This window comes from Leucopleurus acutus (assembly GCF_964270905.1).
Source record: "Leucopleurus acutus genome assembly, chromosome: 5".
NCBI lineage: Eukaryota > Metazoa > Chordata > Mammalia > Artiodactyla > Delphinidae > Leucopleurus > Leucopleurus acutus.
Window position 1 is genome coordinate 134067962 of NC_139147.1, and position 235129 is coordinate 134303090.

General features: G+C 38.6%; 1 protein-coding gene across 2 annotated transcripts; it reads right to left on the reverse strand.

The window, feature by feature from the left end:
• Positions 1-14863: 14863 nt before the first annotated feature.
• ANKRD28 (ankyrin repeat domain 28) lies at positions 14864-200589 on the reverse strand. 2 transcript variants are annotated; one of them, XM_082840084.1, is made up of 28 exons: positions 200174-200589; positions 135651-135734; positions 95579-95657; positions 80839-80909; positions 74956-75156; positions 73188-73275; positions 67458-67600; positions 64535-64747; positions 53481-53559; positions 52433-52547; positions 51382-51464; positions 48013-48076; positions 47738-47806; positions 45474-45614; positions 38517-38628; positions 37555-37581; positions 37059-37133; positions 33771-33972; positions 31906-31993; positions 31414-31531; positions 30284-30503; positions 25348-25435; positions 25175-25258; positions 24257-24402; positions 23545-23627; positions 23019-23101; positions 21767-21858; positions 14864-17127 (listed from the first exon to the last, which is right to left on the reverse strand). In XM_082840084.1, the coding sequence occupies exons 1-28, from the start codon at positions 200198-200200 to the stop codon at positions 16841-16843; spliced, it is 3162 nt and encodes a 1053-aa protein (XP_082696210.1). In that variant the 5' UTR covers positions 200201-200589; the 3' UTR covers positions 14864-16840. The 2 variants fall into 2 exon arrangements, with proteins under 2 accessions (XP_082696210.1, XP_082696209.1); XM_082840083.1 differs by lacking the exon at positions 200174-200589 and adding an exon at positions 136854-139053.
• Between the last annotated feature and the right edge of the window lie 34540 nt (positions 200590-235129).

Sequence of the window (235129 nt, forward strand, 5' to 3'; positions counted from 1 at the left end):
GGGGAAAAGAATAAAATAAATCATTTTCAGGAAAAAAAAAAAAGGCACATATGACTCACAGTTGTGATACGCTTCTGTCAGCTGTGATCCTGAAACTCAGGAAGCAGATGGCGATCTTGACCATAACACAGGGGCAGACACCCAGTGTATTTTTGGTGGAATGAGGCCTGGGGGAAGCGACTGTCCATGTGGTTTCTCCTGGGGGTGCAGCTGCGCCTCTCTGTGGTCTTCTGCGCAGAGGGAGTGAGAGACAACGATGGGCTTAAAAAGTCCTGTTCTTAAGAGAAGGTAAAGCCACGGCCTGCTGGCAGCCTGTCCGCCCCAGTGCCCACCATGGGCTCTCGAGAGGAGGGCCTGCCCACAGCCCTGCTGAGGGCAACCCACCTGGGCCAGTGCTGGCCCACAGGCGGCCGGCTCAGTGCCCTCACCCCCAAAAGAAACCCTGTACCCACGAGCAGTCATGTCCATTCTCCCTCCCCCCATCCCATGGCAACTACTAATACACTTTCTATCTCTACGGATTTGCCCATTCTGAACATTTTATATAAATGGAATCATACACTATGTGGCCTTTCGTTCCTGCCTTCTTCCACTTAGTGTAATGTTCTCAAGGTTTATCCTTGTGTAGTATGTATAAGTTCTCCCTTCTTATGGTTGAATAGTATTTCATTGTATAGATATACCACATTTGTTTATCCATTAAGTTAGTGGACTTTGCGTTGTTTCCACTTTTTGGCTATTAGGAATAATGCTGCCATGAATATTCATGTACAAGTTTATATGTAAGTATACATTTTTCAATTCCTTGGGTATATATCTAGGAGTGTTAATTGCTGGGTCATACCAGTTAATGTTTAATTATTTGAGGAACTGTCAGACAGTTTTCCAAAGGGGCTGCATCATTTTGCATCCCTATTAGCAATGTATAAATTTCTCCACATCCTTGCTAATGCTTGTTATTGTCTGTTTGTTAAAATCACAGCCATCTCAGTGGTTGTGGTTTCTCATCGTGGTTGTGATTTCATTGCCCTAGTTGCTAATAACGCTGAACATCTTTCCAAGTGCTTATTGGCCACCCATATATGTTCTTTGAAGAAATTATTAAAATCTTACACCCATTTAAAAAATTGGATTGTCTTTTTATTATTTAGTTGTAAGAGTTCTTTGTCTATTTTGGATATTAGACTCTTATCAGATAAGTGATCTGCAAATATTTTCTCCATTTGTTTGTTGGTTGTCTTTTCACTTTTTGATACCGTTTTTGGTACACAAAAGTTTTTAATTTTGTGATGAAATTTTTAATTTTCAGATGAAGTCGAATTTATCTTCTTTCTTTGGTTGCTTGTGCTTTAGGTGTCATACCTAATTAAAGGTCATAGGCTTACAGCTATGTTTTCCTCTAAGAGTTTTATTGTTTGAGCTCTTATGCTTAGATCTACAATCCACTGAAGTTAATTTTTCTGTGTTGTGAGATAGGGGTGCAAATTCATTCTTTTGCAAGTGAGCATCTAGCTGTCCCAGCGCCATCTGTTGAAAGACATTATTCTTTCCCCATTGTATTGTCTTGGTGACCTTATTGAAATCTATTGACCATAGATATACAGGTTTATCTCTAGACTAAATTTTATTCCATTGATCTGTATGTCTGTCCTAAAGCAAGTACCACACTTGTCCTTATTACAGTAGCATTGTAGTAAGTTTTTAAATTGGGAAGCGTTGAGTCCTTTTTGTTCTTTATCAAAATTGTTTTGGCTATTTTGGGTCCTTTGCAGTTCCATATGAACTTTTTAAGGTCACTTGGTCAATTTCTGTCAAAAAAATCAGTGGAATTTTGATAGGTATTGCATTAAATCTGGAGATTAATTTGGGGAATGCCATTTTAATAATATTAAATCTTCCAGTTCATGAACACAGGATGTCTTCCCATTTAGTTTTGTCATTTTTAGTGTACAAATTTTTATATTCCTTTTATTTTTATTCCCAGGTATTTTTTGGATGCTATTATAAATGGAATTGTTTTCTTAATTTCATTTTTGGATTGTTAATTGCAATCCAAAGAGTTGTTAACCAACTCTAAAAATAGAGTTGGTTTTTTATATTGATCTTGTGTCCGGTAAACTTGCTGAACTTATCAGCACTAATAATGTACTGGTGGAGTTTTTAGGATTTTCTATATACCAGATCATGTCATCTACAAATAGATTAACTTCTTTTTATATGAATGCCTTTTTTTTTGCCCCCTTCCTAATTGTTCTGGCTAGAACCTCTAGTACAGTGTTGAGCAGATGTGGTGAGAGTGGACATCCTTGCCTCATTTCTGATCTTAGGGGAAAAGCTTTCGGTCGTTCATCATTAAGTATGATGTTAGCTGTGGGCTTTTCATAGATGAAGAAGTTTCCTTCTACTCCTAGTGTTTAGTGATTTTATCATGAAAGGGTTTCAAATTCTTTTTCTCCATTAATAGTGATAATCAAGTGTTTACCCCCTTTATTATACAGTGTATTACACTGGCTTATTTTTTTTAACATTGGCTTATTTTTATTTGTTGAAAATATCTTGCATTCCTGGGATAAATCCCACTTGGTCATGGTATATACTACTTTTTAAGCATTGATAGATTTGGGTTGATAGTATTTTTTTGATGACTTTTGCATCTGTATTCATAAGGGATATTCATGGTGTATATGACTTTCTAGATGGTGACAGATTTGGTTCAATATTATTTTGTTGATAATTTTTGCATCTACATTCATAAAGCATATTGGGTCTGTAGTGTTCTTTTCTTGAGATGCCTTTGTCTGGTTTTGGTATGAGGTTAATACTTCACAGAGTGAGTTGGGAAGTGTTTACCCCCTCTTCAGTTTTTTAAGAGTTTGTGAAAGACTGGTGTTAATTCTTCAAATGTTTTGTAGAATCCACCAGTGAAGTCACCTGGTCCTGAGCTTTTCTTTTCTGGGGAGTTTTTTTTATTACAAATTCAATGTCTTTACGTGTTATAGGCCTACTCATATTTTCTATTTCTTCTTGAAACAGTTTTGATAGTTTATCTTTCTAGGAATTTGTTCATTTCATCTGGGTTAGCAGATCTGTTGGTATGTAATTATTCATAGTACTCTAATAAATTTTTTATTTCTGTGAGGTTAGAATTCCCCCCTCTTCATTCCTGATTTTCTTTTTTTTTGTTGTTTATTTTTTTGTTTTTTTTTGTGGTACGCGGGCCTTCCACTGCCGCGGCCTCCCGCTGCAGTGCACAGGCTCCGGACGCGCAGGCTCAGCGGCCATGGCTCACGGGCCCAGCCGCTCCGTGGCACGTGGGATCCTCCCGGACCGGGGCACGAACCCACATCCCCCGAATCGGCAGGCGGACTCTCAACCACTGCGCCACCATGGAAGCCCCATTCCTGATTTTCAATCGTCTTCTTTTCTTGGTCATTCTAGCTACAAGTTTGTCAATTTTGTTGATTTTTGTAAATGAACTTTGTTTTGTTGATTTTTCTCTATTTGTTTTTGAATCCCTACTTCATTTATTTCTGCTCTAATTTCTATTGTTTTCTTCTGCCTGCTTTAGATTTTAGTCTGCACTTCTTTTGTCTAGTTTCTTAAACTGGAAGATTATAGACTTGAGACCTTTCTTCCTTTTTACTGTGTTTACAGCTTAATTTCCTTCTAAGCACTGCTTTCACTGCAGTGAAATGGAATGTTATATTTTTGCTTTCATTAATCTCAAAATATTTCTCATTTATTTAGTAGTACAGCCATTACAGCTCTCTTTTGGATGCTGTTGCCATGGTATTTCTCTTCATCCTCTGACTTTCAACTTATTTGTGTCTTTGAATCTAAAGCACATGTTTTATAGATAGTATATAATTGGATGTTTTATATTCATTCTGTTACTCTCTGCCTTATAATTAGAGTTTAATCTGTTTACATTCAATGTATTACTGATAATGTAGATTTTACACCTGCCATTTTGCGACTTGTTTTGTATCTGTTCTTTTTTGTTTCTCTAGGCCACCATCACTGCCTTCTTTTGTGTTAGATATTTTCTAGTGTACCATTTTAATTCTCTTGTCATTTCTTTTATAATTTATAGTTATCTTCTTAGTGTTTGTCCTGGGTATTCCAACTAACATGTTAACTTATAACAATTTAGTTCATATTAATTTCTGGTTTCCCAGTGAATATAAAAGTTATGTTTACAATACACTGTAGTCTACTAGGTGTGCAATAGCATTCTCTCTAAAAAACTGTATATGCCCTAATTAAAAAACACTTTATTGCTGAAAACTGCTAACCATCATCTGAGCTTTCAGTGAGTTGTAATCTTTTTGTTGGTGGAGGGCCTCGCCTCAGTGCTGACGGCTGCTGACTGGTCAGGGTGGTGGTGCTGAAGGCCGGGGTGACTGGCAGCTTCTTAAAATAAGACAACAATGCAGTCTGCCCCATCAATTGACTCTTCATTCATGAACGATTTCTCTGTAGCATGCAGTGCTGTTTGACAGCATCTTACCCCCAGTAGACCTTTCAAAATTGGAGTCAATCCTCTCAAAGCCTACCACTGCTTTATCAATTAAGTTTATGTAATATTCTAAACCTTTGTCATTTCAACCGTCTTCACAGCATGTTCACCAGGAGTAGATTCCATCTCAAGAAACCACTTTCTTTTTTCATCCATAAGCAGCAACTCCTCATCTGTTAAACTTTTATCATGAGATTGTAGCAATTCACATCTTCAGGCTCCACGTCTAATTCTAGTTCTCTTGCTGTTTCCACCACATCTACAGTTGTTTCCTCTACCCTCACAGTCATCCGTGACGGTTGGAATCAACTTCTTCCAAACTCCTGTTTATGTTGATATTTTGACCTCTTCCCATGAATCACGAATGTGTCATGGCATCTAGAATGGTGAATCCTTTCCAGAAGGTTTTCAGTTGACTTTGCCCAGATCCATCAGAGGGATCACTCTCTATGGCAGCCATAGCCTTAGGAAATGTAGTTCTTAAATAATAAGGCTTGAAAGTCAGAATTACTCCTTCATCCATAGACCGCAGAATGGATGTTGTGTTGGCAAGTATGGAAACATGCATCTCATTGTGCATCTCCCTCAGAGCTCTTGGGTGACCAGGTGCATTCTCAATGAGCAGGCGTCTTGAAAGGAATCTTATTTTCTGAGCAACAGGTCTCAATAGTGGGCTTAAAATATTCAGTAAGCCATGTTATCAACAGATGTGCTGTCATCCAGGCTTTGTTTGTTGTTACGGAGGACAGGCAGAATAGATAGCATAATTCTTAAGGGTCCCAGGATTTTCAGAATCCGAGTATTGGCTTCAATGTCAGCTGCATCGTTAACTGCAATGTTAGCCCCTAACAACAGAGTCAGCCTGTCCTTTGAAGCTTTGAAGCCAGGCATTGACTTCTCCTCTCTAGCTATGAAAGTCCTAGATGGCATCTTCTTTCCACAGAAGGCAGTCCATGTACATTGAAAATTTGTTGTTTAGTGTGGCTCCCTTCATTAATGATCTTGGCTGCATCTTCTGGATAACTTGCTGTAGCTTCTACGTCAGCACTCACTGCTACACCTTGCACTCTGATGTCACAGAGATGGCTTCTTGCCTTAAACCTCATGAACCAACCTCTGCTAAGCTTCGCACTTTTCTTCTGCAGTTTCCTCCCCTCTCTCAGCCTTCACAGAATTGAAGAGAGTTAAGGTCTTGCTCTGGATTAGGCTTTGGTTTAAGAGAATGTGGTGGCTGGTTTGATCTTCTATCCAGACTACTAGAACTTTTTCCATATCAGCAATAAGGCTGTTTTGCTTTCTTATCATTCACGTGTTCCCTGGAGTAGCACTTTCAATTTCCTTCACGAACTTTTCCTTTGCATTCATTCGCAATGTGGCTAACTGTTTGGTGCACTGGGCCTAGCTGTTGGCCTATCTGGGCTTTTGACATGCTTTCCTCACTAAGCTTAACCATATCTAGCTTTTGATTTAAAGTGAGAGACGTTGAGACTCTTCACTTAAAGTACTTAGAGGCCATTATAGGGTTATTAATAGGCCTAATTTCAATACTGTTGTGTCGCGGGGAAGAGGGAGGTCTGAGGAGAGGGAGAGAGATGAGGAAATAAATGGCTGATTGGTGGAGCAGTCAGAACACACACATTTACTAAATTCGCCATCTTATATGAGTGTGGTTCGTGACACCCCCAAATAATCACAATAGGAACATCACAGATCACGGATCACACATTACCGTAACATAGTAAGAATAAAATTCCAGATATTGCAACAATTACCAAAACGTGACAGATATGAAGTGAGCATACGTTGCTGGAAAAGTTCAGCATTGCCACAAACCTTGAATTTATAAAAAATGCATTATCTGTGAAGTGCAATAAAGTGAAGCCCAATAAAACAAAGTATGCCTGTACTATACAAAACCTTTTTCTACAGGAGTTGGCTCCATTTCCCCTGTTCCTTTGTGTTGTTACTCTCACAAACTACATTTTCATACATTGTGTGCCTATCAACACAGATTTATAATTATAGCTTTATGTAGTTGACTTTTAAATCAGATAAGAGAAATAAAGATTTACAAAAAATAGATTTGTACTGTCTTTAAATTTACTTAGCTGTTATATTTACTGTTGCTCTTTGTTTTTTTTAGTAATAAATAGGATATCTTAATTTGTCTGTCATTTTTGAAAGACAGTTGTGCTGGATATAGAGTTCTTGACTGACAGTATTTTTCTTTCAGTGCCTTGAGTGCCATGCCCCTGCCTTCTGACTCTCTTGACTCTGATGAGAAACCAGCTGTTAACTCTTATTAGTAAGATTTCTTTTACATGATGAACTGCTTCTCTCTTTCTGCTTTCAAGAGTCTTGTTTTGTCTTTTGATAGTTTGATTATAATGTGTGTAGGCTGGATCTCTTTGAGTTTATATTCTATGTGGAGTTCTTTGAGCTTTTTGAGTTTGTAGATTAACATTTTTGAAATTGTTTAAGTTTTCAGCCATTATTTCTTCAAATATTCTTTCTGCCTCCTTTTCTTTCTCTTCTCCTTCTGGGACTTGCCTGGTGTGTATGTTGCTATGTTTACTGGGATCTCACAGGTCTCTGAGGCTACGATTACTTTTCATTTTTCCCCCTGTTCCTCAAGACTAGGAACTGACCTATTTTCAAGCTCACTGATTCTTCTGCCTACTCAAATCTAACACTGAGGCCCTCTATTCCAGTTACTATAATTTCCAAATACAGAATTTCCATTTGCTTTTAAAAATATTATCTCTGTATATTTATCGATATTCTCTATTTGATGAAGCATTTAAAAAAAAAAACTTTCTCTTAATTCTTTAGACATGGTTTCTGTTAGCCCCTTGAACATGTTTAAAATAAATGATTTATGGGCTTCCCTGGTGGTGCAGTGGTTAACAATCCGCCTGCCAATGCAGGGGACACAGGTTTGATCCCTGGTCCGGGAAGATCCCACATGCTGTGGAGCAACTAGGCCCGTACACCACAACTACTGAGGCTGCGCTCTAAAGCCCGTGAGCCACAACTACTGAAGCCTGCATGCCTAGAGCTCGTGCTCTGCAACAAGAGAAGCCACTGCAATGAGAAGCCCTTGCACCACAACGAAGAGTAGCCCCTGCTCGCCACAACTAGAGAAAGCCCGTATGCAGCAATGAAGACCCAATGCGGCCAAAAATAAAGTGAATAAAATAAAATAAATAAATTTGAAAAAATAAAATAAATGATTTACATTCTTTGTGTAGTAAACCCAATGTCTCAGCTTCTTCAAGGATAGTTTCTATTGATTGTTTTACCTGTGTATGGACCATACATTGTTTCTCTGCATATCTCAATCTTTTGTTGAAAACTGGACTTCTAAAATAATATAACATGGCAATTCTGGAAATCAGATTCATCTCCCTCCCCAGGGTTTGTTGTTATTGCTGCTTGTTATACTGGTTCAGTGACTTTTCTGAACATGTTCTGTAAAGTCTGTATCTTTTGCCATGTGTGGCCAATGAAGTCTCTACTCATTTAGCTTAGCTGTCAGCTAACGATTGGACAGAGATTTCCTTAAACACCTGGGACCAAAAGAATTCCCTGGTCTTTGCCAAGGGGCTGTGTACGTAAGGGCACATCTTTAGAACACAGCCTGGCAGTTGAAAATTGGCTTTCACTTCCTGTTTGTGCAGAGCCTCAAAATTAGGCACAGGCAAGAATTTCAGGTAGCCTCGGGTCTTCCACAAGCATGCACACAACTCCACTTATGTGTGGCATTCTAGAATTCCTAGAACCATGTCTTATGGATATCTAGTCCCTAGCTTTTCCTTTTAAGCTTTTTGGTTGTCTGTTGCTTGCCTCAGCTCCTATCCACCTGCTAAGGCAAGTGCAACATTAAAACTCTTGCCTGGTGCTGGGAAAACTGGAGAGCTACATGTAAAAGAATGAAATAAGAACATTCTCTAACACCATACACAAAAATAAATTCAAAATGGATTAAATACCTAAATGTAAGACCGGATACTATAAAACCCCTAGAGGAAACCATAGGCAGAACACCCTTTGACATAAATCACAGCAGTATCTTTTTGGATCCGTCACCTGGGGTAGTGGAAATAAAAACAAAAATAAAATGGGACCTAATTAAACTTAAAAGCTTTTGCACAGCAAAGGAAATCATAAACAAAATGAAAAGACAATCTATGGACTGGGAGAAAATATTTGCAAACAATGTGACCAACAAGGGATTAATCTCCAAAATATACAAACAGCTCATATAGCTCAATATCAAAAAAACAAACAACCCAATAAAAAAATGTGCAGAAGATCTAAACAGACATTTCTCTAAAGAAGACATTCAGATGGCCAACAGGCACATGAAAAGATATTCAACTCGCTAATTATTAGAGAAATGCAAATCAAAACTCACACACAGAGTGGCCATCATTAAAAAGTCTACAAACAATAAATGCTGGAGAGGGTGTGGAGAAAAGGGAACCCTCTTGCACTGTTGGTGGGAATGTAAATTGGTGCAGCCACTATGGAGAACAGTATGGAGGTTCCTTAAAAAACTAAAAATAGAGATACCACATGATCCTGCAATCCCACTCCTGGGCATATATCCAGAGAAAACCATAATTTGAAAAGATACATATACCCCAATGTTCATAGCAGCACTATTCACAATAGCCAAGACATGGAAGCAATGTAAATGTCCATCGACAGATGAATGAATACAGAAGATATGGTGTGTATACACACACACACACACACACACACACACACACACACTGGAATATTATTCAGTCATAAAAAAGAATGAAATAATGCTATTTGCAGCAACGGATGGACCTAGAGATTATCACAGTAAGTGAAGTAAGCCAGACAAAGACAAATATCATATCACTTATATGTGGAATCTAAAATATAACACAAATGAACTTATCTACAAAACAGAAATAGACCCACAGACACAGAAAACAAACTTATGGTTACCAAAGGGGAAAGGGGAGGGGAAGGATAAATCAGGAGTTTGGGATTAACATATATGCACTACTATATATAAAATATATAACCAATGAGGACCTACTACATAGCACAGGGAACTATACTCGGTATTTTGTAATAACCTATAAGGGAAAAGAATCTGAAAAATATATATATATATATATATATATATATATATACACACACACACACACACACATACATACATATATATATATATATATATATATATACACACACACACGTAACTGATCGCCTTGCTGTATACCTGAAACTAACATGACATTGTAAATCAACTACATTTCAATTAAAAAGAAAAACCCAAAACTCTTTCCTGTAATTGTTTTCAACAAATACCTCTCCAGGGAGAGTAACTTTCACACTGGGTCAACTTTGAGTTAGCTCAACTACAGGCAGTGTGGTAAGTGGGATCTTCCAGGGAACCATCAGACAGGCAAAATAATGAGAATTCTTGAGAATGAAGCTTTGAAAGAGCTCTAGTTTTGTTTTGCTTCTTTTGGTGGGTGCTTGTCTGCACCAAGAATGTGGGCTTAGTGGGCTTCCCTGGTGGCGCAGTGGTTGAGAGTCTGCCTGCCGATGCAGGGGTGACGGGTTCGTGCCCCGGTCCGGGAAGATCCCACGTGCCACGGAGCGGCTGGGCCCGTAAGCCATGGCCGCTGAGCCTGCGCGTCCGGAGCCTGTACTCCACAACGGGAGAGGCCATAACAGTGAGAAGCCCACGTACCGCAAAAAAAACAAACAAACAAACAAAAAAAATGGGGGCTTATTAGTTGTTAAGGCTCCTGCAGAGCTGGAATGAGGAATGCAAATTGAGCAAATTGAAACGCCACAAAGGTCAATGATCTTATCAAGACTCAGTGGTCCTTGCTCTGCCATTTTCACTGACATCACTTGGAAAAAGCTTTTGGACCATTTGCAATGTCTTAGGTCCTATTTCTACTAGTCACCTAACTGCAGGCAACAAATGGCCTTTCTTCCCATGCCCCTACACACTTATGGCCACCTAGATGTGAGGAGAGACAAAGCTCTTCTCAAGCGCCCCTTTACCTTGAATTCTTTTCATTCACATTCTCTTTGACTTTGCCATTTCTTACCATGAATGAGTATCAGAACCATGAGAAACTTTCCTCTCATGTATACTGGGTCCTACCATCTTTGTGGCAGGCATGATAAGAGTTCAAACCAGGTTACACAAGAAGTAAGATGTTAAGTGAAAAATTTACTGTCAACACAAAAAATGCATTTTGATTGTTTCTACTAGGTCTGAGGCAATATAACAGTGCCTGCTGTTACTTTGGGTACCAGACATGAACCAACTTCCCATTTTTTTGGGGTGGCCAACATTACCGAAAAGTCTGTTTTAGAGCTTAGTGGTAACCTAACCCCAAGCACTGTGCCATGTTCATTTCTAACTGAAGGTTTAAGCAAGTTACATGTCATGGACTAGGGATGGCAGAGCTAGGAGACATCTGAGAAACACTTTCAATCAACCCAGATCCCCTCTATTTAAATGACAATTGATGCCTGGGTTAACCTATGACATGCTTTGGGTTAGTTTAACCTCAGGTTTGCTTTTGGGGATTAGCTCACCATCTTTCTCTATCCTTTTCCTGCTTTTATTAGTTTGTTGCTTCAACATTCTTCCACTTTCTCAGCAAAACCTTATGGTGTCTCACATCAGAAATTGTTTGTGTAGGGACTTCCCTGGTGGTGCAGTGATTAAGACTCTGCGCTCCCAATGCAGGGGAACGGGGTTCGATCCCTGGTCAGGGAACTAGATCCCATGTGCATGCCACAATTAAGAGTTTGCATGCCACAACCAAGAAGCCCGCCTGCCGCAACTAAGGAGCCCATGTGCCGCAACTAAGGAGCCCACCTGCTGCAACTAAGACCCAGTGCAACCAAAATAAATAAATAAATATAGTTTTAAAAAAGGTTATCCCATTAAAAAAAAAATTGTGTAATCCCCTAGTGCATAAAAGGGCAAGGCATTTTTTAAATCAAGGATCTCCCCCAAATACCAAATCTCACAAATCTTTCTCTGCAGAATAATCGCCATTGACATCCTTTTTGTCTTTCTCCCTGACTAAAATGGAAGCCTCCTGAGGGTAGGGACTTCATCCCTGGCGTAGCTCCAGGATTTAAGACAGTGCCTGCTGCAGAGTGTGTACTCAAAAAATGTTTGCTGAAGGGCTTAAAAGCGAAAATGCAATTTTTCTTCAAGTTTAGAGAAGGGGGAAGAGGAAGAAATATTTTAAGATCACATCACTGGCTTTTCAAATTAAGCCTGCATTTCAGTCCTAATCAAGAAAGAAGACAGATAAGAATCATAGGAAGGCAAGAGGAGTAAACCACCCTCGAGAAAATGAGAAATAACACAGAAAGAGGAAGGCAGAGAAATGGAGACTCACCTGAGTGCTGGAGACGGTGAGGTAGACAGTGGAGAGTGTTCTACGCCCGTGTACTCTTACTGTCTTCCGTTAGATGAGGCTCCGATTTGGAAGGGATGGTCACAGTCAGACACGAGAGGGGAATGGTGCTACACTGAAATCAAACACCTACCCGATCGGCTCGACACTGCCAGGGAAGAGCTTTCCAATTCCAAATTCATTTTTGCTACCCAGTTTTACATCTGAATCCCTTACACCAGAAGGAACCACAAGAAGGGAAGGAACAGGCAGAGAGCAAAGACTGCTAAGCATGCCCGTGGATAAACTGAGAACAATGACATGCTGGCCTGGCTCATCATTTCAGGGCTAAATGAATTGTGAACTGAACTCAAATTATCCTTCCCCAACGAGCACAGCCAACTGCCCGATCTCACTGAGGTTGGGCTTGGCCAGTGGAGTATTAGCAGCAGTGATGCATGCAGAGGCGTGAACTGTGTGGGTCAGGCTTGCCTTCTTGTGCTTCGTTCACAGAGAACACAGACGGAGCAGATCGAGCCCAACTCACGATGAGCGGTCAAGCCCAGCCAGACTCCAGACTGAGGCGTCACCCAGCTGAGCCCGTCAGCCAACCTGCAAAGGCATAAGCGAGGATGAGCATTTTAGCTTGACAAGACCTGAGGCAGCAACAGCAACAGAAATGTAAGCAGATGTCATTCTCTTAGGCTCCATCACGAGGACACATTCCGTTAACTCTTCCTTCACTGCTCTATGCCCAGAGCCTAGCACAGTTCTTGGGACACAGCAGGCGTTCAATAAACATCTGCTGCGGTACATTTCTGTTTCTTTTGAAACTAGCGATCTAGGATAATAAAACTGAAAGGGACTTACATAATTTAGTAGTCAAGCATATGGTCCAACTTCAAAATGGCCAATTTCAACAAGGACCGGAAAGCATATTAGAGGTCATCAGGTGATTGAGCACCAGTGGTGGAAATGACTGCCTGGAGGTGAATCTAGGCTTCATGATTTACTGGCCAAACAAGCTTGGGCAAAAGTCACTTCACCTCTTTGCCTTATTCCTCACCTGTTAAATGGTGCTATGAATAGGACCCACCTCATAGGACAGTTGTGTGGATTAAGATATGGATTTCAAGTACTTACAACCTTGCCTGGTACATGACAAACACCGTAAACGCACCTTCTGTTGTTATCATCAACATAAGATGATTTGGAAAAGTTATTAACATCTTCTTGACCTGCTCCTCCAATCACCTATTTATATCTCCTTGTTCTCACTTCTAGCTAATCTCTGTACATGTTTATAATAAGCTATTTTTTACCTCGGGAATGCTAAGTGCTGATGTCTATTCCATCCACCTCCCTTCCACCAACCATTTTAAGAACTGCTGATTTTGTTCTTTTCATCTAAGATATCATTTGCCCCTTCTCCACCTGCTCAAATCATATTTGTTCCTCAATGTCCAACCTAAACGCCACCTCTTCCAAGAAGCCTGTTCTGATCACCCTTCCCAGAGTGAACTTGTTGTTCACTGACCTTCCATAGTTAGCAGTTCATCTCTACCTCAATTACACTTTCACACTTTCCACTTTTAGGTACGTACCTTTCCATGATGAAATTGTGAGCTCCGAGAGGACAAGATCCCAATTTCTAGGCTCACTTTCTGCCCATTCCCATCCCCAAGTATATAGCGGGCAAGCAGTAAGTATTTGTTGAATAACTGTATTTGAAAAGCCCATTTAGAAAGGTTCATCTAAACTGTAAAACAGCTTTATTGAAAATTCAGTAAGTTTCTAAAGAAAGGTAAAAACCAGTTACAACTGAACACTAATCAGATATTTTAAGGGAAAAGAAGTTTGCACGTGAAAGACACTTGGTTTATTGCATTAAAAAACTTTATTTCATTTAAAAGGTCCAATATAAGCCAAATTAAACCCCAAACCGACAGCTACACTTAGAGATATCCTGAACTAAATGGCACTGTTTTGAGTTGTGTGTCTTATTAAAGGAGATCATTTGCTATTACCACCACTGCCCTAAAAGTAGTTCTACAACAGAAGCTGGTATTATAATACATAGCAGATACTTCAGATGTCATCTTTCATGCAGAAGTTAAAAAAGCAAACAGGCTTTTCTATTCTGTGCAGGTATAAAAACTACTACAGAACAGGGCCTGAATGCCTCTGACATACAAGGTGTAACTATAAAGGAACTCACTGGCGCTGTGTCCCTTCATTCAAGCAGTCCGCGTGCTTCCCCCAACAATACTAGTGCCATTAAAATACTGTTCGGGACAGTACTTTGGGATTTCCCCTCATCAGGTGCCGACCAAAGGAAGTGGTCGATCAAGCTGGGGGATAGACTATCACAAAATGGGATCACAGAACAATGGAATAGATTTCCTAGTGGGCAAGTGATTCGGAAGACCCACCTCACCAGTATTTCCAGTCATGGCATCATTTACATAAAATGATGCAAGATCTAAATTCCGGTATGTGTGAGGATAAATTAAAAACAGCTTGTTACTTTATAGCTACACCTTGGGTTTCATTAGAGGCGGTAAATCTAACAGTGTGTCTAATGAGTCCTTCTGGAAATCACTTCAGCAGACAAGTCAAATAGCCTGCAAAAGAGAAGACACGGCAGAGGGTGTAAGACATCCTGCCGAGGTTCTCAGCCTTCTCTTGGAGGACAGACCAGGGTCCAAGGACAGAAGTTCCCAGGAGGGAAGGAGGCTTCAGCTCCACCTAAGGAAGACCTTTCTAACAGAGCTGCTCAACAACTGAATGGACTGCTTGGTGAGGTAGAGTCACTGGAAGTATTCAAGGTGGAAAGATCACCCTTGTAGAAGAGACTCCTGTATTTGTTAAGAGGTTAGACTGGATGAACCTCAGGTCTCTTTCAATTCTGAGATTCTAGAAAATTCCCTCAGGGAATTCAGAAGAGAATTCCTAAAAGGAAAGAGAAAGCACACATATGTATACTTTTAGAATCCTCTTGAGTTTTTTTCTTTTTTTCAAAAGGTACAATAGAAAATGTAGTCTGCTGTCTTTAAAATGCATATTCACCTTCCTACCACTAATTATTAGGAAGGGTCCATTATGACTTCTTTATATTATAAAGAAAAGATGGATGATTACATTTATAATTTCTGTAAATACTTTAGAAAAAAATGCTTAAAATCTAGTAGTCAATGCCCTAGAAACTTTATAGATTTTTAGGTAATATGCACAGATACAAATACATTATTAAATACAACTCACATCTGTGTTTTATTATACTCTAAAATATACAGGAATCTTGATGTACTGAAAGAGTGCAAGTAAATACAGTATTCAAGCAGTCACTATTTCTATTTACATGCTCATTAATTCTTCAAAAACCCACAAAATTATCAAATAGATCAAAATACTGTTCTGTGTTTTCACACTTTATATTCAGAAAAACCAGCTGATAATTTACAATGTCATAAAGTTTCCAGTTTCACAATACAAAAAGAATAAAATGAAATTGGGTATCATTTTGTGAAAATTTATGGAACTCTACCCAGACCTGGAAGACCCCCTACATATGCGAAATCATTTTCACTGGGAAAGTGACAGTTACAGGAAAAGCAGACCCATATAAATTGTTATTTAAAAGCCTCAACATCAGCCTCTCCCCCCTCTTTTTGTTACTTAAAGGCAGTCTTCCAATTCGGCAGGCAATTGCTTCCTTCCCTAAACAGTAGCATGTTATAAACACCCTACTTTAAATGTCAATAAGACCTAAAGGCTTTAGTATTTTAAACCTTGCCCAATATAGAAATGCCTTCCAAACCTGATGGCGTTAACTTATGAATAACAAGGGAGTTTCTCTTTTTGATTCTTCACTAAACAATGACACCAAAATCCCCCAATCCACTGTGGAGGCACAAGGGTGACACAGGCGATGAAGGTGTACCATCCAAAGTAGTGAGATTGAAAACTCCACTCCCCAGGACCACTTGGCTGCAATAGGGTGAAAATCATCTACTTTCTGATTTCATGAAATTTCCTTCTGCTAGGAAACTCCTTACATTTTCAAACAAAAATAGTTCAATTTTAAACCTAAACCATTCAAAACTGGGCAACAATAGCCCGACCCCAAGCTACATCATGTCTACATCACAAATATTTTCACCCTGACTGCACCCAATCAGCTGGTTTTCAATTCTAATATTATAAAAGTTGGAATTTTAAAATTTTTATGTAAAAGAAAGAAAAATGTAAAAATACATCTGCTTTCTCTCATGGTTTAATACAGTATTAGAAGGCTTTCAGATGTTTTCTTTAAAAAAGAAATCAACATTTAAAACCAAATCTCAGCTTCATTTTCAGAAATATTAAAGTTTGGTTTAGATAATGTCTCATTTCACCCGCTCCAGCTTCCGCAAAGTGGCATTCTATTACAACCCTTTGAGTTATTTGGTCCTTTGGCAATTTGCTGTGCACATCATGCCTACTGTACCAAACTTTTATTGCCCTTAAATTTAGTTGTAGTTTTACTGATAAAACTGAAATCTAGTGTCTTTATCTCTTCTTTCACCATAGTGTTGCTTGTGTGAGCAGATTAGGGTACACAGTGTCCCAAGTAATTCCTGGCACTGCAAAACCAAATTACATAATTCCACAAAGCAATGTGCCATCAAAGTGTTTTCCTCTGGTCAAGTCTATTTCAAGATTCTAGAAGTTCCTTTTGCAAAACTTGCCTTTAAAACTCTTCTTCCTAATGTTACCGCATTTCTTCTATTCGCCCACTCTGTCATCTTTCCTCTTAGGCTGAATTTGTACGTGAATGAGAAAGTGCCTTTTTCCTGAAAAGCACAGTTTGAAGCGTCAGTGCCAGAACTCCCCCCTGGACCTCTGGCTCAGCCGGTCAGTAGGTCTCCGAATCGGAGTCATTGAGCTCGTCCACATCGGTGTATAAGTACTCCTGCTCCCCGCTGACGTTGTTGAAGCTGCAATAGGAGCTGGGTTCATTCCTCATGATGGGCAAGGCTTCGAAGCTCACTGTTTTTGAGGTGTTTGTATAACGGTTAATGGCATTGAATGTCAGAGATGATAAAGGGCTACTTGATGAGACAGGCATCATGGTGGCCAAAATGAGAGCGAGGCAATCAGCCACGTCCTTGTTGGGAGCACAGGCCAAAGCTGGGGTATAGCCTAGAATTAAAGATAAAATTTAAAAATTACTCATCCTAAGACTCATTTCACTAACACAAGGAAATAAGCCTAAAGGCCTTCAACTTTACACACACTTTAAATTACCTAGCTTATATAGTAAATTGGTTTTACTGGAATGACTCAGAACTTTCCAATAAGTAGAGAAAGAGGAAAGTCATAGAAATCTAGGGTGGGAGGAGACCTAACAGACTACATTATAGCAGAGGAAACTGAGGCCCAGGATGGATGATTCCTCCACTATCTCACAACTTATCTCTATCCATCCAGATTCATAGACAATATCAGACTAGAATAAGGGGAAAAAAACAGACTGACCAATCTTTGTTCAGAATGGTGGGAGAGTCTTACTGTTAATTTGTCGTTCTGTAAGTGCTTACATGCTGAGAAACCTAAATGTGCACAGATTCATGAATGAGGCTCTGAGCAGGTGCTCAAAAGATGCTTGTTCAATGAATGACACATGGCCATCAATTAACTTTTCTTTTAGGGTCACAGTCCACTGAAGAAAAACATAAACTAAACAGGTTTAAAGCTCCTAAGTCAAAACAAATGTTTCCTTTGTATATGTTCCCTTCTTTAGCAGAAGAAGACTGACTTTAGCCCTAAGGCACCACAGAGTATCAATACAACAGAGTAAGGAGACACTTGGTTGGGTAGGGAGAGAAGATGGTGAGAACATAGAGCCTAATTTAATCATCAACCTCTGTTGTTACTGGAGCAATTTATAACTGGATCATTAATGTGAAGGTTAGAATTGACTGTAAAATAAGATGGGTACTTACTATGATTGCCAACTTTGGACCGTGATTACTATTTCACATTGCAAAGTATGTCAGAAGACATCAGGTCATAGGCAACCTTCATTATCATCTGTTATACTATCCCTTCCATCTCTTTATAAGGAAAAGCTATATAAAACCTTGAAAATGATCAACAAAGATTGCCTATTGGCTACTGATTTAGAGCCTCACAATGTGACCAAATATCTTATACAAGTTAGCGATTTAGGCTCCTGATTTTAATCTATATAGTTGCTGTATTTCCAGAAATGTAATTTACTGATAATGAAAGTTTCTTTTATAGCTAGGAGAGTCTGCACTTATTTTAGTGGGTGACACCACTCACTTCTATGGATTTCATGACTACATTTTACTAATGATTCCCAAATCTCTATGTCCAACCTAGATCTTGCTGACTTTGGGCTCCAGATCCAAATATCTACATCCAGTTACCCACTTGGAGTTTCCAGTGAACATTTCTCATGTCCCTAACTGAACCCAGCTCTTCCTCCTACATTCTCATCTTAAACAATGGCACTTCCCCCGCCACATCACCCCACGCCAGGCTGCAGGCGACTTCTTCCCTCCCTGGATTCCATCAAAAGGGCTCCAGAGGACTTCCCTGGTGGCGCAGTGGTTGAGAGTCCGCCTGCCGATGCAGGGGACACGGGTTCGTGCCCCGGTCCGGGAGGATCCCACATGCCGCGGAGCGGCTGGGCCCGTGAGCCATGGCCGCTGAGCTTGCGCATCCGGAGCCTGTGCTCCGCAACGGGAGAGGCCACAACAGTGAGAGGCCCGCGTACCGCAAAAAAAAAAAAGGGCTCTAGAAACATCAACGTCCTTTCATCTCCAATGTCTCTGCCTTAATTCTGCCCACCCCCTCCTTCCACCTCTAACTGTGAACTTGTTTCCTAGTCTAGGCTTGCTCCCCTTCAGACTAGCTGCTGTCTCCCTGATACACAGATCCTTTGCCACTTGACCTAAGAGACTCTGGCGTAACTCACTACTCAAGCTGCCCTGCATTGGATCTCTAAATACGTCACACTCTCTGCTTAAGAAGTTTTCTCCCCACTTTTTACTTGTCCTTTGGATTTTGGCTCAGAACGCACTTTTGGGGGATGCCTTCCCCGATATCTCTCATGGCATTCTAGGGTTATTCTAACTGAACTACTTCAAGGGCCTTGTGACAGCCTGTTTATATGCACTGCCATTCAAGGAAGTAGGCTGTCTTACTCTACACTGTATCTGCAGGATTTAGCACAGTTCTCGGCACATCATCACCTAACACATACTCACTGAGCCCCACATGGCCAGGCGCTCTTCTAACTGCTTAGAGTAGATCAGTGAGTGCAGCTGACAAAGACTCCTGCCCTCATATGTTAGAAGATAAACTCTATGGAAAAAAGAATGAGGAAGGAGTAGAGCAGGTTAAACAAGAGCTGAAAATGCTATGGGGGGTGTGCAGCAGGCTGCAGTATAAAAAGGGTAGTCAGGATGGGATTCATTGAAGAGATGATTTGAGTTAAGACTGGAAACAGGTGAAGGGTTTAGTCAGAGATTGTTGGGGGCAGAGTGCTCCAAGCAGAGGAAGCAGCCAGAACAAACATGACAATGCATGCACATCCCTGGTGTGATGTGCCACCACAGCAGAATGCAACGATGGAGGAAGAGTAGGAGATGAGGTGGGAGAGGTAATGGCGAGCGGGATGACCCAGTAGGGCCTTGGAGATCATTTAAGGGTTCTCAGTAAACTGAGATTCAGAGGGAAGCATCTTCCCATGTATTCTAAAAGGATCGTGGCCAGGGTGGTAAATGAGGGAAAAAAGTGGGCATATTTTGAACATACTTTGGAGGTGGGTCAGTAGTACATGCTGGTGGACTGTGCCCTGGGTGTGAGAGGGGTCGAGGAGCAACTGTAAGGATGGAAACGGCCACCAGCTGAGCCAAGGGTGGTTGTGGGCACAGCAGGCTTGGCAGAGGGGGAGAGAAAGGCCCATCAGTTCAGTTCTGGACATGTGCACTAGACATCCACTGTCAATTAGGCAGCTGGAGACAGAAATTTAGGAATTCTCAGCACAGAGGTAGTGTTTAGAACCAAAGGACTGGATGAGGTCACCCAGGGAGTGAATGTAGGTAGGGAAAGCAAAAAGAACTGAGTACTGAGTCCGAGAGCCCTCCAATATTAACAAGCTGGGGATAGCGCAAGAAATTATAACTAGCACTGTAGGAGGAAAACTAAGAAAATGTGAAGTCCTGAAAGCCAAGTAAAGAAAGTTTATCCAGAAAAAGGGATACACCTGAAACTAATATAATACTGTATGTCAGTTATACCTCAATAAGAAATGAGTAAAATAAAAAATAAACAAAAAATTTTCAGTTCCAGTAAATCTGGTTATTTAATCTAACCAACAAAGTAGTGAGTTACAAATCCTCACCCGGTTATCAATTCAAGGAACCAGGCATTTGTGAATGAAGAATGTCCTAGGGACCTCCCTGGTGGTGTAGTAGTAACAATCCGCCTGCCAATGCAGGGGACATGGGTTCAAGCCGTGGTCTGGGAAGATCCCACATGCTGCGGAGCAACTAAGTCTGTGCACCACAACTACGGAGCCAGCGCTCTAGAGCCCGCAAGCCACAACTACTGAGACCGCGTGCCACAACTACTAAAGCCCCCGTGCCTAGAGCCCGTGCTCTGCAAGAGACGCCACCGCAATGAGAAGCCCACACACCACAACAAAGAGTAGCCCCCGCTCGCCGCAACTAGAGAAAGCCCGCTCACAGCAACAAAGACCCAACATAGCCAAAAATAAAATGAATAAAATAAAATAAACAACAAAAAGAAGAATATCCTAAAGAAGGATATTATAATCAAATCATATGTATTCTCTCCGACTCTCCCTCTTATCCTGCCCTGAAATGATCTGTACCTACTGATCCCGGGAACAGTGTGCAGCACAATGGAAAGTATGGAGATTTTGGGGGGGAACAGCGGACACTAGCTATGGTAAATCGCAACCTTCACATCCCTTATTCACATATGTTTTCAATTCCACATTAAAAGCCTTTTCTTATTTTTAAAGAAGGAATAATCAGTTGTGTGAAATTCTGATGTGTCAAGTGAAAGGAGAGGTGACTCTTAGCATTGCAGTGGTCACTGGTGACCTTGCTGAGAACCGTTCTGTAGTGTGGTGGGAGTAACAGCCTGACCAGGGGGGATTCACAAGAGCAAGAAAAAGGGGAAGTGGAGACAGAGGGAGAGCCAACTTTTGAGTAACTGTGTTGCAAAGGGGAACAGAGAAATATGGCAACAGCTGGTAGGAGCAGTGGGAGTAATGAGAGATTTTTTAAGATGAGAGAAATAACGTTTTGATGCTGATGGGAGTAATCTAGAAAGATTCCTACAAAAAAGTCATTATTACAGGACACGAAAGCAAAGAATTGCTAAAGTGACAGTCTCAAGTATGCAAAAGAGGATAGGACCTAGTGCATAAGTGGGAAGATTAGCTTTAGACAAAACCTGGCATTTAAGTAAAGGCCTTGATAAATATTTGTTGACAGAACAAATTCTTTGAATACTAAGATAACTAAACCAAAGTTAGTAAACCCTAACTTTCATGTAATAAATACATGAAACTCAGAACTTCACCTGTTAGATGGACTTTTCCTGCTTCTCTTGCCCTTATTCCCTTTGCCACAAAGTATAAGTTCTAGTCAGTATTAACTTCAGCTCTTCTCTTTGACCAATAAAAAATATCCAAGTCTACTTTACTTCAAATATGGATCATCGAAAGATGAAAGCTTCTAACAGGTTAAGGAAAGAGAACACAGAAGCTACTTACCATTTTCATCTACTGCAAGCACACTTGCTCCTTTCCCCAAAAGTTCTTGAACCACCATTGTTAGCCCATTTCGGGCAGCAACATGCAGAGGTCTGGAGGGAAAAAAATATGTGTACATGTACATGTGTGCACGCCCGTGTGTGTGTGTGCTCGTTCACTCTCTCTATCCTGGTTGTTGAAGACCATTTTTGCTTGGCTGTGCAGATCTAGAGATGCAAACTGGAGGCCCGTGGTCCTGACAGCAATGAAGATGGGAGCAGGCCACGGCAGAGCCAGTGTGCAGTGCACTGTCAGGCCTCGTCATGCACCTGAGCTCAGCACTGGGCCCATCAACAGGTTTCCACCTTCACCAAACCCTTTTGTGAGTTTCCTTCAAGACTCAATGTTTGAAGAGATTTTACTAACTAAACTGCCTTCTTTTTTTTTTCTGTATACCATTGTTTATTTAGCATTATATATAATAGCCAGATACAAAAAGACAACTGTTGTATGATTCCACTTACATGAAGCACCTAAAAAGGCAAATCCATAGAAGAAGAAAGTAAACTAGAAATTCTCTGGGACTGGGTGGGGGTAAGGGCAGTGGAGCAGATATTGTTGAATGGATACTGATAAACTGCCTTCTTAAGTTGTTTTAAGAAATGTGGTTGGCAAACACGTATAATAGAATATACAATAAAAACTGTAAACTGCAACAGCACAAATTCCAACAGGCTCTGAAAACAGTTTACAGGTTCCATGACTCATTTTTGGACCCTTAAGGGATCTGACTGATACATGAATGGAAACCAGTATTATAAGGTTTTTCTCTTTACTAAGTCTCAAAGTAGAATAGCAAATGAAAATAGAGAGAGGACAATGGGAGACACTGATCCAGGATGTAATGAGTCACCTGGAGGCTGGCGGTTCACAATTAGAACTTGATTATTTCTGAAATCTCTCTAGCTCACAGACACGTATAAAACTTTTTGCCTCATTTACTGCTAGTGTCAAATACACAGAACAGTATTACTTTCCTCCATAAAACTGGATTGAGAAACAACACATTTCAATTCAAAAGCTTTTTTAGTAATATGCCTTTTAATTATGATGATTTTAGAAATGAGTTTTGTCACTTATAAGAACTGTTCCTTATTTTTTAACTGCTTCTGTGATAGACTGATTCCAATGGTCCCATGTTAAAAAAGAACCCCATTAATCATTTTTATAATTATAGGTCACAAGGTTTACACTAGACACTGAAAGTACTCACGTTTGCAAAGCTGCATTGGTTGCATTGATGAGGTTTCTATCTGTTATCTTTTCCAGTATTAACAAGGCACTAGTTTCATGACCCTAAAATTATGGCAAATAACTCTTAAAAACTTCAGCACCATTATAGATAAATTTATACACTCAATACACCCCAACCCTAGTCCATGTAACATATACATCACCATACATATGCCATGCATTTTCTTGGCTAATGCCTTAAATATTTGCCCAAACATGTGTTGGTGTAATGGGGTTACAGAAGAGGACAGGAATATTTAAGATCAGAGAGATTAGAGACAGACAATCATTACGTTTAGGCTTGTGGTCCAAAACTCACTTGGCTTACTGGAAACTTTCATATACCACGGTGCTTAACACATCAGTATTTTTTCCCAAGAAATCTGATGTCAGTGATTATTAGAGAGGTTTGGTTCCTAGCTCTGTGCATTTTAGTTAAGTGGAAAAACTTTAAATGCCACTGTTGATATTAACAATGAAAATATATCCTTAAGATGTGTACCTACCTTGCTGCAAGCCAAATGGAGGGCGGTGTTTTTACTGTTATCTTGTAAAGTCAGATCTGCACTAGCACTGCTGACCAGCATCTCTGGGAGGAAAAATTGTATCAACTCTTTTGCTTATGAACATACACCTCAGATTACTAATAACTCACTGTAGAGAAATGAAGACAGAAAGGAAAAATATCCCTCTAGCAAAATCTTAAGTGCAAAAAACACACTGTAATATAAAGGTCTATACCATATTTTTATACTGTTGTATAAGTAACAGACAAGAACAACAGCAACTAACATTCCTTTTGTGAGGTCTTACTAAATTTCAAAGACTGTTTTAAGTGCTCTGGATTTATAGTAACTTATTTACCCCTCAAAACAACCCTACAAAGTAGATACTGTTATTTTTTTCACTTTATAGATGAAAAAATTGAGGCATGAGGTTGCTTAGTTGGCAGATCTAGAACCACATTCGATCTGACTCCAGAGCCAGGGTTCTTAACCATTATCCTAACACTGCCTGCTCACGTCACTATTCAATCAGTAAGGGCAAATGGAAATACTGTGGGCCTAAATGAAAACACGGGTATAAGCAAGTAAAAGGTTTTAAATCTCAGAAGCGGTGAGATAACTAATGCAAAATTCAGTGAACTAGAGTCAGATGGGAGCTACATTATACATAAGCAATACGTAGAGCAGTAAAAGTCTTAAGCAGTTTTTTTACCAACTGTATTTGTCTGTCCGTTTTCTGCAGCCATCATGAGAGGTGTTTTCCCAGAGAAGTCCACAGAGTTGACATGAGCATTATGGCTGAGTAGCAGCTGCAAACACTCTACATGGTCTGTGAAGGCGGCCGCGTGGAGAGGAGTTCTGCACACAGAGAAATGGGAAGACTGGACTAAATCTGTGCACTGTATACTCTTAATTTATGAAAGCAATTTTCAAGGGTTTACATACTAGGCATTGCTTGGATACAAACAGGCTTAAAGGGGGGAGCTTACTAACTCCTGCCACAAAAATTTGTGTTTCTGATAATATAGAAGTCCCTTAATTAAGCTAGTATAAATTATGAAATTGCCAAAAAAATTACATCATTAAAGGAAATTCTGAAAGAAACAAATCCTGACCCAAATACTGCCATCTATTACAAAAGCTGGACTCTTCCTATTTAGAAATCTGTTAACTTTACTAAAAAGAGTCATTGGGTAACAAACACATCTTTTTTTTTTTTTTTTTGTGGTACGCAGGCCTCTCACTGTTGTGGCCTCTCCCGTTGTGGAGCACAGGCTCCGGACGCGCAGGCTCAGCGGCCACGGCTCACGGGCCCAGCCGCTCCGCAGCATGTGGGATCCTCCCGTACCGGGGCACGAACCCATGTCCCCTGCATCGGCAGGCGGACTCTCAACCACTGCGCCACCAGGGAAGCCCCAACACACATCTTCTTTAAAAAGGGAAATCTTTTAGCCAGGAAGACTGGCTAAAAGTCATGGTAGAAAAACCTTTTATAATGAGAATGTAATTAAGATTTTGTAACAATTTATACTTGTAAATATAAAATCAACTTTTAGTTAATAATGGGGTCTCTTTAAATTCTTCCACACTAATCTAGTAGTTAAAATTTCCTACATGGTTGACTTCCTACCTTCCTTTTGAATCTGTGGCGTTCACACTGCTGGCGCCTAACGTGTCAATTAACATCTCAGCAGCACCTTCGTTGTCATTTATCCTGTGAAGGTAACAAGGTGATCACTCTCACAGCCATGGTGTATTTCTCAACCACTCAAACCAAATCCGATTCATTCTGCCTTTACTTACACAGCACAATGCAATGGACTGAAAGCATTTCCTTCCGTTTTCTGGAAAACGTCCTGTTCTAAAAGGAGTTCTACACATGTCTCGTGACCTAAATAAGTAAATGAGGATCAGATATTAAAATCCAAAAAAGATACTGAGGTGCCCATACACACCAACATATCCCTACAGATAAGGCTTTACATGGACTACAAGTAATCAGTTCCCTGAACCCATTAAACATCACATTTTTAGGCACTTTGGAATTCAATGTACAACCTCAGGACCTAAAGTACAGCAGCTTCTTACGATAATTTAATATCAGTTTATTATTATTTGTGTGTGTGTGTTTTGGCTGTGTTGGGTCTTTGTTGCTGTGCATGGGCTTTCTCTAGTTGTGGCGAGCGATGGCTACTCTTCATTGTGGTTGGTGCACGGGCTTCTCATTGCGGTGCCTTCTCTTGTTGCAGAGCACGGGCTCTAGGCTCACGGGCTTCAGTAGTTACGGTGCATGGGCTCAGTAGTTGTGGCACATGGGCTTAGCTGCTCCATGGTATGTGGGGTCTTCCCGGACCAGGGCTCGAACCCGTGTCCCCTGCATTGGCAGGTGGATTCTTAACCACTGCACCACCAGGGAAGTCCAATATCAGTTTATTATGGACATGACAAATATTTACTTTGTGGGGGAAAAAAATTAGTCTCATTATTCTTTTCTATGGTGACCAGTTAGAGCTATTTGGGCATTATTTTTTAAAATGTCCTATCTATATAGCATAGTATAACTTTCAAAATAATATATGTTTATGCAGCATAATTAACTTCAAAATTTGAATATTTTCTGGCTCTACTAAGGAGTTAATGGTAAAATCTCAAATTCTATCGAAGCGTTCAGAAGGAAAAAAGTACATGTCCCTGTCCCCACCCCATTCCCCAGTTCCACTCTCTAGTGACCACTGGTGACCATTATTACCTTACAGTTCCAAAAAATTTTTAGGCATATACAACTGCATGCACATAAACACACACTTCCTTTTTAAAAAATGTTTACACAATTGGGATGTTCTGTTCTGCAACTTGTTTTTTACTTTAAAAACTATGTATCTTCCCACACTAGCATGTACAGACATCCTATTGTTGAATGTTTGGAAAAACTTCACAGTATCAGAATGTATTATAAAGGATTTAATCTCTAATTATCGGTTTTGAGGTGACTGCTAGTTTTTCTTTGTGATATTATCAACAATGTTGTAAATGTTCCAGTACTTAAAAAGTATTTATTTCTAGGAACAATTTTCTGGAAATGATCTTGCTGGGTTAAAGGTCAAGTATATTGATTACTAATAGGTATCAGGCCCACAGTTTTTAATAGCAACTTTGAAAACAGGGGAAAACCTCAGATTTTCAAACCTGAGATTTTCAAACCTCAGATTTTCTTAATCCAATTTTCAAAGCCAGGGTTTTAGTAAAAGTACCCCCACTGCTGTATTAATGGCAGAAAATGAAATGTTGCTTCTTTTATTTCGTTAGTCATTTGGGATGTGCATTAGGAATAAATTAGATTCTTAAACAGCCTCTTTACTTCCATGGCTTAACATCTGGCTAACAAAGTGATGCTCTTTTTCTTTTTTAATTACTCTAACATTCTCAAATAATAGTTCATCTTAATCTTTATCCTATAATTGTTCTTAGCAGGAAAAAAAAGTATGTTTTAGGAAACCTATGGTTATGTTCCATCACCTGTCAGTTCTTTCATCCAGTGATTCTCAACGGGGGCAATTTTAGCCCTCAGGGGACATTTGGCCATGTCTAGAGACATTTTTGCTTATCACAGCTGGGGATGGGGTAGGGAAGGGCTATGGCATCTAGTGGGTAGAAGCCGGGGCTGCTGTTAAACCTCTTGCACGCACACGACAGTCACTCACAACGAAGGATTATCTGGCCTCAAAGGTCAACAGTGCTGAGGGTGGGAAACCCTGCTTCAATTCTCCCTCTCCAAATGTTAACTCATGGCCAAGAAGTAACCAAGGAAAGTTGTCCAGTATTGATTTGAGAGTCTCCTATTTTCCTGGGATAGCAGTTCTCAAGGTGTGGGCTGGGGAGCTGCTGGGTGATACTGCAAATTATTCTTTTCTTTAACAAGCCATCAAAGCAATGTGCCACTCTATTAATATTTTTTTGAAAAATAGTTTTTTTTCATAAAAATGCTATTTATATTAACATGTAATGGATTTATTATTTTAAAATAAATTAATAAATATCCTTAAATTTCTCAGTCCTAATTTCCAATACAGTAAATACTAACAGCTATAAGCCACAGGTCCTGAGACTGAAAGATGTGAGAATCACTGTCTGCGTAGACTGTGGATGGCAAAAGGGAGTCCCGGGGCTCTGGATTCAGCAGTCATTACTGGGGTCATGTCAAGCTGAAAATTTCTTCACTTTGTGTCCTGGTTTATAAAAGTATATAGGATAAAACTGGTCTCTTCATGTTTTAGAGGGATATTCTGAAGATGCTTATAGCTTTGTAAAAATTGATACATTTTTAAAAGGAACATATGAGATCATGGAAGTATTCTTAGTTCTGTGACTGAATGACTCCATAAACTGGAAATCTGAACTTTAAAGTTGGGTATGTATAACCAGTTCTCTTCTAAAGCTTTGCCATCATTCCATTTTAATTTTGAGAGAAAGGTTGTTTTCTATCCTGTTGGAGTGCTTCCAATTTTTTTTTTAGCCGTACAATAATTACTAGTCAAAGTAAAACTATTTTACATATTCTACTCTCAGAATGCCAAATTATAAAATAGGCTTTTGGCTGTAAATATGGTATTAATTTTACACTGCCTGTACAGTCTCTGTACATATAGCCAACACACATCTAATTCCTTCCAGCTCAATTCAGAATCATCACCAATTTTGCTACAGTCTGGAAATTAGACACATCTGCTATGATCTTTAAATGGCAACCGGGCACGTAGTTTGTGCAAAATTTTGTGTCTTGTACACAACGTGCTCAGAGAGTCTAAATTCAGCAGTGATGGAGTAAGAAACTCACTTTAGGAAAACCGTGTTCTCCGGAAAGACGTGGTAGGAATGTTATAATAAATAGCAACTCTCCAAAGGACAGTTACAGCAGTATTTTTACAACTAAATGCTCTACCTGAGGAAAACTACCTTACTGTGTGATTTTTCCAATGGTTAATTCTCACTGACTTAAAAAAAAAAAAAAAAAGCACCAATAAAAGTCTGTTTCAAAATAGTTTTATCTGTGGATGTTTTCCTACTGCTTGGTTCTCCTTATACTTGTAAGATGTCAAGTTACATTATAAAGACAAACCAATTTCAATGGCAAAATACAGTATCTTCTTTGACTTAGGATTTATCTTGGACAACTTTGCTATATTCATTAAATACCAACTTTAGTGAGTTGAAAAAGGAAGAAGAGTTGAAATCCAAAGGTTTTATAGTTTTCAAAACTGTTCTGGCTAAGGATCTGAGGTAGTAAAATATGAAACTGACTAAACCAAGCTTCTGAATTAGCAATATATTTAACTATTCAAGTTTTCTATGGCACCATCAGTACTCAGAGTTGCAAAATGACCAAATGTAGCCACAGGTCAATCCTCAAGAAGACATCAAAGCTTTCTCAGAGCAAAAGAATAGAGCTCTCAATTCTGATACAAGAATTAATATGAAAATCAAAATACTGTTATCTAGAAAATGCTTACGAAAATGTTTAAACTATAATTTTGCAAGATTCAGATTTCTCCTCTTTTACAACTCAACAATTATTTGTCAAAATGGCTCCCAGTAAAAGAACCACATCAAAAAGTGTATTACAGAAAGATAGAAACCTCCTCTCTGGCAAGGCAGTCAGCTGAATTTTAGAACAGCCACTATGCTTATTTTTTTAAGCAAGTGGATATTATATAAAGAGGCAATTTCTATTTTCTGTACATTTTGAGGGAAAGGTGTTAGAACTGTCAACTAGTTTTGTAGATATTCTATTACAACTAACAATAAACTGAATGCTACACTGAAATTCAAAACAAATAAAAAAACCCTCACATCCCTCCCTGATAAAGCCCTCAGCATACACTTAGGCAGGACTGATGTTTTAACACTGCATATAACGTACCCAAATGTTTTCTAAGATGATCAAATCTTCAATATGCTCTGTTACTTACATTATTTTAGTGACATTTCAAAAACCAAATCCCATTTTTCACATCTATCATTTAAAAATAGCTTTATACTTCTCTGATTGACCTTTAATGAGTCTACCTGTAAAAGGACTAACTGTGACGGTTAGTCTCCAAGAAGCTAAAAGTAAGTCTGTTATAATCATGCAGCCAAGTTCACTTAACCACAAAAGTGTCCAAGTTTCTAGTTTCTACTTCCGTGATTTATTCTACCAGGATTTTATTCCCTTAAAATGTTGAACATACATGTTACTGTTGATATAAGGATCTTAACTTGCAACGTGCTCAGAAAACATACACAGATTTCAGTCTAGAATATGATACATTTTCACGTTTCTCTTACCTTTGTCATTTTTCCCCTAATAACAAGTACATTTAGAAAGAAAAATATAATAAAAATACAAGCATTACTATATAAAAGACATTGGAAATAATATTATAAAAGTATATTAATAACAAATAATATTAATATTATTAATGTTATAAAAGTAATTAATATTATAAAAGTATCTTAAAAATGCAAAATACTTATTGAAGCAAAAGTCTAAAAAACTTTTAAACTTAGTGACTGCTTATCTCAAAACATCTGTGACAACCAGCATCTTGGCTTTAGCATGACAAGGCACTGGAGTAAGCTATAACTACATGGTAGGTTATTCTTAATATATCATTCTCATGGAAGTCAGAATGTGTCAGTTAGTTGTCTCTCTGTGGTACATAACAGGCAGGTAACGTGGGTCTGTGTCTGTGTACTTAACCGTTGTAGCAAGCCCAGTGAAGCGCCGTGTATCCATGATTGTCCGCCATGGCTGGATTTGCATCCATAGATGCTGCTGACTGCAGAAGAGCTCCGAGAACACCAATGTGTCCACAGGCAGCTGACAAGTGTATTGGTGTCCGGCCCCTGCTATCTCGTAATAAGCACTTAGCACCATGTTGAAGCAATGCATCTACACACTCTTCATGGCCTGTGACTGCCTGAAAGAAAAATTATTTGCATGTAGCTGAATACACTATGTTGGGCACTCCATGCCAATTATAGCTAATTACGAATTTTAAAGTCCATATTCCCCATGTCCTCCCACCAATCAAGGCATTTATCATATTTTGAGTAACCCAGTATTTTTACTCAAAGTGGCTTAAAAATTTAAAGCAGTGACCTTGTCAAAATAAAAGTAAATATGAAAACCAGGAATAATGGGACTTCTAGTTCAACAAAAAAAATATTTCAAAGGTGAAAAAATTAAGACAAAAATGTATAAGAAAATAGTTGTGATAATGGGAAAAAGTAAAACTGACATCAATTCTACTCAAGGCTTTAGGGTTATAAAATTTTTTTTAAATTAATTAATTAATTAATTTTTGGCTGTGCTGGGTCCTCGTCGCTGCACGCAGGCTCCCTCCAGCCACGGTGAGCAGGGGCCATTCCTTGCTGCGGTGCGCAGGCTTCTCATTGCAGAAAACAGGCCCCAGGCACCCAGGCCCCAGCAGCCATGGCACACAGGCTCAGTATTTGTGGCTCGTGGGCTCTAGAGTGCAGGCTCAGCAGTTGTGGTGCATGGGCTTAGGTGATCTGAGGCACGTGGGATCCTCCCGGACCAGGGCTCAAACCCGTGACCCCCGCACTGGCAGGCGATTCCCAACCACTGCGCCACCAGGGAAGACCCCTAAGATTTAAAAATTCTGTTCCAACATTATTATTCTCTGGATTAAGTTGTGTTTTGTGGTTGTTAAAAATTAGAGTTCAAAAACTAAGATAGTGAAAGAAACAGTAAAGATTATTTGGTAAAAATTAAATGAAGAAAAATATAAACACAGCCTAGTTCAGTTTTAGGTAAAATGAGGTCATAAAAACTTTCAGAAAGGAAGCGAGAACACTTCTGCTTACCCCTCTGTGCAGTGCCGTCCTTCCCCATTTATCTTTGGCATCTACGTTTGCTCCTTTGTTCAGCAGTGAGTAGACACAGTCCGTGTGCCCGTTGAGCACAGAGAGCATCAGAGGAGTCCTAGGTAACAACAGGAGCAGCTCCGTCACCACCGAGACTTCATCCATGAAAATACACTGTGTTCATACACAGTGTGTTTCATCCATGAAAACACAGTGTGTTTTCATCCATGAAAATACACAGTGTGTTTCATACACAGTGTGTTTCATCCATGAAAATACACTTCATCCATGAAAATACACTGTGTTCATACAATCCATGAAAATACCTGCCTTCTAAACATGTCTTTCTGTGATGCAACTTTAAAGTATACTTAAAAAACTGTATTTGATGTTACTCAGTTACACACTATGACAGACTTACTAAAATAGGGGGGCAAAGGTATGAAGATTAACAAACATCCTAAAACTAATTTAAAAATTAGTAAAACTTACTGTCCATTTCCATCTTGAATATCTACTGCATTCTGTGGTTCTGCATTTCCTATTAGTAGCCGTAAGCATTCCGAATGACCATTTGTTGCTGTAAAGTGATATTCAAAAATTTCAGCAATTATTTATCTATAAAATGATAAAATAGAAAATGTCCATCTTAAACCACATTTGCTAGATATAATTTTGGAATATTCATTGAACTTAACAGGCAAGAAAGAAAATGCTCATTTTATTTAGCTCTCTGGTGGTGCCAATGTGGTCAGGAAGGGCAGCCTGCCTCCAGCCAAGGGATGAAATCATGATCAGACAAGTCAATCACATCAACCCCATTCTCCTTTGCCAATGACTGGTTTCAAGTTCTGCCCACTGAAATGTTAAGAAGTCTGGAGGACGTCTGGGAAATATTTTTATTCCTGATAGTGAAAGTTCTCCTTCTTTCTTGATTTTAGATGTGATCCTTGGGGATACTTCAAGGAAATTCTATTTGGCCCATCATTTTTTTTTTAAACTGGATTCACGGATACTCAGTACACAGCAGCTACTGATGAGTGTTCGTATCGTCTAAGCTCAACACCCAAAGCATCAGGCATAAGATCCCTGTGGGAAAGGACTGGCTCACATCCAGAACCAATGTCCTTTCTATGATTTAAGAGTAAGATGCTCCCCAGCAGGTCTCCAAATTTGAAAGGCATCCTGGTTCTAACCAAGGCTTGCATTTATTGAAGAGGTGGGTGCTAACAGTAACCTGTAACTCTTTCAGTGGGTAGGACTTATGAATTATATGGCATTGGTCAGCCACTTCTGAGGGACTTACTAGTGTCTTGGTTCAATATTTATCTATTAAGAGTGCAAACACTCCATGAAAGCTTTAAATTCGCTCTGCAAATAAGGTGCTTACAATATAATTTTTCAAGTTGCAGAATAATATACAATGTCACTCTTTTTCAGAATAAGGTAACAGAAAATGATAGCATTTTGACTTCTTATTTTTACCATATAGCAGTTTATATACATATCCTTATTAGAACTTTTAATCCATTATTAAAATTTTTTTCTTTGAGCCCTGCTTGATTATCTGATAGTTTCTGAAAGGCTGCTCTGGAGCAACAGTGGGTGTTACCTATAGTCTTCTAAAATGTAAGTTTTCCAAATGACCAGAAGCAAAGTCCCAGACCTACATTCAAATGGATCCATTTTAAGGATCACCCTATAAAAACAGACTAAGTGAAATGAATCTAATCATACAAAGATGGCCTACGGGGGATGAGACAAATACTTGGCTAGGATTTCTTCACATATACCAGTCTTGAATTCATTATTTAAAATTAATACTGCCTTGTAGTAATTCCTGTAGAGAGTTGTGAATCTGCATCTGCTAGTGACACAGCGGGTACTGAGTCATCACAGTGGCATTGTTATGTAGTTTTGCATTTTCACACATCTACAACATCACAAAACACTCCATGGAGTAGTTCTTGCATAGCAGGCACTCTGTATTCCTGTCTGATTAAATGTTTAATGCAGTACCCTGGTACAGTAAGTAAAATGTTTATCAGTTATTAAATGAAAGCACATACCAACCCAAAAGAATTTCCATCAAAAAGCAGTAAAAAAAAAAATTGTATTTTTTTTGTTGATAAAGTACTTCAGAAGTTAGACTATTATATAAATCCGATTTCTAAGGTAGATATTTTTTTAAAGTGATTATAATCTTGCTGTTGGTTTTCCCCTGAGAGTAGAATCATTAGAATTGTTAAAGTCAAAATTGTTAAAACAATTACCAGGAGTATAATATACAAGAAATTGAAAAGGAAAAGCATTAGATGGAAAGTGGTAAATAAAATCATTCATAGTCTTTGACATACCTGCTGCATGTATAGGTGTTCTCTTCAAAATGTAATCTTTGACTAAGATTGAGGCTCCCTGATTAATGAGAACATCCACACATTCTACATGGCCCTTAAATGCTGCAAGGTCCAAGGGTGTTCTTCCACTACTGTTTCTCACATCAAGATCTAACAAAGACTGTACTAACACTTCTAGTGCTTGATGGTGACCATGATAGGCCTGGGAATAAATAAAAATATAAATTAAAAAATACATATTTAGACTGACTTCTTAGAAACCCTAGAAAACATAAAGGGAGTAGTAAGCAAACTTGTCTTACATCATTATATTTGAGATAATCTAAAACTTCTGTATTGATAATTCAGAAAGCTACCTACAAATTTTTCTAATAATCAATTAGTAGGCTACAGTGTTAGGGAATGGGTATTCCACAAATAATAAGTTCAAATGACAGGTGATCTTTTCACGAGTATACAATGTCTGGTTCATGGCAGACATTCAATGATGTGTGACATGGGTTCAATGAAAGCTTTCACTCTAAGTCTATGATTCCAGAGCCCGTGTTCTTTGTCACAGTTCAGTGCCCCCCCTTCACTCCCTGATAAAGTGTTACTACACTTAAATCATAGATATAGTTGCAACTGAAGTTCAGCTAGTACTTGAGCCTTCTGATTTCTCAAATTAAAATGACTACTCCATCCCATAACGTGCCATCTCAAAAATAAACATTTCTTTTCAAAAATATTTAGGCTGAGCCCTGCTTGAAAAACTGCCATGTGCTACGCACTGTCCTAGCAGTACAGCAGAGCAAGAAGATTGAGATTTATTTGAAACCCGACTGACTGAAATCCCCTTCTTTACACAGTCTGCTTTCCAGAGAATTCATTTCAAAAACCAACATGTCAACTGAACATCTATTACTCTTATTGGACTAGATGCTGAGCAGGACATAAGGCAATAACGACACAGTTCTGATGGGGAAGGAATGTCTCCTCTGGTTCACTCATGCCACCCCTTTTAGCTAAGGGACAAGTCATTTTCTGATACCTTTCAGCCCTGCAGCTTAGCACATATAGGCAAACTGTAAATGATCACATGTGAACTTTTCATTAGGGAACTGAAAAATATAAAATTCTACCATATTTGTGCTAAATGTCACCTGCTTCTAAAAAGAGATACTCAGCTAGAAAGAGGGCCCTGCAAGGTCTCTCTGGTGGCGCAGTGGTTGAGAGTCTGCCTGCTGATGCAGGGGACACAGGTTCGTGTCCCGGTCCGGGAAGATCTCACATGCCGCGGAGCGGCTGGGCCCGTGAGCCATGGCCACTGAGCCTGTGCTCCGCAACGGGAGAGGCCACAACAGTGAGAGGCCAGCATACCGCAAAAAAAAAAAAAAAAAAAAAAAGAGGGCCCCGCAATGTACCAAAGGGCTATAAAACCACTTCTTGTGGGAAATGTCAGAAAGCACCAGCAGGAGGTGAAGCTGCTCTGGGCCTTACTGACCTCTTGATGTTTCTGACTCCCTCAAAGGTTAAAGTGACTGGAGATCTCTGAGCTCTACTGTCTGAGGATCACATCTAACCTTGTTCCTCAATACCAGGTCAACAAAATTATGCTATTAAAAATGAACTGTGAGAGGCACAGTATATGCAGAAGGTGGTATAAAAAGAAGCAGAGGGAAAATAAGGACGGCTAGAGCCAGGGTAATCTGCCACAGGAGTCTTCCCCTCACGATGGCTCTGACTGGACTGGGACAAGAGGCTTAGAAGCCTAGTATGTGCGAAGGCAGGACCAAGGCCAGTTTCCTGAGTCCTCAAGCCAGCGTGTTTTTACTGCATCAAGTCGTCCTGGATTGGGAGAGTTTGGAAGGAGAAAAATCACTTCAGTAATTTCTGAAAAACCTCCTAGGGATGGGTACAAAATGCAAGAGTGGTGGTATAACCACATTTCATTGAGCCTAATTAGGAAATCACAAAATTGTTTCCATTTCAGCTTAAAAACACTATTTAGCACACCCATGTTAATAACAGCACTATTCTCAATAGCCATGAAGTAAAATAACTAGTTAAAAAACTGAAGTTTTTGAGATAATGCATTCAAAAACTTGGCAAAGTCCTTAGTCTGGCACCTAGTAAGTGTTCAAGAGATGAGGCGCTATTATTATAAGAATGATGATAATGATGCAGGAAGAACTGCCTAGTCATCTGCTCAGACGTCATTTCTTGCCACCCATAGTAAAATAGCTATTTTCTCCATGCTAGCTTTGCACTTCCAGATGACTTATTTATTATGCAAGTCTGGGAGAGTAGACAGTATTTCCAAAGACCCAAAGGGCAAGGAAAAAGGAAGCTTCAGCATGTCTTCTTAGTTATTTAGACCATGGTAGGAAGTACTGCTGGGGAGAAAGGGGGAGAAAGACAAAGCAGAAAATTCAGTGTACATGTGTCAGTGTTAGAAAATATGCCAGGAGAATATTAAAATAAAAAATAATAGTATATGTGAGAATAAACAATTAAATGGATCACTGGACTTGTGATACACATTAACCTAAGTAGAGACCCTTATAAGCATTTTACTATACTTAAAATCAGAGGTCTCACAAATAGTGACAGTACCCAATTCTCCTGATTCTCAAAGTCCCCCAGCTCCCCACAACATGCTTTATTTCAAAGATAAATTCTTCTTTCAGCGCAGAAAGAACTAGATTGGGCTCTGCTTGAAATTTCCTAAGGTAATTCATTTCCATATTTGACTTAAAAGAACTGTCACACTCTCTTTTAATCTCCTCCTCTTAGTGATGGACATTAAGAGGAAAAATTCAGTGGCATCTGAAGCTAGAAGGAATATTACAGACCATGTAGTTAAATCCTATAGCATGAGCAAGTGAAGGACCAGTGAACACAAACTTAGCACCCCAAAATCACAAAGTAAGCAAAAAGTTTTAGAAATACCACAGAAATTACAGTTCTTATATCGTCCGCTTAAGAAGTCAGAAGCCATTCCACTAGGGTGGGTCATTTTAAAATTCACATCTCAGGCATATTCTCTCCTTAGGGCAGGCCTTGGGGGAAGCTCAAACCCCCTCCCCCCAACCACCACCCCCCCTCCCTTTTTTTTTAAGACAAACAAACAAACGAAACAGAAGTACATTCAAGAATTCTCTGAGTTAAGAAAGTTCTTACAGTTTTAACTCCATGATCATCATTATATGGACCAAAAGTTCTGGGTACTAGTTTGAGTCAACACAAACAGATATGAGACATTTTCAGTAAATCAGCCATCAAGCTGGCTGTGAAGGCAATACTCACAGCCAAGTGTAAAGGGCTTATTGTTGCTCTATTGTCTGAATCACTCAGCATGTCTGTTCCCGAGGTTTCCATTAACTGAGAAAGAAAAGAATTTTAAGTGTCAGAAATGGTACTTTTAGACATACCACAGCAGTTATTCCTGGTCCCCCCCCCCAAGTTCAAATTCATTTTAAAGTATAAACTGATACTTGAATATGGATTTAAAAATCCCAGACCATTATTATTATGAAAACTAAATTCAGCAACCTTATGGAATGGATTATCCTGAAAATGTGGTAAGGACCACATGCTAAGAGCTTTGAGAGAGGGCTATAAACTTAGAGTTTGAGAGAAATGCCATTTAATTACCACCAAGTAAGAACCTTCCCTCCCCCTGCAAATATGATTTCTGTCACTATCTTTGTTCCCAGGAATGTGTAAGACAGGCTCCAGCTCTAGTGAGAGCAAATATTTAAATACTCAGTATTAGGGGGAAAACTGACTAATTAATACTTACAACATCTAAAGGAGTTTCACTTGCAATCTGAAATAAAATTTAAAATAAAAATACTTAGTTGAGGAAGCAGTCATATACAGTAAAGAGATAAATGTTAACTACATGTCTCTATTTACATAGGGCTTTGTTAAATTCTATTCTGAACTTGTGCTTCCTTTGCCTCCAAAAATGAAGTCTTTTAAATAAACAATTGTACAATATAATAGACCACAAATCTATACACATGGGTCTCAGATTTTAGTCTAAAGCTACCATAATAAACTAAGGAAATATTACTTCTGTAGCAGGGTTCTAAATGCTATATTAAGTATGTCAACCTCTTTTTTCTATCTTTTATACCCACCCTCCTTGAATTTTATTTCCCCTTTAAGGGAACCAATGTTAATATAATTTATAAGTAGGTCTAAATGAAGAAACCTCTAACGTGAAGCATGTGCTACACACTTCAGAATCATTTAACTTGTCTTTTACTCTCCCTTTGGTTTGGCAAAGTGGGGTGAATGGTGTATACATTCAGGAATGAGAACACAGTTGAAATAAAAAGTTCCTTTGCAGAAGATGAGTCTCCCTTGTCAGGAGAGACTGACAGAAGACTGGGTCTTTCGGAATTCCTGAATACATAGGGGGAAGCTTCCTCTCACAGAAACACGTATTTCTCACATATGACACAGTTACAGTTCTTTAAAACGTTCTGGAAAACATTTAAAGGGGCAGGGGCAGTGAATGCTACTTGGATGGGGGGCTCTAAGGGAGCCCTCTCCAGAGATCTAATTTCCTCCTTTCTCTGTGAAAGGGAAAAGGGAATGAGAGAAAGCTTAGTGAGGCAAGTATGAATTTAGGAAGGATAGGGATTCTAAAAATGTTAAAAGGCATTTGTTTCTTGGTTCATTTATTCTCACTGTCATTACATTATTAGAATATAAACTTACATTGGTCCTTCCACAAGAAATCAGGAATCTTACCAGCTGAAGACACAGACGGTGACCATATGCAGCTGAATAATGAACTGCATTGTATCCTTGCTTGTCCCGGATCCCTGGATTTGCATCATTTCTTAATAAGTATTCCAGGCACCTATTAGAGTAAGATATATTCAAAATTCTAAATCCTGCATTTTAACCAATGATAAAAACAGAGACAAACTCAAAACTGGAAATTTTTCTTACATTTGAGTAATGTAAAAATCATAAACACATCTACACTACATACATTTGTCATTTAAATGATATTGACTGTAAGTATCGTAAAAGTACAAACAAAACGTTCATAAGAGAATTTTCTTTATCCACAGTCTGTCAGCAAGCTCAGTATACCTGAAGACTGTTTCGTATACAGTCTATATTTATGGCACCAGCTAGTAGACTCAAATAACGTTTGACAGGATTAAACTCTTAGTGGTGGGGAGCATCCAATCTTTCTGGAATACACAGTTAGTATGATATCTCATTAGGAAGCTCAAGAAAGGATGTAAAAATATCTCCCAAAACCAAGGTCAGAATTCAAGGATCTTGCATTAGAGACATGAAAAGTGTGGGAATGATGTAAAAGTGGTATGTAGGTAACACGAAAGACCTTCCCATGGGAAATACTTTATTCCTGTGCTATTAAAATATGAGGAAAGTAATGTTAAAAGGACTGTAAGATTTTTTGATGATGGCCATTCTGACTGGTGTGAGGTGATACCTCATTGTAGAAAGAGAAAAACGAATACCGTATGCTAACACATATATATGGAATCTAAAAAAAAAAATGGTTCTGATGAACCTAGGGGCAGGACAGGAATAAAGACGCAGATGTAGAGAATGGACTTGAGGACACGGGGAGGGGGAAGGGTAAGCTGGGACAAAGTGAGAGAGTGGCATGGACATATATACACCACCAAATGTAAAAGAGATAGCTAGTCGGAAGCAGTCGCGCAGCACAGGGAGATCAGCTCCGTGCTTTGTGACCACCTAGAGGGGTGGATAGGGAGGGTGGGAGGGAGACGCAAGAGGGAAGAGATATGGGGATATATGTATACGTATAGCTGATTCACTTTGTTATACAGCAGAAACTAACCATTGTAAAGCAATTATACTCCAATAAAGATGTTAAAAAAATTTTTCTTAAATAAAAGGATTATAAGGTTCACAATTTGTTATAATTCTGATAAATGTTACTGTAGCAAAAAAAAAGAGTACTGAATTAGAAATTAAAAGATTTATTGTGAGAGTTAGTTTGATACCAACGATCTTGGGCAAATCGTTTCACCTTTATGGTGAAATGGCTTCTGTTTATTCATTTGATAGATGGGAGTAGGAATTCAACTAAATAATCTAAAACCATTCATGTTCAAATTCCAAGTCCATAATTATTCAGTGATAATTTGTCTAATATTGCAGTATGTCTAAATAACTACTAACTCTACCACTAGGGGGGAAATCTATAATCAGATACTACTTGTTAAGTTTCCAAAAGCATAATGAAGTTATAAGAACAAGTGGAAAGGAACAATGGAGCGATGTAACTGATCACCCAGTAACTCTATCATATATGTATGAGGACCATTCTTTGCAATGCCAACCCTTATTTCTTTAATGCTAATTACTTAAAGTACTTTAGATCTCTTAGGAATTACTTACAGAATCTACATTTATTATAATATCCTTAATGGTAGCAAACGTTCATCCTTTTAAGTGGGATTTTGATATTTATATGCAGTGAAAATTATGATGAAATGCGTATCACTATGATAGAACGACATCACCCGAATCTGACTCTAAGGAACAAGCCTGGTGTTTCTCGGTATTCCTAAACTAGCTCTGAGGGCACTCCAGGAAGTATCTCAGGCAGTGTGTAGACTCTGTACACAGTCTGCTTAGGTACCAGCTCACAGGTCAATCCTCACTGGGATGAAGGAAAGACCTGCTGGCCTGGAAGGACAGTCTCACTGCTTTAAGGCAGAAACATTTCACCCAAGGGCACATCTTTTTACCTTTAATCAAGTTCTCTAGATGTGAATGGTAAAACAGAAATAGTTCTCCCTACTGGGACCTGAACACAAGGCAGATTCTATCAGTGGAACAAACTATTTTAAGATAACTTGCTGATACATGAGTACTGGGGGAAAAAAAAAACTGACTTATTTAAGGAAAGCAAAACAAGTAGGTAAGTTCATGTTTACTTTCGGAAGTAGGGGAGCAAGTCTCAAAGCACTACTTATATTTACTAGTTGCAAGTATACAACATTAAATGGTTTGAAATAATTCAACCATAATACATGCAGTAGTTATCAAATCATTATTTCTTTGTCTACCTTCATATTACTAGATGATTGGTCTCCTATAACAAAACAAAGACTAAGAGTTGATTTATAATTATAAAATTACTTCTATTGCCACGCCTTTCAAATTTTGCTAAGCAATATGAATTTTCATGACTACTTTGTAAGTATTACCTTTAACAAATGAAAAAAATTACTGACATTCAGGAAAATTAAATGACTTGCTCCTAATCTTCTGGCTAGAATATGGCAAAGCAAGGACTAGGCCTTGGGTCTTTTCTTCAAGTGTTCTTTCTATGCTACAAGTGCTTCAGCACAGGGGTTAATGAGTTAGTGACACTTTAACCTGGGTGTTTATAAAATTCTGAACCACAAAATTGCTTGATCTTGAAAATCTGAACCTCACTTTTGATTTGCAAATGAGGTGGAGGGGAGAGAGTCAATCTTAAATTTTTTTTCTCATTGTAAATTAACACACGCTCATTTTATAAAACTCAGAAAATTAAGAAACGAAGATTTTCTATAATTTCTCTTATTTCTCTAAAATAAACCATGTATGCAAAATCTGGAGGAATATTTATGGCTAAATGGCTAAGTAATAAACCAAACTTACTGTTAAATATTTTGTTTTCTTCATTTGTTAGACAAATATCCTCATCCCAATTAAGCATGTAATTCAAATCAGAGTGATTTTCAAACTATTTAAACTTCTCCTACTCTTCCCCTACCGCCCATGGGCTCCTACCACTTTTTCTGGTGCAGGTTCAGACTGAGTCAAATCCATGTGTCCCACGGCTGGTCAGAGCCCTGGGAGAGGACCACTCGGCCCAGGGCAGAGGATGTGGCATTGTCACCAGAGGCCCTCCTAACTCTACTCTCCCCCATCATGGTATACAAGTGTCTGATTGACAAAAAAAGATATTAAGCATAGCTTAAAAAAATACAACTAATCCTTACAGGAAGATTACAGTGTGTCAGGTATTGTTCTAAGCAATTCAGATATTCTGTACCTCATATGGCCATGAGTTAAGGTCAGACTATTATTCCCACTTGACAGATGAAATGTGCAGAGAGGTTAAGTAACCTGCCCAAGGTCTCACAGCAAGTGGCAGAGCCAGAATCAAACCCAGTTCTGTCTTACATGCATACATAAAACAGGTTTAACAAGGCTGCTGAATGCAAAGTTGTATACAAAAGTCAAATATATTTCTCTATTTCACAACAAAGGAAATTTAAAGATAGATTTATTTTGGCAATAAAAATATCAAATACTTAGGAATAAACCTAAGGATTATATAAGTTCCAAACAAAAGACTGTATGATTCCATTTATATAAAGTTCAAAACAGACAAAAATAAACAATGCTATTAGAAGTCAAAATATGATCCTATTTTTGTGAACATCTATCTCCATAAAAGTGTATCTTGGTGAAATATATCTATGCATTCATAAACACATGTATATATAACCATATGAACACAGAAAAGCCTATGGACAGACATTTACCAGGTTCATAACTCTGATTACACTGTGAGGTATGTGAAATGATCTACATAAACATATAGAAATACTTCTGTTAATGGTAGTTATCACAGAAGAAAAGGCATGAGGAGGATTTCTTCCTTATATGTAATCACAATAAATAACCCCAGCCTTCCCCTTCTCTTATACACACCACACAGGCGTGGGGTAGGTCCTCACCATCATGCTCATAGCCAGTCCTATTTTTCTTCAAATGGCAAGGAGGATTTTGTTAATAATTAATATATTTAGTATGTTTTTCCCGTGAAAATAACTATATATTTGTTTGCTGAGTCATGACTGCCTAGAGTGAACGTCAGCATCAGGATGATGGGGGTGACTAGCAGGATGAGTAGAATGAGTAGGAACGATTTCATGTATTTTTCCAACATTTACTGCAAGTAAAGACAGGCACACAAGGCAGAGTAGAACTGCAATTACTTATGTCACTTCTGAACAGCAGAAAACTGTTGGCAGAGTGTCAAAAATCCCAAAGTATATACAACTTTCCCTGGGGATGCTGACAGGACATTATTAAACAATCATTAAAGAAACAAACCAACAAACACACATTACTGAATAACAGTATTTGAAGTCATGGGGAATTTGTTTCTTCTTTTAGAAAATATTTCACTCTGGTTTTGGCAGCAGAAAGAATTATTCCAGATTCTCTTATTATCCAACCTATTCCTGGGAATTAAATCCTTGGAGTTCAGAAAAATAAACCAACTCTTTAATTCTACTATTTAAGCCTCCAAAACAATCACTTACTGAAAGGATGCCTCTGGTATCCTAAAATGGTTACTGTAGTGAATAGTTTCCAGAAGGTTCCCAGGGAACAAATCACTGAGGCAATAAATGATGGCATCAGACAAGACCTCTGGGACTTTGATACTTCAAAGATAAGAAAGAGGCTCCAAAAAACAGTGCTAGATTCTTTTATACACATGCCCTCAGTTTTCCCCACAATTCTAAGTACACTTCATTCTAATTTTACAGATAAAGAAGATTTTGCCTAACAATTATTTGCTCAGGCTCAAAGAGGTATAATATGAAGACCCCATGATTTCAGCTGGGTCTTTTGGATAAAGCTCATGTTCTTTCTGGTACATCAGGTTGCTTGTGGACATACTGAGAATTAAGTGTTTAAGTAATAAGTATCTCTAGACCAGCGGTCCCCAACCTTTTTGGCACCAGGGACCGGTTTTGCGAAAGACAATTTCTCCACGGATCGGGGGGCAAGTGGGTGGTGGGGACGGTCCAGGTGGTAATGCGAGCGATGGGGAGCGGCAGATGAGCTTCACTCGCTCGCCACTCACCTAACAGGCCACTGGACCAGTACCAGTTCACAGCCCTGGGTTTAGGGACCCCTGCTCTAGACTATTGCTCAAAACAGTTTATATTAGGTGAGAAAACTAACAATTTAATTCACTTTAGTACTAAGTATACTTCTAAAGAAAAAGTAGACAGGCTTAAAATAAAACCACAAATCTCAAACAGTATAGGTTGAACATTGTTATTCTTTTGTTCCTGCATAAGAATTCAGGTTTAATGTAATTGTATAAGGGCAGGAGGACCATGGGGTAACCTCTGTCTGTGTGTACATGAACTCAGTGGAGTTTACTTAGATCATGCTGGGCAGTACCCAATAAACAGTTTATGGGAACAGTGGTAAAGGACTTCTGATGGTGACAGTCATTTGGGCTATAATCTATTTTAGGAAAATCTATAAATCAAATCCTGAAATTATAAAATTTATAAATCAGAGGATAATCTACTTACCCAAGTTTACCAAAATATTTTCTGATTTACAAAGTCTCTATCAGAGATTTTCTTTAAAGCTCTACTATCCAAAAACATACTTCAAATAACTTAGCTTCTCCCAAAACCTATCTATATCTAACTATTCTGGTATACATGAAATTGTATAAAGTGATATATTCCTCCAAACAGAAAATACGGTCATCCTTCGGTATCTAAGGGGGACTGATTCCAAGAGTACTCGAGGATACCAAAGACTGTAGACTTGGACCCTCAAGTCCCTTATAATAAATGAACACAACCCTACAATGAATATAGTCGACCCTCTGAATCTACAGATGCAAAACCAGTAGATACAAAGGGCTGATAGTATATTTTACTAATGCTTTCAAGATTAGGATTTTAGACACAAATCCAGCAAAACAAAGTGTTACTTACAGAAATGGATTTGAAATTAGTTACAGAATTTATAATAAATTAATATTTGTGAGTAATACCATCAAATTATGCTTTTTATTTTTAAGGTAAAAAAGTAAACATTAAAAATCAAGGAAATAGTTCTGTGTTAAATGCAACTTCCTTGAAGTATATTTTATAAAATCTTTCCCCAGAAACCATTATTTGTTTTTCCTACCCTTCACTGACCCAGACTCATGGGGAATACCACAGACATTGAAGATTTCTTCTCTGTCTCTAATGAGTTCATTTTCTTTCAAGAAGGCAATATACATTAAGGTACTATAAATGGGTCTGATCAACTTTGGGTGAATATTAATTATGAAAGAATTTATAAATCTCTCATTCTTTTGATTTTATTAAGTCATTCTTGGACAACATTTACTCACTACTCCATTATCTATATAATTTACTTATTTAAGCACTATTCAGTACCAACTATATGCCAGATTCTGCCAGTTCAATTATTCCCTATTTGAATACCAATTTACAGGGATCCCTTAGAAATATGAACTTTCTACCTCTGAAGAATACTGGCATTCCAATCTCTGCTCAATCTTCGGATGGCATTGTCTGTGTACCTCTTGCCTTTCCCTTTCCCTATGATATACTCAAGACTGCTGCCTCTAAGAAGCCAGGTGGAAAAAACATGGAGGTGATAGATATTAAGATGTGTTTTTGGAAGGGAGGACGAAAAGGGACCTTGATCTTCTACCCGATTAGTTCATAATGCAGGCTGCTGAGTAGAAGTAGGTGGGTAATAACTATGACTAGGAATAATTATGAAAACAACTTATTTTCTCTACTAGAGCATCAGGGAAAGATAATCAATAATAAAAAGTACAAAAAAAGAAATACAAATTTGCTATAAAAACTGCCAGATAGAAACAATCCTTCATTCTCACCACATGATACTTACTTGCCATCTGTGTCTGACGTAGCTGCATAGTGCAAGGGTGTGCATCCTCTTTCATCAAGGTCATTCACACTTGCTCCTGAGCCCACAAGAGCAAACAGGCACTGGTAGTTGCAGTTGGCAGCAGCATAGTGCAGTGGAGATCTTTTTGCCCAAGTTAATTAAAAAAAAAAAAAAAGTCAGGGACACAAACCAGTAAACAAGAGCACAGTTGATCCACCCAGTTATAAATATTTATAGAAAGCCTGAGATTGATTTCTGCCATATACCTAAGTCTTTTGGAGGGCCAGACAGAAAGCTTGGAGGAGAAACTAAGATGGCAAAGAGCCTCTAAGAATACAAAATAAGACAGGAACACAATTAAATCATTTCATGGTCCCCAGACAGTAACAATTCCAGTCTTTTGAGTGAATTACAGATATCCTTCATATTCTGCTCCAAAACTTGAAAACTCATTTTTTTTTCCCTCCCTAATGCCATCAGCAATCTGAGAAAAATTTCATTTAACAAAGCTTCCCCTATACTAATAGAGATGTTTCATAGGTAGCAGCTTCTGTTCCTGTTTCAGTAGAGGAATAAAGAGTAAGAAAAATACAGAAGCATTAAAAAGGATGCTGTTGTATCAACTATATGGTAGAGCTGCACAGTAATATCAGATTCCTCAAGCAGAAAATGCATAGTTTTGAAGGCTGTTCATCATTTTGAAGAGTTTAGAGTACTGTTAATTTCTAGAGATGGAATATTTGTAGCTTACTTCTTCTCAGTTACTGAAATGAAAAAGAATATTACTAAATTTAGGCGTTTCTGTCTTTAGATTAAAAAGCTATGATGATCCATGACCTTTCATTAAAAAAAAACAAAACAGAAGAAGAAGAAAACAGAAAAGTGAAGGTAAATTTAGTCCAGAGTCTTCAAGGTATAATTTTTTCTAAAATATTTACCTGGTGAAATGACAGTTAAGCATTATTTTACTTTATTGGATAATAGTATAATATAGTAATAGTATTTTTGAAAATGCAATTAACCCTGAATTACTTTCAAGCTTCTAAACTCAGAATGTGCCCTAATTGTAGTACAGAATGCGTCAAGTGCTACAAATTAACTAATATATGCTGGATTAAAGTACACTTATAAAAATAAATTAGCTATAAATTGCACTCCAAAGTCAAACAAAGTGATTTTTGATTTTGTGGGTCATTAGTTCCTTCAATTAGCAGGCTTATAAGAACAGTCTGTTCCTCAAAATAATTATGGGGTCAGATAGTCATTTTTCCTTTTCTTTTCTTATATGTACTTCTGATTCCCTACCACACATAATTCTACTGTGCACTGGCCCAATCCCATGCACTGACACAGATTCACACACACCCTCTCTTGTCACATACTCTGATAAAATTCTCAAACTCCTGATACACAATTTTGCTCATATTGCCACCTCTATTTTTTTTTAAATTGAGGTAACACTAGATTATAACATTGTAAGTCTCATGTGTACATTATATTTAGATTTCTGTACACACTACAGCATGCTCACCTCTATTTTTCAAATTGCCTTCTGTCCTTTCCTATGTGGTTCTAACAGACTCTGGGTCAATTCCTCCTCTAAGTAACTTAGTAGATCATGGTGGCTTTAAGTACTGCAATCACAGATGCAAGTAGCAATGAGGCCTGGGGCTGAACAGTGAGACTGCAGATTGGCTGGGTGACTACAAAGGGACTCTGCATTCACAGGTGCTTTCCTGTGGGTCACGCTCAGGGTGTGTGCAGAGAGTCAGAGAAGAGGAGAAAGAAAAATTACACATCGATTTGTAACCTGTTTCCTCCCTCTTTCTAGTGCTCTGGAACCAAATATAGGCAGCAGAGTCTCTATCAAAAGAATGACTTGAAGGAATGGAGAACTACCACTGAGCTCCAGCTCTTGTGGGTTTTTTGAGGGAGCATAGGTACCATGCGGTTTTATATTTTCATGGCTATGATTATGGGAGGAGGAAGAGGAATGACATCACAAGAGGTATAGAAGTGCTTATAAAGTAAAGCTGTGGCTGGTAGCCTGGGGCTATGGCAGGGGCCCAGCTGGAAGAAGGCTGTGGGTGAGAATGAATATTCAGAAGTTATCTACTTATTGGGGCCTCTCAACAAATCATGATCACAATGCAAAAGTCATAGATTTATTCAGTTAACTCTCAGAAGCCACATTAGGAGGTCAAGAAAGTCATTAAGTAAATAACATTAAGTAGGCTTTACAGAGGAACTGTATCACACCGTACCTTCCAAATTTATCCTTTTTGTTGAAGTCTGCACCAGTGTTCAGCAGAAGGTTTAGGCATTCCAAATTCCTACCCAGGAAAAATACATTGAGAAGATGTAATTGTAATGAAATTGTAATTATAATGAAATTGGTAGGTTTAAATAAGTATAAAAGCGTGTTTTCAAATGAGGCAGAGTGAATAAAACATTGTGATTTACATTTTATGAAACAAAAAAAAAACTGCCACGATCAACTATCCTCTTCTTAAAAAAAGTAAAAATTTTGTTAACATACCCTCCAGCTGCAGCTGCATGTAGACAGGTCCTGCCAAAATCATCTGGGGTATCTATATCAAATCCTACAAGAATGAATACATCTTATGTAATAGTATAGGTATGTTACTTTATATTAGAGTATTAAATTAAAAAAAAGTAAAAAAAAATCACACACCCCCAATCTTAAACAAAACTATGAATTACAAGTAGGTAAAAATTAATTGAAAATAGATTAATAATGTACAGTATTTAAAAAAAAACTACCACTAAAGGATTGGGGGTTTTAAAACAAATGCTAGAGTACTTGTTTAAAAGTCATAGGATACAATGGAATATTATTCAGCAATAAAAAGAAATAAAGTACTGATACATGTGTATAACACTGGATGACCTTTCAGAACATGTCTAAGCGAGAAAAATCAGTCACAAAACCACATCTTGGGTGATTCCATTTCTATGAACTGTCCAGAATAGCTTAATTTATAGAGGTGGAAAGTAGATTAATGACTGCTTAGGGCTGGGGGGAGGGAGGAAATGGGGAACTGACTGAAAATGAGGGGTTTTGTTTGGGGGGGTATGAAAATGTTCTAAAACCCATTGTAGTCATGGTTACATACCTCTGTGAATATACTTAAAAAAATAAGACACTGATGAAAGAAATTAAAGATGATACAAATAGATGGAGAGATATACCATGTTCTTGGATTGGAAGAATCAACATTGTGAAAATGACTCTACTACCCAAAGCAATCTACAGATTCAATGCAATCCCTATCAAACTACCACTGGCATTTTTCACAAAACTAGAACAAAAAATTTCACAATTTGTATGGAAACACAAAAGACCCCGAATAGCCAAAGCAATCTTGAGAAAGAAAAACGGAGCTGGAGGAATCAGGCTTCCTGACTTCAGACTATACTACAAAGCGACAGTAATCAAGACAGTATGGTACTGGCACAAAAACAGAAAGATAGATCCATGGAACAGGATAGAAAGCCCAGAGATAAACCCATGCACATATGGTCACCTTATCTTTGATAAAGGAGGCAGGAATGTACAGTGGAGAAAGGACAGCCTCTTCAGTAAGTGGTGCTGGGAAAACTGGACAGCTACATGTAAAAGTATGAGATTAGATCACTCCCTAACACCATACACAAAAATAGGCTCAAAATGGATTAAAGACCGAAATGTAAGGCCAGAAACTATCAAACTCTTAGAGGAAAACATAGGCAGGACACTCTATGACATAAATCACAGCAAGGTCCTTTTTGACCCACCTCCTAAAGAAATGGAAATAAAAACAAAAATAAACAAATGGGACCTAATGAAACTTCAAAGCTTTTGCACAGCAAAGGAAACCATAAACAAGACCAAAAGACAACCCTCAGAACGGGAGAAAATATTTGCAAATGAAGCAACTGACAAAGGATTAATCTCCAAAATTTATAAGCAGCTCATGCAGCTTAATAACAAAAAAACAAACAACCCAATCCAAAAATGGGCAGAAGACCTACATAGACATTTCTCCAAAGAAGATATACAGACTGCCAACAAACACATGAAAGAATGCTCAACATCACTAATCATTAGAGAAATGCAAATCAAAACTACAATGAGATATCATTTCACACCAGTCAGAAAGGCCATCATCAAAAAATCTAGAAACAATAAATGCTGGAGAGGGTGTGGAGAAAAGGGAACCCTCTTACACTGTTGGTGGGAATGTAAATTGATACAGCCACTGTGGAGAACAGTATGGAGGTTCCTTAAAAAACTACAAATAGAACTACCATATGACCCAGCAATCCCACTACTGGGCATACACCCTGAGAAAACCATAATTCAAAAAGAGTCATGTACCAAAATGTTCATTGCAGCTCTATTTACAATAGCCCAGAGATGGAAACAACCTAAGTGTCCATCATCGGATGAATGGATAAAGAAGATGTGGCACATATATACAATGGAATATTACTCAGTCATAAAAAGAAACGAAATTGAGCTATTTGTAATGAGGTGGATAGACCTAGAGTCTGTCATACAGAGTGAAGTAAGTCAGAAAGAGAGAGACAAATACTGTATGCTAACACATATATATGGAATTTAAGAAAAAAAAAATGTCATGAAAAACCTAGGGGTGAAACAGGAATAAAGACACAGACTTACTAGAGAATGGACTTGAGGCTATGGGGAGGGGGAAGGGTAAACGGTGACAAAGCGAGAGAGAGGCATGGACATATATACACTACCAAACGTAAGGTAGACAGCTAGTGGGAAGCAGCCACATAGCACAGGGAGATCAGTTCCGTGCTTTGTGACCGCCTGGAGGGGTGGGATAGGGAGGGAGGGAGACGCAAGCAGGAAGAGATATGGGAACATATGTATATATATAACTGATTCATTTTGTTGTGAAGCTGAAACTAACATACCATTGTAAAGCAATTATACTCCAATAAAGATGTTAAAATGAAAAAAAAATAAAAAAATAAATAAAATAATATGAATTAAAAAAAAACACTGTATTGTAAATTTTAAACAGGTGAATTGTATGATACATGAATTATTTCTTAATAAAACTTTTTTTTTAAACCCACAGGTGCTTTGATACTTGCACGTTAATACTAACACTGAGAAGAGGTTTTTAGAATTCTCCTTCATAGATAAATGGGTATGTGATGACTTGTGGACACACATACACTTAAAACATTCAAAACACAATTACCTCACTTAAAAGATATCATTAAGAAAAACTCACTGTCTGTCTCACAATATGTTAATTTTCACTGAAACTTTCCCATAATTCTTTTAGCAATCAAGAGTATTAATATACAAAATCTGTTCAACTTTCCTAACACGCTAAGAAATAGAATATCATTAAAAATTAAATCTTATATATTTAGTAATTCTATGCATTTAATAAGGATAATTTTGTAGTAATAGTTATAGAAAGCTATTGATCCTGTTTTGCTTCAAACTGATTATGTGGTATTTTAAGACAGTAATTAGATACGGCAGAAATAATTTCACAAACCTACAAGATATTGTAAACTGGCCACTGGCTCTTAAAAAGGAAGCATGCAAATGAAGATATTTTACTTCTAGGCACAAAGGGACTGCTCTAGAAATATTCCACACCCCATTCCCCAATTAAGAGAGAGAGGAGGAAATCACTGGAAAAATAAAACCTTTCCCAGAGCTGAAGAGAAAATCAAATCTTAAAATTAAAGGGTCCAACATCTTCTAAGAGGGGTTAATAAATGATCCACACATGGACATATCTATATGTGATTCTGGAAAAGCAGGATAAAGAGACTGTATTAAAATGGGAGATGGCGGGGGGGTGGTTTGGGGAGGTAAAAGGGGATAATCTGTGAAGGTTCCACTTACCAGAAGAAAGAAGTTTCCTACAGCAATCTGAAAAACCACTTAAGGCTGCCAAATGGAGGGGGAACATTCCATGTATGCCACGCCTAAAGTGAACAGGACAGTGTCCTCATCACAATGCAATCACTTAAATAAATTAAAAAGAAACTATTCAATACTTAACTTATCCAGCAACTTTCCTCTTAGAGCAGGAGCAGGACTTTTCAACCTCAGCACTACCGTCACTATGGATTTTCTGGGGGACTGGGCGCTGGGGGGCTGGGTTATCCTGTGCCTGTAGGATGTCATCAGTGCCCCCAGGTTCTACCTACACTGGATGACAGTAACACTCTCCTCCCCAAATTATGACAACCAAAAATGTCTCTAGACATTTGCCTCAGGAGCAAAACCCATTCCCCCTGCCCCGATGTTGAGAATCATTACCACAAGGCAAAATGTTTAAGAATGTGCACTGCAGTAATTTTTGTCATAGTAAAAACTTGGAAGTAACTTGTGTTTGTAAATGAGAATGAATAAAAATTGTGAAATCTTTACACAAGAATTAAATTTTATAAAATGAATGAACTAGTTACGTATAGAGATGAGGAAAAAAAGCCCAAATTTATATCTACATGGCTAAACCAACAACTTCATGTAAAAAAAAAAAAAAGTTAAAAAGTGTACAGTAGCATACCATTTACAGAAAGTTTAACAGAAGATTTAAAACATGTTAATAAACATATAAAAAAGGTAATAAAAATTTAAAAACATACATAAGAATGATAAACATCAATTTAAAAGTAGGGCGTTTCTTTCTGCAGAGCATGCAAGAGAATCCATCTTTCAAACAAAATCTTACATGGAAACTTTAGTATGTTACTCATAATCCAGAAAGAACTGGGGTAAAAAAATATAAAAATACCCTATGCTGGTTTACCAATGAAATCACATTAAACATTCTATTCTATTACATCGCCAATAAAAAGAGGATAAAGCTCAAGCAATTAGTACTACATTGAGGACAAAATCCACGTTTCCCTGACAAGGCATCAACACTACCTTGGGAAGTACTTACTTTGCAGTGTCAGCACCACTTGTAATTAGAGTGTTGATTAGCAGCTCATGGCCATACCTCGCTGCTATGTGCAAAGGGGTGTTGCCATTCTTGTCCTCACAGTCGATTACTGCTCCTGCAATAAAGGACATACTATCAGACACTGGACTAATATAACGATCAAGTCAAATCTATTACATGGAAAGTGATATAAAATGCAATTATAAAAAGCACAAACTAATGGGTATAGCAATTTAACCATAGATTTCATCCACAGCACATTTACTGGGCCAGGCACTGGGGTTAGATTTCACACTTAAAGCAATTTTGTGAACAAGCATAAGATTTTAACAGATTTAAAAATTACAAAAGGGTTCTGGGCATCCAATAAGTTTGGAAACCACTGTATTTAAACAAAATTAAACACATTTCTTTAGAGTGAGACTTTCCAAAGCTTTAATGTGCACACTCTGTGTCACCAAGAAGACAGCATGCAATATTTTATGAATTATTTGATCATGAGCTTATTCCTACCCTTTCCCTGCAAAATCAGAACAGCTATTGTCTTGAGGACTACTAATAAACAGTTCCTTGGAACATGGCTTGTGAAAATACTACTTTAAAGTACCCAAAGGTTCTTTTTATTTAAAAGTTTAGCCTGCCTAGTACTAATTCAAATGCAAAAGAAGACAAGTTCAGAAAATAAATGAAAACGTTAAAAACAGTTCAAGATAGTCAGAAGGGAAGAGAGAAATGAAACAAAGTTTTCTTAATATATAATACAGTTCGCAGTAGAAAGGCAGAGTTTTCTATCTAGCATGTTTTAAAAAAGCCAACACTAACTGCTAGAGAAATTATATTTATCATCTAAGGGAAACAATACAAAAATAAATGAAAAACAAAACTACAAAAGATACATGTACATGGCATTTAAAATTCATTATCTGATTTTCATGAGCTCTGATATCAAGTGTCAAAAATGTGTATACTGCTATGACAATTCCTCAGTACCATTATGTGGATGCTTTTACTACACTTAAGAAAAAAAACAAACAGAAATACTTTTTACCACTCTGGATAATGGTTTGTGATCTGGAGAATCTACCGTGGAGGGCAGTCATGTGCAGTGGGGTTTTTCCATCTTTGCTCTGAAATAAACACAAAAGAGATTTAAAATTCTTGTTATATCTGTACCATGTAATTGTTAGTTTTATTTTGAATATCCTCTTGCAACTTTACTCTGTAGAACTATTACACTCAAGCGTTAAGTTTAACTGAAGCCTGTGGCAGTAAAACAGCTGTTTGAAATTATGAACTAATTTTTTAGTATGTATATCATAAAGCACAAATATACAGAAACCTCAATGCCCATAGTTTTAAAAAGGCCTGGAGTGGTGGGTGTGGTGTAATCTTAGCATCACTCCTATTTCAGGTAGGGGAACTGATGCACAAAGGATATTAATGATTCGACCAAGGTCACATCACTGGAAGTGGTACTGCCAGGATGTGCTGCCCACGGTTCAAAAATTTCACACTGCTACAATTCTTTTGTTCTAAGAAATGCTGAATCCCTCCTTGACCAAGGAAAAGTGAATGTTCGAATTAACTTCAGAAACTATAATTCACTTAAAAAACTTTACACATTATTTTGTTTATAATTATTTGTAACAAATAATGTTAGCTATTTTCTCAAATTACTTAAAATAATAAACCAGACTGGCCTTGTATGTGTGTTTGATGTAGAAATTCTGAAATTCTAGAGGAATTCCACATATGAAGAAAAACAATGCCTGAGTTAGGTGATATCTTTTATTGTGAGTTAGGTAAAGTCTTTTCTTCCGAAAATTATTTTGTTAATCAAAACATACATGTGACCATCACAAAGGAAAGAAGTATTTGGGGTATTTTGTTTATCTGACCAAAATTTAAAGTACACGGTGGGGTGGGAAAAGGTGTGACAGCTATCTGGGTTGACAACTGGATATATTGTGAGAAACTGTATATTTCTTGCTTTCAACCTATATACAATTGGGGTTCTGTTCTCTACAGTAACTGATTATGGAATAAACACTTGAAGAGTGGGAAAAAAAAATCGGTAAGTGACAAAATCAATGAGGCAGTGTTCATGATAAGCAAGGTTATGAAAAACCAGGGCTATACTGCTTTATAAAAACCATTCATTTTGGGGACAAGGGGAAGATGGCGGAAGAGTAAGACGTGGAGATCACCTTCCTCCCCACAGATGCACCAGAAATAAATCTACACGTGGAACAACTCCTACAGAACACCTACTGAACGCTGGTAGAAGACCTCAAACCTCCCAAAAGGCAAGAAACTCCCCACGTATCTGGGTAGGGCAAAAGAAAAAAGAATAAACAGAGACAAAAGGATAGGGACAGGACCTGCACCAGTGGGAGGGATCCGTGAAGGAGGAAAGGTTTCCACATACTAGGAAGCCCCTTCGCGGGCGGAGACTGCGGGTGGCGGAGGGGGAAGCTTTGGAGCAGCGGGGGAGAGCACAGCAACCAGGATGCGGAGGGCAAAGCGGAGAGATTCCCGCACAGAGGATCGGTGCCGACCGGAACTCACCAGCCCGAGAGGCTTGTCTGCTCACCGCCACAGCAGGCAGGGCTGGGAGCTGACGCTCGGGCTTCGGTCAGAGCGCAGGGAGAGCACTGGGGTTGGCTGCGTGAACACAGCCTGAAGGGGGCTAAATGCGCCACGGCTAGCCGGGAGGGAGTCCGGGGAAATGTCTGGACCTGTTGAAGAGGCAAGAGACTTTTTCTTCCCTCTTTGTTTCCTGGTGCGCAAAGAGAGGGGATTAAGAGCGCTGCTTAAAGGAGCTCCAGAGACGGGCGTCTAACAGCGCACACCCCAGAGACGGGCATGAGACGCTAAGGCTGCTGCTGCTGCCACCAAGAAGCCTGTGTGCAAGCACAAGTCACTATCCACACCCTGCTTCCGGGGAGCCTGTGCAGCCCGCCACTGCCTGGGTCCCAGGATCCAGGGACAACTTCCCCGGGAGAACGCACAGCCTCAGGCTGGTGCAACTTCATGCCAGCCTCTGCCGCAGCAGGCCGCCCCGCACGCCGTGCCCCTCCCGCACCCCTGGCCTGAGTGAGCCAGAGTCCCTGAAGCAGCTGCTTCTTTAACCCTGTCCTGTCCGAGTGAAGAACAGACGCCCTCCGGTGAACTACATGCAAAGGCTGGGCCAAATCCAAAGCTGAACACCGGAAGCTGTGCAAACAAAGAAGAAAAAGGGAAATCTCTCCCAGCAGCCTCAGGAGCAAAGGATTAACGCTCCACAATCAACTTGATGTACCCTGCATCTGTGGAATACCTGAATAGACAATGAATCATCCCAAAGAGAGGAGGTGGACTTTGAGAGCAAGATTTATGATTTTTTTCCCCTTTTCCTCTTTTTGTGAGTGTATGCTTCTGTGTGAGATTTTGTCTGTATAGCTTTGCTTCCACCATTTGTCCTAGAGTTCTATCCGTCCTTTTTTAAAAAATTTTTTCTTAATAATTATTTTTTATTTTAATAACTTTATTATATTTTACCGTATTTTATTTTACTTTATCTTCTTTCTTTCTTTTTTTCCTTCCATCCCTCCTTCCTTCCGTCCTCCTTTTCTTTCTTTCCTTCTTTTTCTTTTCTTCCTTCCTTCCTTCCTTTTTTCTTTCTTTCTTTCTTCTAATTCTTTCTATTTTTCTCCCTTTTATTCTGAGCCATGTGGATGAAAGGCTCTTGGTGCTGCAGCCAGGAGTCAGTGCTGTGCCTCTGAGGTGGGAGAGCCAACTTCAGGACACTGGTCCACAAGAGACTTCCCAGCTCCACATAATATCAAACGGCAAAAATCTCCCAGAGATCTCCATCTCAACACCAGCACCCAGCTTCACTCAATGACCAGCAAGCTACAGTGCTGGACACCCTATGCCAAACAACCAGCAAGACAGGAAAACAACACCACCCATTAGCAGAGAGGCTGCCTAAAATCATAAGTCCACAGACACCCCGAAACACACCACCAGAGGTGGACCTGCCCACCAGAAAGACAAGATCCAGCCTCATCCACCAGAACACAGGCACTAGTCCCCTCCACCAGGAAGCCTACACAACCCACTGAACCAACCTTAGCCATTGGGGACAGACACCAAAAACAACGGGAACTACGAACCTGCAGCCTGCAAAAAGGAGACCCCAAACACAGTAAGATAAGCAAAATGAGAAGACAGAAAAACACACAGCAGATGAAGGAGCAAGATAAAAACCCACCAGACCTAACAAATGAAGAGGAAATAGGCAGTCTACCTGAAAAAGAATTCAGAATAATGATAGCAAAGATGATCCAAAATCTTGGAAATAGAAGAGACAAAATGCAAGAAACATTTAACAAGGACCTAGAAGAACTAAAGATGAAACAAACAACGATGAACAACACAATAAATGAAATGAAAAATACTCTAGAAGGGATCAATAGCAGAATAACTGAGGCAGAAGAACGGATAAGTGACCTAGAAGATAAAATAGTGGAAATAACTACTGCAGAGCAGAATAAAGAAAAAAGAATGAAAAGAACTGAGGACAGTCTCAGAGACCTCTGGGACAACATTAAACACACCAACATTCGAATTATAGGCGTTCCAGAAGAAGAAGAGAAAAAGAAAGGGACTGAGAAAATATTTGAAGAGATTATAGTTGAAAACTTCCCTAATATGGGAAAGGAAATAGTTAAGCAAGTCCAGGAAGCACAGAGAGTCCCATACAGCATAAATCCAAAAAGAGATACACCAAGACACATATTAATCAAACTGTCAAAAATTAAATACAAAAAAAACATATTAAAAGGAGCAAGGGAAAAACAACAAATAACACACAAGGGAATCCCCATAAGGTTAACAGCTGATCGTTCAGCAGAAACTCTGCAAGCCAGAAGGAACTGGCAGGACATATTTAAAGTGATGAAGGAGAAAAACCTGCAACCAAGATTACTCTACCCAGCAAGGATCTCATTCAGATTTGATGGAGAAATTAAAACCTTTACAGACAAGCAAAAGCTGAGAGAGTTCAGCACCACCAAACCAGCTTTACAACAAATGCTAAAGGAACTTCTCTAGGCAAGAAACACAAGAGAAAGAAAAGACCTACAATAACGAACCCAAAACAATTAAGAAAATGGGAATAGGAAAATACATATCGATAATTATCTTAAATGTAAATGGACTAAATGCTCCCACCAAAAGACACAGATTGGCTGAATGGATACAAAAACGAGACCCATATATATATGCTGTCTACAAGAGACCCACTTCAGACCTAGAGACACATACAGCCTGAAAGTAAGGGGATGGAAAAAGATATTCTATGCAAATGGAAACCAAAAGAAAGTTGGAGGAGCAATTCTCATATCAGACAAAATAGACTTTAAAATAAAGACTATTCAAGAGACAAAGAAGGACACTACATAATGATGAAGGGATCGATCCAAGAAGAAGATATAACAATTGTAAATATTTATGCACCCAACATAGGAGCACCTCAATACATAAGGCAAATACTAACAGCCATAAAGGGGAAATCGACAGTAACACTTAGTAGGGGACTTTAACACCCCACTTTCACCAATGGACAGATCATCCAAAATGAAAATAAATAAGGAAACACAAGCTTTAAATGATATATTAAACATGATGGACTTAATTGATATTTATAGGACATTCCATCCAAAAACAACAGAATACACATTTTTCTCAAGTGCTCATGGAACATTCTCCAGGATAGATCGTATCTTGGGTCACAAATCAAGCCTTGGTAAACTTAAGAAAACTGAAATGGTACCAAGTATCTTTTCCGACCACAACGCTATGAGACTAGATATCAATTACAGGAAAAGATCTGTAAAAAATACAACACATGGAGGCTAAACAATACACTACTAATAACGAAGTGACCACTGAAGAAATCAAAGAGGAAATAAAAGAAATACCTAGAAACAAATGACAATGGAGCCATGATGATCCAAAACCTCTGGGATGCAGCAAAAGCAGTTCTAAGAGGGAAGTTTATAGCAATACAATTCTACCTTAAGAAACAGGAAACATCTCAAATAAACAACCTAACCTTGCACCTAAAGCAATTAGAGAAAGAACAAAAAACCCACAAAGTTAGCAGAAGGAAAGAAATCATAAAAATCAGATCAGAAATAAATGAAAAAGAAATGAAGGAAACGATAGCAAAGATCAATAAAATTAAAAGCTGGTTCTTTGAGAAGATAAACAAAATTGATAAACCATTAGCCAGACTCATCAAGAAAAAAGGGAGAAGACTCAAATCAACAGAATTAGAAATGAAAAAGGAGAAGTAACAACTGACACTGCACAAATACAAAAGATCATGAGAGATTACTACAAGCAACTCTATGCCAATAAAACGGACAACCTGGAAGAAATGGACAAATTCTTAGAAATGCACAACCTGCCAAGACTGAATCAGGAAGAAACAGAAAATATGAACAGACCAATCACAAGCACTGAAATTGAAACTGTGATTAAAAATCTTCCAACAAACAAAAGTCAAGGACCAGATGGCTTCACAGATGAATTCTATCAAACATTTAGAGAAGGGCTAACACCTATCCTTCTCAAACTCTTCCAAAATATAGCAGAGGGAGGAACACTCCCAAACTCATTCTACGAGGCCACCATCACGTTGATACCAAAACGAGACAAGGATGTCACAAAGAAAGAAAACTACAGGCCAATATCACTGATGAACATAGATGCAAAAATCCTCAACAAAATACTAGCAAACAGAATCCAACAGCACATTAAAAGGATCATACACCATGATCAAGTGGGGTTTATTCCAGGAATGCAAGGATTCTTCAATATATGCAAATCAATCAATGTGATAAACCATATTAACAAATTGAAGGAGAAAAACCATATGATCATCTCAATAGATGCAGAGAAAGCTTTTGACAAAATTCAACACCCATTTATGATAAAAACCCTGCAGAAAGTTGGCACAGAGGGAACTTTCCTCAACATAATAAAGGCCATATATGACAAACCACAGCCAACATCGTCCTCAATGGTGAAAAACTGAAAGCATTTCCACTAAGATTAGGAACAAGACAAGGTTGCCCACTCTCATCACTCTTATTCAACATAGTTTTGGAAGTTTTAGCCATAGCAATCAGAGAAGAGAAGGAAATAAAAGGAATCCAAATTGGAAAAGAAGAGATAAGGCTGTCACTGTTTGCAGATGACATGATACTATACATAGAGAATCCTAAAGATGCTACCAGAAAACTACTAGAGCTAATCAATGAATTTGGTAAAGTAGCAGGATACAGAATTAATGCACAGAAATCTCTGGCATTCCTATACACTAATGATGAAAAATCTGAAAGTGAAATCAAGAAAACACTCCCATTTACCACTGCAACAAAAAGAATAAAATACCTAGGAATAAACCTACATAAGGAGACAAAAGACCTGTATGCAAAAAATTATAAGACACTGATGAAAGAAATTAAAGATGATACAAATAGATGGAGAGATATACCATGTTCTTGGACTGGAAGAATCAACATTGTGAAAATGACTCTACTACCCAAAGCAATCTACAGATTCAATGCAATCCCTATCAAACTACCACTGGCATTTTTCACAGAACTAGAACAAAAAATTTCACAATTTGTATGGAAACAAAAAAGACCCTGAATAGCCAAAGCAATCTTGAGAAAGAAAAACGGAGCTTGAGGAATCACGCTCCCTGACTTCAGACTATACTACAAAGCTACAGTAATCAAGACAGTATGGTACTGGCACAAAAACAGAAAGATCCATGGAACAGGATAGAAAGCCCAGAGATAAACCCATGCACATATGGTCACCTTGTCTTTGACAAAGGAGGCAGGAATGTACAGTGGAGAAAGGACAGCCTCTTCAATAAGTGGTGCTGGGAAAACTGGACAGGTACATGTAAAAGTATGAGATTAGATCACTCCCTAACACCATACACAAAAATAAGCTCAAAATGGATTAAAGACCAAAATGTAAGGCCAGAAACTATCAAACTCTTAGAGGAAAACATAGGCAGGACACTCTATGACATAAATCACAGCAAGATCCTTTTTGACCCACCTCCCAGAGAAATGGAAATAAAAACAAAAATAAACAAATGGGACCTAATGAAACTTCAAAGCTTTTGCACAGCAAAGGAAACCATAAACAAGACCAAAAGACAACCCTCAGAACGGGAGAAAATATCTGCAAATGAAGCAACTGACAAAGGATTAATCTCCAAAAATTTTAAGCAGCTCATGCAGCTCAATAACAAAAAAACAAACAACCCAATCCAAAAATAGGCAGGAGACCTAAATAGACGTTTCTCCAAAGAAGATATACGGACTGCCAACAAACACATGAAAGAATGCTCAACATCATTAATCATTAGAGAAATGGAAATCAAAACTACAATTAGATACCATCTCACACCAGTCAGAATGGCCATCATCAAAAAATCTAGAAACAATAAATGCTGGAGAGGGTGTGGAAAAAAGGGAACACTCTTGCACTGCTGGTGGGAATGTGAATTGGTACAGCCACCATGGAGAACAGTATGGAGGTTCCTTAAAAAACTACAAATAGAACTACCATATGACCCAGCAATCCCACTACTGGGCATATACCCTGAGAAAACCATAATTCAAGAAGAGTCATATACCAAAATGTTCATTGCAGCTCTATTTACAATAGCCCAGAGATGGAAACAACCTAAGTGTCCATCATCGGATGAATGGATAAAGAAGATGTGGCACATATATACAATGGAATATTACTCAGTCATAAAAAGAAACAAAATTGAGCTATTTGTAATGAGGTGGATGGACCTAGAGTCTGTCATACAGAGTGACGTAAGTCAGAAAAGAGAAAGACAGATACCGTATGCTAACACATATATATGGAATTTAAGAAAAGAACAATGTCATGAAGAACCTAGGGGTAAGACAGGAATAAAGACACAGACCTACTAGAGAACGGACTTGAGGATATGGGGAGGGGGAAGGGTAAGCTGTGTCAAAGGGACAGAGAGGCATGGACATATATACATTACCAAATGTAAGGTAGATAGCTAGTGGGAAGCAGCCGCAAAGCACAGGGAGATCAGCTCGGTGCTTTGTGACTGCCTGGAGGGGTGGGGTAGGGAGGGTGGGAGGGAGGGAGATGCAAGAAGGAAGAGATATGGGAACATATGTATATGTATAACTGATTCATTCTGTTATAAAGCAGAAACTAAAACACCATTGTAAAGCAATTATACTCTAATAAATATGTAAAAAAAACCCATTCATTTTACTTCTATGTAGTATTCTGTAGGATAACCAATTAAAAAACTTATAAACTGAATAATTACAAATCTAAGTTCACATTCCAATTCTAGTCATCCACAACCTGATCAAGGACAGAAAAATCAAAATAGAGAATGGAATGGGAGGAAAAGATGAAGGAGAAAGGTGCCTTGATAAGGAGAACTTGAGGGTCAACAAATATAATATTTTTCCTCCAAGGCAAATGTCAAAGCCTTAACTCGTTAGTCAAACAATAATTCGATAAGCATCGATTTTACAAATACAGGAAACACAGTGTCAGGAACGAAGATATATTCTTGAATGAATGCAAATTCTTATGCGTTGAAAACTCACTGCTATCAACAATTTTTACATAATGTCAGTTGGACGGTACCTCAGAAGTCATCAACAACTTAGGGAGTGTGTTTCAATGGAACTCGGCAGTAAGATAACTGGGCAACTGCACATCAGCAGGATGTCATACGTCCTTAGACAAAATTAAAGCAACTTTTATGAAATCTATTTTTAAACCAGCATCATGGTCTGTTGTCTTCAAATCTACTTAACCACCACATCTTAACTGTTTTGCTAAAACATTCCCTTGTCATGTGTAAAATCTACCACTGAATTTTCTAAATCATTAGGGAGGTAACTTCAAATAAAACCACTGCTAAGCATTATACTACAAGTGACCCTCTTGTAGAACTGATTCTCATCTCAACATTTCAAAAGAAAATACTGACTTCAAAATAATCATAGGTACTAGAGTCAGCTACGTAGGCAATGACATGAAGCAAGCGATTAATTATCTTCAAATTATAGTAAACAGTCATGTCTAAATGGCACTGTATAAAATAGAAAGCCTAATTTTTACCCAGCCCCATATAAACTAAAAAATGCATAATAGTTAATGATATAGGTAAGCCTCTTATTTCATGATACTTAATATTTAACAAAGATAATTTTAACTACAGCCCCTTTATCATAAAGGGGTCTCACAGAGACTAAAACTACGTGATGAGATCTTTTCGTTTGAAGAATATGAAGATAATTTCAAATTTTTTATTTTGAAAAACTCTTCATTAAAAAATATTACTAGGCTTTTGAGGAAACAAGTAACTAACTTCCCACCCCCACAAGAATTCTGATATTTTTTCTAGGCACTGATTATCCAAACAGCAGGAATTCTTCAAATCAAAATAAGCAGTTTGAACTTATCAGTAAATATTTAGAAGTTATTTAAATTATTAAAAATAAAACTTTAGTTTAGTTGGTGATTTGATTGAGAACTGAAAGCTTTAAATGTATATTCGTAAAAGAGACATTTTAACCAGAAAGGAGTTCTTTATGATATCTCATGCCCTTTCCTTCCATAAGTTGATATGTATAAATTTTGTCCTTTAGCTGGCAAGGGGCAATTTAGAGCAACGACCTAATTATAGATGGGCTTGCTGCTGTTACAGCTGTCAGAGTGGGTCAGTGGCATCGTTAAAGGATTTTCTAAAGTTAGACAGGTAAGAAAATGGACTCCTTTCTCTACCAGTCTGAAAGACACTGGCTCATCACACCTACAAAAGAAGCTGAAATTTTATGCAATGAAAGCTCTGAAAACATTTGAAGCTTAAATGTTTTTACTAATCCTAAACGGTTCAATTTTGTTTGTGGTTTTCTTTTCTTTACACCACAAGACATGGTTTGGCAAGTGCTCAAAGAATGAATTAATAAATTAATACAGAAGCAATCAGTGAAAGCATCTTGGAAAATATAAAATGATGATTACACATTATGAAGTAGTTATGTTCAAAACTGTGGTTGCAGGTGCATTTCCAAAGAATTATGCAGTAAAGGTACGTATATTTTGGCTCCAGAATTTTCACATATTTTTAAATTTAAATGTTCACTCTTGGAAGCGAATGACCAAAAAACCAAAAAAGCAACTATTCTTATATGTAAAACACTGTATCAGTCTTCTAATTTTTCTAACACTGTGAAAAATTTCAAAACAGAAAAGTTGAAAGAATATTACAGTGAACACCCATATACCTACCACCTAGAGTCTACCACTAACATTTTACTATGTGAGCATTATCATACATCCATCTCTCTACCCATCCGTGCAATTAAGTGATGCTTTTTTTTGGGGGGGGGGAGGCCACACCGCGTGGCATGCAAGACTAGGGATCAAACCTGTGCCCCCTGCAGTGGAAGCGTGCAGTCTTAACCACTGGACCGCCAGGAAAGTCCCTAAGTGATGCTTTTTAAAGTCAGCTGAGGATATCACTACCTATTACCTCTAAACACTTTGGTATGCATATCATTAACTAGGGTTCAGTATTTGTTTGATTTGTAACCTTCTACGGGAACATTTACATGCAATGAGACATACAAAAAATGTACCACCTGATGAGTTTTGACTAACACTTATTTATATAACAAAGCTGTCAAAATACAGGACATTACCACCACAGAGAAAGTTCCCCCACGCCCCTTTTCCATCAGTCTCTCCTCCCAGAGGCAACAATTGTTCTCTCTTTTTTTTATTTCCCCAACTATAGCGTATGGAACCCCATATAACTGGAATTTTGTCTGTTCTAAAACCTTATATAAATGGAAATAGTGAATACATTCTTGTGTAACGCTTTCACTCAGCATAGTATTTTTAAGATTCATCTGTGTGTTATCAGTAATTCACTCCTTTTTAGTAGCTACTGATACTACAGTGAACTCCTAAATACTAGATAGGGATTCTGATATTACTTCATACCTTCATATTGACATCGGCCCCATTGCCTACTAGAAGCTCTAAACACAATGCTCCATGTGTTGATGCAGCAGCAAAGTGCAAAGGAGTAAACCCTTTTTCATTCTTTTGATTTACATTAGCACCACAGTCTATAAGTTCATTCACGACAACATCTTGTCCATTGTAGCAGGCTACATGAAGAGGTGTATTTCCATAGGCATTTGGTTCATTCATCTATTGGAAGAAAAAAATTGTCAATCTTAAAGCAGTCTTCCTAATTATCGTTGTGAGCTATTTTAGCAACACTGTGGTTGAAATCTAATTATTAAAGTGAGAAACAAACAGGGATAAATACACAGATATGGCTTATCATCTTAAACTTCAATAAAAAAATGAACATAACAACATTTTGGTGTCAAACGATTTTGTAGCTTCAGGGAACATAACTCATATATACGATGTCTACTTCATGACAAAACTGAATGATTCCAAGAGATATTTTAGGAAAATGAAAACAAATAATATATTTTTAAAAGCATTCTAGGGAAGGGACAATCACAGAATTAATTCTAAGAATCATGAAAAATGAACACAAACTGAAAATTCTGACACATATTGAAAAACACGCATATTTTCTGCTATTTACAGTGACAAAAGATTAATAAAGTTGTTGATTAGTAGAGAGAAAGATTTTTTTAAAAATGACTGACATCCTTTTCTATTTAATTCGTTTTTGCAACAAACTTGGGCTTTAGATATTTTCCAGCCTACATACTGACATTTTACCAAAATGAATATGCTCAAAAAATATAGTCAACATTGAGAAATAATTCATGTAACTGAAGTTTCCTTTCTATTTCTTAAAAAATATATTGGATGAATATTTTAAAGTTTACATAACTCTTCTGTGGTAAAGAATTGTACTTTCGCTCCTGTCTTCTGGGAGGTCATCTATGGCACACCTGACAGCTGTGTCCTTGTCCAGGGTGGGAGCTGGCTACCCTGGACCTGAGAGTAGGAGCAGGCACAGCGGGTCTTTAGGGCAGGGCCAACCACACCACATAAACCAACCATGTGATGGAGGGGAGGGGCTTTGGGTCCGCTGGTATCAGTGGACTTGGAGACTGAAATCAACCATATGAGCAATTTTGATCAATCAATCATGCCTATGTAGTGGAGGCCCAATAAAACTCTGAAAACAAAGCTCAGGAGTGCTTCTCTGGTTAGCAATACTATGTGCATATGTCACGTTCTGATGCTGGGAGAGTAAGGAGTCCTAACTCTGTAAGGAGAGGCCAATGGAAGCTTTGTGTTTAGAATACTCTTAGACTCTGCCTTGTGTGTCTCTTCCTTTGGCTGATGTTAATTTGTATCTTTTCTGCATAATAAACCATAACTGTGAGTATAATAGCTTGCAGTGAGTTTCTGGAGTCCTTCTAGTGAATCATCAAAACTGAAGTCAGTCCTGTGTGGAGACTGTGCCCTCTAACCTTGTGGTTGGCCCCAACTTATCACAACTTTATTTAACATTTTCTTTTTTCACATCTCTGGTAACAGAAATTAGAGGAAGTGAAAAAGCAACACTTAACTTTAGTCAAGTTATCTAGATTTCATCACCAAAAGCTGGCGGACACAGAAAAGATTCTCCCTCGGAGCTTCCAAAACTTTGAGAGATTAAATTTATTGTTTTAAGTCACTCACTTCAGCTCTAGGAAACTAAGTCATGCAATTGGAGGCCACATGTCACTAAGTGGCTCTAAGTCTGACCACTTTTTCTGAAGAACACTCTCACCAGAGTTTATAATTTTGCTGTCAGTAACATAAGCTTTAAAAATTGCACCAGAATGGACTTGAAACAGTGATCAGAAACAAGGCTATCTCATTTATCTAGATCAAGGGTCTCTTAAGGCATTATGTCACTCTGTTGAAACAGAGCTAGGAACTGCTGAGTTGAAATAAAACTTTCATCTGTTTGCACTCTACAAGCTTCTACCTAACAATGTGTTTGAATTTTTGATCCCTACATTTTCAATAACTAAGTGCTTCACAAAGTCCTTAAATTAAATTAATAGGCTATCCAGCTCCACAGTTCTGCCACGTATTCTTTGTCCAACCAGATTACCACCTATCTTTCTGTCTTTGCAGCTGATCTAAACTACCTCCCTCTCTCCTTCTACCTGGCTGCTTTTTCATCTGTGTTTTAAAGACCAGATGAGTTTGTCAGAACTGTGCCTAAAGGATGGACTGTGGGAGTTCCAGGTATTCTTAGCTATCCCAGTTCCGTAATCAAATATATTCAGCTGAAGGAGCAACCCCTCTGAACCAAAGAGATCATACAGTAAGGAACACTTGCAGCTAATGGGCCAGAAGCCTCTAGTTTTCCTGCCTGCCTCTGGCCAATATCCTGTAATGTGAACAGCTACGGTCATTTAAAGGAAATATTAGACAAACTGGGCAAATAATACTAACAATAACCCAGCCACTTAGGAAAATAATCCAAATATGTCTGATCTGCTGGTTTCCATAGCTGAAATGAAGCTACAGGGCCTAGAATGTGATGGAAAAGAAAAACTTCTGTCAATCAACCGTTCACCTTTGGAATATATTTTACCTCTTAATACATTTGACTAACTTCATGGCTTGGTCAGACATCAGTGCACTGTATATTATGTGAAGGACTATAAACATAAAACTATTAAAAGACAAAAATCTTATTGTAAGAAATCATCTTTTAAATTTGAAATAACTTCTGCCAAATACATTTGACTAACTTCATGACTTGGTCAGACATCAGTGCACTGTATATTATGTGAAGGACTATAAACATAAAACTATTAAAAGACAAAAATCTTATTGTAAGAAATCATCTTTTAAATTTGAAATAACTTCTGCCAACAACAAAATCACAAACACACAAAATGCTCCATTCTTCTGTACTGCTTACATCAACCCCAAGATCAAGAAGGTACTTGACTACGCTGATCATCCCACTAGAGGCTGCTGCGTGGAGAGGTGTGTAAGACTTCTTGTCCTTGCATGTCACTTCAGCTCCGTGTGCCACAAGTAATTTCACTACTTCAATGTGACCTGAAAATGTGTTTATGAAGAAAAAAACAAGAAGATGAGTGTATGGAAAACATGAAATACAATCCTGAATATCTTTAAAGACAGGTAAAAATACAATACAAATTAACTAGATAATGCATGACAAGTCACCAATTAATCACATTATAACCAGAGAGATGATAGAAGAAAAAAATAAGAATTCAGGATAATTTTGATAAATGCTGATAGAGGTAACTAATAATTGAAAATAATACATTTAATTATTTTATCCAATGATAACCCTGCAATCCTTTTACCTAGATCTTGTTGTTTCCAAGGTTGTTTCAATACATTCTCCAATTCTTAAGTTAGCTTTTCATGTCTAATGTAAGACATTAGTTTATGTTGTAGAATCTTCTTCTACGTGGAAATCTGGGAGTGACTTGGGCTTATTTCTTAAAAAATGTCAGGTCTTTAGAATATGCAGCTAAAAACTTCTTTTCCCTTATTATTTCCACCAGATGCCTTAACAATCAGGATAGGCTAGGTCAGCAGTCCCCAAACTTTTTGGCAACAGGGACCGGGTTCATGGGAGACGATTTTTCCACGTGGCGGGGGTGGGGCGGGAATGGTTCAGGCGGTAATGTGAGTGATGGGGGGGATGGTTCAGCCCTATGCGAGGGATGCTGAGCGGCAGATGAAACTTGGCTGGCTTGCCTGCGGCTCATCTTTTGCTGTGTGGCCCGGTTCTGGGGGATGAGGACCCCTGGGCTAGGTTATACATGCTGTGGTTAACAACCAACTCCCAAATCTCAGTGGCTTAAACAATTAGTGTTTTATTTCTCTTTAGCATTATGATAGCTTGGCCAGAGGGCTCTGCTCAGTCACGCAAGGATCCAGATTCATGGAGCTGACACACGATTTGAAGGCAGCTTGGTCACTGTGCCAGAAAGGGGAACAGACTACAGTCTCACACCAGCAATTAAATGCTCTGGTCCACAGGGGATGCTACTTTCATTAGGCAGAACTAGTCTCAGGCCCTACCCAACCACATAAGGAGGCCAGGTGGAAGGAGGGAGAACCGCTGTTCTCCTTTCTTATCTCCTCACTTCTTGTCACATTAGATTATACAGTACTTTCTCCTCCTCCCAAAAGCCTTTCCACCTCTGTGCCTTTGTTCATGGGACTGATTCCTACGTTGTACAGAATGTTCTGCTTGGACGTTTCTTTCTAATCGTTGTTACTAATCCTCGAAGAAGGTCATGTCAGTTCCTATCTTCCCTAGAAGTCTTTTTAAGGCTTCTAGTTGCCTAGAATTACGTGGCCAAAAGCACAGTGTACCTATAAATACTATCTAATAAGCATACATAATAATACTTTGTGATGTATCTTAAACTTGAATCATTATTTAACAAACTCTTTAATTACTTTTATGTATTAAGTTCCCAAATATATATATCTTTAAAGGCAAATATCATAGGCTCTTATGTTCTACTTCTTGGTGTATTTCAAACAAAATAGGTACCTAATAAATACGTTACATTAAATGAGTTGCTAATGATGCCATTTTTAATACCTCTCATAGGGAAGGAGTATATAAAGTAAATAACTATAAAAATGAGACTTTCAAACATAGTGCCTTGCCCCCTTGAAAAAAGGAGTCTACAAGATGCATAAAGAATCAAGTAGATATAGTTGTTCATATATATAAATTATCAATTAAAGTGGATACATTCAGCTATTTTTTCCCCATTTCAATATGAAAAATATCTACTATATTTTTAGGAAAAAATCAAAAGAATATCTGTCAAATCATTAGATGCCAAATTAAATGTGACTATCATATAAGAGCACTAACTGGTACAAAAGATCTCTCACTACACATTACTCTCTGATCTATGGCTCTAGAAAGACAACTACTTGGGTTTACTGTAATGTATTAAAAACCAGGACTTATAATGCCCAGGAGGCTCACGCATAAATATAGCTTTTTTAAACCGGGCAAATGCATATTATTCACTAAATATGCCAAAAAGAAACAAATTCTCCTGATTTTTAAGACTAGAAGGCCCATTATACAAACATAATGGAAAAACTGTCCAAAACCAACACATCATTCTAAGTAAATGACTTAGATCATATTAATTATGTAGATTCCAGGAAGTGTGAACTTTTCCTGAGACCGATAAAGCCCTATTTTTAAAAGGTGCCATGCATAGGGAAATTTACAATCTTAAAATTGACAAATATTTATTTAATCACATTTCTGAAATATGTAAAAATTCCTTTAACGGACCACTGAAAACATGAAGAAGGGGTCTTTCCATAGCCAGTTTGGGGTGACCTATTTAAAAGAAAAAAGAGAAGAAAGTTCTAGAGTGAAATAAATGATATTGTTCTAGCAAGGTGGAACCTAGCCAGAATACATATGTGTTTTCCTTATCAATTTATAGAACGATGCTACCAAGGAGACTAGATTTCATTCAATTCATATGGGTGTATTTTTAGAAGACAGCATCCAGCAGACATGCATGGCATACATAATTCTGTAGTCAATAACTCCTTTAAAAAAATTATATCCATGCAACGTGAATTTGATAAATGTAATCATTATCTGTCAGGAATTTGGAAAATTCCCTACATTTTTCTTTTGTTCATGAATGTATTAATAAAAGTAAAATGAGCTATGCTCACAAGTTTTTATGGAAAGGAAAGTAAGAAGAAAAACACCATTTCACATCAACTCAAATTATGCATTGCTTTAAGAAGAATTAATGTAATGAGTTGCTTATCAAGGTAATTAATATTTATTTAGTACCCTCTATGTCAAAGTCACCACAGTAAGGTACTTTGAGGCAAAAAGTGACTGGATATTGCTAAAAGCACTGAAGGCAACAGAAAAGATGAATGAGTAAATGGATTTTTTTTAAACAGATCTTTATTGGAGTATAATTGCTTCACAATACTGTTAGTTTCTGTTGTACACCAAAGTGAATCAGCCACATGCATACACATGCCCCCATATCCCCTCCCTCTTGAGCCTCCCTCCCACCCTCCCTATCCCACCCTTCTAGGTCATCTCAAAGCACTGAGCCGATCTCCCTGTGCTATGCTGCTGCTTCCCACCAGCCAACTATTCTGCATTCGGTAGTGTATATATGTCGATGCTACTCTCACTTCGCCCCAGCTTCGCCCTCCCACCCCATGTCCTCAAGTCCATTTTCTATGTCTACCTCTTTATTCCTGCCCTGTAACTAGGTTCATCAGTAACAGTAAATGGATTCTTAATGAAGGTTCATGGTAGGAGCAAACACAGCGTAGGGAGGGAAAAATGATCAGTTCATTTGGGGACAGAGGTGGGGCTGGGGAACATAAACAGAGGATTCAATCATAGCATAAGTATAAGAGGTAGAACCTAACAGAAAAGTAAGGGTAGCCTCAACCAGGGGACAGAAGGCCAGGGCAAATACAGAAGCCTGTGAGAAATAAATTACAAGAAGACATGTAATGCAATAATGTAATGTCTCTTAGGCTAATATTGGCAGATTCTCTAGAGGTGTCAATGACCTGGACTTAAGGCCTGTCTTAAGAGACCAGGCAGTAACTCCCTACTTTCATATATTTAGCTCCTTTTTAATCCTGAACACCTAAAACAACTGAATGGTTTTAGAAACTGTGTGTCAATACTCCTCTTTTTCCAAGCTTAAAGGAAGGAAGAGACAGGGAAAGGAAAATTATGAATCTCTGAATGTTTATGCTCAAAAATTAAATGGACTATGAGGTCCAAGAAATACAGAATATCTTTTACAATCCACAATCGGCCTGAAAAATGACATTTAGTAGATCAAGGAAAACAAAGCCATCCAAGGGCCTCTGAGATATACACACCCAGCTACTCTGGGAGCTCAATTAGAGGCAACCCACAAAATTCCTTGGCCTTCAATTTTATGAAAACAGCTGTTTAGCCAAGTTTAATTCTTTGGAGATAAAAGGCCTGACACCCTCTGCTTAATGTGTGAACCTTTTAATATAAGGTATATAGTTTAAAATCACAGACTATCTGTTCCTGAACTGTCAAGAATAAGCTATTCCAGAATATTCAGAAAAATCCCCAAGACTTAAAATACAGAAAACCTACAGGCTGTGAGGAGGGCACTTTAGGACACCACAGGAGACTTGCTTCTGGATGTTTTACCTTCAGTTAACAGAAGAAAAGTGCCCATGACATAACTGGAGGCACAAACCTTTGGTGTGAGAGAAACACCAAGAGTCCAAGAGTTATTTCCATGATGGGCAAAGGATTTTCCTGGACCTTGGGGTTACCGTCAACTGGTTTGAGTTCATTTGGTTTCTTACATTTTTGTATTTTACAATTTTATACAGTTTTTAAAATTAGTAATCTTCTATCAACCTTCGAATTTTAAGTGAGAGCTAGGAAAAGACAAAAGCAAAGGCAGGGAGTAGTGAGGATAAGCTATGCCTGTGAGAAGAGGGGCTAGACTGTCTCTGTAGTCAGTATGAGAGGCACATGGGAATGAGACCAGCACTATGTGGTCCGTCAGTCCATGTAATTTTTCCTAAGTCAGAGGAGCAAGAAGAGCAGAAGCAGAATAGACTGTTGGGAGGAAAAGAAAAAGCCCTGAGCTCCATGGCTGCAAAGAAAGGAGTTCTTCAGCTCTATTGTAAGACGCCCCACCCACGGCTTCCTTCTAGAGGCACAGCCTAGCCCTACGGGACTTGCAAGGTTTGCAGCAGGTTGAGATACACTTCGACCTGCGTGGTCTTAGCGCCCGCAGGCCAGCATCTGTGCTCTGTTCTTTCTGTGCGTTTTAAAGTATCCTGTGGAAGCCTGACTTTTCTCCTCCCTGGCTGTCCCAGTTACCTCAAAAACCCATTAATGCTTTCGTTAGTGCTCTGCTCGTGGAGTTGCGTAGGTTTTAAGCAGTCTGCCCCAGGACCATTTTCCCATGAGCTCTGTTAGTTTCAAACTGCAACTGTGCAGATCCTAAGACTTTTCAAGAATCCTTTTTTTCCTTTGTTTGGTCACACTGCGCAGCTTGTGGGATCTTAGTTCCCCGACCAGGGATGGAACCCACACCCTCGGCAGTGAAGGCGAGAAGTCCTAACCACTGGACTGCCAGGGAATTCCCTCAAGAATGTTAAAAGCAGAAAAGCTGATATCTAAACCTCAGTTTCTTACTGTGGTAGAAATCAAACGTGATATGCCTATTTAACACAGTGCTTGGCACAAGATAACAGGCTTCTTAATACATCTTCACAACTTCTACCTTAATATTCCCATACAAACAAGGATGGGTTCAGGATGGGTATGAGAATGGGCTTTTAGTAAACACCAATCTAAACTCTGTATCCCAAACTTGTGTCTAGGACATCTCTCCCTTTAAAAGTAAACAATTAATTTTAAAGAGCTTTCAGGAGAACTGGACCTAATGTACTCCTGTCCTGGCAAACCTCCCCTGACTCCCAGGCTGGTTCCACTTGGGCAGCAAACTCAGATATGGTGCAACTTCTCACTACCCCAAAAGACATGTTATACCAAATGCAAGAACGAAATGTCCAACTTTTCCTTAATACTTAATGTCAAAAAATAAATTTAAAATACACATACCCATATATGCTGCCCAGTGGATAGCACGTCTATCTTTCTTGTCAAAAGCATTAATATTGGCACCTCTAGACAAGAGTAGTTTCACCATCTGGAATAAAAATAAACACAGTTTCATCAACATTCAGAAGCAGAACTGTTCATGAATATCCATCGTGAAAACTACTCATCTCAAGCTCTCTGGTACCGAATTTCTGCATTTGTAGAAAGGAAAGATGAGACTATATACTGAAGATGCTTTAACATAATTTAATAAACAACAGGACAATATACGAAAAAAGGTTTCACTATGGTGGTTACTGAAGTCAGGCATCAGCATCTTTTTAAAGATGCCACTTTGTGTCCTGGTATTTTATGAACAACTAAGCACAAATCTGGAAAGTCTAAAGGGAGAGTATTTAACAACAGGTTTTATTCCTTTTTATAGCCCAAAGTGTTATTAAAATTCAAAGTGCATTCTGATCCCAGAAACGTCTTAAATTTAATTCAAACACAGATGCAGTGTCCGTAATATGATTAGACCTGAAGGTCACTGCACAGTCTACTTACCTCATAATGTACCAAAAAAAGTCATTTCCATTAGGTTCAAGCATATTTACAATAGTTTCCCCATTAGAAAGGGCATTCCAGATGTCAAAAAGGGACTCATCTAGTGACCTGAACTGCAGCAGAGACAAGAATTCTTTATGTTGCAAAAGCCGAGAACAGTGAAAACAGCACTGCAGTGACTAACCCTCAGCCATGGAATCTTGGGAATGTCACTTTACCTCTTTTTTTAAAAAAAATTGAAGTATAGTTGATTTACAATGTTTCAGGTACATAGCAAAGTGATTCAGTTTTATATATACATATATTTCTTCCAGATTCTTTTCTACTACAGGAAAAGAATTGATATTGAATATAGTTCCCTCTGCTATACAGTAGGACCACCATTTTTACTTCTTTGAGTTTCTGTGTCTGCAACAAAAATGAAGGACTGGACAAGCTGCCCTCAAAGGTTCTTCTAACTCTGAGTCTCATTCTTTCCTAAGTCTTCCATGTACATACATAAACCCCACTCTTTGCTATGGCACACTTAACATTAACCAATACTTCTTGTATAAGATAACTAAATATTAATTTTCTTAAATTGTTTTCTTTTGATGGTCTGTCATCAAAGAATTCTTGACTAAATGTTCAAAATAAACTATAAGAAAATGTTTTTGGGCTTCCCTGGTGGCGCAGTGGTTGAGAGTCCGCCTGCCAATGCAGGGGACATGGGTTCATGCCCCGGTCCGGGAAGATCCCACATGCCACAAAGCGGCTGGGCCCGTGAGCCATGGCCGCTAAGCCTGCGTGTCCGGAGCCTGTGCTCTGCAACGGGAGAGGCCACAACAGTGAGAGGCCTGCGTACCGCAAAAAAAAAAAAAGGTTTTCTACACTCCACCTTCCTTTGCCACCATCTTTCTGGGAGAACAATGAAACTGTTCCACCTTCCTAGACATTTTTTCCTGCAATGACAGAACATACTTTTCACATTGTGTTACAGTTGGCAGTGTTGTCCTTTATCTCCCCAGGTTGACCATGAAATTCAAGTGCAGGGGCTGTATCTGATAAATAAATTTCTAAATTTGAGAAAGCTATATATCATGAATTATCATGAAAAGAAGTCTGAGGGTTTGAAAAAGGCAAAATTAAATAAAAATGAGCAAAATAGGCAAGTTCATTAATAATGGGGGGGCGGGCACACACGCAGAGAGAGAGAATCACTGTCTAACTGAATACCACTTACTTCCCCGTGTCCACTGAAAGCTGCATGATGCAGTGCAGTTCTCCCTGCTCGATCAGACACATTTACATTACTCAGCAGAGGGACCAAAGCTTCCGCACACTTTACAGCTTTATTAGCAGCCGCTATGTGTAAAGGTGTTTGCCAGTTTTTGTCTCGAGCGTTAACATCTGCAGAATGCTTCAAAAGTACCTGAACTGCTTCCTAAAACATATGAAGATATACAAGACAAATGAGTTAACAGCTTTAGAAATTGTACACACATGAAGGAAATAAAATTTCTTGAGAAAATAAAAATAGTTCTGGCAGAACCTGCTATAAACAAGCCAGAAAACAAAATAGCTTGAACTAAAGGCAGTACTCAGAGCCATGCAAGATACATCAAAATAAAACATTCCCTTTCTCTATCCTCCAATTAAAGGCACAACAATCAGTCTCTATCAAAATGTACAAGAAATACTGACAAATATCCTTCAAAAACATTCATTACTAATATTGCTTTTCTAGATGGTGAGATACAATTAATTTATACTTTCAAAGCTTTAAAAGGTAGATTTATCACTTTGCCATTAAATATACAAAAATTTAAACATACTACTTCCCAAAGTATTCCACATGCTATATTTTACAAAATGAAAAATCACTAGGATCTAATTCATTAGAGAGAGAGTGAAAGAGAGGGAGGGAGGGGAGGGGAGGGGAGGGGAGGGGAGGGAGGGAGGGAGGGAGGGAGGGAGGGAGGGAGGGAGGGAGGGAAGAAGTCTTTGTTGTGATGCTACCTGGTGGGAAAGTTGGTGTTAACAAGGCAAATTAAGAATTTACCATTCAAAGGGATTGGTCTCCCAGAAGCACAAGAAAAATGTCACAAAACATCCATAAACTGGACTCATGGCAAAATCGAAAAGAATCCAGTATGCCATCAATATTAAGCAATATAATCAGAACTAAACGTAGCAAAATTTTTCTCCTTACAGTGATAATCCTATTTTTGGCAGATGAACAACAAACTACATATGAAATGAAAAGGACCAGAACCAAATCACCTCAGTTCTGCCATTTACAAGGTATAACTATTCAAGTCTAGTAAAACTGACCCTTGGTTTTCTTATCAGTAAAGAGGGGAAAGAGCACCTGTCCATCACTCATCTCAAGTCTGCTATGAAGCAAAAAAACCTAACGTACATAAGATTGTTCAAAAGATTAAAATAACTAACTATGCAAAGTAGCAAGGAAGACCAAGCAAAATAGTATTATTCATGATTTGCACATAGCCTTTGAAATAAAAAGTAATCAGAACTGCTGAAATATGGGAACCAGCACAAGGCTGGCAAAAGACCATCAATCTATCAACCTGCTGAGTAGCTAAGTAAAGACATATGAAGGCCTGCCCTGTGACCCCACAATTCCAATCCAGCTATTTACCCAAGAGAAATTTTAACAAGACCCATCTAAGAATGTTTTTATTTATTTTATTTTTTATTTTATTTATTCATAAGAGCCAAAAACAAGAAATGTAAATGTCCACCTATAGGAAAATAGATAAACTGTTGTACATCCATACAGGAAACACTACTCGGCAATAAAAAGAAATGAACCACTAATGTACACAACAATATGACTAATCTCAAAAGAAGTCAAGACATTAAGAGTACATACTGTATGATTCCATTTTTATAAAATTCTAGAACAGGCAATTCTAGAACAGGCAATTGAGAGGTGCCTCTGGGGACAGGAGGGACTGACTGAAAAGGGACATGAGGGAACTTGCTGGAGTGATGGAATCTTCTAAATCTAGATTGGGAGAAAGGTTACATGGGTGTATACATTTGCCAAAACTCAACACTACACACTTAAGTCTGTGCATTTTACTGTAAAATGTATTTCAATTAAGAAAAAGGAATATAGGGAAAAAGATACACAGAGGAATATATACTCAGAGTCGTGGAGAACAAAGTACAAATACTGTCAGGATTCTCAATCTTCATCCTCAAGAAGGGTATTTTGTGACTTAGGGAGTAACACTAATACCATCCTGGGAAATAGATGTACTAGAAAATAATTAAAAACAAAATGAAGAATTTATAATTGGATAAATTGGGCAAATACAGCATACTATAGATGCCAGGCTTGCCTTAATTATTTCCAACTGGAATTCACAACGCATACCTTTAAGTTTCTGAAAAGTGTATGGAATACTTATGTTCCATCAGCAAGAACAGAAAAATCAAAGCTATACTTTCGTTTCACAGAAAAACAAGAATAAATCCAGTTTATGGTTGAGGGTGGGTAAGATGGCACCTAAAGAAGGCTGTAAACACAACGACTAAGACTGTTTGAACCCTGGGTCCACAGCTGGGGACACTTAATTGTGTACCCCACAATTCATGTCGAAGTCCTAACCAACCCCCACCACAAAGCGGTAAAGTTAAATGAGATGATAAGGGAGAGACCCTAACCTGATCAGACTGATGGCATTCTAAGACAAGGAAGAGGGAGAGAGAGATTCCCCCCTCCCTGACCAAATGTGAGGACACAGTGAGAAGGCAGCCATCTGCAAGCCAGGAAGAGAGTCCTCATCAGAAACTGACCCTGCTGGACCTTCATCTGAGACTTCTAGCCTCCAGTCTGTGAGAAAAAACATTTCTGTTGTTTAAGCCACCCAGTCTATGGTATTTTGTTATGGCAGCTGAGCTGACTAATACATCCATCATTTACTACTCAGAATAATATACGTCAGTGCCATATCACAATAGCAGTGATCTTTGAAAATTTAGAGAAAACTGAAGAACTCTCTAAAGACAGGAGATTCAAAAACAAAAACAAAAAAAATTTTTTAAAGGGTAAATTTCTGGAAATTACAAACCAATGAGCCTGATGTCTTACCCTAGTAGAATTCTAGATTTTATTAGCAACACATTACAAGCATTTAGAAAAAAAATGTAGAGATAACCAAGGATATAGTTTTACTAATGACAGAATTACCATAGTAACCTTGATCCCGATTTTTCCATTATTAGAGGGTATGCATGTGTAAGAAATGCTGCAGGTGTGCCTTGACTTCAAACAAACAAGTAATACCCTATGACACTGATTTAAATAAGATTAAGAAATATGGGGGTGGGGTGATAACAAAAGGTTAACTAATTATATCCAGAGAGTATTTATTTATTCATAGCTTAGGGTCAGGCACAGGGAAAAGAAGGGCTAACGCATTCCAAATAAACACAATGTTTGGGTGAACCACTAATACCTCACATGATAATATATTTTAAACTCAGTTATCTTGATAGAACTAAAATGTTAATTCCTGGAGTTAGGTTAAAAAAATAAATGCATATCCTTCAGAGGATCCAGTGTTATGTGGATGGATAGACAGATAAATAAATAAATAACACACACACACACACACACACACACACACACACACACAAAGCCCTAATATTCAGAAATTGATTTATTCAGAAGAATACTCAGCATTTATGGAGAGCTAGATTGTATGCTACACTTCAAGATTGACAGTCACAAACCAGTGGTGGAGAAAAGATGCGGCAGCCAGACAATATGACCAGGTGCATGGAAACCATGTCACGGAAGGAGAGCTGGGGAACTTGGTATAGTTAACCCGAAGCAGTCTTTCTAAACCCAAGTTCAGTGAGGGAATTAAGCCTTAAGACATCCACTGTCTGTGAGGAGTTAACTTCCTTACTATGCATCTTCAGCGATGCTAGTCATCTCTGTCCTTGGGAGAAGTGAGAAAATAGTCACTCTAATCATCTTCTGTAGAGCTTACTTCTCTCATGGTATCTCAAAAACATAAACCAAAAGCTACCTAAAATTTTGCCTTTTTATATACCCCTTTGCGGTTATGTTTTCTATTAAATGAAGTAAGTAATGTAAGTATAGCTTTCTTTTGCTCTTAGGATATGACACGAATAATTAAAAGAACACCAGTGAAACTGATAATCTTGACTAGGTTTCCTAGCAGTTTTCCTAATCATGGCATTTTCCTTTTAAAAGAAAAATAATCCTTAGGGCTCAGGGTTTACAGAAGTTATATTTTTATGGAATGGTTACATTTTATAGCTGTTTCCCATAATCCTGCAGAAGAGTAGTAATACTACATAGCCTAGTAGTTTTTAGGATGAAAAGCCTAAACCTTTTTTAGGTTGAAAAGCTTAAACTTAAAATTATTAGGATCTGTTGCTTTCTAACCTACAGCTTGCCCTTAAGTTCAAGCCACGTACATAGTTTTAAAAAATCAGCAGTTAGGTCTCTGGGTAGAACCTGCAATCTGCCTTTAACATTAATTATTTTTTTTAAAGAATCTTTGGCCTGTTTTATAATCTCTACAAATATACAAAGTGTTCTTTCTGATGATTTAATTTGACAAAACTCCACTAAATTTAATAGTCATATTTCCAAGAGTCATACCAAAAAATAGGTAAGTATGACTAATTTATCAATAGGTTGCCATGATGGCAATGTTTATCTTCCTTAACCGCCTTTATTTAAAGAAACTTCACTGCAAGAGGGCTAACCACTAACTTAAAAACATTACCATGAATTTCAGAGTTCGAAGTATTTTGGTTAATAGGTCTTAGTTTTCAGAATTCCCAGATTTGCCCAAGATCACACAGCTAGAAAAGTGGCAGGTGATATCTGAAGCCAGTGTCTCCTGATCCAAGTCCCACAGTTCACTAGCTGTAGCCACCAAGGACCACCGTCCCCTCCCGATCCAGAGGCTTATGGTCAACAGACCGCCTCTGTCACACCGCAGCATTTACAGTCCCTCCCTTCCAGCCACCTTCTCCTCCACTCCTCTTCACTCACCCAACTCTCATTTGGGGTTCAAGGTGTACTTCGAAATGAGGAATACAAAGAAGAATGAACAGAAAGGAGCGCCCCCAGTTTCTCCTGGGGAAACATCCTCCCAAGGCATGTGTTCCCCTTCTCTCTCCAGAACTATCTGGCCCCATGATGGGGAGAAGCAGCAGTAGCCACCCTCCCTCATCTCCCACAATTTGAATAACTGAAGAAAACATTAATTTATACAGTCCCACCTTTTATTTAAAAAATGTTTTCAACTATCGTAAGATAGGTAAAAGGGGTGCTTTGGGCACAATGCATCTGTAAAAAGTACCCAATCCATTTTAGAAAGGCAGTAAAATGACAGAAAAAAAGAGGGTCCAGGTATTTGTGTCATCTCTGCTACTCAACAGCTGAGTGGTTTCTGGCAAATTATTAACTACACAGTTCCTTAAAATATCTATCCTACAAGGATGTTATGAGGACTAGAAGATATGACAAATATAAAAATGAACTTTCTCCCAAAATGTCAGTTATCTTGAAGGTCAAACAATACACAGGATTATAAATAAAAAGGAATTGTTCTTCCTCATAAGACACCTAACATATTTTAAGATTGTATTTAGAACTGGCAACATGTGAGATCAAGTAATGTTTCTGAAACTAATTTCAGTGTTTACCTAAACAATATTTCATTTAGTCATTACACATTGCTAAGATTATTTCTTGACCACAACCAGCAGAACCTCTGCAACATGTCTATTAGGCTACTGTGAATCAGTCAGCAGAGAAAAGCCTTGAGGAGGAATTTGTAAGATAGAAAAACAACTGCTCTCTTGTAAGAAGTACAGAAGCAGGGTTTTCTATTCTCTGCCACTTCAGACTCTCCAAGAGGCCTTAGTCACAAAAGGAAAATGGAACAATTAACTTGGTTTGAACAAATTCCAAAGAGAAGTGACCAGTCTAGGTATTTTCAGTTGCTTTTTCCTTTTTTGAAAATACAGAATTTGAATATGGTCTCATAGGCAGGCCTACTTAATGATTTTATATACAAAATATTTACTAAGAGAAATTTCATACCTCACTACAAGATGCAACTGCTCTGTGTAAAGGTGTCAACCATTTGTTGTCTTTGGCATTAACTCTAGCTCCTGCAACAAGAAGAAAAAAATAAATTGAAATATTTTACATAAAATATTTTAAGTAAATGTCCTGAAATACTAGTTACATATAGTCCAAATTGGATAAATAACAACTGAAAATGTAGTACTTCATTTTTATACTTTCTGCTAATAAATCACCCTTAAATTACAAAACAAAACTATCCTTTTTAATTGATATAATTATCCAGTAAGGTATTAGCTCTTTTTATTAAAAATCAAAGAAACATCATTTTATATATAGTCTAGAAAAGCCACCTTTATACAGAGCACATCCAAAATGAAAATCAGACCCCAATGTAGAATTTGTGTTAAAAACCTCAAATACTTAAATACATGAATAAGAATACTAAGACATAAAACGTAGACCATTACAAAGTCTTCATTATAATTCTTTACTAATGAATGTATCATGTTATAATGCAATACAGTAATATCAAAATAGTTCTCCAGTATTGATTAAAAATGCTTTAGTACTATAAAGTTATTTTATAAATGGATACAATGGCTATAAACTTAGGGGAAAATACTGAGAAAGGAAATGAACCAATCCACATGTCTTTCCATGTTATACCTAAAGTTCTAAAGTAGTAATAATTAAAACAAATCAACTATGTATTTTTTGTTTAAAAATCATTAAGTCAATGGACACAAATTTTCCTTAATAGAATGGAAATACAATTTAGTAAGACAATAAGTGTATTATGTAATTTGAGGGGGAAAAAAATCTATCACCTATGTAAATCCCCACCAAACAGAAGCAGCACACCGTGGGATCACTCTATGTAGAGAGAAACCACCTTGACTCTCAGGACTAGAGGAACTTGCAACAGGTCCTGCACTATGAGCAATCCTAGATTTACATCTAGAATAATAACTAGCTAAGTGAGAAGAGGCTTTAGGAACCTAGCCCAACCTCCATACTCTCTAGATGATGAAATGCTGGTACAAGCAAGCAGCTCACCGCCAGAGTCAACTACAGCAGAACCAAGGATAGAACTCAGACATCCTAATGTTTACATTGTTTTGAGTGTGAGGTTCTAAGTAATAATCAAGTGCAGTGACTCCAAGTTACAGCCCGAATAACCTCTGGCTATAGGTCCCTAACTAGCTATATGATCCCTCTGAACCTACATTTCTTCATCTATAAACCAGATCCCCTAATACCTTGTTACAAAAATTAACAGGGGAGTTCCCTGGTGGTCCAGTGGTTAGCACTCCGAGCTTCCAAAGCAGGGGGCATGGGTTCAATCCCTGGTCAGGGAACTGAAATCTCACATGCAGCACGGCACAGTCAAAATACAAACAAACAATAAAAAACCAACAAAAAAGATTAACATACAAACCAATGTACCTAGTACATGTAGCACGGATACATTAGAAGTAGATTTTATAAGTCTGAATGTGAGAGAAAATGAATGAAAGGCAGGTGTAGGAAATCATCCACAAGTGCAGCAGTTGAAGCTGAACTCTGTGTGGGCAGGGCCAGTAAATCATGAACCAGCAGGAGAGCTTTCAAGATCGCTTAAAGCTGTGGGAGAAAGAAAGGGAGTCAGCAAAATAAAGAACCAGCCAGAGGGACTTCCCTGGTGGCAGAGTGGTTAAGAATCCGCCTGCCAATGCAGGGGACACGGGTTCGAGCCCTGGTCTGGGAAGATGCCACATGCCGCAGAGCAACTAAGCCCATGCGCCACAACTACTGAGCCTGCGCTCTGGAGCCCACGAGCCACAACTACTGAGCCCGCATGCCTAGAGCCCATGCTCCGCAACAAGAGAAGCCACCACAATGGGAAGCCTGCACACCACAACAAAGAGTAGCCCCACTCGTCACAACTAGCGAAAGCCCACGTGCAGCAATGAAGACCCAACACAGCCAATTAAAAAAAAACAACCACCCAGCCAGAGACAGTGGTATATTAATGTAATAAACATATGAACAACTACTGGCCAGGTTCTGTGGAGACCAAAATGGTGAAAAGAAGCTTTTCTGACCACAATAAAGTCAGCATTTGTTTTGGGTAAGAGCACAAACACTTGAAATGTTCACGGGTCAGAAAGCTGGAGCCCTAGAGACAGTGAAGAGGCTCCTTCCTTCTCCCCATTTATCACTTGGAACTTCAATGGTTCTCTATAATTCCTGTACCTCTTTCTATGATTTTGTATTTATGTGCACAGTAGGAGGGCAGGTCCTGGCATTAAGGCCAGAAGGGTAGTGACACAGACACTCAAAAAACACAAGTACCCCGGAAAGACAGAAGTAGAGAAGAATGAGGCCTGAAAATGGGCCTCCAACAAATGGGAAGGGTCAGAAGTCTGATTCAAGGCATTAACCAACAAGGAAATAGAATGTGGCTGTCACAAAAAATGAGGATGATCTCTACGTGCTGATAAAGATCTGAGAAATAAAAAGTAAAAATAGGGCTTCCTTGGTGGTGCAGTGGTTGAGAGTCCGCCTGCAGATGCAGGGGACACGGGTTTGTGTCCCTGGTCCAGGAAAGATTCCACATGCCGTGGAGCGGCTAGGCCTGTGAGCCATGGCCGCTGAGCCTGCGCGGCGGGAGCCTGTGCCCCGCAACAGGAGAGGCCACAACAGTGAGACGCCCGCGTGCCGCAAAAAAAAAAAAAAAATGTAAAAACAGCAATAAGTGAGAGCTGTATGAAAAATATTCTTTACTTCTACATAGAAAAAGGAAGAGTTAAGTATCTATATTTACATTTGCAAAAGGAAACCCTGGAGGAAAGCTAAGACATTAAGAACAGCGGTTGCCTATGTGTTTGCATTGGTGGTGGGGGGCAATAAGAATTGGATGATGTGATGGGGAACTAGGGTAGAAAGGCAACTGCGCTGTAAGCTGTATACCTTTAAAGGTGTGTATATTTTAATTCGGAAATGAAACTGAAATACTACATGTTCAAAAAGTGAAATGTACTGAAGAGGAAATGAAATGAAAGGAGTGGTCATGAAAAAACACTCCAAGAATTTGGCTTCAAGTGCAAAGAAAAAATTGGAAAGCAGGAAGAGGGTGAAGATAGTCTGTCTTTCTTTTGGAAATGGGTTATCAGATATACAACTGAAGGAAGAAAATCTAATATTTATGGTGCATTTGGCAGCCCAAAGTAAAAAACCTGCTTGCTTCATTCTTCCATTTTAAGTTACAATAATTAACTAATTAATTAAATCGTCTTTCTTTCTCTTTTAATAAAAAATTCAAAGTTAATTTTATCAAAAACATGAGTGACTATAACAAATAATCCACTAGTGGCTTAACGAGGACACATCATGCTGCCACTTGCAACTAGTAGACAACTGATAAAAAATTTGGCTTGCTCTTTTTTAAAGATTCTAAAGATACTTAACTGCAGGAAGATCAGCACAATGGGATTTTAGACATCTAATCATATCCTATCTCAGAAGACACTTGTGTTAAGTCATCTTCTAGTAACACTAATCAGATATTTTAATTCCTTGGAAATTAAAGGTCAAGTATGTGAGTAATGGTTGAGCTATCTCTAAGGACACAATACAACAAATATCTCCCCTGCCCACATGGGTAAATTAGTATGTGCTTTATATATTAACAGACGAACATGGCATAGCAAGGTCCATTATAAGAGCAGCAGTTGGCTGCACAATGAAAAATGGCTTAAGAACAATAAACATGGCAGTGCACATCAGACGTCCAGGCTACCAGAGCTCATCTCATGTGAGCTCTCTGAAGGTAACCAGACTTCTGTTCCACACAGAGCTCCAAAATTAGCTACATATTCATATACACACTACAAAGTAATTCCAGTAATGGAAAAGACATTTCCAGAGTAAAGTAACTAATCCAACAGCTGAAAACTAGCCACAAAGAAGATGAAGACAGGAAAAAGAGAAGGAGAGGGGAGGGAGAGAGAGAAGGAGATGGGGAGGGAGGGAGAGAGAGGCGGGGGATGGAGGGAGACAGAGAGGAGGAAGAGGGGGAGGGGAACAGACCTAGGGGGAAGGGGAGAGAGTGGGAAAGGGGAAGATGGGGAGGGAGAGAACGGAAGAGGGAGGGAGGGAGGGCAGGAAAAGAAAGAAATCCTATCCACTGAAAACACAAAATAGTCTTCCTAGAGAGAAATAAAACCAAATGTAACAGCTCCAGTAGCATCATCACAGGCTCTCAGAGTATAATATTTGTGATTCCAAAGGATGATCTTAAGTCACAAGACTTAAGTTTCTCTCAAGAAAAGATTAATTTCTTTACTATTTCCTAATCATTAAAACAGGAAAGAACATAAAATAGCAGCGCCATCTCAACTGCTGCAGTCAGGCTACCGGGAGACCCTGTGGTAGGAGAAGCACTGCTGTGGAAGCTGCAGACAAGACAGCAATTTGAGGATGATGTCACCGATGACCACTGCAAACTGACACCCAAAGAAAGCCTCCTGAGTGCTAGCAGCGTATCTAGAAAAACCCAAGGTTGTTATGCCCCACTGTATAAATCAAAGACTGTCTTTACTAGACTCCCTTTCACCCACAAATCTATCAAATGTACATCAACTGAGCTTTCCCTGAAGAAGAACAAGCAGCCAGAACCTACGTCTCATCAAATATCTGAATTTGGATTCACCTTTCCAGAACAGAGATGTGATCAGATTTCCAATATGTTAAAAGCAAAAAGAAAACAAGCAAGCAAAAATCAACTGCAGGGTCATCCAAACAGCTTGGTTGTATCCATTTGATACCACAGTTAGATTATACAGAAAAATCCAGATAACCTTCTTCCTTTCACCCAATCTTTTCATTTACTAATTCACACATATAAAATATATTCTGAAACAATAGCTTTTTAAAAGAAAAAACATATTTAAGGTAAAATTTCTTCCAAAATTAGATAAATGTCTACTACATTTAGAGATAAAACGAAAGTAATTTTAAAAAATAAAAAAATCTGGTTCACTTTTATCAGTCTAGCCTGGGCTCTTGCCAGCAATGTAGCTGAAGAGAGGTCTGGACATATGAGGAGGCAGTCGGGGTCAGCGGACGGATCCCAGGAGTAAGACCTGTGATCTAATAATGGCTCTGTAACCAGCAGGCTGTGTGACCTGGGACTGCTCCCCATATGCCTACGCCTTCATTTTGGTAATAATAATCCTTGTGTGTGCATGCCCATGCGCGTCTCTGTTTGTCTCTCTCTCAAGGGAGACTAGGCCCCAGGTTAAAACAACACAGGGAGCACCTGTTTCTGAGCTCTACAAAGTCAGACACCAAATCACAAGTGTCCCATGTGACTCTAGGTCTCATTCCGCAAGAAGACTAATTCACCTGCTTTCTCCCTAATCTGATCAGTCACCAAGATCTGCCAATTCTTTGATTTTTGAACCTCAGTTATCAGTAAAATAAGAGCTGTGGTAAATGATCTCTACGATCCATTTCCAGTGATAATATTCTACCCTATTTTGAAATACTCAGAATAAGTTATTTCATGCTTATTAAATACCTTGCCTTACTTTAACATTAAATAGGTAAGATAATATCTTTATAATCAATGCCAGGGATCTTCAAATTACAGCCCACAGACTGCCAGCCACCTATTTTTAAATAAAGTTTTACTGCAACATAGCTACACCTATTCACTTACGTGTTAAATAAGTAGCTTTTGCATCACAGGAGTAGAGATGAGTAGTTGCCAGTGTGTCTGTATGACCCTTCACATAAAAAGTCTATCAGCCTCTGATCTAGGCGAAGTACCTGAGATTTAATGCTATTAAAATTATTTCTATTTTCCTATTTGTTTGTAATAATTATAGTCCCACTAATAATTTTCTAAAACTTCTGTTTGCAGAGCATAGTTTTTTTCTCTGCTCCTAAGCCACAGAGGAGATAGTCCCTATACAGTGAGCTGGGCCAGGAGCCAAGTACTTTTAGCACTCTTCCCAAACTGGAAATAATGCTTTCCTTTGGCTGTCTACCAAAATCAGTGGCAAAAGCTTCAGATTCCGTTTTCAGGTTGGGAGAAGAATGAGCAAAAAGCAAGTACATTTCCACTTTTCCACCTGTGATGCTAGACCACCCCCCCTACCACCAAGCTAGTGCACTGTATCATTTAAGAGGGTGTTATGGATATATAGATATTGTGGGTTGAACTGTGTCCCCACCACCAAATTCATATGCTGAAGTCCTAACCCCAGCACCTCAGGGTCTTCACAGAGGTAATTAAGTTAAAATGAGGTGTTTTTTTTTTTAGCATGGGCCCTAATGCAATATGACTGGATCCTTATAAGCATTAGAAATTTGGACATAGACATGTACCGATGGAAGACACAAGAAGGCGGTCATCTACAAGCCAAGGAGAAAGTCCTAGAACAGATCCTTCTCTCACAGCTTTCAGAAGAAACTGACTCTGCCAACACCTTGATCTTGTACTTCCAGCTTCCAGAACTGTGAGAAAATAAATTTTGTTGTTTAAGCCACTCATCTTGTAGTAATTTGTGATGGCAGCCCTAGTAAACTTATATACCAACACTGCAGTCTTTCAAACGTCACACACTTTAGGTCTAATTCTTATTACCAGAAACACAGTATACATATTTCCTTATTAAGAACTTTATTTTCTAAAAAAGGCCAATTAAATGATTAACACAACACATTATTTAACCACCTAACACATGCTATAAACAGCCTGAGGTACTGGTAAACCTATGTTTGAAAAATATAAGCATTACAAGAATAGCTCCCATAAAAATATCTATATTTAGGCAGCCAGTAAATTTAGTCCTTAAAACAGAAGTTCTTCAACAAAAGTTATTTTCTATACAAATTTTACTAAATGCTAAGTAGATGGGGGTGGGTAGAGTGTAGAGGGGAGCACAGTTCAGACTGCAGCAGAGTTAAGAGTCAGATAGCCTGAACTCCACAGTCAGATAGCCTGGGTCTGACTTACTATGCTGGCTCTAGCTTTTATTAGCAGTATAACTTTCAGCCAGTTATCACATCTCTAAATGCTTTCTCTTCCTTTATCTATAATAATACCTTCAGAGTTGAGGATAAAATGAGGTCATAAATGAAAAAGCTAAATTTAACACAGTACTTGAGATATAGTAAGCACTCACTGCTTCCAATTACTTTGCTCCATTCAATAATAATTGTAAGAGTAATTCTACTAGACTCTAGTGTTACTATATAGATTCTACGGAAGGATTCACTTGTTTGATTACATATAACATGTCAAAAGTTATACCCCTCATCCATGAATCTTAAAAATGCATCATGGACATCAAGTGAAGTTTCTTCAAGAAGGCTACCAATTCGACTAAAAGAGCGTGTTTGTGTGAATGTCCTTTTGCCCCCTTCTCTCCACTGTTTGTGTCCTAGAATCCCTATCTAACACCCTTTTAGATGATCTAGAGGTCATCCACAGGAGACTCTCCCTTTATAACACAGAAGAACAAGGTAAGGCTGTGCTACAGGAGAGATCAAGCAAGAATCTTCATTATTTATTTTTTAAAGGTTTTTTTTTTAATTATGTGTAACACAAAGTTATTTAAATCAATAAATTTTTAAGGAATTTCGAATGTTCTGATTCTTTCCACTGCCAATCACCTTAGTTCCTCCAAACTCATAATCTTCAAGATAAAACAGCCTTTTCAAAAAGAAGCTATCATGTGAGTCAGCCCACAATTCTTTTAGTTAGGCTTCTTTGATCTCCAATGAAATATGGACACACTTCAAAATTCCCCACCTGTAATCTTTGGGATCCAATTTCCTCAAGCGATTTACTTTAGGACCGTGTTTAGGGTCAGGCGATGGATCTGCCTGGTTCTGAATTTGACACCCTCTAAAAATGTATTAGGTTCAAATCATATTCACTCCTAAGCCATCGCACCTTAGAACAGTACAGATCATTGGGATATGCCAATACTTAAGATAAAAAGTTTGTCAGGTTTTTCATAGTTTACTTGGCAGCTCTGTCTTGTAGTTCTTTCCCACAGATCTAACAGGTAGTTCTATGAGTAAAGGAAACCACACAGTTAATCTATGAGGCGTTTTTTGCCCCTCCCTACTCCAAACAGATGTTCTGGAAAAAGCATATTCCTCAATGATATATAATGGCAGTCCAGTGGTTAGGACTCCACGCTTTCACTGCTAACAGCCCGGGGTTCAATCCCTGGTAGGGGAACTAAGATCCCACAAGCTGCATGGTGTGGCCAAAAAAAAAAAAAAAAACTTAAAGGATTCAGCACAGGACTAGAGCAAAAATATACAAAAGCAGAGTAAACTGAGCAGAATACAGTTAATAGGTAAATATATTTGAAAGAAATTATCCCAAGAAAGGAGAGGAAGAATTTGTGAACTACTCTTTATACACAACTTCAGAGAAATTAAGTTCTGAACAGAGACCTCAAAGAAAAGCTCCAAGAAAGAGGTAAAATAATGCAAAGAGATGAGAGCTGGCAGATCAGGAAAGAGAAAAGGAAAATAAAGCAATCAAAGATAAAAGCCTAGAAACAACAAAAAGCAGAGCAGACATGTCTTACAACACAGTCAAGAATCTGAAGCCACAGCCAGAGTGAATCTTTAAAAAACTAGGTCAGCCTCTGTCCCTCCACCTAAAACTCCCCATTGGTTTTCCACATCACTTTAAGGGCCAAAGCAAGTATTTACCTGGAACACCCCCAACCTCTGCTTTACCTCCTACTGCTTTTTTCACTTGCCTCCAAACATGCTACACCTCACGGTGTTTGTTCTTGCTAATCTCTTAATTTCCAGTAAACATCTGCACCATATGCAAGGCTCGCTTCCATATTTGCTTATCTCCTCAAATGTCACTGAATCCTTTCCTGATAACCCAACACAAAATAGCAACTGATCCCCACCCAACATACCATTCCTTTAATTTTTCCATAGCAATTATCAACACATGACAAACTATATATTAACTTGCTACTCTCCTACTATCTCCCCCATTAAAACATAAACTCCATAAAGGCTGGGACTTCATTTATTTTATTCACTGCTCTACCACAGCACCTAGAATGGTACTTGCTATGCAGCCAGGCTCATTAAGTATTTGTTGAATGAATGAAGGATAGGTAAAAGGAAATAACTTAAAACTAAATTTAAAGACAAAATTACAATCAGAAAATAGCTGATAAAGACAGATGAAGGATATCCATTTTAGTAGCAAAACACACTGCACAAAAATTTACTGACAGAAAAACACACGGAAATAAAACATGTAAAGATGCAATGAAAGATATAAATGAAATAAAAATCCGAATTTCAAAACTAAAAGTGTACATTCACATAATGCCCTAGCAAAAAGAATCAAGAGATTTAGCCTAGGAAAGTTAGCATGAATTTCAGGGATAAAGAATTGAATCCTACAGGCATCCAGGCAGAAGAGAATGGACTATGGTGGTGGAAAGTGTAATGGGGGGATGGAATGTAAGCAGAGAGGAGCTCAATTCAAGACTTTCACTCGCTAGAAGACAGTGGAGTAACATCTACAATATTGAAAGGAAAAAGCATAAATTGAGAATTTTATAACTAGCTTATCTACCCTTCAACTAAATAAAAAAAAAGAAATGGTCCAAAATAAATAAGATACCACAGAATACAATATCCATGAGCTCTTACAGAAAATATAAAAACAAAAACTACTTGATGATGAGGTCTATTCAACCAAGAGACATCAAAATTTTAAAACCTGGGAATAGAGAAGCCATGAATAAGGACAGACTGTGTGTGATAAAACAGCGGGAATTATAATTACAAATTAAACTGTAACGTCGTAATTCTTGACAATGGAAACACAAGAGTGAAACAAATTACAAAACGTTACTTCCTAACTTCTCACCACAGTAAATCAGAAAACCACCAAAACCTGAAACATAAACATCCATGAACATCGAAGTACACGGCTCTAAGGAACGATCAATTTCTTTATATTCTTCACTTTCCGTTTTAGAGAAATATTTTAGGAACTATTTATTCCTTGCCATGGATACCAAAGTAGTTTTTATAATATGAAATTATAGTAATTTACTTTATTGTGTGTTCTTATTGGAGCATACCATGACTTTTGTATAATGCAAGAGCTAAATGGAGATTATTATTTCACATTGCTTAATTTTCTTAAGATTACACTAAAGTTAACCTAATTACTATTGTAACATGTCATTGGTAACTAACATGAAGGGTAAGAACAGTCTACCCTAAACTTTTCAGTAACAATTTTCATTACTAATTACAAACAAATTAGCCTAATGTTGTTGTCTACTTTCCCGTTCATGTATTTAATTCTCTTCTTTAGGGAATTATCAGGTAAAACACTTAGTTTCAATTCTAATTTATAACTTATTAAAAATCCATTCAATACAATTATAAGGCTATTTTGAAATCGGGGTATGTAAATTAGTGTATAACTTGGGCCTCAACAACCATGGCATTCAAACCAAATTTAAGCAGAACCCGTGAAACACCACTACAGAACCTCAAGAGTGTACATATACTGTTTGAAGACTACTGTTCTGGGTGATAATTATTTCCCCCCCAGTTTTATTATATAATTAACATATAACATTATATTAGTTTAAGATGTAGAACAAAATGATATGACATATAATATAGAAATGATTACTACAATAAGTTAACATCCATCACCTCACATAGTTAAAATTTTTTTCTTGTGATGAGACTTTTAAGCTTGCATCCCCAGAACTATCTTATAACTAGAAGTTTGTACCATTTGACCACCTTTACTCATTTCCTCCACCCCCCACCTTGTCTACCTCTGGCAACAACCAATCTATTCTCTGTTTCTATCAATTTGGTTTTTGTAGATTCCACATGTAAGTGAGATTATGAATTATTTGTCTTTCTCTGACTTATTTCATTTAGCATAATTCCCTCAAGGTCCATCCATATTGCTGCAAATGGCAGGATTTGCTTCTTTTTTTACAGCCAAATAATATTTCAATGTATGCATTTACCACATCATCTTTATTCATCCATTGACATACATTTAGGTTGTTTCCATGTCTTGGCTATTGTGAATAATGCTGCAATGAACATGCCTGTATCTCTTTGAGATGGTAATTTTGTTTCCTTTGGATATACACACAGAAGTGGGTTTGCTGGATCATATATGGCAGTTCTATTTTTAATTTTTTGAGGAACCTCCATACTGTTTTCTGCGGTGGCTATACCAATTTATATTCCCACCAACAGGGGTTTTCCTTTTCTCTACATCCCTACTAATACTTGTTAATGCTTGTTTCTTTTTTTTAATGATAGCCATTCTAACAAGTATGAGGTGGTATCTCATTGTGGTTTTGCTTTGCACTTCCCTGATGATTAGTGATGTTGAGCACTTTTTCATGTACCTTTGGCCATATCTCTGTCTTCTTTGGAAAAATGTGTATTCAGTCCCTCTGGCTGACTTTTAACCAGATTGGTTTGTCTGTTTTTTGCTACTGAGTTATATGAGTTCTTTATATATTTTGGATATCAATCCCTTATTAGATATATAATTTGCACATTACTTTCTCCTATTCTGTAGGTTGCCTTTTCATTTTGTTGGTTTCCTTTGCTATGCAGAAAGAAGCTTTGTTGTTTGATATAGTCCCACTTGTTATATCTGATTTTGTTTTCTTTGTTTTTAGTGTCAAATCTAAAATATCATCGCCAAGACTGAGTCCAAGGAGCTTACCCTGTATGTTTTCTTCTATGAGTTTTATGATTTGGGGTCTTATGTTCAAGTCTTTAACCCATTTTGAGTTGATTTTTGTGTATGGTGTAAGATAGTTGCCCAGTTTTCCCACCACCATTTATTGAAGAGATGGTCCTTTCCCCATTGTCTATTCTTAGCTCCTTTGCCTTAATCGATCACAATATGCACAAGCTTATTTTGGGGCTCTCTTTTGTTCCACTGATCTCTGTGTCTGTTTTTATGCCAATACTATACTGTTTTGATTATTACAGCTCTGTAATACAGTTTAAAAATCAGGAAGCTCCAGTTTTAATGTTCTTTCTCAAGAATGCTTTGGCTACTTGGGTCTTTGTGGTTCCATACATATTTTAGGATTGTTTTATTCTACTTCTGTGAAAAATGCCACTGGAATTTTGATAGGGATTGCACTGAACCTGTAGATTGCTTTGGGTAGTATGGACATTTTAACAATATTAATTCTTCCAATCCACAAGCACGGAATATCTTTCCATTTCTTTGTGCCTTCCTCAATTTCTTTCATCAATGTCTTATAGTTTTCAGTGTACAGCTCTTTCACTTCCTTGGTTAAATTTATTCCTAAGTATTTTACTCTTTTTGATGCAATCATAAATGGAACTATTTTATTAATTTCTCTTTCTGATAGTTATTAGTATATACAAGCACACAGATTTTTGTATATTGATTTTAGATCCTGCAACTTTACTAAAATTGTTTATCATTTCTAATGGTTTTTTGATGGAGTCTTTATAGTTTTCTATATGCAATAAGTCACCTGCAAAAAGAGACAGTTTACTTCTTCCTTTCCAATCTGAACACTTTTAATTTCTTTTTCTTGCCTAACTGCTATGGCTAGGACTTCTAGGACTGCTGAAAAAGTGATCAGACTGGGTATTCTCACCATGCCCCTGATTTCAGAGGAAAAGGTTTCAGCTTTTCAGCTTTAAGTATGTTTGCTGTGGGCTTGCCATATATGGACTTTATTATGTTGAGGTATAGTCCCTCTATACTTACTTTGTTCAGAGTTTTTACCATGAGTAGGTGTTGAATTTTGTCAAATGCTCTTTCTACATCTATTGAGATGATCATATGATTTTTAGCCTCATTTTGTTAAGGCGTATATCACATTGATTGATTTGTGGAAGCTGAACCATCCTTGCATCCCTGTAATAAATTCCACTTGATCATGAGGTATGATCCTTTTAACGTATTGTTGAATTTAGTTTATTAATATTTTATTAAAGATTTTTGCATCTATGTTCATCTGGGAAATTGGGGTGTAACTTCCTTTTATTGTAGTGTCTTTTTCTGATTTTGGTATCAGGGTAATGCTGACCTCAAATGAGGTTGGAAGCATTCCTTCCTCTTCAAATTTTGGAACAGTTTGAGAAAGATAGGTATTAACTCTTCTTTAAATGTTTGGTAGAATTCACCTGTGAAGCCATCTGGTCCTGGATATATTATTAAAGCAGAATATGCCTCAATTAAGAGGAAGCATTATTTTTCTCTTGAACCTCCTCAGTTCTTACCTCTAGTAAATTTCAGCTGAAAACTAGTGAGCTAGCATCCATAGAGGAACAGACATCTTCAAGGAAGTATGTCAGTGATAAAGTTATTCATAAAGAAACTAATATAAGAATATTAGCTTGGTCCATAAGTGACTGTAATTCTATAAGATCATGCAATTTGTTATAAAAACCACATTTAAAAAACTTTATTAATTTATAATGGCAAAATTCTATTCAGGCTACTATTTAAGAGGATTTTCACTCAAAATTTCTCTCAGTGCTCCTTCTCCCAAATATCAAAGGAATGATACTATCTCTCCAATTGCATTATGCATATATCTGTGCAATCTGGCAACATAAGCACAATTCAAACATAGGCATCCTTTTTCAATAAATATCACTTACGATCATCTGGATACAACAAAAATATTTCTAAGCTCCCTTTGATTGCCTGTTTTAGGACTGCAAGAAGTCTGACCACCATAGGTGCTATTCTATAGGACACAGTTTTACCATTATTTCATATTGTAAGGTCTTGAACAGGTTAGAAGAAATTTAAAAATAAAGTACAATTTCCTAAAATATATTTTACAGGCCCTCAAAAAGAATTAGACACAAGCTATTTAAAGACATAAATCTTGCTGGCATCATTTTCAAAATATATCTACAATCACATCTTTCCTAATCCCCTCCAATGCTGTACTAGCTCCAAGCTACTATCACCTCCTCGTTGGAGAACTATTATCATCTCCCAGCAACTCTGAGGTCAATGAGGCCTTGTATGACTACTCCATATAATACCCAACTTATATAATTCTCATCCCACTCCATTACAGCTGTCCCTCAGCATTTGCAAGGGATTGGTTCCAGGACCCACTGTGGATATCAGAATCTACAGATGCTCAAAGCTCTTATATAAAATGGCATAGTATTTGCATATAACCTATGCATATTCTTCTGTATACTTTAAATTATCTCTAGATTACTTATAATACCTAATACAATTTAAATGCTATGTAAATAGTTGCCAGTGCATGGTAAATTCAAATTCTGCCTTCTGGAACATTCTGGAATTTTTTCCAAATATTTTTGATCTGTGGCTGTTTGAATCCATGGATTCAGAACCCATGAAAACAGAGGGCTGACTGTATTCTGATCTACTTTTTCATTTTTCCATAGCACTTATCTCCTTCTAACATACTGTAAAATTTACTTGTATTTGTAGCCTGTTTTTCTTTAGAGTATATGCTCCGCAAGGCAGTGACTTGTTTTCCAATGTACTCTAAGCACTAAAACAGTACCTGGGACATGATATGAGATCATTACTTCTAGAATGAACAAATAAGTTTCAGGTTGTTTAACAAATATGAAGAAATAGTCAATGAGGTTTAATAAATATTAAATATGACCAAAATGTGCATGATGTGCTCTTACACAGAGCTTACCATACCAGATAAAATAAGCAATTCAATGATTTCTGCATCTCCAAGATAGGCAGCAGCATGCAGTGGAGTTCTCTTTTCATTGTCCTGTGATAAGAAGGAAAGATGGAACATAAGTTTTAATATAAAGTTAATTTTAATATACTTTAAATGAAGAAAAGCCATTATTAACTACAGCTTACTACTCCCACAACTCTAGTGTAGTCTGCAAGTCCCATTATTTCTCTGCAAGGAGAAGAAGAGCCTAAAAAATATATTTTGGCCTTAAAAGAATGGTATAAAATGCAGCAAAGAATAAAAGAAAAATCTAAGATGACAAAGAAATAACTTAAGACTTTCTTTGAATAAAGATGCCTATGCTGCTTGTATACACAAGAAAATTTCCTTTACTTCATACTACTTGCCCACCCCCCCAATATATTTCCACAATTTTACATAGTTTAGAATTGTTGATCTAACTAAATAAAACAAACCCTAACAAACAAAAAAGTTTGCTTATCAAAATGTTTCCACAGGACTATAGTGGCAAAAATAGAAAATATCTCTGGGGATCTGAAATTATCCCTTAAAATAATCCTAAGCTTTTTCTTAAAGGTCCTGCCAATTTCGTTTTTAGCTCTAAAATATATTCCTATCCTATGCATAGTCTTCTAAATCTTCCTCCAGGAAGAGAAGCTACATCTAAGTGCATGGCTGTGTGTACTTCCCCCCTCAAACAACAATGTCCTCCAGTTTGAGAAGCAAGATCTTACAGTAATGTCACATTCAGGGATTCAATTCACATTACACTTCATCTAAAGTTACAACAGTGTTGCTGAGTTGGCTGTATCTGAGAAAGCTATTCATTTAGAAATATTCAGTTTGAAATTTACATCCAATTTTTTAGATACTGGCTTTTGAGCCAGATTATTAGTTGTTTTCCATTATCCGTTTTCCCCTTTGTCCATAGGAATAAAATTTTACCTGGTTATTTACCCACCAGCAAGAGGATAGACTCCTAGCATGCCTTGAAGTTTTGTTACTTAGTGTGGACCAATGGTACGTGAGTGGAAGTAAAGGCACAACTTTCAGGTCATCTTCAACCTAAAAGACACCAATCCAGAGCTAGACTAAAACTTTCCCACTTCCCTCAGGCTAGAAGGCACATGTGCAACTGTATCGGCTTTGACCATGCAGAGGCAGGCCAATATCCTACAAGTCTGTTAAGCAAAACGTACTGAATCATCTTGTAGAGCACAGCTGCCCCACCAACAAAGAGCTGGACCACTAACTTCTAGACTATTAAGAGAAATAAAATTCTTATTTAAATAGGTATTGTGTTTTGGGGTCTCTTGTATTAAGATAACATTATAACTTTCAAGATTTAAAAAAATGAAAATTTTCACGTCATAATAATTTTCCAGTTTGGCAATCAAAACCCCAATTATGCAAAGAAAAGATAGGCCAATTAGAATAAATTAGGAAAAAAACTGCTAGTCAAAAGAGGGGTTAGGGCTTCCCTGGTGGTGCAGTGGTTGAGAGTCCGCCTGCCGATGCAGGGGACACCGGTTCGTGCCCTGGTCCAGGAAGATCCCACATGCCGCGGAGCGGCTGGGCCCGTGAGCCATGGCCGCTGAGCCTGCGCGTCCGGAGCCTGTGCTCCGCAAAGGGAGAGGCCACAACAGTGAGAGGCCCGCATACCACAAAAAAAAAAAAGAGGGTTAAAAATATTCACAGGCAATTCCAAAAAGGTTTAGCTGTAGTATATAAAGGAATTAAAAGATATGTGTAACACAATTATAACTGGCTCTACATACATTTCTTCATATAATTTTAATATATTTGTGATACTGTTTTTGTTCTTAAAATAGTTGGTATAGTCATTATTAATGTTTTTAATAAGCGAAGAGTTCCTGTCTCTCGAACCCCAACTAATTTCCACAAGACCATGTTTTTTATTCTAATACATACCCCATCAAACAAATGGTTTGCATAGAAATTACTGAACAAACTGTCATTGAAACAGCTAACACAGAACCACTAAATATCAGGCTTTATTCAAAGCTGAGTCCTAACTTTGTCAATTTAATAAAAAGATCCTTGGCTTAAGGCTTTTCACTGTTAATCACTAACACATCACCTTACTGTTTAAATATGAACAGACCCACTCAAATTGAGGAACACATCTATTCCACAGTATAAACCACATACACAGCACACACAGAAAGTGAGTCATTTATGTGTGAGAGATGTCTGGAATTCTATGACTCAATGCCTTAAATACTATTTATCTATTATTTTATGACTCATTAACTTTCTTTTTTCTTTGATTTGGAGAAAGGAAAAACTAAGGAATAAATTGGTTAATTTTAAAAGAAAAAACTTTACCTATCATATTTTACTTTACTACAATTAAATTAAAAATCACGCAATAAAACATTTAAGATTCCCTTTAACAAAATTTATCAGAATGAAAAAATAACTATTCCCTTATACACATTGAATTCCCCTTCAAGGAATATTTTTTTTAAGATAAAGGTATTGCTATGTGTGTGCAAACAAAACTTAAGTATATTTACTGATCATATAGGAAGCAAAATGCCGAAAACAATTTCAATGCCCATCAATAAGGAAGTGGTTATTTAAAATTATGAAACACAAGCAGCTCTTAACCAACCTTCATTTAACTGAATCACATGATTAATCATATTTTCTGTTTCCTGAGTAAAACTAATGGTGAATTTGGCACACCATGTGTTGTGTGTGTGTGTGCGTGTGTGGTACGCAGGCCTCTCACTGCTGTGGCCTCTCCTGCTGCGGAGCACATGCTCCGGACGCCCAGGCTCAGCAGCCATGGCTCACGGGCCCAGCCGCTCTGCAGCACATGGGATCCTCCCGGACTGGGGCACGAACCTGTGTCCCCTGCACGGGCAGGCAGACTCTCAACCACTGCGCCACCAGGGAAGCCCACACCATGTGTTTTGACTAATAGACCACCACAACCAAGACACTGCATGCTCGCTCCTACCACTGGGTATATGTTTACCAGGGTAAGACGTGTTTGTTACCACAACTGCTTGTGCCAACTGCACCTGCAATCATTTATGTAAATTTTAAAAATATTACTTAAACTGATGAAATAGGAATGAAAAATGCAAATTGTTTCTATGATCAGTAGGTTGAATACTATATAAAGACTCAATAAAGGCAAGCTATGAAAAAACGTACTGTTGAATTGGGTGTGGCCAAGACAACTGAAAACACTAAGGCAAACAGTTAAGATATGGAGAAGTTTTGCCCTCAGTTTGATTCTTAGGTATCTAAATTCTCACATCACTTAAAGAAACCCAAAATGGGAATTAAAGATAACGCACTGTGGGTATGGTCTATGCAAGGAAGGTAACATTGAACTGTCAGTGGACTCCAAAAAGCCTTGGACCAGTATTTTTTTTAACGGCTGGAAAATACACACTGTTGCAGCAAAATGCTTAAAGATCATTTAAAATGCTTCCTTCTGTCAGACTTTGATCAGCTTATCACTACCAGTTATAAACATTTTTCAGATGAGAGGTCTTTGAGCTGCACATCCACATTGTGAAATAATATGTAAGGGCTCTGAATCCAATTCCAAAGTGTGTGTGGGGGGTGGTTTTCCCCACACATCCAAGCAAAGTTCCAACACCAGCTGGTCGTCCTACAACTCAACACAATTCTGACACCACCTACCAGGGGACAGCATCAGGTGCCACAAGTTAAGGGTTCAGTCCTACAAGAAGGGGGCCCCACCCCACCTCAGAGGTCAAGAGCAAGTCCAGGTTGTTACTGGTCCTCTGACTGACCGGCTACAAATCGAGGTTCCCCGGACTGCCTCCTTGGGTTTGATCAATTTGCTAGAGTGGCTCACAGGACCCAGGAAAACAGTTTACTCACTAGATTACCAGTTTATTACAGAGGATACTGGAAGAGACGAATCAACAGTCAGATGAAGAGAAACACAGGGCGGGATCCCAAACAAAGGAGCTTCCATCCTCACAGAGTGTGGGACCTGACACGGTGGAACGTGTAAGCATTTCTGGGTCACCAACCTGGAAGCTCCCTGAACTTCCTCCTTTTGGGTTTTTAGGAGGTCCTACTACACAGGTATGTTTGATTAAATCACTGACCTCTGGCAAATGAACTCAATCTCCAGCCCCCACCCTCGCCCCCCCCACCCCCCACAGAGATCAGAGATGGGGGTGGGACTAAAAGTTCTAACCCTCTAATCACATGGTTGACTCCAAAGGCAAGGGCTCCCACCCTTAGGGGCTTTCCAAAAGTCATCTCATTAACATAAAAAAAGGCACTGTTGCTCTCCTCATAGGAAATGCCAAAGGTTTTTCTATGCTAGAAACAAAGACCAAATATATATTTCCTATTATAAATCATAATATTGGGTGGGCCAAAAAGTGCCTTCTGCCATTTTTCAGGCAACTTTGTAATTCCATCTTCCCAAAACTTTTTATCTTTTTGACCAAAGAACTGTTCCAGATGCCTTTTACAGTCTTCCAGAGAACTGAAATTTTTTCCATTAAGCGAATTTGGTAGACACCGAAATAAATGGAAATCGGACAGTGCAATGTCTGGTGAATACAGTGGATGAATCAGAACTTCCCAGCCAAGCTGTAACAGTTTTTGTCTGGTCATCAAAGAAACGTGCGGTCTTGCAATATCCTGATGGAAGATTATGCGTTTTCTGTTGACTAATTCTGGACGCTTTTTGTCAAGTGCTGCTTTCAGCTGGTCTAATTGGGAGCAGTACTTGTTGGAATTAATCATTTGGTTTTCCGGAAGGAGCTCATAATAGAGAACTCCCTTCCAATCCCACCATATACACATCACCTTCTTTGGATGAAGCCTGGCCTTTGGTGTGGTTGGTGGTGGTTCATTTCACTTGCCCCACAATCTCTTCCATTCCACATTGTTGTACGGTACCCGCTTTTCATCGCCCATCACAGTTTGTTTTAAAAATGGAATGTTTTCATTACGTTTCAGTAGAGAATTGCATAGGGAAACATGGTCCAGAAGGTTTTTTTCACTTAACTTATGTGGAACCCAAGCATTAAAGTGATTCACACAACCAAGCTGGTGCAAATGATGACTGCAATGCCTGGTGTGGATATTCTGAGTATGTTGGCTATCTCCCGCGTGGTATAATGTTGATTGTTCTCAATTATTGTTTCGATTTGATCACTATCAACTTCAACTGGTCTACCCGACCGTGGAGCATCATCCAGTGAGAAATCTCCAGCACGAAACTTTGCAAACCACTTTTGACACATTCAATCCGTCACAGCACCTTCTCCACACCCTGCACAAATCTTTTTGTGCATTTCAGTTGCGGTTTTACATTTCTTGAAATAATAAAGTGTAATATGTAAAATGTTGCTTTCTTTCTTCCATCTTCAATATTAAAATGGCTATACAAAAATTCATCAATTTTCCTAAGCCTTTTTTTGAATGCACGCTGATATGACAGCTGTCACATACAATCTAACGAAACTGTTTTGAATGAAGTTAAAGACAACTAAGTGCTGATAGAGCCATCTTACGGAAAAAACCAAACGAACCTTTTGGCCAACCCAATATCGCACTATGTTTTCAATTTAAAATAACAAGCAGACCCTCATGTTCCTTATCAATGGAACATCTCTAAAGCACAGTGTTAAATGAAAAACGCAGCCTCGAAACAATTATATGCTAAAGGTTCTACACACTCCTAGGATTGAACATGCATAAAACATCTTCGGAAGGATACTCAAGGATATCTTGTATACTCAAGATACAGTGATTGCCTCTGGGTAAAGAACTCTGACACTAGAGTTTGAAGTGTGAGAGAGTTATTCTTCACCATTTGTGGTCTTTGGTACCATATGGAGTTATTACCATGTTTCAAAAAGTAAAATTAAAAATAACATTTCAATCAGCTGAAAAGCATTTCAGTAATTTCCCATACCAGGCATTTCACAAGTCCAGGTGCCCATTAAAAAAAGAAAATGTTTCTTAGATATTAAGTCGGTTTTTAAAGAAACCATACCTCCATGTTGTATTCTAGAACAATCCCAACTAGAATTATGAAATACACACAACAGACTCAAACAAAAAATTTAACTCATTTGATCACACAGCTTTTGATTATATCCACTGAAATAAATATTTTTCTTACAGTTCTCATGTGGTGCCCTGAAAAGATATTTGTGCATATGATTAGGACTACAAAAAATTATTCACCCTCCCCAAATAAAAGCAAACTGAAAAATAGCTTTAGTGCTTATAAGTGATTATTCTGAAAGATGGGAAAAGGACACATATTAAAGGAGACCAGTGATTGCTAACCACTTTGAGGTTGGGCCACAGGCTAATGGTAGACTGGTGCATTACACACAAGTGATTGGAACATGAGGGAGTTCGTTTGTGGTGATGCAATAGCTCTGCATCTTGAACATGTTGGTGGTTATACAAATCTACACATGTGACAAAATGTCAAAGAATTATACACAGAGATGTTACCATCACTCCTCTCCTCCTCCCCCATATGAGTGCATGCAAAAACTGGTGAAACCCAAGAAAAGTATGTGGTCTAATTAGTTGTACTATGCCAGTATCAACTTCCTGTTTTTGATAATGCACTGTAAGATGTCATCATAGGAGGAATCTGGTTGATAGAAACACAAGATCCTCTCTGTACCATTTCTGTAATTCTGGAGTATCTATAATTTCTTCAAAATAAAGTTTTTAAAAAGTGTTCAGAAACATCCTTTAGTTTTTATGTTGTACTATGGCAAACTCCAGAAACAGCGAAACAGAGTCAAGCAAGGTTAGACAACCTAGGGAATGAGTCTGTGAGAAAGAAGGGAATCTATGGTATATCCCAAGCACAGCCCAGGAAAAGAGCTATTAGATCTAACAGGATGTGCCTTGCGTCAAACCTGCAAACTCAAACTGCACTTATACATTCTCAACATTTTCTGTGGAAGCTTTAACTTAAAGCAGATTCTAGGATCAGGTTGGAATAAGAGGAAGCCTATAAGGTAGGAAAACAGAGAAGTGAAAAGTTAGAAATGATAAATTGAAAGAGAGACAGAACATCTGTACGAGAAGAAATACTTAGAGAGTAAGAATTCATCTATGTATACGGATTCAACTACAACCTTCACAACAATGACTCAATTCCGCAATTCTGCCCTACTCCAGGTACTGAAGCATTCGTGTATATCAGCTGTAACCAGGAAGAATAGTAACACCAATATCACAGAGCTTGCTTTATGCTACGACTGCTCTAAGAACTTTACCTCACAAGGTTAAGGAAGTGAATACATATAAGGAAATCAAGTCACAGAAAAGTTTAAGGAATTCACTCAAGATCATGTGGAATTGGCAGAATCAGGATTGAAGCACTGGCAGCTGAGCTCCAGGTGTGTGATGTTAACTTATTATACAGACTCTATCTACAAGGCTCCACTATCTATTTAACCGCTGTCTGCTTAAAACTAATCATTCTCCCTCAAAACATTCTGTGGTCTGACTTCACTTTTTCTTATCAATTTCTTATAATTTTCTAAGTAGTTTTTTTTTCTTTTCTCTATTTTCCAAATTTACTTTCCCATGATGGTCACTCTCTTTTCTGCCCCATCATTTTTACTTTTTCTTTTATTTCTACTGCTATCAGACTGAAACTTCCCTGTTGAGTATCTGGGTATCATCTTTCAATGCTCAGCTTCTGGTCCACAGAACTCAGCTGAACTTAGCCAGGATTTATCAGATCCATTCTTGTCTTGATCCCTTCATAAAGTAAGTTATGATGGCTGGTTGTCCTCAACAGCCTGCACTCACAGAAACCCCACGGTGAACCTTGGCTTTGGGGATATAGCTCTGTAGGGTGTTGGCGGATGTCTGAGATGCTTCAAATAAGAGAACCCTAGCTTACTTTGGCATGGAAGTGACACTCTGCACACTTACAGCTATCTGGAAAAATCCTTAGATTGTGCTTTTAGTTTTTATTTTTAAATTCACTACCATCCTCCAAACTTATCCTCTCATCCTCAAATCACAGACATCCAACGGGTTTACGTGCTAGCAGATCAAACTTGAAGGCAATTTCACATTCATTAAATCAAAAGCTCCATCACTTTTAGTGGCTGACATCATCACCAATCAAGTCCACTCTCCCTCGTTAACCTGATGTTCAAAAGTACTAACCTATAGCTGAAACCAGTTAATCTCTACTAATAGAATGAATAATAGCACATTTTCATCTTTCACCTTTCTTCCCTTCACCCAGAATGCCTTTCCCCTGCCCCAATCCCTTCTACTCTTCATGGTCCAGCTCAAATTTCATCTCCGTCACAAAGTCTTCAGGAGCATGTCAGTACACTGGGGTCTCTCTATCCTGTGCTTCTATTACAACATTATCATTTGTACCATACAGATGGCATTCTTGTTATTGCTCAACTTTGGGCTTATGTCATGGTTTCATAATTAGGTAATAAGTATCTGGAGGAAGCAAAGAGTCAATTTTATACCCACATAGCACCTGGCTTAAAGTTACATACCACACAGGCACTACAGAGGTTTAAACAAATTTAAATGTTAATGAAGAAAACCCGCCATGAATCAATAATATTCTAATGTACTGTATAGCTTGTAGAAGACTCCTATATTGATTTTGGGGTCCCAGAACACAGTACATTCTAGAATAGCCTCTGACAGACAACTACCCAAATCTCTGGGTACAAACAACTATACATAAATGAATTAAAAACCAGTTCTTAAATGTTTATGATTCTTTTCCAAGGAATACTTTGAGAACCTCTGTGGAACCTTGAAGTTCTAGATTGTAACATGAAAAATCATCTGCATTTAGCAGAGGAATGTAACTGTAAGTAAAAAGTATTTCGGGGACTTCCCTGGTGGTCCAGTGGTAAAGAATCCACCTTCCAATGCAGGGGACGCGGGTTCAATCCCTGGTCGGGGAACTAAGATCCCACATGGGGCAACTAAGCCCGTGCTCCACAACTACTGAGCTCGCGCGCCTCAACCAGAGAGCCGGCGTGCCACAAACTACAGAGCCCATGCGCCACAACTACAGAAGGGAAAACCCACACGCCACAACTAGAGAGAAACCTGTGCCACAACAAAGAGTCTGTCCCCAATGAAGGATCCCACATGCTGCAACTAAGACCCCACACAGCCAAAAATTAAATAAATACATTTTAAAAAAGTATTTTGACTAGTAAACAGTCTCTGTTTCTCTCACTGTCCTTAAGAGTTACTATTTATTGAACACATACCTTAGATGGCATTACTGGGTGTAAGCAAAAGAAATCTAAATTGAACCAATTTAGGTAAAACGGACTTATCAGAAGGACACCGGAATACCTAATGGAATTGAGCACCAACAACTACAACTTAGGTCAGGAAGGCATGTGGCAAGGCCACAAGAGCACGTGAAACATTCAGGACTCTGTCTACTTCTCAGTTTCTTCAGCATCAGCTGCTTTTCTTTGCCTTCACCAACAACAATTTTCCTCACATTAGGAAACAAAGCATTAGAGATTCCGGGATTTACTTTTAAAACTTCAGCAGACCAAAGGGAAGTCTTTTAATTCTAAACCTCAGAACAGTATTCTGACCAACTCGACTTTGGTTAGTTGCTCACATGTGTACCAATCAAGTGAGAACAGCTAAAGAAGTCAGGTTTTATTAACACAGCAGTTCCTACAGTAACCATGTGGAATGAGGAGTTTCTCAGAAAAGGAGTGCAACCCACAGATCTTTATTTTGCGGTAGGCACTGCATAAAGCACTTGACACATCTGTTTTACTTTGCAAAATTACTGTACTGTTGAGCATGCATTATTCTTTTTTTTTTTTTTTTTTTTTTTTTTGCGGTACACGGGCCTCTCTCTCACTGTTGTGGCCTCTCCCGCTGCAGAGCACAGGCTCCGGACACGCAGGCTCAGTGGCCATGGCTCACGGGCCCAGCCGCTCCATGGCATATGGGATCTTCCTGGACTGGGGCATGTCCCCTGCCTCGGCAGGCGGACTCTCAACCATTGCACCACCAGGGAAGCCCCTGCATTATTCTTAATAGATGAGGAAATTGCTTTCAAACTCAGGCTCTTCACCAAAATGCTATACTGACAACTGACCAAATAAAAGTATTTATCAAAGCTTGGCCAGTTGTGGCTTCTGGGAATCTTGAAAAAAAAAAGCAAAACTGCAGCAAGTACACTGCTTAGTTATTTGAGCTACAGGCTGAGCTTCCCCACACTTAAGGATACTGAAATCTAGCTTATTCCTTCTACGCACAGAACTATCATTAGCCTATGAACGATGTCCCTCTATATTCCCTTTCTGTATTCCACAGGAAGCAAAAGGAACGGCTGAGGAATAATTGGGTAATAAGCATGCTATCTCTCCTTCCACTGCTTTAGAAAAGCTGCACTAGCCAGAGATCCAGGATTGTATATACAGTTGAGCCCTGAACAACATAGGTTTGAACTGCGTGGTCCATGTACATGCCGATTTTTTTCAATAAATATATTGGGAAAAATTTTGGAAATCTGTGACAATTTGAAAAACTAGCAGATGAACCATGTAGTCTACATATACTGAAAAAACTAAGAAAAAGTTATGTATGTCATGAATGCATAAAAGATATGTACATACTAGTCTATCCTTACTCAGGCACATAAGGTGAGTGATATTTAATATAAATGATGTTAGTTTTTTTAGTTTTATAACTTTGCTTTCAAAGAATTAAATTACCATACAGTATCCCCTCCCTCTCCCCCTCCCACCCCCCTTATAATTGGAGAAAATGTGTTATCAGCCTGTCAACACAGATAAATCGTTTTTATAATGATTCATTCATTAGTGTACAAGCTAGGCTGCCGGGAAACAACTGATTACACCAGGCTACCATAAAGCAATCATACGTTGCTGCTTCAGTATCAATGCATGAATTGTTATACCTGTAAATAAGTATGAATTTCTTTTTCATATTATCTTTTCTTTTTTGTTGTCTAGTATTAGTAATACATATAACATCTAGTGTTTTGTATCATTATAAGACAATACTGATGTAGGTAGTAAGAGATGATTCATCCTATAAACAGACGATGTAAACTTACAGTACTGATAAATACAGTAAAGTACTGTAAATGTATTTTCTCTTCCTATGATTTTCTTTTTTTTTTAAAATAAATTTATTTGTTTTTGGCTGTGTTGGGTCTTCGTTGCTGCACACGGGCTTTCTCGAGTTGCAGTGAGCGGGGGCTACTCTTCGTTGCAGTGCGCGGGCTTCTCACTGCACTGGCGTCTTTTGTTGCGGAGCACGGGCTCTAGGCCCGTGGACTTCAGTAGTTGTGGCACGCAGGATCAGTAGTTGTGGCTCGCGGGCTCTAGAGCACAGGCTCAGTAGTTGTGGCACACGGGCTTAGTTGCTCTACAGCATGTGGGATCATCCTGGACCAGGGATCGAACCCATGGCCCCTGCACTGGCAGGCAGATTCTTAACCACTGTGCCACCAGGGAAGTCCCCCTATGATTTTCTTAATAGCATTCTTTTTTTCTAGTTTACTATAATACAGTATATAATAAAAATAACGTATATTATCTGTGTTAATCGACTCTTCATGTTATCGGTAAGGGTTCTGGTCAACAGTAGGCTATCAGTATTAAGTTTTAGGTGGGTCAAAAATTATACATGGATTTTCAGCTGCATAGGTTGGGTGGGGTGTTGGTGCCCCTTATCCCCACATTGTTCAAGGGTCAACTGTATTTAAGTACCAGGGACAGTGCACAGGTATGAATGTCTACACTCCAAAAACTTCTAAAAACACTTAAGAAAATGTATATCCAACAATTCACTAATTAATATACAACAATAGTCAGCTATATTCAAAATAATATAATGACCTAATTGTGCTGGTTAAACTAAAAAGCCAAAACAAAAACACTTCATCCCAAATAATATACCTTACACATGGCAATGGATGCTTTACAAATCCTAATCTTCAGTACAACAAATGCAATCCAAACTTTAAAAAGTTCAGAGCAATAAAATGGATGCTCAATAAATATTTGCTGGTTTGAATTTATCAAACTCATAGGCAAAACTTGTAAGACAGATAAAAATTAAAGAGTAGCACAAATCAAAACCTAAAGGAACTTGACATGTTTAGCTTTTGACAGTAACAAACACTCTGGACGACAGTAGACAAGAAGATTTTACATGACCTCTCAATCATCCTTGTAAAAGGACACAGTCATGAATATGCTGTAGGGAAGTTGGGGAAGGGGGAAAGGAAGGTAGAGAAGAGGGAGAAATTTTATTCTCTTAGTTCAATATGGTATTAATGAGATGTTAAAAGCAGCACCATCTTTTAGGACAAACAATGTTTACAGTTAGTTCTTTAATTGTATCCTATGTTATTTTTCAAGTACAGAAAAACACCAATTAAAAATGGCTTTAAAATAAAGAAGATCTACTCTCATAAAGGGTAGGGACAAAGTTGGTTGATCCAGAAGCTCAATGACATCATCCAGATGTCTCTCAGAAACTCTACCTTTCCACTGTGCCTCCAACTACAACTATACGTTATAACCAGTGTCAAGGCTCATCTCAAGCTAGTTCACCCCAAACAAATCCGGCAACAGGAGAGAAGACATCTTTTCCTGTGTATCTATTTTAATTAATTAGTTAATTAATGAAATTTTAAAAGCAAAACTGAGGGTATAGAGACTTCCCATATACCTTCTACCCCCACACATGCACAGCCCCCAGCATTACCAACACTCCCCAACAGAGCGATACATTTGCTACACTAATGAACCTACATCAACGCATCATAATCACTCAAAGTCCAGAACCTTAGGGTTCACTCTTGGTGGTGTAAATTCTATGGGTTTGGACAAATGTTTAATGACGTGTATACATCATTATGGTATCAGAGTATTTTCACTGCCCTAAACATCCTATGTGCTCTGCCTATTCATTCCCATCACACACCAACCCCTCATATTTATTTATTTGCATATTCATTCATTCATGCATTCATTTAGCTGCGGCACGTGAGATCTTAGTTCCCTGACCAGGGATCGAACCCTCGCCCCCTGCAGTGGAAGCGTGGAGTCTAAACCACTGGACCACCAGGGAAGTCCCAACCCCTCATATTTATACTGTCTCCAAAGTTTTTTTTTTTCCAGAATGTCATATAGTTGGAATCATACAGTATGTAGTCTTTTCAGATTGGCTTCTTCCACTACGTAGTATGCATTTAAGGTTTCTCTGTGTCTTTTTTTTTTAAGATCAGAATTTATTTATTCATTCATTCATTCATTCATTTGGCTGTACCAGGTCTTAGTTGTGGTACGCAAGATCCTCACTGCACCATGCGGGATCTTTAGTTGCATCATGTGGAATCTTTAGTTGCGGCACATGGGATTTTTTTTTTAGTTGCAGCATATGGGAGCTTTAGTTGCAGCACGCAGGATCTAGTTCCCTGACCAGGGATCGAAACCGGGCCCCCTGCACTGGGAGCACGGAGTCTTAACCACTGGACCACCAGGGAAGTCCCGCTCCATGTCTTTTCATGGCTTGATAGCTCATTTCTTTTTAGTGCTGTATAATATTCGATTATCTGGATGCACCACAGTTTATTTATCCATTCACCTACTGAAGGACTTCTTGGTTGCTTCCAAGTTTTAGAACTTATGAATGAGGCAGCTATAAACATCCACGTGCAGGTATTTGTGTGGACATAAGTTTTCAACTCATTTGGGTAAATATGATGACTGGATCATACGCTAAGAGTATGCTTAGTTTTTTATGAAACTGCCAAACTGTTTTCTGAAGTGGCTGTACCACGCTGCATTCCAACCAGCAATGACTAAGAGTTCCCACTGCTCCACATCCTTCTTTGGTCAATTCTTTTAGATTTTCTACCTAGATGATGATGACATCTATGAACACAGACAGTTTTATATCTTCCTTCTCAATCTGTATACCATTTATTTCCTTTCCCTGTATTTTTGCATTAGCTAGAACTTCCAGAATGATGCTGAAAAGGAGTTGTAAAAAAGAACACTCTTGTCTTATACCCAGTCTTAGTGGAAAAGCTTTGAGTTTCTCACCATTAAAATATAACGTTAGAAAAAATATATATATATATAATGTTAGGGCTGCTCTGGTGGCGCACTGGTTAGGAGTCCACCTGCCGATGCGGGGGACACGGGTTCATGCCCCGGTCCAGGAAGATCCCACATGCCGTGGAGCAGCTGCGCCCGTGAGCCATGGCCGCTGAGCCTGTGCGTCCGGAGCCTGTGCTCCACAACGGGAGAGGCCACAACAGTGAGAGGCCTGCGTACCGCAAAAAAAAAAAAAAAGAAAAAAAAAATATATATAAAGCTGTAGGTTTTTTGTAGATATTCTTTATCAAGTTGAGGTAGTTCCTCCTTTATTCCTAGTTTATGGAGAGAATTTATCATGCATGAAGGGTGTTGGATTTTGCCAAATGCTTTTCCTGCATCTATTGATATGATCTTGTGGTTTCGTTTTTAGCTTGTTGATTTGATATATTACATGAACTGATTTTCAAAGGTTGAAGCAGCCTTGCATGTCTGGCATAAATCCCAGCCGGCCGTGGTATATAGAACTCTTCTTACACATTGTTGGATTCGATATGCTAATACTTTGTTAGAAATTTTTGCATCTGTGTTCATGAGAGATATTGGTCTGTAGTTTTCTTTTCTTGTAATGTCTTTGTCTGGTTTTCCTATTAGGGTAATGCTGGCCTCAAAGAATGAGTTAGGAAGTATTCCCTCTGATTCTATCCTTTGAAACAGACTGTAGAGAATTGGTATAATTTCTTCCTTAAGTGTTTGGTATAAGTTCTTCCTTAAGTGTTTGGTAGAATTCACCAGTGAATCCATCTGGGCCTGGTGCTATTTCAGAAGGTTATTAATTATGATTCAATTTCTTAATAGATATACGCTTATTTGGATTGTCTATTTCTTTTGTGAGTCTTGGCCCAAAAACATTTTTTAAGGAACTGGTCTATTTCATGTAGGTTGTCAAATTTGTGGGCATAGAGTTATTCACACTATTCCTTTATTATACTTTTAACGTCTATAGGACCCATAGTGATACCCCCTCTTTCATTTCTCATATTAGTAATTTGTGCCTCCTCTCCTTTTTTCTTAGCTCGTAGAGGCTTATCAATTTTATCAATCTTCTCAAAGAACCAGCTTTTGGTTTCATTGAAAACAGGAAATCAATAGAGAAAAATCAATTTAATTGATTTCTGCTCTGTTTCTTTTCTTTTGCTTATGTTGGATTTAACTTGCTCTTCTTTTTCTATATAGTTTCCTAAGGTGAAACTTAGATTATTAATCTTCTTTTCTAATATATACATTCAATGATATAAATTTCCAGCTTAAAGCAATGCTTTCATTGTATCCTTATCCTTGATAAGTTGTGCTTTCATTTTCACTTAGTACAAAATATTTTAAATTTCACTTGAGATTTCCTCTGTGGCCCATAATTATTTAGAAGTTTGTTGTTTTAATCTGCACGTACTTGGGGGTTTTCCAGTTAGCTCTCTGTTATTGATTTCTAGTTTAATTCCATTTTGGTCTAAGAGCAGACATTGCATAATTTCTCTTCTTTTAAATTTGTTGAAGAAAGTGTGTTTTCTGACCCAGAATGTATTCTATCATGGTAAATATTTCATGTGAACTTGAGAAGAATGTATATTCTGGAGTTGTTGGATGAAGTAGTCTACAGATGTCAACTATATCCAGCTGTTTGATGGAGCTATTGATTATGTCCTTACAGATTTTTCACCTACTTGATCTGTCCATTTTTGATAGAGGAGTGTTGGAGTCTCCAACTATAACAGTGGTTTCATCTATTTTCCCCTGCAGTTCTATCAGTTTTTCCTTCACATAGTTTGATACTCTGTTGTTAGGTATATAAACGGATCATTATGTCTTCCTGAAGAACTGACCCTTCTATTATTATATAATGCCCCTGTTTACCCCTGATAACTTTCCTTGCTCTGAGGTATGCTCTGTCTGAAATTTACATCGCTACTCCTGCTTCCTTCTTCTTTTTTAATTGAAGTATAGTTGATTTACAATGTTGCGTTGATTTCCGCTGTATAGCAAAGTGATTCAGTTACTTACACAGACACACACACACACACCCATTCCTTTTTATTTCTTTTCCATTATGGTTTATCTCAGGGTACTGAATATAGTTCCCTGTGCTATAAAGTGGCACCTTGTTGTTTATCCATTCCACACGTTAATAGTTTGCATCTGTTAATCCCAAACTCCCACTCCATCCTTCCTCCACCTTCCCTTCCCCCTTGGCAACCACAAGTCTGTTCTCCATGTCTGTGCGTCTGTTTCTGTTTCACAGATATGTTCATTTATGTCACATTTTAGATTGCACATATAAATGATACCATACAGTATTTGTCTCTTTCTCACTTACATCACTTAGTATGATAATCTCCAGTTCTAGCCATGTTGCTGCAAATGGCATTATTTCATTCTTTTTTATGACGGAGTAACATTCCATTGTATATATGTACCACATCTTCTTTAACCATTCTTCTGCCAATGGACATTAGATTGTGTCTGTGTCTTGGCTACTGTGAATACTGCTGCTATGAACATAGGGGTGCACATATCTTTTTTAATTATAGTTTTGTCTGGATATATGCCCAGGAGTGGGATTGCTGGATCATATGGTAATTCTAATTTTAGTTTTTTGAGGAACCTCCATACTGTTTTCCGTAGTGGCTGCACCAACTTACATTCCCACCAATAGTACATACTCCTGCTTTCTTTTGATTAGTGTTAGCATGGTATTTTTTTCTTCATCCATTTACTTGTATCTATATGTGTCTTTCTGTTTAAAGCAGGTTTCCTGTAAACAACATATAGTTGTCTTGTTTTTGGATCTCTGACAATTTCTTTTAACTGGTTCATTTAGAGCACTGACTACTGATATATTGGGCTGGCCAAAAAGTGCCTTCGGTTTTTCCTTTTTTTTTTTAATTTTAGTTATTTATTTTTCACTGTGCTGCGTCTTCGTTGCTATGCGTGGGCTTTCTCTAGTTGCGGTGAGCGGGGGCCACTCATTGTGGTAGCTTCTCTTGTTGCAAAGCACAGGCTCTAGGCGTGTGGGCCTCAGTAGTTGTGGCACGTGGGCTCAGTAGTTGTGGCTCACGGCCTCTAGAGCACAGGCTCAGTAGCTGTGGCACACGGGCTTAGTTGCTCCACAGCATGTGGGAATCTTCCTGGACCAGTGACCGAACCCCTGTCCCCTGCATTGCCATGTGGACTCTCAACCACTGCACCACCAAGAGAGTCCTGTGCCTTCAGATTTTAAGTAAAAATAAAAGACACATTTTTCATTTTCACCAAGAAATTTATTGAACAATGATTCACCTTTCTCTTCCACTACCTTCTGCCATTTTTCAGGCAACTTCGTAAATCCATCTTCCCAAAACTTTTTATCTCTTTGACCAAAGAACTGTTCCAGATGCCTTTTACAGTCTTCCAGGGAATTGAAATTTTTTCATTAAGAGAATTTGGTAAAGACCAAAATAAATGGAAATCGGAAGGTGCAATGTCTGGTGAATACGGCGGATGAATCAGAACTTCCCAGCCAAGCTGTAACAGCTTTTGCCTGGTCATCAAAGAAACATGCGGTCTTGCGGTATGCTGATGGGAGATGATGCGTTTTCCTTTGACTAATTCTGTATGCTTTTCGTCAAGGGTTGCTTTCAGTTGGCCTAATTGGGAGCAGTACTTGTTGGAATTAATCGTTTGGTTTTCCAGAAGGAGATCATAATAGAGGGCTCCCTTCCAATCCCACCCTATACACATCACCTTCTTTGGATGAAGACCAGCCTTTGGTGTGGTTGGTGGTGGTTCATTTCACTTCCCCCATGACCTCTTCTGTTCCACATTATTACATAGTATCCACTTTTCATCACCGGTCACAATGTTTTAAAAACGGAATGTTTTCGTTAAATTTAAGTAGAGAATCACATGTAGAAATACGGTCAAGAAGATTCTTTGCACTTAACTTACGTGGAACCCAAACATCAAAGCAATTCACATAACCAAGCTGGCACAAATGATTTTCAACGCTTGATTTGGATATTTTGAGTATGTTGGCTATCTCCCGCATGGTATAACGTTGATTGTTCTCAATTAATGTCTCGATTTGATCACTATCAACTTCAACTGGTCTACCCGACCGTGGAGCATCGTCCAGCAAGAAACCTCCAGCACGAAACTTTGCAAACCACTTTTGACACATTCGATCAGTCACAGCACTTTCTCCATACACCGTACAAATCTTTTTGTGCGTTTCAGTTGTGCTTTCACCTTGCTTGAAATAATAAAGCACAATATCCTGAAAATGTTGCTTTTTTCTTCCATCTTCAATATGAAAATGGCTACACAAAAATTCACCAATTTTGATGTCTTTTTTTAAATGCACACTGATATGACAGCCGTCACATACAATCTAACGAAATTGTTTTGAATGAAATTAAAGACAACTAAGTGCTACTAGAGCCATCTTATGGAAAAAACCAAACTTTTTGGCCAACCCAATACTTGGATTAATATTACTATATTCATTACACTTTTCTATTTGTTTCCCTCTTTTTTAAAAAAATTTATTTATTTTATTTATTTATTATTTTTGGCTGCATTGGGTGTTCGTTGCCGTGCATGGGCTTTTTCTAGCTGCAGAGAGTGGGGGCTACTCTTCATTGCAGTGCACGGGCTTCTGTGGTGGCTTCTCTTGTTGCAGAGCACAGCCTCTAGGCACGCAGGCTTCAGTAGTCGCAGCATGCGGGCTCAACAGTTGTGGCGCACGGGCTTAGTTGCTCCGCGGCATGTGGGATCTTCCCAGACCAGGGATCAAACCTGTGTCCCCTGCATTGGCAGGCGAGTTCTTAACCACTGCACCACCAGAGAAGTCCTGTTTCCCTCACTCTTTATTCCTATTTTTATCTTCCACTCTTTTCCTGCCATTTGTGGCTTTACTTGAGCATGAATTTAATATGAATCCATTTTCTCTCCATTCTTATTTAGCCTATCAGTTCTACTAAAAAAAAATTTTTTTTAATGGTCGCCCTAGAGTTTACAGTATACGTTTATAGCCAATCCATCTACTTTCAAATACCACTTCATGGGTACTGTCAGTTCTTATAATAACAAAATAACCCGAATTCTTCCATCCTGTTCCTTATCATCACTGTCATTCATTTCACTTATAATTAAGCATAATATATGACATATATACATATATATAAGCACACATAATTGAATATTTAGTATTGTTTTGAACGAACTTATATGTAAGACCAATGAAGAATAAGAAAAATGTTTTTATTTTACTTCGACTTATTCCTTCTTTATGTAGGAATGTTCTTCCTTTCTTTATGTAGATCCGAGTTCCTGACTTATTCTCCTCTGTATAAAGAACTTCTTTTAACATTTCTTGCAAGGCAGGTCTACTGGTAACAAACTTTTCTGTTTGATAAAGTCTTTATTCTCCTTTATCTTCTAAGGATAAAGGTGCAGAATTCTAGGTTGGTGTTTTTTTTCTTTCTCCCAACACTTTAAATATTCCACTCCATTCTCTTCTTCTTGCATGGTGTCTGAGAAGTTGGATGTAATTCTTAACTTTGCTTCTCTATAAGGTGTTTTCCCCCACTCTGGCTTCTTTCAGGACTTATTTACCTTTGATCTTCTGCAGTTTGCAAAATGATATGCCTAGGTACAGTTTGTTTATTTGTTTGTTTTTCACATTTATCATGCCTGGCATTCTCTGAGCTTCCTAGATCTATGGTTTGGTATCTTGACATTAAGTTGGGGAAATAATCAGTCATTATCGTTTCAAATACTTCTTCTGTTCCTTTCTCTGTCTTCTCCTTTTGACATTCCCATTATAAGTATGTTACACCTTCTGTAGTTGCCCCACAGTTTTTGGATGTTCTCTTCTGTTTTTCCAGTCTTCATTCTCTTTGCTTCTAAGGTATTGAGGATTCTACTGAGACATCCTCTAGCTCAGAGATTCTTTCCTCAGCTAAGGCATTCTTCATTCTTCTGTTACAGTGTTTTTGATTTCTAGCATTTCTTTTGGTTGTTTCTTAGAATTTTCATGTCTCTTCAAATTGTGGTTTTTGCCTTTTTGTAAGTCTTATAATTTTTTCTTCATGACCAGACATGAGGTACTGGATAACTACGCCTTTTGTAACGTGTTGGTGAGGTGTAAGGGCAAGGCCAGTGTTCTACAGTCCTATGAGTAAGTCTGTCTTTTAGTGAGCCTGTGCCTCTGGTCTGTGAACCTCACAAGTGTTTCTCAGTGGTCGCCTTCCAGTGAATGAGGTGGGGGATAAGATGCCTGAACAAAATCAGAGCTCTGCCCATTAGAAGGTGGAAAATGAATGAACATTAAATCAGTAGCCAAAGTTTCTGTCACTTTGTGATTTTATATGGCCTTTGATATTATTTTTCTTCCCAGATACTTGAGTGTTCTAGACAACATGGTATGAGGGAAATATCAGAACAAGCAAGACACCTATTAGAGTAGAAATTCAAATCAATTTTGTTACTACCGACTGAAAAGAAAAATGTAACAAAAGAAAAAGGAATCATTAACTGGAGTCTAAGCTAAAATGTGATGAAGCATCCCTCTTACCCCCCAAAACCGCTGTGAAATGATCTAGGCTTAAGGGATATAATTCACAAAGCAAACAGAATAGTTTACAGACTTGTCAAAGTAACATACTGGGAACAGAAATAGCCTCAGAGATCATCTAATTCAATCGCTTCGTTTTACAAGTGAGAAAAGTAGGGCTCAAAGAGGCTGAACCAGGGAAGGACACACAGGCTAGAGCCTAGTCTGTCTGCTTAGAGGCCAAGGTTCCTCTTACTATTACACTTTGGACCTCTTCACCTCCTTACAGTTTAATAGACAACAGCAACAATGTGGTAGCTGTCGTGCTTTACGTTCATGTGTTTATCTGTAAATATCTGCACATGTGTTGGATTTTAGAAAATAATCTATTTTAAAAAATCATAGCAGTAACAAAGGACTCATCACTGTCCTATAACTGTAGAAGTATGGTCCCACTTCAGAAAAATTTTCCACAGTATGACAACCTTAATGTTCTTTTTTACAGCCCTCAATTTGTGACAATTACAATTATTAAATGAAACTTATAGTACAAAGTCTAGGAAGAAGAGAGATTTTCATTTCTTAGAGAAGAATCAAATAAAACAGGAGACTCAATCATAAGATAAATAATTTAAACAAAAAATATCACACTGCCTACTAGACAATACATGTAACTGAAAGTTACATTTAAACCAATTATTAACAGTTTCAGTTTATGACTAGTAAACAAGGAAGATACACTTAACAAATAACTAGTCATACTTCTTGATGAAGCTTATTTTGGGGACTAACTATTAGTACCTTGGAGTCACAGAGGAGAACAGTCTCCATTTATAAACAAATACTTTAAACAAGGCTACTCAAACATGCCCTCACTCAACTATAAATATTAACCTTCAGCACAAGATAACATTTTATATAATAACAGCCGCCTGAGAAAAAGAAATCTAATCCCAAATATATGCGTATATACTACTACGGCCATGATATTTAACTGTTCAATTAAACACATATTCTCAATTAATAAAGATAATCGGAATATTCAGCACTAGCAAATTACAGGTATTATAACCTTAAACATTAATTTAGAGTAGAGCTAAAAAATCAAGAATCAGATTACACAGCTACAATCAGAGGGGGGGAAAACTTCATCCTGAACTTGAAATATACCAGTTAAATCACTAGATACACTAGAAAGATCTGATCTTATCTCAAAAGTTCTATGTTTGAACACAGTGGATAAATATAAACATGGCTATTTGTGGTGAGTAAGAATCAACATGGTTCTGTAAATATACCACACACAGAAACCTCTTTTGGGGGTGGGAACCAAAATGATCCATTTTAAATTATAAATTATGAAATAAAATTTTAAACTATGAAAATGTTTTAAAGTCAAGTCTATGTGGCAGTATGTTACTTTTAAGTGATTTTATATGTTATTCTTTAAGTGATTTATATAATTTATATTTTCATTTACCAGCTGAATCAAAAGGAGGACTTTCCCCCTTAGTTATATAACCAAGACTTGTTAATACCTTTAAAGAAATTATCCTTGTATCCAGGAAGATTTTCAGTATAAATATCTGTATTGAATACAATACCAATCTGAGACAATATCAAAGGTTAACATTTGTGTCACTGAGTCCCAGAAAGAGAGGAGAAAGAAACTGACACAGGAAAAAAAGAAATCTGAAGAAATATGGTTGGAAATTTCCCAATTTTTGGTAAAAGACATAAATTTATACATTGAATAAGTTAAGTGAACTACAAATATGATAAATGCAAAGAAAACCATACTGAGACACACCATAATCAAACTGTTAAAACCCAAACAGAAAGACAAAAATTGTTTTCCTCAGCCTGCTTTAAAGGCAAGTTACACATAAAAGAAATACTCAAATGACTGTGGATTTCTCATCAGAAACCAGGGAGGCCAGAAAACTGAAGAAAAATAAAAACATAAAAACCTGTCAAACAAGAATTCTGTATGACATGAAAGCATCCTTTAGTAATGAAGCCAGAATAAAAACATTTCTCAGATAAAAGAGAGCTAAAGGAAATTAATTCCCAGCTGACTTGGTCTACAAGAAATGCTAAAGGAAGTTTTTTCAGGCTGAAAGGAAATGCTACCAGAGGGAAACAGATCTTCAAATATGAAGGATGCACAATTTACTGAAAGCAAAAAACTTTAATGTTATCTGGGAAGGAATTCAGTGTATTACATATATTACACGGCAACTCTAACACAAAGAGGGGAAAGTAAGGGCTTTTGTTTTTTTTAAACTTTAAGTGGTAAAACTTTAACTCTATGTAGATTGTGAAAAGATACGTATTTATATTATAATCCCTAGAGCAACTACTAAGAAAATAATAAAGATATGGTCAAAATGTCATTAAGTTCGCAAAAACAGTATATCCAAATAATCCAAAAGAAGGAAGGAAAGAGGGAATAGAGGAGCCAAAGTTAAAAGGGACAAAAATAACAGAACAGCAGACTTAAATCCAGCCACATCAATAAACACATTAAATATAATGATCTGAACACAATAATTAAAAAACACAGATTGTCATTTTGGATATAAAAACAATACTACCTACGAAAAACCATTTAAAATATAATGATATATTTATGCTGAAAGTTTATAAGTTGTTAAAAGATATATCATGCAAACAGTAATGAAAAGACAGCTAAAGTATCTCTATTAGTAATATCAGATGAAAAATCAGAACAAGGAAAGTTACCAGGGATGAAGAGGCACATTACATAATGTTAAAGGGTCAATTCATCAAAAATAAATAAATAACAACAAAACCCCCAAAATAAATAAGAAGCAGACAAAACCTCATTAGTATGACAATACTAGTGTATATGTACCTAATAACAGCTTCAAAGTCACGGAAGCAAAACTGATAAAAAGGAAGGGACAGACAGATAATCCACAATTACAAGAAACTTCAGCATGCCTCACCCAGTACCAAAGAAAACAAGTAAACAGAAAAATTAGCAAAGATACAGATGAGCTAAAAAACACTAGTAATCATCTGAACCTAACTTATATTTACAGAACACGCTACCTAAGAACAAAAGAATAAACATTATTTTTAACTGCACTTGAAACATTCATCAAGGTAGACCATGTTCTGGGCCAAAAAACATACCTTAATACATTAAAATAAACTGAAATTACACAAAGGATGTACTCTGGCCATAACAGAATTAAACCAGAAACCAATAAGAGACAGACACTTGGAAAATCCCCAAGTATTTGAAAATCAAAGTATATACTTTAATAGTAAAGTAGAATAAAAGAAGAAAACTAATTCTAAATAACCCAGGAAAGAGGAAATCTCAAAGGACATTAGAAAATATTTTGAACTGAATGAAAATGAAAATATATCAAAATCTGTGATATGAAGTTAAAGCAGTATTCAGAGGGCAATTTAAATAGTAAATGTTCCTGGACTTCCCTGGTGGCACAGTGGTTAAGAATCTGCCTGCCAAAGCAGGTGACAGGGGTTCGAGCGCTGGTCCGGGAAAATCCCACATGCCGCAGAGCAACAAAGCCTGTACGCCATAACTAGTGAGCCTGTGCCCTAGAGCCCGCGAGCCACAACTACTGAGCCCACGCACCCTAGAGCCCATGCTCCACAAGAGAAGCCACTGCAATGAGAAGCCTGCGCACCACAACGAAGAGGAGCCCCCACTCGCTGCAACCAGACAAAGTCCGCGCACAACGAAGACCTAATGCAGCCAAAGAATAAATAAAATTTAAAAAACCGAAAACTGTAGAAGTAATATTTTTTTAAAAATCATGATCATCACATTTAAAAAACAACACCTTTTCATGATTTTAAAAAACTCTCAGCAGACTAGGAATAAAAAGGAACTTCCTTAACTTGATAAAGGTAATTTACAAAAATTACAGCTAATATCCTATTTAATGGCAAAAGACTGAATGCTTTCCTTCTAAGATAAGGAAAAAGGCAAGTTTGCCTATTTTCATCACTTCTATTCATTCTCATACTTGAAGTTCTAGTTGGTAACATAAAACGCATATAGATTGGGAAAGAAGAAATGAAACTGTCTCTGTTCATAGATGAGGTATTGTATATAGAGAAAATCCCAAGGAATCTATTAAAAAAAATCCTAGAATGAGTTTAGAAAAATTACAGAATGCAAGGTAAACATACAAAAAGCAACTGTATTTCTATATACTAGCAATTAACAACTGGAAATCAAAATTTTAAAAACTGTACATTTACAATATGAAAGAATGAAAGAAAGAAAAAAGAGAAATGCTTAGGTATGAATCTGACAAAAATCTGCAAGATTTATATGCTGAAAACTACAAAACATTCATGAAAGAAATAAAGAAAACCTAAATAGAGAAAAATACCATGGTCATGGATTGGAAGACTCATTATTGTTAAGATGTCAATTTGATCTATATAGATTCAATACAATCCTAATCAAAATCCCAGCAGGACTCATAGTAGATATAACAACCTAAAATTTATGTGGAAAGGCAAAGATATTAAAATAGTCAAAGCAATTTTGATAGAAAAGAACATGGTTGGGGGTCTTACACTATGTGATTTCAAGAATTACTATAAAGCTGCAGTAATCACGGCAGTGTGGTATTAAAAGGGAAAGAGATAACCAGAATAAAGAGTCCAGATATCAACCCACACAAATATGATCAACTGATTTTGGGCAAAAGTAAAAAAGCAACTGAATGGATATATAATCTTTTCAACAAATGGTCCTCGATATCCACATGTCAAAAAATTAACGTCAATCTATACTTAACACCTAACACAAATATTAACTCAAAAAGAATCATAGACCTAACTGCCACATCTAAAATTTTAAAACTTCTAGAAGAAAAGATAGGAGAAAACAAGTAGGTTAAGCAAAGAGCTCTTGGATGTGAAACCAAAAGCACAATCCATGAAACTGATACATTAAATCCATGAAACTGATACATTCAACTTCATCAAAATGAAAAACTTTTGCTCTCAGGAAGATACAGTTAAGAAGATAAAAAGAAAAGACATACATTGGGAGAAAACATTTGTAAATCACATATCTGACAGAGAACTTGCATTCATAATATACAAAGGACTTTCAAAATTCAACAGTTAGAAAACAGTCCAACAAAATATGGGCAATTAAATTGTGCTGGGACAATTCAGTACCCACTTGGAAAGGGGGGAAAAAGCTCCCCACTACCTCACATTATATGCCTAATTTAACTGCAAGTATATCATAAAGCTAAATTTAAAGAGCATAACGATAAAGCTCTGAGAAACAAATACATTACCTTTATGACTCAGGTTAAGGAAGGACTTCTTAAGGTAGCAAAAACTCAAAAGCATTAACAATAAAGGAAAATACTGAAATACCTGACTACATTAAAATTAAGACCCCATGTTCAATGACACAGTAAAGAATGAAAAGGCAAATTGGAATGGGAGAAGATATCTGCAAAACTCACAAAGGGTTCTTATCCAGAATATATAAAGGACTACTGCAAATTAATACGGAAAGAGAGAAATCAAAAGAAAAATGGGCAAGAGATTTAACAGGCACTTCATAAAAGAGGTTATATGAATGTCTAATAAACATATAAAAAGGCACGTGACACTGTCATCAAAAAAAAAAAACCCTCAAACTTTACAAATAATGAGATACTACCACATACCACAGAATGGCTAAATAAATAAGACAAAAAGCAAGAATATGGTCCAAGGATGTGGGCCACCAAAAATTCTCATATAGTGCTAATGGAAGTGTATATTGTTTAAGAATATAGCATTCTCTAAGTTGAATATACACATAGCCTTATATGCCAGAAATTCTATGCCTAGGTATATGTCTTATAGAAATGCACGGTAATGTGCAACAGAAGACATGCTTATGAATAGTTGCATTGTTTACAACAGGCAAAACCTGGAAACAACCCAACTGTCCATCAACAGAATATGGATAAACTGTGGTATATGCATTCAGTGGAATATTATGAATAATCTTTAGCAATACATAACACAGGTAAATTTTTAAAATGAGATAGTTTGTGCACAAGAACCCAGACCCAAAGGAATATATGTTGTATGACTCATTTAATTAAACATGCAAAACTATACTGCTTTAGGGAGGAATAATTCGGTGGCAAAATTATAAAAGAAAACTAAGAAAGAGACTATAATAAAAGTCAGGGCTTCCCTGGTGGCGCAGTGGTTGAGAGTCCACCTGCCGATGCGGGGGACACGGGTTCGTGCCCCGGTCCAGGAAGATCCCAGGTGCCGCGGAGTGGCTAGGCCCGTGAGCTATGGCTGCTGAGCCTGCACATCTGGAGCCTGTGCTCCGCAATGGGAGGGGCCACAACAGTGAGAGGCCCGCATACCGCAAAAAAAAAAGTCAGATTACTGGTTACATTGTGGGGTGGGAGGAAACAGTTCTAATCACAAAGTGAGCACAAAGGGCGCTTGTGAGATGCTAGCAGTGTTCTGTTTCTTGATCTGGGTAGTGGTTACATTTAAATAATTCATCACATTCTATATTTGTTCTACATATTTTAAATGAGTTATATTTCATAATTTTTAAAAGGTTACAAGAAAGGAGAAAAAGATCAGACGTGAGTGCTTCAACATTCTTTCAAAATATCTATTAAAACACATTTGAACTAAGAGGAAACGTGCATCAAAAAATTGGGGGATGGACTTCCCTGGTGGCGCAGTGGTTAAGAATCCACCTGCCAATGCAGGGGACACGGATTCGATTCCTGATCCGGGAAGATCCCACATGCTGCGAGGCAACTAAGCCCATGCACCACAACTACTGAAGCCTGTGTGCCACAACTACCGAGCCCACATGCTGCAACTACTGAAGCCCGCGCGCCTAGAGCCTGTGCTCTGCAACAAGAGAAGCCACTGCAATGAGAAGCCCACCACACCGCAATGAAGAGTAGCCCCCACTCGCTGCAACTAGAGAAAGCCTGAGCACGGCAACGAAGACCCAACGCAGCCAAAAATAAATAAATGCATACATACACACATACATACATACATACCATTTTTTTTAAAAAAGGAAATCCTTAAAAAAAAATTGGCAGAAAAGACAGGCTCTGAAACAATATTTCAGCTTAAGAAAAGTAGCTTCCTTTGTTGGTTTGTCAAGATTCATTCTCCTGAACTAATGTTCAAAATGAAAATGAAAGTCTCCTCAATATTGGAAAAGAAAACTACTCACCCTTACACCCGTGCCCTTCCCCCAACTACCATTTGGATCTACAAGGGAATTAAGAATAAAAATAGAAATTTTATTACCAGAAATTGCGTTTGTGCAATGCAATCTGAAAACACTCAAACAAAATAATCTAGTTTCTATGTAAACAAAACACCAAAACCCTCACTGTACATATCTATCTTCCAAACTAATGATAAAAACTTGACATATAGCATTTTGTAACTGTTTTCTCATACGAAGACAAATATATTCTAAAATGAATAAATTATTATTTTTTGCACTTGTACAAGAAACCATGCTTCAAATCACTTGGGTAAGTCATATTCAAATCATTGATTCTCTAGAAAAACTACTGAGGGGAAAAAATGATACATTATTAGTTTAAAATATTTATGTAATTTACGTTTTCCTCAACAAGTAATTATGCTAAGATACAAAAAAATATCTCAAGGTTTTATCATTGTTGTTTTATGAAAAATGTATATTTAGTAATTAATCGACTCAAATCACTCACTTTCACAGTAAATAATCTAAAATCATCATCTAAAATATTTTATATTTTATTTGTCAATACATGATTTGGGATAGGATGGGACAAGAAGTTTCCTTTCCCAAATCTGACTCTGGCTATTACAGGTACTTTGGTTTACATAAAATTACCAATGTATTAGCTATTTAGACTTGTTTATATGTGTCACTGTTTTGGCAACATGATCTGAATGAAAACTGAACCCCATGTTATCAAAAAACTATACATTTGTCTTTATGAGGCAGTTCTTAACACTGAATGACATCTCTGAATCCCCTCTTCACCTGCAACGTTTCTATTATTTCCTGTGTTGCTGTTGTGTCATGCTCAGCAATCCTGCAAACTTTACTTCTATTTACTGAGTATGATTTAGACTTGTAATACAACAGTAAAGCTGCTTTCGAGGTTGTCAGGGAAATGCAAATGCTAAAAACTTTATTAAATACCTTCCCTAAGAACCAACTTCTGTTCCTGAGCATTGAGGGAAGATGGGATTTAGTCCCCTCGGCAGAGAATAGGGTGGAACAGGTCTACCTCCAGCTGTCTCTTTAAAGTCAATGCTCTGATAGACCATCAGCAGAATGGTGCAAATGATAGATTTATTTTTCACGAAAGCCTTTGCCTGCCTGCATTTCAAGCACACATGTTTCTTTGGTTTTGCTTTTTTAAAAAATTCACCCTTCCTATGTCAAAGTGATTTGAATTGTCTAAACAAGTACTGATGGGAATGCAAGGCAAAAAGACTGTGGAAAGAAGCCTGTTTAGCTTAATTGCACTTGGGCAACTGACAGTAGACTGCCCCCACCCACCAAACCCAAAACCCACACACCCCTGACACAAACAAGAAAACACCTACAAACAATACAGCCAAACACTCTGGATTATAAACTTGCTAAAGTCAGAGACTATGCCTTATTTTTATTTACTCATTTCTAACACTTTTTAAATGGCTACTACTTACAGTCGGCCTTCTGTATCCATGGATCAAAACTACTTGGAAAAAAAATTCCAGAAAGTTCCAAAAATCAAAACTTGAATTTGTCCCAGGCCAGCAACTATTTATATAGCATTTACATTGTATTTACAGCTATTTACATACTATTTACATTGTATTAGATATTGTAAGTCATCTAGAGATGATTTAAAGTATACATGAAGATGGGAGGATGTGCGTACGTTATACAAATGGCAAATACTACACCGTTTTATACAAGGGTCTTGTTGAGCATCCACAGATTTTGGTTGTCTGGCGGAGATGGGGGAGGGTGTCCTGGAATCAATCCTCCATGGATGCTGAGGGATGACTATACTGGGTATAAATACAGAACACAAACAAGGTCTGTATCTCCAGAGAGTTACTGAACATGACACAAATAAATTGAGTGTTACAAAGGAGAAGTTCAGAGTGCTACAGCCATCTATTAGGCTAACATAATACTACCTGGGGGACCAGGAAAGGTGTTCCAGAAAAAGAGATACTTACGTCTTGTATTAGTTTTCTATTGCTGCATAACAAATTACCATAAGTACAGCAGCTTAAAGCAACACTCATTTATTAGTTCACCAGTCTGTAGGGCAGAAGTCCAAGTATGGTACTGGCTGGGTTCTCTGCTCAGGGTAGCTCTTAAAGTGGAAACCAAGGTGTCAACAGGCTGTGTTCTCAAAAGGAGGCCTGACTAAGGGAAAAGGTCACTTCTATGCTCATTCAGGCAAAATTTGGTTCCTTGTAGTTGAGAGACTGAAGTTCCAATTTTCCTTCCTGACTGTCAGCCAGAAGGATCCCTCTGCTCCCACAGTCCCACAGTCTTTGGCATGTGGCCCCCTCCATCTTCAAAGTCAGCAGCAGAGAATCTGCCTCATATCACATTCCTTACTCCCTTTGTTTCTGACTCTAGATCCAGATTTAAAGAGTTCATGTCATTAGGTCTGGTCCATCCAGCTAATCTCACTTTCCTAAAGCCAACTGTGCCAGATGTCATAAACTCATCACAGAAGTGCCATCCTATCATATTTACAGTACAGGAGATATACAGGAGATGTACACCAGGGAATGAGAACTTTGTAGGCCATCGTAGAGTTCTGCCTGACATAAACTGCAATCTGCAGAATGAACAGAAATTGAGACAAGGTAAAGGGAGTTGGAGACAATGTGGGCACAACTGATATCCTGAGTCGGAAAAGAGCATGAACAACAGGGGAAAAAAGTATATATGACTGGTCTCCCCAATACCCAGCATGGTAAATGGCACATATTCATCAAGGGAATGAACCAACATACCAAATTATATCAAATTAGGCTATCAAGTATTTACTAAGGGCTTATATACTTACAGCTACAAGAGAAAAAGCTAAGAACTTTGCTGTAATAGTAACCCACTGGGCAGAAATGAGGGGTGTCAAGCCAGGGGAGACAACATGGGCAGAAAACTGAACTGGACATTAACAAATCCAGGCTCTTAAGCTATTTCTGCTAAATGGAAGTGACCAAATAAACTCCAGGGGTCTTATTTTTGCCTCATCTGTAACAGATGATGTAACTACTAGACCTCCAAAATCCGTTTCCAGTGCTATCTGTCTTACACAGTGGAAGGCATGATTCTTGCCCTGGCGCAAATTCTATTTAAGAAGTTTTGAATCTAGTATTAATTCATGTTGTAATCTAGATACTGCTCTATCAGCAGTAATATTAAAAAGACAAGTCCACAGAGCATCCTATTCTAAATACTTAATTTACTTTCTTCTACAAATTTAGCAGTAATCAGATACTCCTAGGCTAAGACTTACTTGCTTTCCATAAAAAAATAAAACACCAAAATTACATATCAATACCAGGTCTTATAAGAGTAAGAGGGAGCAGAGGTGATGCCATCTATGATTGGGCAATTTTGTTTTTGGTTTCTTTTTTATTTTTTTGGCCACACCTTGCAGCATGTTGGATCTTAGTTCCCTGACCATGGATCGAACCCATGCCCCCTGCAGTGGAAGCGCAGATTCTTAACCACTAGACTGCCAGGGAAGTCCCTGATTGGGCAATTTTAATTATCAAATGCAACACCAGTGTTTTGAAAACTAATGTACAGAATTTGTTTTTAAAAAATACTGCTGGACTACAATAAAAAATTGCCATTTCACAAAATATGTAAGGTGTAAGTGTGAAAACATTCAGTGGAATGTCAGTCAGCTGTTTCAATCAATAAAATGCTTCTCAATGGCTTTTCCAGAGCTATGTATATTTTTAATAGGCATATTTCCCTGAGTTGAAGAGACAGAGCTGACAGTCTGGGGAGAAAACCAGGATTAGAATTCTCAGGACAGAGTAACAGAGAGGAGAGGATGGTACAAGGAGAGAATCTCAGAGACCTGCAGAATATCCCTTCGTGTACTCCACTGAGTACTGAGCAGCACATGACGTGTGTAAGAATACCACTGGAGACTCATGAAAAGAAGCATCCAAAATAATTAAAGCAGTGTTTCTCAACCTTTTTTTCCTTATCACCCTGACCCAAGAGCCTTTTTAGATTTTTTTCTCCCTAATTGCCCCCATGAAATTTTAATACCACTGTATACCTAATTTATACACTTCGGCCCTTTAGAGGGCCACAAATCATAGTACTATGTAAGATTTTTCATACATACGCACACACACATGCATCCCAACAAAAAAAAAAAATTTTGCCAAGTTGGAGGTGATATCATCATCAATGAGAACGCACGCATTAGACGGAACAGTGCCTGCTTCGCACACAGGAAACAGTGTCCTGTTCCTACCAGTCAAACCAGAAAAACTCATCACTCCCAGAACCTTGGATAAAGTATTCAGGAAAAATTATCTCAGGAGTGGAGAATAATTAGCCTATTTTGAAATTAAATAACATTTATAGTAGGAACAAAATTTATAAAATATGGATAAATCTGCAAAAGATGTAAATGTGGAATTACAAAATTTGCTGAGGGAAATTAAAAATTACCTAAATAAATGGAGAAATATAACTTGTTCATAGGTAAGGAGAACCAATATTGTTAAAATGTTGATTTTTGCCAATTTCATCTATAGATCAACACAATTCCAATTTCCTTTTTCCCCAAAAGACTGACAAACTGATTCTAAAAATTCACACAGAAATGCAAAGGATCTAGAATAGGCAAAACAATTTTTTTTTTTTTTTTGCTGTACGCGGGCCTCTCACTGCTGTGGCCTCTCCCGCCGCGGAGCACAGGCTCCGGACGCGCAGGCCCAGTGGCCATGGCCCACGGGCCCAGCCGCTCCACAGCATGTGGGATCCTCCCAGACCGGGGCACGAACCCGTGTCCCCTGCATTGGCAGGCGGACTCTCAACCACTGCGCCACCAGGGAAGCACAAGGCAAAACAATTTTGAACAAGAAAAAAGTTGGTTTCAAGACTTATTATAAAACTATAGTATCATAATGGTGTGGTATTGGTGTTGAGCTACACAAATACATCAATAGAACATAACAGAGTCCATAAATAGAGCTACACATATATCGACAATTGACTTTTGATAAAAATGCAAAGGCAATTCAGTAAAGAAAGTATAGTCTTTTCAACAAAAAAATTGTTTTCTGACCACGCCTTGTGGCTTGTGGAATTCTCAGTTCCTCGACAAGGGACTGAATCCAGGCCATGGCAGTGAAAGCCCAGAATCCTAACCACTAGGCCACCAGGGAACCCCCCTTTGCAACAAATATTTTAACAACTGGATATATCCATATGTAAAAAAGTGAACTTTGACATACACTTTGTACCACATGCAATTATTAACTTGAAATAGGCTGTAGATCTAAATGTAAAATTTAAAACTATAAACTTCTAGAAGATATGAGAAAATCTATGTGACACCAAGAGAGACTTTTTTAGACACATCACCAAAACAAAAATCCATAAAAGAATAAAATTGATAAATTGGACATCATCAAATTTTTAAACTTCTGCTCTCCAAAAACACTCAGAAGAGAGTGAAAATAAAGCCACAGATTGAGGACTTGTGTCCAGAACATATAAAACTCAAAAGTAAGAAAACTATCCAATAAGGGAAAAAACAAGCAAAAACATTTGAAAAGACATTTCACCAAGGATACAAAGATTGCCAAGAAGCAATGAAAAAATGCTCAACATCATCAGTTATCTCAGAAATGCAAATTAAAGCCACAGTGAGATACTCATCTATTAGAATGTTTAAGATTAGAAAAGACTAATCATACCAAATATTGGCAAGATGTGGAAAAAACTGTAGTTCTCATATCCCGTTGGTGGGAATGTATAATGGTATAACCAGTTCGGAAACAGCTGGCAGTTTCTTAAAAAGTTAAACATACACCTACCATATGGTTTGACCATTCCACCAACATATATTTACCCAAGAGAAAGGAAAGCATATGTTCATACAAAGACCTGTAGACATGCCTTCACAGTAGCTTTATTTGTAATAGATGAAAAAGAAAAACAACTCAAACTCTATCAACAGGTGAGTGGATAAACAAATTGTGTATATTGAGACAACTGAATACTATTCAGCAACAGAAAGTAATGAACTGTTAACACATGCCTCAACATGGATGAATCTCAAAATAATTATTCTCAGAGAAAAGAGCTAGATAAAAGGAGGACATATCGTATAAAGCTCTGGAAAATTCAAATTAATCTATAGTGACACAAAGCAGATCAGAGGTCAGGGGCAAATGGAATCCTTTGGGAATGATGGGAATGTTAACTATCTTGATTGTGGTGATGGTTTCACAGGCACATACCCACCCATGTCAAAACTTATGAAATTATACACTTTAAATATATGCAATTTATTGCATGTCAATTATACCTCAATAAAACTTAAATAAAAATAGGCAGAGGTGCTAGATGAGACTTACCAGGCCAATCAGTAATTTCAGCTCAGGCTGAAATTTAGGACACAATCTATGACATTTTTACTATGCTATATAACTATCATTATTTACCCACCACCAATTTATACAAACATGTCCACTAAAATTGCTTCAAATAAAGAACTTAGAGGACATTTAGTCTATTTGGGAAGTTGATAACATATTTAAATAATTCATAATAAATCCCAACATTCTAAGTTTTGCTTCCATGCACTCGCCTTCTGAGTCAGCCTACACTCTGTTTATGGAGTATGTATCCCTCTAAATAAACCTTTTACTTAAAAAATAAATTAATTAAAGTTTTGCTTGCCCACCAGAATGTCTGTTTACTTGGTGAATTTATCTCATTTATTACCAATTAGCAATAAAGACTAATAATAATCCAAATGCCCTCCAAAAGGGGGACTGGTTAAATAAATTGTTATAAACACCTAAGCGTAGAACTATGTGATTATAAAGAATAAGGAAGCTCTCTCTAGACTGGTATGGACTGATTCCCCAAATATACGGGATGAAAAAAAGGAAAATGAAGAAACATATATGCCAAATAAAAAACAATGAATGGAATACAAAGATAAATCACCACCAGTTTCTAGCTGAAAAAACAGCTGGTTTCATTAGACAAAACCTCCTTTGTTTCAGGACCAGCATAACAGCCATTTAGTCACAATGACATGGAACATACGCTCATTTATGGATCTTGGAGGGAACAAGAACATTGGTGAAGAAAATTTAAAAATCTGAGGCTGAAATCTAGAAGCACTGGCAAGAACAGAGGAGAGGTGCAGTTTCTGGGGATGGAGAAACTACAGGGCAACCCTCTCCAGGGTGGAAGCCGACCTGGTTCTTCTCTCTTCACTACCTCCCCAGTTTCACTCCATGCTCCGTGGAAGCCAGCTGGGAACTGGGTGGGTACACTTGAGATGGGGCTGGAGGTTTGCGGGCCACAATACTAATTACTGTAACTACAGAAGACCATGTACACACATACAGTTTTGGGACAGAGAGTTCATATAACCTCAAGTAACTGAGTGAGGAGGTTTTTAAGAACCTCTCCAGAAACATCAACAGCTTGGTGTACTGACAGCCAGCAGAAGCGACTTGTGGTCACAAGAAAGATTTATTAAAGATTAGAGCACTTCTTGCTAATTTCTAGAAAAGACTAGAGAACACTGTGAAGAATGAGGGTGGGTGGAATTCAGGCAACCTGTGTAAACTTATGGTTTACTACTTTGTGTAAACTGCCAACTATCTTATTACAATAATAATGAAAACAAATGATCTCCTTGTGTGATGTACATACACATACATGTATGTATTTGCCACACTTTATCTGACAAAGTAAAAGCAACATCATTTCAATGATCCCAGAAAGTATTTTTGAAAGCTTAGAACATGTTAATAATTTTGAAGACTACTTTGGCAAAATCAATACCAAAATATTCTGAATAAAAAAGTACATCTAAATTCAGAAACCAATATGTAAAATATACAAGGTAGCATTTTCAAAATTATCAAGTTTATATGATACAGGCAAGATCTACTGACTAGCTCTTAATCAATTCTTTTGAGTTTAAAAAGGGTCACAGTCACAGAAGTCATAATCTAAGACTTCCTGTTTTAAACACTAAAAACGGTGTTGGCTAGATTATAATTACGCCCAGTCTGACACTACTTCGAATGACATTTTTAACCAGCCAAAGAACATGGCACTAAGGGAGGTTTGTTTATTCACTCATTTGCAATGCTAAAATTTTAATAGCACTTGACTATGAAAATCAGGATCACATTTGCATTACAGTTTAAAAGGTAGGAGTCCACACAGAATGTGGACATAACTTTTAGGGGGAAAAATCCATTTTTTAACAATTATTGCTTTATGGCACTATTTGGCAAAAGAAAAAATATTTCTCTCCAATTTACTTTTTTATTTCCCGGCTTCTGTCAAATCTACATAGGTTCAAATGTCTGTTCTGCTACATACTTTCTAAGTTTTAGTTCTGTCACCTATTGGTGGGATGGAAATGTTAACCTACCAACTTTACAAGATTGCTGTGTGAGTTAAAGGCAGGTCCCATAAAAATGTTTAGGTACATCACTGTCTCTGAAATAAAGGCTATAATTAACACCAATTTCTATCACTGTGGATTAAGAAAAACAATTTCTGCTTGTAGAAAATTTTCTTATAAAGTCATACCTTTCCTCTGAAATATGTTATTAATATTTCAAATTTAATTATTTGGGCTCCACAACATGGCATGGCATTAAGTTCTGGTAAATCCTAGGGAAAGTCATTTATTATTGTTATTATTATTTTGGCCACATAAACCTGAAAATACAAATGAAACCTTCTGGGCAAAAGCAGGAGGTCATTCAAGGTCACTTGGAATTTTTAGAGCATCGCAAATTTGGGGTGTGAAAAAAACATGAAGGCCATTAATGTAATCCCACACATTTTACAAAAGAAAAGTGAGTCCTAATAAGTGAAATGGATTTGTTCGTGTAGCATAAAGGTAAGAAGATAGAGGCACTTAGGTCTTACAACTTATGCTCCAACTGTTCTTTACATTATGTATACCAATCTGCCTTTAAATTTTTTTGACCGTTTCACCTGTTTGTTTTACAGTGCTTCTTCCATATCCAAGTGACTTATTCTTCTAAAAGTTTGCTATTTCAACTAATTTTAGGCAATAAAAAATCTCCTTCTACTAGGTTACCTATCCAAACAACTATTTCCCTTTTATTCCTTCATGAAAATGCTGATTTTCTCCAGATACGGAGTGCAATATAATCACTGATGATAAGCCTCTCACCCTAGGGGATGAACCAGGTGATGAACAATGACTGATCTAAGCAAAAAGTTAATCCCCTTCTACCTCTGCTGGTGGACTGGTTTACAGTGGGCTTGTAACCGAGGAAACTCAGCGAGAGTTTTGTGGGGATTCTGGAAAAGATCTTTTTGCTTGATTAAAAAAGAAAAAAAGGAAATGTACAGGGAGAATTTCCTTTCCACTTTCTCTGGCTGTTTGTCTTGAGTGCAGGATACAGCAATCATTTCTTTACCAGGAGGAGAAAGCCAAGAGTCTCACAGAGAAGCTCACTCAGAGATATGACATTACTGTCTTAACCAACCCCCCACCAATTACCTTGTTCTGGATTAAATTACTATATAAGCAATAAACCTATATTTACTCAGTCAACTACTTGTGGCCCAAAGCCTCCAAATATAAAACTCCAGTATTTTCTGGTGAAATCATCTCAGCTAGCTTCTACAATAAAAGACTTCCTTCTCAGACCAAATAATATGAATGTGTAATATTTTATATTAGTTTTTTAAAAATCAATTAGGTGTGTTACTAAGAAAGATGCTATTTAGTGGTCCACAGTATTCAGAACTTCAGGGTATGACTCAAGAAGCTAACCTAAAATAATTAACAATGTTTACTTAACAGTATAGAGTATAGAACCAAATGTGAGCTCTTTTACCCACTCTAAAATTTTACAAAAATAACTGCAAAAAATGTAAATTTCAAAAAGTCAGCTGTTATTCTCAAATACTCATTTAAATAAATCTATTTTAGAAAAACACCACTGTCGCACTGACATAAAGCTTAAAAATATTTTATTACCTATCAAGAGTGAGTGGGTTTTATATTACAAAACAGTTAAGTTTTATTACACACACCTGCACATACACAAACATACATACCTGCCTCTTAAAACTCTAAGCGATTCCTTATCATAGAGGACAAAAATAGAAAAACAAAAACTACCATCCTAAATTAGAACAATGGCCAAAGACTTAACATATCTGATAATTATGACTATACTCTCAACTGTGAAGAGTCACACGAGAAATGCAACTGTAAAAAAATTTGTCAAAAACCCATGAATCACTGAAGACAAAGTCACTCTCATACTGATTTGAAGCACTAACCAGACTTTTAGTTCTAAGCTTGGTTCTAAGTTTCAGAGCAAGAGAACAAGCTAGGAGATGTTAAGAAACGATGTTTTAAAAGTAAGCAAGGAAAGGAATCTATAAGGAGAAAAGCAGAAGTTAAAAGTCATAAAAGTTAGGGGGTCACACACTAGTTACAGATAACACAATACCTCCCAAGGACATCACAGGAGAATAAACTGATGCTCAAACATGATTTTTTGAGCATAAAATTTTAAAAACTTAAGATAATTTGATTACTATGGCAGAAAAGCAGTTGGCTATAATGAGACTTTGTAATGATGGAGAAATTAACCATGGTAAGTAGGATTATAGTCCAAACTTTCTCACCAAGATGAGATTTGTTAGTTCTATTTAAAACAAACAAAAAATACTAGAGTTAAACAGAACAGAAAGCCTTTTTCTCCTTTTCCTTAGTCTATACCACTATAGTTATTTTCTGTCTTACAGAAAGCAGACTCTCTAGAACACCCCAGTTACGTAAAGTGACCAGCGCTCCGTTTAAAATAAATCCTGAACTAGGTGCATGTTTCCAATAAATGTAAACTTAAATGCAATTCACTTAGGAATGTTTAAGGAAAAAAAAATGTAATGATGAACAATTTTAGTTAAAGATTCAAATCTATTCAGTTAATTCAACCTTTAAAAATAAGATAAATACCTTTTTTATCTACTTAACATCAAGTGGTCACAATAGTACTGTCCAAAAGAATGAGGGAAAAGATGAGAGTTGGAGATGAGCTGGCAGAGCACAGCTTTCTTAGAACTGGCCAATCAATTCCAGATAATCTGTTTTGCTGTTGCTATAGGGACCTTAGGAATCATGACCTCTCCCTACTCTCCATCATTCAGAGAACTGAATTATGTATGAAAAAGATACTGAAAACAGTCACTTCCAGTAAAAACATATACATTAATAAATTTGATCTTATTATAGTTAATTATATATTTTCAGCCTCAATTTAGTAAATTAAAAAACGTCTGGCCACTGGAGAAACATATATGGAAGGAAATTATCCATATGCCCACTCTTTCTAAAACTGTCCGTCATGTCAGTCCTGAATGTTAAATCCACTGTATCTTTAAAAGTCTGAGGAATTTTCAAACAGTATGTCTTTATTTGCTGCGAGACCCCAAACAGATGAGTCTTTGTGTATAATGTTATTCACAGAAAGCAAATTTGATCTCACAATCAAGTTAGATATATTATAAATTTTATAGACATGTCTCTTCTTTCAAGTTCACAAAAAAAGAAAGAACCCTCATCTGAAATGCACACAAGTATTTAACAGTGAAGTGTCATGATGTCTATAACTTACTTTCAAATGGGATTCAGCAAAAGAAAGAAAAAAATATATGTGTAGTATAAATATAATCTGTGTAAATATGGGAGAGAAAGCTAATGTGGTAAATGTTATCAATGCTGGATATAAGTGGAGGTTATATGGGTATTCAAAGTCTTTTTTCAACTATTCTGTGAAAATTTTCAAAGTACGAAGTTGGGGGAACAAAAAACCCGCATTGGCTCCTAGTTCTCCTGTGTTTTAGTCATTACCCTGAATATATGTCCAGTCCCTTCCTGTTTGCTTCAAGACCCTTCTACCCTCGTTTAAAACAGCTGTTACAGAATTGTGTTATGCCTTTTAACAAAAATCATAACTCTAGAAAAGTAGGTTTCAAGGCTGGTATCAGTGAAACTGTTTTACCTGAAAGTTAACATCTTCTTTCTTAAATATTAGTGCTCGAACTTCATCAGGATCTCCATTAAATATAGCTTGCACCAGTGATGGCTAAAATACAAGAGAGTAATAAAAACATTAATCACACCACATGGATGATTCTAAAGCTATTTCCACATAACTTTTAAATCTAAAAATTTTCTTCCCTATCATGATAATCACTTGGCTTTTGACATGAACCAAGTTTCATGAAGTCAAATCATATGAAAGTACAGGATTCCTCCTTGGAAAAAAGGCCTAATTAAAAAAAAAAAATCAATACCGTATGACCAAAATTAGGTAGCATAAGCATAATCAGATTTTATTTTATATGAGTGGAGGCCTTTTGAATATACATACGGTAAAAAGAAAGTCTCTTCCAAATACAAGTGTGACATCTCAACATCTATTTGTGGGATATAACTTGTCAAACAAGTAGTTCCTAGCCCATGTGGAGGCCCACGAAGGCCTCCTTGAAAAGTTCTGTTTGGGGCACCAAAACAACTTGCGTGGGTTAGTATTACATGTATAAAGATAAAAACCCAAAGAAAGAAAATCTGGCAGTTGATGAAAATCACTACTATTCAAAGACCAAAAATTACTGTAAACCTGAATAACATGAAGAGGCAGACACATGAACATCTAAATATAACAAGTTCTTAATCAACGACACAGCCTCCCTGATAAGGTATCATATTATACTAGTCAAACAAGAAGTCAATTGACAACAGCATTAAAAATAAGATTAAAGATGAAGTCTGACTCTTTTTCATGTAACAGCCTTGCATGTAAATACATACAATTCATTACAGAAAAGGCTGTGCCTCGGTGTTGCTGGCAGTAGTCAACCTTTCCTAAAACATACAGTCCCTCATTCCTGTTACATCGGTTTTTAAAACCACTAAGTGAAAACAGAAATGTGGTTGCTGTAACTACTATCCTCAAATTATTTTTAAAAGTCTTTTTAAGAGATTAAGAGATAAAGTCTGAAATGTTATTTAAACATCTGAATAAGTGAAAATCAGAAATGTGTGCATTCATTTACAAGTAATATTGCATCATATTTACACACCTATACTGCTTTAATTTGGGTTTTTAATGAAACTAGTGCAAATTACATTTATTCTTAAAAAATAAAATTTACCCTACTAGTTCAGTAGTATACAGTAAACATAAACTCTCATATCTTACCAATACACTTCCCGAAGGTGGAGAATGTAGGGACTTATTTTCCTGTGGCAACTTAGAAATGAATGCAGGAGACTCATCTTCTACCTCCTCCAAAACAACAATACACACTCGACTCATTCGCTCTTTTAAAAAACTGAATTCTAAGCTATGTGATAAAAGTCACAGTTGGAAGAGCACAAGTAGTTTTTCCTCCTCTTCTGTACAACACTTAGAATCATTCTCTGAACAGCGCAGCTGGTTTTTTAAAGTTAATAAATACTATCGGAAAAAGTGAAGTTTAAAATTATAACTACATACTTGTAACTTACTAAGAAAACAATTCTGTTATTTTCTGTTGGGTTACTGTAAAACTCAAAAGAAATTTGACATCAACATGTCAATAACTAAAACTGAGTCCAGGACAAGCTCATTTAAAAATATTTTTCCCCTACCAAAACAGTCATCACATCCCTCTGTTTCATAGAAATTTACTTGCATAAAAAGATCACTGTCTGGGTGACATCAACACACGCTGCAGAATAAGATGAGAAACAACTGCTGTGACAGAGAAGATCGCAGCTGTACCCGCTCTTGCCTGCAAGGTCATATAGTTACCAGTAGCTGGCTTGCTTATAATTGAAAACAAAAAATAAAATCTCATTGTTCTGTTTCCACTTCTAATTTGTCTTCATTTCTTCAGCTTCACTGGTTTAATGCTGATACTATCCAGAAAAAAAATACATGGAGAGCTCAATACAAATTCTCAAAATGTTGCTCAGAGGTTGACAATTCTTTCTGTGTTTGAGAAAGAAAAAAAAAACAAACAACACTCTGCATTAATAGCAAAGCTGCAGTACATTTACATGCGATGAGTCAGACCACAAGAGACAATAGGACTCTTGGTACTAGAATATGGCTTGAATAATCCAGATATTCCATATAAGAAACAGTTAGCTTTATTCCCATCGACAGCATAGGCAAGGCAGAGCGTTCATTCTTCCTCCATCAGGCAGTGGTCTGTAGCTGCTCCAGCAAAAGGACACAGGCACCAGGCAGAAATGGTGTTAGCGGAGAATCCGAATGGAACAGGCAGGCTGCGAAGGAATTAGAAGGCATCTGAGCTCAAATTACTGCTTCAGGCTTTTCATTTTTAAAAAAGAGAAGGGGAAAAAAAACCCAGTAGTTTATCATTCCAGTGTTTTCTTTGATCTCCACATGAATACAGCTTCCATTAAAGACTCTTCATTCAGAGGAAGAAACAGCAGACTGTGCATCTTCTTTGAGCCAACTACTTTATTCAATCATCTGCCTCTGTGCCAGTATAGTTTCCTTCCACTGTGAAAACCGCTACAGTTACCCTTTTCAGTCGATTTCAGATGCTTTCCTGTTCCTCAGATGATCTTGCAAAATGCCACTGACACCTTCAAATGAGTAGGTCCTTAAAAAAGAGAGAACCTCAGGATCGGCGCCACAGTAGCATTTCAACTGAGCAACAGTCTGAAGAGCAAAGACTGCAGAACCGCAGAATGAAATGCCTAGTAATGCTCACATGTTACACTTACCAGAGAGCTGAGCTACTGCTCAGGATGCAACTTCCTCTAGCAGGAGAAAAAAAATAGTGCATTTGGACAGCCTTCACAATGAGAAGGTTCATGCCAGTTCTGTGACTAATCCAGATCAAACTAAAAAACTCTGTAACTGAAAAATGAGTGCGCTTTTAACATTTTCCACGAAAAGCCACAAGGAAATCTGGTGTACTGCCTCTGCTGACTAACACTGGTTTTAGCAAGTAAACAATTCCAAACAGCTTAACTGCTTTCATATGTTACAAAATAGCAAATGTTTAACCCTATAGTGACAGCTGCAGTGATAATGTCTGCAGTGAATCCATAAAAGAGAACTAGAGATAAAGAAGCATTTTATGAGAATATAAATACCATGAACCTAACGTTTTCTTTTTCTTATTTTACCAAGACCATCTTCAATCTACTAGATGTTATTTTCAAGAATGCACAAAGTTTAAACAAAAGAAATTTAAGATTTACTAACAATTTCTAAGTTGTCGAATTTAAACAACCAAGTCATATTTTGAAAGGGAAAAAATAAAAATTTCATATTTTAGAAATTATAATTGTAAAATTCTATTGATCACTTGAATTTCACAAAAGAAATAATTCTATCTTCCCATCTGGATGTGGAATAAAGCCTTAAATCTGTTAAATAGCTATGTAAAACTATTGTTTCAAGTCCTTGGTAGTGAAAAGGCACAGGGTAACCAAAGCAAAGAATCTTCTCCCTTCCTAAAAAATTAATTATCCCAAGCTACAAATAAGTGTCAAAACAACCAATTTGGGCTTCTCTGGTGGCACAGTGGTTGAGAGTCCGCCTACCGATGCAGGGGACATGGGTTCGTGCCCCGGTCCAGGAAGATCCCACATACCGCGGAGCGGCTGGGCCCATGAGCCATGGCCGCTGAGCCTGCGCGTCCGGAGCCTGTGCTCTGCAGCAGGAGAGGCCACAACAGTGAGAGGCCCGCGTACCGCCAAAAAAAAAAAAAAAAAAAAAAAAAAAAAATTTATTGTTGGCTTTCTCTGTTTCCTCCCTGCTTCTCTGCTTACTCAAGGATGGGGATATTTCCCCACAGGAAAACTACAAAGAAAATACCATGACCTCCTCAACCTTTGTTCTTTCTTCTATCAACCAGCATTCTTATTAATAAACATAATATTCTTGAACATTTGTGATGTGCTAGGTGCTATACATTCTCATTTAATACTCACAGTGACCTTGCTACACTGCCATAGTATAGAAGAAAAAACAGACTTAGAAATTAAATATTATATCCAAAGTTAGGCAAATTAATAAAGTTGTACCTAATTACAAACACATGCTCTTTCTAATCTACTCTGCTTCCACTGATTGTACGCACACACTCTCCTGAGAGCTTTGCAACCTATAATTGCAAAATAGACTGTAAAAGTGATTTTAAAAGATAAACAATGTATAATGATTGCGAAAAGTTTAGGTAACAAAGGAACATACTATTTACTGTGATAATATTCCCAAACAAGTTATTTTTAAATAGGTACTTCAGGGCTAGTGTTACCTCACACGTTTAAGCCAGTTGACTTACCAAAAAAAAAAAAAGACCAGCATGATATAGATAAATAAGAGTGCCAGAATTTAACAACGAAAGCCATTAAGTATCAGTTTATGAAAAAACCTGTAAGCCTAACATAACTGTACCAAGATACTATGCTAAAAATTCGGTTATTTTAAAATATATAAATGGTTTTAAGCCAAGTTAAAGACATGCAAGTATTTTGACATACAAAAATGATGTTAACTGTCACCACAGGGCTAAATAAAAACTATCACCTTGATGTCTGAAGTATCTGAAAATGAAACCACTATAGTAACAATATCCTATATTCTACTGTCTCTGTCAGGGTTCTGCCCCACCCATCCCCAAAGAAAACCTCTTTTTATATGGACAATTTTAACTTGTTCTAAAGTATCCAGTGTATAAGTTCACCTACTTAGACGTAAGCAGGTACATCCTATTTTCCTGTTTAGGTCAACTTCCATACTTAGGTTTTTCCCAACCAGAAAGCAAGCTCTTTGAAGGCAGGGGCTGTGTTATACACATATTTTTTCCTTCCAATTTTTTCCATCTGTAAATGATTTCATTGAAATAAATTATATTATGTCTCTGGAATAGAGTAGCAAAATTACAAAAGACAATGGGGGGAGGATTCATATGCTTTAACCTGTAAACATGGGAGGCTTTAAAGTGCAACAGAATGAGTTCCGTGCCCTCTAGTGGGAGAGCAACTTAAATGTATTCAACGTAAGTTGACAGCATATAAAACAATGATGCTGAATGTCAGCTAACACTACGGGCTCAGGAGTCAGCCTACCTGGAGTTCAAATTCTGATTCCATTATATATTAGCTGTGTCCTTGGGCAAACTACTTCAATTCCCTGAGTCTAAATTTCTTAGACTTCCAAGAATAATAATCTCCAGAGATTTTTACCTAGGAGACATACTGTAACAGCACAGTGTTTGAGAAGATAGGCTTTGTAGCCAAACTAGTCTAATCGGGCTTCCCTAACAAATCTAACTGTGTGACCTTGAGCAAGTCATTTAACCTTCCCGTGAATCATTTCAACATCTATTAAAGAACTGAACAGAATCTACTTTATAGTGTTATTAATAGTGAAGTTTAAAATAAAGATAATATTATTATTACAGATATTTAGGAGAGTTGAAAGATATCTTTTGTGAAGACACAGAGTAAAAAAAAAAGGGCTACTGACAACCTCCCCCTACTGGTGAGGTGATTCAGACTGGTGTCTGGAGAGCCCATTCAGTTACTAAGTCCCCACCATTTTCAGGCCTCTAGAGAGACTTCAGAAGCTAGTCCTTACACTCCAGTGTGTTTATTAAGTGTTACTGGGGGAGGGTGCAGTAAACTTAGGCAAGAAGTAAGACTACAGGGTTCTGCATTCCTCCACATTCATTGTATTTTACAGTCTAGGGAAAAAGAAAGGGTAAAAAGGACTGGCCCATAATATATTAAACTACAAACAATACTGACATATTATATATAAGTTAACAGCACCATATAACACTGTTTTATATCTCCTCCTGAAAAAGACAGGCCCCCTAGTTTCAAGGAACTCACATCTTAAAGGAAAAGGACACAGGTAAATAAGTATTTAAGAAATTAGGAATGGAGAAAGTGGAGAAAAGTACTCGTGATGAAAAATTATTGACAATAATTGTGCAAATTTAAATTCACACAACTTAAGTTTTTGTTGTTGCTTCTTTTTTCAGCTGAACAATGGCAAGGGGATGTGGTTTTTTCTTGAGGCATTTACTTTTTAGGCCAAATTAGATTAATTTTTTAATAGGCTAACAATTTCAACCCTGACAACTTGATAATCCTTCCATTCTTTATACTAAAATGTACCCTATCAAAAGCTTACTCCTACTCTTCACACAGAGTCTCTTAATGGAAAAGCTGGTTTAAAACCTTCATTTTACTGATAAAAAACATCCTGAAAGATTATTTTTAGGTTCCCAATTTTGTTACAACAGAATTCCTTTTTTTGACACACATGATTTTTCCTTTCTGCATAGTCAACCCAAAGCTCGTCTTATCTCTTACAAATCTGTGAACTCCAGATTGATTACTATAGAATAAAATATCTTATTTAGGGTATGCTAAGTGGTTACTCTGTGCCAAACTAGTCTCTGAGTATTAAAAAATAAAAAGCTTATGGGATAAGTGAATTCAAATCATGTTTCAGAAACATTTCTCATAGTTCAAGGATCTTGAACAATCCTCTTGAGTTACATGCCTCAGCAGTCCATATACTTTAGAAAAAGTCTTATGAACAGATTTAAAAGCAAATGGGGGTGCAAGGAAAGGGGGGGGATCAAGAAACAGCTGCTCTCTAGGCTACTGCTCTCTAGTCAGATTTCCTTGTGATCAGTACAGCCACCGCAAAAATGTCACTGTATGTTTTTAAAATGATGAATTCAAAATCCTTATAAGAGATCAGATTTAATTCTCTATGTGTAATGTATTTATCAACTAGATTTTTTAATGTTTACCGATCATACTTCCAAAATGACCATCAATGTTACCTTAAGATCTCAATTGGTTTCACCCTACCAGCATAACGATAAATTGTTAACCCTTTCATTATTATAATATTACTATATACTAGTGTTAACACATTAACATATTATTGTGATGTGTTCTTTGCAAAGACCTATATTCTGCATCCATTCTTGCCATTTTCCATTCAACTAGAACATTCAAGTTTTTAGGTAAGTACAGAGTCCCACAGGACAAAGATGATACTTCCCAGCCTCCCTTGCAGCGAGAAGCCACAGGACAAAGTTCTAACCAGCCTTTTAAGTAGAGGTGTTATGTGGCTTCCAGAAAACTTCCTAGAAGGACAAATGGCATATCCATTCTGCATCCTGGAACATGGATGACTGGCCACCATCTTAAACCAAATAAGGACCAGAGTCTAGGCTAGAGGGGCTCTGGGTCCCTGAGGACTTTGTGGAACAGAACTGCCATAAAAGTCCTGGACTGCCTACTTCCTGACTTTTATGCTAGAGAGAAATAAGTTCTGCCTCATTTAAGTTACTGTGATTTTCAGTCTCTTTTCACATGGAGCTGAACCTAACTCTAAGTGAGAATGTTGCTCTTCCTTTAATCATCAATCAGTGGGCATATACCCTTCCAGCCCTGTTCTCCTACTATTCATACTCTAGTACAATACAGCCACTTACATTTTCAATAAATGAAATGAATTATAAATGCTAGCCACAACAAATTTAATAGAAACAATAACTGACCAGAAAACAGCTTGAAGAACAATCCACTATTACCCCGGGTAAGCAAAGGAAAATCAACAGAGGGAAAAGGAAACAAATATTTATCACACATATTCTCGCTGAATCCTCAATCACTACTGGTGGGTACTACTCTACAATTTATACATGGGAAACGGAGGCTCGGTAACATCCAGTCAGTCAATGACTCATCCATTCATCTGTATTTATTCATCATCTACTATGTGCCAGGCTTTCTACTAGGTTGAGGAAACAAAATTATGAACAAACAGTCAATCCTTGTTCTAATGAAGCTTACACACAAATAAATATTTCATAACTGCAAACTGTGAGAAACTGTAGAAGGAAAAGAAATTTTGGAGGGTAAAGAACTAAAGGAAGGTCCACGTGGCTGGAGCAAGCAATCATGAAGGACAATGGCAGATGCAGCTAGAGGAACAGCAAACTCAGATGACACAGAGCTTTGTCAACCAAGTTATAAAGTTTGTATTTTTGACTAAGTGATGGAAAAGTCATTAAAACTTTTAAAACAAGGTAGTCATCATGATTTGCTTTAAAAAGATTATGTGGCTTCGGTGTAGAGAATGGAATGAAGTAGAAGAATGAAAGCCAAAGGACTAGTTAGGGGACCACTGCAGTAAACCAAAAGAATGAGTAATCTGAGCTAGGATGCTGGGCATGTAAATGGAGAGACAGATCTATTTTAGAAACAGGATTTATAGGACATGCTAACAAACTGGATGTAGGAGTGAGGGAGAAGGTGGTAATCACAACAACTACCAGGTTTCTGAGTTAGGAAACTAGTGCTTACTAGAGTTCAAGCAATTTGGGCCTCCTTCTGTTTCCAAATTTATAAAATGGGGAATATGATTTGTTGTATCTTATCTAAGGTCCCTTCAAGCTCAAAGTTGGTTTCAAATCTTAATCCAAAGTCTGTATCTTAGCATATACCCTCATGATTTGAAAATGAAGTGTTAACAATCCCAAAGCTGCCTAATTCTAGGTGAGTATAAAAAAGTTCCTAAAGAATGGAAAGATTTGGTTCAATCCTTCTCCAGTACATTGAAATAATCTAAAAACCTTTTGGCAAGAATACCTTATTCTTAAAGCGTGCACCAAAATTACAATAGCAACTGATTCAACAAATACTTAATATTACTATTTCCACTCCACTATGCACACCACACCAAGAGATCACAAAATGTCATATACCACCTTCACCTTCAAAGACCTTATGCAACCTAGTGAGTTTTTGGATATGACACCAAAAACACAGGCAACAAAAGCAAAGAAAAACAAGTGGGACTACATCAAACTAAGACGCTTCTGTACAGCAAAGCAAACCATCAGCAAACTGAAAAGACAACCTATGGAACGGGAGAAAATATTTGCAATCCATATATCTGATAAGGGGTTAATATCCAAGATATATAAGGACTCATACAACTCAACAGCAAAAACAAACACAAATAAACAAAAACACCCCAAAAAAACCCAAAAACCAAATAACCTGATTTTTAAAACGGGCAAAAACCTAAGTAGGTATTTTTCTAAAGAAGACATATGAATGACCAATAGGTACATGACAACAACAAAAGGTACTCAACATCACTAATCTTTAGGGTAATGCAAAGCAAAATCAAAATGAGATTTCACTTCATACCTTTTAGGACAGCTAGCATCAAAAAGATGGGACAACAAGTGTTGGTGAGTACATGGAGAAAAGGAAACCCTTGTACACTGTTGGTGGGAATGGAGATTGGTACAGCTACTATGAAAACCAGTATGGAGGTTCCTCAAAAAATTAAATATAAAACTACCACAAGATCCCACAATCTCACTTCTAGGTATGGATCCAAAGGAAATTAAGCCAGTATCTCAAAGAGATGTCTGTACTCCTGTGTTCATTGCATCATTATTCACAAAGCCAAGATATGGAAACAACCTAAGTGTCTATTGACAGATGAACAGATAAAGAAAATGTGGGGTGTGTGTGTGTGTGTATATATATATATGTATATATATATATATGTGTGTGTGTGTGTATATATATACACACACATATACATACAATGGAATATTATTCAGTTACAAAAATGAAGGAAACTGTGCCATTTCCAACAACATGGATGAACCTGAAGGATATTACTGTAAGTGAAATAAACCAGACATAGAAAAATATTTTATGATTCCATTTATATGTGAAATCTTTAAAAGTTGAACTCATAGAAGCAGAGGGTAGAATGGAGGTTGCCAGGGGCTTGAGGGTAGGGGAAAAGGGGAGATGTTAGTCAAAGGGTACAAACTTTCAGTTTTAAGATGAATAAATTCTGGGGATCTAACATATAGCATGGTGACTATAGTTAACAACACTGTATGTATATTTTGAATTTGCCGAGAGTAGATCTTGTCTTCCTATCACAAATGGAAAAAATGATGACTATGTGAAGTGATGGATTTGCTAATTAACGTGTTTAGTTTGATTGTAGTAACCATTTCATAGGTATATGTATATCAAATTGTCATGCTGTACACCTTAAATATATACAATCTTTACTTGAATTACCTGAATTATACCTAAATAAAGTTGGGGGAAAAAAGGCCTTCTGTGGCTTAAATGAGGTACTACATCATACACAAAAAAAACTAACAAGTACAAGGTAAGAATACAAAAGACAATAAAAGGCAGTATATATAGAAGACTTAAATACGAGATATAGACTATACCTGCCACTAATCAGTCACTGGTAAGAGTGCAGCATATGAATTTATTAATTTTAACTGGTATGTAAAGATACCATCTAATTGTCCACTCCATAAAAAAATGATGTCCTTTATAAAGCTATCTATAAACTTCATTGTTGATAATTTTTCCACCTTTAATTTACTGGAAGGATGCTTTCTCAAAGAAACCAATGGTCTACTAGCTAGAACATTTAACATCAAAACTTATTCTTGATCATATTTGTGAGAAAAATGTTGAAACGCTAAAACTATTTAACACTAAAACTATTTATAATGCAAGAATAAGTTTAGCTACCCAAAGTGTAAATAAGTACCATCTAATAAGAGATATAAAGTGAGCCACATAGGTAACTTAAATTTTCTAGTAAACACATTTTAAAATGGTGAAACCGGTAAAATTAATTATAATAATACTTTGTGTTATCAAATATATCCAAAATATTGTATCAGCTTGGAATCAACGTAGTTATCAGATATTTTACTTTTAAAATTAAGTCTTCAAAATTTGTTGTGTATTTTATAGCTACAGCATATCTCAATGCAAACATTAAATTTTCATTGGAAATAACTGATTTCTATTCAGGTTTCATAAAGTTTACAATACATGTGCTCAAGTTGTTCCAAACATACTTAAAAGTTTTCCAATAACTAAGACAATTAGACAAAATTAAGAATTAAGTTCCTCAGTTACAGTAGCCAGCCACATTCAGCTAGTGACTATCATGTTGTACAACACTGGCTTAAATTTGTAACGACCGACTTAAATATGCTATCTACATTACTGTCTAAAGGAAAAGAACATAGTTTAGATTTTTATGGTGGTTCAGAGTCACTAATATGAATATACGTTGTTAGACTGTTTTATAGTAAAATAACCACATTAGGAGATAATGGCCTTAGTTGATGTTTTCTAAATATTTCTGTCTTAACTTGAATGGCTCACTAGTTCTTTCTTTTTTCTTTGTCTCTTCTCTCAAAATATATAAACACCTCCCTAATTTTATCACAGTATTAACCCTGGCTTGAAGGCAGTAACATATTTTCTTGTGAACAAAGTACATGAACTTTATAGGTGCCATTTTCTTCATTATGCAGAGGCCTCTTCACATACATTAGGGTTCCACACAGAGTTCATAAGTTTAAGTTAACAAAAATTGGCTGTCAGCATTATTACTTTCTTTCTTTAGATACCTTTATTTTACTATCAAAGGAAAGGGAACTGATCAAATATTTTTTATAGTTGTTTTCAGTTCTAACATTTTACGAGTTTGTGTCCCTTTTCTGATAACAGTAGGCTGATTGCTGAAAGGGAAGTACCAAAAGTGGTGGTAGCAACCACTGATTACATTTTTTTCAATAAGTTTGAGAGAAAAAATAAATAAATTAGGCAATATTTAACCCAAAAAGGGTTAAAGAAAAAAGGTAAAGATCAAGATAAACATGGTGAAGGTTAAAGAACTTGATTTTCAAAAAGGAAAGACATAGGGAAAGTGATGTCAGCAAGCTGGTGAACAAGAAGCCATGGACAGGCTAATTCACCAAAAATACATGGACTTGTTCCCTTTGTGAAATCCAGAAACCAGCTGAGGGACTTCCACACCCAGGACTGTGCAAAACTAACCACACTGAAGCCTGTAGTAAAATCTGAGACACCCTTTCGCTATAATTCCTACCCCTGGTGCAGTGCCATACAATCGGCAATAAACCCACAGCAACAAACTTCTCCTTGGGGAGGGGAGTAAAGGACTAAACTGTACGTTTAACATCCAATCTTGGGGTTGCTGCGGGAGGAACTGGCATCTTGTCTTGCCTGTCTCAGAGTGCGGATGGGTTCTGACATACTCTAGATACCTGGTGGCAGCTAAGAACAAAGAAGGCAGTTTGGAAGCATTCACCAGAGCCCCTCCCCCCAGCTCAGTCCAGTGTAAGCAGATGCAAAAAACCCAGGTCCCAGTTTTCCCCTGGGGAGGGTAAGAGCTGGACCATGTGGCTGATGTTCCAACTTTTCTGGGGGCTGATCAAGGACATGGCTTCTGTCTCTTAGAGCACTGATGGGACCTGACATACTCCAGCTGCTTGGGGGCCACTGAGAACAAAGACAGTAGTTTGGATTAGCATGCAAGGACTCACCATTACCTCCTACCACCCTCCATGCTGGCTCAGCACAGAATAAGTGAGGGAAAGCCCACAGATCCCAGCTTCTCCCTGGAGAGGGAAATAACTGGACTGTGTGCCCAATGTCCCAACTTTTCCAGGTGCCATCAGAGGGACTGGCTTCTGTCTCAACTGTCTCAGAGTGCTGACAAGATCCTGCACACTGTAGTTGCCTGGGGGTTGCTAAGAATAAAGATGGCAGTTTTGGACTAGTATAAAGGTTTGAGACAGCCCCAGAATCTCTGGCCAGGCTGAGTGGTTGGGATCTTCCCCTGTATGAAACCAGTCCATGAAGACTGGGTGAGGTGTCTGTTTTTTCTATAAGTAGAGATACCAACACAAGGAGTCAAAGAAAATGAAGAAATTGGGAAACATGATCCAAACAAAAGAACAAGATAAAGCTCCAGTAAGTGACCCAAATGAAAGGGAGGTACATGAATTACCTGACAAGGAATCCAAAATAATGGTAATAAAAATGCTCACTGAGATCAAGAGAACAATATGTGGACAAAGTAAAAATTTCAACAAATAGAAAAATTTAAAAAGAACCCAACGGAAATCTTGAAAGTGAAGAATACAATAAGTGAACTGAAAAATTCAAAAGAGGGATTCAACATCAGAGTAGGTCACATAGAAGAAAGAATCAGTGAACTCAAATCAGTGAACTCAAAAATTTGAAATTATCCAGTGGAACAAAAAGAAAAATGAATGAAAAGTATGAAGAAAGCTTACTGAACTGATGGGACACCATCAAACAGACCAAAATACACACTATGGGAGTCCCAGGAAAAGACAGAGAAAAGGGCCAGAAAGCTTACTCAAAGAAATAGCCAAAAACTCCCCAATCTAGGGAAGGAAATAAGACATCCAGATCCAGGAAGCCCAACAGGGTCCCCAAAAAATGAGCTCAAAGAAATCCACACCAAGACACATTAAAATCAAACTGTCAACAGAGCAGCAAGAGAAAAGTGACTTGTCATATACAAGGGAATCCCCATAAGAGCATGGGACAGCTCAGCAGAAACTTTGCAGGCCTGAAGCGAGTGGGATGGTATATTCAAAGTGGTGAAAGACAAAAACTGCCAACCAAGAATAATACAGGTGGCAAAACTGTCCTTCAAAAATGAAGGAGAGATAAGGCCTTTCCCAGATAAACAAAAGCTGAAGGAATTCATCAGCACTAGACCTGCTTCACAAGAAATGCTACAGGCTTTTCTTCAAGTTGGAATGAATGGATGCTAAAAGGCAACATGAACACAGATGAAAGTATAAAATGTGCTGGTAAAGGTAAATATATAAACAAATACAGAATACTGTCATACTGTAATGGCAGTATGTAAATAAGTTTTAATTCTAGTACAGAAGACAAAATTATTAAAAACAACTAACTATAAAATGTTAATGATTCACAATATAAAAAGATATAAATTGTGACATCAATAACAAAGCGTAGGTGCAAAGAAGTGTACAGTTTTTGTACGAGATCAAAGTTATCAGCTTAAAACAGACTGTTATAAACCCAGCCCGGTATCGGTCCGCGGCCCGGTATTGGTCTATGGCCTGTTAGGAACCAGGCAGCACAGCAGGAGGTGAGTGGTGGGCGAGCAAATGAAGCTCATCTGCCGCTCCCCATGGCTCGCATTACCACCTGAACCATCCTGCCCGCCCCGGGTCCATGGAAAAACTGTCTTCCACGAAACCAGTCCCTGGTGCCAAAAAGGTTGGGGACCGCTGACTTAACAGACATATACAGAACATTCCACCCCACAGCAGCATAAAATACTTTCTTCTCAAACAAACACAGAACATTCTCCAGGACAGATGACATCTTAGTCCACAAAGTGAAATTTAACATATTTAAGAAGAAACTAATAATCCACAGCAGAAGGGAATGCTGGAAAACGTGGGGGGAAAATTTTTTTTTTACTTTATTTGTTTGCATTTGTTTGTTTGTTTATTTATGGCTGCATTGGGTCTTCATTGCTGAGTGTGGGCTTTCTCTAGTTGTGGCGAATGGGGCCTACTCTTCATTGCAGTGTGGGCTTCTCATTGTATTGGCTTCTCTCGTTGCGGAGCACAGGCTCTAGGGGCACGGGCTTCAGTAGTTGTGGCACACAGGCTCTAGAGCAAAGGCTCAGTAGTTGCAGTGCACGGGCTTAGTTGCTCTGTGGCATGTGGGATCTTCCCGGACCAGGGATCGAACCCCTGTCCCCTGCACTGGCAGGTGAATTCTTAACCACTGCACCACCAGGGAAGTCGTGAAAATGTGGAAGTTAACCACATTCCTGAACAACCAGTGGGTCAAAGAAGGTATCAAAAGGGAAATCAGAAAATATCTTGAGACAAAAACAAAAACAAAACATACCAGAATTCATGAGATGTAGTAAAAGCACAAAGAAGGAAGTTTCTAGCAATGAACCTACATTAAAAAGGAAAGGTCTCAAAACAACCTAAATTTGCATCTAAAGAACTAGAAAAAGAACAGAGAAAAGTCAAAGGTAGCAAAAGGAAGGAAGTAATGTAGGATTAGAGCAGAAATAAAATCTCTATTTTAAAAACAATAGAAATAAAATCAACAAAACTAAGACTCGGTTTTTTGAAAAGATAAAACTGACATATCTTCAGCAAGACTAAGAAAAAAAGAGAACTCAAATAAGTAAAATCAGAAATGGAAGAGGAAATATTACAACTGATGCCACAGGAGAAAAAAAGAATATAAGACTACTATAAACAATTATATGCCAACAAATTGGGCAACTTAGAATAAATGGATGAATACTAAGAAACACACTACCAACCAAAGAAACACACTACCAACCAAGACTGAATCATGAATAGGAAATCTGAGCAGACCTATAACTAGTGAAGAGACTGAATCAGTAATCAAAACCTCCCAACAAAAAAACCCAGAACCAGAGGGCTCTACTCATGAATTCTACCAAACATTTAAAGGATTAATGCCAATCCTTCTCAAACTCTTCCCAAAAAAATCAGAGGAAGAATAATTTCCAAACTCACTTTATGAACCAGAATTACTGATACCAAAGCCAGATAAAGACACTACAAGAAAAGAAAATTACGTGTCAATATTCCTGATGAACACAGATGCAAAAGTCCTCAACAAAGTATTAGCAAACCAAATTCAACAGCACATTAATAGAATCATGCACCATAACCAAGTGGGACTTAACTCTGGCATGCAATCATGGTTCATCACACAAAATTCAAATTCAATTAATGTGATGCACAACATTAACTCAATGAAGGATTTTTAAAAAAACACAATCATGTTGAAAAAACATTTAACAAAATTCAACACCCTTTCATGATAAAAACTTGCAACCAACTAGGAATAGAAGGAAATTACCTTAACATAATACAGGCCATATATGAAAAGCCCACAAACTCAATGGTGAAAAGATTCAATGCTTTTCCTCTAAGATCAGGAATATGGCAAGAACACTCACTCTTACTACTTCTATTTAACACAGTACTGGAATTCCTAGCCAGATCAGTCAGGCAAGAAAAAGAAATAAATAGCATCCAAATCAGAAAGGAAGAAGTAAAACTATTCCTGTTTGCAGATCTTATGTTGCATGATCTTATGCAGAAAACCCTTAAGATTCCACAAAAAAACTGTTAGAACTAACTAATGAATTCAGTAAAAGTGCAGGATACAAACTGAACAAAAGTCAGTGGCATTTCTGTACATGAAGAATTAACCATCTGAAAAGGAAACTTCATAAACAATAAAATACTTCGAAATAAACTAAGAAGGTAAAAGACCTGTAAACTGAAAATCACAAAACAGAGATAAAAGAAATTAAAAATGACATAATAGGGGACTTCCCTGGTGGCGCAGTGGTTAAGAATCTGCCTGCCAACCCAGGGGACACAGATTCAAGCCCTGGTCCGGGAAGATCCCACATGCTGCAGAGCAACAAAGCCCATGCACCACAACTACTGAGCCCACATGCCTAGAGCCCGTGCTCCGCAACAAGAGAAGCCACTGCAGTGAGAAGCCCACAAACCACAACGCAGAGTAGCCCCCACTCGTCACAACTAGAGAAAGCCTGTGCAGCAATGAAGATCCAACGCAGCCAAATAAATAAATAATCTTAAAAAAAAGACATAATAAATGAAAATATATCCTATGTTCATGGTTTGGAAGACAATATTGTAAAAAAAGAGAAAAAAAAGATAGGGAATAACTGAAAAAGAATAGTGATGAAGGGACTTCTCTGGTGGCACAGTGGTTAAGAATCCACCTGCCAATGTAGGGGACAGGGGTTCAATTCCTGGTCCGGGAAGATCCCACATGCCACAGAGCAACTAAGGCGTGCGCCACAACTACTGAGCCTGCACTCTAGAGCCCATGAGGCATAACTACTGAGCCCATGTGCCACAACTACTGAGCCCACGTGCCACAACTACTGAGCCCACATGCCTAGAGCCTGTGCTCTGCAACAAGAGAAGCCACCTCAATGAGAAGCCCATACACCACAACGAAGAGTAGCCACCACTCACCAAAGCTAGAGAAAGCCTGCACGCAGCAACAAAGACTCAACGCAGCCAAAAAAAAAAGAACTTATTAAAAAAAAAGGAATAGTAATGAAAGAAGATCGTACAGACGCAGAAAAAGAAGGGAAGATCTAGAATGGAAGTAGAAAAATTATCTGAGTCATGAAGAAGGCATCTTTATCTTTTCAAACAGGAGGAAAGGATCAATGTAGGTAAGTTAATAAGTGGCAGAGAAAAGATAATGTTGAAAAGGAGTAGCAGTAAGTGTTTAGCAGTTGAAATGGGTCATGGGTTCTAAGCTGGATAATGACAAAAATACAGAAATAAAAGTAGTTTCAGTACACGAGACATGTTGTGGGGTGTGTTCACTGGAGTACATGGTTAGAGCTAAGGGTAGAGGATCACTGATGTTGAACTGTGAAGTAGAATGTTCAAAATGTCATCTACGAAGAAATGAAATCACCTAGATGATGGGAAAACAGCTATAGTCCAGAGGTGCTGGAGAGTGAGATTTAACAGCAATGTTCTAAAAATAGAAGAATTACCTACCAGATGGCATGCGCCTCAAAATAAGGAAGGTTTTTATAGGTAGGTAGACTAGTAACATTTTCCCAAGATAAACTGGCTGTGAGAAAAGGAACAGCTACACTTAAGGAAGACCTCTGGAGAAGGACGTACTTATGAAAACACTGAGTTTCAGCGAAGACAGGACATGGAATGTCCATGGGTTTTCTGGGAAGAGTGTAGATTCATGAGTTATACATAAGAACTTAAGGTCTAAATCAATATTTAGATGACTATTTTCAGACTTCAGTCTTGAGAAAAATAACTACTTCCTTTGAAAAGTATGCAAGCAAAATATTTTAACAAGCCAAATATAACAATACAGGTAGTTTTCTAGAACATACCCAATATGCCAAAACTAAGGAAGAAAGGAGAAGTATGTAGTACTGTATTTAAGCAGTATTTTTTAAAGTTAGATTATTTTCTGCATAATTTTGATTACCTCAGCAAGTAGTTTAAAGTTAAGCAAAAGTTTCATCATTCAGACTGGATTGAAGGCCAGACTGAATTAAAGTTTTTTAAATCGTGTTATTTGGGAAAATATCCTATTTGATCTCTTATAATTTTTGTCTGGAGTTTATGTTAACTAGCAGCATGTCTGGCATATGACTTATGTTTACCAGACCCATGATAAAAACATTTTCTGAAATATAATTAACATTGTTTGCATAATTAATAATCTTTCAGCAACTGTTTTGAAGACAACTTAGGCCCAATATTTCAAAGTTTTAGAGTATAAAATTTTTATTTTAAATAGGCTGAATTTCTGCCTTTCTTTAAAAAAGATTGAAGAAAGGGTAGCTGCAATTCATTCTGGATTCTACAATGTGTTGACACTGGGGTAAATGTAGCATTAAGTTACTGTACTTTACAAGCTGAAGGGAGAAAATTTTCAATTTAAAAATAAATTGCTATGGTTATCCAATGTTTACCTTTATGAGCAATAACTATGTGAGCCATCCAGGGATTTCCCACAAGTGCAGTAGTATCAGTAGCTGAAGTGCACACTAGTTGTTTCACACACAAATTGGGGCTGCATACGCCACTTCCATTTCAAAGTAGCTATCGTTGGGAAATACTAAGGAAGATGATTCACATCTTTCTAAACCACAGAAGGGTGGGTGGAGACAAAAACACTAAAAGCAACTATTTTAAAATCCAAGTGATGACTCAGATAGTTTTCAACATTTTTCATATTCTTTAGTTTCCTTTATTAAAGAGTGCTATCTAAAATTTTACAAAGCAGCTTCTATTGTTGAAAGAAGGAAAGGGTGTTTCTAACGTGTTTCAGTCATGGAATCTTTTTGCATAAATAGATGTTCATGCTCTTGATAAATTTGTAAAACGTCATGCTTATAACTTAATATTACCTCAGTACTTCAGAATAAAACAGTGCCGATTCCTTTAGATGTAGTCAATTTTTAACCTCCTGAGTGGGAAGAAGAGGGTCCCTGTCAGAATTGATGATAAGCTCATTCTTGAAAAACTGGTAGTTAAACCTGCTATCAGTTACTATATTACAGAACTTTTTTTGTCTACTTTGTTCACAATTTAACACTCAGTAATGCAAGAATACCTATGAAACTTTGACCCCAATATAGTTCTAACGTGATCATAAAATTATGAGACCCATTACATCTTAATGGGCCTTCCACAAAGTATCTAATTTTCTGCACAACAGATTATCAAACACGTTTGTTAATATCAGGGCTATCCTTAACTAAAATAAAATAGCATGTTACACCAAACTAGTTTAAACAATAGAGTCTTATCATCATAAACAAAAAGAAGTGAAATAAAGGGGCTCCAAGGTGACTGATCTGATTACTCAACACTATCACCTAAGACACCTGGGCTCCTTCCAGCTTTTCTGTCAGACTCAGCATGGACCTTAGGATAATTACCTTCACAGTCACAAAATAATACCTGCCATACTTCAAGGCATCATATCAGACACACATTGCTGTCCAGCAGAAGGGGGAGTTTTCTTCTGTGTCTCCTTTTTTAGGTACAAAGACGACTTCCCCAGAAGCTGTTGGGTTGGCCAAAAAGTTCGTTCAGGTTTTCCTGTAAGATGTTATAGAAAAACACGAACTAACTTTTTGGTGAACCCAATACCTAAACTGACTTTCCCTGATATGTGACCAGACTTTGCTCACTACTAAGCAGAGCAGGATTACCATGATTAGCTTACACTATCAGGGACTTCTCCAAGTCATGTGAGATAGAGGTGGGCAACCAAACAAAACTGGGGGCTTGCAAGGAAGGAAGTGGGTAATGGCCAGTGGGTAGGCAACTAACAGTATACTATTTACTATATAGAAAAATTAAATCTTGGCATTATATTTCAATAGTTTAGTTTTCCCCCCATTATGAGACACTCTGAGAACTTTGGAGATTTATTTTTAAAAGGGAAAAAAAAATCAGTCACCAATAATTTATCTTAAGACAGATGAAAGGCGATCATTTTATGAATACTACTGACAAAAGAGAATAATATACTTTAGAATATAAAATTGTAAAATTACACTTTAATTCTGACCAATTAAAATTAAAGTTTTATGTCAAAAATGTTTCCTGTTAATCTCACTTTTCTCTTCTAGGAAAAGTAAGGTTAACCCTACTAGACATAGGTCAAACTGCACCTAGAGTAATGAGATCAGAACACATTCAAAGAAGACAGCCAGGAATGATTGTGGATCAGTGAAGCTGAGGGGTTTGGAGACAGGGAGAATATGCCAGCTTTAAAATATCTGAAGTGCTGTCGTTGCAAAGAGATACCAAACTGCATAGGTCTGGAAATAAGAACTAGGATCAATGAATAGTAACAAGCAGGAAGATAAAATCTGGTTCAATATAAGATAGTACTCTTTTACCTAGCATTTTATCTGAAGATGGAACAGGTTGGCTGCTCATATGGGGCAGGGACGAATATCCCAGGTCACCTGAATACCTAGATTCTAGGCGCTTAATGTGTACTTAACTTGTAACAACAAGCCTGCAAAATACACTCCATTTCACAGATAAATTCTGAGCTAGACAAGTTAAAACTGGAAATCACATAGCTAAGAAGTGGGGAAAACTGGATTCTTACCCTGGCCCATCTGTCTCCAAAGCCTGGCTCTTCCCACACATCACACACCTAAAAGAAGTTAAATCAGTTGTTAAGGAAGCAAATGGGATTTCTGAGTTGGTGAGAACTGTCATCTGACTCAAGTCCCTTTCAAAACTAAGATGTCAGAAATGAAAAGTAATACTCCCTTTCACTTATACCAGCACTTCACAACTGTTCTCACATTAGTTCCTCACAGCAGTGAAGTAAGGTAAGTAAGCTAGAGAAGCATTCATTCTGTTGGCATTCTACCTCAGAGAATAAGAGGACAGCAAAGATGGATTCCTTCAACTTTCTTCTGGTTTACCCCCAAAATATCTATTTTCCATTTTTTCCCTCTGATCTTTCATTCATTCAGTACTCATTTACTAAACACTTCTTACATGCCAGATACCAAACCTCAATGACTCTGCAGTCTGATGGGAAGAACCTGTAGGCACAGAGGATAAAAAAGTACATTTAAAAAAAAATTGCGGGGCTTCCCTGGTGGCGCAGTGGTTGAGAGGCCGCCTGCCGATGCAGGGGACACGGGTTCGTGCCCCGGTCCGGGAGGATCCCACATGCCGCGGAGCGGCTGGGCCCGTGAGCCATGGCCGCTGAGCCGGCGCGTCCGGAGCCTGTGCTCCGCAACGGGAGAGGCCGCAACAGTGGGAGGCCCGCGTACCGCAAAAAAAAAAAAAATTTGCCATCTCCTTAACAGATCTTACTCTATCAATTTCAACTCCTTTCTTGTATCACTTTGATTTATTCCTCACTGCTATCCCTGTGCCTTTTTCTTAGCCTACAGAAAACTTTGCCCCCCTATACTACTCCATTTTTTACTCGTTTCTCCCTACTGCAGCCAGACTCCATTCTCAGCCACCACTCAGCTGATACTGCTCTAAGGTCACCAATGAGAACCAACTGCAAAATCTTCATTTTTCTCAACTAGTCTACAATACTGGACACCAGTGATCTTTATTAAACTCTCTTCTTGCTACTTCCATAAAGTTTTCATCTATTTTTTATTGTAGTCCCTTTCATTTGGCTTTTCTTCCACTCCCTATACCTAAATATTGGCTTTCCTTTCAGTCCACTTTTCTTCCTCCTGGTCTACAATCTCTTCCTGGACAATCTCATCTATTTCTATAATATGAGTCATCACTTATGTAATATTTCCAAGACTTTATTTCCAGTCCTAACCTCCAGACACAACTTCCAAATACTCAATGGGCCCTTTTACCTGCATGCTCTGTATTATCTCAGATTCGGCATATCAAAATTCAACATACCATCTCTAGTCCACTCCCCCAAATGGTTCTTTTATCTGGAAGACTTCCCTTACTTTATCTCCCAATTCTAGTTAGTTGCCAAGTTCGAAGCATTCTACCTAAAATCTTCCTAAACTCTCTTCACGCACAGGGGCCTAGTTCAGACCCACTTCAGTCCTCATCTGAATTATCAAAACCACCTCTTAGCTGGTCTCTCAACTCTTGTCTCTCCTTTTTCCAGTTCTATCCATCCTTGTAGCAGACATGGGTTCTTTCACAAGAATCGCTTGCTTTAGGGATTACATCTGGTCCAAAGATATACAAGAGACCGAGGACTGGCCAAAGCACCCCCTACTCCTAGTCACATTTAGGTCAGGGATGAACATACAATCAAATCCAGGCAGGATTTTCCTCAAGGTTTTAGTTTCCTGCTGAGGCTATCAGGGAAAAATACTCTCTTTTTCTTTTGGGATTGTAAGGAAATTTAAGCTGAACTGCCTGGCTAATCAGTTTTCTTTTGCATTTAAGCCACTTTGAGTTGGGATTTCTGCGATTTGTAACCAAGAGTCCTGATTAACAATTTTCTATACCACAAGTCACTTCTCTAAATCACAGATAAAATGTTATTTGCCTGCTTTTATTTAGTCAACTAAATTTTACTAAAACATAACATGGAAGGCACCCACCACTACCCTGTCTTTAAGTTTCACAAATGCAAATATACTTGTTACAATTGTAATATACCATATCATTTCATGCAGCTGTGCCACTGTGTACACTGTTCCCTCTGCCTAGAATACTCCCTTTCTACCTGCTTATCCACAAAATATATAGTAGGGTTGCATAAAATAAGGCTGGAAAATTAGGCAGGGGCCAAACCATGAAGGGCCTTAAATGCCACACTGACATATACACATTTTAACTGCAGAATGGTGGGGAGACCACTAAAAAATTGTAAGTTATAGGGAGGGTGGGAGGGAGAGAGACGCAAGAGGGAAGAGATATGGGAACATATGTATATGTATAACTGATTCACTTTGTTATAAAGCAGAAACTAACACACCATTGTAAAGCAATTATACCCCAATAAAGATGTTAAAAAAAAATTGTAAGTCAAAAAGTGACGTAATCAGATTTGTAACTTAGAGGCCTCAATGTGGACGTAGTATGAAGGATGACCTAAAAATGAGGTGATACTAAAGACAGAGAAAACAATAGTAGGCTACTGAAATAGTCTAAACCAGAGGCTACAAAGGATGGTAAGAGGAATAAATTAGGACATTTCTGGGGAAATAAAATTTGCCAATTGCTGTCAAATAGCATTGATAAATCTTTGAAAGTTTTTAAACTATCATTTCTACTTGCAAGAAAGTAGACATAAGGAAGTAATGTGAAGCCTATGAAATTTACATATCAAGATTTTACTGAAGGAGCATTGATAAGAAAACATTAACAACCTAAGTGTTAAACAATAATTAAAATTTAGAATATATCATACAGTGAAACTGAATGATAGTTAGAAACCGAATTTTTTAAAGCATGAGACAATACCCATAAATGTTAAGTGGAACACACCACTGCACACAATATGATTCTAAATTATGTTAAATAATGATGATCAGAAGGATTTATTTTAAAAAAAGCAACAACAGTATCAAGAGATTAGTTAGATGAGTGGTAGGATTATGGATAATTTGTTCCTTCCTTCATATGTTCACATATTTGGTTTTTTCTGAGTAATTTCGTTTTTTCTGAGTAATAGTGTTACTTAGATTTGCTAAACTCAAACCACTATTTAACGATAGAGAAAAATAAGTCCTAAAGGGGTTAAATGACAAAAATTCACATTAATAATTGTTGGGACCAAAACCTGAACACTGCCTGGGTGGAAGGCTTGCTGTTAAGAAGCAGACCCATGAAGGCAGAGCCATCACCCGCAGCTACGGAGAACCTGCAACAGCGGGGCACTGAGCACAGACCAAGGCTGTTGAGGCTTGAAGCTGGCCTCTAAATCCGCACCTCAAAGGCATCAAATCGCTAGTGAAGAGGAGACTATAAGAAGGCGTAATTTAAATCCTTTTTTTTTTTTGCGGTACGCGGGCCTCTCACTGTTGTGGCCTCTCCCGTTGCGGAGCACAGGCTCCAGACGCGCAGGCTCAGCGGCCATGGCTCACGGGCCGCTCCGCGGCATGTGGGATCCTCCCGGACCGGGGCACGAACCCGTGTCCCCTGCATCGGCATCGGCAGGCAGACTCTCAACCACTGCGCCACCAGGGTAGCCCTAAATGCTTATTTTTATAACTTTATTTTTATACAAAAAAATCTTTCAAGGAACAGAAAAGGAAATAGTAATGACAGACTAGACAGAAGAAAGAAGGCCTCAGAGAAAGGTGTTTGGAGACACTGATGTTCTATTGTCTGTACCTACTTTGCTTTTTAAAATACATGAATGCTTTTAACGTGAGACTATTATTTCCTTGAAGTGAGATTTCCACAACCTTGTTACAATCCCAAATAAACTCTACAGACCCAAGCATTCAATTTAGTCAAGCAGGATAACGATCAAAAAGTCCTTTGATAACTAACAAAAGAGAATTTGAATATAATATTTGTGAAATAAAAGGCTTCAATGAAGAAGTTTGGGTGGCTACTGGATAGGAGAAAAAGACAAAATGATCAAGGACAATTTTTAAAGCCTGAGCTATCTGAATTTTTTCTAACATTACAAATTAAGAAACTGTGTTTTATTTAGATGCCATTTAAATTACAGTACCACTTAAAAAATCAAAACATCTAAGATGGTTCTAAGGTAGCAGATTGAAGATTATATTAAAAAATCTAGTCAGGTATAGCTCTTAACCATTTCATACACAAGGACTTACTATCTTTTTTTAAAAATTAAACTGAGTGTTAGATCACAAATGATTAAAACTATGTTTCACTAGTTTTAATTTACCTACCTATAAGAGCAATTATACTGCTATCTTAATTTCACTGGTTCTTTACGAAGAATTTAAAAATGATTTCCTATGTAAATTTCGAAAATTTGCAGAAACCAATGCAAAAGCACCACCCAGTGGTAAAAGATGAAAATTACAACTTATAAATTTGTGACTCTACATGGTCTCCAATACGCATTACCAGGAAAGAAAAAATAAATGGGCTAAATGATGTTGATGGTGTCTGCTATTTGTTACCATTTTCCCAATCCAATCTTATTCTTACTATCTTAAGTTTGACATTTTTCCCTTTTCTGACTTGCCCACCCATTACCCAAATGCTTGACTAAATTCAAGACTCACCCAGAGCCTTTATTGAGCTAGAGGTTAGAAAACAGTTTCTAAAGAACAGAAATAAGGTGTGTGAGGGATGAATTTCCAATGGAATTCCACTCGGCAAGGGCCATTCCAGGTAACAACAAATGAGAGGCATCCTATGTTTCATTTTTATTTAAATGATAAGTTGGTAGATAATCCTGAAAAGCCAGGTAAAGATTTACAATTCGTTAATGCATTCAGAATTCCTAAAGAGAATATGAATATTTGACATCATCAAAATTATTCCAAGTTGAAGAATACAACCTAATAATGCTTTCCCAATAATCAGCTCCCGGAATCATCTACCGGAATACAGATGGATAAAAATTTTCAGCTTCCAGTAACACCTCTCTGATCACCCTCTTCTAAAAAAAAAAAAAAAGTTTAAGAATAAATTACTAACAAAAAAATCAAAAAGCTAATAAGGGTGATTTTTTTGTTTTGAAACAACGTTGCATTAAGTCTACTTAATATCAAATGGTATTACCATTTGATAATCATCATAAACTATTTATCACAAAGTGAGGCAGGCTGCCACTTGGTAATTGCAAAGAAGCCAATGACTGGGCTATAGTTTCTTCCTTTCTACACAATCTTTCAGTATGTATGAATTTCAAATAAGAAGCCTAACAAACCATACCAATGATATCAAACTAGCTTATATTGTCTTCACTAGTGCCTTCAGTTTGACACCTGCAGATTTTTAAACTACTTTCACTAACAACACAGGCATCACTCTCATAGTGTGGCTCCCTGGGGATGACAGGCTGACATGTCTACAGTGAACGGCTGACATGTCTACAGTGTACATAACAAACATGGAACACACAGGAAAACGAGCTAGGAGCAGGGAGACACCAGTGAGACGAGAGAAGGAAGAACATGTCCAGTACTATGTCAGTGTTTCAGCGTAAAATAAAACTAACTGCAGTGCCATCATCAGCTATTTAATATTCTCTTCTCCAAGCTCCAACAGAGAGAGAGCTTATTAGATTCTTAAGCCCCCTCCACTGAAAATCTATTTGAATTATTAAGTAAGTTGCTATACTAAGTTTCGCAGGAATACAGGGCCCACCACACTTATAAACAGAATGTCTACAACACAGGATTTGCATTGACACTAAGTATTTATTCACATACACTTATATATAAAAGCGAAGTTTAAGTTACCAGGAGGCGTAAAGAGCAACAAACTAACAAATTACAAGAGCTGCCTCTATTACTGCAGAGAGACTATGGGAAAACCACCTAGGCATAATAGGGATTCCCATACTATTTCCTCTGGTGGAAGTAGTAGTAGTATTGTTTCAATTCCAGTATCAGGCCTGTAGCAGAAAACAAATATCAAAAGCAAGAATATGCTGACCCTAGAAATGAAGGGCTGCAATATAAAAAAAAACTAGTACTTTGAATTACTAGATCATGTTCAAAAATCTTCCTAATTCAGAACTTAGTTTTACCCTTCTATCAAGAAAGAAAATTATTTTTAAAAAGAGAAAGAAAGAAAGTTATTAATCTGTGTAATGAGACAGAGTTTTTAAAAGGTTTTCTTTATATATGAACCATTTCTTGCTGGATTCTCTGAAGAGACTCAAAAAGTGCAGTTAGATTCTCAGAACTGCTAGCAAAAAGACATTCTCATTAATTCAAAAAACAAAAAACTATCCAAATATATTTACTATAACATTTATCAAATAATTTCACGGGGATATCTTAATCTAAGAAACTGTCTATAAAGTATAAAATATTCAATCTACATAATTTCTGAATATTAAAAACATGTTCATTTTAGAAATATATAAATTTAAGAAATAATATCTCCCAAAGATAAACACTGATAATTATTTTCTATATATGTACTAAAAATTTGTGATAATATACTGTTTAGTAACTTGCTTCTCTCCATTTTCTTCCACTTGAAAATGTGGACCTTACTCGTGTTCTTGAATATTCCTCTATAACACCTTCAATGACTATGTAACATAACATTCAAAAGTACTATCATCTGTATTATATTTAACCAATTTCCTAAGATTGAACATTGGAGTTACTCCTCTTTTTTTATTCATATATAATAATTTTTTCAGGCTCATATCACAACAGTTATTTTTAGTGAAATGGCTTGTCTTCAAATAAATAAAATTAGGCCTAAAATATTCTGGAGCCTTAATTCTCAGGTGCACTGACTTAGATCAAATGTTAGAATTAAGTTCTCTGTATAAAAGTATTCTGTCAACGATATTATTAGTCTGAAAGAATCATCAGTTTTATCACTGCTGTGACAGTGATTATTGCTATGTTCTAATATGCCTTTCCAGTATGTTAAAAGAAGACAGAAACCATCCTATCCACCTGGCAGAAGAAGGTTAACTACATTTCTAAACATATTAAAAATTGTTATTTCTCCTCTTGTCAAAAGTCTTTATGAAAAAAATTAACCTTGTCAAAAAAATATTCAAGGGGCATTACTTTTACTATGTCTTCTACCATATTAATGCAACAGACATAGTAGTAATATTAACTTGCCATTTGGTGGCAGCAAACACAAAAGGAAGTAATTTCTTGAGTACACCTATCGTATTATTACCAATTCAAAGGTAGTCTTTCCTGAATCTTGAATTTTTAAACAAGAGTTTCAAATGAAAGATGGTGTTTTACAGGTTTTAATAGTTATGTTTTAATCCTGTTAACAGTCAAGCTCAAAACAGTGTTACAAGAGAATTTGTGATTAATATTAATAGCCTTCTGTTACTATAGCATTTACCAATACAATTTAATAGCCTCAAAAACTATGGCAATCTTTTGATGCTTATCAAGCAATAAGTAACTGCAATAACTTTCATTTGTGCTAACTAATATTTATATATCTCACGTAAAAATTACATTTTTTTACTCTAAACCAAATCCAGTTAACCTAGCCTTGGAAGCCACAATACTTATTCAATAATCATTTGTTAATAACTTCATATGTGCTAAGTACAAGGAATACAGCAGTAAACAAGAGAAATTGTTTCTGGCTTCATGAAGCTTACACATCCTTTTCCCAGACTTGTAAAATGGTGTAGTAAAAGGCCAGCTTGACAGTCTAAATAGTATACAAATATACATAAAATACAAAAATATTGTTTTGCTCTATATACAATTTACAATAAAAAAACTACACAAAAAAATTAGAGTAAGGAAATGCAACAGAGTTTTTTTTTTTTTTTTTTTTTTGCGGTATGTGGGCCTCTCACTGTGTGGCCTCTCCCGTTGCGGAGCACAGGCTCTGGATGCACAGGCTCAGCAGCCATGGCCCACAGGCCCAGCCGCTCCGCGGCATGTGGGATCTTCCCGGACTGGGACATAAACCCGCGTCCCCTGCATCGGCAGGCGGACTCTCAACCACTGCGCCACCAGGGAAGCCCGCAACAGAGTTTTACTTTTGTATTACGATTCCCTTAATGGCTTCCTCTTCTTTTGAAATATCAAGTTATTTCGAAAGGGAAAATGTTTGGTGCCCTTAGTTTACTACTCTTGTTTACTCAACCCACAAGATGCAAAGTGACTGAAATATTAAGCTGTATCAAACTGAAAAAAAGGTACACAGAGTGAGTATCTTTTCACACAAAATAATCACACAGCAAAGTCTGTCAAACTTTGCAGTAACTTATTTGGAGAAATCACTGCCAAAATGTCTTCTAATCCAAGACACTGAGAGGCATGGGTCTAGGATCATGAGTGGATTCACAATGAGGCTATACGGTGCATATAAGAACAGGTGAACCATTGAGTTACACACCCCGTCCTCACAGCACAGCAGCTCCTCCAGGGCGAGGCCGTATGCCACTCACATCACTATACCCCTATGATTCTTCACACAACAGTCATGAACAATTTGCTCTGCATGGATATTTATTTCTCATACTGATGACTGGATCTTGTTAGCAGAAGAGAAATTTCATTTTCTTTTTTCTGTTTTTTCCCATATAGATACAAGACTCTACAGGTTAAAAATTAACATCAGCAATTTCACATGGGCCAACCTAATACCAATTATTCACGACATAAGTTCCTTGAGGGTAGGAACCATTTCCTATCCCCCTCAAAATGTTTGTCTTCTAGTAAGGGAAAGAGATAAGTAAAAAGTAAACTGCAAAGCAGTACAGTAAGTGCTTTGACAGAAGTTCAAACTTCTGTTTGTGTGTGTGTGTGTGTGTGTGTGTGTGTGTGTGAGTGTGAGAGAGAGAGAGAGAGAGAGAGATGTACGTACATATAATGCATTATCAATCACAAGGTATACAAGTCAGTGAATGATATCAGGAAAAGTGGAAGCCACCTGGAAAATAAAATTAACTAGGACTCAAAAAGATTAAGTGATCACTATTTTGAGCTGTATGTGTTTAAAGAAATATAAAAGTACTGGGAAACTACTGACTGATTTCTCTCTGAGATGGGAAGCAAGTCAGGGATGCCTGCCCTCACCACTCCAATTTATCATATTGGAACTCCTAGCCACTGCGATAGCACTATAAGAAGAAATAAAGGGCATGCAATTTGGAAAGAAAGAAAACTACCTGTGTTAGCAGATAACATGATTGTCTATGTAGAAAATCTCATGAACATGGGTAAAAAGTTTCCAGAACTAATACGTTTAGCAAAGTCATAGAATACAATTGTATTTCTACATACTACCAATGAACTAAAAATAAAAAAAAATTTAAGCAGTACCATTTATAATAGCACCTCAAATTAGAAATACTAAGGTATAATTGAACAAAATATATGCAGAATCTGTATGCTAAAACTATAAAATATTGATAAAGGAAATCAAAGACCTAAATAAATGAAGAAAGATACCACATTCATGTACTTGGAAGACTCATTATTGTTAAGATGTCAATTTTTCCTCATTTAATCTATAGACTCAATGCAATCCCAATCAAAGTCCCAGTGGTATTTGTAGAAATTAATAAGCAGATTCAAAAATTTATATGGAAAGGCAATGGAACTACAAGATCCAAAACAAATTTTATGAAGAATGAAGTTGCAGGATTCACACTACTAGAAGGCTACAGTAATCAAGACAGTGTGACACTGGACAAAGGACAGACAGATAGCTGATGGGCTGGAATGGAAGTGTCTGGAAATATATATCCACACACGCGTCGTCAACTGACTTTTGACAAAGGTGCAAAAGGCAGTTCAACAGAGAAAAAATAATCTTTCCAACAAATAGTCTGGAACAATTAGATAATTCATTTGCCAAAACAACAACAGCAGCAAAACCTTAGACCTCTACCTGATACTACATACAATTAATTTACAATGGATCACAAGCCTAAATATTCAACCTGAAACTATAAAATTTCTAAAAGAAAATATAGGAGGAAATATTTGTGACGACAGTGAAGGCAAAGATTTCTTAGAGATGGTATCAAAAGTACAACCCAGGGCTTCCCTGGTGCCGCAGTGGTCCCCGCCTGCTGATGCAGGGAACACGGGTTCGTGCCCCGGTCCGGGAAGATCCCATATGCCGAGCAGCGGCTAGGCCCGTGAGCCATGGCCGCTGAGCCTGCGCGTCTGGAGTCTGTGCTCCGCAACGGGAGAGGCCACAACAGTGAGAGGCCCGCGTACCGCAAAAAAAAAAAAAAAAACACTGATTTCTTAAAATTCATCAAAACAAAGAATTTCTGCTCTTTGAAAGACATCATTAAAAGAATGGAAACACAGGCCACAGACTGAAAGTGCCTGCAAATTAGATATATGACAAAGGAATTATATCCAAAATAAATGAAGAACTCCTATAACTCAGTAATAGGATAGTCCAATTTTTTAAATGGGCAAAAGATGTAAACAATTTGACACTTCACCAAAGAAGATATACAGACATGAAAAATATATAGACGTTAATCATTAGAAAAACACAAAATAAAATACAGTGAGATACTATTACACACCTACTAGAACGTCCTTTTTTTAAAAAAATTGACAATACCAAATGCATTATGCTAAGTGAAAGGCTGTATACTGAATGATTCTATTTCTTATGACATTCTGCAAAAGCCAAAACCTTAAGGACAGAAAAAAGATAAGTAGTTGTTAGGAGCTAGGGACCTGGGGAAGGGATGAATACAAAGGGGTAGAAAGGAATTTTTAGGGGTGATGGAATTGTTCTCTATCTTGACTGCAGTGGTCATTACATGACTGTATGCATTTGTACAAACTCACAAAACTGTATATTAAAAAGCGTAAATTTTACTATATCTAAATTATACTTTAATAAAAATAGAAAAAAACTATAAAAATACTAGAAGAATCCACCCCACAATTTAAAAAAAAATCTAATAGGGAAGACACAAAAATTTAGAACACATAATAAAAATTCATAAATTTAAACATCTAAAAATATTAAATTTCTGCATTAAAAAATGTAACCAAAAAGTGAAACAAATGACAAATATTGGGGGGGCGAGAATCCACTATTAAAAAAGGCAAAGAATAGAAACAAACAATTCACAGGAAAGGAAACATAAATGTCTCAAACATATAAAGAGATGCTCAACCTCGTAAAAGAAAATCAAATTAAACTACATGGATGTATCGTTGATCACCTCGCAAACTGGCAAAAATCAAGTCTAAAACTGTTTAGGTCCTAGAATGAATGAGTTATTAACATAATCTAATGAGTCATTAACATAATCTCTGTGGGAAAGCGACTTGTCAATATCTGGCAAACTATGAACGCATATTCTACTGATATGGAAATACATTTCCAGGATACATTTTTAAGTGAAAAGAGCAAGTTACATTGGGTCTATAAAGTCTGATGTCTTTTGTGTAAGAAAGAGCGCACCAACTGAAGAATGTCTACAAGGACCGAGTCACTGCAGTCTCTGACCTTTAACACACCCTGAAAGGAGTTCAGGGTAGAGATCAGGAAGGAGACACTCTGTGTTCTGGGAAAACTGGCAGAACAGGCCTTCAGATAGTTAGATACTTTCAGGAGAAAATTTTATGAACCCCAAACTCTTGCATCTTCTCATACTTAGAAAAGCACTAAAACCATTAACTAAGACGCCTGCTCCTTGTGACTAGCAGCAACCTTCTACCGAGATGTGCGCTTGGTTGCATGTACCAGATTCGCCAAAATCACAAATGTTGACCTCCTCCCTTACGTCCTTAGAACAGTTTCTCAGAGCAATCTGGAAGCCGGGTTCCCAGGCTGAACAAGCTTGACTCATGGTTTTACGTTGTATGTTTTTAAGTTAACAAGAGAAAGACATATTTGTATTTGCTTTTATCTGCATATTGAAACACTAAGGCTACAGGGGAAACAAACATGGTTTATTCATTTGGAATGAGCTGTACAAATTTTACTCATGAGACACAAAATGGGGGAAAGACTTCTCAAGTATAGCTTTATCTGGTTTTGATTATTAAATTATGTGAAGGGGGGAAAAGAAAGAGGGAGGAGAAAGAGGAATTTAGCCTGTAGTTGGTACATTTGCACATGAGCAAAGTGATATATGTAGGTGTTATATAATGAAGAATTTGTCTGGTCTTTGTCCTGGGTACCTGAGAGCATCTGAACCCTTGGAATTTCCCGAGTGACAGAAGTGTCTTTGTTATTCATGGTGAGCTCCAAGGACCATACACTGGTTTATACTAATGAGGTGACTCAAGGCAGGCCTCTAGATTGTTCCAGATTAGGGTTGACCATGCTGAAAGAACCATCGTGTGATAAAAGGACTGGGGCTGTGAGCCACGTGACATTAGCCTTACCTCCTGAACTCCTGGGAGAGGAGGAGGCTAGAGATTGAGTTCAATCATGTGGCCAATGTTTCAACCCATCATACCTATGAATTGAATCCCCCCAAATAAATAATCTTACACTGAAGTACCAACAAGCTAGGAGGGTGATCTGTCTGAGACAGGCTGGGACCTGTGACCTGGGACCCTCTGTCACAGTGCTTACACCTGGACAAACGTCTCTTCAAGCAACAGAATACAAAGAAACTATAAGGGACTAAAAATAACTGCATGCATGTGCAGTTGGGGCAAATTACAAACAACAAAATACAACAAGACCAAAAGCCCAACTGCCACTTCTAAGGTGTTAGGAGAAAAAGCAGGGTAACATGCATGATCCCTGCACTCAACACCACCAAGGGGGTGGGCAGACCACCTAAGCCACGCCTCCGTCCCTATCCACCGAGCCACCCCTACTGTAAACCCCATTGAAGGGACCAGTTCACACACACCCACACCCACACCCCCCGCCCACCTCGGGGAGCAAGCAAAGGCACCTCTTGCTTGTTCTCGCTCCCTCCTGCTACAGCTCGAGCCCCAGTAAAGCCTTGCCTGAATTTCTCATCTGGCCTCTTATCAATTTCTACTGATTTGAGTCCAAGGACCCAGATAACACATCCTGAAGACTCAGAAATTGAGTGTGGGACCCTCTCAGGTCTATGTGTCTCCCCCTTTTGCTGGTTCAGCTCTCTATCCTTTTGCTCTTAATAAAACTGTAATCATAAGTATAGCATTTTCCTGAGTTCTGGAAGTCATTCTAGCAAATTATCAAGCCTGAGGGGGTAGTGGGAAGCCCCAAATTTATAGCCAGTAGGTCGGAAGCGAGGGTGGCGTGGGAGCCCCGGAGCCGCAGTTGGTGTCTGAATTGAGGGCAGTCTTTCTGAGGACCAAACCCTTAACCTGTGATGTCTACAGAACTGCCCTGTAGTAGGTGGTTATTCATTGCAGCCTTGTTTGCATTAGCATAAAAACAACCTAGATATCAATAGGGAACTGGGTATATATAAACAAGAAAATACTAAGCAGCCGTAAGTAATAAAAACAAAAAAAACTCTTTAAGTATTGATAGGGAATGATCCTGGAGGTAGAGAGAGGAAATAAGACGCACAACAGTGTGTGATATACTCTCCATTGTGTAAAAGGCAGTAGTAACCAGTATTTGTTTATATAATGATAAAATCCCTAGGCATAAAAAAAAAATACTACTGGTTGGCTACAGTAAGGGAAACCAAACAACCTGGGTGTGAGTGGATCGAAGTATAAGGACATATTTTTACATTATATCCTTTCATTCCTTTTAAATGGTGAACCGTACGACTGCCTGTTAAAATTAAATTTTAAAAGCTACATAGATGAATCAAATGCATACCAATGGTAATAATTATTTAGAACAATGGTTCACTCAATACTGGAAATGTAATCTACTCCTTTGAAGAATAATTCAATTATTTAAATATCTAAAGGGCAAAATGATAAATCAACGTGATGTTATATGATGCAACCATTAAAAATCATAATTTGGGAGATTACGTAGTAACTAGGTGAAGCGTGACACTAAAATGAGATGAAGCTGGGTTTCAACCCAAATTATATATAGGAGCCCCATAATTAATAATGTGTTCTTGACAAAACATTTTTTATGAAACAGAGGTGCCTTGCATGGTTGTTGTGAGGAATCACATTAATATATAAAAAGCATCTAGTGCAATATATTTTGCTAAATGAAAAGGTTATAAAACTGCATATACCCTCTGTTTAGAATTATGTATCACTCACTCATTCCAAGAGTTACTGAGTTGTTACTATGTGCTCTGGGCTGGTAACAAAGAGCACAGCATTGTTCTGAAGGAGCTATAGTTTAGTAGAGGAGACAAGCACACACACAATGTGCCTATGACAGAAGGACACACACTGATAATTAAGAAAGCCCAGGCCTAAAAAGGGGCAGAAAGAAAATGCCTGTAAGTGTTAATGAAATGAATTAATTAATGCTTATAAGTACTAAATTGATGAAAATGCTTATAAGTACTAAATTTTGCAGTCATAAAGAAAGCAAAACTAATCCAATCTCAAGAAGTAGAAGAACTGAGTATGTGTGCGTGTGCATGTGTCAGGTATCACTTCTGCTAGGATGACTTGGTCTTGAAACAAGCTGGCCAAACAAAGGTAAAAAGGCATTTATAATAAGGAGGGCAGGGTGTAAAACAAAAGAAAGCAACACACTACAGATAGAAATATAAATTAATATAGTCTCTGTATATTACAAATGTATGTCCTGCTGACAAAGATCTCTGAAATATATCAATTGGGAGGAAAACATACACAACAATCAAGTAAACCCCTTGTGGGCTGAAGTCTGCAACTACATTTTCCAGAATCCCTTTTCTCGAACGACTCAAGGATAGCGTTTCTCTGCCAGTGAGGGTTACTGCAAGATTTACAGAAGAGAAGGGAACGCTATTATTGTCTGATAGCAACTGTGAGTAAACACATGGGCAGGCAACAGGCATGAGGTTTGAACTGGCTGCTGCATGAGAATCATCTGCTTTTTCCAGACTCAATATTGTACAATGTCAATTTTCCAAATTAAATCCATAATTTCAATGGAATAACCATTAAACTCAAGTTTCCATGGCAATTTGAAATTTTTTTCAATGTGCATAAAAAATCAAAGAGTAAGGAAGAGTCAATTTTGAAGAAAAATGTCAACTTCTCAGCATATACAAAAATAAAATTCCAGGTGGGTCAAAAAATTAAGTGGGTAAAGAAACTGCAAATTTTTAGAAGAAACTGTATTTTTAGGAACTTGATGGTTTCTTTCACAAGGAAGGAAAAAACATAAAAGATTGGTAAGTATGATTACACTATAATTTAAAGTTTCTGAACAAGACTCCATAAGTAAAGTGAAAAGACTAGCAACATATTGAGATGTATATAACAAAATCACCACCAACAAAGAAATCATAGTATGCACACACACACACACACACACACACACACACACACACGACTGCACTGTAAGGAGGGGAAAAAAATGAACAGGCAACTCACACAAAAAATTCCAATTGGTCAAAACATATGAAAATATATTCAATCTCAGTATAATCTGAGAAATACAAATTAAAATGAGATACTACATCATACCCATCAGACTGTAAAAACTGAAATCAAACTAAAACAATTACCAACAAGTTTAAGAGTAAAGAGGCAATATAAATTGGTACAACCACTTTGGAGAAAATTAAAATTACACAGTAAAGGTGAACATGTATAACTGCTACGACCCAGAAAGCCTACTTGCACATGTCAACCTCAGAGAAACTTGGGCATGTACACAAGGAGACACACCAGGATATCTACTGCAGCACTCTTTGTAACAGCTCAAAACTGGAAACTACCAAACTACAGTATGTTACGGGAATAAACTGCATTTATTTGTATGAGATACATAGCAATTCCAACAAATGTACCACCATGAATAAATTTTTAAAACAATGTTGCAAAAGACACATACAGTATACCATTTAAAAGTTTAGAAAACACAAAAATAACAGTTCATATTGTTTATGATATTTTTTACGATATTGTTTATGGATATATAAATACAGTGTAAGTGCAAAAAACGGAATGATGTAAGTCAAATTTCAAGGTGGTTATCTAGGGAAGGATGGAAACAGGGCTCTAGCTGTATATATAACTATTTTACTCTTTAAGAGACAACGCAAATAGGGCAAAGTATTAACATCTGTTTACTCCTGGTACTAGGTATGTAGGTTTCTACTGAATTTTACTTTATCCTGTGTGTCTGAAAATCTCAATCTGATTTTAAAATATTTTTCAAGAAAGATCATTCTGCTTGGCTTCAGCATAGAAGATAAACTGAAATGCGCAAGCCTGTGGAAGGGCAGACTGGTGAGAGGCTCTGTCGATCCCAGCGGGAGGCAGAGCAGCATGAAGCAAGAGCAAGGAAGTGGGAGGAGAGAGACCTGTCCCTTACACACACGGATTAGGACTAGAGAGTTTTTTATACACTCATGCAATCCTTGGATGCCTGGGAGCCATTCTTTCAGGATCTCCTGTATTGTTGAAATATTTGTGCATATATGATAACTCAAAAAAAAGGTTCTCCAACGTCAGCTTGATTTGGGATTTGTCTTACAAAATTCAAGTTCAATTACATCAGCTTCTAGATACAGAACTTATGCTGCCTTTCTACAGAACTACTTAGTAAAAATCAAAGCTTGAGGAGCCTCTGTCCAGAAACTCTGCACTACTATTATTAAATCTGATTCACAGTATTATCATCATGTCTGTATTACTAACACAATGTAACAAAGACACATCCTTGTCAATCTGCACCAAAACTTGTCGCTTTCACTATTTGTGTATCACATGAAAGATGGCAGCTTATAAACAAAGTCTAAAACTCATCATCTCTAATCATCATCTGAAAATAATTCTACAGACATAGGTCTCAAGAGTCATTAACATCAGATCCAAACAGAATTATAGGCAAAAACATTGCAAATTCCGGAAAGACATGTAAAAACACTTAGATAATGAGTCAGCCCCACTGAACAATGTCCTGATATACAGGTACAATTGGAACCTAAGAGCATGCTTTCATCAACGCTAATATTTCAGATGATTCTATCTCATATAAGTGTGCATGCATGTGCATTCACACACATGCATGAGAATGACACGGTGGTCCAAATGGACCCAGCTCTGCTGAAGAAGAATGTAGGCCCAAAGGTCCAGCAGGTCACCATTCCTATCACAAAGCACTGCAGTAAGACAGTAGGATTCTTATGAAAAGTACTGCTATCAGACAACTACCAAAAATATGTTAAGCCCCGGAAGCCATCATGTGTAGTTTTCCTTGCTTAAATATTGAGGTAATGCAACTTTTAGAACCGAACACTAGTTTCTTTCACAGTTGTCTTCTTATCAGCATAAACCACCTAAGAGAGACAGAACAGGACAGGAAAGGAGATGTATTAGCTCCACCTTCTGTTCTACTTGTGCTTACACACAGCTGCTTTTCAGTTTGTAACGCGAAGGTCACATCACCCTTCAGAAACTCCACACGTCTTTTTGTTTTTGTTTTTTGCGGTACGGGCCTCTCACTGCCGTGGCCTCTCTCGATGCGGAGCACAGGCTCCGGACGCGCAAGCCCAGCGGCCACAGCTCACGGGCCCAGCCGCTCTGCGGCATGTGGGACCCTCCCGGACCGGGGCACGAACCCGCTCCCCCCGCATTGGCAGGCAGACTCCCAACCACTGCGCCACCAGGGAAGCCCTCCACACGTCTTTTTATTACACTTGCAAAAAGGAAAAATAATTTGTTTCTGTTAACTCAGAAGTAGACAAAAAATTCTCTAGTCTTTTGAGAATCATTTTTAGAGGCAAAGACAGAAGTATTATAACTTGGGCTGTTTGACTGATACAGCACTCTGTTCAGTGTTGTGACAGATATACTTTTTCTGGGCACTGGTATCACAATATAGTTCAATTAGTTATTAATATTGACCTACCATCATTTTTGTGTTTCTTCTCTTTTTAGTCCTTTATAGAATCATTTTTCCTCTTTTGTTCCTTCTCTGAATTTTTGCCCTGACTTTATCTTTTATTAGATGAAGTCAGATGCAACTAACTCTGATCTCTGACTTACATACGTGACCTACTGCACAGTTAATCTCTAGTTGTTACTACTCTCTAGTAGTTACATGAAATGGTCATGTTTTAGAGTTCGAACAGATCTAGGATTAGACCTGTGACCTTGAATAAAGTTAACTTCTCCGAGCCTGAATCTCCTTAACTTTAATAAGAACAATGCCACTTACCCCAAATTCATATAAAGTATTCAGTACACTTTAAGGACTCAATAAACGTAAATCTCTTGCCCATCTTTCTCCTCCTTTCCTCCATCCGTCCCCAGAGTAGCTGCTCTGTCTCTTGTGTTTAATGACAAAAACAGGAGAGGAAGTTAAAAAAAATCTTTCTAGATCACATCAGGGTACCTCAGGTAGTAACCAAGAAGGGAAAGAAAAGGGGATGAAGAGGCCAGGGCTCCAAACACTACTCAACCAGAAGGGCTCTGACTTTGTCATAAGATACTGGTACACACCACAGGCCACATTTGGTAAAATGGATCCAATGGCTTTTAAAAAATGAATTCTAGGGGCTTCCCTGGTGGCGCAGTGGTTGAGAGTCCGCCTGCCGATGCAGGGGACACGGGTTTGTGCCCCGGTCCGGGAAGATCCCACATGCCGTGGAGCGGCTGGGCCCGTGAGCCATGGCCGCTGAGCCTGCGCGTCCAGAGCCTGTGCTCCGTGACAGGACAGGCCACAACAGTGAGAGGCCCGCGTACTGAAAAAAAAAAAAAAAAAAAAAGAATTCTGCAAAATCACCAGTGTTGACAATCCCACCTTTCCTCAGTACAAATAAATATACACAAAAATTGCACCTTCAAGAGCCACTGAGGTGACCACCTTCCTCAATGGTTCTTTTCTTCCCTATCAGGGAGTTTGCCCAGCACACAGCCCCACAGCCATACTGCATCTCTCAAAAGTGACCAGTACTGTTCAAGGTCCAACCCTTTGAGCAAAATAGGAATTGTGTCAGATACTGGAGATGTCTCACATAGGAGAAGGGTAGAATAACTGAATCATAGCAAGGGCAGGAAAGCAGCTGAGCATCAGGAACCACTGGAACCAGGGACTTACAGTGGGTATCACTCCTGTCAAAGCAGACTGGCTTTCTTCAAGGAACATGACAAAGACAGGTCTTACACATTACATCTTACTACACACATCACCACAGAGGGATGAGTCTCCTTCTTGGTTTCACTTAAAAACACCCAGGGAATTCTGACTGGCCCATGTGAAGGGAGGCAGGCAAGTGACCAAGTAGTGAGGACTCTGGGAAGTACCATTAGAACTATGTGGTAAGGGACAGAGATGGACAGACAGAACCCCAAAATAAGGGGGTACTGTTCCCAGGAGACACAAACATGGTAGGCAAGCAACACAAGGTAACTATTAGAGTGAGAGAGTAGAAAAAGCAGTTTTGGGAATTGAAGAGATCTCGGTTAAAATCCTTACTTGACCAGTTAACCAGAATAAACCTTGGGCAAGCTATTATCTCTGAATTAGCTTCCTCGTGTATAAAATGAGACTAACATAAGACTTAGGAAAAAAAAAAAATTCATCAAGTTCCTAGCAGAGTTCTAGTACTTAATAGGCATAAAGATAAAAATGTTTTATTAGATCACTAATTCATTATATCTCACTTTTTTCACCAGTGAAGTTAGAAATAATCACATAAATGTTTACATACTCGTATTAAGTGTTTATGAAAGTTGTTAGCATAAAACAGGCATTCTTCTGTCATTCAAAGTCATAGAATTTCAGGGGAATCAACCTGATGCCTCATTATTTCCAGGAAGAAGTATTCTACACCACCTCTAAACTAGCAGCTTGTCTGGAGCCTGTGCTCCGCAACAAGAGAGGCCGTGATAGTGAGAGGCCCATGCACCGCGATGAAGAGTGGCTCCCGCTTGCTGCAACTAGAGAAAGCCCTCGCACAGAAGCGAAGACCCAACACAGCCATAAATAAATAAATAAATAAAGTGGAAGCCTGTCTAAACATTAAAAAAATAAAAATAATAAAAAAGAAAATAAACTAGCAGCTTGCTTTCACTGAGCTTAAATCACTTCCTATAGTTTTCATCCACTAGTTTCTTAGTTGACATATGATAAAAGTCCATTCCTGCTTTCCCATGGCAGGCCTCCAAATATTTGAGGCAGTCATGATGCCTCCCACTCCCCTACCCAGGTGAATTTTCCCAGCTGCACATTTTTATTTGCCTCAGTCATCCACATCACATGACTTCAAGTGTATCTCCCATCTGAACAAGCACCTATATCCAGAAATGTGGTAAGTTGGGCATATGGAGTAAGTCAGAATCGAGGCCTCCTTGTCATTTCCCTTGCACCAACCACTACACTTCTTTGTGCCACATGTGCTGATAAAGCTAGCAAGCTGCAACCCTCAGCCCCTTCCATCAACAGTATTCTACTGGGATTAGTTTTGGGAAGGAAGAACAGGCTCTTACAATTCTCCCTCTTCACTTTCCCTTTGTCTGATTCAGCTGATCACATCAGCCTACCAAGCTCAATCCTCTTAGTTCATTAACCTGTCATCCAAAGTGCTCACTATCTCAGCGAGTCAACACTGATGTTCAGTGATATTTCTGGGTCCCTTCCTTCCAAATTATGGTAGGATTATACTTCCCTACCCCACAAGCACCCGGGTTGGGTGTGGCCACCCCGCTTTGATCAGTTAAAAGTGAGCTGAAGTGATGTGTGACGGAGGCTTTGAAGCCTGATATGACATTCATCATGTTCCCTCTCTGGTACCACAAGTACAAGCAACATTCCAGAAGGCAGAAACTCCAGATTGGGTTCCTGCATGAGAACAACACAAAGCAGAGAACCCTGCTGACCTGAGAACAGACATGTGATAGAAGCAATAAATAAATCTCTTTTACTTTTTCAGTCACTGAGATTTAGAGGTTATCACTACAGCAAAATCTAGCCCATCCCAGCTAACACACTATCCCTCCTATATCTGTGCCATCTGCAAATGTGATGAGTAATCTGTAAATCTCGTGCAATTCATTGAAGATAGGAGATTTCATGCACAAAAAGAAAAGTTAGGCTGGTTTGGTTTGTTCTTAATGAATTCAGGCTAATTCTTAATGTTTAGTACTTCATCTCTCCTGGAAACAAGTAATTCTTTATAATCTACTCTAGAATTTCACCTGAGAACCACATCAAGCTCTGCAATCTTCCTTCTTCCCCTTTCTAAAAAATGGAGTAAACTTTCCCTGTCTCAAGTCTTCAGGTGCCTCTCTCCTTAACGCCACCAGGCCTGAAAACATAAAAAGTTACTTAGAGGGCTTCCCTGGTGGCGCAGTGGTTGAGAGTCCGCCTGCCGATGCAGGGGACACAGGTTCGTGCGCCGGTTTGGGAGGATCCCACATGCCGCAGAGCGGCTGGGCCCGTGAGCCATGGCCGCTGAGCCTGCGCGTCTGGAGCCTGTGCTCCGCAACGGGAGAGGCCACAACAGTGAGAGGCCCGCGTACCGCAAAAAAAAAAAAAAAAAGTTACTTAGAGAATTCATTTTCAAGTTCTTACAACCCAAAGATATAATTAATTTAAGTCAAGAACAAATAGTTGCTATCTTTAATCATGTCTCTGGATTTCATTTCCTTCATTCTGTTCTTTAACCCAAAGACTGACCTTTACTGACCATGGCCAGTCAGAGGAATCTTTTCTTTCAGATGTAATATTCATGTCTTCTCACACTGGGCGAGGCTCACTATCCTGTGCCATTCACTCACTACTTAAAATTTATTTAACGTTTACCAAATATTTGCTATGTATCAGGCAACTGCTTGGTCTGGGACATGATACCTGCCTTCAAGGAATTTACAGTTAAAAATGTCAACTGAACACAAGAGAAGTGGATAGGAGCAACAACACAAAGAGTCTTGAATGCCTTACTTAAGTAGTAATAATATAGTGCCTAGGAACATAAACTTTGAAATTAGACAGTCCTGGTCTCAATTTCCTCATCTATAAAACTGGGATAATTAACAGTAAAGAACCGTTCAAAGTATTAAATCAGACAACCCAAGTAATGGACTTAGCTATATTTAATGCTAATATTAACCCTGAAGATAATGGTTAATAACTGAAAAAACTAACACACTGGGCTTCCCTGGTGGCGCAGTGGTTGAGAGTCCGCCTGCCGATGCAGGGGACACAGGTTCGTGCCCCGGTCCGGGAAGATCCCACATGCCGGGGAGCGGCTGGGCCCGTGAGCCATGGCCGCTGAGCCTGCACGTCCGAAGCCTGTGCTCCGCAACGGGAGAGGCCACAACAGTGAGAGGCCCGCATACCGCAAAAAAAAAAAAAAAAAACTAACACACTGATGTAACTGTTCATATTTTAGAAGTACTATGCTTTGGATCCAGTAGCAAGAACAGACTGAAGGATGAGTCTAAAGTCCATAAAGACAATTAAAAGGCTGTTGCAGTAATCAATGATTCAAGTAGACAGAAAGAATGAGAAAAAAAATCACCAAAGAGGTTTAGTCCTGACTGATAATAACTGTATAACCTTGTACAAGTTAACATCCTCTCCAGGCCTCAGTTCTCTCATCTTAAGATCTGACCTAAATGATTAAAGTTTATTTCCAGAGTACCACCTGTTTTTTATGTATCTATAATGTCGGTTACAGGCATCTCTTATACAAATATCTATAATAACAAAAACAAAAACTCCAAAGAATAATTAAATGCTAACAACTACCTTCAAAAGCAAGCAGAAAAACAAAAAGCATGTACAATGTCAAGGACTAGAAGAAAACTGCATCTGGGATTAGGCTTTCTGAGATAGCAAAAAACAAAAACAAACAAACAAAAACGTATTATAAATCGAGAAGCTGTGAGTTAAATTTTCTTTGCAATGCAGACTATCTTTATCACTTAAGTTCCCCAGTTTCCATGGAATAGCATGAAAAACTTTCAAGATATATTTTCCATAGTAAAGCCTCAGATAAACAGATTTCTAAATCATCTAATACCATTTCCTATTTTATCTCTCCATCTATTAAAACTAATAGGCAAGAAAAAGAAAACATATCCAAACTGGAAAGGAAGAAGTAAAATTACCTTTGTTCACAGACAACATAATCTTATACATAGAAAACCCTAAAGAGTCCACAAACAAAAAGAATATTAGCACTAATAAATGAATTCAGCAAAGTTGTAGAATACAGAATCAACACAAAAAAATCAGGGTTTTTTAACATACTAACAAACTGAAAAGGGAATTAAGAAGACAATTCCATTTACAACAGCATTAAAAATGAAATAACTGGGAACAAACTTAACCAAGGAGGCAAAAGACTTGTATGCTGAAAACTATAAAACACTGCTGAAAGAAATTAAAGAAGAAACAAAGAAATGGAAAGATATGGATTGGAAGACTTAATATTGTTAAAATGTCCATACTACACACAGTAATCTACAGATTCAATATAATCCCTATCAAAATCCCAACAATGTCTTTTTACAGATTAAAAATCCATCCTAAAATTCACATAGAATCTCAAGGAACTCTGATTGTTTTGGCAATCTTGAAAAAAAAAGAACAAACTTGGAGGTTTCACATTTCCTTACTTTAAAACTTACTCCAGGGACTTCCCTGGTGGTGCAATGGTTAAGAATCCACCTGCCAACACAGGGGACATGGGTTCAAGCCCTGGTCCAGGAAGATCCCACATGCCGCGGAGCAACTAAACCCATGCGCCCCAACTACTGAGCCTGAGCTCTAGAGCCTGTGTGCCACAATTACTGAGCCCACATGCCACAACTACCGAAGCCTGCAGCCTAGAGTCTGTGCTCCACAACAAGAGAAGCCACCACAATGAGAAACCCATGCACCAAAATGACGAGCAGCCCCCGCTCACCACAACTAGAGAAAGTCCGCATGCAACAATGAAGACCCCATGCAGCGAAAAACAAATAAATTAAGAAAAAAACAGGGCTTCCCTGGTGGCGCAGTGGTTAAGAATCCGCCTGCCAATGCAGGAGCCAGAGGGTCAAGCCCTGGTCCGGGAAGATCCCACATGCCGCGGAGCAACTAAGCCCGTGTGCCACAACTACTGAGCCTGTGTGCCACAACTACTGAAGCCCAAGCGGCTAGAGCCTGTGCTCCGCAACGAGAAGCCACCACAATGAGAAGCCTGTGCACCACAATGAAGAGTAGCCCCTGCTCGCCGCATCCAGAGAAAAGCCCGCATGCAGCAACGAAGACACACCACAGCCAAAAATAAAATAAATTAAATTTTTAAAAAAAAGAAAAAGAAACAAAAACAAAACTTACTACAAAGCTACAGTAATCAAAACAGTGTGGAGCTGCCATAAAGACAAACATATAGACCAATGAAACAGAACAAAGCCCAGAAATAAACCCTCACATATATATGGTCCACAGATTTCAACAAGGGTCCCAAGACCATTCAACAGGAGAAAGGACAGTCTTTTCAACAAATGGTTTTGGAAAAACTGGGTATCCACGTGCAAAAAAATGAAGTTGGACCCTTACCTTACACCATATACAAAAATCAGCTCAAAATGGATGAAAGATCTAAACGCAAGAGCTAAAATTATAAAACTATTAGAAGAAAATGGGAAAAGCTTCATGACACTGAATTTACCAATGATTTCTTGGACGTGACACCAAAAGCACAGGCAACAAAAGAAAAAGCAGATAAACTGAACTTAGTTAAAACTAAAAGCTTTTGTGCATGAAAGGACACTATAAATGCAGTGAAAAGGTAACCTACAGAACGGGAGAAAATATTTGGAAATCATGTGTCTGATGAAGGATTAATATCCAGAATAGACGAAGAACTACAAACCAGTAATAAATGAAAACAACCCAATTAAAAAATGGACATTTCCCCAAAGATATATAAATGGCAATAAGCACATGAAAAGATGCTTAATATCATTAATCATTGAGAAAATACAAATCAAAACTGTAAAATAACACTTAACACATATCAGAATGGCTATTATAAAGAAAACAGAAAAACAGGCAGAGAATAACAAATGTTGGTGAGGTGCAGAGAAATTGAAACTCTTATGTGTTGTTGGTGAGAATGTAAAATGGTACAGCCATCAATGCACAAGTACAATATGGCATTTCCTCAAAAAATTAAACACAGAATTACCATATGATCCAGCAACTCCACATCTGGGGATATATCCAAACAAACTGAAAGTAGGGTCTCAAACAGGTACGTACATATCCATGTTCACAGCACCATTACTCACAAGAGCCTAATGGACACTTAGAAAGCAATCCAACTGTCTGTGGATGGATTAATGAATTTTTAAAATGTGGCATATACATACAATGCAATGTTATTCAGCCTTAAAAAAGATATTTTGCCACATGCTACAACATGGATGAAACTTGAAGACATTATGCTAAGTAAAAAACGTCAATCACAAAAGGACAAGTATTGTATGATCCACTTACAGGAAGCAGAATGATATCTGGTGTTTGTAAGAGGTTGGGGGATAAACGGTATAGGGAGTTAATTTTTAATACATACAGAGTTTCAACGTGTGAAGATAAAAGTTCTGGAGATGGGTGGTGGTGACGGTTGCACAACAATGTGAATGTATTTAGTGTCACTGAATTGCACACCTTAAAATGATTAAAATGACAAATTTTATGTATGTTAATTTTACCATAATGAAAAATAAATAGAAAAATAACTTTTTGCTTTTATATAAATGAATAGTTTAGAGTAATATATTTTTTTGTTTGATTAATTTTGGAATGAGAAATTTTTTTTTAACACCAGTGGTAAAATAGTATTCTGATGAATTCTATCACACACAAAAAAACATTTATGAAGACCTATGCCCCTAAATATATCATGTTATTGTTCAGATAAAATAGGAATATAAGTTTAAATCATTTGATCTAAAAAAAAATTTAACATGGAATTTTAAAAGGTAACTATACTTAAACGTTCCAAAAAAAGTACCTTGGTGATGAGGAAAAAACTCTTTTTCAAGGCAAGTTTTTAAAGATAGAACTTCCTCACATTTAACTAGTGAAAATTAAGTATACAAGTACTAATGCTAAAGTATTATTTGTATTAGAATTTGAGAAAAAACAAATTGTGGTCTTTCCTAACAATCTAGTTCCTAATCCCCACCATGAAATGACTATGGGTCACTTCAAAGGATTACAAGCCTCTTAGGGATTAAAATGCTATACAGATAAATAACATTTAAAAAACCGGGTTAACCAAAATATTAATATCTAGGGGGAAAAGATCACTGTCTTTAAGTTGTTAACTCAACTCTTGACAAGTTTTTCTCTCTGATTTCTTCTGGATCTTCCACACCCTTTGCACACCACGCAACACTTATTCATTGACCCCAAAGATACTGTTTAGGTCACAAGCCAAACTTACCCTTTACAAAGGCTTAACTAAGACCAGGCCTCTAATAAATCAGGGTAATGCTAATTATTTTATATAGATAAGAAAATATCTATGGAAAGTCTCTTTTTCTCTAAATCACTTTTAGTACGGTTCTCCTAAATGTTGCCTAAAACATAGTAACCTACCAACAATTCACTCAAACCTACAGAGCTTATTTTCAGTGTTTAAGGAAACAGAAAGCCTATTATTTCTTTATGGTTAGATAAAGCTCTAGTGTGTGTGTTAATAATTAAAATGCTCCTATCACATCCCCTTTTTTATGGGGATGCAGTCTCTTATACTTAAGGTGTTTGGTGTTTGCTAAACCTATTCATAATTTTTCTCTAAGACTCTCATAAAATGACACTTTTTCCACAATCATTTGTCTATTGTAACCTTTCCAAAATAATTTACCATTTCCTGTGATTGTTTCTGTCATTCTTCCAGATATAATTCTCCACTCATCTAATCTATAAGTAATGCTTTTGTAGCCCTATGAACTCAAAATTTAACCTTTGAAAATTCTGCTATATATTTTATACATTAAAAACATACTCAGGTCAAAATAAAAAGCCAGAACTTTCTATCAAAGCCCAAGGAATTTAAATCTTCTAGTCTATAGAAGCCTAAACCAACAAGAGACACAAACATAGGTTCAACAGTGTCTGAGGAACCAATCTCAGGACACCATCTGTTCAAAAATATTTTGGCCTCAGGACCCCTTCACACCTTTAAATTATTGAGGACCTCAAAGAGTTTTGTTTATGGGGGTTATTTATGTTGGTGCATTATTCAAAATTAAAAGTGAAAAATTGTTTATATACTTTCAATATTTCAAGCTTCATAGCTTCTTCACCAGGAGATTTCATCTCAAAAAACCACTTTCTCTGCTCACCCATAAATAGTAACTCATCTGTTAAAAGTTTTATCATGAGGTTACAGCAATTCAGCCACATCTTCAGGCTCCACATCTAATTCTCTTTCTCTTGCTGTTTCCACCACATCTGCAGTTGTTTCTTCTACTGAAGTCTTGAACCCCTCAAAGTCATCCATGAGGGCTGGAACCAACTTCTTCCAAACTTCTGTCTATGTTGATATTTTGACCTCTTCCCCTGAATCATGAATGTTCTTAACGTCATCTAGAATGGTGAATCCTTTTCAGAAGGTTTTCAATTGACTTTGCTCACAGGCATCAGAGGAATCACTATCTATGGCACCTATAGCCTTACAAAATGTATTTCTTAAATAATAAGACTTGAAAGTCAAAATTATTCCTTGAGCTGCAGATGGATGTTGTGTTAGCAAGTATGGAAACAACATGAATCTCACTGCATTGATACATTTCCCTCAGAGCGCTTGGGTGACTAGGTGCACTGTCAATGAGCAGTCATCTTGAATCTTTTCTTCTGAGGAACAGGTCTCAACAGTGGGCTTAAAATATTCAGTAAGCCATGTTTTAAACAGATGTGCTGTCATCCAGGCTTTGCTGTTCCATTTATGGAGGACAGGCAGAGTAGAGAGCATAATTCTTAAGGGCCCCAGGATTTTCAGAATCCAAGCACTGGCTTCAACTTAGTCACCAGCTGCATTAGCCCCTAACAAGAGTCAGCCCATCCTTTGAGGCTCTGAAGCCAGGCACTGACTTCTCATCTCCAGCTATGAAGTCCTAGATGGCATCTTCTTCAACTGAATGCTGCTCACCTACATCAAAAATCTATTGTTTAGTGTAGCTTCCTTCATTACCTTAGCTAAATCTTCTAGATAATTTGTGGCAGCTTCTATGTGAGCACTCACTGCTTCGCCTTGCACTTTCATGTTATGGAGATGGCTTCTTGCCTTAAACCTCATGAACCAACCTCTGCTAAGCTTCAAACTTTTCTTTTGCAGCTTCCTCACCTCTCTCAGCCTTCACAGAACTGAAGAGAGTTAGGGCCTTGCTCTGGATTAGACTATGGTTTAAGGGAATGTGGTGGCTGGTTTGATCTTCCATCCAGACCACTAAAACTTTCTCTATGTCAAGAAGTACAAACTACTATAAATAAAATAAATAAGCTACAAGGATATACTGTACAACACAGGGACTATAATTTTTTATAGTTACTGTAAAATAGAGTATAACCTTTAAAAGTTGTGCATCACTATGTTGATTGAAACTTACACTGTATATCAACTATACCTCAATTAAAAAAAAAAAACTTTCTCCATATGAGCAATAAGACTGCTTTGCTTTCTTATCATTCGCATGTTCAATGGAGTAGCACTTTAAATTTCCCTCAAGAACTTTTCCTTTGCATCCATTCACAACTTGGCTAATTGCTTCAAAGGGCCTAGCTTTCGGCCTATCTGGGCTGTTGACATGCCTTCCTCACTAAGCTTCATCATTTCTAGCTTTTGACTTAAAGTGAGAGTTGTGTGACTCTTCATTTCAAGAAGTACTTAGAGACCATTAGTAGTGCTATTTATTAATTGGCCTAATTTCAGTATTGTTGTGGCTCAGAGAATAAGGAGGCCAGAGGAGAGGGAGAGAGAGCAGTCAGAACACACACATTTATGGATTAAGTTCACCGTCTGATACAGACACGGTTCATGGCATCCCAAAACAGTTACAATAACATCAAAGATCACTGATGACAGATAACCATCACAAATAAAATAATGAAAAAGCTTGAAATATTGCAAGAATTACCAAAATGTGACTCAGAGACACCAAGTGAACAAATGCTGTTGGAAAAATAGCGCCAACAGACTTGCCTGACACAGGGTTGCCACAAACCTTCAAGGTGCAGGAAACGGAATATATGCGAAGCACAGTAAAGCAAAGAAAAGCACAATAAAACAAGGTCTTCCTGTACATACATACAGGTTTCTCTACACAGACATTCAGTTTTGCCCAGGGCCAAAAACGGGTATGTATGCGTGCGCGCGCACAAACAGACGCACACACAGGCTCCATGCATTCATAATTGCCAAACTCAACATTAACTACTAATGCTTTCTCCAAGCGGCTTGTTTAAAGCAGGGTTTCTCAACCTCTGCAATACTGACACTGTAGAGCAGGTGGTTCTTTGTTGGGGGTGGATGTCTTCTTGTTCACTGTACAATGTTTAGCACCACCCTTGGCCTCTATCCAATAGATGCCAGTAGTATCCTTTCCCCCCCCCCCCAGTTATGACAATCAAAAATGTCTCCATGGGCTTCCCTGGTGGCGCAGTGGTTGAGAGTCCGCCTGCCGATGCAGGGGACACGGGTTCATGCCCCGGTCCGGGAAGATCCCACATGCCGCGGAGCGCCTGGTCCCGTGAGCCATGGCCGCTGAGCCTGCGCGTCCGGAGCCTGTGTTCTGCAACGGGAGAGGCCGCAACAGTGAGAGGCCCGCGTACCGCAAAAAAAAAAAAAAAAAAAAAGTCCCCAGTCATTAGAGAAATCCCATCCCCCACCACTGAAAATCACTGTTTTGGAGAAGTCATCTAGGAAGCTTGACCTTGCCTTTTGTTGATGTTAAAAATGGGGGGTGGGGGGGTAATAAATTCCATTCTAGCTCTTTCTTCTCACCACTCCTAAATTTAATTATCTGATGGTGGAAAGCAACTGTCCATTCTGAGTCTTACCTGCAAGCAATACTTGGAAAACAATACTGAATTAAACTCTTCTTTCTAGGGAACTCAATCAGGTTTTCCCAATTTCAAGAGTGGAGAAAGCCTTTAATAATGATCTTTCAGTAAGGATATATCTTCTGTACCTTATGCACATTACTGCATGTCTGAGAAGGAAAATAGCCCAGTGGTTCTCAGCCTTGGAAGTGCATATCAAAATAACCTGAGATGCTTTTTTAAAAAAAAATATAGGTATCAGGGTCCCATCTCAGATACACCTAATCAGAATTCTTTACTCATCCAGCAATTATCTGAATGTCCACTATATGCAAAGCATTACTGTAGGTGATGGGGATACGGCAGTAAATAACAGACATGGTCCCTGCCCTCTTAGAGTTCACATTCCAGTAGAGGGAGACAGACCATAAATATAGTCATATAAAGAGAATTATTTCAGATAGAACCACAGGGATATAAAACAGTGTAATGGAGCCAATTTCCTGCATTCTCACCAATATCAGTAGATAGTATCAAAGTATTGAATGCGGTAGGTGAAAATGTTTCTTTTGTATTTCAGTATTCAGGAAGCCTATGATATAAACTACAGGCCTAAATTTCTTGTTACGTGTTTAGTACGGGGCAAAACTGTGGCCCTTACTCTTTGGGAAATTATAAGCTCAAGACTAAATAGGTAAATTCTCTCACAGTTTCAATTCTAACTTCCATGAGTTCAATGAAAACACTACGTCAAACTTTTGAAAATGGTTCAGTTTAATGATTTTATAAATGGGGGGGAAAGATCCTGCCCTCCTAAACGCAAATGCAGGCAATAACAGAGACTAGTCCAAAAAAAAGGTTGCCTCCTGCAGAAGTTATTCAAAGAAAAAAAAAATCCACTGACAAGCTGACAGTCACAAGGACTGTTCACAACAAAATCTGGCAAGACTGAGTGAGGGAGGGGACTTCTCTTCCTCTCATTTTATACTTCTGTGAAAAACTGGTACCAAAAACCTGGAATAAGTAAGTTTTCTGCTCTTCAATTTTTCCTAAGAAGCAAAAACAAACAAACAAAAAGAACAAAAAAACCCAAAAAAACAACAATCAAAAACCTCTTATATATCCTTTCTATGGTTAAAAAAAAGTCGTGAGTATGAAGAAAAGGGAACCCACTTACACTGTTGGTGGGAATGTAAACTGGTACAGCCACTATGGAGAACAGTATGGAGAGTCCTTACAAAACTAAAACTAGGGGCTTCCCTGGTGGCGCAGTGGTTGAGAGTCCGCCTGCCGATGCAGGTGACATGGTTCGTGCCCTGGTCCGGGAAGATCCCACATGCCGCGGAGCGGCTGGGCCCGTGAGCCATGGCCGCTGAGCCTGTGCGTCGGCTGGGCCCGTGAGCCATGGCCGCTGAGCCTGTGCGTCCGGAGCCTGTGCTCCGCAACGGGAGAGGCCACAACAGTGAGATGCCCGCGTACCGAAAAAAAACAAAAAACAAAAAAACTAAAACTAGTGTTGCCATATGATCCAGCAATCCTACTCCTGGGCATATATCTGGAGAAAACTATAATTCAAAAAGTTACATGCACCCCTATGTTCATAGCAGCACTATTTCCATTGACAGATGAATGGGTAAAGAAGGTGTGGAATATTAGCCATAAAAAAGAATGAAATAATGCCATTTGCATCAACATGGATGGACCAAGAGATTAACATACTAAGTGAAGTAAGTCAGAAAGAGAAAGACAAATGCCATATGACATCACTTATATGTAGAATCTAAAATATGACACAAATGCACTTATTTACGAAACAGACTCAGACATAGAAAACAAACTTATGGATGAGAACTATTACATATATAGAATGGATAAACAACAAGGACCTACTGTATAGCACAGGGAACTATATTCAATATCCTGTGATAAACCACAATGAAAAAGAATATGAAAAAAATGTATATATAGGTGTAACTGAATCACTCTCTGATATTAACACATTGTAAATCAACTGTACTTCAATAAAATAAAAAAAAAACAAACAAGAAAACAAACTTATGGTTACCAAAGAGGAAAGGAGGTGGGGGAGGGACAAATTAAGAGTTTGGGATTAACAGATACACACTACTATATATAAAATAGATAAACCACAAGGTCCTACTGTATAGCACAGGGAATTATACTCAATATCCTGTGATAAACCATAATGGAAAAGAATATATATATATATCTTTGAGGTATACCAGAAACTAACACATTGTAAATCAACTATACTTCAAAAATAAATAAAGTTTTGAGTATCATATAAGAAAGAGATCAAACACTTCTGTCATATCAAAACTACTAAAAGGTACCACTTACATATACCCAGCCTTTAAGAATCAGAAAAAATGGTCAGATGCCAGAAGATGTTTATCTAATGTTTCAATACACACTCCATTCCACACACACACACACAGCAGCAACCTATTCATTCTGTAACAGTGGTTCTCAGATGGATGCTTCACGAACTTCACAGACTGCTCCCATGGTTCCCACTCCACAAACTGTAACTCTGTCACAAATTTGTAAATATTTTACGCCTGCAAGGAAGCAGCTACTTTTAGTAGCTACTAAAAGTCTCAAATTTAAAAGAACTGAAAAGACAAAGAATTTAAATAATATTCTCCAATCACAATGGAATTAAATTAGAAAAAACCCAAAAAATTTAGGAAATCCACAAATGTTTGCATATTAAACAAGACACTTCTAAAGAACACTTGGGTCAAGCACAAAATCACAAGGGAACTTTTTAGTTAGAATGTATTTTGAACTGACTGAAAACAAAACCAAAACATATCAAAATTTACAGAAAAGGAAATTTATAGCTGTACACACAGATATCAAGACCTCAAGTAAGCTTCCAGCTTAAGCGATCAGAAAAAAGCAAACTAAATCCAAAGTAAGCAGAAGGAAAGAAATTATGTTAGAGGAAAAAATCAATACCATAGAAAAGATAAAAATAGGGGGAAAAAATCAATAAAACCAAAAGTTGGTTCTTTGACAAGACCAATAAAACTGACAAACCTTTAGCTAGACTGAGGAAAAAAAATAATGAAGACAAATCACTAAAATCAGGAATAAAAAGGGGTACATCACCACCAACCTTAGAGAAATTAAAAGGATTATGAGGGAATATTTTAACAAGTTTATGCCAACAAATTAGATATCTTAGATAAAATGAAAAAATTCCCTGAAAGACACAAATTACCAAAACTGACTCAAGAGGAAACAGAAAATCTGAAGAGATCTATAACAAGTGAAGAAACAGAACTACTAATTTAAAAGTTTATCACGAAGAAAAGGCCTGGCCCACACAGCTTCACTGGTGAATTGTACCAAACATTTAAAGAAGAAATACTACAAATCCTTCACAAACTCTTCTAGAAGAGAGCAGAGAACACTTCCCAGTTCATTCTATGAGACCAACATTACCCTCATACCAAAGAAATAGACATCACAAGAAGAGAGAGATAAAATATTAGCAAGCCAGGGCTTCCCTGGTGGCGCAGTGGTTGAGAGTCCGCCTGCCGATGCAGGGGACACCGGTTCGTGCCCTGGTCCCAGAAGATCCCACATGCCGCGGAGCGGCTGGGCCCGTGAGCCATGGCCGCTGCGCCTGCGCGTCCGGAGCCTGTGCTCCGCAATGGGAAAGGCCACAACAGTGAGAGGCCTGCGTACCGAAAAATATATATATATATCAGCAAGCCAAATCCAGCAATACACAAAAGGGATTACATAGCTTGGCTCTTCTTAAAACATTAAATAGAAGCTTACCATACAATTCAGCAACTCATACGAATCTTCCCAAGAGAAATTAAAACACACATCTACACAAATTGAAGATTTGTGGCAACCCTGCACTGTCAAATGGTTCACGTTTTTAAGCAATAGAGTATTTTTTAATTAAGGTATGTACATTGGTTTTTTTTAAGACATAATGCTGCTGCACACTTAATACACTACAGTACAGTGTAAACAAAACTTTTACATGCACTGGGAAACCAATTCACATGACTTGTTTTATTGCAATATTTGCTTTATTGCGGTGGTCTGGAACCAAACCTGCAATATCTCTGAGGTATACCTATAAATTAGTGGTTGCCTAAGGTTAAGAGAAAGATGGGGAGGTTAGGAGTAATGGGAGTAACTGCTCATTGGCCCAGGGCTTCTTTTTGAGGTGATAAATATTCCAAAATTAGATTGTGGTTGATAGTTGCACAACCCTGAGTTTACTAAAAACAAAACAAAAAAACACATTGAATTATACATTATTTAATTTATACATTATTAAATTATTTTAATGTACAGGTTTTGTGAATTATATCTCAAAAAAGATGTAAAAAACAAATTCCAGCTCAGATTTAGTTTCTTTGCCCAAGGTCATACAGTAAGAAAGTGGAAGAGCTAAGTCCCAAGCCAAAGTATTTCAATACAGTAGTGGCTGCCATTTATCAAGTGCCAATTATGTGCCAGGGGTTTTACACACTCTCATTTAATTTAACAATTCAGCGAGCTGGACACAACTACCTCCCTTTTCTAGGCGAGGAAACACAAACTTAAGTGAAATAACTTGCCCAAGATCACAAAGGGAATAAATAAATGAGCCAGAATTAAAAGTATATGTTCCAGCATTCCAGACATTCAATTAAGACTATCATAATTGTTTTCCATATCCATGAATGACATCTACTAATATTTACTTAACCTTTTCTTTAAGTCATTTGCTTCTTTTGCCCAGCAAAGCCACAGGAAAGAATGAAGGCATAACCTGAGAGGGTAATACTAGGGCTACAGACAAGAGTGGAAACGGTAGAGGATAAGAATGTAAGACTGACACTAACAGCGCCAATGGGGGAAACTGTGGGTAAAGTGTCCACTGAGAGTCAAGGCTTGCTGAGAAGACGGCACAGCCTGAGAAGGGGTGGGAATGGAAAGGAACGAAAAATTCCAAGAGGCAGCAGACCAAGGTGAAGGGGAAGAGACTGAGGTGTGTTTAAGTCAGGAACTGAGGGTGGCAAAGGGTTTAAGAAAGGAGGCTGAGGTGGAAAAACAGATGAAAGCTGCAAGATGAGTAGGAATGGTTAATACGAAAGGGTACAATGAAGTGAGCTGGGAAACCCCCAAACAGGCCAGAGGAAAGTGAGACTGAAGCAGGACACCAGGCTACGGTCTTGAGTAGACTAGAAGCAAGGAAATGTGGGTCAACACCTGGAAGTCCAAGTAGACAGGTCACCCCGTAAAATCTCAAGAAACACACCAGTAGGAAAAGCTGTCCCACACTTCAGAAAACACTACCCTAGCCAATACTGCTCGAATCAGGAGCTCAAGACTTCTCAAGAGGTCAGTTTGTGGCCAAATTGAACTTAACCAACTAGGTGAAGTAGGTTCCAACACAGCAAAGCTCAGCTTCATTGTGGGTGAAAAGACGGGACAACCAATGATGAAAAAATTTATGGTCAGACAAAAGGAATTCCAAGTTCAAAACTGTGGCTCCAAGACTTTGAGGAAACTAGAAAGTGAACAGGTAAGGAGTTCTTTTGACTATAATAGAATCTGGAGTCATAGGTAGGTGGAACATTGTTAGTAAGGAAAGAAAACACACACAGGTTGATTAGCAACATTTTAAAAGCAATAATTCAATAGCCAAAACACTGAAGGTTCTAAACCAGTAATACATCAGAACATACAAAATAATCCATGTATTGCTGATCATTTGTAATAGTTATGCAATCAAGTCAGTACATCTAAATTTATGTGAAAATGATATATAGAAATTCAGCTTTATGATAAAAGATTAAAAATAAGTTGTTTTATTAAGAGGCTATTTAAAATAATTCACAGTTTCTTTAAAATAGTAAGGTGGATTAACCATTATTTAACATATACACAATCTTCCAAAACATTTCTATAATACACCTGCATCGTCTTTTCATTTACAACTCCAGACTAGTTTCTAAGTTGGGAAATACTCCCACCACGTTCCCTCCGTTGTCCCCGCAACAGTATCAAATGAGAATGTCTGCAAGGTTACAGCCCCCAGCCCTCCTCTACTGAAGTCTCTCGATTCCAGAACTCTCTATTTGAATCATTCAACTAACAGACATGCTGGTTTCTAACTACCTGCCTATACCTTGGATTAGGCTACTTACTGGCTCTGTGTGACTAATACTACACCTGCTCTTCCAATCTGTTCAGCTGGCTTCAACTGCACTGCCCACCCTTCATGCTGCAGTTTGCTTTTACATCCCTTAAAAGCCAGCTGTTGTTAACTCTGAAGTCCAACTAACTCCATTTCTCCAGGATGTGAATGTCACTTGCCTTGCTGTTTATAAAGTTCTCCCAGGGACACCATTCTCACTCTTGGCATAACCCAATCTGGCACTCTTGGAACTATACACCGCCTAGCATATAAGCTTTCAAAAAGCGGGGGAAACCTCTCACCATTCAGAGAACTATCCAACATAGATGCCTTTTGTTTACCCATCTACATACACATCCACACCAAACACATACATAAAATCTTTCAAAGTCCTGTTTGAATTATCTGATTTTATCCTAAGTAATTTACACCAATAAAAATACAATACTAAAGATAGCTAAGTAGGTCCTTTCTGACTTTCATCACTTTTAATCCGGGAGCTCCCTCAAAAGGAAAAGAGGGGACTTCCCTGGTGGCTCAGGGGTTAAGAATCCGCCTGCCAATGCAGGGGACACGGGTTCGAGCCCTGGTCCAGGAAGATCCCACATGCCATGGAGCAGCTAAGCCCGTGCCCCCTAACTACTGAGCCTGCGCTCTAGAGCCCTTAAGCCACAACTACTGGAGCCCACGTGCCGCAACTACTGAAGCCCGTGCGCCTAGAGCCTGTGCTCCGCAACAAGAGAAGCCACTGCAATGAGAAGTCCGCACACTGCAACAAAGAGTAGCCCCCGCTCACCACAACTAGAGAAAGCCAGCACATTAGCCACAAAGACCCAATGCAGCCAAAAATAAATAATTTATTTTTTTAAAAAATGTAGTGTTCAACTGTAATAACTTGCATTCTAGGCTTCCAGAACAAGCATTTGTGTCAGAAGCAACTGCTTCCTAATTTCCCTTTTAAATATCTTGTCCTGTGCTGCATGCTTTAATAGTACCTGTGACCTTAAATCCGCAAGAGTAGAAAAGACATAACCTTTAACCTTATAATAAATCAAAGATGAAACCATCACCAATTAAGAATCTGAACTTAAATTTACTGCACATAAGTGAACTTTAGCTGTGGGAGTAGTAATTCTATCTAGACTTTGTTTTGTATGACAACCAGTATACACGAAGAATCCTGGCAACTTTTCTTAAAATCAGTATCACATAAGGAAGGTAGATGAATCCCTTAATAGTATAACGAAGAACTGGGGCTAGGGACCGGAGTAGAAATCAAACCTAAAGTACTTGGGAACTTTAATCATCGTGTACAATACACTGTAACACTTTAAAACATTATTGGTTTAAATAACTGGAGATTTCATTTAATTTTCGTTTTAAATTATAAGTATTACTCAGTGATTGGCTTGATGTGAACTGTCCACAGGATACATAATCCAGAACAAAAAGGCTTAATCCTAAACTATTTCCTCCAGGCACAGAACATTTTCCAGGGGCATCTCAGTCTAGCCCAGGTATATGAATTTTACATTAGACTAGAAAAACGAAAAGGAAATAAAATGCCGAAAAACCTAATACAACCCAAACCTAACTACTTGGATTATCTGCTTTTTTTTCACTACCATAATCAATGTTCAATTGCATTTTAATGTGTGACTGACCCTAGTGGGACTATGCAACAAAAAAGATTATCAATTGTTATATGAATATAAGACATAATTGTACACATAAGTGAGTCATTATTACAGCTATAACGATCCTTTAAAGATGTACTCATTTCCATTCAAACTTTGGCTTAGTAATTAATATACTCAGTTTATACTAAATTAAAAGGTTTTACATATGTTCTGAATTACAGCAGTAGCCACCTAACCAGTCTTGGGTGTCCCTATTTGTCTTTTATAATCCACTCTTCTAAAACCTGTAATGTAGCGGTTATTTAACTTTGGGGTGTCATGGGCCCCTCAGAAGATCTAATAAAACTATGAACCCTCTTGAGAAAAGTACATTTATGCACATTCCCCCTGAAGCTCTTCATAGCCTAGCTTAGACTTCCCATCACCTACCGATCCGTCCAAACTTCTTAACCTTGTATTCCAAGTACTTCATAATGTAGTCACTGTTAATTCAACTAATCTACCTCCAGTCCTTTCCAACTACACCCACCAATCGGGTCTATCTCCTAACTATCCCAACAGAAATATACCATCCTCTTTTTCTGGCTTGCCTTCTGGGTTCCCTCTTGTTGCTTTCCTGCCCAAATGTTTGCTCTCAACAAACCCTTTCTGTGGACCTAAAATACCTCCCTTGCCATGAGGGTTTCCCTCTGCCTACAATCAGATCACCTGATCCTTTCTGAATTCAGAATCATGTTATCTCCATCTCTTAAGGAGCACTCCATGTTCTACACTGTATTATACAAAGCATTCAAAAAAAAAAAGTTAAGAAACATAGAACACACTTATTTCTGAATTATATAGTAGTTACATTTCCAAAGAATATGCTCCATGTTTTTCCTCAACTTCTATAAACCTTTTCATGTGAAGTATCTCAGACGCTGTGCGTTTATTTATGCATGTCTTCGCTCATTTTCTAGCCAATAAGATTCTTAGGAGCAGAGATGGTAGCTACTCTACCCTGTGTCCCCCACAATCTCCAACACAAAGCAAGGAGACACTCGATATGGAATACTTGAACATATGGGCATCAGTGTTTTTGGGGCATTTCATACATTCTGTATCCCCAATTATAAGATTTTTCAAGGATCATCTAGTTTTTTCTCCTACTGAAAAGTCAAATAATGCTCTACCCTTAGTGAATGCTTGACAAGTGAGAACTTACTATCTGAAACAGTGATTTATTCTCATCCATACAATATCTACTCATTGATATGCCAACTTTGTTCAAAAAAAAAAAAAAAAAAAACACCAAACCATGGGCTTCCCTGGTGGCGCAGTGGTTGAGAGTCCGCCTGCCAATGCAAGGGACACGGGTTCGTGCCCCGGTCTGGGAAGATCCCATGTGCTGCAGAGCAGCTGGGCCCGTGAGCCATGGCCGCTGAGCCTGTGCGTCCGGAGCCTGTGCTCCACAACAGGAAAGGCCACAGCAGTGAGAGGCCCGCATACCGCAAGAATTCTTACCTAATGACCATTAACCCAGGAGGGAACACAAAGATGGCTCCTACACAAAAATAATCCAAATGTGAAAACTATTATCCTTTTTAGTACTACTGCAAACAAAGTTTAACTTGAGTTATAAAACCAACTTGGAAAACAGAAAAAAACAACATCCAGACTGTACATATGCACACTACCAGAGGCAATAAAACAGCACAAAAGTATAGAAACTTTTTTTAGAAAGTCTTAAACATGATATAAAAGTTTCTAATTGATTCACGCTAAAAGTATTATGCCAAGTGAAACAAGTCAGACATAAAAGGCCATATTGTATGATTTCATCTATATGAAATATAACAGGCAAATTCATAGAGATAGAAAGTAGATTAGTGACTGCCAGGAGGTAGGAGGAGGGGAGAACAAGGAGTGACTGCTAATGGCTTTTTTAAAGACTTTTTCTTTTTCTTTTTTAATTTATTCTTGGCTGCATCGGGTCTTCATTGCTGCACGCGGGCTTCTCATTGCGGTGGCTTCTCTTGTTGCGGAGCGTGGGCTCTAGAGCACAGGCTCAGTAGTTGTGGCACACGGGCTTAATTCCTCTAGGGCATGTGGGATCTTCCCAGACCAGGGCTTGAACCCAGGTCCCCTGCATTGACAGGTGGATTCTTAACCACTGCGCCACCAGGGCAGTCCGGCTAATGGCTTTTTGGAGTGATGAAAATGTTCTGGAATTAGACAGTGGTAATGGTTGTATAATTTTGTGAATATACTAAAAACTACTGAACATTTTAAAAGGGTGAATTTCATGGTATGCAAATTATATCTCAATTTTTTTTAAGTTTATGACCATTTTGGCTATTTTATCTCAGAGAAAACTGTTTTTTAATAGGAATCTAATTTTATAAGTTTGTTTCCTCAAGCTGATCTAAACTAGTGGTTATAAACTGGTCCCCCTTTTTAAAACCATGGCTTTGAATTTTTCTCAATGTTATCTACCAACTTGCCAACACTTATAAATAGAAATTTTTCATAAGAATCTGTATTTCTGGCTTCCTACAAAAAACTGGAGTTCTAAAAATACTAGGCACACCTGCACAGAAACAATGGCCTGGAGCGAACAGCAGCTAACATACCTGCTATTTGCCATGATCCCCATCACTCCCTATTGTGTCCTAGATACTGAAGCCATGTATCAGCCGCCATTAGCTCCGCAGTTGTGAGTTTGTTACCCCTGAACCAAACAAAGACCATCTACCTTTCTTTTTAGGGTATACTATGAATCACTGCTGATAAAATGTAAGCCTGTAATTGGTCTGAGGGTACAAATTTCCAGCTATAAAATGAGTAGATCTGGGGATCTAATGTACAGCATGGTAACTATAATTAACAATGCTCTATTATATATACATAATTGAAAGCTGCTAAGAGAAGTAGATCTTAAATGTTATCTCCACACACATACACACACACACACACGAATGGTAATTACATGAAGGAATGGAAGTGTTAACTAACTTACTGTGGTAAGCATTTCACAATATATACATGTATAAAATCAAAGCTGTACACCTTAAATTTACATATGTTATATATCAATAATATCTCAATAAAGCCGGAAAACAAATTTTAAATGTAACCATGTATGATTACATTTTTAGTAACTGCAAAGAGAAAAAACCTGACAGTGACACCTGTTGAATAAAACCCTGCAACTGTTACAGATTCGTGCTGTTATAAACACTTTTATGTGGGGGGAAAAAATCCAGGGATGTTTCCTACAAACAGGAAACAAATTCTTTTCATTTCATTTACAATTGAAAGTTATTTTCACCTACTAATAGAAAATAGCACAGTAGTAACTTCTTACCCCCATATTGGTGTTGGCACAAAATGAGGGAAAGCTGTCTTACTCATTGTCATTGATTGGATATGAAAACAAACTGCTTTATCTACTCACTGATTTTATGTTTAAACCATCTAGAACCCCCTGATGCTTATATGCACAAAGAAAAACAACCCCTACCCACGTTTAGCTTCTATGTAATAGACTGTATTTACAAAGATGGAAAAAAGCAAAATACAGGGTGTACATGGAAATAACATAGAAAAGTAGATTCTACTACCTCCTAGCTCAAGTGTAAATGAGGACTGAGCTAAATGCTATGTCAACTACCTTTCAGCTTTAAAATTCTGTGTACTTAAACAGATCTCCTTTCCTCCAAATAAAATAATTCGTCTAGCTGAACTGCCTGTCCTGTAGATGGGAAAGGTTAAAATAGTATTTGCATTCCATTTCATTTGTACCATCACTTTTAACAGTTAATAAAATATCAACACATAAGATGACTTCTAAAAGCAGCTATTCCCTTCCTGAACCAATTACTTAATAGTTTATTAGAGGTAAACCCCAAGGTTCTTCCCCCCGCCCCCCGGCCCCAGCCATGCCACTTCATTAACTTGCCCAAATACCTTCAAGTTTACAGGTGACATTTTACATATCATCTTTACCACCAAGTATTAATAGATATTATATAAAACTGGAGTAACATCACAATTGTTTCACAACTGCAATTCCTAAATACACAAATGCAAAGGTGCAATTGGATTTTATGTCCAACTGAAAATACAATCCTGTTTCTGTTTAAATCTGATGGTGAATAAAATGAGATGCTCTCCCAAAAGTTCACCAAATTTCTAACACACATAATCCAAACAACTTTCTTCAAAAGCGTAAGACGAGAAACAAAACAAAAATCGTTACCTCAACTATAAGTTATGGAATCACAAGGTGCCATTAGATTGGTAAAGATTAGTGGAGACCCTGGATCTTGAGTTACACACCATTAAGAGTACAACGTGAGTTAACTGTACAGGAATTGGTTTATGCTTTACCTCTTATTCTTTAATAGTGCTGCCCCACAGAACTTTCTGATGATACAGATGCTCCACACCTGTATTGTCCAATACCATAATCAAGAGCCACGTGGGGCTATGGAGCACCTGAAACGTAGCTAGCAAAAATGAAGAACTGAATTTATTTTATTTAAAATTAAAGTTAATTTAGGGACTTCCCTGGTGGTGCAGTGGTTAAGAATCCGCCTGTCAATGCAGGGGACACGGGTTCGAGCCCTGGTCCGGGAAGATCCCACATGCCAAGGAGCAACTCAGCCCGTGCACAACTACTGAGCCTGCGCTCTAGAGCCCGAGAGCCACAACTACTGAAGCCCGCGCACCTAGAGCCGGTGCTCCGCAACAAAAAAAAGCCACTGCAATGAGAAGCTCGTGCACCGCAATGAAGAGCTGCCCCCGCTCGCCGCAACTAGAGAAAGCCGGCACACAGCAACAAAGACTCAACGCAGCCAAAAATAAATAAATAAATAAATAATAAAATTAAAGTTAATTTAAATTTAAGTTGCCACATGTGGCTACTGGCTATCATACTGGACAATGCAGTTCCACAATCTGAAATACAAAGTATAAGCTTGACTAAACACTAGAGTTTTTCAAAGTATCATGTCCTGATGATGTTAACACCAACTAAAAACTTTCTGATACCAAATGATACACAAGTTCAGCCATCAGCCTAAACAGAAAAGTCACTTATTAAATGACACTACTTAGATTCAGAATTTAAGGTACAATATTCACTAAGAGACAACATTGAAAAATATATCTCAAGTTTTTCCCTCACTGTTTTTCAAAAGGGGAACTCACTTTCGGAATAGTTTCCCAATACATGCAATTACCTTCCCTTCAAATCTGTTCACTATCTTCTGTTCAGAAAAACAAATGGCAAAGATAAATTCTCAGCACTAAGGAGTCTACTGCGATTCGGTATATTTCACACGTTAATTTCCCTTTTCCTTCAAGGAGAGATTCAGATGTTTGGAAACCTCTGCATCGCCTGAAAGCCTTGTTACCCATCGTTCCACGTTTTCAGGTGTACAAGTAATTCTGATACAGTTGCGATTTCGTTCCTAGACACAAAATATTTCCTCAATCCAAGAGTCATGACAGTTTACCGCACTTCAGGTATTCTTGTATCAGCTCTTCCTGAGTCAAGAAAAGTAACCAAGATGGTGCACAAGATGTCAGAAGAAAACAAGTGTGGGAACTTGCACGTTGAATAACTACTCCCTGAGCAAAATCTCCTTTGACCCAGAGAGTCGGCCTCGAACTACCCGGCGACGCCAACAAGCCAGCAAGGTCGTGACCCTCGGTCACGGCCGCCGGCAGCGCCCCGCCTGGCTGCGGGAAGCCACCTGTTAGGCCCCGGCCTCACCTGGAGAGGAGGCGCGGACCCGGACGCGGGCGCCCGGCGCTAGCGCGGACCCGCCCCTCCGGCGGCGGCGGCCGGAGGCGGCACGTGGGCTCCCCCGGCCGGGCTGCGCTGACAGGCGGGCCGCCGCGACCCCCGAGGCGTCCCCGCCTCCCTCGCACCGCCCCGCCGAGCGGGCGCCCAGCGGCCCACACCGCCGGCCCCCCCTTCCTCCCGCCTTCCCTCCCACCCCCGGGCCTGCCGCCCCTCGCCTACCTGGTCGCGGAGTTTGAGGAACGCCATGGCGGTCGGCGCCGCCCGGCCACCGCTCCCGCCCCAGGAGCTTCGCCTGCGCCCGGAGGCGGCGGGTCGGCGGCAGTGAGCTAAGGAGTCCGCGGGCAGGGGGCGGCACCGCCTCCCCGCCGCCCTCCGCAGCCGAGAGGTGAGAAACCGGAGGATCCCACCTCCTCCTCGAGGACTCCCCGCCCTCCTCCTTCCTTTCTTCCTTTTTCCCTCCGCTGTCTCCGCAGCCGCTGCCGCCTCACGCCCCCTTCTCGAGACAGCCGGGCAGCCCCCGCGGCCGCCCCGCTCCAGCCCGCGGCAGCCGCGGCATCCAAACTCCACTCCACAATATTACCACCACCGCCCGCCGCGATTGGCGGCCTCGCGGGGGAGAGGCCAGAGTAAGACGAGCGCCCATTGGCCACGCCGCCTCGCTCGCTCGGGCCCCGCCTCCCGGATGGGCAAGGGCGGGGGAGGAAGCGGTGAGGGTGGGCGCGGAGCCGGGCGCACTGGGCGGGGGCGAGCGAGGGAGCGGAGCCGGGGGAGGGGCAGCCAGGTGCCCTGGGCGCGCGCCCTGGGCTAGGTGGGAGGAGCCCGGGCTTGAGGTGCGGGTCCCGGGAAGTGGGGGGTAACTGCCCGGGGCTCGCACGTGGAGGGAGCGTGCAGAACGCTCCCCAAAGCCGGAGGAGACTGCAGGGGCTGGGTGAGGGGTGAGGGGCCGGAAAGGGGGTGAGAGGTGGGCACCTGGGGGCTGCTGCCGTCCTGGGAGCGGCGAGGGGAGGGTGGCGAACAGGACTTGCACGTGGAGGGGGAGTGAGGATTCGCCCCTGGGCTTCCGCAGGATGCAAGAGCCAAGGGAGTGGGGTGAGAGATGGTCACCGGGAAGCGGCTGTCCTCCCGGGGGTTGGGGGGCGGGCAGGAGGGCAGGGCCGGAGGGAGGGGGAGGGGGAGGGGAGCGTGAACTGGCGGAGTCTGGCACGTTGTCTAAGGAGAAAGAGCGCCCCTTTTCTCTCTGGCACGCGCCCCTCCGGACCTGGGGAGGTTAGAGGGGACGTCTGGGGGGGCCGCCCTCCCGCGGGCAGCAACCGTGGGGGAGGGGGGCGATGCTGGCATTCTGAGCAGAAAGGCAGCACCTTCGCAGCCAAACTGGTGTGGACGCCTAAGCCTTTCTCTACCCGCGGTTCCAAACCGAAGCAAGGCTGTGGTTCTCTCCCCAAATCCTCCTGCCTGGCTTGCATTTTTCCCCTTTCTTCATTTGCATCTGAAGGGTTTTGCCTCCCACTCGAGAGAAATCAATTAAAAAAAAAAAAAGATGTGTTGGATTGCCAATAAATAGCATCCTTGGATGGAGGAGGAGAGGAATGACTCCCCTGCTACACACGCCCCCACGCCACCCCACAGCTCTGAAACGGCTTTTCTTTCTTAGGCAACAGCACACTGTTGCCATTCCAGGCTTGTGTGGGAGAAGACTGCTGTGCGCCTGTGTCTGTCCGCCCGGGCGACTCCAGCCCTTGGTTAATAAAAGGTACAGATGGTTAGAACACGAATGTGTGACGTCAGGCTTGGTTTTAAAAAGTTCCCTGTTCCCTACATCAATTGTGTCTCTTGGGACAGACTTTATTTAGAGGATCGATTTGGGTCTAATGGCAGTCGGGAGAAAAGGGGACCTATGCCAGGGCTATCAGTGTCTTATAGTGCTGCACTTATAACAAAAAACTTCTTTTAGCCCCATAAAAAATGAAAATATCAGAATGCAACATGAAAAACACTGCTGACTAATAGCATGATCCTTCCAATATTCTTTGGCATACCAAAGACTTGATTCTATAGAAACAATTATCTAAAATGACATTCCTCATCATAAATTATATTTTCAAATTAAAATGGAGGGATCCTCACAACTGTGAGGTAACACTCACGATGAAGCCAGACTGTTCTTGCTTTGCATCCTCAGTACCTCTCTCCCCTTTACTTCATCAACTGCACATAAAATAGGAATACTGTTTCCCACCCTGCCTCTCCTATCAGTTCAGTGAAGGTGAAGGAGTTAATATCGTGAAAACACTTGAGTTTTCCGCAACAGAGATGTTGTGATAATATTGCTAGAGTACTTTTTGATCACAAGTCACCTTTGTAAACAATTACCCATGTGCTATGTCCAATACAGAGTTCTTAGTCCAGGCGTGTAAGAATTTACCCTCATTCATGCACAAGCCTATTAAGCACTGTGGATGTCTAGCCAGGAATTAATACATCCCCCTCTTCCCCCAGCCCACCCCCACAAACCTCTCCTCTGAGTTAAAAGTTCTAGAATTTAAAAGCATAACAGAAACTTGATTAGGAAGAAGAGGAAGATTCACTTTGGGGAAAACAAGTGCATTTGAGAGTATGAACGTAAATTGTGGACCAAGTATGCATTTTAGTAGGTTTTAGGATTGAGCTAATGAAAGTTTTCAGGGCTCTTCTGAGATTTTCTAATTAACATTAATTAATGAAAGTATTTTACAAGGCACCATCCCTGACAACTTGCAGATAGAAGGTTCCAAGCTCCCAATAGATAATGCTTAATATCCAGCTTGGTTCTCACCCTCCTCCACCCTGAACACCATTTAATTTGCATCAGACGCGCAGGCTCAGTGGCCATGGCTCATGGGCCCAGCCGCTCCGCGGTATGTGGGATCTTCCCGGACCGGGGCACGAACCCGCATCACCTGCATAGGCAGGCGGACTCTCAACCACTGCGCCACCAGGGAAGCCCAATTTGTATCTTAATTTCACTATCTGTAAAATCTAAGCATAACATTATCTGGCCTACTCATCTCACACAATCAAATAAGATAATGGTATGAAAGGCTGTGGGAACTTTGCAGAACCATTCAAATTTAATGTTATTATTACAGCAACTACATTTCCATAGCTGGAGAGAGGGTGACAATCATTCTGAAAAATAGGAATAAGAAATCTATGTCATTGAGCAATAAAATGAAATAAGATTCATATCCAAATTCTGATACTATTTTTTAAATCTTTATTATAAGGTTATTCTGGCATATATAGATATAATATTTAAATATTAAAGGAATCTGTAGTATTGAAAAGTCCCATGTCATCAAAGCTGATGATGCCAGGAACTTGAATGGTATTGGTAATCTCTCTGTCCCACCCTTATCACCCCACCCTTTTCTAAATGTCACTTTCATTCTCCCTTACTGCAGTCAGCAGCTCAACTCACATCTTAAGTACTGTGCAGTCATGAAGGAAACCTCAAATTTTAAAAGTCTCAAGGAATGACTAATCGGGCTAGACTCATGTGCCCATGCCTCAGCCAATCACTACAACCAAAGAAGCAAGGTCTGAGAATTGATGACAGCTTCCATTCAGAATTCATGTTTAAAACAGTGGGAGGAAAGATGTCATGTAGATGTGACCACCAGGGTAATTGCTGTGAGCTAGGCAGCCACACCCAAGTTTACTTACTGTACTACAACCACAGTGGGCATTTGCCAGTGCCTTATATGCTTTACATCATTTAAGTTTTTCAGTAACCTTTTTAGGTTAGGAAACTGCGGTCCAAAGAAGGGGTGTGCCCATTGTTACCCAGCTAATCAATGACAGGGCCTAGATGCATGAGGACCTGGAAAGCCAAAAGAATAGCTTATGTGATAGGAAGTAGACAACTATTGATGGCTTTTGAGCCAGATAATCCTTATATTATAAAATGGATTTTATCATGAGCCTGAAATACATGGAAAATGCATATAATAAACTGCCAAAGCAGCAAAGATATGTTCAGAGACCTAGAGCATAGAATTGGAAAACCTCATATACATATAAAAGAGTTTCTGGAGGAAATAGAGTATGAAGGAGAAGCAATCTCTATAGAGATGATGCGTGAGAATTTGTCAGACTGGAAGAAAAATGAGTTATCAGATCAAAGGAAGATGCTAAGGCTCAAGCAAAGTTTTTTAAATTGAGACCCATACATAGTAGTGAAATTAGAGAATACCAAACACAATAAGAAAATGTTCAGAGTTACCGCTGAGGAAAGTCAAGTTATCTTAAAAGAAATGACAGTCAACCTGTTAGTAGATTTATTAGCAACAATAGGCTATGGAAAACAATGGGAAATATCTTCAATGTATTGAGAGTCCATCCTGAGAAACCAGAATTCTATTCCTGACTAAACCATCTTTCAAGAGGAAGAATAAAATAAACACTTTTTTTTTTTTTTTTGTGGTACGCAGGCCTCTCACTGTTGTGGCCTCTCCTGTTGCAGAGCACAGGCTCCAGATGCGCAGGCTCAGCGGCCATGACTCACGGGCCCAGCCAATCTGCGGCATGTGGGATCTTCCCAGACCGGGGCACGAACCCGCGTCTCCTGCATCGGCAGGCGGACTCTCAACCACTGCGCCACCAGGGAAGCCCAAATAAACACATTTTTAAAATTTAGGACTCACAGATGGTCGTTGAAAAAGATACGAAAGAATATACTCCAACAAGCAAAAAGCTGAAACCAAAAGGAATAAGTGAGTGGGAGAAGGAAGGATAAACAGATAAATCAGTGAATATCTTGGTTAATCTAAATCAGTAGTATTTTTTTAAGTACCCGTATTTTGGAATTTTAAAACCAGGTGAAATTACGTTATTAGCCCATAAAAATGTGGTAGATAATGGCAGAAAGGAGTTCTGAGTTAAAGACAACTTTTTTTATTCAGAAGGAGTGAGGCAGTCTTAAATTTTAGACTTTGACAAACTATTACATTGGTTAAAGTTTTTTGTTGCAAACAACAAAATCCAAGCAAGAATTCGTTAAATCGATCTTCAACAGCTCCCAGAGTCACTGGGAGAGCTGAAAAAACAAGCGTGGGCTGAGCTTCTAGAAAAAGTGCCCTAAACCATGTAATAGAGCTGGTGTGATAAAGAAACTGCTGCTGCTCCCATCAAACACCAAATGCCAGAAGCTCAACTTCTCTTCATCTGCTCCTGCCATCAGCATCAATGCCAATTCTGTGTCAGAAAATTAGTCTTGCGGCCACTGCCACCTCCACAAACTGGATATCGGCCTCTACCTGCACCAGGACAGTGGGAGCCATGTGCAGAGCTTGTATCCTCACATCCTCATATTTCCACTGGTGCTTCTGGTTAGCAGAGCCAGTATCGTAGGCCTGCATCATAGCTGCAAGGGAGGCAGGAAATTTGAGTTCTCAGTTTTACACAGGGGAAGAGGGATCTGTGACCAGGGAATTATCCCAAATATAGAAAGGCTATTTAAAAGATTATGGCAGCCTTGAATATGACAGAGCCCCTTAGTGGTATATATATTAAACATAGGAGACTCACCAAAATAAGAGAAATAGAATGTGTGACTTCCAAACCTATGGAGAGAGAGAAAAAAAAAATGACCTAGAGAAGAGTTAGTTACCAGATTAGCGGGCAAGAAAGAAGAAAAGGAAAAGCAAACTAAAATTATGATAAATAGGAAACTCAGATAAGATTGTACAAAGAAGTCCAAGTATATTATTAATCACAATAAATATACATGGTTTAGGCCTATTAAAAAGCAACAACAACACAACAAATACATTCTGACTGGATTTTTAAAAAAAGAAATCCAACCATGTGCTGTTTGCAAGATATATGGTTAGAAAATATTACCAAAAAGTTTGGGGGAAGGCAATTAAAGAAAACCATATACCAAGAAAATACTAACCCCAAAATTGTTTGCCTAATAACATTAATATCAGGCATAAGAATTTAAGGCAAGAAGGACTGATAGAGATAAAGAGGTGATTTGTAGGAATCACAAAAGAAACTATCCCCCATGAAGATACACAGTCACAATACATTCATGAATTTGTGTGTACTTAACCACATAAAGCAAAATTTGATGGAACTAAGTAGAGAAGTTGGCAATTGCACCATCAGAAACTAATAGACAAGCAGACAAAACGTTAGAATACCATAAAATCAATAAGCTTGATACCATGTGAGATTTATACATGAACACACACGTACACACACATAATCAACAGTAAAAAAAAAATAGTTCATACCGCTTCTCCAAGACACTAAATCCAGCCATTTTACAGGTGATTTTTACCAAACATACAGGAGACAATGCCTTTCCTTTGTTATATTTCACAAAGTAAGAAACTAAGAACCAAGTATAACTGAGACTCATGATGCAACAGGTGCTGCTCAGACATCTTGTCTTCCAAACCAACCCTTGGACCTGTCCAGTTCTTTGACAAGGGCACTTATTTCAACAACAGGGCCCTCAGAACCATTTCATTGAGTCAAAAGCTCTTCTAAGGGGGTCTCTGCTTAACTGCTTCAATTATCTCTCTGCTGATGACTGCTCCTCTGTAGTTGAACCACATGGAAAATGCATATAATAGACTGCCTGAGATAAAAATATACAATTGTATGAATGGTATGATATAAGCTTTGTTAAAAATCAAGCAAGCAAATACCTGAATAGAAAAAAAAAATTAACTCTGGAAGAAAATATCCTTCAACATTAAATAAAGTTATGTCTGAGTGACAGATGTATGAGTCCTTCTATTTTTCTGTATTTCGCATATTTTATTTAGCAAGAAATTAAGTAGTTTACAAATACACTGGCACTTCATGATTTCATTACTTCCTTGGAATAAAAAAGACATGAGACATATAGAAAACAACTATCAAAATAGCAAAAGAAATTCTAACTATAACAATAAGTACATTAAATGTGATTGGACTAAACACCCTACTCAAAAGGCAGATTTTATCAGACTGAATAAAACAGCAAGCTCCAACTCTGTGTTACAGGTCAGCAAGAGACACACCTGGGATTCAGAGATATAAGTAGATTGAAAGTGAAGGATGATAGGGAGGGTGGGAGGGAGGGAGACACAAGAGGGAAGAGATATGGGAACATATGTATATGTATAACTGATTCACTTTGTTATAAAGCAGAAACTAACACACCATTGTAAAGCAATTATACTCCAATAAAGATGTAAAAAAAATAAGTTGTTATAGCTGCTATAGGAAACAGTATGGAGGTTCCTCAGAAAACTAAAAATAAAATTACCATATGATCCAACAATCCCACTCCTGGGCATATATCCAGATAAAATTATAATTCAAAAAGATACATGCACCCCTATGTTCATAGCAGCACTATTCACAATAGCCAAGACATAGAAGCAACCTAAATGTCCATCAATAGATGAATGGATAAAGAAGATGTGGTACATATATACAATGGAATACTACTCAGCCATAAAAGAGAATGAAATAATGCCATTTGCAGCAACATGGATGGACCTAGAGATTATTATACTAAGTGAAGTAAGTCGGAAAGAGGAAGACAAATACCATGTGATATCACTTATATATGGAATCTAAAATATGACACAAATGAAACTATCTACAAGACAGAAACAGACTCACGGACATAGAGGACAAAATTGTGGTTGCCAAGGGGGAGGGGGTTGGGGGAAGGATGGAGTAGGAGGTTGGAGTTAGCAGATGTAAGCTATTACATATGGAATGGATAAACAACAAGGTCCTACTTTATACCACAGAGAACTATATTCATTATCCTGTGATAAATCATAATGGAAAAGAATATTAAATAAACAGAATGTATATATATGTATAACTGAATCACTTTGCTGTACTGCAGAAGTTAACACAATGTTGTAAATCAACTATACTTCAATTTTTAAAAAATAAGAAAAAAAAAGTAACCACAAGAGACCTAGAGTGGCTATATTAATATCAGACAAAATAAACTTTAAGACAAGAAATATTACTGGAGACATTTTTGATAAAAGGTCAAAACATCTAGAAGATATAACACTTATAAATATATAGGGACTTCCCTGGTGGTCCAGTGGTAAAAAATCCACCTTACAATGCAAGGGATGTGGTTTCAATCCCTCGTCAGTGAACTAAGATCCCACATGCCGCGGGGCAACTAAGCCCACGCTCCACAACTACTGAGATCATGCACCTCAGCTAGAGCCTGCGTGCCGCAAACTACACAGCCCATGCGCGCTGGAGCCCGTGCACCACAACTAGAGAAGAGAAAAAAAAACCCGCACGCCACAACTAGAGAGAAGCCCACACACCGCAATGAAGAGCCCGCGCACCACAGAGAAATATCCCGCATGCAACAACTAAGACCCGACGCAGCCAAAAATAAAAAATTAAATAAATAAATAAATAATATTTTTTAATAAATAAATATATATGTGTATATATATATGTGTGTGTGTGTGTGTATATATATATATATATATATACACATACATACATACATACAGCTAGGAACCAAACCCCAAAATGTATGAAACAAAATCCAGCAGAAATGAAAGGAGAAGTAGACAATCAATAATACAGATTTTAACACCCTACATTAAATAATTGATAGAACAACTAGAGAAGACTTTAACAACACTATCAACCAACTTGTCTTAACTACTATTTATAGAACACTCCACTCAATAACTGCAACATACTTTCTTTTCAAGTGCTCATGAAACAGTTTCTAGGATAGACCATATGCTGAAGACCAAAATAAGTCCCAATAAAATAAAGAATATTAAAATTATACAAAGTATGTCCTCTGATCACAATGAAATTAAATTAGAGATCCATAACAAATAAATCTGAGAAAACACGACATATTTGGAAATTAAGCAACACACTTCTAGATAACCCAAAAGTCAAAGAAGAAATCGCAAGGGAAATTAAATAAGTTGGGCTTAATGAAAAATATACAACATATCAAAAGTTATGGGATGTATCTAAAGCAGTGGTTAGAAATGTATAACTTTAGATGCCTATATCAGAAAAGGAAAAAGGTCTCAAATCAAAACTCTAAGCTTCATCTGAAGAAACTAGGAAACAAAGAGCAAACTAAACCCAAAGCAAGCAGAAAGAATGAAATAATAAGTGTTATTAATGAAATAATAAATGAAATAATAAATGTAAATAATAAAGGTTATAACAGAAAAACAATAGAGAAAAATTTTTTAATTTGCTTCTTTGAAGGGATCAACAAAATTGACAAACCCTTAACTAGACTGACTAAGAAAAAAAGAGAAGGCACTAATTATCAAAATCAGGAAAGAAAATAGGATACTGCTACCTACCCTATAGAAATTAAAAGGATTGTAAGGGAATATTATTGACAGCTTAATGCCAACAAATTAAAAGACTTGGATGAAATGGACAAATTTCTAGAAGTACACAAACAAAACCAACTCAAGAAGATATAAAGTATTTGACTAAACCTACAAGTAAAGATACTGAATTAGTAATTTAAAATCTCACAAACAAAATCCCTGGCCCAGATGGCTTTACTGATGAATTCTATCAACTGTTTAAAGAAGAAATAGGGCTTCCCTGGTGGCGCAGTGGTTAAGAATCCGCCTGCCAATGCAGGGGACACGGGTTAGAGCCCTGGTCCGGAAAGATCCCACATGCCGTGGAGCAACTAAGCCCATGTGCCACAAATACTGAGCCTGCGCTCTAGAGCCCAAGAGCCACAACTACTGAATCTGCATGCCACAACTACTGAAGCCCGAGCACCTAGAGCCCCTGCTCCGCAACAAAAGAAGCCACTGCAATGAGAAGCCCACGCACTGCAACAAAGGGTAGCCCCTCCTCACCACAACTAGAGAAAGCCCGCACACAACAACAAAGACCCAGCACAGCCAAAAATAAAAATAAATAAAATAAATTAAAGAATAAATAATACCAGTCTTTCATAAACTCTTTCAGAAGACCAAAAAGAGCACTTCCCAACTTATTTTATGAGGCCAGTGTTACCCTGATACCATAGCAGACAAAGCTGTCACAAGAAAAAAAAAAAAAAAAAAAACTACAGACGAATCCTTCATGGACAAAGATTCAAAAATCCTTAACAAAATATCAAATCAAGTTCAACATTCAAAAAAAATTATATACCATGACCAAGTTGGATTTACTTCAGGAATGCAAGGTTAGTTTAACATCTGAAAATCAATTAATGTAATATACTGTATTAATGGAATGAAGAACAAAGATCACATAACCTCAGTACAGTCGGAAGAGCCAGCAAAAGAGATTGAGTGGGATAAGAAAACACACATCAAGACAATGTATTTCAGGTAAGAGAGTAGTCACCTGGTGAGTGCTGCTAAGTCCAATAAAAAGAGAGATGAGAATTGACCGTTGGATTAGACTCTCTGGAGGTGGCTGACAGCCTTAGGAAGGGTTTCAGGAAACTTGTGTCATTGAAAATCTGAAGGGAATGAGAAGTAAAGGAGTGGGGGAAAAGAGTACAGACAATTTTTTTCAAGTAGTCTTGTTTTAAAAGGCAGCAGAGAAGTGGGGCAGTAAATAGAGAGGAATGAGAAGCCAAAGGGAAGTTGTTTTTGTCTTTTAAGATGGGAGTTATTACCTGTGTATAGGCTGAGGAGTGACACAGTCGAAAGGGGAAAATTGACCAGGCGAAGGAGAGAGCAGATACCTGCAGGAGCAAAGTCCTTGAGAAGGCAAGGGGGGATGAGATGCGGTTCAGAGGATGCATCAGAACATGTCAAGAACTCTGAAGTGTCTGAGACTTTACCCTACTTGCATGCTAACAAGTTAGCCTGTCACAACTTCATGGATGCTGGCAGAAAATGTGAGACTCCTGGGTCAGAGACAAAGGACTTCATTTCTCACAGTGAGAGTGGTAACCAGAGTATCAGAATTTTCTTGCATCAGTTTCCTGAACCTCAGTTCCCACAGAGCAGTGTGAAGAGAGCCAGGTGACACCTGCACACTCAGTGGGTTGCATTACAAGTAAGGAAATCTGAACTCAGCAAACCCCAGTCTTTTATATGGGGCAGTAAACATACCTGTCCTTTGCTCCAGAGAGAGACATTATTTTTATTACACTGGACAGTAAGCATCCCTGGTGTTGGTTCCAAAGGGAGACACTATCTCTATCTCCAAAGCTGTTCACTCTACAAACATCCTTGATAAGATAGCCTGAAACCAAAGAAATGTGAGACACGTGGAGAATTGTCTCAACAGAAAATTTAGCCTAAATTAAGAGCACAGACACTTCATCCATCTTAAGGCGTGGAGGCTGGGAGAGTAGAGAAGATAAGATTATTGGACAAGATGCTATTAGCTCTCTTTTGTTTTGTTTTATTTTCTTCCCAGAGTATCAGTAGGTGAGAGTATCAGGTAAGACTGAGGACTGGGCCTTTGGAAGAGTGAGAGAGGTTTAAACAGCAAGTTATGACTGTTTTAACCAGGTTTGTTCCAATGCTTGGGGGTAAGGACAAAGTATAGAGTTGGCTTTAACCAGGACTGGAGTTTTTCTGGGCAAGCATGATAGAGAAAGAAAATGGCAAGGGCGTTGTGGATGTACACGAAGAAGTGATGACAGTGGTGGACCAGGGAGTCTAGCTGGATGAAGAAGAGAGTGAGGAGAGGAAGGACAGTGAGAAATGGATGGGGCCAAAGGACCAGAGTTCCTGCTGGGGTTGGAGAGTGGCTGGAGTGCGGGTATTAAAATAAGTGAACTAGGAGACAGGAGGCAACGGTCAAATAATGGAGTGCTTAAAATCAAGGTTTTGAGTTATACGAGCATGGGAATGGGTACCTAATATGGGGTGGAGGAAAAGATCGTTGGAGGTGAGGAGTTTAGGAAACTGAGTGGCCAGAGTTGTCAGGTGGACATTTATGAGCTTGTCAAAGTTACCAAGAAAAGCTGGTCACATGGAGAGACAGGCAGGTGCAAATGAATGTGGGGAGATAACTGGAAAGTTGCTGATGATTACAACAGGGAGGGGTGGCGGGTATTGTGGACTGATGTCAGACTATTCCTTCATTTAATAAGTCTTTTTTTATTATCTATTTATTTATTTATTTGGCTGCGCCGGATCTTAGTTGCAGCAATCAGGATCTTCATGGCCGCTTGCAGGATCTTGTAGTTGCGGCATGCAGGATCTAGTTCCCTGACCAAGGATCGAACCCAGGCCCCCTGCATTGGGAGCATGGAGTCTTCCCTGCTGGACCACCAGGGAAGTCCCAATAAGTATTTATTTATATGTGACCAACTAAGCACTGTGGGAGAGAGGAATTATCAAGATAATAATAAAATAATGATGATAATAATCATCAAGAGTTGTATGAGCTAACTTGAAGGTAATGCATACACCTGTAAGAAGCTAAACCACAGGGCAAACGTTTCAGTATGGTGAGGCAGAAAGAACACCAGCCTGAGGTTCCTGACATCTGAGCTCTGTTTCCAGCCCTGCCAATAATTAGCTGTGAGCTTGGGTCAATCACTTAACCTCACCTGGCCTCAGTTTCCACATTTGGATATGGATTAAATGATTCCCAAGAGACCTCAGCGCCTAATATTGCGATACAAAATAATACACCTATCATAAGGAAGTCAGGAAGAATAAGCATGATTATCTAGATGTTACAGAAAGAGGAAATTCTTTCTGTAATGAAGGACAAAATAGTTTGTTCAGCATCAGACTGTTAAATCAGGTTCATTGTTGTTTGTATTAGTCCATATAGGGTGCAGAGAAGGTGCCCTAATCTGTGTTTGTTTTCCTCCACTTACACAAAGTTGTGTCTGTCTTTCCATTATGTCTCTTTGGTTCTGGCTAGGTCATGACTGCTCATGTCAAAGACCAAAGAAAATGCCATTAGAACCCATCACTGGAACATCTACATTTAACACCACCCTGAAAGAATATATTTTTACGGGAAGCAAAGAGGTATGTTGCCCTCTAGGAAGTGTATGTCACCTTAGGGTAATTAGGCTGATGTCTATTCCCCTGATGGCAAATGTAATGAATGCGTCCAATAACCCTTGACATCAACATAATGTTGAGGTGGGATTGGAGGTCAAGGTTTAGAAGGATATAATTGAGGTGAAGAGGATATAAACAGCTTTTCATCTATAACAGATTCTTCCTTTGTAACTGTAATTTACTCCTATATATTTTAATATATGCAAGCACATTCACTCATATAGTTAACTATATTCACTCATATAGTTCATTGAGATCCAGCTGTATGCTAGGCCCCATTGTAAGGGCTAGAAGTACCGTACAGAGCAAGATAGCTAAGAGCCCTGTCCTATCTCCCTTTGCCAATGTATACTGAACCAGGGAGATGGACATAATAAAAAAATGAGTAAGTAAGATATTTTTCAGAATACAATCAATGCTATGAAGGCTGTAAAGCAGGGTAACAGGGTATACCTTACCAGGTTCTGATTCCCTTGATTTAGAATGTAAGTACCACAAGAGCTTGTCATCACTGTACCCTTTTGCCCTGCTTAGTGAATTTGAACTATGGGCTCCTTTAGATACAGTTGTCCAGAAAGTGAGACCTAAAAAAAGAGTTTTCAGCCACACAGAGATGGAGGGGAAAGAGCAATGTTCCAAGGAGGCAGTAAGTTAAGCATGTTTAAGACACATAAAGAAGGCCATTGTGGCTGGAGCGTTGCAAGGACAGGAAAGTGTAACATAAGGTGAGGTTGAAGCCCAGGTCAGGGACTAGAATAATCTGGGCCTTGTAAGCCAGATGAGAGGTTAAGAGTTTGAATTTTCATTTAATTGCTGTGGTAAGCCATTGGAGGGTTTTAATGAGGGATATTCTGTGACCTTATTTTTAGTTTTAAAAGTTTCCTCTGGCAGTTGGGTAGGGAATAGACCAAGGGGAGCATGAGAGGAAGCAGGAGATCTGTTAGAAGGTGAGAGGTGATGGAGGCTTGGTGCAGGGGAAGAAGTGTTGAGAAGTGGTTGAATCTGAGATCTCTTCTGAAGGTAGAACAACAGGGCAAGCTGATCGGCTGCATGTGGGGTGTTAGAAAAAGAGAGGAGTCAAGAAAGCCTCCAGTGTTTTGGCTCCAGTAACTTGGTGCTGGAGGTGCCACTCACTGACAGGGAAGCTGGGGGAGGAGTAGATTTTTTTGCAGGAAAAATCAAGGATTCCAATTTGGCCATGTGACGCTTACATTGCCTATTAGGCTTCCGAGTGGTATGTAGGGTTTTTTTTGTTTTTTTTGTTTTTTGAAGTGTAGTTGATTTACAATGTTGTGTTAATTTCTGCTATACAGCAAAGTGACTCAGTTATACACATATATACATTCTTTTTTTATATTATTTTCCATTATGGCTTATCCCAGGAGATTGGCTATAGTTCCCTGTGCTGTACGATTAACGGTTGATATGTAAGTATGGCAAGATGTCGGCATTGAAGATCTTTTGTGTGTCACGGGCATTTACATGCTCTGGAAAGCCGCAGACTGAGTGAGATCACCAAGGGAGAGCATGGGGAGGTGAGAGCCAGAGACCAAGCCCTGAACACCTGTCAGGGGACTCCAGTTTTGACCTTCGAACCTTTGACCTTGACCTTTGACCGTGATATTTTACATGGAACAGCACTACCTCCCAGGTCAATCTGTCAGGCTTAAGTCCCCATTTTGTCTTTCTCCCTCTCTCAACAAGTAGTGGGAGCCCACCTTGGGGGGAAGCCTTCTTGGTGAGAACCTTTAATCACACAGGTCCCCCTGGGACCCACCAATATGGCATCAGGTACCCAGGCAGAGGCTGGTCCCCTCCGTGCGTCTCTCCCATCTGCAGAATTCCCCAACTCCCCCAGCCACAGTGCTCCCTCCCTTCCTCTCTTTTCCTCCGAACTGCTGTCTTTCTCATTACTGTCCATACCCCTGCAGACATTCTGGCTGGTGTTGTAGCTACTTATGCAGAGCAGGTGCCCTAATCTGGGTTTCCCTCTGCTCATACAAAGTTGTGTTTGTTTGTCTTTCCATTATCTCTACTTGGTTCTAGCTAGGTCACCATTGCTTACCCCTACATTCAGCTACATTGTATCTTCCTCAAGGGCAGGATATTCTCTTATTTATCTTTCTATTCCTGATCGTGTTCTGTGTTTCCCCATTTAGAATGTAAGTAAGTACCATAAGAGCTGGGACCTTGTCCGTTGTGTTCACCGCTGTGCTCTTGGAGCATGGAACAGTGTTCTTGAATAAACACAGACAGAGTGAATGAATACAATAGCTGTTGATAGGTTTACATTCTAGATAGGTGATCAAGTGCCCTGCCTCAAATGAGGACTTTCTCCCTTTTGCGTGGCAGATGTTATCTCCACTTTGGGCCCCCTGTAGAGCTTTACCACTACACACACTGAACGCTTCAGTATAAAGAGGTGTTTCACTTCTCACCACCTTTATGGACCCTTTCCACAGTCTGCTGATGCTGAAGTAGATAAGAACAGGGCATGCGTTTGTGGTTTGTGTAACACATATATGCAGTTGGGGTCTGTGGTAAATTGTCTGCAAAGGTGGCCATCAACAATTTCTTTCATCTCTGTACGTATATCATCTAAATGTACATCATCCTCCCAACAAGAGATGGAGTTTGTTCCCCTCCCCCTTGAATCTGGTGGCCTTGAGATGTGCTCAGTAGAAGTCAAAGTAACATCATATGACTTTGGGGCCTGGGCCTTAAGAGTCCTTGCAACTTCCAGTTTTACTGCCTTGGGATCTAGACACCATGTTTAAGAAGCTTGGAATTCTGGACAATATGAAACCACATGGAGAGAGAGAAGCCCAGCCAGCGTCCAGCCATCCCAGCCACTGCAGCTGAGGTGTGAAACATGAATAAAGCCATCTTGGATTCTCCAGCCCAGCCAAGCTGTCCCAGCCAACCAGATGCAACAGAGACAAACCATCCCAGAGGAACCCCACCCAAACTGCACAGTCATGAGAAAATAATAAATGGGGCTGTTTTAAGCCACTACTTTTGTGGGTTAGTTGTTATTTAGCAACAGATAACTAAAATAGGATCTGTTCCAGAATTCCTTTTATGACAAAACCTCTAGAAACACATTACGTTTAAAAGCAGAGTGCCTGCAATTTCTAGCTAAACTACAGATGCAATTATCCCTTGTCTCAGCTGTGTCCCTTCTAGGAATCTATTCCAAAGATATCCTGGCAAAAATACAAAGAGATATATTGGCTGTTCACTGCAGCACTATTTGTAATAGCAACAAACTTCAAACATCCCAAATGTCTATCAGTAGGGGACTGGATGAATAAGCTATGTAGCATCCATGTGGTGGAGTACTATGCAGCTGTAAAAAAGGACTGTGGACCACCTCTGTGAACTGCTGTGGAGGGATCACCAGGATATAAGGTTGAGTGAAAAAAGCAAGGTAGAGAAAAGTGCATGTAGTATGGTATGTTACTATTTAACTTTTTTTAATTTTTATTTTTTTGGCCTCACTGCATGGCATGTGGGATCTTAGTTCCCCAACCAGGGATTGAACCTGCACCCCCTACAGTGGAAGCATGGAGTCTTAACCACTGGACCGCCAGGGAAGTCCCTTAATTTACTTTTTTTAATGAAAGGATAAAATACAATACTTTCAAAAGAAATTTATTTCCTGTAGGGGGAGGGAGGGGATAGGGTAAATGATACCACAGGAATATAATCCGCAAACTCCAGACTGTGGGAAACATTATAAAATAACCAATCCAGTTTCTTCAACAAATAAAAAAAATTTTTTTAAAGGGGATAGAATGGGAACCTAGTGATTAAAAAGAGGGACTTAAGAGCATATGAACCTATTGCAATTTTTGAACCTGTTTGTATTCTGATTTGAACAAATAAACTGAAAAAGTTTATGAGACAATGGGAAAATGTAAACATGGGTTGAATATTCAGTGATATTAAGGATTTGTTATTTAAGTGTGATAATGATAGTGTTATCTTCTTAAAAGAATCGTCATATATTTGAGGTACACACTGACATTTTTTTATGGTTGAAATGATATGACAGTGGGAGTCGCTTCAAAAGAATTACATGGATTGGTGAGGTGGATGAAGTTATAGATTAAACCAAGTTGGCCATGAGTTGAAAATTATTGATTCTGGACAGTTGATTCATGAAGGTTCATTATGTTGTCCTCTTTACTTTTGTATATATTTGAAATTTTCCAAAATAAAAAGTTAAAATAAAAAAATAAGGACCCTTGAGACCCTGTGTTTTAAGGGCACTGAATCCATTCTCTTCAGAATATCACAGCTTAGGTCCATCACCCCCAAGTCACGGCATCTATGTCAAATGGAAATCGTGTCTGTGAACGATGATGGGTATTTTGAACTCTGGGTGATTGACACCATGTAAGTGATTTTAAAGTTACAATGAGTTCTCAGGAGGTCCAGGTGTTTTCGTTGTTTTGTTTTTTAAGAATTTCCTGTGCAACAAAGACCTACTGTATAACACAGGGAGCTATACTCAACATTTTATAATAACCATAAGGGAAAAGAATCTGGGAAAGAATATATATAACTGAATCATTTCCTGTACACCTGAAACTAACACAACATTGTAGATCAACTATACTTCAATAAAAATTTTAATTTAATTTATTTAAAAAAAGAATTTCCTGTGTCATTGTTATCTCTTACACTTAGGAGAAGGTTTTTTTTTTTTTTTTTTAGGAGAAGTTTTAACAAACATGTAAATAGTCCCCTTCTTCTCTTCCAAACACATGCCATTCATTCACTCAATCATTCAGCACTCTTTGTTCCAGTGACTGCCATGAGAGCTTCTAGCATTAGGGAGATGGTGCTGCCGGCCGAAAGACTGTCAACATGCATGCCCAGATGCTTACCGCACCATGGAACAGTAGAGGGCTGTGGTCGAGATCTGTGCCAGGACAGAGGAGGGACCTGGGTGCTCTGCCTCTAGTAGGAGGCTGGGGGAGAAATTTTAGAAGAGGGGCTGTTGGAGCATGCTAAGATACTGGTTCTGGGGAAGGAATAACAAAGAATTGGGATTGGCTTATTTTGGAGGAAAGGTGTAACCTGATGCTTTCCACTTTACAAAATTCTTTTACTTTCAAATACCAAAGTGTCTCATCTCCTTCCTCCAACGAAACGAACGATATATATCAGTGGTTCTCAAAGTGTGGTCCCTGGACCAGCAAATTGCGGTCCCTTGGGAACGCTTAGCAGTGCAAATGCACCAGCCCCAGCCCAGACGTACTGAATCTGAAAACTATAGATTCGCTTCCATAAATGCAGCTTTATGAAGAAGAAAGAAACCTGTCTTTTTGTCCAACTTTTAAAAAATACACGATTATAGTGGACATTTTGGGAGACTCCAAAGTAGAAAAACAGTTTAGGTTGACTGAGAGCCTGCCAGAGCAGTGCTTGTGGAGAGATCAGTGCTCCACAAAGAGAGCCACAAATGCCAGGCTGGGCAGCTCCTGTCAGCCGCCCAGGGGCAAGTGTAGACTAGGGAGATTAAGCCTTGAGGGGACCAAGGCCCTGGTCTCCTTCTCTGAGATAACAATCCTTAGCCAAAGTCACCTGAGGCCAATAGCTAAATAAAAAGATTAACCTCTAAGTGAGAGTATGTAGGACAAGGTATAATGGGTAATAAAACTATATGATAAAATTTTTGTGAAAACATATAAAAACTTTTTATTTTTTTCCTGTGACTACTAGAAAATGTTAAATAGCCTATGTAGCTCACCTTTCTGGCTTGCGTTATATTTCTGTTAGCACAGGTGGTACGTAAGATGTATATAAAATGGAGGGTAGGCAGGAGACAAAATTTGACCATTTTTTCCTCCAGCTCTGAGCAGGACAGTGGGTATCCAGAGGCACAAATCGTCATTTCTTATTCATGTGTCATTTGTGTTTGTATGGTGAAGATAGATTGATGATACTAGCCATAAAAATCCTGCAGCAAACATCTTTCATATCCATATTCAAAAAGCAATTTTTTTTTTTTTTTTTTTTTGCGGTACATGGGCCTCTCACTGTTGTGGCCTCTCGCGTTGCGGAGCACAGGCTCCGGATGCGCAGGCTCAGCGGCCATGGCTCACGGGCCCAGCCGTTCCGCGGCATGTGGGATCCTCCCGGACCGGGGCACAAACCCGTGTCCCTTGCATCGGCAGGCGGACTCTCAACCACTGCGCCACCAGGTAATCCTCTCAAAAATCAATTTTAATTCTAGAAACTAGGCTTTCCTATCGGAAGAGAATACATGGATTAGTGAAAACTAGAACATACAGCAATATATACCAAAAATAGCCACCCCCGCTCCCCCCACCTTGACTGCTTCAGAAATAGTTAATTAATCAGGACATTTTTTTCCTTTGGTCTCAGACACAGCATCGATGTCCTTATCAACAGAGTGGTCTGAGAAGCTATGTAGCTGGTGAGAAATGCAGCCATGGTGCAAAGCTGGGTGGGCCTGACTCCAAAGACCGAGTTTCTTCATTATGCCACACAGAGTCCAACTTCAAAACAGGTGCACACTTATATTTCTAGTTTCAGTCAATAAACAGTCCTCCTGATTTATAAATCAGTGTCTTATGAATTTGGTTGCGCCAGTCCCCCGCCCCACCCCCGCACCCTGATCAAATATCTTTTGATGTGCTGGCAAACGTGAATATCTGATCTTTCAACTGAGAACCAGGCTCCAGGCCAGAAATGACCCGTACAAAGCAAGTGTACTCACTCCCTTCTCCTTTAACTCTGACAGACATTGCCAATCAATCTCAGTGCTCTTTTTTGTCGAACCTAGACATAGCCTCAAAGTCCTATTCAACACGGTGCTCCAGGAAGCCACTGCTACCTGCCCGGTGAGACTCTATTGATTTGCTGGCCTGGATGATAGTGACCTAACAAAACTGTTCCATGTCCAGCTGGCTTTTCCCGAAACTCTGACCTTGTGCCCCTCTTTTCTTTTTCCTAGAAGGGTAGATAGGTTCTAGTGCCAATCTAGAAGGTTTGTGGTGCATAGGGGAACCGGGAGAAAAACACTGGCATTTTAGGTAGTCGATATTCCATAAAACTGTCTTCAGTATTCAATATATTCAATAGAATGGGTGCATTCATACAATACGATTTTCTATTTTTCCAGAGGCAAGCACCAGAGGTTTCCATACAGTTCTCTTCAAATTCTACTACTGTGTCTGATTTAGAACTCACCAGGTAGTTTTTGGATGGAATTTACAACAGTGAGAGTAATAGTTGTTCCTGTATCAGGATTATTTTGGCTGCAAGTAATATATATATTTCTATATTGACATTGCTGAATGTTGACATTGCTGTTATTCAGGAAAGTTTATGCTGGATGTCCCTGGCAGTCCAGTGGTTAAGACTCCACACTTCAACTGCAGGGGGCACGGGTTCGATCCCTGGTCAAGGACTAAGATTGCACATGCTGCATGGTGCGGCCAATAAAAAAAAAAAAGTTTATGCAGCCAGTAAGCAAATTTATCAACATAAATGAGGGGTGTGGCCAAAAGGGTGATGTCCCAGAGGAAGTACACAGCAAAAATTTCACATTAAAGGAACTCTCAAGGATATTTGACTGAAAGTGCAAAGGATAAAATATTGGAAGCTGATCTAAACTTAGAAAGGGTGTGACATTTGCAAAGTCATAGAAAAGATGCTCTGAAGGGGTGCACTATTAAACTACTCTTGATAAAATTTTTACAAACAGAAAAAACATTTTGTCAATGTTTCTGTTTTAAATAATAATCTATTAAATATTAGTTTTGCTGTTTTTTAAAAATTTATTTTATTGAAGTACAGTTGATTTACAATGTTGTGTTAATTTCTGCTGTACAGCGAAGTGATTCAGTTTTATATATATTCTTTTTCATATTCTTCTCCATTATGGTTTATCCCAGGATATTGAATATATTTCTCTGTGCTGTACAGTAGGACTTTGTTGTTTATCCATTCTATATATAATAGTTTGCATCTGCTAATCCCAAACTCCCAGTCCATCCCCACCCCCTTGGCAACCACAAATCTGTTCTCTATATCTGTGAGTCTGTTTCTGTTTCATAGATATGTTCATTTGTGTCTACATATAAGTGATATCATATGGTATTTGTCTTTCTGTTTCTGAGTTACTTCACTTAGTATGATAATCTCTAGGTCCATCCATGTTGCTGCAAGTGGCATTATTTCATCCTCTTTTATGACTGAGTAGTATTCCATTGTGTACATGTACACACATCTTCTTTATCCACTCATCTGTCGATGGACATTTAGGTTGTTTCCATGTTTTGGCTATTGTAAATAGTGCTGCTATGAACATAGAGGTGCATGTGTCTTTTCGAAATGTAGTTTTGTCTGGATATATGCCCAGGAGTGGAATTGCTGGATCATGTGGCAACTCTGTTTTTAATTTTTTTAAGGAACCTCCATACTGTTTTGCATAGTGGCTGCACCAATTTACATTCCCACCAGCAGTATGAGAGGGTTCCCTTTTCTCCACACCCTCTCCAGCACTTGTTATTTGTAGACTTTTTAATGATGGCCATTCTGATCAGTGTGAGGTCCTACTTCACTGTAGTCCTGATTTGCATTCCTCTAATAATTAGTGATGTTGAGCATCTTTTCATGTTTTTGTTGGCCATCTATATGTCTTTTTGGAGAAATGTCTGTGTACATCTTCTGCCCATTTTTCGATTGGGTTGTTTGTTTTTTTGTTACTGGTTGTATGAGCTGTTTGTATATTTTGGAAATTAAGCCCTTGTCAGTTGCATCATCTGCAAATATTTTCTCCCGGTCCATAGGTTGTCTTTATTTCGTTTATGGTTTCCTTTGCTGTGCAAAAGCTTATAAGTTTGATTAGGTCCCATTTGCTTATTGTTGCTTTTATTTCTATTGCCTTGGGAGACTGACCTAAGAAAACCTTGGTATGATTTTTGTCAGAAAATATTTTGCCTATGTTCTATTCTAGAAGTTTTATAGTGTCATGTCTTATATTTAAGTCTTTAAGCCATTTTGAATTTATTATTGTGTATGGTGTGAAGTTGTGTTCTAACTTCACTAATTTCCAGTTTTGCTATTTTTAAACTATCCCTGTACATTTACCAATCAAAGTAAAAGGTTTTAATATTTCGGCAAAATTTTTAATGGAACTGTTTTTTTAATGGAACAATTTGTCCTATTGATTATTAAGATTGCTTTGCTCCCTTTCAACTTACATGGTCATTTTTATGCTCCTGAATTACCATGCAACGTGAGGACCGCCTGTATGTTGGTAAAACAAGAAGAAATTCAAAATGATAGAATTGTACTAATGCTTTGGCAATGTAAGTGTATTTTAAAGTGTCATTGGGATTAGAAAAAAGATAAAAGATGCAATAATATTATAGACACGTCTGCCAATGCAAACCTATAACTCACATAGCTATTTCAAAGGTGTGTGATGCATCTGAGACACAGGTGATCTGGGTATTCCTTTGACTGAAAGATGGGAATATGAAAAGTTAAGGATGGAGAACAGGTGTGAATCACTGTATAACGTCACATCCCCGGAAAACATGACGGTCAACGTCAAGCCATCTTCACATTTGCTTCCTAAGGGCTGAGTATGCACCAATTAAAAGGCCACTGGCGGGGCTTCCCTGGTGGCGCAGTGGTTGAGAGTCCGCCTGCCGATGCAGGGGACACGGATTCGTGTCCCGGTCCGGGAAGATCTCACGAGCCGCGGAGCGTCTGGGCCCGTGAGCCATGGCCGCTGAGCCTGCGCGTCCGGAGCCTGTGCTCCGCAGCGGGAGCGGCCACAGCAGTGAGAGGCCTGTGTACCGGAAAAAAAAAAAAAAAAAACAGGCCACTGGCTGCAGGTTCATCAGGACTCCAGCTCCTCTTGCCGGACATTTCTGCCTCCTGCTTGCACATTGGCTCTATTTCAGGCTGGAAGCAAATCAGGACAGCTGTCCCAGGCATTGCATCCAAATGCCATGTCATCCAGAGGCAGAGAGAGGATGTTTCTTCCAGAGTCTCCTTCTCAGGAGTAAGGAGAAGCCCTCCAGCCTATTGGCCAGAACTGGACCACATGGCCACTGTATCAGTCAGGGTTCAGGACGGACAACTAAAGCCATTCTATGCATTCTCGATATAAAGGACTTAATACAGAATTAGGGGCACACATGACTTCGGGGAGAGCTGGAGGAGCAGAGTTCAGAAACTATCCTAGAAGATCAGAGGAGCTGACCCTGATAGATCTTAGCCTGAAACACCTAAGTGTGTAATTCCTCAAGTTTGTGCCAGGAAGCTGCTGACAATCTCTCACCTGCCCACCTATACAGCTCCAGCCATCCCTAGAGGAATAACACCATCCTCTTTGTAAATCTTGCCCTGAATTCCTCTTGGAAGCAGTCATCTGGAACAGGCTGAGACAGTGACTCTGGGAAGCCTGCTTCCTAGACTCAGAAGGGAATGTGGTAGAACCACACAGCTGGCCACAGACCACACCCACACACCCACCCCGGTAGTCAGGATTTCCCTTTGATCCTGGGAGTAGGGTAAAGTCAGTCTCAACTGTCACATGGGGGAGGATTGACACCCATCCCCCCTCCCAAATCAGTGCTTGACTAGCAAGGAAACCGGGGAAAAGCTGTTGGTGAGACAAGCAGCAGCTCCTGCTACATGCTGTTCACAACATAATCGTAATTTTCTTTGCAAATAAACATATTTGTTACCAACGTAGCTAGCTATATATTTCAAAGAACTGTGCTCTATAACAGTCACCACGCATACCCGTTATTACGCACACGGTACAATCTCCTGCAAGAGGCTCAAATCCCATGCTAAAGTGTAAAATTCTAGTCAGCTGATTGGTAATTTATAGTGGCACTGCATTCAGTAAAAAGTTAAAGCTCCTTTTAGAAAATTCCTCCATTAGCTCTTCTCCTCCAGATAACCAGCCAGATTTATTTGTCTGCTGCTTCTTTATATGCCTTACCAGCATCCTGAGCACATCCTGGATTTAATGAACTTACTTGTACGGCTCAGATTTACAAGATTGGCCATCCCCCTTCCAGCCGCTCATCTTCCTGATTGCCATTTGGCTGTTATTTTACATCCCATTCAATGCCTTTCCAGGTTCTTCAGACTGTGGGACCAGTTTTCCTTTGGGAAAAGGAAAGCGGATGGCTGGGAATCCATTTGGAGGCCCAAGGAAAGAATGCAACTGTCAAGGATACTAATTGCTGATTTTCTTACCAGGGCTGTTTACAGTAAATTATTTCTATAAGAAAGCCCTGAAGACGAGCCTCTCTGGGGGGGAATCAGGAAAGTTATGTATGTGCAGGTGCCAGGGAGCGGCTTCTGTTCTAGAAGGGCCTCAGCGTTTCCTCCCACAGGCCTCCTTGAGTATGCAAGCTGCATATGTATTTATAACTCTGCAGTAAAAAAGTGAACTTTATTAGCAGAGATAACTGTCATAATTCAAGCAACTGCACTCTGTATAGCAACCAGAGACTATAGGCAGCAGGATAATATATGTTCTGTCAAATCGTGTGCAAGTACAGGCAAATTAGGAGTCACCAACTGGGCACAAACAAGGAAGAGGAAGGACAAGACTTGACTGCCCCTGTGGGGGACCCTAGGGGCCTGCAGAATGTGTCCAAATCCTTCTTCCAGGGAGTTGGTTTTTCCTTGAGGTCAGTGACTGCATCATGCATTTTTGCATCCATGCATCCTAGTAGCAGCCCTCAATAAATGTTTGTTGAGTGAATGAAGTGTTGACCCTAGGATGTGCAGTGGCTCCTGAATTGTTCTCTGTGTGTACTCTTCCCCTTCCTATTCAAACATTTATTCTAAATCAGCGGAGCCACAGCTGTGCACTTGAAGAGACCCACTCGCAAACACTGTGGCCAAGTGAGGCTCTTAATCTAGGCTGCACATTAGCATCACTTGGGGATGTTTGGAAACTCCAGTGCTCACGCCTTAACCTCAGACCAGCTGAAATCAGAATCTCCAGAGCCGAGGCCTAGGGATCAGAACCCTGCCACTTAAACCCACAGCTCCAAGCGAGCATGAAGGCTGCTCTGGCTTAGGGACTGGAGGACCCAGGAGACATCCCTCAGTCCAAAACCTTTCCAAGTTTAGATCAGCTTCCAATATTTTATCCTTTGAGCTTTCAGTCAAATATCCCTGAGAGTTCCTTTAATGTGAATTTTTTGCAATGCCACCTTTATTGGGGCCCAAGGTGCAGATAGAAAGGAAGTACTTCTGATAGGACTTAGGAATTTGTACTCCTCTGGACTCTGGGCAGGGGAGGGCGTGTCCCATGTCTCGGGAACATACAGCACCTGAAACAACAAAATGATGCCACGCTATGGAGCCATTGCATCTCCGTCCTGCCCAGGCTAGTGACCCTCTCCAGCCTCCTGTCCACTGGCACATGTCCACCTGGGGCTCTCTGCCCACTGCCTGGCAGCCGCAGCCCACGGCCTTCCCCCAGGTCTCTTCAGCGACCTCCTAGTACTCTTGGGAAAGGTTGGGGGAAGGTGGGTCTCGGTTGTTTTGGTTTGTAGACATCTTTGGGGTGGGGGGCGGCTGAGCAGTGTCTCGTGAAACTCTAAGTCGCTACAAGCTGCAGCAAGTGTGTGTCAGTGGGAGGTGAGAAAGGCAAACAGGGCTGAAAACTGTGCCAGGAACCTGCCTGGTGGATAATCAAAACTGGCCTATAAATAACTAATGGAACAACGAACATGTTGTTGAAGTTATTTTCCAAAGCAGCGTAGAGGCAAAACGAGTGCTTCCCTTGAGCAAATCCTCAAGCTGTTCCAGGAGGCCAAGGAAAAATACAGAACACCTATCTGGTGGTGGTGCCTTTGCATAAACAATTTATCCAGATAACTGAAAGACACCCTCACTGATGACAAGAAACCCCACCTCTTAATTGCGTAAGGGAACTTTTTCTCAAACGGGTTATCTTCTCCCCAGAGGAGGTGAACAGAGTGCATAGTCATTTATCGGCTTTTGGGGGTCCAGGAAGCAGAACCTAGATTTCCCTTGAATCACTCTTCTCTTACAGCCTCCGGCCGGGCCCCAGGAGTGGAGCATGGGACCCAGGCTGAAGGCCATCAGAGTGGCTTGTTTCCCCTGGGAACGGGCCAGGGACTCTAGTGCACAGGCTTCGTGACAACTATTCCCCTTGCTTTGAGCCCTTTCTGGCTGCCATATGCTCAGATATGTTTTGAACAGATACAATCACAGCAAGTCTGGCCTCTGTATAAGTAGAGAGTACTAAAATGAATGCATTATTATTTCCTTTAGTGTTCTTAAAATTTACTTTGGTCTTTTGAACATCTTCAAAAAGACTCATAAAACTTCCTGTTCCATGACTTAAGAATACACTATGGAGAAACAGCTCAGGAAAGAAATCTAAAATAATCCATACCCAATTTCAGTCTCATTTCTGAAACTATTTTGTGCACAGTCCTAGTCTGCCTTGGGACCCTAGCCATGGCAATATTGACATATTGAGTGGCACAATTTAAGTAAAATAAAACATTATACCATTTATCCCACAATCAACTTTTATGAGACTTGCATCTTCATAGACCTTTAAGAAAAAAAAACTGTGTGTTGTGGAAAATTTTGTACAAAACCCTCTGTACCTGACTCAGTTGTGAAACTCCCCCAGGCCTAATAGTTTAGAATTGTGGGTGAAATTAAGCCCATTTATGGATTAAGTTCCTATACCTGGTTCATTGCTGAGCTAGTGAAGGGAGGTGGGATGCTGTCAGAAGCCACCATATCAAGATGTGACAAGGAGAGAGGAAGCAGCAAATCACTCCCAGCTGCAGAGCCATGCAGGGTGGAGAAGACAGCCTTGTAAGCCTCACCAGGCCCTCTTCTGAGGTCCCCACTATTATTACCCAGAATGACAAATGCGGTTCACAATTACAATTCTGTGTCATTAAGAAAAGTCTACAGTTATGGCCACATGGCTTTTTTTCCCCAAGGCAGGGAAGTGCGTAATGCATTTCAGAAAGCTTTACATCAAAGAATGGTTAGGTCTGGACATTTAAGATGGCAAATTTGAATTATCTGGGAAAGTCACTTATGCAGATTCCCCAATTCCAGTGAATAGGATAGAAAATTAAAAAGGGAAGAGACCAAGCTTTTAGGTCCAGTCGTGTTATTAACTAGTTATGTGGTCTGGGAGCTCAGTTTTCATACCTTTAAACTGGAAAGGCCTAGATTTACACTGTCTAGTATGGTGCTACATACAACTACTTAAATTTAAATTAATTAAAAATAAGTAAGGTTTAAAAATTCAGTTCTCCAGACAAATTTCAAGTGCTCAGTAGCTTACAAGAGGTGAGTGGCTGTCATATCGGAGAGTGCAGATTGGAACATTTCCGTTATCACCCAAAGTTCTATTGGGCTGCCCTGATCTAGATCCTGAGGATAAAATATGTTTCATCTCTGTGCCACTGCCTATTGATGGATAATGGTAATGGAAAATGTCCCAGGCTGTCTGCTCAGCCTGTGAGCCACCCCTGTCCTCCCTGAGAACTGCTCCCGGTCCACAGAAATGGGCACTGCATAGCTACTTTAAGAGCAGTCACTTCCTTTTAGACGATGGCTGATTGGGCCAGCAGTGGTCACCTGACCCAAGCACACTCACTTAGACTCTCTTTCTTGGGAATTTGATGCTGAGATTCAGATATAGTCTCTAAACATGGGTGCTTTGAGTGGCCACATGATCTCAAGAAGATTGGAGATGCAGAGAAAGCCTAACTGCAGACAGAAACAGTGAGACAAGCAGGCAGAAACACGCAGAGATAAGGGACAGAATCCTGATGGCTTTCCAGTTCCTGGTTGCTGAGGCCTAGCTGCATTCTTGCACTTGAATTTTGGGAGACACCTTTGTATGGTTGTATGATATTTCTCCCTATTTGGCTCAAGGTGGCTCAAATTGGTTTCTATTACTTGTAACTGAAGAATCTACTATCTAAATCAAGAATAGTTTCTAAAACTGTCACTGTTTGCAAATGACATGATACTATACATAGAAAATCTTAAAGATGCTATCAGAAAACTACTAGGGCTAATCAATGAATTTGGTAAAGTTGCAGGATACAAAATTAATACACAGAAATCTGTTGCATTCCTATACACTAGCAATGAAAGATCAGAAAGAGAAATTAAGGAAACAATCCCATTTACCATGGCAACAAAAAGACTAAAGTACCTAGGAATAAACCTACCTAAGGAGGCAAAAGACCTGTACTCAGAAAACTATAAGATACTCATAAAAGAAATCAAAGACAACACAAACAGATGGAGAGACATACCATGTTCTTGGATCAAAAGAATCAATATTATGAAAATGACTATACTACCCAAAGCAATCTACAGATTCAATGCAATCCCTATCAAATTACCAATGGTATTTTTCACAGAATTAGAACAAAAAATTTTACAATTTGTGTGGAAATACAAAAGAACCTGAATAGCCAAATCAATCTTGAGAAAGAAAAACGGAGCTGGAGGAATCAGGCTCTCTGACTTCAGACTATGCTACAAAGCTACAGTAATCAAGACAGTATGGTCCTGGCACAAAAACAAAAATATAGATCAATGGAACAGGATGGAAAGCCCAGAGATAAACCCACACACCTATGGTCACCTAATCTATGACAAAGGAGGCAAGAATATATCAATACAATGGAGAAAAGACAGTGTCTTCAATAAGTGGTGCTGGGAAAACTGGACAACTACATGTAAAAGAATGAAATTAGAACACTCCCTAACACCATACACAAAAATAAACTCAAAATGTATTAAAGACCTAAATGTAAGGCCGGACCCTGTAAAACTCTTAGAGGAAAATATAGGCAGAACACTCTTTGACATAAATTGCAGCAAGATCTTTTTTGATCCACCTCTTAGAGTAATGAAAATAAAAAAAAAATTTAAAAATGGGCTCTAATTAAACTTAAAAGGTTTTGCACAACAAAGGAAACCATAAACAAAGCAAAATGACAACCCTCCGAATGGGAGAAAATATTTGCAAATGAAGAAACTGACAAAGGATTAAGCTCCAAAATATACATGCAGGTCAATATCAAAAAGCAAACAACCCAATCAAAAAATGGGGGGAAGATCTAAATAGACTTTTCTCCAAAGAAGACATACAGATGACCAACAAACACATGAAAAGACGCTCCTCATTGCTAATTATTAGAGAAATGCAAATCAAAACCACAAAGAAGTATCACCTCACCCCAGTCAGAACAGCCATCATTAAAAAGTCTACAAACAACAAATGCTGGAGAGGGTGTGGAGAAAAGGGAACCCTCCTATACTGTTGGTAGAAATGTAAATTTGTGCAGCCATTATGGAAAACGATATGGAGCTTCCTTAAAAAACTAAAAATAGAGTTGCCATGTGATCCAGCAATCCCACTCCTGGGCATATATTTTGAGAAAATTATAATTCGAAAAGATGCATGCAACCCAGTGTGCCAATAGCAGCACTATTTACAGTAGCCAAGACATGGAAGCAACCTAAATGTCCAACGACAGATGAATGGATAAAGAAGATGTGTGTATATATACACACAGTGGAATACTAATCAGCCATAAAAAAAAATGAAGTAATGCCATTTGCAGGAACATGGATGGACCTAAAGATGACCATACTAAGTGAAGTAAGTTAGACAGAGAAAGACAAATAGCATATGATATCACTTATACGTGGAATCTAAAATATGACACAAATCTTCCCTGGAGGAGTGTATCTGGACCAGCAATCTTATGTTCTCTCCTCAATTTATTTTACGATTTCCAGACTGTCCTCTGGAGAGTTTCCTCTCAGGTCACCATAAATTCATGAGAACCAGCCAGTAAGGGTTCCATGCTCTCTACCCAGCTACAAATGAAGCAGTTCTTTTATTTGTGTTATATATTGGGCTTCCCAAGAACACTGTCTTAGGTCAGGTTCCCCGGAAGCAGATCTGAAGCGGTTTTAGGTACACACAGTTTATTGAGGGATGCCCTGGAAAGGAGCCTGTAAGGGAGTAAAGGAAGCAGGATGTGATCTCAGGTAAATTCTAGCCTTGGCCTGATCCATGGTCACTCTAGATTGTAAGTTGCACTACAGAGTTGTTCCACTTTGAGGCTAGGGGACCAGGATTTGTGCCCCTGTATCCATCAGTCATTGGCTGCTTGGGGTGACACATCTCAAAATTTTCTGGGTGGGACAACTCATCCAAGGAAGGATGTGTCCAGAGAAGGTCACAGGCAGACACTTTTAGCCATAGGACTTGCAGCAGCTGGGAAGTACTGCCTAGTGAGGGAGATTGAACAGGACACCATCAGCCTCCGATGACCTAAGTGGAGAAGACCAGGCCAGGACCAGAACACTTAATTACCATCTGGCATTTTGGCCTCAAGCATCAGTGTGGAATCACAGTGAGTAGGGCTGGACCCTGAGGAGCCAAAAGGGCTCCCATTCAGAGGGGCTTGGGGTCTAGAATCCTAATAGGTCAGGCATTCTCACTGGCCCTTTCTTCCTGGGTCGACATTAAGTCTCAGCCTTCTGCATCACACTTTTGGATGGCTAAGAAAAGTGAGAAAAAGGAAAAGCAAAGAGACCAAATCTCCAAATGGAGATATAAACCTTATACTGTGGCTTAGTATGAAGCAAACCCTTGTTCTTCATGCACTGTCTTAAGGCAGATTTAGTTGAGCGCTTACACTGGGCCCAGCACCATGTGAGGATGTGAAAGCAAATTCCAAGGAGCAGTTCCAAGGCCATATTGAGCAATGGCACCATGACTAAAATAAATACTGCTGTAGGCTATTTGGTGTCCACAAGAAGGGACAGGCCAAGAGAGGTGGGGCTTGGGGAGAGTCTAGGTCAGCGGGGAGTGCTGAGAAGTATAGCAACAGCTCCCAGCGAGCCTGCCAGGGACTCCAAGGAAAGAGCTGAGGTCAGCCAAGTGGCAGTATCTGAGGAAGCAAGTTAAGGTCAGTGTTCAGAAGCCCAGGCCAGGGAGCAGGGCTCAGGCAGAAGGAGATGGCATAGAGGCGTGGCAGGGCCAGGTGCTGGCTGAAGGAAGATGAGAATAACTTACTTAGCACCTACTACTTGCCAGGCACTTTGAATACATTTAATCCTCACAATAACCTTGCAGGATAAATATGAGATTCAGAAAGATGAAAACAGTGCTTCTCAAACTTTAATGAGCATATGAATCACCTGGGATTGTGTTAAAATGCAGACTCTCATTCAGTGGATCTGGGGTGGGCCCAAGATGGTGCATTTCTAACCAGCTCCAGCTAATGCTACACTGCTGTTCCACAGACGGAAGTTTCAAGAGGTTAAAAACCTCTGAGTTTCAAGAGGTTAAAACCCTCACCACAAAGTCAATGTCTTTATTATTATGAAGGAAAGGTAGGGAATGAATGGCAAGAAAAAAAAAAAACAGTCTAGTTTGAGAGTCTACTCTTCCAGACAGAGTCATGGCCATGGACTCTGGACCGTGGCTGTCTGCCCCCCTGGGTGTGGGCAGGTATGGGTAGGTGTGGGCATGGAGGTGTGCTGCCCTGAAGAGGGGAGTGGCCCACTCTGGATGCTTGGGAGATGGCAGGGGGGCTCTGACAGTTCTCTGGGGTGACTTATTCATTTCGAAGCATCTGACCCAGTGTACTTTAGTCACTGCTCATAGTTGGTTTAATGATCAGTTAATTTGGATAAGATATTATGGTAGAAATTACTTTTCAGCAGCGACTTTCAGACTGTCAGCCTCAGAATGAAACGGAATCCACCTCTCAGAAGTTCTCTTGATCTTTCTTTAAAAAATGGTTTGTTCTTTATCTAAGACCTTCTCATGGGCCTTATTATTAAATTTTCTCCTCTATCTCATTATAAATATTGGTATGAAAGCTTATTGAAACATTTATTAGGGCCCCCTGCTAGCTTTTAAATTGTGATAATTATTATTATGTATGTTTTAAAAGACCTTGCATTCATAAGATGCTCTACAGTTTCTAGAACGCTTTCATTGACATTTTCTTCCTTTGATCTTCACACAGGAGATCACTGACCCAGGAGGTCAGTGTTATTTTCTCAGTATATAGAGAAGGAAATGGAGGTACAGAAAGGTGAAGTAAACCGTTAAGGTCCTGTGGCTACATAAGGGTGGAGATATTAACATTTTTTGAGTATTTGTTGGTGTCAGCCACTGTGCTAAGCTTTATATGTAGTAGGTCACTTAGTTCTTGTCCCAACCCTATTATTATCCCCATTTTGCAGATGAGAATGCTGAGGCCTAGAAGGATTACCTATTTATTCAAGGTTACATGGCTAGCAAGAGGAAGAGCCAGGGTCAGAACTGAGGCATTGGTGCATCTAACTTCTACACTAGAAAGGGCCTGTTGCAATGTTTGGGGCCATAGCAGAAGAAAAAGCATTTGTGAGGATTTCTCTAGCCCTGTCCTAGCATAAATGGCGTCCTGGCCAGCCACAGGGAAGACCTTTGGAGGCTTGGAAATGTCACTGTCATATAGGAGGAGGGGTTTTGCCAGGCTACCAAAACGGGTAGATGGTAAATAAAGCCTCTTAAAATCATGTGTGGGACCCAGCCAGCACCACCTCTGGAGGGTATCTGACACTTACACTTCGGCGCAGGGCCAGCTCCAAACCAACCTACCCCAGTCTGCTCCTCACTAGGTCTTCTGACTTCCCCTTGCTCAGCCCATGTGCATCACTTTGGCACCTGATTCAGAGTTCCAGCCTGAAACCAAGTTCACCCAGAAGGTGCAATGAGAAGACTTTAATAAAGGAATTGCTTATAGAGGGGTGATCCGGGTCAAGGGAACAAACGGGGGCTCGAGGCACCAAGGGACCAGCAGCAGCGGGAAGCTGTCACCACCCTTTCAGGCTTGGAAGGGGCAGGGGAAGAGAGCATTAGCAGAGGCTGATGAGCTGCAGGCATGGAGTTGTAGCTGTGAAGGAGCAGAGAGGAATAGAGAGGGGAAGAGATGTTCTGTTTTCTCTCTCCTCCCACCTTCCAGTTTCCTGCCAGTGCCTCTCATTGCTGGCTGCTCAGAAGCCAGCCAGCCAGGGAACATGGCTGACGCAGTCCCCTGGGATCAGCCTCCTTGAGCACAGAGCAGGGCAGAGAAAGGTGGAGAGTGTGTGCAGTAGGGCAGGGTCAGGCACTGAAGAACGAGCGCAGCATTACTAGGCAGTCTCTTCTCTCCCCCCTCCTCCACTTCCACTCCACGTGCCGGGCAGCAATCTCCAATTCTGCATCATTCACCCAAAGTTCTCTTTTCCAAAGAGGCTTCCCTGCTACGAGGAATATGGAAGACTGGCCAACAGGTGGGTCCTGTGTGTTTAAGAGTCAACCATCTGGATGTGTGAACTGGGTTTCTGGAATTTGTGTTGCTCTGGTGTGGAACTGGGTGTGAAGCATGCTGGCTGATGGGGGATGAGAAGTGACAGGCTGAACAAGGCAGTGGAAGCCAGATGTTACGTCATGGCACCAGGGCCCCCTGGGGAACAGTGGTCTGTGGGGTCCACACCTTGGGCACCTGAATGTCAAAGGACGCTCTAAGCATGTGAAACCTTGGACATTGTGAGAACAGACTCTGGAGCCAGATTGCTTGGATTCAGATCTAGACACCATCACTCACTGGCTGGGTGACCTTGGGCAAGTTATTCCTCTTCTCTGCCCTCGTTTTTCTCATCTAAAAAATGCGGATAGGGGCTTCCCTGGTGGCGCGGTGGTTGAGAGTCTGCCTGCCGATGCAGGGGACACGGATTCGTGCCCCGGCCCGGGAAGATCCCACGTGCCGCGGAGCGGCTGGGCCCGTGAGCCATGGCCGCTGAGCCTGCGCGTCCAGACGGAGCCTGTGCTCCGCGACGGGAGAGGCCACAGCAGTGAGAGGCCCGCGTACCGCAAACAAAAAATAAATAAATTTAAAAAATGCGGATAATAACAGTACCTACCTGAGTGGGTTTTTGCGAGAATTAATAGAGTTAATCCACAAAGTGGATTTTAGAATCCGGTATACAGTAATCACCATCTAAAACCTAAATTTAAAAACCTGCAGGGCTAGTGTCCAATCAAATAAGGATTTTTACCAAAAATTGGTGAAAATGTGTCAAAGTAAAAGGAGGTGTAAGCAGGTAGTGGGAACTCAAACAAATAAAAAGGGAATATACTGAATCAGGTTCAGCGGCAGTGCATCTATATGCCTGTATTTTGCATTTCAGTCTCACCAGGAATCAAACTGCTGTGTTGGGACTTGATATGACTAAGTTGGCGAGTATTTATTGACGACTCTTTCTAGCTCTCCTAGGGAGACTCTCTCATTATGTAATGTCCCACCCAATTCCCATCTAAAGCTCTTCCCAAAGAGAATTGAATTCACTTGGCATTTGACTAAATATTTGAGAAGATGTTTTATAAAGCCAGTTTAAGAAGATTTCCTAAAATCTTATTTTCTCCATTGTCAAAATTAGGAAACAACATTCCTGCGTGACAAGCTTGTTCTGAAGAACAAAGTGTCTGGTGCATGGTGCTCCTTAAACACAAGCTCTGTGTCATGTTTCATGATTTTACCTTTGAAAAACTTGACAGGGTTGTACAAGAAAATATACTCTGTATTTTGACTACTTTGAGGAATTGAATTCCGTGTTTGGATAATTAAACTATAAGACTTTCAATAAACGTGAGATTAATTTATATAAAGTCGTATTAGAGATGGAGGTATACAGTTCTACTATGAAATTATCTTATCAAAAAATTAAATCTTCATCTGATCAAGTCTCTAGATCCAACTACAAAGCTACCAAAAATACAGAGGACAGAAGAATATGTTAAAGGACACCATGGGATGCAATTAACAAAATCCAGATGGTAGGTGTTATGGACTGAATTGAGTCCACTCCTCCCCTGGTTTCCCTGCCCCCACCATCATATGTGACCCTAACCTCCAATCATCATATGTGACCCTAACCTCCAATGTGACTCTATTTGAAGGTAGGGCCTGTAAGGAGGTAATTAAGGCTAAAAGAGATCATAAGAGTGGGGCCCTAATCCCATAGGACTGGCGCCCTTGTG

What these genes read in the sequence shown, in the direction of transcription:
- ANKRD28 (XM_082840083.1), bottom strand. Translation starts at nt 136,970, where the DNA reads ATGAGTCGAGTGTGTATTGTTGTTTTGGAGGAGGTAGAAGATGAGTCT. An exon ending in ATTCAAGATGGAAATGGACA is followed by an intron (nt 31,532 to 31,905) that starts GTAAGTTTTACT and finishes GTTGTTACCTAG; the next exon opens with GACTCCTCTGATGCTCTCTG. An exon ending in TCACTGGGCTTGCTACAACG is followed by an intron (nt 25,436 to 30,283) that starts GTTAAGTACACA and finishes TTACTTATTTAG; the next exon opens with GTCACGAGACATGTGTAGAA.